The sequence below is a fragment of the Triturus cristatus genome, chromosome 1_2, assembly GCF_964204655.1.
Source record: "Triturus cristatus chromosome 1_2, aTriCri1.1, whole genome shotgun sequence".
Classification (NCBI taxonomy): Eukaryota; Metazoa; Chordata; class Amphibia; order Caudata; family Salamandridae; genus Triturus; species Triturus cristatus.
The window spans coordinates 945,679,323-945,967,680 of record NC_140580.1 but is presented as its reverse complement, the minus strand read 5'-3'; the positions used below and the strand labels follow the sequence as shown (position 1 = coordinate 945,967,680).

Genomic DNA, 288,358 nt, shown 5'->3' with positions numbered 1-288,358 from the left:
ACACTAGTATAACCTTTCATCACTCACTGTAAAATACAGAGTGCCAGATTTAAAACCATTGACACACCAATACAAGTTTCTAAATACCCACTCAGTGATTCCTAGATCTATACACACATGTTATGTTATGTTATGTTAAAATGCGTTTATATAGCGCTCGGCTACTCTAAAAGAGCGTCCCGGCGCTTTCCACATACAGCTACAGTGTATAACAGCATAACAATAAGAACAGAGGCGCCAAAAGAAAAGAGGAAAAGAGTCCGCTTAAACAGACAAATTAAAAAGCCAAGTCTTCAAATTCTTTCTGAATTGAAGCAGATTGGAGGTACTGCGCAATGCCAGTGGGAGCGAGTTCCACAGCTGGGTGGCCTTGTGGCTGAAAGAGCGCCCCCCAATCCGTGCCTTCCTCACGCGCGGGACCACAACCGTGAAGAGGGATTCCGAGCGCAGTGAGCGGGCAGGACGATAAAAGGCCAATCTCTTCTGGAGATAGCCAGCACCTGAGCCGAACAGAGCTTTATGTACCAGCGTCAGGGATTTGAACATAATCCGCTTTCGGATCGGGAGCCAGTGCAGCGTCTGCAGAAGACCAGAAGCCCGTGCGCGTCTATGTAAGCCAAAAATTGCGCGCGCCGCAGAATTCTGAGTCACCTGCAGACGCTGGACCAAATAGTCAGGCAGACCCAGAAAAAGGGCATTAGCATAATCTAACCTGGATCCGATAAGCGCCTGCACCGTGATCCGTCTATGCTCCGCAGAAAGTAGTGGAAGAAACCTGCGGAGCATTTTCAGAACCCCGAAACAGGTGCCAGCCAGGCAAAGAACATGCGATCTAAGAGAAAGCTGATTGTCGAGCTTAACGCCGAGATTTTTGGCCACCAAGGAAGACTGCGCCGGGGGACACATGGCGGCCGGCCACCACTGCCGCCACTCGGGATCGGTGACACAGCCGAAGAATAGCACCTCCGACTTGCTGGAGTTGGCCTTTAGGCTGTTCCGTTCGAACCAGCCAAAGACCATATCCAGACAGTCCCGTATTCTCTTCCCATCAAATGGCTGATCTTTAGCACATGTGAAAAGGAGTTGCGTGTCGTCAGCATAGGACACGATCTGGGCTCCGTAAGCCTCCACCGCAGCCGCCAGGGGGGACATAAAGATGTTAAACAATGTCGGGCTCAATACAGACCCCTGGGGAACCCCCACTCCCAATGACGGCATCTCGGCGGAGCTCTGGGACACCCAGACCGTCTGGCGGCGGCCCTCTAGAAAAGATGAAAACCATCTGAGCACCGTCCCCCTAAGGCCGATGTCATAAAGCCTGGCAAGGAGCGCCTCATGGGGGACGGTGTCAAAGGCCGCCGACAGGTCCAACATGACTAGCATGGCCTTGCCACCCACATCCAAGGTCTCCCTGATGATCTCAGAGACCTCCACCAACGCCGTTTCCGTACTAAAATTAGGACGGAACCCGGATTGGGATGGATGGAGCAGATTATTAGTTTCCAAGAAGCTCGACAATACACCATGCACATGCTTCTCGGTGATCTTAGCCAAGGCCGGGAGCAGTGAAATTGGCCTGTAGTTGGCCAAAACCTCCGCATCAAGGCCAGGCTTTTTCAGAAGGGGGATCACCATCGCCCTTTTCCAGGTTCGAGGGACACTCCCCTCCCTCAAGGAGGCATTGAGGATCGGATTGACCAGGGGATTCACCACTGCCGCCATCCCGGCCAAACATTTGGCAGGGCAGGGGTCAAGTGGGGAGCCAGATTTAAGACTGGCCAGCAGAGCCCGAGACATATCGCTGGAAACAGGAGGAAAGTCAGCCAGAACTGCCATAGGCAGGGACGATGTTCTGAGTCCCGCACCACGGCCACAGCAACCCTCCGCCACGCTCTCCGAGAAGGAGGCCTGAATTGCCTTGATCTTGTTGGTGAAAAAAGTGGCAAGATCACATGCCCACGCATCCGATGGAACCGGCTGGGATGAATAGGAGGAGGGGGCCGTGAACTCCTTCACAATCGTGAAGATCTCCTTACAGGAGTTCGCCGCCGCCTCAATCCTCCTAGCAAGATATTCCCGTTTGGCACCCAAAATGTCGCGATGGTAGGCCTTCACCGCCGATCTGTAGGTAAGTTTGGCCTCCCCGTCATAGTGAAGGCGCCAGGCCCGCTCGGCAACCTTGCATTGACTGCGAGTCAGGCGCAACGCCTCCGTGAACCACGGCGCCGACTGCCGTATCACCGAGGACCGGGGGACTGCCCTTGGTGCAAGATCGTCTAATCTCTCAGTCAGCCATAACTGCAGGGCCTCTGTGTCTGTTTCCGGATCCCCCGAGAGGGGGCAGGGGTGTTCCGTGAGCGCCTGCTCCAACATATCAGGCGTCACTCTGTGCAGCGCTCTCGAGGCCGCTCTGGGCACCGTGGGGGCGCAAACGTCAGACCGCCCATTTTCCAACACGGAAAACCCAATCAAGCTGTGATCCGACCAGAGCACCGGCCGTATTTCGATGTCAACAATAGGGACAGAGGAGAACACTTGATCGAGGGTATGCCCTCTCTCATGTGTAGGCCCTGACACAAATGGTGCCAAGCCAAGCGGGGATGTAATATCCAGCAGTTTAACCCCATTCGGATCATCCGTGACATCGAGATGGAAGTTGAAATCGCCTGCCAGCAAACAGTGCTGTGCAGACAACGCCAGCTCCGAGATGGCTGACTGGAGGTCCTCCCAGAAGGAACCCACCGGGCCAGGAGGCCTATAAACCAACAGACCCTTGAGTGCTTGAACTGGAGACAGTCTAAGCGTGAAGCCGAGGGACTCAGAGCCCTCAATGGAATTAACAGGAAGAACAGAGCAAGAAATGTTCTTCCTCACCACCACAGCAACTCGGCCCCCCCTACCCTTCGCCCTGTCTTGGCGAAAAATATTATAGGTTGGAGGGATCGCAGTAAAGATGTCCGGATTGGACGCCTCTCCCAGCCACGTTTCGGTCAGGAGCAGGCAGAGGGGATTATCCCTGACTAAAAGATCGTAGATATACTGAGCATGTCTACCTACCGATCTTGTGTTCAACAGCAGGCAGAGATGTTTCGTATGTACTTTAGCAGCCCTAGGAGCACAGCAAAGTGACCTAGTGGGCAACCAGCCACACGCTGGGCAACGGCGTTTGCCCTTGTGTCGACCGGGGAAAACAGAACGACACAGGCTAGATGTAGTACGCAATGCTCGAAGCGTAGCAGAGGTATAATGTAACATCCTCCCCGATTCCGATCAGAGTCCTCAGCCGCCCCGCCGCCTCCGAGATGCTGACGAGCGCAGACGGGCAGGACTCTGGCACGACTCAGGCTAAGCGAGGGCTACCACCTGCGCATACCGCTGCGCGGAGGAGGCGACTTTAAGTAGGCTCTCCCGTCACCCTCTGCGCGCGAGACCGCTCCAAGATGGCGTCCGCCTCTGAAAGTGATGCCCCAAGCCAAAATGGCACCCAAGATCGATCCCCGGATCCCGGACCCACCAAAGTGGTGGTGCTTGGAGGCGCAGAGTGCGCTTTTTTAAATGCAGTGAGGGGCCAGAGGGCACGCGCTACAAACAAGCAGCAGCACGAGGCAATGGAATTAAAAGCAGGGGTAAGTGCAGCAACAAAATACAAACCCAAATGCAAAACGGGACAGTAGTTAAAAACACAGCGCTAGTGCAGCGCGAGCTATGCAAAGTGGTAGGTGGTCAGGGACACCGCCACGCAAGGAGCCGCCTTAAGTAGGCTCTCCCGTCACCCTCTGCGCGCGAGACCGCTCCAAGATGGCGTCCGCCGCTGAAAGTGATGCCCCAAGCCAAAATGGCACCCAAGATCGATCCCCGGATCCCGGACCCACCAAAGTGGTGGTGCTTGGAGGCGCAGAGTGCGTTTTTTTAAATGCAGTGAGGGGCCAGAGGGCACGCGCTACAAACAAGCAGCAGCACGAGGCAATGGAATTAAAAGCAGGGGTAAGTGCAGCAACAAAATACAAACCCAAATGCAAAACGGGACAGTAGTTAAAAACACAGCGCTAGTGCAGCGCGAGCTATGCAAAGTGGTAGGTGGTCAGGGACACCGCCACGCAAGGAGCCGCCTTAAGTAGGCTCTCCCGTCACCCTCTGCGCGCGAGACCGCTCCAAGATGGCGTCCGCCGCTGAAAGTGATGCCCCAAGCCAAAATGGCACCCAAGATCGATCCCCGGATCCCGGACCCACCAAAGTGGTGGTGCTTGGAGGCGCAGAGTGCGCTTTTTTAAATGCAGTGAGGGGCCAGAGGGCACGCGCTACAAACAAGCAGCAGCACGAGGCAATGGAATTAAAAGCAGGGGTAAGTGCAGCAACAAAATACAAACCCAAATGCAAAACGGGACAGTAGTTAAAAACACAGCGCTAGTGCAGCGCGAGCTATGCAAAGTGGTAGGTGGTCAGGGACACCGCCACGCAAGGAGCCGCCTTAAGTAGGCTCTCCCGTCACCCTCTGCGCGCGAGACCGCTCCAAGATGGCGTCCGCCGCTGAAAGTGATGCCCCAAGCCAAAATGGCACCCAAGATCGATCCCCGGATCCCGGACCCACCAAAGTGGTGGTGCTTGGAGGCGCAGAGTGCGCTTTTTTAAATGCAGTGAGGGGCCAGAGGGCACGCGCTACAAACAAGCAGCAGCACGAGGCAATGGAATTAAAAGCAGGGGTAAGTGCAGCAACAAAATACAAACCCAAATGCAAAACGGGACAGTAGTTAAAAACACAGCGCTAGTGCAGCGCGAGCTATGCAAAGTGGTAGGTGGTCAGGGACACCGCCACGCAAGGAGCCGCCTTAAGTAGGCTCTCCCGTCACCCTCTGCGCGCGAGACCGCTCCAAGATGGCGTCCGCCGCTGAAAGTGATGCCCCAAGCCAAAATGGCACCCAAGATCGATCCCCGGATCCCGGACCCACCAAAGTGGTGGTGCTTGGAGGCGCAGAGTGCGCTTTTTTAAATGCAGTGAGGGGCCAGAGGGCACGCACTACAAACAAGCAGCAGCACGAGGCAATGGAATTAAAAGCAGGGGTAAGTGCAGCAACAAAATACAAACCCAAATGCAAAACGGGACAGTAGTTAAAAACACAGCGCTAGTGCAGCGCGAGCTATGCAAAGTGGTAGGTGGTCAGGGACACCGCCACGCAAGGAGCCGCCTTAAGTAGGCTCTCCCGTCACCCTCTGCGCGCGAGACCGCTCCAAGATGGCGTCCGCCGCTGAAAGTGATGCCCCAAGCCAAAATGGCACCCAAGATCGATCCCCGGATCCCGGACCCACCAAAGTGGTGGTGCTTGGAGGCGCAGAGTGCGCTTTTTTAAATGCAGTGAGGGGCCAGAGGGCACGCGCTACAAACAAGCAGCAGCACGAGGCAATGGAATTAAAAGCAGGGGTAAGTGCAGCAACAAAATACAAACCCAAATGCAAAACGGGACAGTAGTTAAAAACACAGCGCTAGTGCAGCGCGAGCTATGCAAAGTGGTAGGTGGTCAGGGCACATCTAATCACTAACATATAGATTCACTCATACATGCTGTCAATGATCAATAGAACACTATCAAATATACTTATACACCTATATCGACATTACACACCAGCACACATCCTAATCACTTATGAAGTCATCCTACTCACTTATGCAAACAATGGATCATACTTACTTTTACTTAGCTATACACTTTTACAACTATACAGTTATCCATACAGTCACTCATACAATCACTGAGTCTTATGTATACTTATTTATATACAACAACTGACACATACACTTGTTTTTTATTTTTCTAGTTTGTTGGACATGTACCATTGAGACATATATTTGCTCATCGCCACACCCATAAAGATATTCACTCACCCAAACAACTGTTATAACATGTAGTTTTAACTTCATATACCTACTGAATCAACTATTCACACATCTTTGGGTAGTCACACCCCCCCCACCGAACCACACACACATTCACTCTCCCATACAAATACTCAGTTAACTAATCAATAAATAATATAGACTTTCACATAGCTAGTAACCAACTAGTGCAGCAGTTTACACAACAACTGACAAAGTGATACAGATATTCACACAGTTTAGTCACTATCCAATATATTTAGTGAGACACTATAAATTAGTCAAGTAAACAGTCAATCACGCTACTAAATCCTCCATCCAGATATTTATATTTATATATCCACTCATTCTTCAATGTAAATTGATATATATATATAATACATATTTAAATAACGAACCAAACCACATTCACTGGATGATGTCATCAGTGATGTCATCAGTGATGTCATTTGAGATGTCATCGGTGATGTCACTGACCATGTCATGAATGATGTAATATGTGACATCATCAGCAGTGGATTGCGGGCGCGCGAGATGTAGTTAGTACAACTAACTATATCGGAAGAATTTCAATGGTTTTGTTCGAGTGAAATGTCCAGCTAACTATAACACCCCTAAAACCTATTGTTTTTTCAGTGAATATATATAAGGGGGTCTTTTGGACAGGGATGAGTATCGATTTTTAAAAACAGATAATCCACGTATCCCCTGCTTTTATTTATTGCCTAAAGTGCATAAACATCCTACTAGACCACCAGGGAGGCCTATAGTTTCCTCAAATGGAGGATTGTTGGAGAACACATCAATTTTTCTGGATTTATTCCTTGCCCCCTTTGTTCTCAAATTACGATCTTATTGCAAGGACAGCTCTGATTTTCTCAGACGCATACATGATGTCATGTGGGAGGATTCCTACCACATGATAGCATTAGATGTGTGCTCATTGTACACTTCGATAGATCAGCAACAAGGGGTAGATGCTTGCATGTACTTTTTTCGTGAACGGGATATTTCATTTCTTGATCATACACAAATGCTGAGGCGTATGATTTTGTATTGTTTGAGGGAGAATATCTTTCTCTATGGTAAGACACTATACCGACAAAAATCGGGTACCGCGATGGGCACCTGTTTCGCCCCCAGCCTGGCTAATCTTTTTCTGGGCTGGTGGGAGGAACAGGTGGTCTGGACTGAAAATAACGAGAGATTCACCAAGCACATCCCAATCTGGATCAGGTACATTGATGACCTGTTCCTGATTTGGGATGGGCCGGTTGACCTAGCACAGGAATTCATTAGAGAATTGGATAATAATCTACTGAATCTAAAATTCACCTATAAGATTAGTTCCACCTACTGTGAGTTCCTGGATATAGCAGTCACGATAATGGAAGGACAGATTGTAACCAGCCTTTTCCGAAAGGACACTGCGGGCAATACATTGCTCCACGCTGAAAGTAATCATCCCTTTCCCTTGCGGAATAGCATTCCGTATGCGGAGTTTCTGCGGGCTCGCAGAAACTGCAATACGGAAGAGACCTTTGAAAAAGAACAACGGACTATGACACAAAGATTTCATCAGTGTGGCTATAAAAATACTGTCATCAAAGCAGCTAGTGATAGGGTCAGCAAAATCACACAGAATGAGGCTTTGTTCTCACTAAGCAGGAATAAAACCAGGTACCATAAAGATAATTATAAAATAGAGGCGCCTAGGTTAATCACCACCTACAATGTTCAATCCAATATCCTGAAACAATCTTTGAAACGTCACTGGGGTTTACTAGTAACAGATCCTGTCATAGGATCGTGTGTAGGCACTACACCCGCAGTGACTTACAGTAAATCTAAATCCCTCAGGGACCATCTTGTCCATAGCTACCAGGATACATCAAAACCATTGACTTGGCTGGGGACACAAAAAGGATTTAGGAAATGCAATTCCTGTAAAGCATGTAAATTCAGTCATAATAAGGACAGTTTTTCATCAGGTAAATGTAAAATTAAGAAAATCACCAAGTTTATTACATGCACTACGGATTTTGTTATTTATGCTTTACAGTGTCCTTTCGGCCTAAAGTATATCGGCAGCACTAAGTTGCAATTAAAGACCCGAGTTCTGCAACATATGAGAGCTGTCACCAATGTTGATTTAAATTACCCAGTAGCGAGACATTTTCAGGACAAACACCAAAGCAACTGCAATTTATTGGAGTGCTTTGGTATTTTTTTTTTACATTTGTTTATTCAGGTCAGCAATTAAATGACAATACAGTTAAAGGTGCTACAAGCGTCCGCTGCTGCGGGCTATGCCCGAACAGATCAAGCACTGTAAATCAATGTGAATGCAATATTCAGTTTTCATATAACACCCAAATACATTTTTACAGAACCAAAACTAACACGAACTCCGGTACAGATGGATAGCAGCATCGCACAAACAGTATACACGTGGCAATTCAGGAGTGAAGACTACAAAGGGGGCACCACATATCAAGTGGCACACAGCAGCGACGAACCTTAGTAGGCATCGGACCAAGGTGTGACGCGACCCACGTGGTCCCAGCCATATTCCCCACTTGCCCTTCTCTCCTCCCCGTCTCAGAGCATGCACACCTAGTCAACCACCTGCAGCTGTAAAGTAGGCTAGAGCCCAGCATGCTAGGCCAACCCCACCCTCCCCCCAGCTCCCTCAACCCATGTCGTCTGAAACCGCCCCTGCCAGGGATCGTGGAGAGTCGGGGGAACCCGCCCCCTCCCGGGTCCACTGTAGAAAGGGCTCCCAGATGTCCCTCGGACGGGAAGCGGTCGGCATCGTCTCCCAGTAATATTCTAGCTGCGCATTGCCATACGTAACCTCTCTCACCCATTCCGTAAACTTAGGCACGGATTTACGGCCCCAGCGCACCGCTACTTGCCTTTTGGCATAAAGGAGCAGTAGCGCGTGTAGTTTCCTGGTCTTTGGTGGGGTAGCCTGGACATATCCCAACAGCCCCAGAAGTGGCGTCGGCGCGTCAGTTCTGTGAAGGATTTGATTTATGGCCGTGCAGACCTGCTCCCAGTATTCCTCCAGGCGCGGGCAGCTCCATGCCACATGCAGGAAAGAGGCCCGCTCGGCCCCACACTTCCAGCAGTTGTCATCCTCCCTCAGGCCCATACGGTGCAGCGATCGCGGTGTGCGATAATACCTGTGTAGGAACTTGAAATGCACCAGGCGCAACCTGTAGTTAGGGGATAGTTCCTTCAATTGCCCACAACAAAAGGCCCATTGCTCTTCAGACAAAGGGATCTCTAGTTCCTCGTTCCACACAGTGAGCGAGGTAGGCACAACCACAGGGGCCTGCTCCTGCATACAGTTGTAGAGCCGGGACACCAGTTTTTTGGGGGAAGCTCTCGAGAGTAAGTTTTGTAATGCCTGAAGCTGTGGGGGCTCCTCCGGGAATTGCGGCCACAGCGTTTTGCAAGATTCTCGTAGCTGGTGAAGGGTAAAGAGATCATTAAAGGTCTCCTGCGAGTCAGACTCTCCTACCGCTGGAGCCCCGAAGGTGCCCTCCGGGTAAATATCAGCAAAAGTGCGCAGCGTTTTCCCTCTGACCACCACGGGCCCCCCTCTATCAAGCAGGCAGGGAAGCAGAGGGTTGCCCCTCAGGGGGGCGGCCGGTGCATACAGGAGGGGAAGTCGCGCCCGCCGCCTCAGCTCCCGCCATGTCCAGCGAAGTAGGGCTACCGTGTCCACATCCCCGGAGGGGCGGGACGGCTTTCCGTATATTGCCACGCTCAGGGGTAAAGGAGCAGCGGCCGCCGTCTCCACTGCAATATGCGGTTGGTAAGGTGTGGGGAACACCCAGAAGTGCAGAAACTGCGCCTGCGCGCAGAGCGCATATAATGCCATGTCTGGGGCCCCCAATCCGCCTTGTCGCAACGGGAGAGTAAGCAGCGCCCAGGAGGATCGAGCCTGGCCCCCAGCCCAAACCAGCGTCAACAGTAGTGAACGCACCCGTGTGTGGAAATGCGTCGTCAGAGGCAAGGGTACATTCACGAATAGGTATAAAAACTTAGGGAGGACCACCATTTTTACGAGGGCAATCCGCGCAACCAGAGACAGGGGGAGCTTATTCCAGAGTTCAACTTTCCCTTCCAGCCAGTCTACTGCCCTGCCGAAATTCAGCAACCACAAGTCGTTCAGGCTACGGCTAATCCAGACCCCCAAGTATTTGACCGAGTCAGTTTCCCAGCGCAGGGGATAATCTGAAGTTACCTCCAGTGTGGCATCCGTCAGGGGGAACGCGACCGACTTGGACCAGTTGATCGCCACACCGGCCAGTCCCTCGAACCGCACGAATTCCCGCAGAAGCGGGCTCAGGTTCTCAGCTGGATTGGTGACATATAGCGTCACATCGTCTGCGTACAGGGAGATCAGCAGGCTGCGAGAGCTGAAGCCTATACCCCGGGCGGTATGATGTTGGCGGACCCGAGCCGCTAGAGGCTCCATGGCAATGGCAAAAAGGAGAGGGGACAACGGGCACCCCTGCCTGGTCCCGCGTGATATGCCAAAGGGCTGTGAGATCAGTCCATTCACCCGCACCCGTGCTCTTGGAGCGGCATACAGGGGCCGTATCAGGTTTATGAAGAGGGGACTAAATCCCATTCTCCCAAGAATCCTAAAAAGGTAGGGCCATTCTAGCGAGTCAAACGCTTTCGTTGCGTCAAGGAAAACGACCGCCGCCTGTACAGAGGGGTGTAGGTGATGTAGGACGGAGAATATCGTTCTCAAATTATGGGACGTGGCGCGGCCGGGGATAAACCCCGATTGGTCGGGCAGCGCCACCATCGGTAACAGGGGTTGCAGCCTGTCTGCTATCAGTTTAGCGTAGATTTTGACGTCCACGTTAATAAGGGAGAGCGGACGGTACGAGTCCAGCAGCTGGCTATCCTTGTCTGGTTTCAGCAGCGTGATTATGAGTGCCTCTCGCATCGAGTCCGGCAGGGAGCCAGTCTCCTGGGCCTCCGCAAATACAGAAAGGAGCTTGGGGGCAAGTTCATCAACGTATGTTTTATAAAAGGTGGTGGTCAGGCCGTCCGGGCCAGGGGCTTTATGCGCGGGCATGCTCTTTATCACTTGCGCCACATCACGGGCGGTGAACGGGACATCCATGTAGCGGCGGTGGTGGTCGCTAAACCAAACAAGGGCGATCGAGTCGAGGAAGGCGTCTAGGGACCCAGGAACCGTAGTCTGTTTAGAAGTGTACAGGGATGAGTAGAACTGGGCAAAAGCAGTCAGGACTGCGTCGTGCCCGAGCCGGAGCTCCCCCCCCACGTCCTGTATGGAGGCGATGAAGTGGGACTGCGCTCGCGGGGAAATCAGCCGCGCCAAGGTCCTGCTAGGTCTATCTCCCTCCCCGTACCGACGGGCCTCCGCCTGCCTACCCAGGAATTTTACCTCACGCTGCGCCTCGGTTTCGAACTCTAGGAGCTTGGCCTTCATTTGGGCCGCCAGTGAAGGCGACGGGTCAGCACAGAATCGTACCTCTAAGTCCCGTAGCTCCCTCTCCAATCTGCTCAGGATCCCGCGGATGGCCTTGAGAACCCCGGCCTGTCTGGAAATACACTGACCTCGAATCACCGCCTTAAACGCGTCCCGAAGGGACGCCTCGGTAGCCACTGACCCCGTGTTGGTTTCAAAATACTTCACGATGTCCTCCCTAATTTCTTCTGTGAAAGCAGAGTCTGTGAGTGCGTGCTGGGGTAGTCGCCAGGAGAACGCGCGGGTAGGGGCATCAGGTACGCGGATCTCCAGCAAGCAGGGGGCGTGATCCGATAGTGACCGTGCTTGAATGTCCACCTCAACACCCCAGGTCGCTACCTCCGGCGAGACCAGCCAGTAATCCAGTCGGGACCACGCCGCATGTTGGCTCGTTATGCAAGTCCCCACAGCATCAGCGGGGTGCCTATCTCTCCATATATCCGACAGCAGTCCCTCGGCCATGATATCAGAAATGACTTGTCGCGCTCTGATGTGAGTCGGTCCACCCGCCCCCCGACGGTCCATTGCGTCCACCAGTGCCACATTAAAATCCCCGCCTAGAATGATAGTGGAACAATCCCGTAACACGATCTGAGCCCATAGTTCCCTGAAAAAGCCGGGGTCATCAATGTTAGGTCCGTACACTGCAGCCAATACAATCTCCCTCCCCTGCAGCACCCCATGTGTGATAACATAGCGGCCTTCCTTGTCCAATACAATGTGGTGTTCCTTCCAATCCAGCCCGGCCCGTATGAGTATGGCCACCCCTCTAGCATAATTCGAATAGACAGCGGAGTACACCCCTGCCCACCGTGAGTGTTTCAGCCTGTGTGAGGGAGAGGAGGAAAGGTGCGTCTCCTGCAGAAAGCAGATATCTATCTTGTGTCGGGCGAGATACCCCTGCATTAGCCGAGCTTTTTTGTAGTCCCCAAGCCCTCTAACGTTCCACGTCAATAACCTAACGGTCGTCACCCTATCAGTCATGTGATGTCTCTACGCCCTCGCCCCTGCACTGTATCGCCACCCCAGTGTATAGTCCGTGCCCTGTGTGTGTCCTCAGTGTGTGAAAATGTCGAAAATCATATCCATCGTACCGTAACATGTTAAACTGTAACGAACCCAACTTCCCCCACCGCCCTCCACCCTCACCAACCCCCCAATCAGGTTGTGATCGATCCCCAACATGTACACGCAAAACATAGGTGCACACGTTACCCACAAACAATGGGAGATACCCCATGGGGCGTGGTGCACCAAACGTACTCCCCCGCTTTCACAGGGTGGCTGCAACATAAGCGACCCAGAACACATCCGAGTCCCCTGTCCTGTCGAGGAGTCCCAGTTCTGGAGTTAAATCGCACATATCAGGGATGGGCCTCACTCGGCACCCCGGAGCCCCAAAGCTGGCCCACCGGAGCGATCACCGGCGGGAAGAGAACAACCCAACTCGCAAACCCCACATTGAACAGCATAGGTGGCCCTGGCCGCCCACTCACGTCCCGGTCAATCATTGTCACTCAGGCGATCTTCTGCCAGCTCCGCCCGTGGCGACGTGCGTCTAGCCGCAGCTCCACCGAGCCGCTTAGCGAACTTCAACGCCTCCTTTGCCTCGGTGAAGTAGTGAGTTGTACCTTCATACGTCACCTTCAGCTTGGCTGGATATAACAGTGCATATGGGATGGAAGCCTGTAGGAGCAACTTTTTGGCAGGCAGAAATTCTTTCCGGGCAGCCTGCACCAGAGGAGTGAAATCCGGGTAAAAGGAGATGTGGTTACCTTTATGTTCGATTTTCCCCTTTTCACGTGCAAGGCGTAAGATAAGGTCTCTGTCTTGAAAGTTCAGGATCTTAGCCAGGATCGGACGCGGCGTCGCCCCCACTGGCGGCTTCTTCCCCAGCGACCGGTGTGCCCTCTCGACCGCGAACATCGGGGAAAGCGCCGGATCAAAGAGTTCGTGGAGCAGCTCCGACACATAGAGCTCCATCTTGCCCATGCTCGTCGTCTCCGGGATGCCAGTGATGCGAATGTTGGATCTGTGGGACCTGGCCTCTAAATCATCAGTCTTGGCCCTGAGGAACGCCAGTTCCTTATCCACAAACGTGAGGTGTTGTTTGGTCTCCTGCCGAAACTCACAGCATTCAGTGCGTTCGTTTTCCAGGCTGTCAAGCCGTGATTCGTGCGAGTCCACCTGTTGCTTGACTGATTCCAGCTGTGAGGCCATGGCGTCCAGTTTAGCATCAATACTCTTCAGGCTCGACCTCACCTCAAGCATCAGCGTGCGGTATTCACCTTCAGGCCCCGACCCCTGCGAGGAAGATTCCGCCGCCTCTTGGTCCGCCGCCTGCTGCTTGGCCTGGCGTTTATGTTCAAATGTGAGCCGGGACTGTTTCGCCTCGTTTTCCCTCCCATGGCGACTGGCCTGTCACAGTCCCCTGCAAGGAGGTGTCCGCTGGGGCAGTCCGGTATGGCAGCGTTTCCCGGTCAGCGCCTCTCGCGCCGGGGTCCACCTTCGGGGTGCAGCCTCCCCGTCTCCTCCGCACCCCTATGGCCTCAGGAGCACAGCGAGGAAGCACGCCCGCCGGCCAGGTCCCGTCTGCCCCCTCTTCGCCTCGCAGCGCGGGTGTGGTGTGAGGGGCCCCGTGCAGTCCAACTGTCGCTCACCTGTGGCACCGCATATAGACACTCTGCCGTCCCCTCCGTTTCCGCAGGTGTCCACAGGAGCCCTCAGCGCGATCAGGCCGCGTCCTCAAGCCTCCAGTCTCCAGACCTAGCACAGGATCAATGCAGTAGGGAAGGGCTGCCCAGCGGCCCCTCGCGGCTCCGATCGCCCCCGGGCCGCCCTCAGCAGAGCCAGCGACAGCCTGTTGTTTGTGTCCAGCAGTCGCCACGCCGCCAGCCCCGTCCGCAGGCTATCCAGCACAGGCCGTCGCCCACCCCCTCAGCAGGTGTGCAGGGGCGCTGGCCAAGCCATCGACCAGTGACCCCCAGGCGCCGCACAGGTCAGTCTCCCGGCTGCCCCTTCCGATGTACACAAGATGGCGCCCGCGCCGCCCGGGTAATCTCCTTCCACGGCCGGGCGCAGGCCGGCCCGGCAGCGCTCCACACAGCGCGGCAGACGGGGCACAGCGGCCGGGACCCCAGGTGGTTCCGCTCCCGCGGCGACGGACTCCTATCTTCTATTCTCTCCGGGTCAGTGGGAGTAGCCGGCCGCTACACCCCAGGCCCTCACAGCTCCGGCCTCGCGCAGCCGCAGCCAGCCGCCTCCGGCCCTCTCAGCAGCGGGTGCTCACCAGAGGATCCACGCGGTCGGGGAAGACAGGGGCACAGCTCGGCTCCGCGGCGACCAGCTGCCCTCAGACGATCGACGGCAGCGCTGCTCGATGTGCGACACCCTCCGGTTCAGAATACGGGACTTTTCACGTATTTGGGTAGGATTATTTCAGGATTTAATAGTGCAGCCGGCGGAGCTCGCTCACAGAGCGGCCATTTCGCTGCCCGGTTGGCCACGCCCCCCGGAGTGCTTTGGTATTGATAGAATTTTGCCACATCCCAGGGGGGTGACCGCGAAAAACTCCTGAGAGCAACTGAATCCAAGTACATTATCGAGCTTAATACGAAGTGGCCAAATGGACTTAATTCAGGGGAAGAATTAGCAACCCATATTGGGCACCAATGATGAGATGGCTTTCTTCCTGACTGTACACACATATGACTCTGCTCAGCTTTATCTGATTTTATATTATTATTTTCACTTGATTTCATCATGCGAGGGATTATACATTACTCAGTGGGGATTACATTCGTAATATGTATAAATGTAAGAGATTGGTTCTTTGCCTGTCACATGTTTATGGTAGGCATGGTTATGATAGCTTTGAGTATAATAGCCTAAATATCCTGATTTTCAAATACCCACTGGTATTATTATCCCCAACATTATCGCTTATTTGTTTTCATTTTTCATCTCCATTTTCGTTTCTGTTTTGTTTTCTCATCTTTATTCTTAGTTTTCACTTTATTTGTTGAAAATGTAATTCAACAATAATTTTCTTTATTGGGGTGTATCACGTTAATGTAGTACCGGCCCACCGTGTAGTGTTCATCTAATGAATAATAATAATGTAAGAAGAACATTATTTATCACTGCATGTCTACTTCTATAAATGTTTGAAATAATTGCATCAATTATGTCAATATGTTCATCAATTGTTGGAATGGAATTCTAGGGATAAAATTGTTAGGTCGGGGTACATTACCCATGATTGTTTTGTTGGTACCGGATATAATCAAATTTGAATTATGAAACGCACTTGCTGCTACCTTATTTAAAGGTGATTGCCTTAATATCATTTGATTCAATGGAATGTTTTCAATGATTTACATGATTGGGTACATTACCCAGATATATATCGGTTTATGCACACTCATAATCAAAAGATTAACATTATATTATGTATTATATATTTAATGAAATGGGTGCTAATTTGCCATAATATATGGCCTTTTATTCAAAACAAAGGTAAATATTGGTATAGCAAGGTAAAGTTGTTGGCAGCTAAGTCTGTCTTCTATGTTTATTATGAGATTGCGGTATAACTTTATTCAACCGACGCTAATATCAATATGGACATAATATGCATTCAGTATTATTGTTATTATCTCAAAATGGCTATTTTGCACATTATTATGAATAATCAATGTCGAAATAGAAGAAGACATGCGCTGTATATAGGAGTATTTTTTCTATGTTCACACACGGTGACCCGTATTTCTATGGGCGATTGGGCACAGGCCATTCAACTAGAAAAAGGCTTCGCCGAAACGCGTCGTTGTTTTGCACAATAAATCTGTTGTGCTGTCCTTGTGGTGTGCCGCGTGATTCATTCTAATAAATTTGGACTGATCGCCAAGCTACAGAAAATAAGCTGGTGTCATTACCGCTGTTGGCACCAACGTCGAGAGGAGGAGGAAAGGCATTTTTGACAAAGTGTTCATCATATATATATATATATATTCACTTAAAAAACCATAGGTTTCACACAAGTTATAGTTAGCTGTACATTTCACTCGTAAAAAACCAATGAAATTCCACGTTATAGTTAGATCAGGTAACTATAACTTGCGCGCCCACAATAAACTGCTGATGACGTCACATATTACATCACTTATGACATGGTCAGTGACATCACTCATGACATCAATGATGACATCTGAAATGACACATTGTGCATTGCGGTCGCGCAAGTTATAGTTACCTGATCTAACTATAACGTGGAATTTCAATGGTTTTTTACGAGTGAAATGTACAGCTAACTATAACTTGTGTGAAACCTATGGTTTTTTAAGTGAATTTGCAAGGTTTTTTAAATGCTAATTCCTAACTATAACGTGTGTGAAACCTATGGTTTTTTCAGTGAATTTGTACGGTTTTTTAAATGCTAAGTTATGTATTTATTTTTAATTGCGCTGTGGGCACACGGTGCGCTTCGCGCACCGAGCGCCCACGTTGCGCATTTTGTACCGTGCACACCTCGCCATTTTTTACAAAATATCAATTGTTTTTTTCTCCCTTGGGGGTCCTTAGATTTATATATTAAATGTGATTGTTAATTCTTTTTTTTTTTACCGTACGCGTACGGTAAGCTTACCGTACGCGCACTCCGCGATTTTTAAAAAAAATTATTACATTTATTTTTCATACTTTTTGGTCCTTCGTGAACCCCCTGACGAACGCTAGGGGGTCTGCAACTCTCTTCGTTGTCCCCTTTTCATGTTATCAACCTTTGTTTTTCAGTGCGAGAGACAGAAAATGGCGGCCGATACTTTCTGATTTCGACCGATTCGAATGTTTACAGTCATGTAACCACCAATCAGAATTGAGCTCGCGCACGGCACCGTACGCGTACGGTAAGCTTACCGTAAGCGCACGGAGCGCGCTTACAGATATATATATTTATTTAAATGCTATTTTCTCAGGACCTACTGAACAGATTTACACCAGACCTGCAAAAGGCACATCCCTGACCTGAGGACTACCTCTCTGCCCAATTTCAAGTAATTCTGTTCAGCCGTTCGGGCTGTAGCTCGGACTAAAGGTCCTATGGGAAAATGCATGGGGAAAACGCGTTTTGGGACCCCCCTTTTTTCTCAGCCCCCGCTTGACGAATCCCCCCGAGACTTTCAGGGTAGGAGCGGAGCGTAGCGCCCCATTAGTTTTGAAAAATTCGCGAGGATTCGTCAACCGGCGCCAAAGTTATTCCAAATAGAATGTTGCGGATTTCCTATGGAAACACGGTCCTAACTATAACTATCTACTGGCGACCGCCAGTAGATATAATATATATATATATATATATATATATATATATATATAAATATGCAAAAAAAGAAGCAGAGAGCTCTGGGTAGTTCTCAAGTTTAGGTTGAAATCAGCTCCAGTACAGAGGACTCTCAACACCAACGACACTCTAAATTTGCTCACCTCAAACGTCTGCTTTTCTATCAAAGTCTTTAAGTGTAGGATTAGCACAGTGCCATCCACGCTGAGATAGAAAGTCTTTTGCCATTTCTACAGCAAAGTCTTTAAAACATGTGATTAGCACGGTGCTATCCATACCAAGCTGTAAAATGGCCAAAGCCTTTCTCCTGTGAGGCCCACTGAGGGCTAATTAAATGGACATGCAGAGGGGAGTGCCTTTTTTACCATTTCTGTGCAGTATCATCATGCCTGTGATCAAGAAGCTGACTGCTTTGAAACGCGTAAGGCAAATAAATGCATCTGAATGAAAATGCCAGTTTCCTTTAAATTCCTTTGAATCACACATGCATATTGCCTAGCTGAAAAGTTTTGTGTTATATTTTAAATATTAATAATATAGCACTCTTGTTATACAAACCATAAGGACCCATTGTGAAACTATGTGTTTTAAATTGCCTATAACTTCTATGTTGAGATCACATGTTGCTGTATGTCCTCACTAGGATTGTTCAAAGTTGCAAATATTGACATCCAAGTGTTTGAGTGACTCTACTCCACACTGTGTGGCCAAAGTATAGTACAATGGCCCCTGGGACAGGAGAGCCAAACAACCCTATGTTTCACAGCTCACACACACTAGCCCAGCTCTGACCTATGAATCCCCAAATAAGGTTACTTTATTCTGTGTCAATCTTTGAGAATATTTTGTATTTTACTATCAATTAAATCTTTTGCCTTTACATTTGATCAATAATGAAAAAAACATTGTTGGCCAGTTTGACATTATAAACCTGAATTAATTGTCCAATTATTTATAGTAAATACATTTATTAAAATACTATAAACTAGCATTGTCTAAACATCTCATTTAAATTGTTTTAAAGTGAAGCAGCAAGATCTCAATCATCAGCCTTAAATGCTTTGCACACTCAGCCTGAGCAAAGAAGATCACAAGCCTTTAGTGGGAGTAGCACTCCTGTGGATGAGGATGATCTTTAAGAGCAGCCTGGCCCTTCAGGTTTGTGTGGCCAGCGCCCTATGCCTCTCCCTGTGAACACAAGATCGAATATTTCCAGCAAAGTCCTGACCCCAATATGCGCATTATGGACCCCACAGGCCACCTGTGATCCCGCGGCAACAATAATTGTGACCGCGATTGTCCTGGCTCTTGTGACAACCACAGCCATAACATCTGCCAAGCAGCTAGGACACACTACAACTCTGGCCACCCACTCATGTTCACAAGGAAAATTAAAAATGGCTGGGGTAGATCTGCTGTGGCGAGGGAGGCTCAAGGTATAGTCACCAATATCAACAAAATGAGTAGAAACCTGATGGGTGCAGCTAAACTACAGGAGGATCATCTGGGACAGATTACTGGACTTCTAAGGGCCCAAAACGATCTCATGAGGGCCCAGAAGGTACACAGTTTACATTCTGGGTTGGTGCAGTATAGCTCCAGAGCACTGTCCTCAGCAGTGTCTCATTTAGCTGCTGCTTCCCATGGTCAAACACCATCTGCTGCCAGTTAGCTTGCAGCTCCTCAGAAAGCAAGTCACAGTTGCACACAGAGCCGATCATTTATCACCACACCCCCTGTTGATACCCATGACACTTCGGTGACCCTAGGAAGGGGTTGTTCAACTGGCCTGGTTCGAGGACAACATCCAAGAAGTCACCACCAAGAGACGCAAAAAGTGATATCCTGACGTGAGCATCTGTACTAATCACCGTATCCACTTTATGGCAACACATTTCAAATCCACTAATGGACTTTTGCCTGGAAAAGCACTCTAGGGTCCTGATTCCGTGTTTGTCAGAATCTAGGTGCTTTTTATCACACCAGATAAAGAACGATGCCCTGAGGTACGTTATTTATCAAGTGAAATATATAGCACTTATTACGAGGTTCTGGAGAATAACATTGTACAGTAAATAAAGAACATGTTTTTCTTTTTAAATTCCGGTAGGTTCAAACTATTGAAATTTGATGAAGGGTGACATATTTATCACAGCGGGTACTGGGTGCGGTAAATGCCACCCAACTCATAATTGCAACCACGGCGCTAACAGGAGTGTGCGCAGAGATCTGAAACTCTTAAACAGGACCAGAGCAATTGTCAGCTCATCTTTAATTTCCCATACAACATACAAACTTATGTTCATAGAATCTGAAATTATATTTATTATTTTGTGTTATTATTATTTTTTGTCTGCAATAATGAATACAAGTAATGAGTGTTACGGCCTGATTCACATAAAATTAATTAAATGTTACATTGATATCTAGAGAAACCTACATACTTCTCTATAAATTGGACATCCTTGACAACCATTTATTACATACTCACAAAGCACATTTCTTCCTAACACATATTTTTATATACCATCATCTCAATATGTTTAATTACATTTATTGTGGTTTGTTACATTTGCATTTTAGTCAAAACATTTTGTGCACCTCAAGGTCAAGCAAGGGAGAACTTTACATCAAAAATGTTTACCAAGACTTGTCTTCATAGAATCCATACAGAAAAGACACAACAATAGTAAGTAATCGAAGAAACGAACAAAATTACTTTATTTGGCTCAAAACTATAAAAGCAGTAAAAACATACACATATTCAATACAGAAAAACAGGCATACATTTACAGCATTACAGAGACACATACCGCTTCCTTATGATAAGTGTAGTCTTAATAACATTTAAAACAGCAAACCATATGTCGGGTGATGATAGTTTCTGCAGGTATACCAAAGCGGCATGATGATGTCAAAGATTGGCAGCGCCCAGATGAGGAACCAAAAAACGCCTGAGTGAAACACTATAAATTGTGCTAAATAACAAAGTGGCTTGTGCTTTGGGGTCGATCACAATGACATATGGGAAGTGAATCAAACCACCTGCCCTGGATCCGAAAAGCAATTTCAAAATGTACAGTACTAAGTCTAAAATAGGTAAGATAAAATCGGTATTGAGAATCTTGGATACAACTCTCGCAGAAACACAGAGGGCCGAATGCGCAGCTACTGTTCTTACAGATTCTGCCTTAAGCTTACGCATCCTAGCTCTATAGGTTAGGTATGAGTTATTTATAGTAGCTTTAGAGACTATATTTAAGGCCCTGGGGTAATCATAAAACTGGGAAGCACCCATGTCACAGAAAATATGTTTCAGATATGCAAACTCAAAGAACTTTATCAAGGCCCTGGCAATCAATAAAATGGCCTTTGACAGACCTGGCTCCCATTGATGCCAAATGTTGTGTCAGAATATCAAAGAGGTCAACCCAATCGAATTCGTTCGTTGTTGTTCGTTGTGGACCTTGGCACTGCCAGCAGCTCAACTAGAAAACTGTCTTCAATTCTGTGCAATAAAACAGAGTTAGTATGACCCAGACAACTGCTCAATATAAGGCTACTGCATAACATTTTGCCTACAAATATGATTACGTTCCTTCGTAGGTCTGTGTCAGAGTTTTGATGCAAATGTGAAGTCTGCATCAAAGGCTCTCTGGTATTAAGTAGATAGGACCACTTCATCTTCTCATTGAAGGGGATATCCAGATAGTTAACATTTTAAACACTCTTTATCAATCCGGACCCTAACACGTCTACTAAGTAAACAAATGAGAAAAGTATTATGAGGTGTAATGTCAAAGAAAATATCACTTTTACAATGCAATGTATATAATGATTCCACCTATTGTATAGATATAGGGGTCGATTCCGATCCGTTAAAAAAATTCCCCGTCCGAATCGTATCCGGATTTTTTTACGTACGAATCGTACAAGTCCCGTACAAACTGGCAAGTACGATTCGTATGTAAAAAAATCCATACGAATCGCATTGGGAAAATTCCCCAACACGTCCTCGGGTCGGAAAAAGTGTCCGACACGTCCCCGGACAGTTTTACGTACGAATCGGCAAACTGAAGTCCGAGCGCGCAAGTACGATCCGTCCCGTCCGTCCGAATGCACAACCGTATGGAAAAAACACCGTACGGCGCGAACTCCCATGTCAACCATGGAGACGTCCAAACATGTGCCCGCATACGCGCCGAACACCCCCCAGCCCACCCCCCCATGTCCGCGCTGTACCCCCACCTCCGTACCTACGGGGGTGGGGGTACGCTCCGTACCTACGGGGTGGGGGTACGCACCGTACCTACGGGGGTGTGGGTACGCTCCGTACCTACGGGGGTGGGGGTACGCACCGTACCTACGGGGGTGGGGGTACGGCACGGACATGGGGGGGCTGGGGGTACGGTGCGGACATGGGGGGGATGCTGTGTTACGGTGCGGACGTGTAGGGATGGGGGTACGGTGCGTACCGGGCCCCCTTTTCGTCGTGCATCGCGGCGTACTTCGCTTTTCCGGCACTTTTTGGGTCCCGTAAAAATGTTGCCGTGCGAAGTGCTGTGGGTACGAATCATACTTGCTGATCCGTAAAACGCTGCCTGACTCCGTGCGAATGTCGCGTACGCGGTGTCCCGGATCCTATTTGTATGTGTTTTTTTGCCGGTCTGTGTTTTTTACGATTCGTACGGAAATGGTGTTTCCGTACGAATCATACTTGCATGTTTGTAAGGTATTTTTCCCGGGTACGAGTCGGACGGAGAAAACGCTTCGTCCGACGATTCGTACCCGGTTTTTCCAGGATCGGAATCGGCACCATAATGTCTGCGTTACATTTCGTTAGTAAGTGCTTCTCCAAATACATTAGCAACACAAATGGTAGTCTTCAGCCTCACACTGGACTGTCCTCATGGAATACCCAGACATTATGCTCCGGCACAGTAGTATGACAACAGATATGCTTCAGTTGACATCATCAAGCCTCAGCTCTAGACTCTGACATGCACACAACATGCGTCAAGTACCTGAGATGAACTCATTTACATTGGCTGCATCCCATAACTGAAAAGTAGAGCACCACCATTTCTTTTGCCAAAAACATTCCACCAATGGTCAGGCAATTTGCGCTGCAGTTCTCTTCACACCCAGCATCAGTACAACCGGAAGACGTGACCTAAGAATGATTAAACAGAGATCTTAATATGTTTGTGAATAACTTAATATTTAAGTTTTAAACAATTTTTAGAGAAGCAAATAACAACATCTGTAACACAAAATTCTCATATAGGAGGATCAGCATGATATGTATGATATTGGCAATCTACTACTGTATTTTTAACGCCGTTTAGGTCTTATTAGAGCTCATCAGCCAGATATAGTTTGGTTCTAGTTGCACAATGTGCACTGGACACATGTCTGGGCATACCCGTCCCACTTAGGTCAACACACTGAAGTATACAAAAAATGATTTTAAAAAACGATGGATGGAAGGAAGGCTTGAATTAATTTCAGGCACTGGCAATTACTTCGGGCCGTATACCAGTCCATTGTTATTTTTTAACATCATGCAACACTCAGTTTGGACCCAGGCAAATGTAAATTAGTCTTAACCCTGCTACAATGAGAACAGTCCAGTCCGAATTGCGAGGCCAGATCCTCTCTGAACCAGAACACAAGCAACCCAGGACTGGTTTCTCTCTTATTAGAGCTCACCCCCCAGGTATAGCTTGGTCCCAGTGGCACAATGTACCCACGTCTAGGTGTACCCGTTCCACTTACGGCAACACACTAAAGTATACAAAAACATATACAAATAAAATGATGAACAGAATGCTTGAATTAATCCCAGCCACTGGCAATTACTCAGGCCGCACCCCAAGCATCATTATTTTGCACACCATACCACCTCAGTTTGGAGCTTTGGACCCAGCCATATGGAAATCAGTCTTGGCTCTGCTCCAATGGGAACAATCTAGTCCGAACTACCAGGCCAGGTCCTTCAGGCCAGAAACACAAGCAACTGAAAACTGGTTTGGTGGCATGCTGAATGAATGAATGAAAAGACTTTTAAAGCGCAACTAATGCCAATGGCATCAAGGCGCTAATAGCAGTTAGTCCTAGGAAGGGAATAGAAAGCAAGGAAGAGCTCGCTGACAGCCCATTAGACAGCAAAAATCCAGGTCTTTAAGGCCTTGCTAAATAAAGCGTGAGATTGAAGACTGGAGCTAGAATGGAGAAGGTGGTTCCACAGCGTGGATGCGGCCACTGAAAAAGCTCTACCTCCCCATCTTGATTTTCTATACCTAGGAACAATTAGAAGATGTTTGCCTGAGGATCGCAGCTGTCTAGAGGGAATTTAGCGTTGGAATAGATTCCTGAGTTGTCCTGGACCTATATTGTCCAGGGCTTTGTGAACCATGCAAAGAACCTTACAGGTAGTTTGTTCACAAGTAGCCGGTGAAGTTTCTGAATCCCCTCAGAGACTGACTGAAATTTAGGGATATCAAAGATGAATCTGGATGCAGCATTCTGAACAAGCTGCAGTTTAGCAAGAACAGTCTTATTAAAATCCAGGTTGAGGGCATTACAGTAATCCAACCTGGACATGATGAGTGCCAAGGCCACTTGTTTTCATGCAGGAAGTGGAATGCAGGGAAACACTTTCGTCAGGAATTTGATTATCCAAAAACAGGTAGAAACTGTCCTGTTAACCTGCAAGTCGAACGATAGATTTTTATCGACCACTACTCCAATATTTTTTGCAAAGTCTGTTAGAGTAGGTAAGGCCCCCAGCCTATCTGGCGACCACAAATTGGGCCACACAGATGGTTTACCACCAAAGATCAGGACCTCTGTCTTCTCCCGATTGAGTTGTAAGTAATTTCTTTACATCCATGTGGCCACTGCCTGCATACAGTTTTAAAAATTGGTGGCAGTTTCATCCATGTCCCTAGAGATAGACACGATGATTTGGGTGTGATCAGCATAAGACAAAGCTTAGCCAGCGGGGAACATACAAGTTGAACAATGTAGGGCTCATAGAAATACCCTGAGGCATCCCACATGGCATCATTATGGACTTCAAGAAAAACAGATCCACCATGACCATCTGAGACCTGTCACTTAGAAAAGAGCCCAAAGTTTGAGTGACAAGTCTGTGACCCCCATTTGCTGGAGCCGATCGATAAGCCAGGTCAGGGAGATGGTATTGAAGGCTGCAGATAGGTCCAACGCTGCAGCCTCCCCAGCATCCACCATGGAGCGGATGTTGTTGACTGCAGATACTACTGCCGTCTCAGTCCCATGGTTTCTACTAAAGCCAAACTGAGATACATCTAGGAGTTGGAATTGTTCAAAATAGTTCATAACCTGAAGGTTCAGATGTTTCTTGAGGATTTTAGCGGGTACCGGCAGCAAGGAATTGGGCCGATAGTTTTTTAGTTCTGTAGGGTCCAAATTGGTCTTTTTGAGTAACCACAGGCTTTGTTCAGGGTTTCAGTAAGATGGTGAACTATATTCTTAGCTCCTAATTGCAGGACATTAGGGAGACAAGGTTCAAGTGGGAAGCCCGATTAACGCTGAGCAGACAATGTTCTGTCTGTTGTTGTGTCAACGGAGTAAAACAGGATAGACATGCTGTGGGGCTGTCTTTACTGGACAGATGTATTTTTTTAGGCCAGATTCAGCCTGAGACTCTGCATTAAAGGAGTTAGAGGACTTAGAGTTGTGATGATTCCAGCCTTTGTATATATCCACAGCTTAAGAGATGAAGAATTTAGCCATTCTGTCACAGAAATCCTGAGATTTCTCAGTTCGCGAAGGAGCTGAGGGGACAGATAAGAGGTTAATCAACTTAAAAAGAACTCTGGTGGATCTAGTTGAAGCAAGCTCATCAGTTCAGCACCGATGGTTTGCCTCTGCTTTTTATTCAGACAAAAAGCCTTTTCGCCATGCCCGGTCTTGGCGATGACAAACCTGCCTAAGCAGTCTAAGTCTTTCTGAAAGCCATGGTTCTGTGGGTCTTTTGTTTCATTCATATGAGAGTTACCTTGAGGGGGGCCACAATATTATTAGATGCTGTGAGCCACGAGGAAAAATCCATGGCCACTGATGATGCCGGCGGGCAAAAGAATGATGGGTTGGAATGGTACCCTGAGCAATTGCCAATGGTAACGCATTGTAGGCATTCCTCCAAACTTGATGTAGTAGAGATAGCGGCTCCCTGCAGGACTCAGAGACTCATGTTGGAGGATACAGCGACTCTCTTGCCCAGCTGTTAGGGAGATCAGGAGTCACAGAGAGCCACAGAGGTTGCCTCCTCCAAGAACAAAGCTGGTGATGATGAGAGTTGAGCGTTGACAAGAGTTGGTTTCGCTGCTCTCAATGAGGAGATTTTCAGAACGTCAAGCCATAAAATGGAGGCATTGCTATAACACTGTAATGACTGGTGTAGTAGCTGTCCCACAGGTGTTATCTGCCCCGCAGGATATGTTCCAGCTTCTTGTACCTGTGCAGCGTATGACGCTCAGAGCTGCGGTAAGTTACAGAAGTTGCTTTCTTCAGGAAAAAAATGTGGCAGCGAGGGAAGCTATGCCTCTAAATGGCAGTGTCACTTCAGTGGTGACTTTAATGGGGAAGTTCATTAAACGTTTAGGTACAACAACAATACTGTACTAGTCCACAATTAGTTTCTAGGTTGTAGCCCCAAAGGATGTGGGGTAAGGGTCAGAGCTGCCAATTTTGGAAATGGAAAACCAGGTTCGTGTCCTAGCGTCAGCTCAACATCCTGTGATTCTGGGCAAATCACTTAATCTCCCTGTGCCTACTAAAAAGTGAATGTATCCTTGTGTAACATAACTGGTGGTCATGTAAAGCACTTCAATACCTTCTGGGTCGAGTTCGCGCTATAAAAAACTGTAAAACAAAAGTCTCTGTAGTGAAATTATGTTGAATATTGAGGCACCTGATTTTGGATTATTTAGCTCCTCTAGGCCGAGAGCCCTTGACGAAGGTAGCCATCTTGCTGCTGGTTAAGCCACGCCCCTCGTAGTTCGCTTTATGATTAGGAGTAGATAGCTGTACATGAGAATGGTATAGTGCTTGTTGAGGTGAACAACTATGTTATGCATGGACAGAAATCTGAAGAGGGAGTTCAGGATATTTGCTCAAGTGGCATCAGAACTCACTGTTGAAATTAATTTTGTTCTCAGACAAAGGACTTCTTGTGGCTCCAGGACAAGCTAAGTTAAGAAGTTATTAAGGAGGTATTACTGATAATTATCATTGACATTGAATTCTCAGGGCCAGGAATATGTGAATCGATGTTGTGACCAATTGTTGTCTGACCAAAGGTGGAAAACAGTAGAAATACCCCTTCATTCGATTCCCTTGCCAGGTGGACCGTAGGAGAAGGTAGCATCTGTAGCCTGTTTGAATGAGATATATCTTTCTTTACTCTCTGTAAAATCTCTATTCGATTTATACATATAATAAAGTATAAAAGAACATGAAAAGAGTACACCACAAAATATTACATAATTTTGCTAATTAATTATACAAAGGTAATAGCAGTCTATATACTTAATTCACATTTTCTATCTATATACTTAATTCACATTTTCTAAGAACATGAGGTGCTTTCTCTCACGAAAGGCCAGAAATACAAACGATGTTTCAGCTGAGCAAACTTGGGCATCTTCTAAGGTACACAAATATAAATATGCCATTCTAAAAATCATAAAAATCCCTTTTTTTAAACAATGGCTTAAAAAATACTTCCCTAAACTCATATTTAATGTGTGGAGAAGTATAAAGTGCAAGGTAGCTTGTCTCGATTTTCCATCACATTGGCAATTCGGTCTATCCTTACTCCACTAACCCATTTATGGAAATGCAATCATATTACGTACAGGACCCAAACGAAAATGAGTCAAAATATATCCATCCTGAGTATTATCATCTATAAGGATATAGTTTTGTACTTCCTCGTGTTGCAAAACAGGTGGGAAAATTGTACCAGTTGGTTTAGTTAGTTCCTCTAAGTTCTCAGCTCCTCCCTATTATTGATAAGAAGTTAATTATTGGAGTAATATATGATAAATGTGGAGTTATCCAATAAAACTGGATCTTTAAATCTCCTTAATACTTCTCTAATATGGAAAAGCCGTGAAATGTTTTCAAAATAATCGAGGGACAATCAATCCTTTACACTGGCTTTCGTAATGGGGATTTAGGTGGCAGTCAACCACAGGGAGGTCAGCCCCTCAGGGTTTTTTGGGGAAGTGCTGCAGCCCAGAGGACTGCACAAGGGTTTGGGCTATCTGTGGGCTACGCTGGTAGCCCAACATATATAGGGGTTGCCATTTTGGGAACCAGCTACCATTTTATTGTGGTAGCACGGTGGCTTGTTCCCTGCCAGGAGTTTTTTTTATTTTTTTGTGTGGAGCCTTTGAGGGATAGAGTGTGCCGTAATAGTAAAACTACACTTACCAATGGCAGCGGCTAACAAAGTAGCAATTGCTATGTGATTGTTTGAGAAGGCCAGATTCCTCGATCTCCTGATGGATGAGGCGTATGCCCAGCGGGGTTGTGGTTGGACATCGCGCATGTCTGCCCGTGGTGTTGAGGCAGCAGTGCTGGCTTGCGCGTCAGAGCGCAGGTCACGGCCCAGTGAGATGGCGCTGGTGAGCAGAAGGGGCTGCTCTCGGACTAGGAGAACGGGTCGTGCAAGAGAGGGAACATCCATAGCCCCGGCCCCCAGCCAGGACTGGTAATCCCCTCGGCTACGCCTGGGGGCAGGGCCAAGAGATAAGGAGGATGGTGAGCACAGACGCGGGCTCCCGGGATAGCCCAGAGGCCTTGCAGGGGATTCAGTCTGTGCAGAAGGGTGAGGCCTCCCCGAGAGTGAGGGAGGCTTCACTGAGAGAAACAATGGGCGAGCAGCTGCCGATGCAAGCGCGGCCTCGCGTAGGAGGAGAGGGAGGGTGGGGGCAATGAGGGGGAATGCAGGGGAATGGAAGGGAGCTGAGCAGGCAGCAGGGGGGGGAGGGGGTTTAAAGAGAAAATAAGGGAGCTTAGGAGGAGTAGCATCCAAGAGCAGCCTTCTCCTGCTGTGGATTTCAGGAAGGTTTATCAACAACTGATAGCAGAGAGTAGAGAGGCAGAAGTGGGTGAGCAGCAGGTAGGGGGTCAGGTACCGGGCATTCAGGACTGGCAGGGTGTGGACTGTGACAAGGATGCATGGCTGCGCAGAGCCTCGGCGAGGGCCAGGACAACGGTGGGCATGCTAATTCAGGAGGGGATTTATGGGTCTCAGGGGGCATGCATTGTGGAGCACATGGGGCGGAGCGTGATACCACAGAGCAAGCCCCTTCTGATAACTGCTTTAGAGGACAACTTGGAGCAATGGAAAGGGGGAAGACCAGGGGGTTGGGAGGGCGTAGGAAGGACCACCCAGGTTGGGTAGTGCCGCCAGTGTATGGTCTGTCAAGCCACCAACAAAAGTATACAGTAAAGGGGGACAAGGGGGTAGAACTGGAGAGGCGGGGCACGGGGAACAGAGAAAGTGAGGCCAGGTCGGTAGGCACGGTTCGGTCTCGGGGACACAGTACCCTGTCTGGTAAGTAGGTAGGAGGCAGGGTAGAAGAACCTGGAGTTTGGGGGGACCTGGTTACCAGCACACCAGATTGTGTGTTTCTTTTGCAGGTTGGCACACGGTTTGGGAGGCCAGATTCGGACTCAATGGGCCCGAGGAGAAGGGACAGCGCTGTCCCGTGCAGCTAGCTAGAATATGGCCAGGAATGCACATGTAACATCCCCGGCTGTGCACCAAGCAGAGGGATCTGGGGCATATACCAGGATGGATTACAGGACTATGTGTCCTGCTTAGGTGCAATCATGTGAAAGGCAAGGCATGGCCTCCCCAGAAAGGTTTTCAGGCGACATTTCTGATGTGAAATGTGCGGGATACGCTTTCAAACGAGGGGCATGGACAGTTCGTGAAGCCACTGCTGGATTATGATGAAGTGAGCTTGGAAGAGGGAGAGCTGCGGGAGGACAGCGAACCCGGGGAGGAAGTGTTGCAGTGGTGAGAGGGGGGTGCAGTGGTGGGTCTACTAATCCATCTGCACCTAGTATCTTGCAGGACACAAGGGCCCAGACACAGGTGGCAGGATAAGATAGGAATCCGCAGCAGCAGACTTTGGCAAAGCCGCGGGCCCCCGAGCGGGTATCGACCTTGGCGCCAGGTAAGAAGCCGAAACAGGAGGTGCACATTGCTAGCTGGGTGCAGAAGGCCCGCAAGACATCGGTGTCTGTAGGGGTAGGAGCGACAAAGCCTATGGACAGTGGAGAGGCCCACTCACATATGGTGGGAGCAAGGAGGTGAAACTCAAGAAATTGCCGTACATGGGTGCTTCAAAACCATTGGGGGATCATCGTATGCAGTTGACCAAGGAAAAGATTTGGAAGGGAGAATATGTTGAGATGTTGAAACTCTTGCATAGATAACTGAGGTCAAAAGAGGGCTCTAAGGAGGAGGTGTTAGAGCTGTCCAAGCGGCTGAGGGTGCCAGTGACAATTGCGAATTGGATGGCTACTTTCCTCATTTGTACAAGCGTCTATTGTCAAAAGTTCCCAGAGAGGTCAGTGGTGCTTTTCAAATACATATATGTAATTAGCAAGCTGCAGTTGAAATACGGGGGTTATGCTTGGGCCCAGTATGACGAAGAGTTCAGGGCAAGGTGAGCAGTGGACCAAGATGCACATGGGGAAGTTGGACATGGATCTATGGCAGCACACGATGGGCACGGCGAAGTTTGGCAAAACAATTTTTGCGGCTAGCAATCTGCCCATTGTATATAAGCCCTATCAGGGGTGACCACCCGGGGCGGGTGGGGGACTACATAGAAGCCAGGGGAACCAGGGTGGGGCATGCTGGGACTACAACAAGGGCCTGTGCGCCACAGAGCTCTGCAAGTTTCGGCATGAATGCTTGAAATGTGCAGGCAGGCACCCATCGGGTGCCTGCTTCAGTGCAGGGAGAAACAGCTCTGCCACAGGGGTACTGTCAGATGTACGGCATCTGGTGGTCAGTTAGGTCATGGACAGCAGAACGGGTAGTAGGGCAGGAAAGGGGGCACAGGGTCTTGGAGGGATGAGCTTATCTGCCCATTAAACTGTATAGACTAACATTCTGGCTTTCAGGGTATGACAAGACTGACGAAGCTAAGCTACTGTTGTGAGGTTTCACTGACAGTTTTAGACTAGGTTACGAAGGCCCGAGGGTGCGCCGTTGAACTTCCAATTTGAAATCTGCATCTCCGCATGCGCAGGTGGTCAGGGAGAAGTTACACAAGGAAATTCAAGAAGGAAGAATGGCAGGTCTTTCTGATAACTAGCCAATGGAGCATCTCATTGTGCCTCCAATTGGGGTGGTACCGAAGAAAGTGAGGGGTCAGTATCTCCTGATACATCACCTCTCATGGCTGAAAGGCCAGTCTATGAATGATTTTATTCCAGCAGAACAAATCTCAGTAACATACTCTTCAGTGGACGTGGCCCATGTCTTGGTGGAGAAAGTGGGACAGGGGGAATTTATGGTTAAGAGCGACATTAAGTTTGTCTTCCGTCTGCTACCGGTACACTCTGCTTACTTCCAGTTGCTAGGCATACATTTTGAGGGCCTGTGGTTCATGGACAAGGTACTTCCCATGGGATGTTTAATCTCCTGCACATTGTTTGAGTGTTGTAGCACACAGGACAGGAAGGTATGACGCACTACTTGGATGACTTCTTTTCTGTAGGGGTCTCGGGTTCCGGAGACTGCTACCGGTCGCTGGATAACTTTCAGGATTTGATGACTGACTTAGGTGCTCCCCTGGCCCCAGAGACGAGAACGGGCCCCAGTAAAGTTCTGTCTTTTTTGTGTATTGAGATCGATTTCATTGTAATGGAGGCCTTGCTGCCTGAGGAGAAGTGTGGCATGCTGGCCCTGTTAAGAACCATGATGGGAAAACAGAAAGTGACAGTAAAGGAGGTGCAGGTATTGCTGGGTCATCTGAACTTCGCCTGTAGACTGGTGACAGCAGGAAGGATTTTCAATAGATGGTTAGGATTGTCCATGTCAGGTCTGCCTTTACCTCACCATCATGTCAGGTTGTCTGCAGGGGTCAAAGAGGATCTCAGGATGTGGAAGGCTTTCTTACAGTCAATTAACAGGATTCCATTGACTTCCTTAACAGACTTAGAATGGGATGGACAGATATTTTCTGATGCGGTGGGAGTTTGCGACTTTGGCATTTATTAGAGTGGAGAGAAATGGCCAGAATCGTGGAGGGCAGGAAAGAGCAGCATCGCCTTTTTGGAATACTTCCTTTTGGTAGTGCCCGTCTTGTTCTGGGGGCAGCAGATGGCGCATAACAGAGTTCTTTTCCGAGTTGATAATATGTCACTTGTATAGGTGGTCAACAAGCAGTCTGCTAGGGAGCCTCCTCCATCATGGCAACTGCTGCAGATATTTGTATTGAACTGCTTGAGACTTGACATAACCTTTAGAGCCCGACATGTCCCTGGTGTGGAAAATGACATTGCTGATGCTTTGTCTTGTTCACAGTGGGTGAGGTTCCATGGGCTGGCCAAGGAGGCTGATCGGGAAAAGACATGAATGCCGCAGGAGCTGTGGTTGGTAGGAGAGAGTGGATGGTGCAATTGGTAGCCAATTCTTTATCCCTTTCTGCAAGGCAGGCATACCTACAAGCCTGGGTGGAGTTCTTAGAGTGGGAGGTGCTAAGAAAAGGCATCAGGAGTGGCAGAGGGTGGAATATGTCATACAATTCATGTTAGTCATAAAAGAAAGAGGGCAGTCTAGGGTGACCATTGCAGGGAAGTTGGAGGGATGGGCAAGAGAATCTGGGCCTGGGGGGAGGGTACGCCGGACTTTGACATTGGAGATATTGGCAAAAATACCCCGCTCCCTCCAGATAGTCTGCATGGGACACAAGGAATTAGTTCTGTTTTCAGCCATCATGACCTGGATGTTTTTTGGGGGCTTTCCGAGTCTCGAAACTTTTAGGGGTTAAAGGAAGTAGGGGACTGCTTTGGGACGATGTGCTTTTCAAACAGGCTGAGCCTGTTTTGCGTAAGGCACTGGGGTCAGTGGGCCTAGATCCAGGCAAGTTTGGGACTCATTCTTTTAGTATAGGGGCAGCGACTGAAGCGGTCAGGTGTGGTTAGGCTTCCAGGGCCATCATGGAGATGGGTAGATGGTCTTCAGGTTGCTTTTGCAGTTACATCGGGGGGAGGTACATGGGGGCGAGTAAGGTACTGGTTGTCAACTCTGTTTCTTTTGCAGGTTCTGTTTCTGAGCCGCAGTTGCAGGGGATGAAGATATGGATTGAGGGCCACTCCTTCGTGAAGTGGGCAAAGCGGCAAGCTAGGGCAAGCAGCCATGGGTCGAATTTGGGTTTTAATAAAGACTTATATTTTATCTCTTGGGTAGGGCAAGGAGGATGCTTTGGAAATAGTTCATTTTATGTTTAAATAAACTCTTAGTGGGAAGAAAATTCCCAGATGTGCTTGTCATCCATTTAGGAGAAAAATATTTGGTGGTGCAGAAAGGTTTGGCGCCTATCAGGGGCATGAAGGAGGACCTAAAAGTGATACACAGGCGTTGGGCAGGCTGCCACATAATGAGACGGAATTTATTCCCAGGAGGGAATGGCGCGGAGCGGTAAAACCGTCTGCCATTGAGAAAGCTAGGAAGAAATTAAATAAGGAAATGCAAGCTTTCTGTAGGGACAATTGGTTGGGGAGGATCGATCACCCTTATCTTCAGTATGAGGACTTTGAATTTTCTAGAGGGGATGAGTTACATCTGACGTTCATGGTGATGGAACTATACTTACTACAGATGAAGTTGGTGTTGGCCAAGGTATTTGGCGTTGAATTATCCGTGACATTTCATAGCGAAAGCTGGGTGGGTGAAGGGGACATAGAAAGGAGGAGGTGGGGGTTGTCCCCTCTCCCCTTCTTCCTCTGGGTGAAGGTGGGCTGAGAAGTTGCTGAGAAGTTGCAATGATTTACAGAAGTTCATTGTTTGTCAGCAGCAGTTCAAGCAGAAGGGGAACAGGTAGGAAGTTGATGCCTGGATGACATAGGAAGTTCAGGATTTGGTAGGAAGTCCAATGAGGTTCAAAGGGTAGTTGAGGTAGGAAAAGGGAATGGATTTTAGAGGTCCCACTTTCAGTTGAGCAGCTCTGATGCAAGTATCTTATTGAGATTTGAACTTGTATAGGAAAGAGGTAATTTAGGAGCGGGTAGTTTATCTTAGGTGACTGAAGATGTATAGTGAGGATATAGTTTTGTATTGCAAAGGCCCAAGTTATGTTGTAATGTGCACCTGTTTCAATAAAGCAGCCTTTTTCACACAATCACGGTATCAGTGGTCTGTGCTGCCCCTCTTCCCCAATGGGTATTTGGGGGGCAGCCGGCCACAAGGAGGTCTGCCCCCAGGGGCTTTTGGCAAAGTGGGCAGCCCAGCGGACTGCACGAGGGTTTGGGCTATCTTTGGGCTACATTGGTAACCCAACATATATAGGGTTTGTCATTTTGGGAACCAGCCACCATTTTTCTTGTGGTAGCACAATGGCTGGTTCTCTCTAAGAAATTTTTGCCACCCCCCTTGCCCTGTATTCTTTTCTTTTGGGGGGGGGGGGGTGATTTTTCTTTATAGGGACATTTGCAGTGTGGGGATGTTTTATAGCAGCCTGGGTTTGTCCTGTTGCAACAGGTGCGCAGGGGAAGCGATGTGTTTAGGTTGTCAGTTGATTCAGGTGCATTAGCGGTTGGCTGAGAAGTTGCCATGATTTACAGAAGTTTATTGTTTGTCAGAGGCAGTTGAAGCGGAAGGGGAACAGGTAGAAAGTTCACGCCTGGACAACATAGGAAGTTCAAGGTTAGGTAGGAAGTTCAATGAGTTTCAAAGGATAGTTGAGATAGGAAAAGGGAATGGATTTTAGAGGTCCCACTTACAGTTGAGCATCTCTGATGAAAATATGGTATTGAGGTTTGAACTTATTATGGGGTGGTTAATTTAGGGACAGTGTAGTTTATCTTAGGTGACTAAAGCCTCATGCTGTGCCTCGGAGGTCCAAGGAATTTTCAACAGCTCAATTAGGTCGTGCGTTATCCCATCCATCTGGAAGGAAGCCTTTGTTCGCCCTATTCTGAAAAAACCGACGGCAGACCCCCTTATGCTCGCTAACTATCACCCCATATCATTATTACCCTTGTTGGGCAAATCACTTGAATCGGCCATAAATAAACAGCTGAGTCACTACCTCGAATCAAACGATCTCCTTGACTCGTCGCAATCAGGTTTTCGTCCAGGCTTCAGTACGGAAACTGCAATTCTGGCAGTTACCGATTCACTGAGGCTGGAAATGGACGCTGGAGGATCAGCTATTCTGGTTCTCCTGGATCTCTCCGCAGCATTCGATACTATCGCACATTCTAAGCTGTCGGAGATATTGCGTTCCTGTGGCATACAAGACCAAGCTCTGAAGTGGCTACAAAACTTCCTTGCAGATAGAAACCAAACAATCATGCTAGGTCCCTTCCGGTCAGACAAACGTTGTCTGGACAAAGGTGTCCCCCAGGGATCATGTCTCAGCCCCACCTTATTTAATCTGTACATGTCCCCTTTACCTAAAATAGCTGAATCATGTGGGTTTGAGATTATCTCATACGCGGACGACACCCAGCTTATCTTTAAAATCAACTCAAATGCAACGTCAGAACACCTACGTTTTGCAGCCGGAATGATTACCATCTCGAATTGGATGACCGAGAATTTTCTCCAGTTGAATCCAAGTAAGACAGAGATTTTGTTAGTGGGGAAAGCCTCTCTTTCTTGGTCCAAGGATTGGTGGCCACAAGAGCTGGGTATTGCAACAGCTCCCAAATGAGTAGTGAAAAACCTGGGGTTTACACTTGACCAGGCCCTCTCGGTGAAAGATCATGTATCTACAATCGCCAGCTCCTGTTATTTTAGCCTGCGGCTTTTACGGAAGATTCTCCCTTACCTCCCCATTAAACACCGACGAACTTTAGTACAGGCAATGGTGAACGAACTTGGCCCGTCACTGTTAAAGAAGCTACAGGTCATTCAGAATACCGCGGCCCGTATGATCCTTGATCGCCCGGCAGGTTCACCTTCAGCCCCGCTACTTTTAGATCTCCACTGGCTCCCGATTTCGAAACGATCGCATTTTAAGACCTGCTGCCTTACGTACAAAGCCTTGAACGGCAAAGGCCCCAAATAACTGGCAAACAAACTAACAAAATTGATCTCCACCCGCAACTTAAGGTCTAATGCCATGGAACTCCTGAAGACCCCCAGAATCCGCCGGGGCGAGGGCTTTCTCATATATTGCGCCACGTTATTGGAACTTGCTTCCCATTTCCATTCGTAATTGTCCCTCTCTCACAATCTTCAGGAAAAAATTGAAAACCTTTCTGTTCCTGACCTCCTTGTGCTAGTGGCTGTGTCTTTTCTTCCTATTTCCTCTCAGTGAATTACTAAGTATAGCGCCGAGATGCCCCCGGGTGAGTCGCGCGCTCTAGAAGTGCTCCTAACATAACATAACATAACATAACAAAGATGTATAGTGAGGTTATAGTTTTCTCCAGCATAGGCCCAGGTTATGTTGTAATGTGCACCTATTTCAATAAAGCAGCTCTTTTCACATAAGCACTGTGTGTGTGGTCTGTGCTCCCCCTCTTCCCCAAACAATATGTCTTCCTTGCTCTAAATGGATTGCCATAAAAGTATTGGCTTCATGATTAAAACGCATTGATTGTGGTAGTGGTGACTATTTCCCCAAATCGAATTCCTACAGTTTTGTGAATTCTGCTACTACTGAGGTAGCTCTGTAGTTTTTCAGTGGACTGTTTGCAAAAGAGGGAGCACTCAAAACAGTGACATAGAACAAGGTTATGCATTTCATGTAAAAAAATGTGAGGTTTTTCGAGAAACATGAGGTTCATCCCTTAATGGAAGCTTTGACAGTTTTGCATGTTCTTGTTAAGGTAAAGAGTCGAAAGATGTTTAAAAGAATGAACTCAAGCTGCTTTGGCTTCAAACTGGGATGTGATAACATACATTAGCGATAAAGCAAGGGTTTATCTGACCACACTGTATTAAACAGCAGGAGGGTCTCCTTTTTTTGCAGTTGGTTGTGACCAAGTTAGTGCCAGCGGTGTTTGAAAACCCAGTATGCTTCTCAGATGGTTGATCTTCGGACATTTTAGAAAGAGTCAAATGTAATACTTTAGAAAAACAAAACCTAAGTAAGAAGTACTATGATAGTGTGAAAAGGAGAAACGTTTGCACAACTGAGGTTCATGACTAGATGAGCATCAGAAAACAGTGGAGGAGGAACAAAGGGGAATCTAAGCTTAAGGGACCCATTCATGTGGTTAAGATGCCGGGGTGGCTCCTCTGCTGCGAGAGTCTGCTATATCCAAGCCTGGTGCTGCTCTCATGCTATGAGAGAAGCATCAGGATTGGTTGGCGCAGTTTCCTGGTCCCGTGTTAGAGCATGCCTGGAAGAGAGACGACCGGTGGAGGAGGAGGTTGTGTTGCGTCCCCCCGCCTCACCACCCTTGGTACATGGCAGCCGCCACTGCTAAGGTGTTGGAGGATTCTGTTTTATTAAAGGAGAAAGGATGGTGGCACAGGAGGAGTGTTATAAGGCTGCAAAGGAAACACATGAAGTTATTGATACCCGAACACTGTGTAACTTATTAGGAGTGGGCAGGTTCCAAAATGGTACTGGCACTTCAAGTGCCAAATCCTCTGTTGGTGGTGGAGTTTCAGAGACTACTAATGAAGAGAACAGTTCTGTAGCTAGGTGCTTAGCGAATTGTTTGGTACAGAGGGCGTTACTAAAGGGTATGGTCTATTCAAGATGAATGATGTACAGTGTAATTCAGAGGGATGTGTCTGGGGTGAAGATGACTCAGTAACACTTGCAAAAAGAGTTCCAATGATACCTTATAAATTCAAGGATTTTGTGTTATTGTGAGAAGATGTTTGTTTACAATTTAATAGAATGAAAATGTAAGCATCACCAGTTCCTGTAAAAAAGGATCTATGTTGTATACCTTCAAAAAATGTATTTCTATACTTAGAATTGCTTTTAGTGTTTCTTTTGTTTTTAACTTTTCCATGCTTAAGTATAATGTTGTACTGGTTCAGATCTGTGTTCCATCACACGTGTCAGTGTTAGTGACACTTCAACTGACTTATCAGTTGAGATTTCACCAGTTGATGTTGTGCAGTGATATCCTGTGATCTGTTTCATTAAACTTACTATTTTCTCTCAAGCTCTTTGGATCAACTAATTCCCCCAGAGTTGGAGTGAAAAGCGACTGCTACGTTACTCACTTTTTGCAGTTGTGATGGGAATTTGACCTAAATTCAGGGGCTCGCCGCTCTTCTCCTCTGAGTCCTCGCTGCAGCACAGACTCCCAAGCTCCCCTGTGGCCAATCCTGACACTGCTCTCATATTTGAAAGCAACATCAGGATTGGCTTGAGCACTGTGAATTTGCACTCCCAGAGAGACTGGGAGCTTGTGCTTTGCGGTCTCCAACCCAGCAACGTAGCTTGGTTGGAGACAGCTCAGTGGGCATGTCAGTTTGGCCAGCCTGAGACAGCCGGCCAAACCAACATGCGTGCTGATAGCAGCGCCCACCACTCACCCTCCTGACTGCTCCAAGATGGTCTCACCCCCAAGTCTAGAACTTGAAAAATATAACGACACTAAACCCATTTTATAATCAAGTTTTGAGGCTGGCGGGTTGGGTGGGGGCGCCGCTCCTCCGCCGAGCCATCACTGGTTAAGTATGACGATTCAAAAGCTGTGATGCTCAGAGACTCAAGGGTGAGGGCCAGGACTGCAAGGCCCATAACACCCTGGTTGAAGGAAGGAAGCAGGGGCTGAGACCACCGGGTGCATAGCTATTCTAATTTCTCCCAGCAGTGCGGGATGCTCAGAGACTCCATGGTAAGGGCCAGGACTGCAAGGCCCTTAACATCCCACTCTAAGGAAGGAGGTGGGGTTTGAGACCACTGGACGCATATCTACGACACTTTCTCCCCGCACCACAGGACGCTCAGAGACTCGAGGACAAGGACTAGGACTGCAAGGCCCATAATACACTGGTGATTAAATGAAGGAGGCGGGGGCTGAGACCACCGGGCGGACACCTAGCCGCCGCTTCCACCCTGAAGCATAGGATGCATTTGGGACACGACTGGGCCAAGAGTGGGCCCGTCTGCACCCGTCTGTGGCCAGAAGAGGCCAGGCTGGGCCCTGTCTGACTTTTCACATCATATTTATCCAGGATACATGAGGTACGAACCCTTCGAGCATATTTGAGAAACTGTTGACACCTGTAGGCAATTGTGAATGGGGAAACAAAAGAGTAATCAACCCACAGACGGTGCTAAGAAAATAAACATTCCATTTATGTCCACCACTAATTATTTATCAACAGTAATGGGTGCTATTGACAATGGGATTGGCAGAGTTGAGGCCAAGTTGGATGCCACACTGAGGGAACCTGTGATAATGATGTCAAAGTCTAATGAGGCAGCCTTGACTATCTGTCAGGGAGCTAGTGATGATTCCCTTTTACCTCGCTCACTCTTCATCTTCAAACCATAATGGCACCCAAACTCAGGTGGCGGCCCTAGCAATCCCATGCCCGTTGAACCCATGTGCGTCCCATGAGCCCTTGACTTCAGTAGCATTTGAGTCCTCTTCTTCTTCAAACAGCCCACGTTTGAAATGAAGTAGGAAAGAGACTGTAAGATCTAAAAGGGCGAATGCATCATCATCGCTCTGCACCCCAATTCTGCGTCCTACTCCAAGTGTCCGAGTGAAAAGGCAAACCAGCACGACTGGCAGGAAAGTTCCCTCGGATTTCACTGACTTGGGAAACAATTTTAATGTCTTTCTTTCGCAAACTTTATTTCAGCAATTGTGCCATCAAAGTACATATAAACATCACAACAGCACTTATTATGCACAAGAATAAAAACCATAAAATACCCTAAAGATTTGCACGATACATGTATACAGCTTTAAATACAATAATTCATAAGAAGAAAAAGTTGCATACGCAGTTCAGTACCAATACATGTATGCAGTTTTAAAATTCTATTTCATCAAAGTTATTATAAAAGTCTGAAGGTGAACCTGGAGATAAACAAAACCAGTTGAGCATTAGCACCTGATACTGATATTGCGGTAGTCATTTTCTGTCTAATTATCAAAAATGTGGGAAACCACAAAGACTACGCATTGGCTTGTATCTGTTTTTAGGTCTCGGCTAGCGATGGCTGCGCTTGCGCAGTCTCGCTCGCGAGAGATAATGACTTGGGAGAAGAGGGGCTTGAACCCGCCCCTCTTCTACCCTGTTCTCCATTGGCTGGCCTAGTAAATGCTGGCCAGCCATTCGAGAAGAGGTCCCGTCACTCCAATCATGCCCCGTCCTTTTCGGATCGGGGGGCGTGTTTTTTGCGAAAAGTCTCAGGGAGGAGACAACAGCAAAACACGCCCCCGAATCCGAAAAGGACGCTCCCTTTCTCCGAGGCATTTCTGCTGTGCCTCGGAGAAAGGCGGTGGTGTCTTTCGGTGCCCTCCATTAAATTCGATCATTTATGTAGCAAAGAAAATAAAAGTAATTGTCGCTTGCAGATTTTAACTCTCAATGTCTTCAGTCTCTCACATCAACATTTGTGCACGCTCTCTCGGCTCGCGGGTCATCGTTACACAATTCAAGCTGTTTTACCGAGCGCCAGGCACATTTTACGAAAACCACCCCCTCCCTCACGAACATTTATTTTATAGAACTCTGGTTTCTCTGCCACAATGAACCGTGCTTGGACTATGGTCTCCGCTCTGGCAAACAGTACTTCGACCTCCTTAACTTCCTTTTATGTTGTGGTGCTACAACTCGGCGTCTTGCCTCATTTCCGGTTCTAGTTTTGCGTCGAAATGAATTTTGATGGCAAAATGTGGCATGGAACATTCACCACTCCAACTCGACAGATTAAGAAATATATCCCAAATTATATATAACAGTCGGTAGACGCATGCCTCTACAGTGTTCTCTTATATTTTGAAACCAGAATTGGTCAAGTTCGTATCCTTTCAAAGTTCCCTTTTCAAACAATCATTATCAACGCCAAGTCTGGCCCTGGCACGGTAGTGCGATTTTTGTTTAGTATTAATAAAATTTGACACTTCAGACAGCAGTTTCAGCAGAGAGGACAAAGATGGAATGGGCATGGAATCCAAATAGTAATCATGCATATTAGTCTGGGCCACTGGCATTTTGCGATGCTGCGGTGGTGTCTTCCGGTGCCCTGGGCTTGTTTTACACTATCCCGCTTTGTGCTCCTGCGGAGATCCCACATAGGCAAATAACCAAAGATTACGGCCGTGTCAAGCCGTCCTATGTCGACAATCACAGCCATGGCTCGTCTGCCATTTTGCGACGAACCGCGTACTTCCACCACAGCCTCCGAGTGCAATGGCCAATCCGTCCGGGTTATTACATGACTCGGGACCAGCACGTCCCCGCACTGTCCCCTAGTGCACTTCAGTGCGGATCCGACAAGCTCCGCAGTCCGGGTCCGGAATCGGCAGGCCCAGCCGATAGCTTTACATTCGGCCGTTCGAGGCTGTAGAGTCAGCGTTGAATGCCTGCACCTCGAGGTGACTCGGGTAATTTGCTCTCCAGGTCCCGCAGCAACTTCGGTCCTCTGGGGTTGCTGCTGGTACTTCGCTTGTTGTTTCAGGCCGCAAGCACTCGCAAGTTCGTATCCTTTCAAAGTTCCCTTTTCAAACAATCATTATCAACGCCAAGTCTGGCCCTGGCACGGTAGTGCGATTTTTGTTTAGTATTAATAAAATGTGACACTTCAGACAGCAGTTTCAGCAGAGAGGACAAAGAAGGAATGGGCATGGAATCCAAATACAGAAACTGAAACTTCTCTATCAAGGGGAAACATCACTGCCAAAGTTCAGAGCTTGTGAAAAAGCGACCAGCGAAATCACTTGCTAGTTAATGTTCGGGGGGGGGGGAGGATAAGCGAAAATTTCGGGGGGGGGGGGCGCTGAATCTTTAAACAGTAGGCAGAGTGGCGCTGATTTCGGGGGTGGGGGGGGCTGAATCTAGGCAGAGTGGAGCTGCGGGGGTTCTTAGAAGGGGTGAAGCAACAGCGAGGCCTCATTAACATGCAAATGGTCTTTTTAAAGACCTGTGAACTGCTCAGGCGCGGCTTTGTGTCTGCCCGGGAAGCGGTCTCATCCCGGGCTGCCACACACGACGGGGGGGGGGGGGGGGCTGAAGCCCTTTGAGTTCAATGGGTGTTGCGCGCCTGATCACAGGTAAATGCGGGAGAGAACGGGGTTGTTGAGCAGGGCCGGGCTGGCTTGCCCGGGCATCGGGCGTTTCCTGTAGCAAAAGTGCTTCACAGTTAACCTCCCCCATGACCCTCCAGCTGGTCCGACATAATTGCCAGGCCTACTTTGGGGTTCCAGTTCGGCCCTGTTGTTGAGTATCCTACCCAGGGCTTTAAGTGGGATACAAACAAATGGGTGGGGGTGGGGGGCGGTGTTGCGCGGGGTCTATACGACTTGTATTTTGCTGTCTCTTTTGTCATTGCATCCAGGCATAATGATACAACAAGTAACATGATACCTACAACAAGTTAGGACTATTGGCTTTGTCAATCGTTGTTAGTTGCATAAGATAAATTAGCAGTAACTGTGGCTTGTATATAATATTGAAAAAGCATCCACTTGAAGCCCTAGTGACGCCACGACAATGTTACTGCTCATGAGTTTCAAAAAGAGACAACAATATAATCATGCAGTGGCTGAACTCGACAGATTAAGAAATATATCCCAAATTATATATAACAGTCGGTAGACGCATGCCTCTACAGTGTTCTCTTATATTTTGAAACCAGAATTGGTCAAGTTCGTATCCTTTCAAAGTTCCCTTTTCAAACAATCATTATCAACGCCAAGTCTGGCCCTGGCACGGTAGTGCGATTTTTGTTTAGTATTAATAAAATGTGACACTTCAGACAGCAGTTTCAGCAGAGAGGACAAAGAAGGAATGGGCATGGAATCCAAATACAGAAACTGAAACTTCTCTATCAAGGGGAAACATCACTGCCAAAGTTCAGAGCTTGTGAAAAAGCGACCAGCGAAATCACTTGCTAGTTAATGTTCGGGGGGGGGGGAGGATAAGCGAAAATTTCGGGGGGGGGGGGCGCTGAATCTTTAAACAGTAGGCAGAGTGGCGCTGATTTCGGGGGTGGGGGGGGCTGAATCTAGGCAGAGTGGAGCTGCGGGGGTTCTTAGAAGGGGTGAAGCAACAGCGAGGCCTCATTAACATGCAAATGGTCTTTTTAAAGACCTGTGAACTGCTCAGGCGCGGCTTTGTGTCTGCCCGGGAAGCGGTCTCATCCCGGGCTGCCACACACGACGGGGGGGGGGGGGGCTGAAGCCCTTTGAGTTCAATGGGTGTTGCGCGCCTGATCACAGGTAAATGCGGGAGAGAACGGGGTTGTTGAGCAGGGCCGGGCTGGCTTGCCCGGGCATCGGGCGTTTCCTGTAGCAAAAGTGCTTCACAGTTAACCTCCCCCATGACCCTCCAGCTGGTCCGACATAATTGCCAGGCCTACTTTGGGGTTCCAGTTCGGCCCTGTTGTTGAGTATCCTACCCAGGGCTTTAAGTGGGATACAAACAAATGGGTGGGGGTGGGGGGCGGTGTTGCGCGGGGTCTATACGACTTGTATTTTGCTGTCTCTTTTGTCATTGCATCCAGGCATAATGATACAACAAGTAACATGATACCTACAACAAGTTAGGACTATTGGCTTTGTCAATCGTTGTTAGTTGCATAAGATAAATTAGCAGTAACTGTGGCTTGTATATAATATTGAAAAAGCATCCACTTGAAGCCCTAGTGACGCCACGACAATGTTACTGCTCATGAGTTTCAAAAAGAGACAACAATATAATCATGCAGTGGCTGAACTCGACAGATTAAGAAATATATCCCAAATTATATATAACAGTCGGTAGACGCATGCCTCTACAGTGTTCTCTTATATTTTGAAACCAGAATTGGTCAAGTTCGTATCCTTTCAAAGTTCCCTTTTCAAACAATCATTATCAACGCCAAGTCTGGCCCTGGCACGGTAGTGCGATTTTTGTTTAGTATTAATAAAATTTGACACTTCAGACAGCAGTTTCAGCAGAGAGGACAAAGATGGAATGGGCATGGAATCCACATACTAATCATGCATATTAGTCTGGGCCACTGGCATTTTGCGATGCTGCAGTGTTTTCCTCATAATTATGGATTTGCCAAACTTCCCAAATAATGCTCGCATAATAAATCTCGCTTTTGAGAGTGATTAAGCTATTGACATTGTAAATAACAATGCCGTTTCTTTAAATGTTTTAAAAACAAACAAAAATAATGTCACGAGCAATGCCAATAGCTCTAACTTTAACAATGCTGAGACCGTTGCATTGTAAATGCTTGTTTAAGATTCTCATCACTTCTTTATATTCTCTAACGCCCATGTTGTGACAGAGTGGTAAGATCCATTTGTTCTACTGCTTGGGTAGGCAGGGCAAACCAACATGGCGGGCTCCACCGTTTCTATGGAATTACAAAAGGATGCCCTAGGATCACCTCCCAATTGTCTGTTAAACAATGGAACGGCAGGGTCCCATGCCTGAATTGCAGATACAGATTCCTGGCGGCCGCAGGTTCTATTTCATCCAGGAACCGCTCTTCCGCAAATTCATCCTTCAACAAAATGAAGATCAAGCACAGGAAACCCAAATTAGACTGCAGTGAGCATGGTGTCAAATGTTTATTGCCAATATCCTCTCTTGATTGGTTCTTTGGTGACTGTACAAGCCTTCATGGGGTGCTCCACAGACTATCCAGCCCACTCATAGTAAGAGTTGTTTTTACATGCCTAAATCAGGATATGTTACCTGAGCCAGGGAAACGTAGATCCTCCTCAAGGCCTTATTAGAATGAGCGGAGCTCTGATGTAGCCCAGAGCCTCTTCCAGTACAGATTGGGCCTGATTCCAACTGTTTCTGAAATGTATTCAAGCCCCATATGCAGTCTTAGGGGAAGTAGCAGGGAACTAATGGAGAGACCAGTCAGTTGTCGCATAAAACGATATTTGACTGCCACTAGAGTGGACACATCAATATGGCCCCACAGCTCAATGTCATAGAGTGCGGTTCCTCAGGCCTGACAGTTATAAATTTGGAATGCCGGTGAAATTGGGCAAAACTGGGAGCTGCTATGCAGTTTTAAAAAACACCCTGGTTGTATGTTCTAGTTTTAATCTATGCTGGGCAATGTGGGTTTGCCAATCAAGATGCTGCGTTAGGGTAAATCCCAGGTAGTCAAAGGTGTGTACACGCTCCAGTGATGACCCTCTTATTGTGGGGTTCGGGCGGGTGGAATGATAAGGATTAAAACCATGTACTTGGTTTTGCCAGTGTTGATGTATAGTCCCCTCTACAAAAACATTCAAATTGATTGAGGATTCTCTGCAGGCCCATTGTTGTTTTTGATAATAGTAGCGTATCATCTGCAAACATTGGGACCAGAACCCTAATGTTTGCGAGGCTTGGTGCAGTGGACTCACAGTGATCCAGATCGGCTGCCAAATCATCAATAAATAATGTGAATAGGGTAGGTGCAAGGACGCGTCCCTGTCTAACCCCTAATAGGGAACGGGCTGGTCAATTCGCCCAATTGGCCGCATCTTACTTGGACATAATTATTATCGTGCAGTCTAATAATCATAGTCAAGAGGTAAAGAGGAACCCCTATATTGGCAAGCACCTGCCAAACAGTAGAACAGGGTTGGAGGTAAAATGAAGATCTTTAGTCTACGAACACCACGTAGAGGCGACCACGTCTAAAAAACAATTTCCAATAAAAAGGCTGGAGATGGAACACCTGGTCTAATGTGCTGGTGCACTCTCTGAATCCAGCTTGTAAGGGGGCCAAAATCTCTTCTGCAGAAATCCATTCCTGTAGTCTGCCCAATATTTCCCTAGCAAACAGCTATTAGGAGCTGTCAATGAGGCTTATGGGCCAATAGTTAGACGGGAGGTCTTGGGATCCCTTTTTTAAGATATGAATAATTTTGACCCCAGCCCAGGTCGGAGGGATGGGGGTCCCATCCAATATAGCATTAAAAATGAATGCAAAATAAGGGCTCCTGACATCTACCCTGTCCAAGAATAGGTTCTCCGGAAATTTATCAAGCCCCGGTGCATTGTTGGGGATGATTTTACTGATGGCCTGGCTGATCTCCTCCGGAGTAAAGCTTGTATCCCTCAATTGATCTCCTGCTACTGCAGGTGAGCTTACTCCATAATGGGTCCCTGCAGGTCTGTCATTGGGTAAGTGGCTTATAGCTTTTTGAGGGGCTTCGTTTGCCACTGGGCAAACATAAAAGTTTGAAAATGGGTGACCCACTCAGACATTGTGATGTGATTTTTAGTGGGACTGAAGCCTTCACGACAACCTGTGGAGACTATGTTTCAAACTGAACAATAATCTTTTCTTGTGACAGCATCCAACAGACACTCCCACTTCCCAAACTCTCTCTTTGCTACTATAATGCCATTTTTATATGCTTTTTAGAAGCTTGGATCAACAGTCTATTTGTTGTTTAATGGCACCAGCAAGTGCTACCCTTGCACCTCTATACTGCTTATTGTACCAAGTAGGGGGTCTATGTCTCCCAACTGTCTGATTGATTTTCACGTAAGAATGGTGCCTTAATTTTAGAAACAGCTGATTATGGAGGGTGCTAATATTACTCAAGATCTCCCATTCCCTCGATAACAAATCTATTGATAGCAACTTCCCAATGCTGTCAGCTACCAATTTATAGACTTCCTCGACTAAGTCCCTTGACTGGGACATTGCACTCCATCTAACCCTACGTTGATTATTAGTCAATCTCAATCATCTATCGAAGGGCTCATTACAATTAGAAGAGACGCTAGAGGCAGGAATCCTAAGGTCAAGGGCAAGAGTATTATGGTCACTGTCAAAACATGGTATTATGACCATATCGATTAGGTAGGGCCAAAGTCATACATCAAGTATAACATAGTCAATAAGACTAGTCTTCTGTAGGTGATCAAGCTTGCGACTGACCTCTCTGTCAGAGTTGGATCTACCACTACAGGCTCTTAGGCCTTGGTTTAATGTAAAAGCATTGAGTTGGATGGCTGATGGGGACCATTTTTTTATTGGCTGAAGAAATAACTCTGGTAAAGACCATATATGATATTCCGCATTTGAGTGGGTCTCAATCCTAACATTGAGAGGTTCATTTTAGCGATTGAAATCACCTGCCAATATTTTTAAAACCTCAACAGGTAGAGCCGCTAGATGTGAAGACAAAAGCTCCATTCCAGTAGAATCTTTTTTATTCCCAGCTGGTCTACAATACACGTTGCAGATAATATTACGTGAGAAGACCAGGTTAATACATAGTAAATCAGGTGATCCTAATTTGGTTTCCTTGATCTTACATGGTAGAGTGGTTTTAACCCAAATTGTATCACCCGCCGATGGCCAACCTTTCCTAGATGAAATAGCTTCTTGGCTAAAAGCAGAATATCCTGCGGAGTGCAGGGGTCTATGCGACCAAACCTCTTGAAATAGACACATATCATATTTATCAATAAATTCACACCATTCTGGGCAGGACAATTTTGGCAAGAGCCCTGCGACATTCAAGGAAATCAGCTTGGTGGAGTAAGCGAGGACGGGATAAACAATACACCTATCCCCACTGGCACACGGAAGGGAACCCCTGATCGCTGCCTCTTTAGGCAGTGTAAGATTGAAGGAATCAGGGCACTGAACTCTACTGGTAACCCTAGCACAAGAGATTCAGCTCATGGATCATGGTTCATCTCTGGGAAAACCATGCTGTGTCCTTGACTGGGTAAACTGCGGGATGACCTATCGGTGAAGGCCCTATATAAGGGGGTGTTTGAACTTAAGCACCCCCATAAGTGGACTGGTCACAGCATTTATGCCTAACTCTATTGTCCCTAGTTACAGAAACGCTTTCTTGGCCTCTTCCAGGACCCGACTACAGCCAGGACCCCTCAAGTCCACAGCCCTACTGCCACCCTCCTCTGGGCAGGAAATGGCAATCGCAAAGGCAATCTTGGGGACATCAACAAGTCAATCCACTAGTGCTTCAAAACGATTGAAGGTTGGAATTGCATAGGGTTCAACGTTAGGCTTATGGGGGTATTGCTTAAACTAGGGTCTGGAAATGAGAAAAGCCCTTGTGCGGCCAGTTAGCAACCAGCAAATCGGGGTTAGAGGGGCAGGTTTATAGAAGTAGCCTAATAGTAATAGTATAGTGCCATTCTCAGCTGACTGTTAGCTGAAGCTCCAGAAGAGTAGACTCTGTACCAATAACGGTGATTTCAAATTAACAATTACAGTCTCCGGGTCGATCAACCAGGCCCCCTCCAATCCAACCCACCCTTATCATCACCAGGATGTTGCTTGCAAAAGAAGAAGAAAGCCTCTGTGCCGGCCAAGCCAGTTCAAGATTTTGTTAAATAGGTCCGACTGTTATTACTTCTGGTCTATACACAGAAGAGGGACTACAATCAATATTAGCACATATGGGCAAGAAGTGGGTGGGAGGTTTATCACTGGCTGTTTGGCCACCCGCGAGCAGCCTCTCATCCCTGGTTTTTCCAAATCAGAGGCAGTGCGATAGAGATGCTGCTCTGCCTCCAACTTATTTGCATGCTCTGTAGGGGGAATATTCTGGCAACGACAATTCCATTTGCCATTCAAAGTGGCATGGTCCGGTCAGTGGAGTCTGATCCAGGAATTGGGGATAATATAGGACCCGCTGGAGGAGAAGGAGGGTTGGAGGCAGTATTTTGGCACTTGCTGTGGCCATCAACCTGGTCAGGAGTTCCCTTAGGGATCACACTTGAGGCTTGCGCAACTGAGGCCAGATTGCACTTTATACCCGCTGGGTCATGCACCAAAGTGGCCAGGCGAGTAATGACCAGGGATAGCTCAGCCAGTATCGATTTCTTGGCTCTGGGAAAACAATCCTCAATTAGACTCCTCATCCAAGATGGCTCGGGTAGGGATACTCTCCCCGCATCCTCCATCACAGTTGGTGTTGGTTGGGCCAGAAGAGGGTCCTAGAGAGTGAAGTTTACATGGCTAGCAACTTTCAGTGTCCTAGTACGTGTCAGCATAACGTGCTGCCCCAGAAGAACGCACAGGACCACTGGTAATGGGCAGTGAGGTCTTAGATATGTGCCCTGGCATATTGAGTAGAGGAGAGGAAGCAGGATCTTGTTTTCCACTCCTCTGGCATATACAGAGCTGAAAGAGAGTCTTCGTTCAGTAAGTTCAGTTTCAGTGCTGACGCCCATGGCCTGATGTAACATCCTGTCTATTGAGATGCCTGTAGTAGGGGCGCGGAGATAGCAGGCCCCCCGTAGCTTTTCTCTTCCCCATTCCCACTATCAATGATGGACACAAGCAGGGAAATTAAAGAGGGAAGAGGAAAATCCGCAAATGTACATCTAAACTTGGGCCTAAGTGGGGTGAAGTTTACCTGGCTAGCGACTTCCTGTGTCCTGGTACGTGTCAGCATAACGTGCCACCCCAGAAGAAAGCACGGGACCACTGGTAATGGGCGGTGAGGCCTTAGAAATATGCCCTGGCGGGCTGAGTAGAGGAGAGGAAGCAGGATCTTGTTTTCCACTCCTGGGGCATTTACAGAGCTGAAAGAGAGTCTTCGTTCAGTAAGTTCAGTTTCATTGCTAATGACGCCCATGGCCTGATGTAACATCCTGTCTATTGAGATGCTTGTAATCGGGGCGTAGAGATAGCAGGCCCCCATAGCTTTTCTCCTCCCCATTCCCACTATCAATGATGGACACAAGCAGGGAAATTAACGAGGGAAGAGGAAAATCCGCAAACGTTCATCTAAACTTGGGCCTAAGTGGGGTGGCCCAGCCCAGACTCCTCCAGGCGTGGATGCGCCTGCCCTTGGCCCGGGCTTAGCTCGGGTGCAGCCCAGGCACGTCCCGCATTGCGGGAGGCTGAGGCACGCTTTAGGCATGCTGTGGGTGGAGGCCCCGCCCCTTCCTCGCTCGCGGCAGTGCCTCCGTCCCTTCCCACAGGATTGGCAGTGCTTACAGGGATCTGGGCCCCCAGGTAGCCTGCAAAAGTCACAAGCATCCCACATTGAGAGAGGCAGAGGTGTGCTTTAGGCATGTTGTGGGTGAGGGCCCGACGCCTTCCTCATTTGCTGCAGCACCTCTGGGCGAAAGGGATTCTGGAGTCGGCTGTCCCTATCCCTGGATCTGGCAGCTCTTACGTGAGTCTGGACCCCCTCTCAGGTATCTCACAAAAGCCACAAGCATCCCAAATTTAATAACTTTAGTGGAAGATGCCTTGGCAAATTGGACAAACTGGATAACCAGTTTGTTAACTTTTGCACCTCAGTATTGGCCTAGTTAAAAGATTTGGATGAGAAATTTGTGAACCTTTCTAATCCTTCTGGCAATAACCAGCATCCAGCTTTAAATAATCAGACTCTAGCTGGTAATGATCAATCAAGTTCACTGATGGCTCTTTGCAGCCCCAAACATCGGCTTGTATGGTTACCACTAATTTACCTGCTGATGTAGATTCACAGGGGGGCAATGATATATCGGGGACACAAATTAATTACCCCCACTGGAGATACAAAGGAAATGAAGTTGTTCCGGAGGGTAACTTTGAAAGTTGGAGAGACCAGAGGAAGAGCATGCACCAACAAAGCACTCCATATAATAGCCAAATCAAGAACGCTGACATTTGCTCCCAGATTCCACCGGAATGTACTCCTTATATTATTGTTTGGAAAATGTTCCTAAGCTAGTGAATTCATGTACTGAAACTCATACCTCTTTATTAAAGATAGTGGTCCATTGGCTTAGGAAGCATTCGGGCTAGACTTGCAATTTGTATGCAGTGATCAGATGTGTAAGGAGAGTCTCCTGGGTTGGCCCACAACCCAAGACTTCACCGGGGGACTGCATAAAATCAACTTCAAAAAACCTGATTTCACACGAGCAATGCTACATTGTTTATACCCCTTAACAATCTTGCCTGGACACATTAAAGCACAACCGTTTATTATCAAATATTATTGTTCAAGCTCCGAAAACCATTGGATCTTATGTTGATAAACTTTTATCATAACATTTTTCTGTGACGAAGGATGTTGGTGATTTGGAGGACCATTTGTTGAAAGCAGAGAGCACAAAGAAAAGGGAGACTTTGAGAATGTGGGAAGGGGATTTTAATGTTTACACATGTGATTCTAAAGTTATGGAGTCTTTTGGGCATCAGGGTGATTTAAATGTACCATTTACTCATTTTAGACATACCCCTAACGGGGATGTCCTGAATAGAATCATTTTATCAAAGAACCTGGTCTTTCAACCCTGTTATTGTTAAACCAGCCCCGACTTTCAATGGCAATATCTCTTGCAGCACAATTGATCACATGCTTTTCTCATCAGACTTAGTACCTTTATTTTTTTAACCACGTGGTGGTGATTAGCTGTATTAGCGAATTTCAGCTGTCAATTGATCTAGTTAACAAAGATGATCAGGTTTCCAATAAAATTATGAAATATACTAAGAACAGGGGAGTCCACATCACCTGGAATCAGGTGGACAGGGAACAATTTATGCAGGATTTAGTTGTGAATAATCAGGCGTTAATTAACCAAAGTTTACAGCAGGTGGGTGCCCCTAAATATATTATTCAGGCATTTACCTCCTTAAGCACCTATATTTCATCAATGCTAACCAGAAGCAAACCTCCCAGTTTGGTCAAACCTAGTTGGTTCAATCAAATATATTCCAAAGCTCACAAAAGTCTGAAGTTAGCTCTGGGGAAATACCAACTGGATAAGTCCGAAATAAGTCCGAAATAACAACAGCCAGGTAAGCCTACAAGGCCTGTTATGAGCCCCAATGTACCCCAACATAGGCCTAGGTAGATAACCAACCTTTTACCTACATTTGTCCTACCTTGCTCTACATAACAGTTCTGGCGCAGACCTTTTACCTAGTTATGTGCTGAATAAATGTTGTGTATTTTTCTTCGAAAACTAGCCTAATTTATTATACATGAGGATTCTTAGTATCACAGGAGGATTACCATCTTTTGTATAATAACTCTGTACAAAAGCCATCACAATCGTCATCCTTGGACGACAGGCCCACAGTACCATGACACATCTAGGTAGAACCCCTGAGGGTACCTTTCGAGCATAAAAGTACCACATCTCCACTGGGCAAACCAGAGGAGAAGCTTCCATGCTGACACGAGACGCAGATACTCCAGCACGCAGTGGTCTGACATCCCTCGCGGGGTGTCCCACTCGAGACCAAGACGGGGTCCTTTATTCTCTGCCATGAGGTAATGGGGTTGGCTCTTCCTTAGGAGGATTCTTGGCTATACACCTACATACATGCTAGGTACATTTAGGTAACATTTGCTTCCTTTATTTCCCAGCTGTCTTTATAGGGTTTCGACTTTTGGAGGGACACCATAGACACAAAATCTGTCTGGGGAAACTAAAGATTGACAAGTTCAGGGAACTGATACATTATTTAGAGCATGTCTCATACCACAACATATTATCTTCCTGAACAACACAGTGCAACAGACTTCCTTTCTCGGGCTAGCCAAGATTAAGGATCTGAACACAGCTCGGGTTCCCTCATTCACACACTTTGAAGGGTGGCGTAACTATACTCAACATAGTGAGGATACGCTAGATGACATTATACATGATGGTTCATACAATTTCTCAGACCCCAATTGGAAGGGATGGTTGGTTTACCCTATCGACACAAATAGGTGTCAGTCAAGATTCAGGGGTACAACTGAAGGGTTTTGTATCCATAGGCTGAACCAACACTACGCACAACGGGCACACTCGGGGGTGGTGACATCTTACAGTGTTGGGAGCTATGCCTAGAGTGGCTAAAAACCTCAACACTATCCCAGGTCAAACAACACTTGTCCTTACTCTCAGACAACATGGATCTTAGGGATTTTTTGTTAGGTCCCCAGAAACCATGTTGGAAACGCTTCTTATATGCTATGTACAATGACATATGGAAAATCTCACAACAGGAAGCTGCAGAGAGATTGCATGAGATTAACAGGGTTAACCTAGAAAAGGCTTTGGCAGTTGTCGACAATGGCATGACCACACTGACTTCCAGGATTTATTCACTGGGCAACATTGTGTATTCTGCAATAGATATAATGGAACAGGATTTGTCTATTCTTCAGCATGGGCAATCGCTGTCTATTCTATTAATAAGCTGGATGCTATATCATTGCACTCTGGTCACGTGCCCTGATGGTATATCAACAGTACATCTCTGTTTTCTGCATAAAATCTAACAGAAAGACAGAAAGCAATGGCATAAAGAGATGCAAAATATACAATGCTGCACATTGAAAAATTGTACCAAATACCTTTTGCCGAGGCGGAGTCCCCCTCCACAGAATGGTTAATCCATGGCCATATTACATGGCCAGTCACAACATTCCAATTTCAATATTGTCTACAGTATCACCAAGTAGGCAGGTATGAAGCGTTGGGTAAGGAATAAAAACATGAATCTTGGGAATTACCTTACAGATTTAGATGTAGGAATGGGGCACTGAAGTCTTTCTCAGTGGTTCAGACTGTGAGCATTCGCTAAGTGGTTCTCTAATTTGTCAGGATATTATGCTTCACAGAGCTTGTAATGCTTCGATTGCAAACCTAGCATGTCACTTGAAGGGATATCGCAAACACAAACAGATGATGGACGGAGTGCTGAAACTTTTCAAACACTCACCCCCAGTCACATATCTGGGTTGAATCCATCATTGTTATTTAGCTCACTTCACCACCTCAATTCAGACCCAGCTATATGCAAATCAATCTTGACCCTGTGCCTCATGGGAACAGTCCAGCCCAAACTGCCAAGTCAGGTCTTCCCTGAACCGGAAACAAGCATACTGGGACCGGTTTCGGGGTAACACCCCTCTTCAGCCAGGCTAGCTTGAATCCAGTGGCAAAGTGAGCAAGGAACCCACGTCTGGGCATACCATGCCAACTTAGGGCGAACAAAACAAACACAAAGAGATGATGGATGGAGTGCTGAAACTTTTCAAACACTCACCCCCAGTCACAGATCTGGGTTGAATCCATTATCCTTATTTTGCTCACTGTTCGCCTGAGTCAATCAATTGAAGTTACAGGTATCATCTTGGCTATTAAAAGCAGTCCCTCTGGGAAAGTGCCTAAGCCAGGTGGAATTCCCTCTGGTTTATTTAACCCCTTCGCTGCTGCGGACATTCCGCTGCAGCGCTGGGGGGGGCAGGGGGGCAGCGCGGCGGGCCTGTGCTCATGACGGAGCCGCTCCGTCATGAGCCACAGTTGAGCTGTGCTCATGACGGAACGGTTCCGTCATGACTCCGCCCATTTGCGTTGTCGCCCCGCACAGGCGGGGAAACAGCGCCGCGCAGGCGGAGCGGCCGCCGACAGGATTGTCATGACGGAACCGTTCCGTCATGAGCACAGGGCAACCGTGGCTCATGACGGAACGGTTCCGTCATGAGCAGGGAAGGGGTTAAAGAGCACCTTTTATTTTGGGCCTTTTTGGTCACAAATGTTTTAAGAGTAGCCGTTGAAAGACCATTGGTTTCAACCTGGCAAGAGGCAGTAATTGTACTTATATTTAAAAAGGGGGATAAAGACCAACCTTGCTGCTATCGCCCCATTTTATTGATGGGTAGCACCGTTAAAATTTTGGGCAGGGTAATATTGTCCAAACTCGAAGATTGAGCCTTTGAGAACAGAGTATTGTCTGATGTACGGTTAGGGTTTCATCCAGGACTGGGTCAGTGGACCAGAGTCTTAACCTATAGTACTTCAAACCGAACAGTGGTATACTCTTTAGGGAGGTGGCGTTACAAGGGCTAAGTCACCCACTATCTGTATTTGTGCAAAAGTCTAATCAGAAGGTGCTGTAAGGTGGGGAGAACCACTAGCCTTCCCAAATTAGTGCGCCATATGCCACACTTTTAGTACATAACAGAATCCCCAGCACACATTTTGTATATGGTTATGACAGCTGTAGCCACAGTAAGTCAGCAAGTGAAATACAAGTATTAATATGTGTTTCTTTTGTTCTTTATTCTTCTTTTTTTTTTTGTTCCTTGGTTTTCAGTATTTTATACAGGTGACAAGCCAACACGTGTTTCGTCGCCAGCAAGGGATTACCCCGCAACTTTTTTAAGGCTGAATAAAATACAGAGTATATAATCAACAAACAAGTTGTACAAGATGCAAGCTAGTACATCAGAAAAGACCCGACTATGAAACACCTATTATAAGAGCATATAGGCCAAAAACCAAAAGGATAAAAAATTAAGTAAAGCCTACCACATTGGAAAGACGACAAAGACCAGTAGAGTGACAACATGTATGTCAAGGTGACACGAGGAAGTATGTGCCCGTGAACACTCTAACCCACTACGCAATCGATATAATTGTGGTATTTTACTCCTTATAGAACCTCATAATGGTGCATCCAACTCGTGCAAAGCACCCGTGATTCAAACATTCGTGCAACACTCTAGTCAGCAAGCTCAGACACCAACCTCCAGAATCCTGTATTCTGTATCCATCTAAAAAAGGGGAGCAAAGTGAGTTCTAATTACTTCCAATCTATAGGAAATGGCTAGTGAAAACAGACTACCGTTACAACTCCATGTAATGTTCAGATACCTACTTTCAGTGCGGTGATTCTTTCGACCCACATGGTCTGTAGGTATGGCCAGTAAACACAATGACAGTCCCAACTATCTGATCCCGAATCTGGTCCGTTGCCTGTGAATTCAAAGAAATGAAGTGCCCTAATAGTAACAAATTGTTTGTAACAAAATGTACGATACGTCTGGGGATACCCTCCAATCTCTTATCTTAATGTTGCGCCCCATGGTTGATAATAGCGTCTATACCCCGCAAAATTAAAGTTGCTAGCAGTAAGGGCTAGTTCTCCTATGAGAGTGTTGTTGCTGGTATATTCTGCCAAGTGGCTATCCAAGTTAAATGGGCAGAAACTCAGTAGAGCCCCTGTGCAGGAACCACGTGTGGTTCGCGAAGAGTAAAAACTCGATATCTTAGAATAATGGTCCTTATACAACCCTTCCAGCAATGCACTACTTATCCCCCCGATTCCTTACCGTATGAGTGGACGGTGTGGTGACTCCTGTGGGTCCTGTCAAGTCACGTCCAGTCCTCGAGTACGAGTGACTGATTACCGTGCGACCCTATCAAATAGCCGTCGATATGAAAGCCCGCGAGAAGCGTAGGGCTAGAAATGATTGACCCAGAAAGGTCAATTAGTCTAGGCGCCATCTTGGATTGGTGAAAATTCTACGTATTCATATACCATAAGGTCTTAACCTATATCGTAGTACCCAGAAATATGTCAAGGCTAAAAAGGGATCAATACACCTGCCATTTATAGACCTCACATGTGCCTTCAATACTGTCCAACGGTCCAAACTTTGGGACATTATGGATAGCATGGGGATAGATAGAGCCTTAGTTGATGTACTTCGCCGGTTACATGGGCAAACATCAGCCAAGATGTGTTATAGCATAGAGGGTGACCTATCACCCTAAATTAACTTCACAGTAGGGGTACGCCTCGGCTGTGTATTAGCTCCCTTCCTTTTTTTTACTTTATATCAACATCCTTGAAGAATTCCTTAGATCTAGAGGTAGCGATTTGCCTAAGGTCGGCTCTCGTCATGTACCTGTACTATTGTAGCCGGACGATGCAGTCCTCATAGCCATAACTGCCAATGGACTGCAGACTCTTCTGGGTGCCTTTAATATCTTTATGGATGATCTTGAGCTAAAGACAAACCTTTCAAAATCATTCATAATGAGGCGTGGACTCCGGTTTTCCAAATCTCAGAAACGTAGTCTTTCTGTAGTAGAGATTACCAAAGCCCAAAACTTCCAGGAATACAGGAGTGAGTCTTACCAGAGCCATAATATTGGATTGCCTTGTTCTAGACAAAGCAGCGGGTATACAGTGGTTGTCTTACGCTAAGACGTTTTAATGAGCTGGGGATTCCAGAGCTGGTTTTAAACCCAGAGAACTCTCTCTTCATCTGGCCCTGGCTTTGGTTAAAGCTTTATTTTATAAGCAGTGCTACTTACAATGTACGCAGGGCAGACCTGTGTGCAAGGGATTTAGGTACACCCCTTTGGACCACCACTGTGAGATCAACCACAGCATTTTACCACGAATTCAGCACTAATGAGTGAAACAGCTTTCTCCTTACTAGCTAAGTCTTTATTTACTTCACTTTTTGCTGGCCTTCCCCAACACAGGGTCATGGTTTGCATCACTCCCCACATGCACTTGTGATGCCAACTCCGTGCAAAGCACAATGCACCTTATATTATTCAGTTCACTTTATACCTCACAAAGGAAACGTTTTCTTCTTCCAGTTTTACCTAAATCTAACATGAGATCCCACAATATGGCCTTTACCTTTTACAGCAGCTAGGGAGCCCCAAGGTATGCTATGCAAGGATCAATTTTAAAATGCTTCTTAGCTATCAGAAATAGATATTGACCTCGATAGGCCACATAGATTATTTTTATTGTAATTATTATTGTACGTTATTATATTATTTTTATTGCAAATGTATTTCATGTTTTTTTTCTTATGCACTTTGTTTAGGATACACACTTTTATGTCTCAATGTAGGCGAATAATGTATGATGACTGAATGACTAACTTGCCGGCTACCATCCAATAGGAAACATTACATCCATTTTAAAGTGGTTTCAAACACTTTAGAGCATTAGTCAAACTTATGCAAAACATTGTGATCGACGGTGTCTCATCAGTGAAGTTAATTTCAATTGCCAATGTCTCCGGTAAAAAGAATAGAGACTTGGTATCGGTGTAGAACATGCATGCTGTGCATGATTCAGATCTAGTTAAATGGGAAAGGAGTGTGGAGAGACAGGCTAGGTGCAATGGGTAGTACAAGATGCATGTTTATGTTTCATGCTGTGTGGAGTGCCAGGTTTCGTATTTTGGTAGCATGGCTAAGGTTGCCACATGACCAGCACTTTACTGGCCTGGAAATTATTTCTACTGCCACACAGGCAAATAAAAATCTGAAAAATTAAGATGTTCTTTCTCATTTGAAAGATAAACTTTAGGCAACAAGTCCAAGTCGACAACACATCAAGATAACATACATGCCAACAGCCCGATTCAGGCGAGTGACTCCCGAATTCTGAGGCCCAAAATAACTTTATTACGACTATCTCCCGCCTGAAATTGCTTCTGCTGCAATAGAAGTCAATGGGAGAAATACATTCTGCCGATTATATTTTTTAAATCTTCCACTTTCCTCTTCTAAAATGTTGGCATGTATGTGATAAAGTTAATGCTGGCTAAGCAATTCATAAATGTTTTCACTGCAAATGGAGGCAGAATTCTTGTATTAAAAAAGAATATAGAAGATATTACACAAATTGTTATGCGAGTATCAGTTCATGTACCATCAAAACAAGCCCAAATGATTATTATTTTTCTCTGTTAAAGGGGTCAACCCTATTGTTATCTGTGTACTGGGACAGAGTGGGGGCAAGGAAAGGCATTATTAGTTAAATCCAGGGCTTTTTGACGTAAAATGTCCACAATCAACTAGTCTTTTGCTAGTGGAAGCTAATTAATAATTTTGAAAAATGTCGCGCTAGGCTCAGCCACCAAATTTCTCGTTGGGCTCTTAGCAGATTTGTAAAACATGAACTCAATGCATACATAAGCTGAAAATCCTTTTAAAATGAATCAAAAAGTGAAGTCACGGCAATTAAAGATATTTCAATTGAACGCAAAAAGTGGTGAATTGTAAGATGGACGCTGGTTTCAATGCTACCGTATGAGGTGCAATTTTGATTGACTCGCGCTAGATAAATTATAATTTTAGCAGAGAAAACATAGAAAAAGCATATTTTTAAAGACTCATTTGTCAAAACAAGATGTTTGTACATGTTGTGATTGCATTCTTGTGTAACAAAATGTACGATACGTCTGGGGATACCCTCCAATCTCTCATCTTAATGTTGCGCCCCATGGTCGATAATGGCATCTATAACCCGCAAAATTAAAGTTGCTAGCAGTAAGGGCTAATAAAGAACTTACGTGAATTTAACGCCTGTGTTAATTAAATGTTCTTTACAGTACACTGAAAGAAATATAAATACGTTTTAGTTACCGAAGGGAAAGGAGAAGTGTTTAAAAAAAGTTCTTCAAACAAGTTGCCAGGGAACCATGGACACTGGATATGTTTTGGAATGCGGGCACGTCTTTTATAATGCAATGGTCAGCTCCACAATCGAAAACGTGTCTGGACATGACAGAAGCTACAGTACATGTTGCTGACCAGAGACATCCCCGCCTCTCGGTAGGAAGAGGAGGACAGTCACAAACAAATACTGCGTAATGACTGGGACACAAGAGGCACCATACGCCACGTAAACGGCGTAATCATGTTGTGAGGATACAGATTTGAGGTGGTTGCTGTTCACTTGTCTCCAGGCGCGCGACTGCATCGAGACGGTTACTAGGACGCTTTTCATTCTCCGCAATTAACGTAAACTGACTGCGTTCCCAACACGACAGGCCAATTGCTTGGCAGATCAATCATTTCAAAGAGACCAATCAGTGAGCACTACAGCATAAAAAATGTAAATATGACAGCTCTCGTGTTCGGGGTAGGTAGCCAATAGAAAGAGCGCCTATGGCAGAAGGTGGCACCAACGGTCTGAGCGACGGACAAAAACCCAACCAAAACGGAGGCGGTGTTCTGAAAGGCGTGGAATCACGAGTTCGTCGTCCAATAGCAGCCCGAGAGTAGTGAACTAACAGTGACAAGAATTCCATATAAGACTGGCGCTGGCAGTTGGAAGTTTACTCTGCGAAGACTCGAGAAGTCTAGTTTGATTATCTGCCGAAGGCAATACACACGTCGAGAAAATGAGAGAAATCGTCCACCTACAGGCCGGCCAGTGCGGCAACCAGATTGGAGCCAAGGTGAGGTCTAAAAGCGTGGTACCCGCAATTTATCGGTGATAGATGTGTGGGCGAATATACTACCATGTTACTGGTGGCGCAAAATAAAGTATCTGGAGAGCGTCTACGAGGAATAGGTTGATTGGGGACTGGGAAGAACGCTTCCTTGATCAGTATGCTGTTTTACTTGACAGTGGTGTGTGTGCGCGCACACGGTATCCTGGCTGCGTTAGTTCTGGCTTGTGCTGCGCATGTCGCGAGCGTTTTCATGTCGATAACTGGGTTCTACGTTTGCCCTTGATGCCCCGTTCTCTATCGTGCCTCTTGGAGAGATACGGTGGCAGTGAGTACTCGGATTGGGTGGTGCATTGAGTACTCTGACTGGGTGGTGGGCCATGCGTCACTGTCCTGACTGGCTGGACTCCCAGTGGCGCGCGGACCATCAGGTAGCGGGCGGGGCCTCAGGTGACGGTTGCTCGCCGCTGTCCTCGAAGTTGACGTTTGAAATGCCCCGCTTGGCGCGCGGTTCCTGAGCACTCATAGTTGAGTGAATTGTAGTCAAGAGCCCAATTCATACAGTGTGCCGCCGGCATTATGGTCCTTTCTTGAGTGTCGTAGTGAGCCCCTTGCTAGAACTTTCCCTCCGCCACGAGCTGACAGTGCAGTTAGTTGCGAGTGGCGCTGACCGGGGTCCTGAGCCAGTTCTGGACTCCAGGTCACGCGACTGGTGGCTTGTGTCCGTGGCTCTCTGGAGAGTAGCTATCGTCTTTGCATTGGTTGATAAACTAATTATATCATTTTCTTTTCAGTTCTGGGAGGTAATAAGCGACGAACATGGCATTGATCCTACTGGCACTTACCATGGGGATAGTGATCTTCAGTTGGAAAGAATCAATGTCTACTACAACGAAGCTACAGGTAAAGTAGATCGAGGCATTCTAAACTATAGAAAGCAGTGTAACCTCCAGTTACCTACAGCTGGTGTATCTTCTGTTTTTACTACACAATGCGGTGATGGCCCTTAAAGCAGTACCTTGGCAATATGTTAACTGTTTTTGGTTTTGGTGTCGTCAGTCATGACGAAACTGCCAGAGTACATTGCTCGCTCGCCTTTTTTGAACCGGCAAGAACACCTGTACTAGTTTAATAGTGCGTCACGAACAAACCGAGGCTACTTACTAATGTTAATCTTTCTAAGTAAACTGACTTTCATTCCTAGAGTAACTAGATTAAGTGCATGGCTCACTCTACGCACTATTGTTTCTAATCGTTGTAAATGACCTGTTAACGTGATTCATATTGATGGCTTTCACACTTCCTACCTTAAGGTGATTTAAACTTTTACTATAGTATTGATGACCCATCTTGCCAGCATGAAGTAGTTTCTTGGGCTTGTCCTATAGCGGATCAGGTAACTAGAGCAATGGGGAGTCGGGTCGAGTCGGGTCTACGATGCAACTCCCTCCGATGTCTTCTATCAAAGACTATCTGAACCGGGCCTCTCGCATCCGAATTGGTCCCAAAAACATTTACCGAGGGTGGCTGTCTTTTTTTATTTTATTTTTATTTTATATTTTTATTTTTGACCCTGTTAAGTCTACAGGGAGTGATTTGCATATATTTAGTAGTAATGAGTATCAAGGTAGTAAACCAACACTGGCTTAACTAGCGCATCTTTCGTGTTCTGTGTAAACGATGCTGTATAGAAAGTTATTTAGCGTTTTCATACCATGTAGATTAATTGAGCATCTTTGCCAATTTGTTTTTGTGCAGGTGTATCAGTATTTAAAGGATTTACACGTCTAGTTTGTGCACGTATAGTGATGCTTTGCATCGATGTCGGTGCATATTTGACTCATTTGCTCAACAAAAATGTAGCCAACATGTTTCGATTAAATCGAAATACTGATTTTATTTCTCCTAAAATTATTACTGTTAAGGTTGTAGAAAAACATCGGATAGTAAGTAGACTACTGTTTCAAGACGCTATATAAGACCTGGTCAGATTCATAAAAGGTCATTCTGTAATCGCACCATGCATGTATTAGCAGAATTATTTGCATAAATCAAACCTGCTTGAGGAGAGCCAAACAATTTATGCAGTTGCACATTGTACCCCTATGTTTTTAAGCACTTTTGCAAACCTATTTACTCAAATCTAGCTGTACAGATAATAGAAGTGACACGAGCAGTCATTGTATTTATGTAGTGTTTTTCTCTCTTAGACTTTATTTTTAATTTTTTTTTTTTTTTTTTTTTTAAGCTTTAACGCTGTTTTTTAATTTGTAGGCGGGAAGTATGTTCCTCGTGCAGTTTTGGTGGATCTTGAGCCGGGAACCATGGACTCTGTGCGGTCTGGGCCTTTTGGACAGATCTTCAGGCCAGATAACTTCGTCTTTGGTTAGTGCAAGTTTATATCTATGGCATCACCTCTAACAAGGCTGTCCTGATAACCAACCAGGTATCTTCTGTGGGTGGGGGTTTACTGGGGCATGAGGGGACTGGAGCATCTTTTAGCTTCATGGATTCTGTCCCTTATCTTAGCTGTAATAGGTGAGTAGTAGCAATGACGTGCACCCCACAAGTTGTGCTTTTTAGGGGTTTGAGTTAAATATTGCAAGTCTATAATTTGAGGCACATACCTCTAGTATTACTGTTTGGACATTTTCCGAGAGGCAAAGCTCCACACATCTTGGAGGGGCACTAGTGGTGGCACCAATACATTTCACAAAGTATGAAAACTTAAGTTTCCTTTAGAAGGATATACTAACTGGTTTTAGTGGGTAATAAATACGGTGGTTTTGAATTTAAATGGTTAAACAGATGGGATGTAGAAAAGAGGCAATCTTTAGAGGCCACGAAAGGAGTGTGTAATTGTTGGCTAACTTGTTTTTTTTCCCTTTCTAGGTCAGAGTGGTGCAGGTAACAACTGGGCAAAAGGCCATTACACAGAAGGTGCAGAACTGGTGGACTCTGTGTTGGATGTAGTAAGGAAAGAGGCGGAGAGCTGTGACTGCCTTCAAGGTTTTCAGCTCACCCACTCCTTGGGTGGTGGCACTGGCTCCGGCATGGGCACCCTTTTAATAAGCAAAATCCGTGAAGAATACCCTGACAGAATAATGAACACTTTTAGTGTGGTGCCATCCCCTAAAGTATCGGACACTGTTGTTGAACCATACAATGCCACACTTTCAGTTCACCAGTTGGTAGAAAACACAGACGAAACATACTGTATTGATAATGAAGCATTGTATGACATCTGCTTCAGAACCTTGAAGCTTACCACCCCAACTTATGGTGACCTGAACCATTTGGTGTCTGCAACTATGAGTGGTGTTACCACTTGCTTGCGCTTCCCAGGTCAGCTGAACGCTGATTTACGTAAACTTGCAGTAAACATGGTCCCCTTCCCCAGGTTGCACTTCTTCATGCCAGGCTTTGCCCCACTCACTAGCCGTGGTAGCCAACAATACCGTGCCTTAACTGTTCCAGAGCTCACACAGCAGATGTTTGATGCTAAGAACATGATGGCTGCTTGTGACCCTCGTCATGGCCGGTATCTCACAGTGGCAGCTGTGTTTAGGGGCCGCATGTCCATGAAAGAAGTGGATGAGCAGATGCTTAATGTACAGAACAAAAACAGCAGCTATTTTGTGGAATGGATCCCTAACAACGTGAAAACTGCTGTCTGTGACATTCCACCACGAGGCCTTAAAATGTCTGCTACTTTCATTGGTAACAGCACTGCAATCCAAGAGCTGTTCAAGCGAATTTCTGAGCAGTTCACAGCCATGTTCCGCCGAAAGGCCTTTTTGCATTGGTACACAGGGGAGGGTATGGATGAGATGGAGTTCACAGAAGCAGAAAGCAATATGAATGATCTTGTATCGGAGTATCAGCAATACCAGGATGCTACAGCAGAGGAGGAGGGAGAGTTTGAAGAAGAGGCTGAAGAGGAAGTTGCATAAAACGTAACTGATGTAAATTATGTTGTATGAACTCTTTATTCGTTAATGAACCGTTTATTCTGATGTTTGTCCCTCTTTCCTCCGCTGTTTCCTGCATTCCGTTTCTTTTCAATGCTGTACAGACTTGGCACCACAATAAAAAAGCATTTTTCATAGTGGCTTGTCTTGCTGTTATGGAGTGATGAATGGTGGTTCTTGTTTTTCAAACCGGATACTGCTTGTATGGCTGCTTAGTTGCACCGTGTGTGATTCCTTGCTTGTATGCTTGCCTGGCTATCTCAGCAAATGTGAACCCATAGCTCGACCTAGAACCTGAGATGGAAAGACAAAATTACTATTGAGAGTAAGGTCATGCCGTAAACGTCTTTTTTCTTTAAAAAAAAAAAATGTAAATTTTATTTAGTTTAGTTGTGTAAGTTTTCTTTGTCCACTTTAAGTTTTACTTCTCATGACTATATTTCAGTAGGATATCTTGGTAGTCTGAAATACCATTTAACTACCTGTCTTAAAAGTGCAAAGTGATTTCACATCCTCACATTAGGCCTATGATTACCTGTCGTAATATCTGGTGTTTAAAAAAAAAAAAAAAAAATTCCCCCGCCTGCTATTAATGCATATTGCTGCAGTTACATACTCTGCAGCCTCCTGGCATAAGGTTCCTGTTGCCTAAAGTGCCCAGCCACTCCGACGCACCTGACTAGACTTCCAAGCAGCTGTAGAATTGAACGCTACCAAGTCTGCCTTACCATACTTTTTTATTCAACCCCTGCTTCCCAACTAAATACTCTAGAGATGGTGTAACTCCTTAGTTAATTGCTCTCGTTTTTAATTGATTAAGGTGCTTCAGTGCACTTGCTGCATCAGTGGTGTCTCCTAGCTAAATTGCATAGGAGTGGTTTACTCCTGGATCTCCCACTTTTTTTGTAGTTGGTGCAGGAATCTATTGAGCAGTTGTGGTTGTATTTTGATGAGATTGGTTAACGAATCTTCCATTGACTTCATTGAGCTGCAGGATTGCGATGTGATAACTTGTAAAAATGTTCATACTAATACCATCCCTTTATAGAAAACGTACAATGGAAAAATGGCTACACAATGGTGTGCTCTTCTGACTGCGTTTCTTATAGTGGAAACGGCCTGCCCATGTCTCAACCGAAGGATATTATCCACCTGTTTTAAAAGCATTAAAGAATGCTTGTAATTGGTCTTCCTGTCATCCGTTCCTTTGCCATACTAATTTTGCACAATTAACATCAGATTCGAAACGTTACTGCTTGTAAGACTCCTGAATTCCAACGCTTTTTTTGTGGGTCGATTAATCTATGGAAAATATGACCCTTTCTGCTCCAGATAAAGACCACTTATTACTTGGCGCACTTGTAGTGAATCTGTGTGCTTGTTTTTGGTTTCTTGAATGTTTAACTTTAGTAAAGCAGTGCCATGCTAACCCCTAGTGTTAAGAACACATTTGCTCTTAGACCAAACGAGAGTTCGAAATCTTTGACAGTATGCTATTGGCACTTTAGCATGCACCTGTAGTGGTACTTTCAAAGGCTGGTTCATAGATGCTTTTGTGCACGTATGTCCAGAAAGATAATGTACAAGGGCAGAAGGTCAACCGTGATTCAGAATCTGCAGTGGTGAGATAGGCTTATGAGTAGTGCCATGGACCAAATTTACAAAAGGGAGGGGTCTTATTCGGTCACTTCCTCTTATCCCTAACCCCCTCCCAATTGAGCCCAGATCTAATCTAGCTTAAGTTCTGTAGATAAGCTGCATGGGCAATTCTCCCATGGCTACCCACCTTGCAAATGTCTTGTATATGGAACTAGACAGTGCTGAGTACCTGCACCTCACCATATGCTATGATTCACTTCTACCTCTGGAACAGCCATTGTAACTCCTGGCCCTTAAAAAGGAATGTATTTGAAACCGCTTCCCCAACAAATCCCACACTGGTTTTAGAGCCTCCTGTTTTCAGGCAGTCTTCAGAAGTCTTTTTCCGGCGGTCATTGGACAAGTAGCAGACCTGTATCTCCACCTGCGGTAGTTTCTTCCCTCAATTGTGGCGTTTTCTCACAGAAGGACTTTTCAGTGTGCTATAGGTAATACAGCATTTGCTGGTCTCTTCCAAGACTGGTCAACGCTAGTGCCATTTATTTTCAGGATTCACTTTCATTGGATAATCTCTTGGATTGGGTTATCCACTCAAATTTTATAAGTTAATCAACATGGGTAAATAATTGGCCTCAGTAAAGGTCTAGAATCCTTTCAGCTGTGTGCCCCTTTGTTAATGAGAAGTAGGCAGTTTCAAAAGAGTAGCGTAAGAGGAAGGGATCAAACCCTATCCCTTGGAGTCTGAGACTCCAATCTGGTACTAGTTGCTCTGTGCCCAACCTCCAATGCACTCCCTCCTCCCGCCCTCCCAAATCACCAAAAGAATCTATTTATTCCTACCCGGGTAAATGATGTATAGGCCCTTGATGGCATAGTAGGGGGTAGTTAAATATATTTTTTTCCAGGCTAGTGTTGCCCCAGTGTGCATCCAGAGATGAGGTAGACTGCTATTATAAGCAATCCAGTTGGTACCAATTACAGAAAGGGCAGGTGTTGTACATCATTAAAGAACACAAGCCCCTGCCCAGAAGAAGGATACGGAGTGACCCACCCACCTCCATAGTAAATTGCTCCTCTGGCTACCATTCTTTTATTTAGGTGCTGACTTTGTAGTATTTAGTGCTCCCTGCGCTGGCACCTTGTGGCTGCCTAGTGCCAGGACCAGCGCCATGGTGCCTGCACTGTGGGCAGGATGTTTTTGTGCAGGAAGGAGTACCTTACTGCACTAAAATGATCCTTATACCTTTCTGTACACGTGCTCTGCAGAACACAGCCTACATTCAAAGGAAGTAATGAGGAACAAATATAGTTCTCTGGGTAAGTGCACCATTTTGGTGCAAAATCTTGTTTACAGGTGTTAGAAAATCTGGGTTTGCATCGTAATTAATGGATGGATGGGACAGCCTTGCTGCACCCATGTAACGCTTTCCCGATGCAAAGTAATGCACGGCAGAACTATGCAAGGTCTATTTTTATTAAGCCACGCATATTAGGCTAACTGGAGGCAAAACTTCCTAATGGAGGGCAGACTTAATTGAAACAAGCCATCCATAGATTTGGCAGTCTCTGGATTCAAACCTATAAACCACGGACACGTCATGCACAAACATACTTTGCTAAGGTGCATGGGATTCAGACCACCTGTTCAGGTCAGATTACTAGACCTGCCATTTAATGGAGATGACTTGCTTGAAAAGGAGGCACGTTGTGCCTTGCAAACAAAGCAGATACATGCACTGCAAAGGTGATGGGAGCCTTATCAGCAAGCCCCCCAACCACTTTTCAAAGGGAGGTTTGAGCTCATCAACTTTACAGTTCTATAGAGACTTAAAAACAAACACGAGCAGTCAGTGTAGGCTTAGGCCTATGTGATATTCCTGTAGAGAAGGGACCCAGGCAAGAGACGCCAAGCAAAAACAAGTGTTCTATCCATCACTGCACAAAAGTTTCTTTTAGCCAAGCAGGGGGGCATCTCTGTCAATCATTGTATTGAGAAATGGTCACTCCAGAGAAATGGAGCTGGGCATCCTGACTGGGTCACGATGAAATCCTTTGAATAGTTGCCACTAATCCATGATTCAGTCAGCAGGGAAACGATTGTCTGCTGAAGACCAAAGTTCAGTAGCTGCTTTGGAAAAGTACAATAAGGGGCTATGGTGGTTCCTGGGAAAACTACTGTTTTTCTCTTGATACAGAGTAAATCTGGATCTCCAGCCCTTTATGAACTTTAGGGTTTTGAACATAATTATGTGCGCCAGGGGAGTCCTGCTGTGGTACCGTACATGAGAGGGGGATTTCATGTGTTATCTGCATCTGGCATAGGACTACTTTCACGTCCCTATTAACAGTAAATATCTTGAAAGCTCTTTGAAGGTGGCACAGGTTCGCTGGAGGTGCAAGTTCAGCCCTTCAATCTGCACTCCAGAGCTAGGGTGTCTACAAAGAGTGTGGTACTGATGTCCCCTAATCTGCGCAGAGGACTGCTTGGGCATGGTAGCCTGAACTAACATTCCTTCAAATGTTTCCTAGACAGGCAGCTTGAGCAGATTCGGAACCGGGAACTAGACGTACGCACAACTGGTTTCAAAATACTGGTTGCAACTTGCGACCAGTGTGGTAACTTGTGAGGCGACCTATGTACAAATAGGTCATTTTGCAAATTACTGATTTGTATTTGCATGAAAATTAAAGGTAGGTTGCAATTTTCGACGCCTAGGATTCACTGCCATCACAGGGATGGTGGCCTGCTGGGTCAGTAGACCATCTTGTCTGTGCTTCCTTTTAAATAACGCAATATATATATTTTTAAATGGAGCCCGTTTTCTGTAAAGGGAACCCGGATGCATTTAGAAATAAAAAATAAGTTTTTATTTTTTAAGAATAAGCAGTGGGCTCTTAAAAATATTTTGTAAACATTCTCTGAGAGGAAGGGCACCCGAGAGGACCCCTTCCCATTTGCGAATGACAAAGTTGGTGGTAATGTATGAATGTTTTGTGACCGCATTTCGGGCGCGAAACATTCGTACATACCTCTGATTTGGTATTTGGAAGGGATGCCCTAAACACGCCCCTTCAAAGTACTGATACGTTAATAGGTTGGAAACCAAAATTGCGATTCAGTAATGTGTTACCGAATTGCAAGTTGGGTTTGGGGCATTAGAAAAAGCCTTTTTGCGTTCGCCAATGGCCGGATTCTGCAAATCTGGCCGGTTTTGACTGCAAAAAGGCTTCATACATCTAGACCCTAGTCTCCTATACTATGGGTAGATGTATGAAATGTGGGTTGCAAATTGCAATCAGTATCGTTGGGACCACTGTGAAATTTTGTGAACCGATCTATGTACTAATAGGTCAGTTCACAAAATTCGGAATCTTAGTGGGTCACTATCCGACCTACCACATAAATATTCATGAGGTATGCCACAAATTGTGACTCACTACGAATTGATGCTATCACAGGGAAGGGGGTCCTTTGGAGTCAGTATACCCCCAAGTCTGGGATCACATTTAAATAAAGGAGACCTGCATTTTAATATGCAGTCGGGTTTTGTTAAAGGAAGCCTGGTTGCGATAAAAATGAAGTGTTTTAAAAAAGTTTGTATGGCAAGTTGCAGTAGTCCCGTGGACCACTACCTACTCCCCACCAAACATTTTTTTAACATTCACAAAGGGGAAGGGGTGCCAAGAAAGCTAGTTTCGTGGATGGATTGTGCATTTCCAATGGTTTACTACTGCATTTCGGTCCTTAACCATAGTTACATATGGATAAGAGTCGCTGTTTGAAAAGGACACTACAACAATCCACTTCCAAATAGTGATTCTATATCGAAACCCTAATTAGGAGTTGGTAACTTTTTTTGGTAACAATCACTGAAACGGAGCATTTGCAACTGAAAAAATGCTTTGTACATCTGTTTCTTGGAGGGTTTATATATTCTCAATACCACCATTTTAGTCACTAATATTGTCTATATTAAAACTTTCTTATGGATCCAACGGTGTTGAAACTGGTTTATCGAAATGATGCAAAATTAGAATATGTTGATTTTTAATTTTTTTAACTTGGCGATCTATGACTAATGTGACATGGTCATTTAGACACTTGCAGTTTGTCCTCCAGTTCAGCAGTGGATCTGACCTCCCCTCTCCTGGCAGAGGACTACATGCCATGCCTACAGATCCCTCCCTGACTGATGGGGAACTCTACCAAGAAGTCACTGGATGTGTTGTTGATGTATCTAATTTCACTAAAGTCTTACTAGGTCTGTCACACAGGCTATAAATGATTTTTATATCTCTGCGATGCAAATTAATTTCTGTTAGCGTGCAGCTGGGTGACCTGAAGTATTTAACGAAAAATATTTATCCACGAGGCCTCAAACAGGGGTGCACTCTGGCGCCCATTGTATTTAATGTTAAAATGGCCGGCCTTGGTTATAATGTGTTGCCCTCCTGCTTTTCCTCCAAAGTTTGAAGCTACACACATACCTTTGTTATAAATGCTGAGAACCCAGCCTTGTGGGACCATTCATTTGTAGGTTTTTGGCATACTTTGGTTTGTCTTTCACGGTACAATGTACAAACAATATGTGAGTAATTTGACAAATAATTAAATACTTCTGCCCACCAACAACGCGGTGCGAATTGGCACATAAATGATGGGGAAATTGCTAAAACTAAATCATATCGTTATCTGCCCTTCTGTTTCCGGTCTAGTAGGTTCTAATCGTTAATAAAGCTAGAAGTGAGAACGATACTTCGCTCTTATGATCTTTCCTACTGTATGATTGTATCTTTTATGGTTTTGTTTGCTTCTGAATAAAGATTTATTTTTATTATGATATATTGAAACTTCAAGGCAATCTTTCCAGTCCATCCATCTTTCCTATTCTCCAAGTAATGGCAGCTAAAGAGTATGCAGCACTGACATATGGCATGTTTATATTTTGTCTTAAACTCTACGTATGTTTAAATCTCTTCCAAAGTCGATGCTTTCAAAACAAGTTTGGTATGAACAACTTTGTTTCTCAAGCCTTAATTAGACGAAAGCTTGGAGTAGTAAGGATTTCAATGATGGCGGAGGGCCTCTTTCTAAATACTTTTTCAAATTGACATTTAACTAATTTACATATTTTGAAATCCGCTAGCTCAGCCTTTGATTAAATTTTAGTTCGTTCCAGGCTACCTGATTGTGACTCAGCAGCAGTTGAGCCCATTTGGAATTTGCTTTATTTTTTAGGTCGAGCCTAGAGCCAGCGCGCGTGCTCTGCTCTGCAAGGCTTATTGTAGAGGAGTAGGTGAATAGAAGCTCCGCCCATATTTGTGATTGGCTTTTGTCATTGTCTGTCCTAAATGCTGGCTTCTGATTCATCGGTAGGATTGTTAGTCCCTCCTTAGTACCGCCTCCTCTTCATTTGTCACCTCCCATGACGAATGGCACCTTTACTTCAAGTGTTACACGGTACCTGTTATTTAGAATGGCAGCACTATTTTCGTTAATGAGGTTCTCCTACTGCAGGCACGACGTGCTTTGGTGTCTTCTCTCCCCCAACGCACCCCCACCCGTTGTCCGTACCTTCAAAATCCCCCCACCCTCACTCCTGTTGTCCGTGCCTTCTCACCCCGCTGTCCGTGCCTACTCACCCCATCCTCCCGTTGTCTGTGCCTTCAAAATGCTTGTTTCCTTTATCTTTTAAGGTGTCATATTTTCGAAAACTGTTTGTAAACCATGTGTTCGTTTTTTATTTTTTTGCTTGATAAAGATTATGAAGATTTTTCCCCCGGAGATATTCTAAAGCAATACTAAACATGTAAGGAAGGACGTCAAAACACGTCACACTTACCCTGGACTCTAACAGGCCTGTTTACTATGAGCCCATTTTACATGACGCTGCAAACATTTCAACTGATCTTCAGATGAGGCTGGTGTTTCTGCAATCCATAGATATTAACCAGTCCATCTTGTATTGCATTCACCGGTTGAAGGCTTGATAATCATTTATGTTCACCTTTCTTTATTAATTAGAGCTTTAACTATGGAGTTGTCCTCTTGTGACACAATGGGTCCCGCTGTACTTTATTTGTGAATTCCCTGTTCTGATAATGTTACAAATAATTACAGTACTTTTGACCAGATGATAAAAAAACAATCAGTTTTCCCCACCTCAATGTAACAACAATGCTGAGGTTCCACAGCCCTCATTATTTAACAATACGGGGCCATATGTAGGAAGGCAAATTGCGATCGCAAATGCTGAAATTCGCCGAATTTCGGCGTTTGCGATCGCAATTTGGGCAGTGTGCTATGTAGCACACAAAAACCCACACGCAAAATAAGGAATCGGAAAATTTGCGATTCCTTATTGTGCTAATGCATTTAAGGAATCCCAAATTGCGATTCCTTAAATGCAATGTAGGAAGCACCCAAGTTGTGCAATTTTGGCTTAAGGAATCGCATATTACCACCAACCTCAGGTTGGTGGTAATTTGCGATTTCCTTGAAAAATGCACTTTTTTGCATTTTTCAAAGTGCCATGTGTCTCACATACATGCCCTTAGCGCATGTATGGGCGCCACATGTGCACACATGTTTATTTCAGGGGTGCAAAAGGGTGTCCTACCCTTGCAACCTTGAAATTGCATTCTCAATTTGCGATTCTCTAATTGAGAATCGCAAATTGAGAATGTCTTCCTATTCATTCCTATGGGCCTTCTAGCCCATAGGAATGAATGCCAAGGTATTCCTTCTTTGCGAATCTCAATTTGGGATTCGCAAATAAGGAATAGGTGGGAATCGCAAAATTTTTTGCTAATCCTACCTACATTCCGTTTTGCAATTCTCTAATTGCGATTCCCTAAAAATTGCAATTAGAGAATCGCAAAACGCGTTTTACCTACATATGGCCCACTATTTCTTCATTTGAGTTTTTCTTTGCCACTTGCCTAATTACCTACACTTGAAACACAATTTCAGCACTCCAATGTCTTTGGGTTCACAGAGTGGAGATATCAACACACATCTAGTCCCCCCCCCCCCCCATGCCATCTAATCAGTGCATTTGGTGATGGTACTACATCCATTGTGAAAAATGACAAAAGCCATGAGTCGCAGATATTGAGCATTTTAAAATACAGTCAGTCTGGTCATGTCATCTACTTTTGTAAAAACACCTCTGGGATGGTAAATGTTATATTTTGTAACTCAAGAATTTCAGAACAGCTATCATCTTGCACAGGGTTGCCTTCTCCAGCAACAAGGACCGTTTTTTCCCAGTGTGAGGTATTCATCTCCAGGTTCCACTTAGAGTATCCAAGTTTTCCCTGAGGAATTATTGGCCATCTAGTAATACTGAGATCCCCAAGCATTTGAAATGTTCGCTCCTGATGGGAATGGACAGTCCCCCTAACCTCTATGGGTCCAGACCCACATTGGACACAGCATTGACTTTTCCTAATTCATTCCCTGCTTTGAATATTCTGGTTAGATCTACAAATATGTTTTAGTCTCACAAGGCAGCCCTCATTAAAAAGTGATTGACTTCTTGATTAGTATGGCACACCCTCTGGAGACTCTAGTGTTGGGCATCTCATATCTCCATTGCCAAATAAATTGAGACTGGCCTCCCAGAAGAGGTATATTATGTTGCCTTTTGCAGATATCATCCTCTTTACTATTCCCCTTTTAATGTTATTGCCAAGGCCACTGATGTTCCATGTCATAAAAATAAGTGACCATACCATGTTGGGCCACAGAGGCTATCACTTCTATTTGGGCCCAGGTAGAGCACCCGATATTGTGGGCATTCCCTTAATTTTACCGCAACCTCTGCTCATAATGCTGCAAAGAATAATTCAAAATCTCAACTGTCACCCCCCTTCGCATCACCATGCAGTGGGTTTAGAACTTCCTACCTTGCCCTTATATTATGACCCATCAATGTACTTTTTGTACTTGTTAGAAAATGATTACCAACAAATGTCATTATCATATTAGAAACTAATCGCTTGGGGGCAGCCCGGTCCAGTCTCCATCTCTTTCCCTTCCCTTGTATAAGGAAGAGGTTTCGATCATCATGTATTATTGTCCAGGCCATAACACTTTAACAGACAACAATGCTCTAAAACATAGCTGAAACACATTGGCAAAGCCAATCGCTCTGGCTAAACACATATGAGGTCCCAAAGGCGAGACCTATTGGCTATGCCAATGCTTGTTTCATATAGCGTGGGTAATAAGCTAGTTATGCAGGGTTTGTTGCCACAGTTGCTATCTATAAATTAGGTTGTAATCTGTACACATTAGACTACTGCCTATCGATGGAGCAGAATTCAGATACATATTGCTAGACTTCTATTATATCTGTAAATGTAGTGGGCTTTGTGGCAACACCACTGACAATTTACACCACTTTATCTCTGCTTGAGTCTGACTGTAGCTTCGTTCTGTGATGCTTTAAGCGTGTGCTTCAGGGTACAGTCAAATCAGCTTGTGGAGTGCATAAATGGCGTTTCCATTAAACGCGTCACAAAGATTTGCCTGTGCAATTCTGGTGGGGTTGAGACATAGGAGCCACCCTTAAATTACCGCATCCACTTAAAAAATATTGAACAAATTTATACGACAGATAAACATCAAACGAAAAGCTCATCAAAATAAAAGAACATACCGAACCGCTTTATACTAACTTGCTGAAAAATATAGATAGGACAATACCCAACTGATTGATATTAGCAAATAAATAGAATCAATCATCCACGTTCAGCCAAAGCAAGTAACAGTGGAGCAGTGCCACCTAGTTGCCGATATGCCTTATGGCACCATGGGAGTATGAATTCGGTTTAAAGCGAATAATATTCATTCACCCTTATTGTATTGTAATTGCATTTATATAGCGCTTACTACCCCTGATTAGGCGCCAAAGCGCTTTTTCGATGAGTAGCATGCTACTCCGGAACCCAGAAGGATGAGTGGTAAACTAATATAGTGAAATAAGAAATCAATTTGGGCGGTGGGTATTTTAGTCTGGTATTTGGATTGAGAAGGACAGTGGAGGGATAGAAGAGGGAAAGGTTTGCATTTATATAGCGCTTGCTACCCCTGATGAGGTGTTGAAGCGCTTTATAGCGAGTAGCACGCTACTCCGGGACCCAAACAGGATTAGTGGAGAATTAGTATTGGAAAATATGAAATTAATTTGAGCGGCGGACATGTTATTTGGATTTATTGTATTGAAAAGGAATAGTGGAGGGAAAGAAGAGGGAAGGGTCTAGAAAGGTTTTTTTGGGGAGTTCATAGCAGTAGGAGGGGGTTTGGGATGAGTAAAGGGGAGATGCAGGGGGAAGAGTCAGAGGGAAGGGTTTAGAAAGGCTTGTTTGGGGGATCTGAATATTAAATGAGGTATGAGATGATACAAGAAGGGGTAGATGTGAGAAGAGTCTAGAAAGGGTTATTTTGGGCATCATAGTGGTATGGGTTTTGGGATGAATGAGAGAGTGAGGGAAAGACGATATATTGAGAGGTATAGGGTGAGAAATAGGGTAGTGCATTGGAGAGAGGAGTAGAATGAGGTTTGAGATGATTCAGAGTGGAGGTAGAGGATATATTGCGAGAGAGGCTTGGTGCGCCCCTCCAGGTCATAGGACAGGCCCAGTACCTCACTCCTGTCAAGGGACAGGTCTATAACTCTGTACACACACTAGATTAGTGCGAGGCTAGGGTCAAAATCAAAAACCAGGCTAGCAGATACACACAGGCAGGCACGTAGAGCTGGGGAACTCAATGGTCCACCATGCAGGAGCCCACAAACGATGATGGGGGGAATGCCTGCAATGTGTCTAACCACTGGCAATCACTTGGGGTAGCATAAAGAACTGCCAAGCCAGGTCCTGTTCAGAGTGGGCCTGGCTTGGTAGTCCAGGCCGGACTGTTCCTGTTGGAGCAGGGCCAAGACTGATTTCTGTATTGATGCATCAAATCTGAGGATGGTGGGCAAACGAACAATGGGTTGGAAAGCTATTCCAAGTGATTTACAGTTACTAGACTTATTGAAAGCATTCTTCCATCACATTTTCAGTGTTTGATGTACCACCCTAAGCGGCCACGGGTATGCCCAGACATGGGTCCCTTGGTCACCGTGCCACTGGCACTGAGATACATCCGACTGAAGAGACCCAATCAGGGTGAAATTGGTCTTTGGTTGCTTGTGTTCCAGGTCAGAGAAGTCCTTGGCTTGGCAGTTTTGGCTAGACGGTTGCTATTGGAGTAGACTCAAGACAGATTTCCATACAGCTGAATCTAATCTGAGGTGGCATGGTGGGCAAAAGAACGATGGGTTGGAATGCTACCCCAAATGATTTCCAGTAATTAGAATTATTGCAAGCATCCTCTCATCACCTTTTGTGTGTTCGATGTGCCACCCTAGGGGCCATGGGTAAGCCCAGACGTAGGTCCCTTGTTCACCGTACCACTGGGACCAAGGTACACCTGACTAAAGAGCCCTCATGAGGGCAAAACCGGCATTTGGTTGCTTGTGTTCTGGTTTAGAGAGGGCACGGCTTGGCAGTTTGGCTGGACTGTTCCTATTGGAGCAGAGTCAAGGCTGCTTTGCATATAGCTGCTTCTAATCTGAGGTTGCATGGTGGGCAAAAGAATAATTTGTTGGAATGCTACCCTGAATGATTGCCAGTGGTTAGACTTATTGCATGCATTATCCAATCACCTTTTATGTGTTTGAGGTACCACCCAAATTGGCCAAGGGTTTGCCCAGACATGGGTCTTTTGCTCACTGTGCCAGTGGAACCAAGCTACAACCGACTGAAGAGCCCCAATCAAAGCGAAACTTGTCTTCGGTTGCTTGTGTTCTAGTTCAGAGAGGCCTTGGCTTGGCAGGTCAGGCTGGATTGTTCCTATTAGAGCAGGGCCAAGACTGATTTGCGTATGGATGTGTCTAATCTGAGGTGGCATGGTGGACAAAAGAACAATGGGTTGGAATTTCACCCAGAGCAATTGCCACTGGTTAGACTTATTGCAAACATCCTTCCATCACCTTTTGTGTTTTTTATGTAGTGCCCTAAGTGGCCAAGGGCATGTCTTGATGTGGCTCCATTGCTCACTGTGCCACTAGATGCAAGCTGAACCAACTGAAGAGCCACAATCAGGGCAAAACCGGTCTTGGGTTGCTTGTGTTCTGGGTCAGAGAGGGCCTGGATTGGTGGTTAGGGTGTACTGTTCCTATTGGAGCAGGGTCAAAACTGATTTGCATATAGCTACCTCTAATCTGAGGTGGCATTGTGGGCAAAAAGAACAATGGGTTGAAATGCTACCAGAATGATTGCCATTGGTTAGACTTATTGCAGGCATCCTCCTATCCTTTTCTGTGTTTGATATACCACCCTAAGTGGCCAATGGTATGTCCATACATGGGTCCTTTGCTTACTGTGTCATTGGAACTACGCTACATCCGATTGAAGAGCCTTAATCAGAGCGAAACTGGTCTTGGGTTCCTTGTGTTCCAGTTTAGAGAAGGCCTGCCTTGGCAGTTCGGGCTAGACTGTTTTTATTGGAACAGGGTCAAGACTAATTTGCATTTAGCTGGGTCTAATATGAGGTGGCATGGTGAGCAAAAGAACGACGGGTTGGAAGGCTAGCCCGAGCGATTACCAATAGTAAGACTTATTGCAAGAATACTCCCATCACCTTTTGTTCATTTGGCATTCCCATCCCAACGTACACTCTCAAGCTGCCTCAGCACTGGCCTGGAACCCTAGGACTCAAATAATGAGACCGCTTTTCCTTTGTGAATAAGTTACCACCCCCTTTGAAGTGTTTATAACCTTTGAATGGCTTGTGGTCACATTTGCTACATAGTATTGTTAATTACAAATAGGCAGGGACTCCCTTTTCAGGGCACCTCCCAATTGCAATTGTTAGTGATCCACAAAACCCCTTTTTTGAGTGGAACAGACATTTCGCACTTGAGAAATGTGTTTAGGGCATGACCAAACACCATTTTGCAGTGGCAAACCCTGTGATTCCACTAATCACATGGCTTGCAAACTCAAAATGATTTCACATATGTGGCCCATAGTTTGGACTGTGATTAGGAAATGGTTGAGGTGGTGATGGCTTGATTTGTTAGCAGCAGCCTTCATTACACTGACCCTAAATAATCAAGCCTTTAAATGTGCATAGTGGAATCTGTGGTGGGTGAAATGTATTACCATATTATTATTATTTTTTTTTTTTGGTGTTCTAGATTATTTTTATTTTATTTTATAGATATAAAATAGATATTTATAGCATTGATCATTGTCTCATAATACAAAAACGGTGATTACAAGGTATGTCCCTTATAAGGGTTAGTCTTTTCTTTTTTAAAATTTTTTTTTTATTAAGCACATCCAAAAAGTTTTACAGTGCACCAATGAAAACCACAGAGAGATAAATAAAGCGCAAATCCAACATTAAAGTTGCCAATCAAATACAGCTTCCGTAAACACGTATCAGTTTTCTCCAAAATATAATAATGAAATGCCCATTAACCCATATACATGTGGCTTCATCCTGCTCCAATTTTATCCTCATACCACTCTGCAACATACCACCATATTTGCCTCCCTCTCTTTTTAGATCTTACTCCCCTGCAGGCATACAAAGCCTCTTCCTGATTATAAATACCAGGCAATCTTGCCAGCCACAGCTGAAATGTTGGGGATTCCAGATCCTTCCAACGTGATGCTAACAGGATCCTATATACCGCCATGCCAATAAAAACACAATAAGCCTGTTTATTGCTCAAACCCACAGTACAGTCATAACCCAAAATAAAAACCGTTGGGGTAAAATCTATACAGGTACCAAATAGTTGTTGATAAAACCTAAAAATTACTTTTTTTGTCAACAATTCAAGCTTGTCACAGTCGTGAAACATGTGTTTCATATCAGCCGGCCCTTCCCCACACCTCGGACATCGATCATCCACCCGCATCCCCCACCCATATAATTTAGATGGTGTATGATACAAGCTGAATAGGGTTTTGTATGACTGGGCTTTCAAATTGGTACTTATAATAACCCGATCGAGCATTGAAAGGCTCATACACACATCCACTTCCGGATCCACAAGTTTGCACGCCCACGACGCCTCTACCATTTCCAGATCATCAGAAATTTTCTCGAGTAAAAGCGTATAAAGCCCTCATATTCTAGTTGAAACCCTACCCATACTACTCTTAATCTAGAGATATTTCATATAGTCTGCTCCTGGCATACCGTAGACTGCTTGTAATTCACTAAACGATAGAGCCCCCTCCTCATTGCCAATATCCCCGAGCATTCTTATTCCCCATTGCTCCCATCTTCCTCCGGCTCTATCAAGTGTTAATGCCGGAAATAATGGCGATCGCCAAAGGGGGGTATAACGATTTATCTTGGGGATGGCCATCAGTTTGATAACATACCTCCACACCTTCCCTACTCCTTGTATAGTTTTAAACCGCACCTTATTATAATATCCCCTCTCAGTTTGCCGAAGGCAAAGTCCAAGTGCCTCATTGCCCAGGATCAATTCATAACAAGATGGAATCCTCTCTTCTAAATCTCCAGGCCTAGATGGTACAAACGGCGGGATCATCTGCTGTAACAGTGCAGCGTAATAATACAGCCTAATGTTTGGGGCTAAAAGCCCGCCTCTATCTAGAAGGAGTGATAATAATTTCAATGACCGCCTGACTTTACCAAATTGCCAAATAAAACCCGAAAAAATAGACACCACCCGTTTTAGGGCTACTTCCCCCTTTGCCAATGGAATGGACCTAAACAGATATAGCAATTTAGGCAGTACATTCATCTTCAAGTAATTACTCCGCCCTATAACCGTAAGATGAAGCTTATTGACTCGACGCAGATCTCCTGTTATTGATTCCAATAAAGGATCCTAGTTTAATTTGTTGATGATACCGATATCCGAGGCAATTCTTACCCCCAGATACACTGCAGAATCAACTCGCATGGGATCAGTACAGACAGTTCTTTCCGAACAGACCACTACTGTCTTCCCCTTATTTAGTGAGTAGCCTGATAAGAGCCCATAGTCCTCAGCAATACGCTCCACCTCCTCAATTGCTTCTGTCGGATTTGTTGCAATTACAGCTACATTGTCCGCGTATGCGAGAACTTTGGTCTCAAAGCTATTAGTCCTAGCTGGGATGATTTTATCACTCCCCATAATCAGAGACAGCAGGGGGTCTATATAAAGGGCAAAAAGTATAGGGGAACAAGGACACCCCTGCCTAGTTCCCCTAGAGATAGATATGATCCCGGACTCCAACCCCATCGTTTGAATCCGAGCCTTTGGTTTAAAATACATGGCTCTGATTGTCCTAATTATATTTGGGCCAAATCCCTTGAGCTGAAGAACACCCCATAGGAAAGCCCAAGACACCCTGTCAAATGCCTTCTCGGCATCCAGAAGGATCATCGCCATCGGATCCCCCGTGACAGCCATGATGTCAAATAGGCCTATTGCCCTACGGATATGATCCGTAGTATCACGCCCTGGAATAAACCCATGCTGCCACGGGGAGACCAATGAAGCTACAACCCTCCTGAGCCTATTAGCTATAATTTTAGAATAGATCTTGTTATCCGAATTTATTAATGATATAGGCCGATATGAAGACAGGGTGTCCACAGGCTTCCCTTTCTTAGCAAAAACTATTATGTCAGTATCCTGCCATGTAGCTGGAGGAATTCCACTATGCTGTATTCCCCTAAACAGGTCAAGCATCATTGGTGTGGTGATTTTATCCAATAATTTATAAATCTCCATTGGTATCCTATCTGGCCCCGGGGCTTTCCCTACGGCAAGTTCTTTTAATGCTAGGTCAATCTCCCCCGCATGATTTCTGTTTCTAACTCGGCTCTTACATTAGTGCACAGTGGTTCCCCAAAATGTTCATTAGATATTTTGGTCAGAAGGTACTCCAAATCAAGTATATTCTCCCCAGGAACTGGACCCTTATAGAGTTTTTGGTAATACTTCTGAAATTCCTCCATAATACTAACCGTGTCCGTATATTGATGATCATCCTGTTTTAGTACCCTAATTGAGTTTTGGGTAACCTTCTGCCGTGTACGCAGTGCAAGTATTCTGCCTACTGCCTCCCCATTCTCATATAGTTTATCATTCCTGGTTTGAAATCTTTCGGCTGCCTCCTTGGCTAACCAGCTATTGGCCTCAGCTTTAACTACGATTATTTGTTGCAGTGTGCTGGAAACATCCCCACCTTCCTTAATGAGCTCTACATTCTTCTCCTCAGCCTTAGCCAATCTCTCCATCAATTCCTTCTTGTTAATCTCTTGCATCTTTCGTTCCCTAGCCACAAAACTCACTGTCTCCCCCGTAGGGCCGCCTTGAATGAATCCCAAACAATATTTCTGCCCGTACTGGAGCCCAGGATTTCATATGCTCAATATAGTAGCCATTAGCAAGAAGCCGTCTATTGAATGACCACCTATTATATCTCTTGCCAAGCCCCTTCACTTCCAAGCTAATTACCAAGGGGTTGTGTTCCGATATTAACTTAGGATACTTCAAGATATTTAGCTTAGTTATCAGCCCCTTACCCCCAAAGCAGTAGTCTATGCGCACATATTTCTTATGGGGGCAAGAAAAATAGGTGTAGCCAGGATCCTGTGGGTATTTATATCTCCAAACATCCACCAACCCATGACTCTCTTGTAGTGAAGACAATGCTCTAAAACCCTAGGCTTCCTACCCTTATACCCAGTTCTCGATGTTCCAAGTGCCCCCCCCAATGCTGGATCTATTGATATATTAAAATCCCCACATATGATTAAGGGAGTAGACCAAAGTGCCAGCTCGATTTCCAGCTCCTCCAGGGTCTCGGGATCATCCTGGTTAGAAGCGTAGATTGTGCATAGGGTTATTCCTAACTTTAACTCCACTACTGCCCATCTTCCCTTTGTATCGGCTAGTCTTCTTTTACATTCCCCCACCGATTTATTTGCTAAAATAGCGACCCCCCTGGTGTTAGAGCTCTGGGATGAACAGACCACTGTAGTATACCCTGTTATATCCAACAAGCCACGCTTCCCCCAAGAGATATGCGTCTCTTGCAGACATATTATATCAAACCCACAAGATCTAATATAGTTCCCCAAGCGTCCTCTTTTAGTTCTATCATTTAGCCCTGCCACATTGATAGAACAGATCTTTAAGCTACCCATACGCCTTACTTTTTTTCCGCCCTATTTGTTTGGTCCTCTTTCTATCCTCCTCTCTACCCCCTGCTATATGACTAAAAAGATTAACGATAACAGCCTAATTTCTCTTCATTGCTTTTACCCAAACATTCAAGATTACGTTGAATTTAATCCTTTTAGAACCCCATCTGGCAAAACATGGATGTGCTATTTTCCCCTTCTTACCCCCAGCCCACCCCCCCTTTACCCACCTACAGCCCCTCCGCACCCTCCCCGTCCCCACCCCCCTCCCTGAACATCCCAAAAAATAGGAGCACAGACTAAGTCTGTTGCTTGATGATCGCAGAGTGCATGTGTATGTGAGTCTCATCTAATTCTACTAAATTTCCCCCCCCCCCCCTCCCCCCCATTACCCAGTCTCCCTTTGCTGAAGCTCTGTGAAACCTTTGCCTTTGCCTCTTTAAACACCCTGGTTTTTTTTTTCCCACCTTTATGGAATCTACCCTTTCCCCCACCTTTCCCCCACCCTCAGCAGCAACATACGACAGCATCCAAAAAAAAAAAAAGAATAAGCTCGATAGACGCCAGCCTACCCTGAAAATGTTTCTATCTCATTACATTAATATTACAATTGCTGGCAATTCCTACAAGCTATCTAGATAATCCTTCGCTTTTATCTCTGAGGTGAAAAAATGGGCCTGCCCTCCAAAAACAACCTTAAGGCGCGCAGGATTATTCAAGTATGCTTGAGCCTGTTTATCTAGAAATGGCTTGATCAATTGGCGAAGGCTCCATCGTCTTTCAACGGTGGCGTGGCAGTAATCGGGTCGGGCGAAATAGGAAACCTCTCCCCTCACTCTCTTGGCCTCTGGTCTTGCTTTCTCGTAAATAGTTTGACGAAGTAGAAAATTCCCTATAAAAACTAATACTGTCCTGGGGAGTGCACCCTCCCTAGCTGGCTGCTTCAGAGTAAATGGAACACAATGCACACGCTGCACCTCCAAGGGCCAATTCCAGTTGTTAAGTTCCGGGAAAGTGTCTTGAAATAGAGTCACTATATACCCCTGAATGTCAGACCCCTCGACCCCCTCAGGGATACCTAGCAGCCGCAAATTGTTCCGCCTCTGATAATTTCATGGCAAGACCGGAGGCTAGCATTATGCATAAATACTTTTATTGCACTACTTCTTGCAGCACTTCAAAGTAGTACATCACATCTAGAACTTAGAACTTAGAACGCCCAACATTATATATTCCAACACTAAGCAGCCATCTTCCTCTTTTGTTCGCTGCTCCTTGCAGATAAGTATACTGTGTCTGAGCAGAGTGTCAGTTGGTTCATTTTGTGGTATATAACTCCTTAAAATGAGGTCTGAATGTAGAAAAAATGTTTATAGAGGTGTGTGTTGAGTGAGAGAGATTTATCTGTTTATTTTGCTAACCCAATTGATGGGTTGACTAGTGTGGTAGTAGAAGTAAAAGATGTTGGTATTTAGGAATTTTAGCGAGATATTTAAAAAAAAAAAAAGAGGAGAAAAGATGCTTCGTAAGGAAGTAAAAAGGATTTTTACCGATAGTTTCATTTGAAAGTGGGTCTCGAGCGGGGCTTTAGCGGCGCAAGAGGGAGAGATTCGTTGCTTCGGAAAGGTGAGGAGTCGAGTGGCCGCGTTGCGTCATCACGCTTGGAGCGTGGGGACGCAGAGCAGGGATAGAGAGCAGAAGGAGCCGAGTGGCCGCGTAGCGTCATCACGCTAGGAGCGTGGGGACGCAGAGCGGCCATCTTGGAAGAGGTCTAGACCGCTAAATGGATTGTGTTTAGCGTTCGTGGATGGCAGGAATTTAAAATAGCGCTTGCGGAAGACGGCAGTTTGATTCGTTTCTGAGAGGAATTAGTGGAGTTTGTTAGGATTTGAGTAAAACGATTAGAATTGAAGGAAAAGACGTTTTTTGAAGGAAGAATTTGGGATGGATCCAGAAGTGGTGGAAAAGAATGTTACAGGAGAAGTAGATCTGAGAAGGATGGTGCAGGAGGAAATAAAGAGCACTATGAAGGGAGTTTTGAAGGATGTATTAAAAAGTAAGAGAAGAGCAGAGGAATACTCTGAGGAAGAGTTTTGGAGTATGGAGGAGGAAGAGGAAGGTGAGAGTGTAAAAGGAAGAAAGAGAGCAAGGAAGGTGAAAAATGTAGAAGTGGGTATTAGAATGTTGAAAAGAGGGAATGTTGAGCCAAGTGCCACAAAGGATGAAGGTGTCCACCGCGGCACAAATGAGGGTGTCCAAAGCGGCACAAAGGATATAAATCTATCATTTGATGATAGCACAGACAAGGGTAGTGAAGATGATGGGGAGGAGTTTGTCCTGTATAATTATTTTGACTATGGTTGGGACATGGATAGAGATAAGTTAGAGAAGGAGAGGAGAGAGAAGGGCCTGGTGAAAGATCCTCAGGGAGAGAATATGTTCAGTCCCGACCTTATAAGGCATCCGAGAAGCGCGGATTGGTGGCCTTTGCCACATGTTGCTGAATTCATTAAATTTTGGAGAAGGAGACCCCTTGAAAAAGAAACAAGAGCAGTGCTGAAGGCTGAGTGTTCTCGCCCAGTGATTGAGGGGAAGTGTTGTGTTACACCGGATTTGGATCCAGATTTAATAAGTTTTTTGTTTAAGATGGGTAGAGACCCACGAAAAGGCATTGTAAAGGCCTTGAAACAGTGCCAAGACAGGTTACTTGATATTTTGGGACCTGTGGCAAGAATAGTTGACATGGCAGAGGAAGCCAAGATGAAGAAAGTAAATGTGGATGTTGAATTATTGAGAGGATGGTCGCAGAGAGCAATTTGTATGTTGGGAAATGCCAACGCTGCCATTTCATCAGAAAGGCGAAAATCGATTCTAATGAGGATTAGTCCTAAGTTAGGAGATTTCGCTAAGAAGGAGCCTACTGAAGATCCTAAAGGGTTTCTGTTTGGAGAAAGTATGGTGAAGGGAGTTGGCAAGTATGTAAATACCTTCACAAGTTTGGATCAGGCACAATCGTCCCTAAGACGAGTCTTTGGGAGATGTGTTTTTGAAAGGGCTGGGGCTAGAGCCCGTTTCCCTGGCCGAGCATCATTTAGGGCGCAATACCAGTCAGGCAGAAGAACCGCATTCAGGGGATTTCAATCCGCAACGGGATTTTTTCCCCAAAGAGGGAGGTCAACAGGAAGAGGCCGCCATTAAAGAGGAAGAGCAAAGTTTGCTCAAGGATCAAATGGTAAGTATGAAGACAATTACTGGTTCTTCCCCAGGAAGGGTAGGGGGAAGGCTGACATTTTTCGAGGATAACTGGAGAAAGATAACAGGAGACAGATGGGTTTTAAATACTGTAAAGGGATTTGTATTGGAGCTAGTGGATTTTCCGGTTCAGAGGAAAGAGCCAAACCAGTTGGTATTCAAAAAGGAATTTCAAAAGGTAGTGGAATCAGAGGTTTTGGAAATGTTAGAAAAAGGAGCGATAGAAAAGGTTTTAGAGGATCAGAAGGGTTTTGTGAGTACAATTTGTTTGGTGGAGAAGAAAGGAAAGGGTTGGAGACCAGTGATAAATTTGAGGGGATTAAACCATTATGTGGTTTACAGACATTTCAAGATGGACGGTATCCATCTGTTGAGGGATGTTTTGCAGGAAAAAGACTGGATGGTAAAATTGGATTTAAAGGATGCCTATTTTACAATTCCGATAGAAGAAGTAAGTCGGAAGTATTTGCAATTCAGATGGAAGGATCAATTGTACCAATTTACTTCTCTTCAATTCGGTCTGGCGTCGGCTCCATGGTGTTTCACCAAGGTGCTGAGACCAGTGGCGAAATTCCTCAGGGAGAGAGGAGTGCGTATGATAATGTATCTGGACGATTTTCTGATAATGTCGCAGGGATTGGATCAAGTGAAAGAGCAGTTAGTTTTAACAGTGGATCTTTTGGAAAGTTTGGGATTTATAGTGAACAGGGATAAATCTGTTTTGGAGCCAAAGCAAAGAGTAGAGTTTTTAGGTTTCGAAGTGGATACTGTGGAGAAGTCATTAAGTTTACCAACTTCGGTCGGAGGTCAAAGGTTTGTTAAAAAAGGAGAGAGTGACTTTGAGATCTTTGGCAAGGGTAATTGGTTTGTTTTCATCCTCAATACAAGCAGTTTTTCCTGGGCCTCTACATTACAGAGCTTTGCAAAGGTTGAAAGCAGATGCTCTCAGGGAAGGATTATGGTATGGAGACCTGGTTTTAATTTCGAAAGAGGCTCGGGAGGAATTGGTTTGGTGGTTAGAAAATCTGGAAGCATGGAATGGTCGTGCGATTTTTGGGATTTGTCCAGATTTTGTGTTGGAGACAGATGCAAGCCTTTATGGCTGGGGAGCATATCTAGAGGGTCAGGAGACAGGTGGAAGATGGTCCTTAAAGGAAAGTGCAGTACACATAAATGGGTTGGAGATGATGGCAGGCCTTTATGGTTTGAAGAGTTTTGGAAAGAGATTAAGGAGTTTCAATGTTTTATTGAAGATGGACAGTGTGTCTGCGGTGAGGTACATAAATCGTTTGGGTGGAAGCAGATCGAGGAATTTATCGCAGTTGGCGAAAGAGATTTGGAATTTTTGTTTAGAAGAGAAAATTGGTTTGCAGGCGGAATATTTTCCAGGTCAGTGCAATTTGGTGGCGGATTGGAATTCAAGGTATCTGAGGGATTACAGCGATTGGAAGTTGAATGTAGGGATTTTCAAGAGGATAGATCAAATGTAGTGTCCTTTAGAAGTGGATCTGTTTGCGTCGAGGTTGACGTTTCAGCTGGATCGTTATTTCAGTTGGAGACTGGATCCTTTAGCGGAGGAGGTGGATGCATTTCAGCAGGATTGGAGGATGATACGGGGTTATGCGTTTCCCCCATTTGCATTGATTCAGAGAGTGCTGTTGATGGTCAGACGTCAGAAGTGTCAGGTGGTGTTAGTGACGCCTTTTTGGGCATCTCAGGCTTGGTTTCCAGGTCTGTTGGAATTAGCGATGGAGGGGCCTTTATTGATTCCAGATTCAGAAGACGTCCTTCTAGGAGAGGGAGGAGTCTTTCATCCTTTAGTTCGAGAGGGGGCTTTGAGCCTTCTTGTATGGAGGATTTCAGGGGAGGAGAGCAGTTCAAAGATCTTTCGGATCAGGCTCAAGAATTGCTCAGAGAGTCTTGGCCTCCAGGTACTAGGAAAAGATATTTGGCAGCCTGGAAGAAGTGGTTTTGTTGGTGCATGGAAAGGGGTTTGGATCCCGTGGAGGCATCTTCCGTAGAGTTGGCAAATTTTTTGTCTGATTTGTATGAGAAAGGTTTGAGTTACAGGACTATTAATTGTTATAGATCTGCTGTTGCAGCAGGGCATTGTTTAGTTGGAGGTTGCTCGGTAGGTAGAGAGCCATTGATTTGTAGAGTTTTGAAAGGAATAAAGTTGAGGAGACCTCCAAAGCCTAGGTATAATGGATTATGGGATGTTGGAAAAATTCTAAAGTTATTTGAAGGGTGGCCAGGTAATAAATTTCCGAGTTTGAAGCAGTTGTCTGGCAAGTTGGCGAGTCTATTATGTCTGATTTCGTTCAGAAGAGTATCAGACGTAAGGGCTTTAGACATCAGTGGTCGATGCTTTTCGCCAGATGGAGTAATTTTTAACATAACAAAAAGGACGAAATGTATGTCAAAGTCGGTATTTTATCCAAAATTTGATGAGCATCCAAAATTATGTGTGGTTAGGTGCTTGAAGGAATATGAAGGTAGAATGAGTGAATGTAGATTGCATGGTGATGATCAGCTTTTGATTTCTTTTGTTCGTCCATTTAGGCCGGTTACTTCAGCCTCTATTGCGAGGTGGGTAAGGTTTTGTATGTCTGAAGGTGGGGTGGATTTGAAGCAATTTGGTGCGCATTCTGTGAGAGGGGCTATGGCAAGTAAGGTTTTTATGTCTGGTGGACGTTTGGAGGAGATTTTGCGTGCTGCATATTGGTCAAGTGCGGATGTTTTTGCAAAGTTTTATTTGAAACCTATGAGTCATGTTTCGTCTGTGGTTTTATCACAGCTTTGAACATGCATAATGCTAGCCTCCGGTCTTGCCATGAAATGTAGATTCTCCTAGTATGTGAAGAGAGAATCTGGATTTCATTAAAGACACGGAGGCTAGCGTTATCCCTCCCTCCCTCCCTGTTTGAGGAGGGTTTGGGTGTTTTGAGAATTGATAGAATTGATATGGTTATTTTAACATGTTAAGGTTTGGTTTGTTCATGTTTTTTTGTATGAATTTATTTCAGAGAATCAATAGTTCGGAGGAAAATCGTTTGCAGCAACAGGAATCTATTTTGGATTTTGCTTCAGGAGCAGCTTGAAAAGAGGAAGATGGCTGCTGAGTGTTGGAATATATAATGTTGGGCGTTCTAAGTTCTAGAAGTGATGTACTACTTTGAAATGCTGCAAGGAGTAGTGCAATAAAAGTATTTATGCATAATGCTAGCCCCGTGTCTTTAATGAAATCCAGATTCTCTCTTCACATACTAGGAGAATCTACATTCTCTTGCTCTTCCAGCTTCCACTGAATGTCAACCAGGCGAGATTCATGAGATTGTGCAAGGGTCTTAGTAGCAGTACCTTCTGACTCAGCCAGATCAATTCTAGCTTCAGCCTCGGCGATACGAACCCCAAAGGAGCTACACGTTTTCGTCAGTTTCCTTACCACTCCTTGTACCTTCCTACGACCAGTCTGGGCCCGTCGGGCATCTTGCCGTGTTTCATCCCTATGAGTGTTAATGGCCTGTAATATAGTCTCCAGAAATAGTGATCCATCCGGCGTATTTGATCTAGGGTTTGCCGACTCTTGCGTATGGGGGCCCGTGAGGTGAATGGGCGGGCTATGATCCCAGGTAAGTTCCGTTTCACCTGATCTCCCCTTTTTCTTCTTTATAGTTTTAAGAGGATTTCCCCCCCCTCTTCATCCTCACTGTAGCTACAGCTGCCACTTTCATTACTACTCAAGGAGATGCCTGAGCGATCGGACCACTCGCGCTCATCAGACAGTGAAAAAACAAATCTCGCTAGTGACCTTCTCCTGCTCCTGATCCAGCCTAGTGGCCTCACTCATCATGGGACCAGTACTGCTCTGCTCTGGGTGCTCCCTTATGGCTCGATGCTCTATATATACCTGGCCTCCTTTAGTTGCCAATGACGATTTGGACCCCACACAGTCAGATTCCTCAGCAGAGTTTAAAATAGAGGAATCCACTAAATTCATCTCCAACTCAATGCTCTCCATCCGGCAATCCACAGTTCCAGGTTCAGGTTCAATCCCTTTAACCACCTTCCCCCCCAGGTCGGTGTTTGAGTCTGGCCCAGACGGACCCTGCTTAACTTCTACCTGCGTCAGGGTGGGATTGCCCCAGAGATCGCTATTCACCTCCTCATCATGAACCCCCATTGTGCCAGCCTTAGACCCGGCTTTCATCTTCTGTTTGTTGTTTTTCCCCCTCCATTACCGGAGTCCAAAGTGCTCTGTTTTTGCGCTTGTACCTCACCTTGGACATGCTGCTTTATCGGGGGACCCTCTGCTCTGCCCCCCCGCCCTCCAATCCCCTGCAGTAATTCCACCACTGGTGGTCGCGTCTTGCTCAGAGCCCCTCCTACAGCCCCTGCCGCTGCTGCTCTTTTCTCCGCTGGATCGCACGACTGTGGCACTCGGCGGCCTCGTCTCGGTGTTCCCGCTAAATGGGAATTTTCTAGCGTCTCCCCAGCCTGTAACTACCCTCTCTCTCGTCGTCCTAGCTGTCGCTGCCGCAGCGTTCAGCTTAGGCGCCATGCCAAAGGGAGCTCCTTTTTAAGGGTAATAAAAGTAATTTACAATATACAAGCAGCATTTCTTGTACTATGCGCTATAATGCTGCCGAAGCAGAAACTTAAACCAGTGTTACTTTAATCAAAGGTGGTTTGAGTGCCACAGATAGCAATAAGAACAATGAGACTGTATGGTCACTTTGAGTGTAGGCTGCTATGAAGCAATACACTTTGGAGTGGTAGTATGTTTTGATGGTACTGCACCCTTATGTTTACCACCAATTTTTAAAACAACTGCCATTGAACCTGATATAGTGTTTTGTTGAATTCTCAGAAACCTTAGGTAATTACTGCATTATTTCGAAACTCACCTGGAACGAAACCTGTATATCTAGGGATGATTCCTTCGGGGCGGTAAATTTTAACTTTAGGCCAATGAGTTAGCAATGGGTGGTCTTCTGATCTTCCGAAAGGGGATCTTATCTGAAGCTGAGAGAGAAAACAATACAATAATTGATCTGTGAACTAAATGGTCCTCAGTAATTCATAATTAAGAACAGTTGTGACTGACAGGCCAGTAGCAGCCCTGATAATTCTGAATGCTCAAAACTCTATTGCCTAGTGCAAAATCTACTTTCCACTATCAAAATACCAATCACAACTTCCCAATGCACAGTAGTGTGCATCAAGGAGGCTTACTGAATGAGAAATGCATGTAGCAACATGAAGAAATTCCACTTATAACAGATTTCCCTGCTGTGGCAGCAGATTCCTGCAACGAGGGATTCACCCAGAGCAGCATGTTATATATAGCTGCAGTGTACTTGTGTGTGTGATTGGTAAGATGGATTTCAATTGTCCCAATTTGCATAGGCTGACTGCCTTTGTGTTTGTTGTAAGTGTTGTGCAGAACACGCCACATGCTTTGAGGGCTACATGAAGGAATAAAGCCCTGAGGATCTACAGAGGCATGTCTGACTGAGAAGCCAGGGGAGTAGATGTGGCAAATAGGTACCTAGCATTGCTTTCTCCTGCAGATCAATCATTAGACTACATGGTGTGTATCCATCTTAGATACAGCCGAGGCTATCTTTGGGGACATTCAATTGATGCAGAACAGGAAGCAGGGAGAGTGCATTTGACTTTATTAGGTCTGTCTTTTAGGATTGAGGTCCGGTAGAAGGGCAGACTGAGGAAGAGGACCCAGAGATTTTCCTCCTTTGGCTCATATGCCACTTGGGATTGAAAAGATCTTAACTGCGTTTCCCCAGTGGGGAGTGGAGTGAATGCAGAGTGCGCTGCTCTGCATGGAGGATTGCCTTATGGCATCAGAATAGAGACACTGTGACCAAGTCACAAAGTGTGAGCTGACTCAAAGTGTACATTCTGCTGCATAGATGTCCTTTCATGTAAATATTCAGGATTAGCACTTTAATTGCACAAAAACAAGTGGAACAAAAATTGTATGTCGAAGGGACCCATGAAATATTTTCCAAATTTCATGGGTCCTTTTGTGGGTGGCCCTGGGTGGGCTGTGAAATATGAGTTTCATCATCATAATGATAGCCGCCATCCACTATGCAGAGCTGTATCATTGTGTTATGGCCACTAGGAAAATGTTGCGACAGAAGACCAAATTGTGTGGCATGTATGAAAAGTTTGATTATTAGTAGAGATGGGTGAGAGGCCTACTCATATAATAATCACAATTGTTGTCAGATCGAACCACAAAAATCACAAATTAAACCTGTGCATAACCCTCTGGTAGCTTGGCACAAATCAGTGAGGCTTAATTTAGAGGCAATGTGTAAAGTAATTATGCGGCACTCAAATAGTAATAAAGTGAAAATACAACACTATAAAAACCCCAGACTGTTAGACCTGGCATCCTTGACATGGTTCCCCTAACGTTTTGTCTTCAGACCTCCTGTTCTTGCAGACTTTGTTTTGCTGGTTTTAGGATTCTGTGCACTTTATCACTGCTAAACAGTGCTAAAGTGCTTGTGTTATTTACCTAAAACATGGTAACATTGGATTATTCACAACTGGCATATTTAATTTATTTATAAATCCCTAGTAATGTGCTCTACCTCTGCCCAGGGCGTATAAATTAAATGCTACTAGTGGGCTTGCAAGACTGAGTTTGCCATCCACCTAAGTAGCCCTATAAACATGTCTCAGGCCTGCCACTGCAAAGCCTGTGTGTGCAGTTCCGAAACTGCCATGTCAACCTGGCAAGTTAATCCTCTTGCCAGGCCCAGACCTTCATTTTAAATATATATGTCACCCTTAGGGTAGGCCCTGGACAGCCCAGAGGGCAGGATGCAATGCATTTAAAAAGCAGGACGTATACTTTTACGTTTTAAATGTGCTGGTAGTGGAAAACGTTTGAATTCATTTTTCACTACTGTAAGGCCTATATCTCCTATAGAATAACATTGGGATTACCTTAATGCATCTTACAGGCGTAATTTCCAAATGGGAAGATATGATTGATTCTTGTTTGGTGTCTCTGGAATCCTAATTTATGGTGAAGTTAGATTTTAAATTACAATTCTGAAACCCCACATTTAGAAATTGGGCATTTTCTAGCAGTAGCCATTTAGTGCCTGGAGCCTGTCTCTGATCCCCTGATTGGGTGTAGTTGGCAGTTGGGCTTTGTGTACTCTCCATCAATCAGTTAATTTGTAAAGTGCGCTACTTACCCGCAAGGGTTTCAAGGCGCTGGGGGGGGGGGGGGGGGGGGGGATGCTGCTGCTACTGGTCGAAAAGCCAGGTCTTGAGTTGTCTCGTGAAGGTCAGTAGGTCTTCGGTTTGTCGTAGGTAGAGGGGGAGGGTGCTCCATGTCTTGGCGATGCAGTGGGAGAAGGATCTGCCTCCGGAAGTGGTTCTACGGATGCGCGGGACCGTTGCCAGGGCATGGTCAGCAGAGCGGAGTATCCTGTTGGGTACGTAGAAGGAGAGTCGGCTGTTGAGGTAGGCTGGGCCGGTTTTGTGGAGTGCCTTGTGTGCGTGTATCAGGAGCTTGCAGGAGATCCTTCTGTCGACGGGGAGCCGGTGTACGTTCCTCAGGTGGGGGGTGATGTGGTCGCGGCACGGGACGTCAAGGATCAGGCGTGCAGAGGCGTTCTGGATTCTTTGTAGTCTGTTGATGAGCTTGGACGAGGCTCCGGCGTAGAGGGCGTTTCCGTAGTCGAGTCTGCTGCTGACTAGGGCCTGGGTGACTGTTTTCCTCGTGCGTGTCGGGATCCATCTGTAGATCTTGTGGAGCATGCGGAGGGTGTTGAAGCAGGTGGAGGGGACTGTGTTGACTTGTTTGGTCATGGTGAGTTTTGAGTCGAGGATGACTCCCAGGTTGCGTGCGTGGTTGGTAGGGGCAGGGGGGGTCCCCAGTGATGCGGGCCACCAGGAGTTGTCCCATGCTGAGGGGTTGGGCCCGAGGATGAGGATCTCCGTCTTGTCTGAGTTCAGGTTAAGTCGGCTTTCCTTCATCCAGTCGGCGACGGCCTTCATTCCCTGGTGGAGGTTGGATTTGGCGGTGAGAGGGTCCTTGGTGAGGGAGAGGATCAGCTGCATGTCGTCGGCGTAGGAGATTATGTTGAGGTCGTGCTGTCGGGCGATGCGTGCTAGTGGTGCCATGTAGACGTTGAACAGCGTGGGGCTGAGGGAGGATCCCTGTGGGACACCGCAGATGATCTCGGAGGCCTCGGACCGGAACGGGGGAGGCAGACTCTCTGAGTTCTGCCGGAGAGGAAGGAGGTGGTCTAGTCCAAGGCCTTCTCCCGGATCCCTGCGTCTTGGAGGCGCGTACGTAGTGTGTGGTGGCAGACGGTGTCGAAGGCGGCGGAGAGATCTAGGAGGATGAGGGCCGCCGTCTCGCCATTGTCTAGAATGATCCTGATGTCGTCTGTGGTGGCGATGAGGGGGGTTTCGGTGCTGTGGTTGCTGCGGAATCCTGATTGGGAGGGGTACAGGATGTTGTTGTCTTCGAGGTGATGGGTGAGCTGGATGTTAACTATCTTCTTGATGAACTTTGCTGGGAATGGAAGCAGGGAGATGGGCCGGTAGTTCTTGAGGTCGCTCGGATCTGCCTTGGGTTTCTTCAGTAGGGCGTTGATCTCTGCATGCTTCCAGTTCTCAGGGAAGGTAGCGGTCTCGAAGGAGAGGTTGATGATGTTGCGCAGGTGGGGTGCGATGGAATTGCTGGCTTTGTTGAAGATGTGGTGTGGGAGAGGGTCGGACGGGGATCCGGAGTGGATTGTGCCCATGATCTTGATCGTGTCCTCGATGCTCACGTTGGCCCAGTTTGTCAGGGAGTCTTGGACAGTGGGGTGCGGTGGGTCTGGTGCGGCGCAGCTCATAGGGGTTGTCCGGGGTTTGAAACTGTCATGGATGTTGGTGATTTTTCGGTGAAAGAAGGTGGCGAGGGAGTCGCACAGGGCTTGCGATGGCGGGATGTCGTTGGCGCTGGAGCTGGGGTTGGAGAGTTCCTTCACGACGTTGAAGAGCTCCTTGCTGTTGTGTGCATTGTTGTCAAGGCAGTCTGTGAAGGAGGTCCATTTGGCGGTCCTGATGAGGTGGTGGTGGTTGCGGATGGCGTCTTTGTGGGCAGCGCGGCTGTCTGGCATAGGTGCGCTTTGGGGCGAGGAGTTCCGGGGTGAACCAGCTGGCTCTTTTGCTGGTGTCTGTTGGTGGGTTTTTTCAGCGGGGCTACAGTGTTGGCGCAGTCGTTCATCCAGCGTTCGAGGGTGAGTGTACCATCATCGGGGTTGGTGGGATTGGTCGGAAGGTTGAGTGCTAGGCTTGTCTGTAGTTGTTCCTCAGTGACTTTGCCCCAGCAGCGGCGGGGGATCTGTAGGGTGCGGTGGTGTGTGGGGGGTTTTCGGAAGGAGAAGTGGATGCAGTGGTGGTCTGTCCAGGTGAGTTCGGAGGCGTGGCTGAAGGTGACGTGGGGGCTTGAGGAGAAGATGGCATCAAGTGTGTGACCGGCGATGTGGGTCGGCATCGTGACGAGCTGTTTTAGTCCGAGGTTGGCGAGGTTGTCGATCAGGGTGGAGGAGTTGTTGTCGTTGTTGTTCTCCAGATGATAGTTCAGGTCTCTGAGGAGGATGTAGTCGGTGGAGGTCAGCGCGTGCGTGCTGATGAGGTCGGCGATGGAGTTGCAAAATTGTGGCTGGGGTCCTGGTGGTCTGTAGACGAGGGTGCCTCTTAGGGTGGTCTTGGGGTCCGTGTGGATCTGGAAGTGCATGTGTTCGGCGGTGCTGAGGGTGTCGTTGGTGTTTGTTGAGACCCTGATGGTGTTTTTGTGGACGATGGCGATTCCTCCGCCGGCCCCGTTGGTGCGGTCTCTGAGGGTGATCTTGTACCCGTCGGGGATGGCTATGGCGATGTCTGGCGAGGAGGCTTCATTCATCCAGGTCTCGGTCAGGAAGGCGACGTCCGGGGATGCGGTGTCGAGTAGGTCCCAGAGTAGTCATCAGAGGGGGCAACAGCAGAAGAAAACAGGGCACAGAATCAAGCAATGGAGCACAGAACAGAACGGCGAGCGGGGGGCAGGGAGGCACAGAAGAGGAGGGGACAGGCAGAGAGAGGCACAGTAGAGCGGATACAAACCAAGGCCACCATTGGCCACCAGGGATGAGGCGCAGGTGGAGCTTGTGGGTGGTGGAGGGCCTCGACTTCGGTGGCGATCAGTACACCTCAGCGGGGGTGCAGGCAGAGCTGCAGTGGGGGGGGGCGACCTACCAGGAAGGTCAAGGGTCGCTCTACTCACCGCGCAGCGGCCGCCATATATGCGGAGGAGGGGAGAGAGGAGCAGCTGGGAGGCGGGAGGTGTGTTTGCAGGGGCAGCGAATGGGCGCCACATACAATGGAAGCTTAAGTGTGACTGTGTGGGCTATCTGAACAGGATAGGAGGGAGGAGCTCGACTCAGCCTAACTTAAACTTGAATAGGCTGTGTCCTGTCCCCACACAAACAGCTGCATATCCCCTGTAGATAGACTGGAGCCAGGGCGGGCAGGGCATCTGTTCACTTCAAAGGCTTGTTTATGAAGTCTCGACCACTTAAAAGATACCACTGGGTATAAGTATTGGACCTCAGACACCACCACTTCTGAACCGGTGGATACTCTGCCAGGAAGAAGGACTGCTGTGTGGTTTAAAAGACTGCACTCTCATAGACCGCTACTCTGCTAGACTCCTGCTTTGCTGTGCCGACCTGCTGACCTGTTGCAAGGGTGAGAATGACTGAACCTGCATCTCTTGAAGCCAGAACCCAGAGTGACTCCAAAGGCTATTTGGCAGGCCTCCTGATCTGATGCCTCAGGAACATAACAGGCTTACAACAACCTTTCATCTGCACCTGGACTCTGCCATCTGAGAGTCTAACCTGCCAAGTTGTGTCACTCAAGTCCTGTTAGTAGAGACCAGGAGTATGAGCAAGGGAAAGAGGGCTTAGTGGTCAACCTCTCGGATAGGAGCCTAACTAACATTGAGAAGACAGTCCTTGAGAAAGGCCTTGGATTTGTCCCTACTCCTAAACCTGACAAATTCAATGAGATGTGTGAAGTACAGAAATTCTTCAAGAAGGTACGCCTTAAGGCCTTTTTCCAAGACAGGATCTCACCCGAACTAGGCGACACCGGCCTGCGCAACCCTTCTATGTTTACCCCCAACACAGCATGGTTCCACCTGAGATCTTGGCTTTTGAGGGAGCGGTACTCAAAGAGTTATCCGGTTCCCCTAGGATCAACCCATTCCACAACCTCTCCAATGATGAAAGGAATTACATCCATAAAATTGGCTGATGACACCAGCATCACCATCAAACAGGCCGACAAGGGCGGGGCAATCGTGAGCCAGTCCACTACAGACTACGATAGAGAGTGTAGACGCCAGCTTGGGAATACCAGACACTATACACCTCTGTCAGTAGATCCTAGACTAGCCGCAGAGATAGCTACTATGGTCTTTGAGGCTGAGAATAATGGCTGGATCACTAGAAAGGAGGCTGACTTCCTTAGAACCAAAAATCCCAAGACACCGTACTTCTATACCCTCCCTAAGATCCACAAGAACACTACACCAGTCTCAGGGAGGCCGATAGTGTCAGGGATAGGGTCTCTGCTGGAACCACTGTTGAGATTCTGCGACCACTTCCTCCATCCCTTGGTGAGGAGGATATCCTCCTTCATACAGGACATGACAGACGTTCTCCGCATTATTGACAACACTGAGAGCCTCAATAGGGTTGATCACTTGATGACACTGGACGTGGAAGCGTTATATACGAACATTCCACAACAAGCAACCCTGGAAGCCGTGGAGGCCAGTCTATCAGAGGAGGATTGGGATTCACCCACCCCGGTCTCCTTCATCATGGGGTGTGCTACTTTAGCACTAACTGAAAACTTCTTCGAATATGAGAAGCAACTATTCCACCAGACCCAGGGTACTTCCATGGGGATTACCTTCGCCCCCAGTGTAGCCTACCTTTACATGGCCACCTTTGAGGAGGAAGTTATCATGAAGCCGAACAACCCCTATAGGGCGAACCTGATGCTATGGAAGAGGTTCATAGATGACATCCTCATTCTGTGGAGGGGAGACCTAACAACTTGTGAGGCATTCTGCCAATGGGTCAACATAAAAAATGTGTTCCTCAAATTCTCACACACCATATCAGACACGAGCATCCCCTTCCTAGATTTAAGGATAATACTTACTGATGCAGGTTTGAGTACGACCCTATATAAGAAGGCTACAGACAGGAACAGTCTCCTTCTATACAATAGCCACCATCCAAGGGCCCTCAGGGACAATCTGCCGTTTGGGCAGTTCCTCCGCATTAGGAGGAACTGTAGCACCCTGGCTGACTACAAAACAGAGGCCTTACACCAACAACAAAACTTGAGAGAGAGAGGCTACCCGACACGCCAAGTCAGGAACTCCTATAAGAGGGCCATGAATAACCCTTGTGAATCACTACTTCACGTCACTATCAAAGAACAGACTGAAGTTCTAACATGTGTCACTTCTTTCACACCCCACTCCTCACAGATCAAGAAGGTCATTAACAAGCACTGGGGAATAGTGAACACAGGGGACCTGGACCTCTCTAGACCCAGGTTTGCTTTTTAGCATACACAGAATCTGAAAGACATCTTAATACATACCAGGCCTAAGACGAAGGACAAGGGGTTCAGAGGACACTTTGGGACCTACCACCTGTGACTGGGCACCACCCTTGTGGTATGTGCTTGGTTTGTGAGCAGACTAGCTCCACCAGAGAGATCATGTTGACTGACACATTCACGTGGAGGCTCAAGAGACACACTAACTGCAATACACCCAAGTGTATATACCTGATCACATGTCCCTGTGACAAAAAGTATGTGGGGATGACGAGGCCGGTGAAGATACGAATCACTGAACACAAAAGCAATGTGAGGTGCATGAGAGTAACCACTAAGATGTACACACACTACAAGGACCTTAACCACTCTACGGATTCTCTCAAATGGTTGGTCCTCGAGGCACACCCCAGTATTACACAACAGGCCCTTTTCAGAATCGATCGGAGATGGGTGCACCGCCTATCTACCAACTCACTCGGCCTCAATGATGACTTACCTTGGGCCGCACTGACTGGGAGATAGCCCCCCTCCCGGCCTGTTTACATCTGTTTACATTTGATACTCTCTACAGGGGCCCCTACAATGGCTCAGCAGCCCTCCTTACCCTTGCCAGGACCACTGTCATTACCAATCTTCATGAATATATACCTGACACATACCCTTTGGAGCCAATGAATCTCATGTCTTTAACTCACACACATGTTGTACCACACGAACATCTGGGTACACACGTATATTGGTTACTATGTACATGGTCGGGACTGCCTTACTTTTGTGCAACAGCAAAACACTGTTTTTGTATATACTTCTGTGTCATATCCACTTTTGTGTCAAATTTTGAACAACCGGATGTAGTGCTTCTATGACTACGTACACACATAGTTCTCCTGGAACGGTGCACGACCACCGCTTTGCTATCTAAACTATACCAACAACATGACCAGCGGGGACACGGGCATGAGCTAGCCTTGGGCTATTTCTCACCACCTTGTACACAACATCCCTACACTCGAAGATGGCCTCCGTATCCTCAAAAGCCGACTAAGCTTAGACTCCTGTGACGCCCACTTCACCACATGATTCAACGTGACGTGACGTCTAACCACCACGCACCATGGCCGCGGGAAATGAGGAAGAGTCAAAAGCACCATTCGGGTGCCAGCTCTCATAGTATCCGGCTTCTCGGCTCGCCGTGGGATAGATGACTGCGTACGTCCTTCTGGGACAGGTGAGTGAGTGGGCTGTCTTTGTGGCTGCTACATGGCAGCATTGGTGTACAGACCGAATGGGTCCATCTGGGTTGGAACCTTTGATGTCTTGAGATCATCTGGGCCCCTGCCGCGGACATTTGTGTGGTTCGGGTTACGGATGACTACGTGGGCGCACTTGCGGATGTGGGTATGCTGGGACAGGACGGGACTCCCCTTCAGTCACACTGGGGGTAGACCCGTCTGCATCGCTGCGGACCGTTTTTTGCTCCACGGGGGCCAAACTGTCAACACGACTTCTGCGATAGGGGAGTGGTGATCAGTTGGCTTCCTACTTCCCCCATTTGGGACCCGACTTCAGGCCATGTTCCACTACGGTGTTGGAACAGGCAACGAGAGTTATCACATTGTCTTTTGCTTTACCTCCTACTCTGCAGGGCACCACCACATTGGTGTCTGGAGCTGAGAAGACTGAATGGAGTAAGCGCTACCACCCAGATAGGTGAGCTGCGCTCTGGTCTATCGATTCCCCTTCCAGGGGTTGATCCCATGTTTTTACTATTTGTCTCTTTTGACTGCTATCTGGTTCCAGTCACTCTCTTAAAATACTCTATGGTTTTTAAATAAATAAGGGGTGCATTACACTACCATTATGCACATACCAGATGGACAACTGTTTTGAGGCTGAAGGGATGACATGACTCTCCTGCTAGATCGATGTATCTAGTGACCCTGTTCTGTTCTCGTGTCATCCTTCTTTAGGACAGAACTAGGATTGGCGGGACCTCGTGCTCGCAACCATGAAGAGTGGTAGGTAGGAACTCCTCCACCCACCACCACGTGCAGATAGTTTTGCACTTAGGTCCTGATGAAATGCAATGGATCATATTTGACCGTAATACATGAAACATGTCGACCACACTTTAAGAGATGAGCTCAGCTCCACTGGACTAAATGAGCCAGAGAGCGGGCACTCTTAGTTTCTTTTAACAAGGTGGATAGCCACCCTAATAAAAAAATGTATTTGGATTATCCATCCTTTTTTAACGCCACTCACTTACGTCACGTCTACACTGTCTTTTAGGGCCCTCACACCCACAGCACCATCTGGCAAGGAACAAAAGATCTCCGCCAAAGAGCCCCTTTATGGGTGCCCGTCGGGTATTGCAGCACCGACCTGACGAGGAGCAAGTCCATATGATGAAGCATGACACCTAGCTTGCTGGGTGTGTGAGGACTCTAGTTCCGAAAAGGAGGATTCCCCTCCTTCGGCCTCTGTACTTCTTGTCCACCCTTGGGGAACATCATACTCTTTGTATTACAGACTCAAGTCCTGGACCCTTGGAAGTGGGCCTAAGATGCTTACCAAAGGAACCAACGGATCTCCTCTGCTGAGTGGCGCATTCTTGAGCCCAACCAATTTATCTCCTTGGCTGAGTGGTGCATCCTAGAGCAGAACTGCTTGCATCGCCGTTGCTGCATGGATTGCACCTGGCGAAGAAGGTCCAGATTGCCCTCGCAGTCCTCGAACTGATGCATTGCTGATGGCGCAGCGCATCTCCGACTCAGGTCCTCGCATCTCTCATTGACGCCAGGTCGACAACAACACCCGCTTCCACATCGCAGCCTCGCAGCTCTTCAGAACAAACGCATTCCCAGCTGCATGCTGCATCCTTGATGCCCACACTCCACATCCCAAGCCGAGTCGATGGGATTCTTGACGACGACACAACAGGACCTCACATCGTAGCCTCGATGCATCTTGGGACTGACGCATTGCTTTGACTGTGTGATGCTTCTTCGCCTTGGATCCACACAATGTTTCACAACCAGGATTTAAGATAGTTTGTTCAGCGATCCTAACAGGGTCCCTGTAGCCAACCCATGCCCCATCGCGGTCAGCCAGCACTTTGTCCCGGTCTGGCGTGACCACATGTCCCTTGTTGGCGCATTGTGCTTTTTGGCACTATTTCAACTTAAAACATTAAAAATCATGATCTCCATTCTACTAACTGGATTTTGTCATTTTGGTCTTGTTCTATTTATTTGTAGTCTACTCAATTTTTTTAAGCCTGGTGTGGGATCTTTTTCTGTGGTATTTTCACTGTTTTACTGTTTGAAGTGTTGCACAAATACTTTACACATTGCCGCTAAGTTAAGCTTGTGCAAGCTACCAGAGGGAGAGCACAGGATAATTTAGGGTTTTCCTGCCTCTTACTTTGATTAGGATTGTAGTTGCTGCTTCACCAGGTCTCATACTACCGTCAAACGATAATCCCATTTCTAACACAAACCTATTTAGAAAACGAAAGTAAATTGTAATACATAACATGACATCAAACAACAAAATACGGAGTTAGGAGTTTTTGGTGAAAACAGCTCCAAAAAGTACAAAACACCACTCACAGGTCTCATTGGACTGGGTCAAAGTCACAAGTTCAGGCCAACTGCGATGGAGCATAGGTCAAATACAGGGACCAAGTTCATCCCAGTGGAGGTTTTATCTTCTCAAAGTTCAAGTTCACACGAGGAGCCTCGGCAGGAGCTTTGTGTTGGTGGATTCCGCGAGATCGTTGTGTGAACGAGGATCAGTTCTCATTGGAGCTTCGTGTTAACGGGAGATTCAGGCAATCACTGTTTGGCGCAAAGCTCAAGTACCCGTCGGAAAATTTGCACTGGCAGAAGACACTGCAACCACTGCTGATGCCAGGAGCCCACTCTGAATCGTGAACAGCCCCAAACTTCTGGATTTTCACCTTTAACTTATTGCGTCCTTGTAGCTCAAGCAGGCGGCCAGTGAACTGACCCTAGGAGTCACTTCTGGGGATCCTGGATTCAAGGCAAGCAGGTCCAGCCTTCCTTCTTCAGGCAGGGCAATCCTTCTGAATCTTCCACAGGTCCAGGAGTGTTCCGTGGAGAGGTTCTGAAGGTGCCACATTTAAACCCAGTGCCAGCCTTTGTGTGGGGGTAATCCCTGGCCTGATTCCAAACAAGTTTTGGCCAGTTTTGTTCCCTTCCCTTGGGATTGACTCCAATGTGTCAGGGTGACAAAGAAAAAGCCAGGCCTAGTGCAGGTATCTTTCTGTGTGCTGCAGGCAGGGTGATTTCAAGTGTAATCAGGGCAGGGCACAACTTTTCCCTAGCCATCCTGTCAGGAAGTCCCACTTCCTCTTCACCCAGATACCTTTTGTCCAATGTCTGTAGGGAATACACACCACAACATTGGAAAGCCATTACAATCATGTGACCCTGGACACTAGCAGAAAGGCACATTTGGTTTAGGCAGAAAAATGGCAACTTTCTAAAAGAATAGTAACTCAAATCCAGCTTTTCCATAAAAGAATATTTTAAATTACAATTCAAATTAGTGGACACAGTATTTCTCTATCTGCTCCCAAACTGAAGTTATCATTGATTAAGTTTAATAAGTGGATAGTGTTTTTTTAAAGTATATATTTATTGATTAAGATATTAATTGTGTATTTTTTTATTGTTTTGTATTCGGTTACACATTTAATTACTTTATATTTGTATTGGAAGGGTAGTGTTTTAGTTAAAATATAAATTATTTGATAACCATTGCATATTGTATTAGTGATATTGTTATTTTATTTATTTATTTATTCATTTGGGTTGATGAGTTTATTGGGGGACTGGGTGGGTAGTACTTTAAGTAAAATATAGAATTTGTGATGTTAATTGATTATTATTATAATTAAAATAAAGTTTAAATGTGCAATTATTTTTTTCCATGTTTATCTTTTTTAAGTTCTGTAATTTTTTTTTCGTTTTGGATTTCTGAAGCATATCAGCGGGCAAATCGAACTTTTTGGGGGATTCATTTCACTGGTCAAGAAAATTGTGGTCAAATGTGGAGTGAAATAATTCCTCAGATCCTGATCTGCTGCAAGATTCTCCATTCCCCACTACACTTGGAAAACCCCATGCCTTCTCTTTTTTTCAGACAGACCAGAACAGTGTGTCGAATGCCCCTGCAATTCTGGTTTCCCCGCAAGTAACTAGAATGGCTTTGACACAGACAGCAGTACAGGCTGGTCGAAACACAGTCACTAAAACAGCCGAACTACTGTTTCAGACAATCTTATTCACTACAATCAGAATAATTCACTCTGCTGTGCAGTCATTTCGAGTATCTGGGGAAGCTAATACCTTCCTGAACTATCTTACGGTTCACAGGGGCGAGAGCTCACCGAGATCAAGTGGGTTTTAGGGACCAGGCATGGATCCATGGAGCGTAAAACTAAAAAGAGAGCGGATTGGGTCCTTACAGTTTTGACAACTGTTTTCACTCATCCCTCCCAGAAGAACATCTATAATCTATGGCCCTCATTCTGAGATGGTCGGAGGAGTAGGTGTTATTTCTTGAACCCGACAAAATCTGACTCTCAGGGATCACAATTTATCGGGTGTGATAAATAGCCCCTATCCTGACTTTTTGGGAAAATTATGCAGATATTGTTACTGTAAATACCATGTTGTTTTTCCCTGCTATAGTCTGCCACATTTGACCTGCCAAAATGTCATGAAGGGTGCTCTATTTAACTCCTCGGGCTATTATGCAGGGCAGTGAATACAACCCAACATGGTCTTCCGACCAATGCACAAACAGGGGTTTGCGCAAGGGTCTGAAAACCCCAATCAACTCAGACACAGCTCGTCCATGTACTACCCGCTGGACTATCTGTAAGAGTAGGAGGCCACACCCTTGGATTGTAATGACTCTAGCCCTGTCTTTGTACTTGCAAAGCTACAATGGTAATGTACGTAATTTTTGATGACCCTTAACCAATTTTCTCAGAAATAGAGAATAAATCCGAGTTCTCTAATTATTTTGCTATTCTACGTTGTTACTTGTGCATGCTATGGTTCTGCACACAGACAAGGATTGTATACAATTCTCTTCTGCAGGGGTGTAACTTGGTCAGTAAGATTGGGGGGGGGGATGTGAGCCTCAGATTTCCCAACAATCACACTGGTACATAATGTTAAAATACTTATACGACAAGCAGGGCTGACGAGAGAGACTTATGAGCAGCAAAAAGGGAGAGGAATGCGGTTTGGTAGGGGTGCTAGGTGAGAGAAAGCACATTATTTTGTTAAATACCAACGTTTTTGAAGTCTTTCCAAACAGAGAGAGTGTGCATGCATTTTTGTCTGTGTGTGTAAACATTCCTGTTGAAATCCGACAGATTCCTCCCCATATCCGACTGAAAGCACCTGTGCCCAATTATGTATCACAAAATACATTTATTAGCGGGGTGTAACGCCCCAAGCACTCCCTCTCCCCCCCTTCCAAAGCTACACCCCTGTTCAGGACTCATACTCAGTTCCGGAATGGCCTTTCGCTAATTTCAATGACTCCTAAACCTCTTGTGAGGCACATTAAACACAATCCATGAGCACAGTAGGAAGAGAAAACCCTATGGACTCTCCAGTAAGCATTTTAACCGGCACCTTTCTAAATTAACCTGGATTCTGGTTGACTAACCCTGAGCGGGCCAGGTAGAGTGAGAAGGAAACCCTTGTCCATGTTCCATATAGCATTCCCGTAGGGTACTTACCATCTACTAAAGAACAACACACTATACATGCTATTTAACAATCATTGTCAGTTACTTTACAAAAAGTGTCATTTGTACCTGTGCGCTCTCAAACTCATTCAAGGAATTCTTAACTCCTGTCCGATAATTCTCCCCAATGTTCCAGGTGAACCGTGGTATGAACCCGGAGTATCCTTGCAGAGGAAAGATAAAAGAGAGTCCATTAAATCTCGTTTCATTCATGATCACCTCCAACTGAATGTTTCTGATCCCAACAAACAAAGGTTTCAGAAGGGGAAGAAAGATCAACTCAGCTGTTTTCTTACAAAATATTTTGGTTTTCTGTCATCCTTCATTTCATAGAGCAATCCACAGCTTGAATGTAAATCCATGCATCTGTGATTAAAATATATACTGCTACCTACTTACTTTCTGTTAAAAACGCAAAATGTTGTTTATAGTTTTCGAATAATAATAGAACATATTTTTAGTTGGTGTGAAAAACCCCCATCCATTCACCACATCTGACTATTTTTTTTTATAAGATGTGTGCTTTCCAAAACTTAATAGCTCTTCGTGACTAGTGACAAATCAGCAATGGTCCTTCTCAATGAACCATCGCTGTATGTGAAAATCATCAACACTGCCCCTCAGCACTATTTAACCTTCACTGATCATTCTCCTTATTGTACTGACATCAAGCAGGCTTGTTGTCTGCCAGAAATATCACACTAAAAAAAGTTTCTTGTAGCCGCCCAAGCCAGTGCCCCTTGACACTTCTCACACCAGTTGGCAATGCCAAGCCTCATCAAGCTCCTGCAAATCCCTATGCCCTTGCTGTCTGTAGACCACCCTGAGCCTCCTTCATGTTTACATCATTTGTCCTAGGTGGTCCTTTCTTCTGAAACACCAGCGCTTGCCCACTAAATGCTACCCATTCCTCTCCAAATCTAAACATGATCTGAAATCTCTTTTTCTTAACCTGTAAAACCCCTGAAAAGACTAAGTAAGTGAAACCATATAGCACCCTTCCGCCACCAACATGGACATTAAAAAAAAAAAATCCTCATTTTACCATCAGTACTACTTCCGATTGAGCGTAACATGCCTTTAGTTCGTCGGAGAGACTGACTGCAGGAATTATTTTCTTGCGTGTGGTGGAGCACCACCATAAGCACAACATGGAAAGTGCAATTAAGTATATACCTACCTACCTACAACACAAATTAAGTGTCCAAATGCACTGCCTGGTAATGATTCCAATTGTGCCTTACCTATTTATTTGTTACTACTCAAATCTTCATGTATTACGTATATACCCCTGCCACCCCAACACAAATGTTCCCATGCACTAATTGATATTAAGTGCAGCTGTCCTATTAAAGCAGGGGTCTTCAAACTGGGGGTCAGGCCCCCCTAGGGGGCTTCAGGTGATTGCAGGGGTTGCTCCAGGCTCTGGCTAAAAGAAGCATCATGCTCTGCAATGGGCCATCACTCACATCTTTTGTCATTTATATCCTAGCTGGGAGTCAAAATGAAAGGGACTCCAAATATTCTTCAAAATCCCATCCACACACTGTGGATACTTTTAATAGCTACAATTTAATAGAATAAATGTGAAAAATTCTGATGGGGGCCTGATGATTTCTTTTCCCCGAGGCAGGGTGGGCAGCATTAAAAATGTGAAGACCACTCTGTTAGAGGGGCTGAACATTTCAATACTTTTCAATAAATAGATCATTGCTGAGTTGAGATTGATATATCTGGAAGGAAGGCTAATAATAATCAGGGGACAAAGAACGAACGTTCTTTCGTCCCCTCTCATCATGATCAATATTTATTACTGCTTTTATGTTGAAGCTTGCACTCTCAGTCAAAATGTCTCAGGTCTAAACTCGTGCTTCGAGTTATAGCTCTACTCCTGACGCTAATCAGACTCTCGTTTGTTTCTGTATTAGGTCATATTTTGAATGGCCAATGTCATCTACCATTAAGTAAAGGCCTTTTCTTTTTTATATTTAATAGCTCTGACTGGACATTGATTTTAATATGTGCAATTATAATTGTACTACTAAATATTGACATGAAGAATATCGACACAGAATATCAACAGGGGAGGGAATGTGGCCTAACGGCTAGATCGGTTGACCTCGAAGCCGGGGAGCCAGTTTCGCATTTCGGCAGGGATGCTCAACATCTTGCGATTCTGGGGAAATCACTTAATCTCCCTGTCCTAACAAAAATGAATGTGTAACGCAACTGGTGCTCATGAAAAGTACTCTGGTACCTTCGGGTCAAGTTCTCCTTATATAATACTCCCACCAAAAAAAAAAAAAATGTCAATAGGCAAGTGCCTTTAGGGAAGTATAGCTTTACAATCTTAGCTCCACATCTACGTACCTTGAAGATATATGTACCAAGTTGGTACATATATTTGGAGTTAAGTATAGAAAATCCAGACTTACCTATCAGTATATATTTTTTTAATATTTTGTCCCCGATATTTAGTACCCTCGATATTCTCGATATTTAGCATGCAGAATTGTAATTACTGCTGTGAAATACTGATTTCCAAACCTACCATCACCTTCAGCATGAAGCCTTGAATGTTTGGCATACTATTGAACAGTGCCCCTTCCCCCATTGTGTACATGAGCACTCTGGTATCTGATTTATTCAAGTATGTAAGATATATTTTTCTTAATTTGTCCAATAGTCTTTACTACTTGTCATTGACACAACTAAATACTTGAATCTGCCTAGTGTATCTATGGGTACGTTATTAGAATATCACATACTAAATATCGTACTGCAAAAATGTTGACAACCAAAATATTGACAAATGAAATATTGACACAGTTAGTATATATAGGTTACTATACTTAACTTCACATATATGTACCGTAACAATATATACATCTTCAGGTATGTAGATATTGAGTTGGGAAAGGCAAATATGAACTTACCTGTATATTCTTACCTTGTTGGTATTTTGTTTGTCAATATTTTTGCTATGATATTGTTGTAGTATGATGTTTAGCACACAGTATTCTGACATGCAACCGTTTTCAGGGATGTGTCAGAGGACATGTCTGTTAGGAAAGTTCAAATATTTTTTGCAGGATCTGTCAATGTAGCCTGCTGATCTGTTGTCAGATTGATGGAGACACTGATCAGATCTATCATTTTACTTCCTCATAGTGGATTAGATATAGGTCTACATATTTGCAATCCTCTTCTGGTCTAAGGGGCCGATTACGATGTTGTCCGGAAAGCATTCTTACCGATTCGGTTCAGGAATGCTTATCGAATGACTCAGATCGGGGGCGTCCGACCGAGCGATTTGATGCATCCCGATGCTTTTGGATACTATTCGGCCGGACTCCCATTGACTTCAATGGAAGCCTGTGTTATGAATGAGAGCACAGGCTCCCGTTGACAATAGGGGTGGTTGGGGAAAACCTTGCACCCTGTGGCGGGCACCCCATGGTGCCTGGCACACTGTGCATGCATGGGTAGGTGGGAGCCATGGGTACCCCCACAGGCCCGATTCGGAGGGACGCGGGTGAGGGAGGGCCTACTACGGTCCCTCAACAGACGATTCGTTTCAGAATAACCAATTCGGAAAGGCTGTCAGAATCTGACATCCTAATCGCACGGCTGGAAATGCGGTCTGTAGACTGCTACGATTCGGCTTCAAATGACTTGTTTACTCCCAATGCCTTTCGGAACCGAGTCAGACAGTTCGAACGCTATCCTGCCATCGTAATTGCTCATTGGGAAACTTGTCTGAGTCGGTCCGGAAGGCGGGGTCTGAATCGGATTCAGACAAATTGAAAGCTGTTCGCAGCCTTTCGGACAACATCAAAATCGACCCCTAAGTAGGAATGCCACCCTTAGGGCCTGACCAGAGTTCAACGCTGGCGTGAAAGATGAATTTTACTCCAAAGATGTGCTCATTTACTTCCACAAACCTAATACATAGTGCAGTATATGCAGTATATTTTGAAATGGAGGCTAGGAATATATTTTCCAAGCCATTCCTCACCAAACATATCAAACCTAGTGGCAAAATCAGGACAGAAAAACTATTTCCGACCTCCATCTTGGGTGTTTATCTATAGGCTAAAAGGATGCACCTAGCAAAATACCTTGCTTCTTCTTCATTATTTCTCCCATACTCCAATCACAACCTACAAATTATTTGTAAAACTTTTATGAAGGATAAATGCCTTGAATCTGTAACTGGGAGACTTTGGTGCAAGTGTAATCTCCCTAAATGAGCCCTCTACATGCATGCAAAAATGTCAGGCAAAGCCTGTGGCTAACATTAGAGTTACGATGGATGTCAAACAGCAGATGTCTGTCCTGCTGAGGACATAGGTCAGTCTTCAATATCCATTTCCGTCTTCTACAAAGGAGCATCCAGCAGAGACAGTGGAATGAAGGGTGGGCCTTACTTTCCCTGTGCCTTGGCTCTTACCTCTTGCTTTATTATGAAAACTTATATAATTTTCTTACATGTAGGAAACAGTATCTACCAAGCACTGAAAAATCACAAAAACATTCAAACGTTTGCATAGTTCATAGTGTTCGTGCATCGAGTGACCTATAAGCAAACCCAGATTATATGCACATAAATAGGGCAGAGAAAAGTTGGAGAAATCTCACCACAGCCCCCAGATTTTCTCATTCTTGTGGTGAACCTGTAGCTCAACAAATCATCTCCTTCTTTTGGGAGCAAAGATCCATACTTCTCATTCACTGTGCTACCAAAGAGGCCATGTCAGATCACCATTATTTAGCAATGTTTTGCTTGGCTGCAAGAAATCCCACTCCCTCCAAGGGTCTCACCTAGAAGGAGCCACCCTGCTCTCCTGTAAGTCCCAGGAGCACTAGTTTGGGTGTTAAGTCCATCAAAAACCTCCACAACCTCCAAATTGGACTGAAGAAGTCAGCAGTCACTTAGTGGCACCAGAGACAGTTAAGAAACTGAAACTTACCTCTTTTCTAGAGGTGCTTTGTGTAGCGTCTTCCCAGCTGGGGTACCCGTACATGATAATGCCACACACAGAGCTTGGTTTCACATGTCTGTATTCTTCTGCGTGTAACTGCGAACTCCACATTCTAAAGCAACGGTCACTGCAATACACTGTATCCATTATGTTATAGCTCTACGGAGTTAATCAGGAGCCAAAATGGTTCCATTATTGTTAACTCGCAAGACACTACAGTTTGAGGTATATTAAATTCTGTTAAGGTATTTGAACTGGAGCAGGCAAAGCCTGGCTGATAAACTCAATTTTCGGGAGTCCATCCTTGACTCTCTCCATTCCTCTTTTGCCATCTGACACCATTTTAGCTCCCAAAGGGATTGCAACATCAAGAATAATAACTAGTGATCAGTAAATCTGTGAGAATCTCTTTCCCTTTGGCTCTAGCAGACTGAATTTGGAAGATTTACTAAATCTTCATGGTAGACCTCAACAACAGGTCTCAACGGCAAGCATTTGTAGCACTGAGATTAGTAGAGTTTCTAGATGGAGGGCAAGTTATACGTATATTCCAAGAAACCGTCATTTATAACTATTACTTGAGTTACCCACCAATAAAGGTGCATATCTGCAATACCAATCATTCACCATCATACACTGTGTGGATACTCTTGAAAAATGCTATACACTATACTTTGCTCCCCCGCAGAATAGTAGGAGGTATTTTTAGTAGCTCCGGCAATACTCAGTTACGTTTGGATCCGTCTGGGGTTATTGGAAGGATGTAGACCATCTTCATTCTGATGTCTTCATTCCTACGTGTTGAACAAAGGAAATCTTGAGGTAAAACTGAAGACAGAACTCACAACGGCACTCAAGCACTTCCAGATTTTTTTTAGCATTCGATTTGGGCCCCATAGTCTAATTTTATATAAATCGTTCTAAGTAGCTTGTGTATCCCTTGAATTTCTACACTTGCTCATCCTTGGCATGTTGACTTAGGAAAGTCTTTTTGGACCTTACAGATTCCTTGCTTTCTAGAAACGTCCTCTGCTGCTAATGACTGCAGCCCTCCTATCCACAAGGTTTGCCATACCCCACGTTGAGGTCCTCTTTAGCAGGGGTTGCAAAGACTTGCCCCCTCTTACTTTCTTCTTCTTCTGTTTTGTGAGGTTTGCTGATCTTAGAGACTGCCCTGTTTGCAGCCTGCAACCTGTTTGGAGCCACCCACATTCCTCAAAGGGATGCATTGTCCGCAACCTATCGGCTTACACCATATACAAATAACCATTCTACTCCTAGCCTCGGTTCCCTGCCACTCCAGGAATACCACTGCCATTGAGAACCTTAAACTGTACTCCACAGCATACTAATCCCTGAGTGTCTGTGCTGGGATATATACTACTGTGGTGGTAGACTCATTTTCTTTAACAGTACAACTACCTGTGAATTCATCCTGTAATTACGTTGTTGTGTTTGGAGGACACATGACATGCCCAACACTCAGTTTATGGCCTTCCAGGGGATGCTACAGTACCCTTCAGCCGATCTTCTCTCTACCTTTGGTGAAACATGGATCTCCGAGTAAAGCGTAAAAGACATACCTTTTCCCCTAAATTGCGAATCACAGTTCTTGTAATACATTGAGTTCACAATAACAACGCTTAGAGGGAGCCTTAGAGTTTGGAGTTTGTTTAGGGTAGTTTTTTTTGGTGAAAGTCCCCTTGGGACTGGGAATAAAGTGATTATTGAGAAAGTTACTGTGATTTTTTAAGGGGCCTAGCTAGGGCAGGAGTTCCCTCCCCGTGATCCTTCTTTCACTGGTTGTGTGGTCCCTTTAGCTCTTCCAGGAGTGATGTTCTATGCAAGCTGGTCTCTTTGGCAACTAAAATCTAATTTACTCAAAATAGGCTAGAACGCTCCTGTTCGCCAATCAGTTTTCATGGCACAAAAGCAATTGATGTTCCTCTGCTTTATCTCAGGAAACTCGTCCTCTTGAGTCCTGAATCACCCGTGGAACTGTGCAGGAGTCTTTGTAAAGCCACAGATCACAGCCTTTCTGAGTGCGTGATGTACTTTGAGATACATTATTTTCTGGCTTACACACATCAAAATGACATTGGTGATGTCCTGTGAATCCTTACCCTTAATGCAGCTACTCTTTGATCTTGGTGCATTTGATGCCCAGCGCTTGCCGAATCTATTGTCTAACCAGTCTTCAACCTCATGCTTTAAAGCATCATTTCTAAGGATACAGGACAACATGTCAGGTTCTAGGAGTTCTGCTATCTCCGCTGATAAAAGTGTTGGGATTCTCCTTCTACCGTCCTGAGAGCGTGAAGCGCTGTTGGTTAACAAAACTAGCTCCCAGCACTGCTGCTTCTGTAACGTGGAGCTGATATCGCAGCATCACTGCACAACCGTCCCCCAGTACCAAAACCAGCTCCCACCACTCCAAAGCCAGCCCCACCCTTCTATCCTCCCAGGCAAACGCGCAATGCCTGATATGGCCAAGCAAGATCTGGTGGTCACCAATGTTTAATAGCACTGGCAGATCTAATAAAATAAGGGCACTGGCAACATCTTCATCGATGATCATCCTCATCTAATCGATTAGTGAAACCATCACTACCTCTCCCATAAAGTCTGGACAAAACCAGCTTGAAAAATGTCCAACACATGGTTCTCCTCCTCAAAACTCTCAATGTACATTGTTGTAGCTCACTGTAGAGATTTTGCAGAGTAAGGCAAGAGGGAGCCAGGGCAGACGTTTGACAGGTCTCCTGGGCTCCATGATGTTTTTAACCAATGGTAACACTATAGCAAGTTTCAATTCAGAAGTAATTATTTTGCGTTTTCATAAAGTAGTTCATTATTTTTAGCAAAATATGACTTAGTGCTGTCGTCCCCTCAAGATCTGGGAATCCTGTGATGGTAAAGAGAAAACCAAAATGAAATGAAAGGCAAAAGAGCCACAGCAACCTCAGGATAGGTATCTTAGACCTAAAACATTTCAACACAGAGATCCAACATGGGGTAGAAGTGTTTCTGGGCAGATCAGCAGTCTACACTACTAAAACAGCCAAATTGGTTTTAGATTAGCATTGTTGGAAGGACGATGATCAGGTCTGGCAAACCTCCAAAACAAGCTACATGGCTTTCAAGGAGCAAGTACATCCATGATGTCATGTCCACCATGATGAAGGCAGACTGAAGCAAAACTTCCAACTAGTGATGCAATCAGCACACACAATCTTACATAAACACAACTACATTGCACCTGTTTAGGAGGAAGCAGAAGATTCCATCGTAAAAAAAACAGGATGGACTTTCTACAAGAGTATTAGTAAGCTCTCTCTTAGGGCTACTGAGAAAAAAGTCAGTCTTCCTGCATTAATAAGCTGCTGAACTGTTAGACCTGTCAGCCCTTTGGGTGGTCCCTCCTCATCATTATTTATTTTGTCCCACTTTTGCCTCAAACCCTGTTTGAATTTTTCCTTTTTGGGAACCACCAGACTTTTTAGTGTTGCTACAGATTCAGGGAGCCATTTTAGCTACCCCTGAAACTTCTGTCTGAGGGCCTGGAGCACAAAATGGTGGCCTCCTGTGACATCACCAGCATCCACTGGAACCTACCAGCACCTTCCAGAACATTCCAGGAGATTCCAGAACTGTGTGACAGTTGGAAACCGTTTAGAATGTTGGGAGGATAAGAGAGGCAGTTGGCAGTTGGAGCTGGCAGTTGGCACCTGACTGGTGAAGAGAGAGGAGCACAACGGTGAAGGAGGAAGGAGTGAAGCAGCAGGGGTGGAAACTTGTGCCTGGAGTGGGGTCCATAAACCCACCCTTGACACTTGTCCCTACTGATGGATCCCAGCCTATAGCCCTGTGTGGGAAGAAGTCAGAAGAAAACCATCCTAAGGACCTGGACAGCAGGAACAGGCCTTAGAACCAAGAAAGCAGCAAGATTCTGACCTGAGAACTGGTTTCCCTGGAGCCTGGCGTCGAGTAGCCGAAGACCTGGAGCCCGAGGTGGAGAAGCGGCGCTGACTGAGGTAGCAGACGTCGTACCCGGAGCCGCCTGAGGTCGTAAGAGGGCGCCGGCGGAGGTCGAGAGGAATACCAAGGGTCGAGAAGGAAGTGAACCGAGGTCGAGCGAGCGGCGTCATCGGAGGAGTGAAGTCCGCCCTCCGGAGTCGTCGGAGACCGAGGTAGAGGAGCACCGGAGGTCGGGAGTGAGGATCGCACTCCGGAGTCGCCCGGAGCCTGTGAGGAGGAGCACCGGAGGTCGGGGGTGAGGATCGCACCCCGGAGTCGCCGGAAGTCGACATCGAGGCCAGGCCGGCCGACGTCATCGGAGCCGAGAGCGCCATCGGACCGGAGCCGCCCGAAGTCGACATCGTGAAGAGACTGCCCGACGCCGACGAATCGGAGGTCGAGATCGAACCGAGGCCACCGACATCGGACCGGAACCGCCTGCCGGCGTCGTCAAAGAACTGACATTGTGCCGAGGCCGCCGAGACCGAACCGGAACCGCCTCACGGCGTCGACACGACTCCAGCGGCGTCGGAACATCAGAAAAAGGGCAGTAAGTGGAGTAGAGGGCGCCTAAGGCCCTGTGGAGACCTGAGAGACTGCTCTAAGGGGCTAGGGAGGTGCTGAAACCCACCTGACTGTGCAAGGGGTGAACTGGGACTAACCTAGAGAGGTTGTGTGGAGAGAGAAAGCCAGGGCACTGGTATTCCCCCCCTTTGATCTACCTCAGATTAGGCCTCAGCCTTGTCCCAGCCAGGGAGTAGCCCCCCCTCAAGCCTTCCACAACCCTACAAGCTGTGCCTGGGCCAAATCAGCCCTTAAGAAGTGAAGTGTCATCTGATCATATGAGTGTTGCTGTATACTGTTAATTATTTATTGGGGATACTGTATTTATTGAGTTTTTACCTATTTATTGCTGCACTATATTTATAGGTCCACAGGACTTGTTGGTGTACAATATTTATTGGCACAGTATTTATTGCCTCAGAATATTTAATTGCCTGTATTACCTGCACTTATATTTATGTCCCTTGTATTTATGATCATCCCTATTTATTGAATCTCCAGACAGTATTTATTTGACCTGCACTATTTAAATTTGTATATTGTGATTGTCTTATTTATTTTTCCAATCAGCAACTAAGAGAAAAAGATAAAGAAAGATATTTTCATAATTTTTACGGTGTAGAGTCGTTTTTGGAACGGATGCACGCATGGTTATTGTATGGGTATATTGTATGCTTAGCACTGCGCCTGTTTCCTGACCACTCGAGCCAAGCTACCACAGTGTGTCCGGAAGACCACCACCACCCTTTCTAGTGTGGGAGTGGTTTTCCAACATAAATTGGTGTTCAGTGGTGGGATTGAGCTGTGCCTACGTATACTCAACAATAACTGTGGGTAGTCCATAGGCCTACACCGGGAGTTTTCTCAAAAGCGGCCTTCCTAATTGTGGGTTTTTGTTTTTTCCAAATTTACTCTGGTGGTGGGAGGAGGTATTATTAAAGGTACCACCCTACATTGTTACTGCACAAAACCTGTCCTCTAACCTGAGTGGGCAAGATGGAGTTTGTTCTTGAAAATCTAGACACGTACACTGTGGCCCAACTCAGGGAGTTTTGCCAGCGAGAGGGGGTGTACTGTCCCCCAGGAGCAAAGAAGGGTGCACTCCAAACCAGCTTAAGGGCTTGGGGGGAGGCACGCAGGGAAAGCAAGGCTGAGGAAGAAGACAGGGATGGAGAGCCTGACCCTGAGGGGGCTGAGATGTACCAACCTGAGGTGGGGAACCTGTCCGCAGGGCCCAGGACACTTTCTAGGAAGGGCAGCACTGTCTCTAGTGGGGGCTTATCCGAAGTGGAGTTAGCAGACCGGAGAGAGAAGAGACAGCTCACATGGGACTTAGCAAGGCTGGAAAAGGAGAAAGAGGAGCAGAGGATGGCCCATGAATTGCGACTGAAAGAAATAGATCTTCAGATTTTGAGAATCGGGGCACAACCTGTTCCTAATGGTGGCAGCCAAAACCAAGAGTCCACTAGGGAATCCAAACCTTACCTGCCGAAGGACATTGTAGCGAGCTATGGGGCGGGTGACGACATCGCCAAGTGGCTAGCAGCCTATGAGGTCTCATTGAGGGCCCATGGGGTTCCAGCGAAGTATTGGGGAGGGGGATTGTATAAGTACATGCCTCCAGCTGGTAGGGATGCTTTATTGGCCCTCGAAGAGGATGAGCAGACCCACTACCCCACCATGAAACTGGCGCTCATCAGAAAGTTTGGACTAACACCTGAAAAGTACAGACAGAAGTTCAGGGGTAGTCACAAGCTGGGCACACAGAATTGGGTGGACTTCCTGGACTATGCAAAGAAGGCACTGGAAGGTTGGATTCAGGGCAGTGAAGTAAGGAACTACGAGGAGCTGTTTGACCTGGTACTGAAGGAACACCTACTCGAGAAATGTTTCCCTGAACTGCGGCAACACCTGGTGGATAGCAAGCTGACCAGTCCCCGGAAGCTTGCTGAGGAGGCGGACATTTGGGCTAGTACCCGGGTGTCCACAAGGGGGACTGGAGGGGATACTCAAAAGGCCGGACAGGGCGCCCCCCAGAAGAAAGAGGGAGGGGAAAAGAAAAAGGAGTTCTCCAAAGGCCCCCAAAATAACTTCCAAGGGAAGGGAACAGGATTCACCTCTAAGGCTAACCCACCCAGAAACCCTAATCCTGGCCAGAGTCAGCAGCCAAGGGTTGTCCATTGCTACGAATGCGGTGGCGTTGGACACTATAAAGGAGATCCGAAGTGTCAGAAACGATCACCCCCTCCCACTGGAGGAAAGCCCCCCGGAGTAGCTAGTGTAGTGCTCGGGGAGGAGATGCCCTTAACTAAGGGAAGGGAGTGGGCGGGTGTCACTTTAGTGTCCCTGGGAGAACGGGAGATGGTTCCCAAGATCCAGGTGACCGCAAATACCGCAAAGTATGGGCAGTGGATCACCATCAACGGCCAAAGAGGGGAGGCTCTGAGAGACACAGGAGCCAGTATGACTATGGTACGTAGCCAACTGGTGTCTCCAGAGCAAGTCATTCCCGATGTACTCCACCCAGCCGCGATGGCTGACGGCAGAACCGGCCACTATCCCGTGGCTGAGGTTCCCTTTGAATGGGGGGGGGTTGCAGGTTCACTTCGAGTTGCCGTAAGCCCTGCCGTGCCAGTCGATTGTCTACTGGGCAATGACATGGAGCACAACGCTTGGAAGGAGGTGGAATACCGGACTCACACCGAGATGCTGGGTACACCTGACTGGGCCTGTGTTAGCACAAGGTCCGTGACTACCCGAAGAGGGAGTTCATTCCGGCTGGAGCCTGGAACAAAGGCCCAGCCAGCTGCCAGTCAAGGGAAGAACCGAGGACAGGAGGAGCCTGCCTCGGCGTCTCCACCCCGTAGGACGGATAGGCCACCGGAGGTGGTGGACCAGGAGTCTGCGGAGGGGGACGTTACCAACCTGGAGGACTTACCCATCCCGGCCGAGTGGCACGTGGAGGGAGGCCCGTCCAGGGAGGAATTCTGCCAGGGCCAGAGGGAGTGCCCTACCCTTGAGGGGCTGAGGCGACAGGCCGAAGCCCAGGCAGCAGGGAACGTTGAAGGGAACTACAGTGTTTACTGGGAGGATGGCCTCCTCTACAGTGAACCCAAGGCACCCCTACATGGATCGTCACGAGCCTTGGTAGTCCCTCAACGTTATCGAGCCTTCCTTTTAGAGTTGGCTCACGAGATCCCCTTGGCAGGACACCTGGGGCAAGACAAGACCTTCGCCCGTCTTGTCCCACACTTTTATTGGCCTCAGATGAAAGTGTCGTCCGATACCTACTGCCGGACATGTGTGTCTTGCCAAGCCAGTGGGAAAACAGGGGTGAAGCTGAAAGCTCCCCTGGAACCACTTCCTGTCGTTAGCACCCCCTTTGAAAGGGTGGGCATCGACATTGTGGGTCCATTAGATCCACCGACTACAGCTGGTCACAGGTTTATCCTGGTTCTGGTGGATCATGCCACACGGTACCCAGAGGCAATACCTCTGAGGACCATAACAGCACCTGTTGTGGCAAGGGCCCTGATGGGAATCTTTACCCGAGTGGGTTTTCCCAAGGAAGTTGTGTCCGACAGGGGGACCAACTTCATGTCAGCGTATATGCGGGCAATGTGGAAGGAGTGTGGAGTGACCTACCGGTTCACCACTCCTTACCACCCCCAGACCAATGGTCTGGTGGAAAGGTTTAACAAAACCTTGAAAGGCATGATCAGAAGTCTGCCTGAAAGCCTGCGGAGGAAATGGGACGTCCTCCTACCCTGTTTGCTCTTTTCTTACAGGGAAGTGCCACAGAAGGGAGTGGGCTTCAGCCCCTTCGAGCTTCTGTATGGGCACCCTGTACGCGGACCTCTTAACCTGGTGAGAGACGGATGGGAAAGAACTCCCAGAAAGCTCCCCCAGGATGTGGTGAGCTACATGCTGGCCTTCCGGAGCCAAATGGCTAAGTTGTGGAAGCAAGCTTCTGACAACTTGGAAGCCAGCCAAGCAGTGATGAAGGCGTGGTATGACCACAATGCTCACCCGGTGGAGTTGGAGCCTGGCCAGAAGGTGTGGGTGATCGAACCAGGAGAGCTTAGCGCCCTCCAGGATTGCTGGTCAGGACCCTTTGAGGTGTTGGAGAAGAAGGGTAAGGCTACCTACTTGGTGGACCTGAAGACCCCTCGTCAGCCCCTGCGGGTGCTGCATGCCAACCGCCTCAAACCCCACCACGAGAGGCCCGAAGTCATCTTGATGATGGTGACTGACGGAGGAGAGGACGTGGAAAGCGAGCCTCTCCCTGATCTGTTTGCGTCTCAAGAAAAGGATGGGTCGGTGGAGGGAGTGATTCTCTCCCCATCCCTAACTCCTGAACAGCAGGAGGACTGTCGCCAGGTCCTGGGGCAGTACTCTTCGTTGTTCTCCCTTGTCCCGGGTAGGACTCACCTGTGCGTCCATGACGTGGACACAGGAGACAGCCCACCTGTGAAGTCCAAGATCTACCGGATGTCAGACAAGGTGAAGGCCAGCATTCATAGTGAAGTCACTAAGATGCTGGAGCTAGGAGTGATTGAACCTTCTAGCAGCCCCTGGTCTAGTCCGGTGGTGTTAGTACCGAAAGCTGCACCACCGGGTGCCCAACCAGAACTGAGGTTCTGTGTGGACTACCGGGGACTGAATTCAGTGACAAAGACTGATGCTCATCCGATCCCTAGGGCGGATGAATTAATTGACCGGCTGGGAGCTGCCCAATATCTAAGTACCTTTGACCTTACTTCAGGGTACTGGCAGATCTCTTTGACAAATGGAGCAAGGGAAAGGTCAGCCTTCTCCACGCCCAATGGCCACTACCAGTTCTGTGTGATGCCCTTTGGGCTCAAGAACGCACCTGCCACGTTTCAGCGCCTGGTAAACCAGATCCTCACCGGAATGGAGAGTTTCTCTGCTGCTTATCTGGATGACATAGCCGTCTTCAGTAACAGCTGGGAGGATCACTTGCGTCACCTGCAAGCTGTTCTCCAGGCCCTGAGACAAGCTGGATTGACGATCAAGGCCAGCAAGTGCCAGATCGGGCAGGGGTCGGTAGTGTACCTTGGACACTTGGTGGGTAGGGGAACGGTGCAGCCCCTCCAGGCGAAGATCGAGGCCATCATGGCCTGGGAACCCCCCAAGACACAGACTGAGGTCCGAGCATTTTTGGGCCTCACGGGATACTATCGCCGCTTCGTGAAGGGGTACGGTACCATCGTAGCCCCTCTCACGGAGCTCACGTCCAAGAAACAACCTCGACGGGTAGTCTGGACGGAGGCTTGTCAGCAAGCCTTTGAGAAATTGAAGAAAGCCATGTGCGAGGCCCCGGTCTTACGGGCCCCAGACTTTTCCAGGAAGTTCATTGTCCAGACAGATGCATCAGAACATGGCATTGGGGCAGTGTTATCGCAACTCAACGAAGAGGGTCTGGATCAACCCGTGGTCTTCTTATCCAGGAGACTACTTCCCAGGGAACAGAAGTGGAGTGCAATAGAGCGTGAAGCCTTTGCAGTGGTATGGGCTCTGAAGAAGTTGCGGCCATACCTGTTTGGCTCGCACTTCCTGGTTCAGACCAACCACAGACCCCTTCGTTGGCTGATGCAAATGAAGGGGGAGAATCCCAAGTTGTTGAGGTGGTCTATTTCCCTACAGGGGATGGACTTTCAGGTGGAACATCGGCCTGGAGTGGACCACGCCAATGCAGACGGTCTCTCAAGGTATTTCCGCCTTAGTGATGAGAACTCCCAAGGGGTTGGGTAGCTCTCCCCACTTTCAGCTGGGGGGGACGCGTGTTAGACCTGTCAGCCCTTTGGGTGGTCCCTCCTCATCATTATTTATTTTGTCCCACTTTTGCCTCAAACCCTGTTTGAATTTTTCCTTTTTGGGAACCACCAGACTTTTTAGTGTTGCTACAGATTCAGGGAGCCATTTTAGCTACCCCTGAAACTTCTGTCTGAGGGCCTGGAGCACAAAATGGTGGCCTCCTGTGACATCACCAGCATCCACTGGAACCTACCAGCACCTTCCAGAACATTCCAGGAGATTCCAGAACTGTGTGACAGTTGGAAACCGTTTAGAATGTTGGGAGGATAAGAGAGGCAGTTGGCAGTTGGAGCTGGCAGTTGGCACCTGACTGGTGAAGAGAGAGGAGCACAACGGTGAAGGAGGAAGGAGTGAAGCAGCAGGGGTGGAAACTTGTGCCTGGAGTGGGGTCCATAAACCCACCCTTGACACTTGTCCCTACTGATGGATCCCAGCCTATAGCCCTGTGTGGGAAGAAGTCAGAAGAAAACCATCCTAAGGACCTGGACAGCAGGAACAGGCCTTAGAACCAAGAAAGCAGCAAGATTCTGACCTGAGAACTGGTTTCCCTGGAGCCTGGCGTCGAGTAGCCGAAGACCTGGAGCCCGAGGTGGAGAAGCGGCGCTGACTGAGGTAGCAGACGTCGTACCCGGAGCCGCCTGAGGTCGTAAGAGGGCGCCGGCGGAGGTCGAGAGGAATACCAAGGGTCGAGAAGGAAGTGAACCGAGGTCGAGCGAGCGGCGTCATCGGAGGAGTGAAGTCCGCCCTCCGGAGTCGTCGGAGACCGAGGTAGAGGAGCACCGGAGGTCGGGAGTGAGGATCGCACTCCGGAGTCGCCCGGAGCCTGTGAGGAGGAGCACCGGAGGTCGGGGGTGAGGATCGCACCCCGGAGTCGCCGGAAGTCGACATCGAGGCCAGGCCGGCCGACGTCATCGGAGCCGAGAGCGCCATCGGACCGGAGCCGCCCGAAGTCGACATCGTGAAGAGACTGCCCGACGCCGACGAATCGGAGGTCGAGATCGAACCGAGGCCACCGACATCGGACCGGAACCGCCTGCCGGCGTCGTCAAAGAACTGACATTGTGCCGAGGCCGCCGAGACCGAACCGGAACCGCCTCACGGCGTCGACACGACTCCAGCGGCGTCGGAACATCAGAAAAAGGGCAGTAAGTGGAGTAGAGGGCGCCTAAGGCCCTGTGGAGACCTGAGAGACTGCTCTAAGGGGCTAGGGAGGTGCTGAAACCCACCTGACTGTGCAAGGGGTGAACTGGGACTAACCTAGAGAGGTTGTGTGGAGAGAGAAAGCCAGGGCACTGGTATTCCCCCCCTTTGATCTACCTCAGATTAGGCCTCAGCCTTGTCCCAGCCAGGGAGTAGCCCCCCCTCAAGCCTTCCACAACCCTACAAGCTGTGCCTGGGCCAAATCAGCCCTTAAGAAGTGAAGTGTCATCTGATCATATGAGTGTTGCTGTATACTGTTAATTATTTATTGGGGATACTGTATTTATTGAGTTTTTACCTATTTATTGCTGCACTATATTTATAGGTCCACAGGACTTGTTGGTGTACAATATTTATTGGCACAGTATTTATTGCCTCAGAATATTTAATTGCCTGTATTACCTGCACTTATATTTATGTCCCTTGTATTTATGATCATCCCTATTTATTGAATCTCCAGACAGTATTTATTTGACCTGCACTATTTAAATTTGTATATTGTGATTGTCTTATTTATTTTTCCAATCAGCAACTAAGAGAAAAAGATAAAGAAAGATATTTTCATAATTTTTACGGTGTAGAGTCGTTTTTGGAACGGATGCACGCATGGTTATTGTATGGGTATATTGTATGCTTAGCACTGCGCCTGTTTCCTGACCACTCGAGCCAAGCTACCACAGTGTGTCCGGAAGACCACCACCACCCTTTCTAGTGTGGGAGTGGTTTTCCAACATGAACCAACTGACAACCGAGCCCGAGCCCCTCCCCCATAGCCTTGGGAAAAAGTCAGTAGCAACCTTTAACTTTGGCGGCATTTCTAATCCAGAGGAGCCTTATGCTTGTGAAAAAAAACTATGAAGCACCTCTAGTAGGTTAGAGGAAAACCAATGGTTCATTTGTGAAAAAAATAATCCCAGGGGCGCTCATTTGGAGGCAGCCTGCACCAGCCCATTTCTCATGTTAGTGCCGCCTACAACAGAAACAACTACTAATCATGAAAGTGGGGAGAGGATGTGGCGGAATGCCCAGAGCTACGTAATTCAGACCTGGGGAACCAAGTTCGGGTCTCAGTGTCAGCTAAACATCCTGCGATTCTGGGCAAATCACCTAATCTCCCGGTAAATAAATGTGTCCTTAACTGGTGCTCATGAAAAGCGCCAGTGTTGATGATTAAGTGCTGGTGCTGAGCACTGGAAACCACCAGCTCAAATTAAGCACTGAGGAAAACGAGCACGCTCAGACAAAAAAAGTCAAACACAAATGGGAGGAACAACTGTCCTCACCAACTGTGGATTATTGTCCCTACAAGACGGTCCACAGCCACCAGGACAGAGGTGGTTTACTGAGATACTTGGAGATGTGTGAGAAAATCCAACAACACCGTATGCCATGATTCCCTTGGCAAAGGCAGGGCTAATAAAAACATAGTTCGAGCCCCCTAACATATCTGTACTTTCAAGAAAACAAGGGAACCCAAAAGGTAGATAAGGACCTTGGGTGACAGTTTTATATTAGAACAGTAGTCCTTAAACAGAACAATGGTGAATAGGATAAATATAGACTAGAATCAGTGCTATATTGCGAGTGTCCAGCCAGACATTCAATTTAATAAATTAATAACGTCAAACACAAATAAGAGCACATCAATATAGTGGGACACAGTCCTGCATCCTACACAAACACATGACAAGTACATTTAAGACAAAAACATTTCAGGCAAGACAAGGGTAGCTTGTGGAATATTGAGCATGATTGTGGCAAGCTTAGAAAAAACAGTAAATGCACTACTTTTATCACATTGGATTAATGTGCATACTGTTTACATTAGTCAGCGACGTTTCGATCCTTTTAAAACAATAGTAGGATCATCATCAGGACAGATAGAGTTACAAGCCTGAATAGTAAAAGTGCCTGTGGAAAATGGAGAGGGGAAGGAGATTAGGAGGTGTCTAATACGGAGTGTACAACCTAGTACAAACTGCTGGCAACAGCCCTTGTGTCAGGCAAGTGCACTGTGAAGGTGGATGGAATAACCTGTGATCGTGAAGTTGCATAAGAGTTAAAAGGCCGGACACAGACGAATTAGTTACTTGTGTGGAACAATGAGGATGTCAACTGTGACCGGCTACAAGAACAGACTGTACAATGTGCGGCTAGTAAATGTATTTAATTTCATGCAAGGCGGTGGTTGACAAGGGTATTTGGCAAGCAACATTGTTAAGGTTTAAAACAAGGTCAAATATGTCCTACTCAGAGAGCAGGTAAAAACGTGCGCGGCAAAATCTAGTGATGCCGTGATGGGTTGCGAGGTGCGGTGTTTGTTGGAACAAGCTGCGTGAACCAAAATTCATGTAACAGTGAAGGCGCTGTTGTAGTCATGCAGAGCTGCGCTTAACAAACAACCAATAATTAGTAGCAATAGAACGGAGCTTGCTTAGTGGTGGGTGACCGTGGATTGAAGTGCGGGAACACATGGAGTGCTAAGAAAAAGTAAATTGGCGACAATAACCTTGGATTTGCGTGCAGGAACAGAATATGCGCACGGTGGCCCGAACCGAGCTGAAGGAGCCGCACAATGGACGGGTCTGAAAATAAGTGATAACGGACGTGAGTGGCCAAAATGACTATAGTTAGAAAATAGCACCGTCCCCTCACCTAGCTGGGAAGCAGACAGTGACTTGGATTTAGCCCCCTTCTTATACCCTATGTGCAGATGGGGTTTGTGGATTCTACCAGCACAGTCTTTGTCTTCTCAAGTTAAAATGAAAATGGTGTGTGACTGGGAACATCCTGCTAGGAGAGACCCAAACCATGGGCACAAAAGGGAGGGAAGCCTTCATGCTTTGCACTAATTACACCCTTGGAAACCACCCCTTTTAGGCAACAAATGAACAGGACATGACAAAAGGCTATCCCTGAATTTATAAAGACACTGCTGTCCTGAATTCTCTTACACCTCTTATCAACCTTACAGGAATAACACCGGAAAGGAACGAAAGAGCAGGACATGGAAAAAGGCTATCCTTGCATTTTCACAGAGAACACTGTTGCTAGCCCTCTCACACCCACTGTTGCTAGCCCTCTCACGCCCACTGTTGCTAGCCCTCTCATGCCCATGAGTGTGGCTCAATAAAGCTACAGGAATGCTAGCAATGCACATCACTTGTCATCCATTTTGGACATGATCTTTAAACTGGAGATCCCAAACTAGATTCCGCTGTTCCCCCTTCATCGATGGAAGACAAGCTTGTTATGTATCTTGGTGTACACATACTGCATCACACATGTATGCGGCATCCACACATGCAGGATACCAGGAAATACCCAGTTGCACATGATGAACAAACACAGGTGAGGTCAGTAGGCCACCAATCCGCTGCAGGTTAAAGTTAAAGGACCTGTGCTGCTTCTTATTATCCAACGTTACCCCCACTGTTGACTTGCGTAATCCAATGAGCTAACAGTAGTCATGCTCATGATGGGTCACAAGCCGTAACTGTAGTGGAGTTAAGAGCACATGCATGATTGTTGTGTGCATCAGTACTATCTTCAGAAGTATTCGAGGACATGGGTGAATGCTTTCAAAATCATGTGGGGGGATTTGGAAAATTTATATCCCATACTGTAAGCCAATAAGACTGCCCTACCTGCCTGTCATGTGACTCGCTCAACACCCTCTCTGGCTCTTAGCACAACTACAGCCAGGACACCCCACATGACTAGACAATCATAGGTGCATAAAACTAAAATAAAGGCAAAAAACCACCTGCATTAATGCACTCAGGGTCTGCAACGACACCCCTTCATCCATCACCTCCTCAACAACCCTTCAAATTAGGAAAGAGCCGAAGACACATGTCTAAAGGACACTACATCACAATGAAACAACAGTCGTCCTCAGCTCTTAACTCAGGTTCCCTTCCACTCATTTACTGTATGTTTGGCCCTGTAGAATAGGCATGATTTGTGGTATACAAATACAACATGAATACGTGTTTATTGATATGAATTACAATAAGAAAATTAGATTAGGGTGGTTTCTGAGAATGCATGGAGTCTTAATAGGGAACTGCAAAACTTTAAATTATTTTTTCTTCATCGATGCAATGTTTCTTCCAAGAACCATTGAACCGTGCTCATTTCTCTCCCCTCTTATTACTGTCTGTAGTACACCTGGTCATTGGTACTGTGTGGTCTACAGGCGGAATGCAGGAATCCTATCATCTTCCCCCTTTCATCAAAGTGTTGCAGCATTGTGGCTTACCCTTAACTTGGGGGCAAATTTCCTATCTACGTTTGACAATCAATTGCATGAATGATCTCTGACCAGAAAGCCACCCAGAATATTTTGAAATCTATAAATACTGCATCACTTATATGCAGCTTGTTCAAAGCAAGTGTTGAATGGTGCGATATTATACTCAAACTGTCTCAAGTGGTAAAAGCGGTCTTCCATTCATACCCTTCCTTAATTTCAAAAGGATCTAGGTTCATTGTAGACGTAGTTTAGAAAACATTGGTGATCTTGACACTTTTCCAACAATTTTCCTGTTGATGGCAATGGATTAATGTCTTTGGCAGTAATAATATTAATACTGCTAAAATTAATACAGGTGCCCAAGTCATCCAAAGAGAACTTTGGCATTATTCCTCGTGTGATCCATCTCTTTAGCCGTCCCAGCACCGCGGGATCTCAACAAGCACTGACCAGGTTCTACCATCTCCCGTTACACATATGTGTGTGGTGCATTGTGTTTCCACTCAATCTGCCAGCCTCACCACTGGTCCCTACTACACATTACATGGGTTTTTGAGCAACTGATGGCAATCTCCAATCAGCCTACAGGTCACACTTAGGAGTATTCACCGTATAGAAAAAAACAATTTATAATGGGGTCTCAGGGAATTTAGCGAGCTGTATACTAAACCTATGGCGAGGAATTCCCTCTTGTCATATGACAGTTTTCACCCCAAGTCATTAAGATCAGGGCTCCCCTTTGGGCAGTTTCTCAGACTGAAGCGGAACTGTTCTACTCCCAGCAAGTTTAAAGAACATGCGGATGTCCTCTCTCATAATTTGAAGGCCAGACAGTACCCCTCTAAACTTATCAGACAATCGTACAAGCGGGCTAGTAACAACAATCGAGAAGCCCTACTAGAACCGCCTGTATCTAAGGCACCTGTGGACAGACTGACTTGTGTACAAACATTTAGCACTCATTCAAACCACTTTATGAAAATAATAGGCAAACACTGGCGTATGTTGAATGTAGGACAGGAACATCTTAGACCCCCCCTATTTTCTTTTAAAAGAAGTGCTAATCTGCGCGACACTTTGGTCCACACGCCTACTAACACCTTATGGAATATGCCACCTATCCAAGGGCATTATGCTTGTGGCAACTGTGCGGCATGTGCACATACGCAACACACCACAGAAATTGATATTGGGACAAACAAGCCCTGGAGGCAGGTGAAACATACGAACTGTAATAGCGAGAGGGTAATTTATTTTATCACTTGCCCCTGTGAAATGAGATACGTGGGTATGACCACCAGGAAGGTCAAGTTGAGGATAATGGAACATAAAAGTACCATTAGATGCCACAGACAGGCAACCCGCCTCACTAGACATTTTCTGGAACTAAAACACAGACCTGACGATGTTAAATGGACAGTTCTGGAGCAACCATTTATCCCGTCCCATGTTTCTGATATTTCCAAATTTCTGTTCCAAAAAGAACAACGGTGGGTTTTCAAATTGAAAAGTGACACGGTCGGGCTGAATGAGGCAATTCCTTGGACCTCACTGTGATATTGTGTCTCTGCTTCATGTGACTGTTCCAGTGACGAGCTATGAGATTTCGAATCCTTGGCTTTCATTCACTGAGTCTGTGAAATATAATTTGTGCTCACATACCTGAGCATTTCTATCGGGGTCATTTTGTAGTTTACTCACTCGTTTTCTGTGCTACAGTAACTGCACATTAGCACTTGGTCCTTTACTTTTCCATCTAGGAATGTTTGAGCCTCTATGTTTCCTGTGATTTTGGTCAGTGCACAATATATCTATACATGATATCCATAGTGTGAGTAACTAGCACGCTGATTCAACCTGGGAGCCTCTATGACTCATGTTTAGCTGATGGAATGACTTTGACTGAGCCCACTAGTCCTCCGTTTGTGCTACATAGGTTCGCAAAGTGAAGTCCAGATTGTTGAACAATTCATTCCAAAAGAGTATGCTAGTCCTCGCATGTGCTATACTGGTAGCAACGTTCCGTTTAGTCTGTCATGTAATTCATCCTAAATGGATAACACGCTTGCTATACATACAGATTCAATCCAGTTTTAGCCATACGATCTATTGCACTACACTACCCAACACGCTTTGCTTTACACACGTTTTTTTGACGTAAACAGACGTACGAAGACTCGATCATGTGACAGTGTTGTCAATGATGACGTCTGTTAGGCGTCTAACGTCCATCGAAACACACCGCCAACCTTTCAAGAGGGTAGGCTTGAACTGTTCCGGTTACCGCTCGGTACAACTGAGAAGACGGTCCGGGGTAACGACGGACAGGTAAGCCAGCTCTAAGTGCGGTGTTAGAATATCCGGGAGATCGGATATGTTGTCCGAACAATGCTTGCGAATTGGCCATTAGATGCATTAGACTGAGGGCATACGTGTAAAGATACTGTCGCTCTTGTCCCGGCACTTAAATCACTGTGGGTCAATATCTATTTGGCCTTTTCTTTCTGACTCGTTGATTGTGATAGTTTAATATCTGCTATCCACACGGGCGTGAGCGAATTGAATGTCTTGAGTCTTGCAACACACCCACATTCGTTTTTATGATCAAGCATGTTTTGGCTTGTAGTAATGAGCAAACAATCCTCCGTTTCCCTGGGTATCAGTTTGTTCTCTCTTATTTTTTAGAGCGTTGCCTCACGCCTGAGTTGTAACCAGGAGTGGAGGACGCATCCCCGATTTGTTACGGGTAAGACGACAACGCAGTTGGCTTGTTCGACAAATGTTTAGAAGATACATTTGAATTTTGTTATTGAACACGATTGGCGCTATACAGCACATATTATTCATTATTGTTTTATCACCATTTTGTCTATCTTACAGGTGATTAAATCACATTCCTACAGTGCCGCATTACTTCAGATAAGTAGGTACTTGGGTAGGTTGTATTGTTCCCTTCTTTTACTGACCACGTATTCACATATTGCAGTAGTGTTAACATGCGGTCCTGACGAAAGCCACTGGTTGGCTGAAACATGTTGACCAATGAGGACGTGTTCCTATAATATTTGTGGACACGGTTCCCCTAAAATTCCTGCTCTTTTTTTAGTTTGACGCCACTGGATATTGAATAAAATATTTTTTCCAATGGTAATCAATTTTAAATCACTTATTTAGTACACACTGCATCTTTTTTCATCACACTGATGGTAGTCTTCTTTCATCCTGAGAGATTGATCCTCCCTGTTATAACAACTAAAACATCCTTGAGCTCCTCCTTTTTACAGTAAATTTAAGGAGTTGTAGCTCTATAACCACACCAGGTGTGGTTATGGGAGGTCCCAGATGATGAAGCATGCCACCTCGGTGGGTGATGGGACTTGGCCCTTTTTAAGAAGACTTCTTTTCTTCTCTTCTTTTTCTGTGCTGTTTTGCCGCTTGTGTTTCTTTGACAGATCGGTGTAGACCCGTGGATTCTTTGTGTTGTTAAAGTATTCACCGTATAGACTTCATGATATTGTTCCTGGTCATAACCTAAATCGTTTCCACCCATATTTATACTATGAAAAAGGGCCTTGATTTTGCTTAATTTACAGTCCTGACCACTCAGTGACCTGACACCCTTCATAGAGTATCTCCTGAAGACATGAGCACCCTTCAGTTTCACAGGCGATGATGAAGAGGCTGCTGGATCATGTTTTCTCCAAAGATATCTGGCAGGTTTTGCATGACTGTGGTGTATGATTTGTGCCTGCACTATGGGTGAGTCCACCCTTCTCCAAGGTCAGTCAGTCAGTCAGAAATCTTTATTTGGCTGCCTGCCAGCCATAAAAGAATACATCTTAAAAACAACATTTCAAAAGAATTGACACATAAAAATTTAGTCAGCATAATCAGTGCACAAAGAGTCATTTCCCAATGATATTCCGGAGCCGTACAGCAGTAGAAATATACTTATGAATCATCAGACAGGTAAATTAATCGTTTAAAAGGAGTAAATAATGTAATGCGGGCCGACACTTTCTTATATTTAAATTTTTTAACAGTGTTATTAAAAAAACACCTCTTGGGGTGGTATAAAGTTTGCAAAAAAACATAAAGTGCAGAGTGCTCTGTGTAGACTTTGAATCACATGGGCACAATTCTAATTTAGCATCACAATGTGCATCTCGTGGGTATGAGACCAACAGATGAGAGATACCCATCCTAAACCTAATCAGATAAAATATTTTGGCATGAATGAAGTAAAAGGAAAGGTAGCACTAGATATCTAGAGAGCTGACTAAGAGCGAGTGCTCGACAACCCTTTTTTTTTTAAACAGCTCTTGACTATCTCTAACTTGGTACAAATGGGAGAGAAAGTCTGTTTTTAACTTGGCTCTTTGGGATTTTGGCTATGTTTCCAGGTGTATCAAAACAGTCAACCAGTCCCAACTTCCCCAATTGATCTTGTATGTGGGTAATCCAAGGGATTTTTCTCACACAGTCCAATTTCAGACAATCCAAGATTATAGCGTGGTTGAGAACTGTTTCCTCTCTTACCCAAAGATTGTACCATAGCATCAAGGGTGCTAATTGTATGCAAAAGGACAATGGGGTTACACCCAATTCATTATGACAAATAGTAGCAGCGGTGCTTTTAGGGACTGTCAGCACTCGTTTCAATAACATGTTCTTGGTATTTGAACAACCCCAAACTCCGGCACCATACAAAGTAACAGCGCATGTACGTGCTTTATTGATATCTATAATATTCCCGAGGTCATTCTTGGTCGGGGCATCGTTGGCACAGTATTAATCCTAGGGAGTGTGGTGCAGTGCATTTCCCATTCCTGCCCAACAGAGGTGCTGTGGACTTAGGTGTCAAAATATTTTACAACGAGAAGTTATTGTCGTCATTAATATTGCTATGAGTGAATTGGGGTGTTTTCCTTTGTTTTTATGGGCGCTATTTGCAAGGAAATAAATAAAATTCAATGTATCTTCTGTACGTCTGCAGAGGCCCACTTTGCACATGCCTTAGTACCCACATCGCACCATGAAACAAGCCCAAATATTGTAATATTTTGTCCTTTTATGGTTTTTCTTTAAGATCCGTATGAACAATTCTTTCTTCATAACTCTTAAAGGTCGGTAGGCTTTATTTCTAAGTAATTACCCAATTATTTCTTTTCAATACTTGTGAATGGTACAAAGGAGGGTGAGGTTGTGCAGAGCAAGCCCGACTCAGTCAGGGATCAGGGTGGTGACAGATGTTTAAATCCTCAGAGGGGTCTGGAGAACAAGATGTCCGCCAGCTGGGGCAGCTGGGCTCACCTGAAATGGCCGTCCGCTGGAGCATGTACGGGAGCTGCAGATGGGGGAAGCTCTGACAGCGCATCAGCTCATCATCACACCTAAGCTTTGGTTGAGGAAGACATGGGTACTGCTTTCGAAGAGGCTGAAACCAAAAAGAAACATGAGAACAATTACAAAGGAGTGAACGTTGGACCCAGTGGAACACACACGTACTCCTAGATTTAAGGCTACCATGCTAACGTAAGGTTACCAAATGGCTCCATACCACCAAGGATGCAATGCGTCAGTCCTGGGCTTTTCTATAACGAATCATCATTTTCAACTGTCTTAGTTCGTTTGAAACAACTGAAGTACACCAGAACTACAATTCCACAATTCATTGTTGTTAATTAAAGCCCCGAACGTGAGCATCGTGCCCTTGATGATATGGAGTCACTTATATGCATTATTGTAATGCTTTTATCAAAGGCTTCATATGTGAGATAGAACAACTCCACGTCTATTCCCAGAAACAGACTGAGATGCACAAGCAGTTACACGATATGGAAATGTGGAGCCTGGACCACATACATGTCGACTCAGATATTGTGACATTCATGAACAGATATAACACATACAACAGGGATGTTCAGTCTTCACCCAGGCTGGCCAGATCCATGCCAGATTTTCTCGATTGCTACCATGTAAATCGGTCCTATTAAGATTCACTCTATGTAGCTCCATCTTGGGTGGATAGCCTTGTGAGAAGTTGGCCTGATGTATGATGTCACTAGTTCTAGTGTATACCTTATATCAGTCCAAACAACCCTTATGGTGATTGGTTGTAAAGTCAACCTTATAGACCAGCTATCCTAGTGGTAGCATGGACAAGAGCAGTCTTAGGCTAAACTCTGAATGGCATGTGAAGCCAGCTGTGATACCATATATAATCCCTTGAATACCAAATGAAAGGACACCACAACAGGTATATATATAAAATAAAGTGTATTTATTCTAGTCAAACCCTCAGCACTCTTTATGAGATTCGAGGTAAGTACAACACAGTCTTATTTAAGCATACATTAAGTCACACAGGTAAGTAATACAGTTAGGCCCTAGGGGCCACGCAAACCATATACTAAAGAAGTGGTATGAGGAACACTGTCACGGAAATAAAATAGGCCTAGGCCTAGGGAATCGCTGGGGCTACACTACACTACCAACAGTTAGGAAGTGGGAGGCCCGCGGGATTCAGGTGCAGAGTGGAAACACTCACGCGTAATGCGTAAAAGTCGATAGAATCTCTAGCAGTTAGAAATAAGCAGTTTTAGGACACTTCTGGAGTAACTAGAAAGTCGAGACTCGGAAACTAGACCCTAGGATAGTCAATACCCTTGTGAGCACCGAAGTACCCAAGTTACCTAGCCCACAGGCTGCGGGTGCATAGGTGTGAACTTGCGTCGGGTTTCGTCGTGGACTTCTATGGATGCCTGAAGGAAAGTTGCTGACAGGCAGTCAGTGAAGAGTGTCCGGTGGATCCCAGGGCTGGGAGCAAGAAGAGAGGATACCTGCAAGCAGAAGGGACAGAGTCTGGGTCACTAGCCAGTGACCACGTGGAACCAGGAAGGAACCAGGCGATGTCGTGAAGATTGCAGGTGAAGAGGTGAAGCTTGTCGCAGCAGCCACGGGTACCAGGAGACATCGAGGACGACCAGGACCAGGAGGCGAGCTGTCCCATGAAGGGTCTTGCTGGCGGCAGTGTCGAAGTCGAACTAGGACTCACCAAGCCTTGGCAAGCGGAACCCACGAAGAATGGAGGACTTGCTTCTGGTGCAGACCAGGAAGGTCTGGGGTGCTTCTCTTTGGCAGAGGAGCAGGAGCCAGTCTGGAGGAGCCAAACCAGCGGTGAAGATTTAAAAGTGTGTCGTCGCAAAGGCCGCTAGCCAACGGGCCAGCAACCGGACAGACGCGGCAAGCAGGAAAATGCAGAAGGGCCCCACGCAGGACTCGTGGAGTGTGGGGGGCTGATCTTCGGTGCAGATGGTGCTTGGGGTTGGGGCTTCTCAATCCCCGGTGCACAACTTCGAGGGTACCTCAGAAGTTGTGCTGGAAGATACTCGCCACTTTTCCCAGGTAGCCGGTCCCACGTCTCTCGTCGTCTCTACGGATCTCAGCTCGGCTGTGGATGTGGATCAGGGTCGGAGAAGTCTGGAAGTCAAGGCTCTGGTCGGGCTCTGCAGTCGGTCCCTCGTAGAACTTCAGCAAAGCAAAGGGTAGTCTCTTGATGGTGCCTGTTTGCACAGGATAGCCACTCCTTGGCCACAAGGGAGATTCTTCAGTCTTCTTCTTTCGTCGAATGTCGAAGGTCCAGAGTTTCTGTTCAAGTTGCAGGTTCAGGATAATCTAATCTAGCAGGGCCCAACTAGCTACTAATATACTGGTCTAGTGGGCTGGGCTACCTGCAAGGTCCCTCCTATGAGTGGGACCAGGAAGGGGAGTGGCTACACCCCCTTTCCTTTGTCCAGTTTCGCGCCAGAGCTGGGGCTGGAGTGCCCCAGCACCGGTTTGAACTGGACTATGCATGGAGCACCTTGTGTGCCCCAGGCATGTCTCATTCCTTTCAGCCCTCCCTGCCCCAATACACTAAAGTCTGTCTGGGGAGGTGCTAGCACCTCCCCAAGCAGGAAACCTATTGTCCAGGCCTCCCTGGCTGGGAGAGCTCCCAGCAGCAGGAGGTCAGACTCGTGTCTGTGGCAGCAGCATCCATTTTGTGGTGCTGAGGCTTTGGTGAGAGTTAAACAGCAAAGTAGGATTTTAACATGTCTCTCCCTCTAGAAGGGAGGAATAATATCCTCATCACCAGAAATGGGATGGGGGTATTATTCCAAAGTGTTAGACACCTTACACGACATGTTTTGATAAAGCCAAACCATAGTTGCCATAACCGTTTAAGATTATAAGGCACTTTAAGAGTATTTGGTAGGCTATATCATAGAACAGCTATAAGGACATGGTTCCGAAAGCTGCAGACAGGCTCAGCTCATGCTAGAGCACCATCTCACATGTTACCAAGCACTCTGACTCCAGGATTGTTAAGGCCTGCCATAGGAGTGGCTGATAGGTACACATGTGTCTATATATAAGGGTAGCTATAGGTATACTATATCTAAGCAAGGGGTGATTACACAACCTTGCCCCAGCTGAGTGATCAGCCAGTTGTGTCTGATTGGAAGGCCAGACCAGGGGTGGCATAAATACATGCTGCAGCCCCTGGGAGGCCTAGGGTACACCTATGCCCTGGGTACCTAGGGTACACTGTACAGGGTCCATTAAGGTGATCCTTACCAATTGGGTATGTACCTAGGGTACATGGAGTCCATTTTAAAGAGAGAGCAGACAGCCTGAGACCCTGAATGGCAGGATCTCAGGCCAACTAAGTCGAAAAACCAGCTAGACACTAGGCAAAAAGTTGGGGGTAACCATAGTCAGATATCCACCTTCCTACACAACCGCCCCCCAAACAAATGGAGATAAGGCTGTCCTTGACAAGGTAAGCCTCTATTGCCTAAGTGGCCATATAAGGAAGAACCAGCACTGGCATGGTTACCCCCTGTCTCATGGTCCACTAAGCAATCCCTCACCCTAAAGGTATCATAGGGTCTCCACCATAGGGAATCTCTACCTTTGGTGTGTCTTTGCAAAGTAAAAGGCTGGTGTTGAGATGGAGTACTGAAGTGAGTGTCCTCAAAGTGAGGCCTCAGCTTCCTCCAATCATCCTCCACCATGGATGCCTTTCTTTCTTTAACTGAGTTGCACTGTGCTCTCAGGGTCAGCCTCTGGCTACCTAAAGCTGGAGGCTGGGTCCCTTTTGTGGGCTTACTGGAGGGACAGGTCAGGTTTGGGGCCCTAAGGTCCCATGTTTGCCTGGGCCCAACAGAATCCCTCTGGGGGAGGTCCCTAACTACCTGTAAAGGAGATCCCTCAGGAATGTTTTTAACCCTCACCTGGCTAGGGCTACTAGCCAGGCAATCCTCATTCTTTTGATGGGGGGGGCGGTTCTTGTGGACAGGGGCCCTCTTGGGGTCCACTGGCCTCCCTGACCTCTGCAGCCCTGGTCTGACTGAGGCAGGGTAGAGAGAGGCAGGCTACCTGCACCAGACTGGGTCCCACCTTGGAAGGGGCCACTGACATCAGAGGCTCTGCCAGGCCAGGCCTGGCTACCTCTGGGGCAGTTCCTTCACAAGGGGTGAGGTCAGATCCCTGAGGAGGCTGACCTTTTCCTAATGTCTGGGGAGAGGGAGACTTTTCGTCCTCCCCACTACTCTCTGTTTGTGTGGAGTAATCCATAGTTTCAGGCTTCACTACACCTATGTCAGTCTGAGTATGGACTGAGACCATTACAGTCCTGCCAACCTTTTCAGGGGGGCACTCAGTTTGGGGTTGAGCTGTGACTGTCACAGCTCTGCCAGTCTCTACAGGGAAGTCTGTCTTTGCCTGGGCTGTGGCTACCACCGCCCTTCCAACCTTTTCAGGGAGGACATCTACTTGGACAGGGGTTGTGGCTGGCACAACCCCACTACCCTTTTTTGAAAGGCCTACCATTTTGGAATGGGTGTCTTGTTCAACTCCAGCCCAAGCTGAGAGTTCTAAGTCATTCCCCAGTAAGCAGTCTACAGGCAAGGTTCGGGACACTGCCACCCTTTTAGGGCCAGTGACACCTCCCCAGCTGAGACATACCTCTGCCATGGGATGACTGTTCTGTTTGCCATCAATGTTAGTTACCTGGTATGAGAAACCAGGCAAAAGCTGCTCAGAGGGAACTAGCCTATGGGCCACCATTGTGATGCTAGCTCCAGTGTCTCTGTAGGCCTCAGCTTTTCTACCATTGATGTAGGGCTCCTGTCTGTACCTACCCAAAGTGTTGGGACAGGCAGTGAAGTTGGCAAACCCCATGCCACCATCACAGACAAGAGTAGCTGCTGTAGGGGAATTGGCTAAGCCAGGGTCCCCCTGTGTTCCCCAAGAAAACCCAACCAAATTTTTGGGGGCACTCCCACCACCTGGGGGATTACTGCTGACAGTAATAGATGGTGTGACAGGAGTAATTGGAGGAACAGTTTTGTTTTTAGCCTTTGGGCAACTGCTGTCAGTTTTCCAATGCCCAGGAGTTTTACACTCATGGCAGTAAGGCTTTTTAACTGTGGTAGAGGAGGGAGCTTGGGACCCACCACCCTGTGTGGAGTTTTGGGGCCCTGAGGAAGATTTCTCTTTTGTTTTTTCCCCACCCTTCTCTTGAGGCTTGGTGGTATCTTTCTTTTGGTCACCACCCTGATTTTTAGGCCTAATCCTGGTCCTGACCCATTTATCTGCCCTCTTTCCCAATTCTTGGGGAGAGGTCAAATCTGAGTCTACCAGGTGTTGATGGAGAAGCTGGTTCTGACAATTACTAAGGATCTGCTCCCTCATAATCAAGTTGTACAATCCTGTACAGTCCTGCACCTTGCTGCCAGTTAACCAACCCTCCAAAGCCTTAGTGGCACAATCCACAAAATCAGACCAGTCCTGTGTCTGTGTCTTCTGGGTGTCTCTGAACAACAACCTATATTGCTCAGTGGTTAAGCCAAACCCATCTATCAGAGCACTCTTCAGGACTTTGTAATTGTTAGCATCCTCATCACTAACTGTGAGGAGCTTGTCTCTACCTTTGTCAGAAAAGGAGAGCCACAAGATAGCTACCCAGTGACTCTGGGGAACCTGCAGTACTTTGCAGGCCCTCTCCAAAGCAGTCATCCACTTGCACTCATGACTCATGACTCGGGCATAGGTGTACCCGCCGACGCTGACTTCAGGGACCACAATTCTTTGGGGAAACACGCTGGTAGGTGGAGCAGTGTGCGACCAATTGGACTTTAGTTAATATTCAGGCTCCTTGAGCCGGTGGAGCTGACGAGCTCATGGTTACGCACCTGCGCGCTACGAGAGGTACTTTACCTGAAAACACTTATTTTAGCAGCCTACACAGCAACCCTACACACTTTCCTACTCCCTGCTGACGAGAGGCAACTACCTCGAAACACGTGTCCAGGGATGGCTAACGCTACACTTACTTGCACTCATGACTCGGGCATAGGCGTACCCGCCGACGCTGACTTCAGGGAACACAATTCTTTGGGGCAACACGCTGGTAGGTGGAGCAGTGTGCGACCAATTGGACTTTAGTTAATATTCAGGCTCCTTAAGCCGGTGGAGCTGACGAGCTCATGGTTACGCACCTGCGCGCTACGAGAGGTACTTTACCTGAAAACACTTATTTTAGCAGCCTACACAGCAACCCTACACACTTTCCTACTCCCTGCTGACGAGAGGCAGCTACCTCGAAACACGTGTCCAGGGATGGCTAACGCTACACTTACTTGCACTCATGACTCGGGCATAGGCGTACCCGCCGACGCTGACTTCAGGGACCACAATTCTTTGGGGCAACACGCTGGTAGGTGGAGCAGTGTGCGACCAATTGGACTTTAGTTAATATTCAGGCTCCTTGAGCCGGTGGAGCTGACGAGCTCATGGTTACGCACCTGCGCGCTACGAGAGGTCCTTTACCTGAAAACACTTATTTTAGCAGCCTACACAGCAACCCTACACACTTTCCTACTCCCTGCTGACGAGAGGCAACTACCTCGAAACACGTGTCCAGGGATGGCTAACGCTACACTTACTTGCACTCATGACTCGGGCATAGGCGTACCCGCCGACGCTGACTTCAGGGACCACAATTCTTTGGGGCAACACGCTGGTAGGTGGAGCAGTGTGCGACCAATTGGACTTTAGTTAATATTCAGGCTCCTTGAGCCGGTGGAGCTGACAAGCTCATGGTTACGCACCTGCGCGCTACGAGAGGTACTTTACCTGAAAACACTTATTTTAGCAGCCTACACAGCAACCCTACATACTTTCCTACTCCCTGCTGACGAGAGGCAACTACCTCGAAACACGTGTCCAGGGATGGCTAACGCTACACTCACTTGCACACATGACTCGGGCATAGGCGTACCCACCGACGCTGACTTCAGGGACCACAATTCTTTGGGGCAACGCGCTGGTAGGTGGAGCAGTGTGCGACCAATTGGACTTTAGCTAATATTCAGGCTCCTTGAGCCGGTGGAGCTGACGAGCTCATGGTTACGCACCTGCGCGCTACGAGAGGTACTTTACCTGAAAACACTTATTTTAGCAGCCTACACAGCAACCCTACACACTTTCCTACTCCCTGCTGACGAGAGGCAACTACCTCGAAACACGTGTCCAGGGATGGCTAACGCTACACTTACTTGCACTCATGACTCGGGCATAGGCGTACCTGCCGACGCTGACTTCAGGGACCACAATTCTTTGGGGCAACACGATGGTAGGTGGAGCAGTGTGCGACCAATTGGACTTTAGTAATATTCAGGCTCCTTGAGCCGGTGGAGCTGACGAGCTCATGGTTACGCACCTGCGCGCTACGAGAGGTACTTTACCTGAAAACACTTATTTTAGCAGCCTACACAGCAACCCTACACACTTTCCTACTCCCTGCTGACGAGAGGCAACTACCTCGAAACACGTGTCCAGGGATGGCTAACGCTACACTTACTTGCACTCATGACTCGGGCATAGGCGTACCCGCCGACGCTGACTTCAGGGACCACAATTCTTTGGGGCAACACGCTGGTAGGTGGAGCAGTGTGCGACCAATTGGACTTTAGTTAATATTCAGGCTCCTTGAGCCGGTGGAGCTGACGAGCTCATGGTTACGCACCTGCACGCTACGAGAGGTACTTTACCTGAAAACACTTATTTTAGCAGCCTACACAGCAACCCTACACACTTTCCTACTCCCTGCTGACGAGAGGCAACTACCTCGAAACACATGTCCAGGGATGGCTAACGCTACACTTACTTGCACTCATGACTCGGGCATAGGCGTACCCGCCGACGCTGACTTCAGGGACCACAATTCTTTGGGGCAACACGCTGGTAGGTGGAGCAGTGTGCGACCAATTGGACTTTAGTTAATATTCAGGCTCCTTGAGCCGGTGGAGCTGACGAGCTCATGGTTACGCACCTGCGCGCTACGAGAGGTACTTTACCTGAAAACACTTATTTTAGCAGGCTACACAGCAACCCTACACACTTTCCTACTCCCTGCTGACGAGAGGCAACTACCTCGAAACACGTGTCCAGGGATGGCTAACGCTACACTTACTTGCACTCATGACTCGGGCATAGGCGTACCCGCCGACGCTGACTTCAGGGAACACAATTCTTTGGGGTAACACGCTGGTAGGTGGAGCAGTGTGCGACCAATTGGACTTTAGTTAATATTCAGGCTCCTTGAGCCGGTGGAGCTGACGAGCTCATGGTTACGCACCTGCACGCTACGAGAGGTACTTTACCTGAAAACACTTATTTTAGCAGCCTACACAGCAACCCTACACACTTTCCTACTCCCTGCTGACGAGAGGCAACTACCTCGAAACACGTGTACAGGGATGGCTAACGCTACACTTACTTGCACTCATGACTCGGGCATAGGCGTACCCGCCGACGCTGACTTCAGGGACCACAATTCTTTGGGGCAACACGCTGGTAGGTGGAGCAGTGTGCGACTAATTGGACTTTAGTTAATATTCAGGCTCCTTGAGCCGGTGGAGCTGACGAGCTCATGGTTACGCACCTGCGCGCTACGAGAGGTACTTTACCTGAAAACACTTATTTTAGCAGCCTACACAGCAACCGTACACACTTTCCTACTCCCTGCTGACGAGAGGCAACTACCTCGAAACACGTGTCCAGGGATGGCTAACGCTACACTTACTTGCACTCATGACTCGGGAATAGGCGTACCCGCCGACGCTGACTTCAGGGACCACAATTCTTTGGGGCAACACGCTGGTAGGTGGAGCAGTGTGCGACCAATTGGACTTTAGTTAATATTCAGGCTCCTTGAGCTGGTGGTGCTGACGAGCTCATGGTTACGCACCTGCGCGCTACGAGAGGTACTTTACCTGAAAACACTTATTTTAGCAGCCTACACAGCAACCCTACACACTTTCCTACTCCCTGCTGACGAGAGGCAACTACCTCGAAACACGTGTCCAGGGATGGCTAACGCTACACTTACTTGCACTCATGAATCGGGCATAGGCGTGCCCGCCGACGCTGACTTCAGGGACCACAATTCTTTGGGGCAACACGCTGGTAGGTGGAGCAGTGTGCGACCAATTGGACTTTAGTTAATTTTCAGGCTCCTTGAGCCGGTGGAGCTGACGAGCTCATGGTTACGCACCTGCGCGCTACGAGAGGTACTTTACCTGAAAACACTTATTTTAGCAGCCTACACAGCAACCCTACACACTTTCCTACTCCCTGCTGACGAGAGGCAACTACCTCGAAACACGTGTCCAGGGATGGCTAACGCTACACTTACTTGCACTCATGACTCGGGCATAGGCGTACCCGCCGACGCTGACTTCAGGGACCACAATTCTTTGGGGCAACACGCTGGTAGGTGGAGCAGTGTGCGACCAATTGGACTTCATCCACTTGTGGATGTCATCCCCATTCTTGTATGGGGGGACTATCTTGCTTAGGTTTCTATGGTCATAAGACCTATCCCTATCTCTAGGAATGTTGCTGCCACCAGTGGGTTGTGACCCACACAATTTTTGCTCTCTGGCCAGAGCAAGCTTCTCTTTGGCAAGGGCAAGTTCTTCCCTTTCAATCCTGAGATTGGCTCCCCTCATTCTGGCCTGATGCTCTCTCCTCTGGGGGGAAGTCATCCCCCTGTGGGATGAAGCATTGGAGCTTCTTGAGTGATAGGAGTGGAGAGAGTCCCATGAGGGAGATCTACCCCTCCTATCTCTCTTTTTAAGATTACTTGGGGGCCTGTAAGGGAAGCTTCCATGCAAGCTCCCATGCAAGCTTAAGTTAGCCTGACTAAGTCTTCTGACTGGGGTCTTGCTACCTTCCTCTTCTTCTGAAGTTACTTCTGTCTCATCTGTATCAGTTAAGTCAGGGGTCTCTTCTGTGGAGGGGAGGCCCTTATCTACAGGTATGGCACCATACTTGGCAGCTCCTTCAGCATCATAGGCCTCCAGAAGCTCCACTAGCTGTCTAAGGGTAGGGTTGGAACCCTGTTTTAATCTCCTGGAGGTACACAGTTGTCTCATCTCCTGGAAAGTGAATGCATCATATCTAGAGGGAATCTGTCTAGGATTCTCCTCTCCTGAGGGAGCATCAGTGTGATCTCCATTCAGGGACATGATTCTAGTGAGGGTGTGGTGTTTGCACCTACCTACACTAGTTGTATCTACTAAACCTCTCTAGTAGTTGTAGTCAGGAAGTGCTAGGCCCTTCAACCTACAACAGCTAAGTCCAGTAGGACTTAATTATTTATAATCTATGTTATATGTACCTAAACAATATCTGTGTGATCTTTCAATTTAGTATCTCAAGATTACAATGGTATTACAACAGCAAGCTCAGATCCCAACCGCTGCTCACCAATGTGAGAAGTTGGCCTGATGTATGATGTCACTAGTTCTAGTGTACACCTTATATCAGTCCAAACAACCCTTATGGTGATTGGTTGTAAAGTCAACCTTATAGACCAGCTATCCTAGTGGTAGCATGGACAAGAGCAGTCTTAGGCTAAACTCTGAATGGCATGTGAAGCCAGCTGTGATACCATATATAATCCCTTGAATACCAAATGAAAGGACACCACAACAGGTATATATATAAAATAAAGTGTATTTATTCTAGTCAAACCCTCAGCACTCCTTATGAGATTCGAGGTAAGTACAACACAGTCTTATTTAAGCATACATTAAGTCACACAGGTAAGTAATACAGTTAGGCCCTAGGGGCCACGCAAACCATATACTAAAGAAGTGGTATAAGGACCACTGTCACGGAAATAGAATAGGCCTAGGCCTAGGGAATCGCTGGGGCTACACTACACTACCAACAGTTAGGAAGTGGGAGGCCCGCGGGATTCAGGTGCAGAGTGGAAACACTCACGCGTAATGCGTAAAAGTCGATAGAATCACTAGCAGTTAGAAATAAGCAGTTTTAGGACACTTCTGGAGTAACTAGAAAGTCGAGACTCGGAAACTAGACCCTAGGATAGTCAATACCCTTGTGAGCACCAAAGTACCCAAGTTACCTAGCCCACAGGCTGCGGGTGCATAGGTGTGAACTTGCGTCGGGTTTCGTCGTGGACTTCTATGGATGCCTGAAGGAAAGTTGCTGACAGGCAGTCAGTGAAGAGTGTCCGGTGGATCCCAAGGCTGGGATCAAGAAGAGAGGATACCTGCAAGCCGAAGGGACAGAGTCTGGGTCACTAACCAGTGACCACGTGGAACCAGGAAGGAACCAGGCGATGTCGTGAAGATTGCAGGTGAAGAGGTGAAGCTTGTCGCAGCAGCCACGGGTACCAGGAGACGTCGAGGACGACCAGGACCAGGAGGCGAGCTGTCCCACGAAGGCTCTTGCTGTCGGCGGTGTCGAAGTCGAACTAGGACTCACCAAGCCTTGGCAAGCGGAACCCACGAAGAATGGAGGACTTGCTTCTGGTGCAGAGGAGCAGGAGCCAGTCTGGAGGAGCCAAACCAGCGGTGAAGATTTAAAGGTGTGTCGTCGCAAAGGCCGCTAGCCAACGGGCCAGCAACCGGACAGACGCGGCAAGCAGGAAAATGCAGAAGGGCCCCACGTAGGACTCGTGGAGTGTGGGGGGCTGATCTTCGGTGCAGATGGTGCTTGGGGTTGGGGCTTCTCAATCCCTGGTGCACAACTTCGAGGGTACCTCAGAAGCTGCGCTGGAAGATACTCGCCAATTTTCCCAGGTATCCGGTCCCACGTCTCTCGTCGCCTCCACGGATCTCAGCTCGGCTGTGGATGTGGATCAGGGTCGGAGAAGTCTGGAAGTCAAGGCTCTGGTCGGGCTCTACACTCGGTCCCTCGTAGAACTTCAGCAAAGCAAAGGGTAGTCTCTTGATGGTGCCTGTTTGCACAGGGTAGCCACTCCTTGGCCACAAGGGAGATTCTTCAGTCTTCTTCTTTCGTCGAATGTCGAAGGTCCAGAGTTTCTGTTCAAGTTGCAGGTTCAGGATAATCTAATCTAGCAGGGCCCAACTAGCTACTAATATACTGGGCTAGTGGGCTGGGCTACCTGCAAGGTCCCTCCTATGGGTGGGACCAGGAAGGGGAGTGGCTACACCCCCTTTCCTTGCTCCAGTTTCGCGCCAGAGCTGGGGCTGGAGTGCCCCAGCACCGGTTTGAACTGGACTATGCATTGAGCACCTTGTGTGCCCCAGGCATGTCTCATTCCTTTCAGCCCTCCCTGCCCCAATACACTAAAGTCTGTCTGGGGAGGTGCTAGCACCTCCCCAAGCAGGAAACCTATTGTCCAGGCCTCCCTGGCTGGGAGGGCTCCCAGCAGCAGGAGGTCAGACTCGTGTCTGTGGCAGCAGCATCCATTTTGTGATGCTGAGGCTTTGGTGAGAGTTAAACAGCAAAGTAGGATGTTAACATGTCTCTCCCTCTAGAAGGGAGGAATAATATCCTCATCACCAGAAATGGGATGGGGATATTATTCCAAAGTGTTAGACACCTTACACGACATGTTTTGATAAAGCCATACCATAGTTACCATAACCGTTTAAGATTATAAGGCACTTTAAGAGTATATGGTAGGCTATATCATAGAACAGCTATAAGGACATGGTTCCGAAAGCTGCAGACAGGCTCAGCTCATGCTAGAGCACCATCTCACATGTTACCAAGCACTCTGCCTCCAGGATTGTTAAGGCCTGCCATAGGAGTGGCTGATAGGTACACATGTGTCTATATATAAGGGTAGCTATAGGTATACTATATCTAAGCAAGGGGTGATTAAACGACCTTGCCCCAGCTGAGTGATCAGCCAGTTGTGTCTGATTGGAAGGCCAGACCAGGGGTGGCATAATACATGCTGCAGCCCCTGGGAGGCCTAGGGTACACCTATGCCCTGGGTACCTAGGGTACACTGTACAGGGTCCAATAAGGTGATCCTTACCAATTGGGTATGTACCTAGGGTACATGGAGTCCATTTTAAAGAGAGAGCAGACAGCCTGAGACCCTGAATGGCAGGGTCTCAGGCCAACTAAGTCAAAAAACCAGCTAGACACTAGGCAAAAAGTTGGGGGTAACCATAGTCAGATATCCACCTTCCTACATGCCTCACAAGAAGTCATGGATCCGGTCCTCCTGTGTCTACGCTAAACACCTCTGACCTACACAAACCAATAGGAAGAGCCCGCTGTGAACTTCACATTACTTACCTGGCTGTAAGTGCAGAGAGATTGTTGAAAAGGCAGGTGTGCTTTACAAATACCACCTAACAATCACATGCGAGCACTTAACTTCAATGGAATGGGCTGGCCTATTCCCCTGAACGGCTAGTGAAAATACTGACAATGCTGCTAAAATATCATCCAATGTGCCAGGCTGATGTAATTATTATGTGTATCACAGGTCATAATAAATGAAGTTGTCCATTGACTTGAGGCGGGTGGACACTGCTAGACTTTGGAAAGTGCTATTGTCCTGATTTATAGGAGGGAGCCAATAGGAAAACAGTAGGAAGAATGGCAAGTTTCGCATTAGTACATCTATTGGTGTCGCTGCCCTATCCAGTGTACCCCAGATGGCAGACATTCCGCAGGGCTCCTAGAGCTCCACCATCAGCTCGACCAAGGATCATATGACGTGGTGGATCAATCACCCCCCAATCTAGGGAGACTGCTACCAGGTGCTGGTGAGTCAATACTGTGTGTGAGGAATTGCAGAAGTTTAGTGTGGCAGTGTACCCTAACATTGGGTTTGCTTTTCCAGCGTACTTATTTGATGGTTGACATTCTGCGAGTAGTTGCAGGCATTGATGGAGTTTCGACTAGCAGTTTTCTCCCTAATGTTTCCTTCTGTGGTGAAAGGAGCCTCTTTGTTGGAGAAAGCTCTGCCACCCTGGTGGCAAACTTTATGCACTGACTTGGTGAAAGTCTTCCAGCCAGACTGTAAATCTGGCCTTATGTGTCCTTGTTCCTGTTGAATTTAAAACTAATGATGTAGTCAAAGCCGATTGTTTGCCCTAGAAATTGAACCACCATTTGAAGGAATAGTTATTTAAACTAATTTACCCAAACTTTTTTTAAAGACTGGGGGTAAAAGCCATGGAACAAGGATATCAAAAAGGCACTTTGTGCCACAATTCAAGAAGTTCCCAGTATTATATGAGCTGTTTTGTCTCTGTGAAAGAACCCTATATTTTCAAAACAGATTTTCAATCAAACCATCTGGACGACAGGTTCACAATTTCAAGATATTGAGATTGAAGGTCTGTTGAAAAATGTGTGAACTTCAGAGGCATCTGATTCCGCAGGCTGTACGGGCATTTTCCTGGTGGGCCGGAAAGGTAGTGGCTGGTTTGTGGCATGTGTGGGCCGGTTTTGTTACTGTGGGACGGTTTTGCAGGAGTGCTGCAATATCGGCACCGTAACAAGCGGCAGCGGTGCTTGTGCTTGACACTAGCAACCCGGGCCAGAGCTTGCAGGAAGGGACACCTTCCTGCACAAAAACATTCATGTGAGTATGTTTCCTCGTTGCGCATCCTTACACCTCCCCTGGGTAGGGGTACGATCCTGACACATTCCCAGGTTTACAAAATGTTGTAAATCTGGGAATACGGCAGAATCCATGGGTGTTGCATGGGAAAGTGCTGCGTGAAAAGGGGCTGAATTTACAAGGCCATGAAAAGCCACGCAGGATGGCTTTACGTGGCCTTGCAAATATGGAGCAACACACTGCGCCGCCGGTGCATCAAACAAAGTGACACACAAGGGGGCTGTAAATATGCCCCATAGTCAGACCCTCCAGAATTTCGCAATTTTGCAATTCACGAATAAATCGCGAAATCAGCTGGCAAGCGCGATGGCCACGATATTTACGCAAAAAAAGTCTTCCGGCAGGCATAAAAAACATGATCAAAACAATAAGGGCTTGGCACAAAGAGGGTTCACAATTTTTCTTAGGACCTACACCTCTAATGGGGTTACCTATCTCCACCCAATCTCTGGCACCATGTCCAATGTAATGTAGTCCTAGACCTCTTGAATTTAAGAAGAAAAAACTGCAAAGCGACACTCCGCAACCAAACAATACCTCCCCCACAATAGGTGAGTGAAGAGAACTCAACAAAATAAGTGTGAAAGTGAGAGGGCTCCTCACGTCCGCAACACCAGGGAGGCTACCAGCCAAGTTATTATTACCAAACCTAACTATAACATCACTTTAACCTTTTTTCCAGTGAATTTCTGGGTTTTCTTAAAATGTAAAGTAAGATTGTATTATCATACCTAACAATGCCAACACCCTACTGCATAAAGTCAAAGATCGTGCATGCTGTGGGGCTGGCCTCGGGGCTGGGCCTGCAGGCAAACCCTGCAGCCCACCCTTGCTGGCAGCAAATCCCCCACAGGTGGACAGCACTACACAGATTCCTACCCCACATTAGCCCTTATTTTGCATTTTTATTAACCCCTTGAGACACCAGTTAAACTCCCTTTTAGGGACTTCTTTTGTCTCCACAGGGTCTAGGTGGTCATAGTATCGCTACCCTCCTCCCTGTACCTTATTTTTACTGTAAACACAGGACAGAGGGACCAAGTCCCTGAGTCCTGTAATGGTGGCAGCAACATTTATCTTCATGTTATGCAGAGTCAATCACAGCTCTTAGACCTGTGGGATCGGTCTCGGTCCCACGGGTCTAGCCAATCAGAATACTTAGTTTTGTCATTTTGTCCCATGGGATTTATTTATTTTATTATTTATTTATTTATATAGCGCTTAAATCGACCCCCCGAAGGGGTATCTCTGCACTTCAGACAGGCGACAAGAAAAGCTAGGACGCAAGAACAAAATCAGAAACAGAAAAGGATGATCTTAAGGTGCTTTCTGAATTGAAGGTGGTCGGGCATTGGCTCAAATGCAAGGGGAGCTGATTCCAATAAAGAGGGCCAAGGTGGGAGAGTTTCAAAGTGATTGTCAGGGCAAGATTATTTATAGTTTTTTTAGGAAAAGAATTCCAATCAGACAAAAGTTCATTTTGTTGGAAGTTTCTATAAAGTAAATTCACTCTATCCATGAGAGTGAGTGAGAGACAGCCAACACGTGTTTCACCCCTTTACATGGACATCCGGCCTGGGGCTTCCTCAGGGTGTGAAGTATCTTGGTATATTGAAAGTTATGTATAGGTTCTGTGATATTGATTCACGTCGCGGGCGTAAATGCCGGTACCGTGAAGTCTGTCCTAAATGAAGCTCTCCATTTAGGACAGACTTGACGGTACCGGCATTTACGCCCGCGACTTGAATCGATATCACAAAACCTATACATAAATTTCGATATACTTTAAAGAAACTTCCAACAAAATGAACTTTTGTCTGATTGGAATTTTTTTCCTATAAAAACTATAAAGAATCTTGCCCTGACAATCACTTTTAACCTTGTCCACAAATTATGGGGTAAGGGGTTTTCCCCCCTGTCAAGGGCAAGTAACAAAAACAAATTCCACGCTCATTATACGGCCAGTAAGGGATTGGGACCTTTTACCCCTTTTCTCACAGAACTGTCTAAGGTGGGAGAGTGCCTACCCACCCAGCCTGGCTTTCCTAACTCGGGGGACCACAAGAAGAGATTTGGATCCAGAGCGAAGGGACCTAGAAGGCATGTATGGCGTAAATTTCTCGGTAAGATAGGTGGGGCCGAGATTGTGCATGGCTTTATGAACAGTACAACAAACTTTAAACTTAACCCGCTCGCATACTGGCAGCCAGTGAAGCTGATGAAGAAGAGGACGGGAGGCAGTCCTAGGGGGGGCATTAAGGACTAGTCGCGCCGCGGTATTCTGGACCATCTGCAATCTACAGATCGAGGACTCATTGGCCGAGACCAAGAGGCCATTGCAGTAGTCCAGACGGCTTAGTATGAGTGCCTGCGTCAAAGTCTTCCGGGTTGAGTCAGGAAGCAAGGGAAAGACTCGGCGTAGTAAACCCAGCGAATGAAGGCAGGAGCCCGCTGTCTGAGCAGCGTGCTCCTTCAAAGTGAGAGCCTGGTCCAGGCGAATGCCTAGGTTCTTGACAAGGGGCTTAGGGGCAGGGGGAGCGCCGAGGTCCACCAGCCACCATTCGGGAGTCCACAATAATGGAGCATCTCCAAAGAGCAAAATCTCGGTCTTCCCAACGTTAAATTGGAGGAAATTACTTCTCATCAAATTTGAGATAGCCCTCATACCAGAAGTGAAGGCCGACTGCACAGATGGAGTGAATTTGTCAAAAGGAAATAGCAGCTGCGCAAGAAATGAGAGTGAAACCACAGGTCCGAAGGAGGTTGGCCAAGGGAGCAACATAGATATTAGATAGGGTGGGGCTCAGACAGGAGCCCTGAGGTTCTCCCTTGGTCAGTTCCATAGACGCCGAACGATAAGGGCCAAGATTGACGGTCTGGGAGCAAGAGGATAAAAAACACATCATCCACTGGAGGGCAGAGTCTCTAAGTCCAATCTCCTCCAGTCTCCTGAGCAATATCTGGTGTGAAACCATGTCGAACGCGGCAGAAAGGTCCAACAACACCAGTCTGAAGCCTGACTGGGAAGGATCTAAACTACCAGTGAGCTCGACATGGTTGGACAGATGTTTGTTAATATGCGTCTCTAAAAATTTGCTCAGGAGAGGAAGTAGCGAGATGGGACGGAGATTGGAAAGATCTGTCAGAGGAGCCTTGGTGTTCACTCGGCGCTCCCTTGGGAGTCCTGCAGCACTAGATATCTCTAGTTTTTTAACCTTAATTTCACTGGAAGAGTGGTACACATTTACACCAATCACAAAAAGTATGCTATCTGAGTAAAGATCTAGCTTTCTGTCAAATTTGGTATAATTCTGTCCAGCCATTTTTTCTCTACCATTGCCTAATTTTCCCTATGGAAATTGCATTGGGGGAAAAGTGCATTTGACCACCTTTTTCTTGGCCTCTGATTGATGGATCACTCCACAACTTTCCAGGAAGGATAGCAAGGATGTGGGGAAAGAACCAACCACCAACGGTGACGCAGTGGTGCGAAGACTTAGAGTGGTGCTGTGTGGCAGAAAAAGTGGTGTTTCAAAGCAGAGGTTGACCCAAGAAATGGGATAAAGTTTGGGGTTGTTGGTCGAAATATAGAGGACATTGAGGCCAGAATACTTGTATGAATCAGTATACATTCATAACGCATGAAGTGCTCTGTGCTAAAGTTGAGAAACGAAGGAATGCTGTGGGTGACATTGAACTCATTATTGCAATACCGTAGTATAAATGTAAGAGAGTGAAAAATATTTCTGTATATGTATGAAGACCGTAATCGGTCCTATGATATCCAAATATATTGCCAAGTTTGTTAATAAAAAATAATAAAAAAATGTTTGAAAAAACTTTCCAGGAAGGAGCTGAGGTTAGTGAACCTTTTTTTAAAAACTTTCATGAAGATTCCTCAAACTTCACCAAAGGAAAAAGAAAAAGAGAAAACGCTCTTTCTATGAAAACTCCGACCTAACTATTACTAAACAGTGGCAACCCCCCCAGAGTGAGTGAGTGAGTATGAGAGAGAGAGAGAGAGAGAGTGTGCGTGTGTGTATGTGTATATACATTATACGAATGTTTGGCTAAAAATGTTTAACTCTGAGTTTGTATGGATGTACTAGATATCTTTACCTATGTAGGTATGTCTAGATACACATATACACAGAAAATGTAAAACATTTTAAGCCACAAGACAGAGGGCTCGTGCATTGTCTCAAATACTGCTTTGCATTGAAAGGAGGATGGACAAATACATGTGCATGGCAAGGTGCAGGGCACATTCAACAGCTACAATGGTGGGGCCCAAGGGAGAAGAACCAGGACAAATACAGCTGGCGCCCTGGCTCCATTCGCACTCCCTCTAGCGACGCCAATGCAGGTACAAATTAAGATGTATTTACCCTCAGCGCGTGACTGCAGCATGCGATCTGCTCGGCCCGCTCTCTCTTGGCGATTGTTTTTGACAGGGCTCCCAGGAACTCCTCCCCGGAGACATTAGCCGTCTGTCCAAATGTCTTCCCGTTCTGGAATTTCGCCACCGGCAGATACCCTATAACCCGGAAGAAGACATGCACACTCTTGAGTACAGTTTATCCTTTAAGCAAATCCTGAATGTCAAGGAAAAAACATAAACTTCAAACAAAGCAGGTGCTGATAGACTCTGGGCATTGCAGGGGAAATCCCCCGCTGGCAGAGGGCACTGCACCCTTACAGGGTGGATGTGCCAAGGGCCGGCGTTAGCGCTGGTTGCGCCCTGTGCGACAATGTTTGTTGGCGCCCCCTACAGGCGACTCCCACACTACTACCCTTTAACAGTACCCCCTCAAGTCTCCATAACCACTCTCTCTCTCAGATGTATTTAATAGCGGCACCTATACCAGTGTACGGTGTCAGAGCACTTTACATCACAAACACTACACAGAGACAAGCAATCATAAGTGTGTAAATCAGTGTATAGGAAATATTACATAATACAGAGGACTACAAGGTGTGGGAGTGCAGGAGACGCATGTCATCCATACTGGTAGACAGTATAGTTTAAAAGTGCTTGGCCCGGAGAAGCACAGACTCAGAATGTAAAAACATAACCCCATGGTTGGGGGATACATTAAATAATAATGATTTTTTTTTCACCGAAATGAACCCTTTTTGAAACATGAGAATAATGCAAGACGGAGGAAAACATCCTAATGCTCTAATCTATACCTTGCAGTTTGCTTGCAGCTTTATGACGACAGTTATTAGTTCACTGTTCCATGTTATTATTTTAATATCTACCTTGCTGGTAACAAAAGGATCTCTCTGACAAAAGCACTGACCTATTTAAACAATATGCACTTTGTGATCTGCATGGTACACATTCTTTGCAGCAGGCACATTAACCCTCTGTGCTACCATAAAATGAGTTCAACCTTCCACTAGACAAAACCCCTTCTCTCTCCAGGAAGGACATTAATCACCGAGTTATCTTGACATTTTTATTTTTGTATGAAAATTGCAGAGGCCAGCAATACAGCAGCAGGTGCTTTCAAAACCATAAAATACTTCCCAGCAGGCGCCCCCTCGAAGGGTCAGCACCTGGTGCGGTGGCACCAGTCGCACCGCCCCAGAGCCGGCCCTGGATGTGCCATAAACTTAGGCTCAATGTTTTCTTAATAACCTACAGTGCACAACGCCAAGATGGCAGAATACCAAGAAAGACAATTTAAACAAAAGCCTCTTCTCAACAACTAATTAAACTATGGGGAATATCTCCACAATCAATGCACAACAGCAACCATGTACCACAGAAATGGATATATAATTCACAGTTTTATTAATCAGATAGTATGTACATTATTTTTGTATTTATAATTTTCTCTTTAGTGACATACATTTGCAGACACAAATAATCATGTGTTGATTTGTTCAAATAAGAATCGAAATTCAAATGTGAGACACAAACAGAACATTAATAATAAACACATAATTCATGTTTGGTAACAAAACCACCAGACAATACATACACCCTATGCAACAAGAAATCACTTATAAAAACATATAATGATACATTTCAGATATATATACATTAAAATAGAAATGTAACTAAAAAGGACAACAAACAGAAAAGAGAGAAGAACCGACGCGCGTTTCGGAGAAGGATCAAAAGACCCACAATTCCTTCGTCAGGGCGCAACAATCCTTTAGTGGTTCGTGTCAATTTAATTCCCAACTTGTTCCAGAGTCTTATTCAGACGGGAGGGTTATTTAACAATTCCTTAGAGGGTGTGAATTAGTACTTGTTTAAACATTTTAGTAACAAGAATACTGGGGGCACCGCTTCATGTAAAGAATATGGCCAACCAATTACTTTTTAGGGTCTTTCCAAACAGCTACGGGCTATGATTAGGAAGATAAAGCTACAGATGGTACTATAATCCTGGTACATATCGGAACGTCTAGTTCGGACGCCAGAAAGAATGAAGAGCACTTGGAATACGAATGCCTGGTCAAATACAATTATTTAAGAACGGTCACATCTCAGGCTAGAGAGTAGGTACAGCGGTATGTGTGGATTTACCCTACAAGAGGATAGATGTAACTACAGCCAGGTTCCAAGAGAGCGGTGTCCAAGAAAGCGGTGTCCGTGTATAAGGACCCACCGACCTGGTATGTACCAGGATTATAGTACCATCTGTAGCTTTATCTTCCTAATCATAGCCCGTAGCTGTTTGGAAAGACCCTAAAAAGTAATTGGTTGGCCATATTCTTTACATGAAGCGGTGCCCCCAGTATACTTGTTACTAAAATGTTTAAACAAGTACTAATTCATACCCTCTAAGGAATTGTTAAATAACCCTCCCGTCTGAATAAGACTCTGGAACAAGTTGGGAATTAAATTGACACGAACCACTAAAGGATTGTTGCGCCCTGATGAAGGAATTGTGGGTCTTTTGATCCTTCTCCGAAACGCGCGTCGGCGCTTCTCTCTTTTCTGTTTGTTGTCCTTTTTGGTTACATTTCTATTTTAATGTATATATATCTGAAATGTATCATTATATGTTTTTATAAGTGATTTCTTGTTGCATAGGGTGTATGTATTGTCTGGTGGTTTTGTTACCAAACATGAATTATGTGTTTATTATTAATGTTCTGTTTGTGTCTCACATTTGAATTTTGATTCTTATTTGAACAAATCAACACATGATTATTTGTGTCTGCAAATGTATGTCACTAAAGAGAAAATTATAAATACAAAAATAATGTACATACTATCTGATTAATAAAACTGTGAATTATATATCCATTTCTGTGGTACATGGTTGCTGTTGTGCATTGATTGTGGAGATATTCCCCATAGTTTAATAAGTTGTTGAGAAGAGGCTTTTGTTTAAATTGTGTTTCTCTTCCCTGCCTTCCTCTTCTCACATCCATATATCAGGGACCCTCTTGCTGTTTACTTAGAATACCAAGAAAGGCCAGTCTTCGTTCCGCCTCGTGCCTCTTTCTATCACCTGACAAGCCCTTGACCATTCCTGTCTAGAGCGGAGCCTCGCGGAGATCACTACCTGAGAGGCTCTGTCCTCCACCAATCAGGGTTGGATTGGGATCAAAAATAGGCCCAGACACCCAAAATAGGAACGGTCACCCTAAAAATAAGTGGCCCACCTTTCTGAATTGCGCTTTTTTCGCAAAACATTGCTTCAGTGTTTTAAGTATTCTAAAACGAAGCAAGAGGTGAGGGGATAAGAGGCATGTTTATTTAGCTTCACTGAGATAAAAAAAATGCCAACGTTGCCGGGACCTTTTGTGCATTAGTTCCCAGTGGTGAACCTACCTGAATATAAGAGGGGCCACTTCTGCTCCAGCACCCTGCTCAATCCGCATACAATAGTGGGCTGCTCCAGCCAGAGACAGGAATGACGTCTCTGCCCCATTGGTAAAAGGGAGGTAATAGAGGCGAAAAGGCAGCTCAGGTCCCCACTGGGCCACTGGAGGCATCTGAACAGCACAGACACAGCCAAAAAAGTGCCCGCAGATGCAACTTAGATACCGGCTCATTGCCCATTGCCCGAGTGCCTGCCTTACCAATCCAACGCTGCCACCAATGCATGCACCCCTTCCCCAAAAAATAAAAAAAAACACAGGGTCTTTGAGACTGTTGCCGATGTCCTGGGGTGTTTTCACACCTCTTAATGGACATCGGCCGCTTACCGCCTCTGGAGACAAGCTCTAAAGCCACTCTGTGCAGTGCTTTCCAGCTGCTGCCTCCCTGTGATTTTGACTGCCCAACGGGTGACCGTGTGAAGTATAACACACTGTAGCACCGTGTGAGTTGGTGGAGGTCTGCAGGAGAGGCTGCACCTATGCCCACATCTCCTGCAGAAACTATGTATGATTTTGCAGGCTGGAGTTTATGGCTGGTAAACTCCGGCCTGGTGTTCCCACTCCAGGAAAATCTAGATACATATGATAGAGCAGAGTGGAATCCTATACGGGGCTACCCCTTCCAACACATAATCAGGACCTGTCACAGGTAGCAATACAGTATTTTCTTGGCAAAATGTATTTCAAGTTATTTATACGATGTGGACATTTGGGACAAATCTCCCTACAAGATTGCGCTGCACAATAGCGCACCTCATTGCAGAGGACCTCCCGGTGACATAAAACCCCATTATTGTAGAAAGTAGTAGCAGTACTTGTGGGAGACTGATTTTGTGGTCGAGGAGTTATGATACTTCCAAATGCTAAGAGTTTCTGTTTCTGAATCCTCTTTATTCTTCTTAGATCGTGAGCAGGTTTGAAACTTAAGTAAGTGTGTGCATTTCAAAGCTAGGCATCAGTTTTAAACTTGATTCTTGCCTCTTTGGCAGTGTAGGTTGCATAGAATCGGAGAGATGTGTCTTTTCTTTCCTGTTGAGGGTAAACATCTGGCTGTAAGAATGTGGCTTTCAGTGGAATGAGCAAAGATTGAGGTACACTAGCCAAGGTGGCATGTGAAAGTCAAGGTGAGGGATGACCAGTGCATGGGCTGCTGTGCTAAGGTCATCAGGTGAAAGGAGGTCTTTATTTTTAGAGCATGGAGGTGAAGAATTGCATCTGCTGCTAACCAGGTTATGTGAGAGACTGGCGAGAGAGAAGAGTCCAATGTAAAGCCGAACTAATGATTTCACCGTCGCAGAGAGGGATGGAGAGAAGTATTTTACTCTAAGTTCATTGAGAAATGTTGTGCTGCATTTGTTTTGTGAACAATAGGGGGTCAAGAAGGTGCAGGGTGGACCGATCCACACATCAAATCCTTTTTGAAGATGGAGGTCTTGGGGCCCCAGCCCTACAATCATATTATTTGGCCATGCAACTTCCATGGTTTGTCCCTTGGCCAGCGTCAGGGGCTCCAGGGAAGCTCAGTTAGCACAGGGGGCATTAGGTGGAGTTGCTATTGCTGAGCATCTGTTTGCATCGGTAGCCCTCTTGGGTGGCTCTTCTTCCGGACACTGCACGATACTGCTGGTGCAGATCCCTGCGAAACAAACGCACAGAAGGTGGCGTATGGACCAGAGATCCCGCTTTTGTCTCTGCCATTGTCTATTTCAGTAAAGAACACAGCAGACCATACACAAGGGAGCAGAGGAGGGGTAGCACAGGTCGGCCATATTTGAGAACATTCACAGACATTAGAGAAAAGTGCAGGCTTCCAGCAGGTCAGTTCCTTAAATCTGAGACCGTATGCAACGCTATTGGTGGGACTAGGGGAAAAGCTTACACAGAGACGGATCAACCATTAAAAATCCTTCTGACGTGCGGTGCGGGCGTCACTTAGCAACCAATTTCTACAAACACATAAGTACGAAGCAAAAAACAGATCTTTTGGAACTCAAGACTAAATGGCAGGAGGATTTGGAGAGCAAGCTCACTGGCAGGGACTGGACAGCCATCCTTAGGGGCACTCGACAGATCTTAAGCGTGTGGCTCAAACCTCTTCAATTTAACTTTTTACACCAAACTTAATTGACACTGGGCAGGTCACGTTTAATGTTCCCGACCTTCAGTGGTAAATGCCCCAGATGTGAGGAGACAGAGGCAGCTTTTTATTATATTACATGGTTATGTCCTGTACTGCAGTCTTTTTGGGGGGGATGGTGGGGCTGTTGATAGAATAAAAAGGGAGTGATTGAACCCACGCCTCAAACATGTCTCCTGGGTCTACTGCCCAGACCTAAGGTAGATAGAGACTATTGGCAGTTTGTTGATTTAGCGTTGGCCAAAAACGCCATCGCTACTCACTGGAAGTCAAATTATACTCCACTCCTCAGGTGGCCACGGGAATTGAGAGTATGCGATGAGGCAAAAGATTGGTGAGACAAAACTCAATTACAAGTGTGGGAAAGGAAATAGAGTGTCAGGGTGGGACATCTTGTTGAAGTTAACTTCGAAATCTGATAACAAACCACCATGACCCTCTCCTCCACTCTTTGAACTCTAACAATGGCAGCCTGATGAATGTTCCAGTGTATTTGGAAACCATCCTAACACGTTGTGCACCCTACTTACAACCTCTAGCCATATTGACTTAATGGTTTGTAGTGTTCGTTGAATGATCCTGATGCAACGTGCACTATTTTGTCCACTGTCCAGGGTTTTCTGTTGTTTCTTTTTTGTTTTGTTATCTTTTGTATGTTTATTGAAGAAAACAACAAAATATATTTATTAAAAAACATTGAAAAATAGTTTTGTACATAATCATAATGAAGAGACAGGAGCTATAATTGATCAAACGTGATCAAATTGATCCCGTATTATCTCAATTTACAACAAGTGTGCGACTGCAGTTTGGCCACAATAAACGTGCTTTTCACCGTCGGATGTGGCAAGACAAAATCTACATAGCATAAAGACTATGGCCCCACCTAATTTGCAGGTTTGACAGACATTGTGTGTTTGTTATGGTGAGCTCCCCTCTGTAATGTTGCTAGGCTCGCCATAATACCCAGGGCCACTGGAATTATGTGGCAGAGGATGGTCAAATTATGCGGCATGGGTTAGCAAATTACACAGCAAGAAAAGTCAAATTATGTGGCATAATGAGGCACAATTTGTGATGGTATTATTTCATTATTTTGTCATTTTTATACTTGTTAACACTATCTGAGCATTAGGTGCACCTCATTTGTACCAGTCTAACACCTAAATATAGTAATAAGCTACAGAAAAGTGACCAGTCAGCTTTTCCAAATGGCCTTCCACTGCGAAGCAATACGTGCCGCTGCTATTTTACTAACTTTTGAACCGTTTGAGCCAGGAACCAAATTTATGTTCGTGAAGATCTGCAGATTATGTGGCAGATAATGGATTATGTGGCAAGTGCAGCAGATACACAATTATGCGAATATCGCCGCAGCCACCCAATCACATAGTTCCAGTTGTCCTGATGATACCTTACTGCAAAAACAGGACAGGTGGGGTAGCTGGGATTTGAGATGTGAGCCACTTGAAAGCTATTTTGATCAATTTCCATCTGTTTCTCAATCCTTCCTCTTTCCTCCTTAGTACCCCTTTTCCTGAGTTTTCTATCGGGAATCTGTAATTCTGTAAAGCCATATGAGAAGTGGGAACATTATTCACATGGCCAGGGTTTGTGACAATCTGAGCATTGTGGACTATTCAATTCAGAAAGTTATGTATTTGTATTTTACTTTGAACTAATCAACATATTTCACCTTTATCATTTCATTCCGGTTGTTCTCTGAGCTCACTGTGTTGGAAATTTGTCAAAAGGATCCTATTTTGAAGTACATCTCAGAACCCCCTACAACTGGACCTGGGCGAAAATGAGGAATTTTGTTCATGCAAAATACTCACAGTATTCATAAAAAGGATGCATATTACATGGAAACAATTAGGCTGTTGTCTGTTTGAAAGTTGGATGTGAGGTGTGGCCTGGGTACAAAAGTCACGGGAGGAACCAGCTGAATGTGTAGTTTTATTGCAGTAGCTCACGTAAAGTACAGGTACATTGCATGCAAAAATACAATAGGAGCAAAAGGGGAAAGAAAACAAGCACGGCCGCCCCCACTCAATCTACTATAACAACCAATGGCCTGCTCTACAACACATCAATTCATATATTAACTGATCAATGGGATTTCAAATCTTTTATGATTCCCTAGTGTATGTTTCCTATCACACCTCATATGTTCGTGTTGTGTCAATGAAAAGTGTCAGAAAAACCATCAAAGCACCAATTCTTCCCCAAAAACTTTCAAAAACAAGGTGAAAAATGAGAGAAAGGAAACAGAGCACCTCACGGTAGTAACACCAAGGAGGGTCTTGCTGGTTGGTACTCACCAGTATACCCACTTATCATCATAGGTTGCTCTTATTCCATGTGAAAAACACAGAGATTATAATATCCTAATATATAATTTCAGTGTATAAAAGTGGTGAAAAAATAATAATAATAATAGTGCCATGTGTATTTACATGTGTCCAATGAACCCCAGTGAGAACATAAAAGATTTTATTCTCACTACTAAAAAGCAGTGGTGCTTACTAGTTTATCATAACTTTATTGAATACTGTAAGCTCCCACAATAAAAATGGTTTCAATCACACCATACCCAGTTCTATAGTGCCAACATGTTTCGTTGCCGACTCATCACGCTACTTCTTCAGGGCTAAGGGGTTCCAAATCACCTTCACAAATGGTGCACCTACAACAGACGGTTGCGAAGTCTCCTCATACCCTCAACCGTCTTCAAAGTGGAACACGTGTCTTCTATTCACGTGCCCCTGGGGTGACTACCAGATAACTCATCCCCCCTGCCGCGTCCCTCCGGCGTATGTGCAGCTTCCTGCAAAGCCAAAAGGTCCAAAAGGCAAACCCTATTGGCTTTGCCAATGCCTGTTCTTTTCAGCACTAAGGGACGGGTGTATTATTTACAGGTCGCAAAAATATGGTTTCAATTTGAGATCAGTATTTTTGGGACCAATAAAGACATTAACCAACCTACTTATGTACTAATAGGTCAGTTCATTAAATTGGATTCGGAGTGGGTGTCAATCCAATCTACCTCGTGTATATTAATGAGTTAGGCTGCAAATTGCAACTCACTGCATCACAGAAATGTTGGCCTGCTAGGGTCAGCAGACCACCCTATCTGTGGTCACCTTTTAATAAAGTAATTTTTTTTTTACCTTGATTGAAAAAAAGGCTTTCTTTTTGTGGAAAGTTTCTTCAGAATATGCAGTTGTCCACTGGGTCACTGCCTACTTCCCAACATTTTATTTTTTTACATTTTCAAAGAGAAATTGGTCCCAGTAGGCTACTAGGAAGGGGTTCCAAAAGGGTTATATTAGACCTGACATCCTTGGCGTGGTTTCACCCTAACTTTTTGCCTTCAGACCTCCTTTTATCGCTGACTTCGTTTTTGCTGGATTTAAGACTCTAAGCACTTTACCACTGATAACCGGTGCTAAAGTGCTTGTGCTCCCTGCTTAAAACACGATAACATTGGCTGATACCCAATTGGCATATTTAATTTACTTATAAGTCTCTAATAAAGTGTACTACGTTTGCCCAGGGCTGGTGAATTAAATGCTACTACTCGGTCTGCAGCACTGATTGTACCACCCACTTTAGTAGCACTTTAAACACATCTCAGGCCTGCCATTGCAGCCTGTGTGTGTGGAGTTTGAAACTTCCATGTCGACCTGGCAAAATAAACCTTCTCCCAGGCCCAAATCTTACTTTCGAATACATATAAGTCATCCCTCGGGTAGGCCTTGGACAGCCCCGAGGACAGGTTGCAATGTATTTAAAAAGGAGGCATACTTTTAAGTTTTACATGCCCTGGTAGTGAAAAACTCTTAAATTATTTTTTCACTACTGAAAGGCCTACCTCTTCCATAGGATAACATTGGTGTTACCATATTACATTTTATAAGTTTAACTTCCAAATGGGAATAGGTAACCAGTTCTTGTTGGTGTCTCTGGAATCACAATTTAAAATCCTAATTTAAGATGAAGTCAGATTTTAAACTGCAATTCTGAAAATGCCACTTTTAGAAAATTGGTATTTGCTTGTCTTAGCAATTTGGTACCTGCAGCCTGTCTCTGGGTCACATGGCTAGGCGTAGCTGACAGTTGAGCTTTATGCATTCCCCCTAGACAGCCACATACAATGGGGAGCTTAGGTGTGACTTGATGGGCCATCACTGGCAGGATGGTAGGAAGGAGCTGGGCACAGCCCCACCCGCACTTAAATAGGCTCCACACAAAGGGCTGCATACATCTGTATGGAGCCAGGGCCAGGAAAGCAGGGCATCTGTGCAATTCAAAGGCATGCCTCTAGAAGCTTCTCCCAAATTCAAAGGCTTAACTGGGTATAAATACTGGACCTCAGACACAACCACTTCAGTACACTTCTGGACCTGTGGATACTCTGGTAGGAAGAAGGACTGCTGTGATGCTACAAGGAATGCCACTCTGCTGGACTGCTGCTCTAAAGAAACTGCTGCCCTGCTGTGCTTACCTGCTTCCCTCTTGCCTCAGAAAGCAAAACTGAACCTGCAACTTAATGTTGAACCCAGGATCCCAGAGTGACTCCAAGGTCTAGTCTGCTGGCCTCCTGATCTGAGCCCCAGGGAAATAAAAGGGCCCCTAAATAGCTCCTGGACCCAGCTGCAACAAGTTCCTGACCCCCAAGTGGTGCCTCTCAGGTTCTAGATCTTTAGTGGGGCTCAGGGGTGCTGAAATAAAGCTTTTGGGCTCTTCCCAACCAATAACGGGCCAGTTTGCACTGAGACGGCACCACTCACATAGAAAATCCACATGGAGCGCCGATAACCCATCTCTTCGCACTGTGGCATCAACAGCTCATGGGGAACTGCTAACATGACGCTCCAGCCCTTCTCACTGCAATTCCCGGCCTGCTCTTTGCACCACACAAACAGCCTCCTGTGATGCTCTCCTCACGGACCTCTCCAACGTGAGCGGGACTCTCGCCACAAAACATGAGAAGGTGGAACTTCAGCGGGTCTAATCTGGAACTGTATGCAAACTGTGCTCCGTCTCGATTGGCCTAAACGTTTGACTTTGACCCAGTCCAGCGTGACCAGATTGCCCTGGTTGCCACTTTTGTGCTTTTAGGCGCTATTTTACACTTTATTCTTTAAAAATTCCGGTTCTATTGGTTGGATTTTTGTCATTTTGGTCTTGTTTAACTTATTAAATTAGCTCTAATTTTCGAAATTAGTATGGGATCCTTTTTGTGTGGTGTTTTCACTGCTTTACTGTTTGCAGTGTTTCACAAACACTTCTCACATTGCCTCTAAGTTAAGCCTAACTGGTCTGCGCCAAGCTACCAGGCGGATGAGCACAAGCTAATTTGGGGTTGGCTTGTGTCTTAACCTGACAAGGATTGTGGTTGCTGATTGACCAGGGCTGACACCACAATCAACCAATAACCCAATTTCTCACAGGTTACTACCTCACTTCAGGAGTCGATAATTTTTCGATGTTTTGCGACCAGACTAAAGTTGCAAACCATTGATACATCCCTTACAATTCGCAGTTTGGGTAGGACACTTACAACATGCCCAAATGCGAATCACATTTTAGAAGTCTGTAGAAGTGTACCAACTCCTAAAATAGAATAAGTACATAGGGAGCACCTGTTTTGCATTGCAAATGCTTCTATTTTAGTGAATCATAGATTTGCTACCGCAGAGGTTAGTACATCTGCCACTTACTCTGGCCCTCAAAAACTCTCTACCGCTTACTTACAGACAAAAAAAGATTCCGGTGAATTATCACAAACTGATTGAAACCAGGCTTTTTTCTCCAAATTACAGAGCTTTGGAGTTGTTTTGATACTACTTCTTTTCCTGGAGCACCAAGAGGCTTTTGAAGTGATTGAGCAATTAAAAAAAAATACATGAAGAGAAAAATGTTTCAGGAAAACATCTCAGGTGCTGCTTAAAACTTTTTTTCACTCAATACCAATTATTCTTCAGTTTAGTCATAGTTATATAAAACATGCAGTTTTTGAGGGTTTGATTTATGAATTAATTGAGATGCAAACATTTTGTAGAAGGTTAATGGACCTCTTAAGGAAGAATGGAAATGTACCTGCTATTACCATGCTATCTGCTCAGACGTCGGTTGAATCGCTATGACTGTAGACTTAAGGGGAACAGTCCTAGCTGTTGTTTGAGCAAGACGTTGGCAATACAGACGTTATAAATACAAATGTAAATGAAGGTGAAGGGCCAAAAACAGCCTTTTCTCAGGCCAATTGATGCTTTTATATAACTGTACGAAATTGGTTATTAAATGTTCAAGATGTGAGACCTACGGAGTAAGAGGTCCACAATTTCTCCTTACTCGGAACCAAGAACCCCATTGTAGCACTTTCCTCACTCAAGGTAGCAGAGCAGTCCATGGCCTACTCAGGGGAAGTGATGTGGGATAGTAATCACTATTTCCTGGCACTTAATAAAAACACTCAATAAATGATTGTCCAGTCAGTTACTTTTCTTTCAAAAAGTACATTTATTACACACACTACTAAATAATAAAGCACTAATTTACAACTATATGCATCAGGCAGATAGGAAGTACCTTAGGTGATATTATGCAATCACATTTGACCCCTAATGGGACATTACCCCCAATTTTATAGTACCCCACCATACCAGTTAGAACATCACTATATAGGAGGATACCACTTTTAATAAGGCAGGCCTATTGGCTTTGTCAAAGGGCCATAGCAATAAGACGAGCCTATTGGCTTTGTCAAAGTTTCACTACATCAAAAGACAAGTAATCCACATTATCGACAACCATTATATCATTGTAATTAATTACCATGTTTAAATGCAATGTATGGTTAATTATGCATTTGAAATCAACATAACGTTTGTCTTTCTTTAACACATTTATCCAACATATAATGCGCTGCCTTCCCTGGCTGTGGAACAAAAGTTTTTGCCCTGTGAATGGATAAGCAAATGTAGAAAAGTTTCCCCAGGTCATGCATTTTAAGTCACATAATGACATAAAGTAAATAATTAAAATATCAAGCAAGGGGGCTGTGGCGCTCCTGCAGCCCGCAAGCACTTTTTATATATGCTGGTGCCCCTGCCTGTTTTGCGGCCACAGCAAAGCAAGACACAATAGGCAAAATCAGCCCCACAGGGCAGGAATATTTAATTAGTGGCTCTCTTGCTGCTTTTGGAAGAGCTGGGCTGCTAGCAAGTGGCCTCAAACGCAGTCCTTCTTATTTTGTTGGGGGAGTCAAGTCCCACCCAGGCACCTCAACATCTCCCCGTGGTTGGGGTAGTGCAAGGGAGCCCACTCTTGAGCTGACCACTCAGCTCCATGTCCGGCTGGCTCTCTTCACTGCTGGTGGGCGAGCTGGCAACTAGATTCTCCCCTGCCCACTCTATCCATTGGGAGGAGCTCAATGGCACTCCCCCTCAACATTCCCTAGTCCAGGGCCCATAAATCGGGTTCTGGGCCCCTTTCTCCTTTTGTGGGTGGTGGTCATGATGGTGCTTCCCCACCTTCCTCTGACTTCGGGTCCCCAGATTGGAGTCCCATACCCCTTCTTTTTATAAGCAGACCCAGGGGTGGGGTCCTGGGCCCTGCAAAGCTCTGGAGAGGAAGCCCCAGCACACCTGGTCCTAGAGCATAAATAATAGATGAGGTTGTGCAGACCACTGGACACTAGCCCACCCCGGGGGCAATCTTCGGAAGCAGTGACAGAGCCCCAAGAGCTTGTTTTTCCAAGGGGGGTTCAAAAACCAAATAATTGAAGGGAGCATAACTCACACCACGAAGGGGCAATTTCAAAGATCTTGGGCTCATTTCTCTCCTGGTGTTGAGCTGTAGTGAACAGGAATTTTTCCAGAAGGCCTACTGGCCTCGAAAACAGCACACTTCACAGGGAGCTGGTTCCACTGGCTCCCTGCTCCAACTTTTATCTTGGCCTTTGTCTCTGCTGCTCCTCTCCACCTGCTGGATGCAGAATTTGGATCTTACCCCAACTGGTTGTTAGGGTGTGTAAGGGATCCAGCCTCACTGGTTCTGGAGAAACCCGCTGATGCTGGGGTCAGCAGTGGGCAGAGTCCTTAATCCTTTAGGGCATCAGGGGCATGTCCTTCCAGCTTTTGATAGTGTTACCGTTGTCCAATTCCAGTGTTCAAATCTCTTTCTCTCCCTTGTACAAGAGTTTTTAAATGGAGGGTGGGGAGTTCTGGAAGTCAGGCACCCCTGGCCAATCCTAGGGTGCCACATCACCCCTCCACCCCTGTCCCAATCCTCTTGCATAGCATGCTGGAACAATTCAAGATGGTGTTGTTAAGGGATCTCTGCTCACATTTCCTCCGGAGGCCTTAGTGCCTCCCCTAGCTGACATCACTGCCTGGCAATTTCTCACCAAAACTTCAAATGGGAACCCCCCCCTTTCCCAAGTGTGACAGCTAATTAACAGATGCTGAGTGAGGCTCTGTTAATTACTTCTTTTCTATAGGGAGGCCTTTGTTCCTTCTACTGGGGAGCAGTGTAATTAACTTAGCCCAGCATGGTGACAAAAGACCTGGATTCTGATCCCGAGCTGAGCCAGAGAAATATTACAATTCTCGGTGACCCATAAGGTGTTCATGTAGGTGCTTGGGACTTGCATATTCAAACTTGGGGTACATGTTTCACCCAATTTGTATACCTTACTGGACTTTGCAGGCCCAAGGGAAGCGAAACTGCATTCTTAGGTAGAAGGCAGATTTCCCCCTATGTGTATAACACAGTGACAGTGCAGATAAAACAGTAAACTCCACTGACCTTACCTATTAGTGCCCACCAATAATATAAGGCCTATTCCAGGTCAACATTTAACCTTGCAGAGTCCCTTCTGCACCAGGCTACCTGTGCACAGTTACCAGGCAGCGCACTATGGCAGTCTCACATGCACAGCGAGCACACTTCTGTACAAACATGTTCATATGTTACCAGCCAACTGCCCCTTTTCCTGGCTGCATTGTAGCCTTATCGTTAAAGGAGGACACTGGTGGTAAACATACGCAGTGCATTTATCATGTGATTACCATTGGTGAGGCACAAGTAGTGAGACCCACTCACAGAAAAAAGTCCAAAACTGGGTTATCAAGAAGCAAAAAGTCTTGGCATACTAAATGGGTGGAACCCGTTAGAAACAATAGGTATGAAGAATAGTTAGTTCTGTAGGGTATTTCATTATAATACAGTTAGGGCCATATGCATGAACACGTGTTCCCAAAGACACAGAATGGGCAAAAACCTTTGATGCATCTGGCATTAGTTCCCTATTTAATTGGGAGTGGCCACCTCTATGGCAAACTGTCATTAAAACTGATTAATGAATCTTCAAATATATGCATATGGAGAGTCATTGACACAAACGATTCTCAATGAAAAGTTAGGTATATTAATATTCATATACCATGCAGGCTAACAATAGCACACAGGAACATTGGTTTAACATATACAAAGAATGCACAAGGAAAAAGGGTACAAAATACACTGAGTGCAGTGTGTCACAAATATAAACATTTAAATCCACAAGACATTACATAGTCACATAGAAAATACAAAAAAGATTCAATGATGGTGTCCAGAAATAGTTCTAATAGATTCAAGCGTATGTCCTTATTGTTAGGATGTAGGGTATGCTTGATTGTGAAATGAAACACCTGTAGTAATCTTCAACGTTTTGACCCAATTCTGTTATGTGCTCAGATCTAACATCAACACGGGTCTTCATCAGGACAAAAGAAATGAAAGTATGGCCTTATGTAAATGGCATCTGAATTGGTTCAAGTATAGATCATAAGTACATAAGCATAGCCTCCCCAGGGTGAGAGCCCTACGATTATGGACCTGGACACCAGGACGGTTGTACAGAGTTAAATGTGTTCAATGTGAGGGGGTGGGCATAATGTGGTCAATTTGCAAGAGGTTTGATACGCTGCTCATTACCTACGAAATTCCGAAATATAAATAAAAAGTCGGGGAGCATGAATCAGTCACTTCTGGCCATCACATGACAGATCCACATTCCGCGATATTTTATTTACACCTCGTTTTTGCTCTTTCTATGTGTGCTGCATTCTTTAAAGATTGTTTATGTGCAGGAAGTTTTCCTTTCCTGCACAGAAACAATAATTCCCTACATCACAGACACCCTTGCGCCGTAGTGCAATGGTGCCTATGTGTCTGTGTTGAACTGAGGTGGCGAAGTGAGCTAAAGAATGATGATGGACTCAACCCAGATTTGTGACTGGGGGTGAGTGTCTGAAAAGTTTCAGCGCTCCGTCCATCACCTCCTGCTAGAAACTGGTCCCAGGATGCTTGTTTCCGGCTCAGGGAAGACCTGGCTTGGCAGTTCGGTTTGGACTGTTCCCATGAGGCACAGGGTCAAGACTGATTTGCATATAGCTGGGTCTGAACTGAGGTGGCGAAATGAGCTAAAGAATGATGATGGATTCAACCCAGATCTGTGACTGGGGTGAGTGTCTGAAAAGTTTCAGTGCTCCATCGATCATCTCCTTGTGTTTGCTTTGTGTTGGCACTAGTCATCTATTTTTGGCACAAGGGAAAATATCTTGTAAATATGGCCCATCCCCTATGTTTTTTAAATGATGCAGCGTGGCGCTTACTTTTCACCTGTTCCTGTATTTGTGTTGTCTGACAGCATGTTTGTCTGAATGCATGTGTGTATATGTGCCTGGGGGTTCTGTTTGTGCATAGTTAAACATATATAAATTTAGCATTTTTCCACATGTAGTTGTTTTAACTTGTTTATAATGTATGATTTTCCGCTTAGTACATCTGTATATCTTTCAGCTTAACATTCAGTAATATATGTATGAGCGGTGGCTCCTTCTCTATGGCAGGGGAGCGTCTCCCCACAGCTCACAGAGCAGTGGAAAAAGGCTAAATAAAATGGTAAGAACACAACGTTATTATCATTTTATTTTTAGGTCTAGGGGACAGGTTAGGGCGGTGCTGAGGTCACAGGGAGGAGAAAATATGTTCATACCATAACTGCGCATGACAGTTTGGCCGGCCATCTTAGGCCGGCCAAACAGTCATGTGCACTTAGCATTTCTCCATTAAGCTGTGTTGCACAGTCAGGTGAAGAACAGTGCCAAGGCTCCCAGGCACTGTCTGAGCAGCCAAACAGGCTGCTCAGACCAATCACGACGCTGCTGTCATGCTGGTGACAGCAGCGTCATGATTGTCTTAGGGCAGCCTGTGTGTTGCGGGGAGCCAGGAAGAGAAGAGGACAGAGGAGAAGCTGCGGCCGTAATCAGGTAAGTGATCTTTTTAATTTTTTTATCCTCCCCCACCCACCACCCCTGTTCCGTAGCAGCCGCCACTGTATGTGTTAGACATATTGGCCCAATTAACAAAGAGCCCCCGCACTCATAGCGGAGGCTCCTCAGCAGGGCCGGACTGGCTACCGGGCTTTTCTTACTAAACAATGCATGACAAATGTTTTAAAAAGTACGCTTTAAAGCTATTTGTTTTGCATTGTTTATTTAGAAGCCTCAGCAGCTCCTCAGCAACAAAATCACCCCTTCCGCAGTGATCCTGGACACCCCAGCAAAAAATGCCCAGAAGCCAGTCTGGCGCTGCTCCTCAGTCGTGGCAGGATCTCAGCAATGGGAAACTGTAGTGCGGAGGCTCTTTATGAATCGGAGGCATTCATTTCTGATATTGATGAAAACATGGGGCTGCTCATTTGTAGATGTGAATATTTAACAAAAAGGTGTGGGTCTTTGGATTGTTTCACTGCTCATGTCTTTAACTTCTTCTTGTTTGTACTTGGTTAGCAGTAAACTCTTCCCTTTTTGCTGGAGAATTGTTGAATACTTGGAAATGAAAGGAAAACGAGATTAATGAGTGTGTGTGAGGTGTGCATTGTTTCCTATTGTGTGTGGCTGTGTTTTTTGGGGCTAGAGTTGTAATTATCTTTGACTGAATTCGTTTTATATTGTGTAATTTATTGGTGGATCTCATCTTCACTACCATGTGTTGTTTGGGCTCTGCTTTTATTTATTGATGTGTTATTTTCGCTACTTGCCAGGTTACTACTTCTTTCTTTTATCTACTAACCTGTGGGACTGTTGTTGATCGCCAGACCATTTCTCGCTCTTTTCCCCCTCTAATAATGGCAAATCTAGGGGCATATTATTAAGCGGCAGCGATAATTATTGCTGGACGCTCTTAGCGCGAACTTATTTATCGCCGGCTGTCGCTGGCAATTATCGCCATGCTATCGCTGTATCAACAACGCATAGCGCGATGGCGATAATTTTCCAGTGACAGCGGTGTTTTCCATGGAACATCGCTGGTTTTCCAGCGATGTTTCATGGAAAACTGCGATAACCTTGCTGATACGACCCTGTGGTCGTATCAGCATAATCCACCCCCATTGTTAGGTATAGGTAAGTCAGCATTTTAGCAGACGTTCGTTTTTGGCGAAAACCGCAGTTTTTGCCAAAAACTAACGTCTGCTAAAATGCGCGGGCCTCCTTGTAAATATCGCGATGTACATCTAGCGATATTTTACAAGGTAGTCCATCAGGGGTACGCCCAGTGACGCCCACTTTGCATCTCATTAGAGATGCAAAGCGAGGCGTCGGGACAATGGGTGCTAACATGCGCTAATGCATGTTAGCACCACCTTGTAAATAGGGCGATGAAAATATCGCCGCTTTAGCAGCAAAAAGTGCCGCTAAAGCGGCGATACTGCCCTTGTTAATATGCCCCCTAGAAATCTGTTTCAGACTTTTTTGGTTTTGTTCATGTGAATAGACTAAACAAACAGTTTGCAGGGGCATGTAACTTATCCTGTGCTATGGTTCTTCTAGTGTTCTCATGACCTCCATCAAATATTTATTGATGACCCGGTAGTTCCATACCATATGATGATTGAAGTCTGCATTTTGGATGGAGAATCTGGGGCAAAACATGCTCGTTTGGACATGCATTTTATTTCATCTTTGGGGGTGAGATGTGCCCTATGTATAAAGTAGAGCTAGACTTACTGAATACTTTAATCTAGCAATTCTTAACACATTTCATGTATATTCTAAAACTTTATCCCATTCTTTATCTGTTGATTCTTTCTCTAGATCCAGCTCCCATTTATTCGCCACTTTTGTTGGTTTAGTTATGTTATGTATAGCTTTGTCATCTAAACCACAACGTTATTAGTCTCCCTGTGTGAGTACTTGTCTGTGTGCCTTTATGTATGCTCTCAAAGCATATCACACACCACCATACGTCCAGTACACATCAACAGATAGAAATAAAACAGCACAAACCTATTGGCTTTGCCAGTGATGATTGCCACTGTCATCAATGACAAGACTTTATTTTTTTTCATCTGACAGTATGAAGGCTTCTAAAGGTCACATGGAAGTTTAACAACTTTATATTGACTGGCATTATTGAAGTCATCCTGCCCTTCCTATCATATAGTTTTGTTTTCAGAACATATATACCAGTTGTGACAATTTGATCCCCAAAAGTTAATTACAAATTACATCATATCCATAATGTTGAAAGTTTGGTTTGCATTGAGAGCTGAGTCGTTGTTTCCCACAACTTTTCTTATTGGATGATTGCCAGTTCTAATATTTGCTTTACTGCTATCTATTGGAATTAATAAAGAGGGTACAGGTTTGCAGAGTCCTTTACTATTATCACATTTCGTTGAGAGTAGCCACTCAAGTCTTCCATTACTCAGCTGATGAGCTTGTTATTTCCTTCATTGGTTCATCATTTTGTTCACAAATTGCCAACTGAGAGGGTTTTAGTTGAAAATCAGTAGTAATTGGAGTAAGTACTTTTGGACGCAGAGAGTCTTGAAACCTTACTTGGACACTATTTGGGTAATTTCTGTCCGATGTTATGTCATCACACGTTATCTTTACTATTCTTTTCTTTTTATCTCTTTCTTCTTTTTTGGTGATAACAAGCACTGAATTGTTGTTGTTCGCTTGATCTAAAATAAGGAAACAAACAATCTTCACTTTTTAGTACCATTGAGAGATCTACTAGATGATTTTGCTTGTTAACTGTGAAGTTCTAAAACAGCTTGAACCATTCCTTAAAATATGTAATATATCTTCTTCCTCATGAAATTTAGAGGCTTCTAATATATTATGTTGTTTTACCGGTCTTAGATTTGAGGATGTCCGATAACATTAAAAAACATAACTAAGATAAAGTTGAGCATTTCATAATCGTGTTTCCCATGATTAGTTACTTTTTTCATTGACTTGAAAATTGATGGAATAAACTTGGTTATTGCTGAAATCTAACAGAAATAGTAGAATTTACCAGTTAGAACAAACAGCTTTATGCCCCAATGATCCTCGTAAAGAGGAGCTCAACTTCGTTATAGGAAATAATACATTCTGAGTGCTTGTAAGGATGCTTTATTAAAAGAAAGATCTGATTGAGCTAATTAGGCATCACAACATTTTCCACTTCTTTCTCTCCACCACTCCATTTTAACATTTAGAACCTCATTCTGCACAATCTACATAGGTATTTCTTCACCCAGGGTTACGAATACTGCAAGGGTCTTGAGAAGCAGAATTACCACACCATCCCAGGTTTTCTCCTATGCAATAGGGAATTACTGTGAAAATCTGTGTTTTTGCATCATTATAAACAGGTTATTCTCAAATTACTAAACCGTTTTCCAAGTTCATAATCCCCCAGGTTTTACCTGGAGAAATAAGTCCTTGTACAACACAGGTGCATTAATACTGTATTTCTCAAAATATTAATTAGGGTGGAAGCAAAATATTGATTAGGGTGGAAGCTCTTGTTTTCTCCCAAGCACGGGATTCTGAGATTCTCGGAATGAGGGATGAATAATTTCCCTACTATTAATGAGAGTTTCAGTTTTAATTGGAGGTATATTAGATCATTTATAATCAAGTATTAAAAGAAATACCCTTTTTCAGAGGAAGCAGGATACACAACTTCCAAGATTCACTTATAGTACTATGAGAAGGGTTAAGACCAAGGGCTAAGCTTTTCACCATTACCAATTGTTGACATTTATTTATTTGCTTTCCTGACCCAAGCAGAAGAAGCACTGGTGCAGAGCAGCAGCTGGTGACTTACTGCAACAGGCAGAACACAGGGCTTTAAAATTATCTGCAATTGATCTTTTAAAATTAATTCTTAAATTAAATGGATTTTCCATGTGACTCTTGGTGAGTTTCCCTTAGAAAAAAACATAAAATGTATTCTCAAAAGCAGGCAGTGGGACTGATCCAACAGAGACGTAGTTTAATAAGGTGTATTAATTTAGGGAAACTCTCAGGCAATGAGATCAACTGTTTGAAAGACTGCCTTTCCACGATTCACGTCTTTTTCTCTATGCCATTCCGGTGTCGGAACTCCTAAATGCCACAGCAAGGTAGTGCAAGTTCAAGATGGCCCCAGAATTGAAGCTCAGTTGATTCACCCATGTATATCAGACAGTGTTATATCAGTTGGTTTCCACATCGACACCAGCTCAACTTCAAGCCGTACATTGCAGAGAAGAATTAGACAGCTTGGTGCCAACTATCATTGCCTCAGTACATATGCAACCCAATTTCAGAAGAACCCTACACGCATTAATCCTTCCACAATAATATGGAGGCAAGGCTCTTTTGGCTAGGGGTCCAGACTCTGACCCCACTGAAAAGAATTCTCCATGCAGCTGCATGATTCATTAGGAGCTTAGACAACGATGAAGCCTATGATCAAGGATATTAACAGACTCTTTCCGACCATAGGCAGTATATTTAAGAACTGCTTTCGGTAGCGGATGTCCATATGTATCTGGTGAGCAAGATCAAGATCTGTAGTTGCCTATATGCAAGCAACAGTGACATCAGTTTAAGGAGACTAGAAAATAAGCCTTATCTTGCTACACACCTAGGTTCTGGAATGCCATCCTGGTATGGTACCCGAATATCGACTCCAAAACAGCACTTGATATCATGGTCAAAATACTGCGATTGTAATACAGGTTGTCATGATCGGCACTCCTAAAGTTTTAAGACATTTCAACGCGTGCTGCAAACTATGTCCTCTTACCTTGTGGAAGTGAAAGATCTGGGTTCTCTTTCCTGAGCAGTGTGCACACTAAATTGGTGGAGAATGAGTAATTCCTTAGTCTCAGTATTAAACATTTTGTTTTTTAAAGATTCTCCTATGCTATTCTCTCACATCATATTAGCAGATTACTTGAACTATTATGACAGAAAAGTATTAAGGGACCTAATATAGAAGGGTAAGCTTATGTAATATTGGGGCTGTTTTCTTTTAAATGTGTATCGGGTTGTGGTTTGTTTTGGGGGTTAGGGCGGGTAGTGCTTTGTTTAAAAATAAATATTTACTTTATTATAAAAGTGAATTTATTTACAGTTCCTAAAATTATTCATGAATATTTGGAATATCGGTCCAGAAATTGGGGTTCATGTTTTGGGTTATATACGTTTTTTTTATTATGGGTTGTTGGGTTCATTGAGGATAGCGTTTCTTTTGGGTTGTTGCAATGTGTTCATAATAATTGCTCTTTTTCAGTTTAAAAAAAATAGGGTAAATTTTGGGGGTTTTCATATTTTAGTAGGTAGTGATTCATTTATAGATTATTCTATAAATATTTTTAAAATGTTACTATATTCTGTTTGTTTATTATTTATTTTATATCTGTAAAAAAAAATGTTGCTTTTCATGTATTTTAGGCTGTATAATTTTGTTATGGGAATACTAAATCCCACTGATTTATGCATTTTCCCTAGTGTAGGGCTGGAGTTAGTATAGTAAATCTCGCCACTTTTATTTATGCCCTTACAAGAATTTTAGTTGGTTTGGAGTTAGAATAGGAAATCTCAACACCCAAATTATGTCAAGCGTTATCTTTCCAGGCCACCTGCACGATTACGTCCATGTCCTTAAAGTTCAAGATCCTGGCAATCAGGGGTCTCAATCTCGCCTCTGGACGTGGCATTGCCCCAGAGGATAAGGTCTGCACGTTCAACCATGAAGTGAGCAGACTGATCGCCTGGTTCTATTATCTGTTTCACAAAGGTTGCTATGAATTGTTCACCCTCCACCTTTTCTGGTAGGCCCACCAAGCAAATGTTGTTTCATTTGGACTACCCTCTGCATTTTCCACCCTTGCATGAAGCTGCTGTGTTGCTGCCTTTGGATGATGGACTTCGGACTTGAGTGTAATGAGGGTTTTGGTGTGTTCCTTCAGGGTCCATTCCTTCATGGCAACCCTGGTGGACATTTTGTGAAAGTCTGCTCAGAGTATGTTGACCATATCGTTCTTACTCTGATGTTCAGGGCTATCATATCACTCTTACTCCCCAGGGCAGATCGAGAACCCCTTATCACCAGTAATACTTCTTTGAATGTGGGCCCATGGCTGTCTTGTTCTTGTGAGTCTGTGGGTGATTCTGTGCAATTACCTGCTGTGTATTGTTGGAATGCTCATTTGTCTGGTTTATTCTGGTGGGCCTGCTTATGTTGCTTGTCGCGACCCATGGTGCTTAGTCTGTCAATTTCCAGTTGGCTCCACTTGCCCCCCCTGTCCCTAGTGAGTGCGGGAGAGTGGTCCATAGTCATGAGAGTATCCCCTACCAGGCCCTGGAGGAGTATGTTAGAGTCTTTCAGTGCTGCGGCTGATTCCTTTCATTTATGTGTACCCAGCTCCGTGCTCAGGCCACTCCCCGCACATACTTGTGTTCAGGAGCATCGATCCAATCCCATTTCACATGGGCCCCCAGGAACTTGGCAGACACTGTCTTGCTCAGTTACTGGCCCGCTGCTGGCCCAGGCTCCCCAATGGCTTCACCTCCTGCCTCTACATGCTGGGGCCACTCACTCGGCAACTGCTCCGGCTCTCCCCTGGCTTCTGCTACTGCCAGGTGGCTCAAGGGGAAAGCCTCCAAATCCTGCTGGGCAGCCACCTTTACCTGCGGCTTGTGGCACCTTTTCGTTTCCTTTTTTTAAATTTTTTTTTTTTTTTTTTAATTTTTATTTTTTTCAATGCAGAAGATACATAGATTTGACTTTATAACAGCTCCCACCCCCCCACCCCCTCTTACTGTAAATATGACAAATTTCAAGGACACGAAGAAATGTGCAGTTTAAGAATAATAAGTACAAAATCGTCAAGGAAACTTTGAGCAAAGTGAAAAGAAAAAGCAAAAAAAGAAATACAAAAAAGGAAGAAAAGGAAGTACGATTAACCATATGGTCCCGACTGGTCTGGTTGTTCCAACCAGGTGGAGAAAGGTCCCCAGATGTCTAGCCCTTTTTTTTGCCCTTTGCGCCCTTTTTTAGCGTATACAGCCTTTTCAAGGTGGTAAGTTGCAACTAGCCTAGCCAGCCATTGGGGGAAGGAAGGTGGATCAATCTCAATCCATGCTGATGCCACACAGATCCTCCATATTGTCATAGCAACATAGATAAGCGCCCCACCTTTTTCCCTGTTGACCTCTTCCTGGGTTCCCAGTAGTATGGTTATAGGAGTCAGAACTAAAGTCTGTGTAATGACCCTTCCCAGAAAATCCTGAATTCTGAGAAGAACTGGAGTAAGTTTGGGGCAGACGGCAAACATATGTACTGCATCGGCACCAAACTCCGAGAACCGGGAGCACATTGTCCCTTTGCCTGCTCCCCATTTTGCAATTTTTCTGGGTGTAATATACAGAAAAAAGATGGTTTTGAAGTGTTGCGCCTGTAGTTTTGCTGACAATAAATCACTTTGGGAGAGTGCCAGTGAGTTGTAGAACATACTGCGCGGGGCCTCTAGTTTAATAAGCCACTTGTCTGCTATCTTAAGCAAGTCATCTAGGGTTTGGCTGTTTAAAGCAGAGTAAATGAGACCTATCCGGGGGGTCGTTGGGGCCCGCAGTGTGTTAATGAGCTCATTCTCCAAAAATCCTGCAGATCCCCCGACTTTTCGGGCGAGAAAGTCGTGAATAGCAAGGTATTTGAAGGTGTCATGATTTTTTAGTCCATGTTTGCTTTGTAGCTCTGGAAAGGGTTTAGCTCCTTTGTTGGAAATTAGGTCTCCTAACTTAGTGATGCCAGCCGTATACCAATCCAGTAGGTAAGACCTGCCAAAGATGGCAGGAAGATTGGGGTTCTCGGTAATAGGAGTGTAATAGTTAAATATTCCTAGCCCGTAGGTTTTACGGATATTGCGAAAGACCTTAAAGGAGTTCATCAGTGTCTTGAACCTAACACGCTTATAGTATCCGAAGGATACTTGTCTAAATAAGCATCCGCGAGTCTCTTCTCCCAATAAAAGCCGAAATGGTGAAGGAAGACCGGTTGAGAGAGGGAAGGAGTGTTCCTTCAACAATTCAGTGCTGTATTGTAGAACTGAGGCCCAATAATAAAGTGCTATATTAGGAAATGCCCAGCCACCTCGTTCCCTGGGAAGAGACAATTGTTTTAGTGCCCGTCTAGGTTGTGAGTAAGCCCAAATAAGTTTCTGGAGCTTGGCCTTGCTAAATTCCAATGGGATGGAGCGGAAATAATATAACAATTTCGGGAAGTAGGTCATTTTGATTACGTTACATCTGCCTACAAGAGTCAAGTGTAAATTGTCTATTTTTTTCAGGGCTTTTCTTGTTTCGGTAATCAAGGAGGATAGATTTTCAGTTACAATTTCATCTATGTTGGCCGTGATAATGACCCCCAAATATTTGGCCTGTGTCACAATCCGGGCATCAATCCAATTGATTTTTCTGTTTATAATTATCTGGGTTTTATTTTTGTTCAGCGCATATCCCGAAATATTCCCGAATTTTTGTGCCTCCAATTCCAATGCCAAAATAGAGCTCTTAGGTTCAGAAGTGGTTATGGCCAAGTCATCAGCATAAGCCATGATTTTAGTGTCGATTCCCTGCATACTTATTGCCAGAATTGTTGGATTCTTTTCAATCCTCTTGATTAGGGGGTCTATATAAAGGGCAAAGAGTAGGGGGGAGCAGGGGCAACGTTGCCTGGTTCCCCGAGAGATGTTAAATTGCTCGGTCAGTCTCCCATTAACCAACACACCAGCCGTCGGGCTCTGGTACAGAGCTTGTACAGCCTGCGTGAGTTTTGGCCCGAATCCCATCCTCATGACACACCACAGGAACCGCCAGGAGACCCAATCAAATGCTTTTTCAGCATCTAGTAAGATCAAAGACATCGGGTCTCCTGTCGCCTGTGCTGCGTCAAACAGAGTAATGGCCCGTCTAATGTGCTCAGTGGTGCCTTTCTTGGGAATGAATCCGTGTTGCCATTCTGACACCAGGGATTCAACTACAGTAGATATTCTTGTTGCAAGTATTTTGGAGTATACTTTAGAATCACAATTTATAAGTGTGATTGGTCTATAAGAGCCCATCTCTAGAGGTGATTTGTCTTTTTTAAGAAATATGGAGATTTTGGCATTGGACCAGGAGGCCGGAGGAGAAGCCCCATTAAATATGGTGGTTATTACAGCAAGAAAGATGGGCTTGATTTGGGGTGCGAATATTTTATAGAACTCCACGGGAATGCCATCCATTCCCGTGGCTTTCCCGTCTGGAAGGCTGGTTAGGGCTTCCAGGATATCATCCCAATTTGGGATAATTTCCAGTTGTTCACGATACTCCTGGTTGAGCTGTCTTAACTCTATCTCCTTTAAATATTTGGTAGTTTCAGGATATTCTAGATCGACTGGCCTGTTATTCTCCTCTGAATATAGCTTGGAGTAAAAATCTTGAAAGCCTTTTTGTATTTCACTAGGATCGCTAGTTTCACCTCCTGCTGGTAATTGAATCGAGAGTATTTCGCTTTCTGTGGCCTGTTGTCTAGTTTTGACAGCAAGGTGATGACCAATGCGATCGCTGCATTCATAATTTGTTTCTCGCGTCACTGCCCATTTAGCTGCGGTTTTTTCAGCAAATACCGCCCCTATTTCGGCCTTGATTAATATAACTTCATTTTGTAGGTTCTCGACATCCTGACCAGTGTGAACCATTTGGACTAGTTTAATTTCTGATTCTCTGAGCTTTTCCTGGAGATTGAGCATTTGCAATTTATCTTTCTTGTTTTTCCTGATCGAGAACCTTAAAGTATCTCCCCGAATGCCCGCTTTTAGTGTATCCCAGACTATCATGGTTGAGGCTGTTCCGGTGTTTATCTCCAGAAACTCCTGAATCTAGGTTTGCATATGAGTTCTATAGCCTATGTCTTGCAAAAGTGCTTTCTCGAAACTCCATCTTGGGGATTCTTTCCAGTTCTCTAGCCCCTTGATGTTCAAAATAAGTGGGTTGTGGTCTGACATAAAATGCGGCGCTGTGTCTATGGTACATTTGCCTAATAGGGATGAAGAAATAAGAAAATAGTCTAGTCTAGCAAATGACAGGTGGGGTGCAGAAAAATATGTATATCCAGGTTGGTTGGAGTTAAGTTTAGACCAAGCATCACTCAGCCCATGGGTTTGGGCTAAATTAATGATTGCTTGAAACACTAACGGTTTTCTGCCTTTATACTTCCACCTAGTGTCAGTTTTCCAGTCACAGGGCAAATTAATGTTGAGGTCACCACAGATAATTATTGGAGTGGGCCAGTGAACTAATTCTCCAGAGATCAGATTGATGAACCCTGGGTCATCAGAGTTACAACCATAGATCGAGCATAGAGTAAAAGGGGGATTAGAGAAGAGATGGCATTCGGTGATTACCCATCTACCCAGTGGATCAGATTTGACACGTGGATTTTTTAAAGGAAGTCTCCTATCAGCCATAATTCCTACCCCCTTTATTTTGGCTCCTTGTGTAGTAGCCCCTATAACTTTAAGCCCTAGTGAGTTTAATAGGTGTTTTTGTGATCCCTCTATATGTGTCTCCTGGAGACAGATGATATCGCCCCCTAAAGACCGTATGCCTTGCGAGACTTTGTGCCTTTTTACGGCGTCGTTTAGCCCACAGATATTAGCGGAAATAAGTATTTATTTTAGCCATTTGGGTGTTTTGAAAAATTTAGACCAGAAGTTTCTTGATTCATTAGATATTCTTCCTTGGTGAATTCTTTAGTTGTGTTTATTAAATGAGTGAGTAAAAAATTGTGTGAGAAACGGTGTCCTTGATTCCATTGTGCTAATCTAAAAGTGACCCTCTCCCTACCCCCCCGCCCCCCCCCCCTTCTTTGGAGCGATCAGGAAAAACCTGAACGATGGTGGTCATTAGTGAGACTCCGCCGCTAATCACGCCTTACAAGTTTAAGTGTGTGCTCGACTAGTCTGCTCTTTGAAGATTTAGTGTAGGACATTACTACATCGATAGAATTTGTGCTTCGCCTGCAGCTAGGCTAGTATTAAGAAAATCAAAAAAATTAAAAATGAGAAGGCAAAGAAGGGGTGGAGGAGCCAAAAGACAAAGGACCGGGAGATCCTTGTCTATTTAACCCCCCCATCCTCCTGTTGCATTATCCATTTCCGTGCATGTGCATGTGTCTATGCTTGTACCTGTGGTGATCTCTCTATCTCTCTATCTTGGACCCTTCTTGGATTTAATTTCCTCTAAGTATTCCCCAGCCTTTATTTCAGACAGAAATATTTTAAATCCCTCATTAAAAATCACTTTAAGTCTAGCAGGGTTCATGAGGTAGACTTCTGCTCCTAACTGCTGAAATGGGGAGATTAATTGTCTTAAGCGCCATCTGCGCTCCACTGTCTGATGGCAGAAGTCGGGTTTTGCAAAAAAGGTTATTCCGTTGGTCCCCTTCTTGGAGTTTGGGCGAGCCTGGTCATAAATCAGTTCCCTCAGTAGGAAGTTCCCAAAGTATACCAGGAATACTCTTGGTTGTTCATCTGCTGCCCTGTTGCCATCGCGCTGTCTCCTTATGTTGAAGGGGTAGCGATGTGCCCTCTGCACCTCATGGTCCCAGTCCCAGCCTGGGTGTTCGGGGAAGGATTCCTGAAGGAGTTTTACAATGATCCGCCTGGGGTCTTCACCTTCTTTCCCTTCCGGAATGCCCAGTAAGCGTAGGTTGTTTCTGCGTTGGCGGTTTTCCTGCTCCTCCATTTTTGACATGATATCTACTAGACAGGCGGCATTGCTCTCACTTTGTTTTTTAGTAGCAGTGGACTCTGATTCTAGGTACTCAGTGCGCCCCTCGACCATGGAGACGCGATCCCTTATGTCGGTGCATGTCTTATTCAATCGTCTCAGACCTCCTTGTTGCTTTTTAGCTGCCCCTTTGGCTGCTCGGTTGTCTGCCCGAACCTCTTCCTGGAATTCTTTAATTGAGGCTAGGATTGACGCTAATGAGGGCTCTGTAGCGACCGTTGGTAAATTCTTTGTCTTTTCCCAGATTGCTGGCTGGGAGTCGTCTTCATCCAAAGGATAAGACATCTGTGAGTCAGAGTAATCCCATTTGAGTTGACTACGTCTCTTCCCTTTGTTTCTAGTTCTCTTTGGCCGCTGGACCGTACCGGTGTCTTTGATTGACTCCTCGCTGCCATCTTCACTAGAGTCAGTCCCTTTCTCATCAGAGGTAGTTTCTGTACCGTCGGAAACCGAGTAAAAGTTCTCGGGCCCAGTTTCCGGAGTCCAAGGTGCTTGTGCACCGATCGCGGCTCCCAGGCCCTGAATATAATTGGCGACATCGATTTCTGGGGCTATAGAGGGAGTATCAAGACAGCTCAGATGAGGACAGTCTTCATTATTTGACACTATGCCAGTAGGGGTTGGTTGGATTTCAAGTTCGATCGCCTTCTTATCCTTTTTGTCATTATTACCTTTAGGCAGACAAAGGGAGTTGCTCAATACTTTGACTGAATCTGGTGAGTCCACAGTAGTTCCTGCACCAGGTTGTAGCGCGCCCACTGTCTTTAAATTTGCCAGGCCGGTCTCTTGATATTGTTTTAACGCGGGTGATTGGGGGGTTAGTGGATCCAGGGAGGGGGCCTCCGGGGTCTCTAATAAAAGGGTCTTGGCGCTTGCGGTAGATGTTTGTCCCTTTGCGCACAAAAACATTTTTGCAAGTGGTGGCTGAGCATCAGCTGCATCTCTAGATACCCCTGCCCCCCCCGGCCGCCCCAGCGTTTTTTTGTTGCCACTAACCTCAAGTCTGGGCCTGGAAGTGTTCTCAGAAGCTGTATCTTTAGATTCAGTATTGATGGCAGCCTTCGATTTGGTTCCCTTCTTTGGTCCCCTGCTGCTCATTATCAAGAAGCTTCGATGGTGCTGCCGCCGGCAATTTTCCTCGTGTCCTGGGATGTCGATCGTTATGCAGATCGAGGCGGTGGGTACAGGTGGATCAAATGCCAAGAATAGCATAAACAGCAGGAGCCGAGCTAGCAGGCTCCAGGCAGGCAGTATCCGGTGATTCACGAAGTTGAAGAAGCAAGTTGCAGTTTTTTTACGAGACCGCGAGCCCAGCGCTGGCGATCCTCTCGCTGTCAGTCTGTGCGTAGAACTGAGCATCGTAGCATCGCAGGGTGCCTAGTCGATCAGCTACGCAACCGGCGTGAGCAGCGGATTAGCTCGAGTGCTCACGTTGACACCATCATCGCCTCGCACCTTTTCGTTTCCACTGCAAGTTCTTCCTTGCCCTCGGATCAGCAGGATACAGCCCCATCTGCCATACTGATGTCTCTGTTGGCCCAGGATCTTAGTGGGGACAATCAAACCCACCTGGTTACACAGAATTATGACTGGTGGCGCCGTCCTTGGCGGGAGCTCGGGCTTAATATGCCATCTTGCTTTGGCTGCTTGTCCATACCCCGAATCATACTCTTTTCATTTATGCACTTTCTCCCAATTTTATTTGGATTAGGAATAGTAGATTGCACCTCTCTGATATACAAGCACTTTTTCTAGTGTCTTTTGGACTGGAATTAAAAAATGAACTCCTCCTTTTTTTGATGCACTGTACACAGTTTTAGTTGGATTGGAATTGGAATAGAAAATGTCAATCCCTTTTTAATGCAATTCTCCAGTGTTTGCATGACCGGAGTAATAAAAGTAAATCTCATCCTTTTCACATATGCACTTTTCCAAATATTAGTTGTGTTGGATTTAGAATACTAAATCGCAAACCATTAATGTATTCAATTTCCTGAATATTTTTTGGGCTGGGGTTAGAATAGTAAATGTCACTTTTCTCATTTATGCTCCCGCCATGATTTTAGTTAGACTGAAGTTAGAATAGTAAATCACTTTTCTCAAAGTTTGTGGGACTGGAGTCAGGATAGTAAATCTTAACCATCTCATTTATGTACTTGTCCCTATTTTAGTTGAATTGGAGTTAGAATAGTAAGTCTCACCCCTCCAATTTAGGCATTTTCCCCTATGTTTGTAGGGCTGTAGTTAGAATAGTAAATCTCACACCTTTTATGTGTGCAATTTCTCGAATTTTAGTTGGATTGGATTTCGAATACTAAATCTCAACCCCTCAATTTATGGGCTTTTGTCAATTTTTGTTGGACTGAAGTTAGAATGGTAATATTCACCCTTTCATTTATGCATTTTCACCCAGTGTTAATTGTATTAGAGTTAGATTAGTAACTGTCACTCCTTCAATTTCATGCACTTTCCTCGATGTTTGTGAGTGTGGAGTTAGAATACTAAATCTCTCCTTTTATTAAACGTATGTACTTTCTCTAAATTGATTCTAAATTAATATTGTGTCATATAGGTACATTTATATATACGTAAATTTTTTGTAAAAGTATTTTCTAAATTTTACATTAAGTTATAATAACAATTGTATTCAAAAGGAATTTAATTTATTTAATTATTTAAATATTCTCTTTGAATTTTTTTAAAAGTACGAGACGTTTTTAAAATGCTGATATATTTCTAGTGTATAATAATTAGGATTTTAAGGAATATTATGTTTAAATGTAAATAATTTGATTTATTCAATAAAGTAATAAATGTTTTAGTGCAATATATTTTTGATAATTGATATTATTGTAGCAGATATTATTGACTTTTACATCATAGGTATGAAAAGTTGGTATTTTTGTTATATATATTTATACATCAATAATCTTGTGGACGAGAGCCATGACCAGTCCCTGATAAGTGGAATTTATAACTTGCAAAAACTAGTAAGCTCTGTCCATAAAGGGCACTTCTGTAATTTGGGAGCCCATCCTAGGTGATTCAGGGACAGGATTAGTGGCATCCCGGCAACTGGGGGAAAGCTATCCTTTCACCAAAGGCCATAGTTTCCACAGTAAAATCAAAGTCCTGTTTTCTTAGGCCGTTCATGTTCTTTGATGGGCAGAGTGTTTCATGATCCCTGCATGGGTTCATCACCTATAGCCATAATTTCATTATTATTAGTGGTTTGATAAGCAACAAGTATAATTTCAACACTCAGATTTCCAGAGTAACTGCTGGGCATCAATCTGCAGAGCTAAATCTGAGGATGCAGTTGTTCGGGTCACTGCGAATAACAAGGCATCCTTTGTGAGTCCCTGATAAAAATCAATGACAGCTGACTCATTCATCCAAAACAGCCTCAGAGGCCAGGTGTTAAAGTAGCTGCCGTAACTCACAAGGTCCTCACTGCCTTGTTTGACAGCTAGCAAGCCAGTGTAAACTAATTGGATTGTATGTCTAATCCCGCAGATAGCGGTACCTTGCTTCAAATTGAGTCCACGGTGTAGTTTTACCCGAGATAGAGCTTCTATAGAAAGAGAGTTTTTTGTTTTGTTAAAAACTTTGACGCCATTTCATGAATCTTCAAGAAAAAGCTCATCCACCTCAACTCCTTACTGGAAAGTTTTGGGGTGATTCATCAATGTGGCTTGGGGGAGCTCGAAAAAAAGGGGTGGTTCAAAACACTTTTTTCCCAACCTGCACTATACAAAGGAAAAATTAGACAATGCTACAGAAACAGAACTACACCAAATTTGGCGGATGGCTAGATGTTTGTGTAATTTTGTTCAGCCGTTAAGTATTAAAATGTATAAATATCTACTGCTGCAGGACTCCCGTGATAAAAAACAATTAAAGAACGAGTTCTGATTGCTTCGAGTTGGGGAGTCCTGCAGCACAGAGCAATGTAATTGTGGGCAGCAAAATGAAAAAAAATGCCGAGACCACCATTATAGTACTCAGGGGCTTGGTCCCTGAGTCTTGAAGATACCCATGTTGGGTGGGGATCATCACTGTACAGCTGGACTTCCGTGGGACCCATTGTGGCTCCCTGTGTGCTCCTATGGGCCTCCAACAGGACAATTATTTTTTTAAGAGATTTGGGATGGGACTCTGTGGCCGCTCATGGAGGTGCTGGCGGTCGCCACTGGGTAGTTATAGTTAGGACCACATTTCCATAGGAAATGGATTGTTTTGTTTGCTAATAACTTTGACACCACTTGAAGAATCTTCACAAAGCTTTCCAAAAAAAAGTTCATCCACCTCAGCTGATGCCTGGAAATTTTGGGGGTGATCCATCAAGTGGAGGCCGAGAAAAAGGGGGAGTCCCAAAATGACTTTTCCGTCTGTAATTTTCCATGGGAAAATTAGAAACCGCTAAAGCCAAGACAGCTGAACAGAATTTCACCAGTTTTGGCAGAAGATCTTAGTCCAGAAAATGTGCTTTTTGTGATTGGTGTAAATCCCTTCAGTAGCTTTTAAAAAATTAAGGTTCATAATGTAGGAGAAACAGCGGATCCATCAGATCAAAAGATAAGATCTGATGGCCTGGGACAACATCTACAAAGATGTGGCGGTAGCCATTTTAGGACTTGGGGAGTCAATCCCCTGTCCTAGAAAAAGGAATCAAAAAACATTGTGGGGGTCAGGGTATGGATACCCTGCCCCCCTAGGCCTGGTGGGGGGTCCCAGAGGGACATCAAAAGTATTTTATTTACCAGGGGGTTGGTGTACTTTATTATTGGGGAGTGGGGGGGCATGCATCCCTCCATCCTGAGTCTATGGAGGCCCCAGGGACCCCATTCCCTAGGGACAGTATAATTAATGATGTGGAGTGGAGCATGCAGACCACACCCGGGAACCACTGAAGGTCCCGGGGACCTCTTTCCCTGGGGCCAGTGTTGTTTTGGGTGAGAGAGCATTTGGCCCACCTCCCCGAACCATAGATTGGCCACGGGACCCCATATCTCAGGGCCCAATCCCAGTAGTGTCCTGGGGAACCATCCCCCATGAAACTGCTGTTTCCTGCCCGAGAGAGTGCAGGCATTCCAGGCCTGTACTCTCCTGGACAGGGAATACAACTTTGCTCCCAATCAGCCGGGAGCATTGAAAAATGCCATGATATGGTTGTTGATATTTTGGTTACAATATTCTTGGAGAACAATAGTTTGTCTCTTAGTATTGTGACCAGACATGCAAGGACAGCCCAGCACAGTGATATAAATTTACCCCCAGGTGACTGAGGTCAGAGAAGCCACCAGGAAGCATGGATGGATTGTAGATGGTCAGAAGAGCAAAAAAGTAATTGTGTAAGTGCAACAGAACACTTTTAATTTATTAAGTTGTCCTAAAGATTTCTGCTGCATTTTTCCATCAAAATTCAAATATGTATGGCGCCTTGACTATAATAATCATTTCTAAGAATGATCTTGTTTTAACCAATGAACTGTAGCAATGAGGACAAGGTCAGGCGAGGGGCTTGCTGGCCACCAATCATTGGCAGACCCTTTCTGGGGCACTCTTGAGCCGCAGCGTTGCCCTTCTCCACACACAAGTTAAGTACTCTCTCCAACACAACAGCTCCCAAACAGAACAGAAAGATATATACTGGCACCAAATGCCATCACTGACATTGGACATTGCTTTAGCTGGAATGTCTATCAAGTAAAAGGCATTAGTCTCTATTTTTAGTATTGGGGTGGATTAATGTAGTGACAGGTGTGCTAGCATGAGACACTGAAATTAAGTCATGATGAGTCAGTGAGTCATTCAAGATGTTGGAGTACAGGAATTGTACAACCCCTAAAAAGCGCACTGCAGTCTGGATGCTTCCAGCTTTTCAATTAGAATTGTGGATATTACAGATAAGTGCAAAAACAACAATTGATGGACAGAATGCAGAACAATGTCATACATTCACCCCAGTACAGAGATCTGGGCCTAAATCCATCGTTTTTTTGCTCACCATGCCATTCCAGTTTGAACCCAGCCATATGCAAATCAGTCTTGACCCTGTGCCCCATGGAAACAGTCCAGCCCGAACTGCCAAGCCAGGTCCTCCCTGGACTGGAAACAAGCATCCTAGGACCGGTTTCGGGCTTTCAGCCCTCGTCAGCCAGGACAGCTTGATTCCAGTGGCATGGAGAGCAAGGGACTCACGTCTGAGCATACCCTTCCCACTCGGGGTGACAAATGCAAAAACAACAATTGATGGACAGAATGCAGAACAATGTCATACATTCACCCCAGTACAGAGATCTGGGCCTAAATCCATCGTTTTTTTGCTCACCATGCCATTCCAGTTTGAACCCAGCCATATGCAAATCAGTCTTGACCCTGTGCCCCATGGAAACAGTCCAGCCCGAACTGCCAAGCCAGGTCCTCCCTGGACTGGAAACAAGCATCCTAGGACCGGTTTCGGGCTTTCAGCCCTCGTCAGCCAGGATAGCTTGATTCCAGTGGCATGGAGAGCAAGGGACTCACGTCTGAGCATACCCTTCCCACTCGGGGTGACAAATGCAAAAACAACAATTGATGGACAGAATGCAGAACAATGTCATACATTCACCCCAGTACAGAGATCTGGGCCTAAATCCATCGTTTTTTTGCTCACCATGCCATTCCAGTTTGAACCCAGCCATATGCAAATCAGTCTTGACCCTGTGCCCCATGGAAACAGTCCAGCCCGAACTGCCAAGCCAGGTCCTCCCTGGACTGGAAACAAGCATCCTAGGACCGGTTTCGGGCTTTCAGCCCTCGTCAGCCAGGATAGCTTGATTCCAGTGGCATGGAGAGCAAGGGACTCACGTCTGAGCATACCCTTCCCACTCGGGGTGACAAATGCAAAAACAACAAATGATGGACAGAATGCAGAACAATGTCATACATTCACCCCAGTACAGAGATCTGGGCCTAAATCCATCGTTTTTTTGCTCACCATGCCATTCCAGTTTGAACCCAGCCATATGCAAATCAGTCTTGACCCTGTGCCCCATGGAAACAGTCCAGCCCGAACTGCCAAGCCAGGTCCTCCCTGGACTGGAAACAAGCATCCTAGGACCGGTTTCGGGCTTTCAGCCCTCGTCAGCCAGGATAGCTTGATTCCAGTGGCATGGAGAGCAAGGGACTCACGTCTGAGCATACCCTTCCCACTCGGGGTGACAAATGCAAAAACAACAAATGATGGACAGAATGCAGAACAATGTCATACATTCACCCCAGTACAGAGATCTGGGCCTAAATCCATCGTTTTTTTGCTCACCATGCCATTCCAGTTTGAACCCAGCCATATGCAAATCAGTCTTGACCCTGTGCCCCATGGAAACAGTCCAGCCCGAACTGCCAAGCCAGGTCCTCCCTGGACTGGAAACAAGCATCCTAGGACCGGTTTCGGGCTTTCAGCCCTCGTCAGCCAGGATAGCTTGATTCCAGTGGCATGGAGAGCAAGGGACTCACGTCTGAGCATACCCTTCCCACTCGGGGTGACAAATGCAAAAACAACAATTGATGGACAGAATGCAGAACAATGTCATACATTCACCCCAGTACAGAGATGTGTTTGATTGGTTCTGATGCTCCGTCCATCACCACCCCCTTTTGTACCGCTTTGTTCGCCATAAGTTGGCAGGGTATGCTCAGACGTGAGTCCCTTGCTCACTTTGCCACTGGATTCAAGCAAGCCTGGCTGAAGACAGCTGAAATGCCAGAAACCGGTCCTAGGAAGCTTGTTTCCGGTCCAGGGAAGGCATGGCTTGGCAGTTCGGGTTGGACTGTTCCCATTAGGCACAGGGTCAGACTGATTTGCATATGGCCATGTCTGAACTGGGGTGGCAGAGTGGGCTAAAGAACGGTGATGGATTAAACCCAGATCTGTTGACTGGGTGAGAGTGTTTGATTGGTTCTGATGCTCCGTCCATCACCACCCCCTTTTGTACCGCTTTGTTCGCCATAAGTTGGCAGGGTATGCTCAGACGTGAGTCCCTTGCTCACTTTGCCACTGGATTCAAGCAAGCCTGGCTGAAGACAGCTGAAATGCCAGAAACCGGTCCTAGGAAGCTTTTTTCCGGTCCAGGGAAGGCATGGCTTGGCAGTTCGGGTTGGACTGTTCCCATTAGGCACAGGGTCAGACTGATTTGCATATGGCCATGTCTGAACTGGGGTGGCAGAGTGGGCTAAAGAACGGTGATGGATTAAACCCAGATCTGTTGACTGGGTGAGAGTGTTTGATTGGTTCTGATGCTCCGTCCATCACCACCCCCTTTTGTACCGCTTTGTTCGCCATAAGTTGGCAGGGTATGCTCAGACGTGAGTCCCTTGCTCACTTTGCCACTGGATTCAAGCAAGCCTGGCTGAAGACAGCTGAAATGCCAGAAACCGGTCCTAGGAAGCTTGTTTCCGGTCCAGGGAAGGCATGGCTTGGCAGTTCGGGTTGGACTGTTCCCATTAGGCACAGGGTCAGACTGATTTGCATATGGCCATGTCTGAACTGGGGTGGCAGAGTGGGCTAAAGAACGGTGATGGATTAAACCCAGATCTGTTGACTGGGTGAGAGTGTTTGATTGGTTCTGATGCTCCGTCCATCACCACCCCCTTTGTACCGCTTTGTTCGCCATAAGTTGGCAGGGTATGCTCAGACGTGAGTCCCTTGCTCACTTTGCCACTGGATTCAAGCAAGCCTGGCTGAAGACAGCTGAAATGCCAGAAACCGGTCCTAGGAAGCTTGTTTCCGGTCCAGGGAAGGCATGGCTTAGCAGTTCGGGTTGGACTGTTCCCATTAGGCACAGGGTCAGACTGATTTGCATATGGCCATGTCTGAACTGGGGTGGCAGAGTGGGCTAAAGAACGGTGATGGATTAAACCCAGATCTGTTGACTGGGTGAGAGTGTTTGATTGGTTCTGATGCTCCGTCCATCACCACCCCCTTTTGTACCGCTTTATTACAGATAAGTGACCTTATTAGCTCTAGCAATTACCATGTTTATAGTCATCAGGTGCATAGTGAGAGAAAAAGAACTATCATTTTTATTAATTTAAAGTACCTTGTGGAAGTAAAGTGATGAACCAGTGATCTGATTAATTTCTGTCTCCACAATAAAAGAGAGTGCAACAAGATTTCCAAGGTTGTCACCTTCACAATTCGAATTGTGATACCTAAATGTATTCATTGACTTTTGGTTGAACAGCTCAACACAGTCACACTTTTTGAGGTCATTTAAAGTTAATCTGCTGAATAGCATTCTGCTCATACACCAAAGATTAGTCACCAAAAGAAAACTACATTGATTAATGACAATATCAAAAGAAGGAAAACAGGAAAACACAACTCAACATACTACAACACAAGTGGAGAAAATCAAGAGATGAAAAAGACAAAACCATACGACACCAAAATAACAGAAAATATAAAAACACATAAACGGCCATCAGAGCTACGAAAAGGCAACACTATTCCATGTACAAAAATGAAATTAATTTCCCTTCTAAAGAACTCCACATGATTCTGGTAGAATTCAAAATTTGAATAGATAGAAAATGGCCTTAAGGAGAACACAGCTAACACTTGCATGACACCTAACTTAACCACCATAGAGAAGAACATAAGCAATCATTCACCACGTAATACTTTCAATATCCTCTTAGAAAAATAATTTCCCAACATTATTATTGGAAGCAGAGAAGCAGGGTCACCTTCAGACCCGACACCTCCAAAAATCTTTAAATATATCCTTCACACTACCTGCATAGGGGAAGTAGCTAGAAGCTTACTCAACATGTCCTTGGTACTAGGTTTTTCTCACCAGAGCTGAAAAACCTGTATATTAGACCACTCCTCAAAAAGAAAAACTCTGACTCATCTGGCAGCAAACTACAGACCAATATCTAATCGTCTGTTAGTAGGTAAAATAATAAAAAGAGCAATTTTTACTTAACCCTCAATGCTTTGATGTCAGATCAATAGTCTGGATACAGACCAGCCAAATGCACAGTCAGGCCATGTATCAATTTAGGATGGCCTAAAATTTGCAGGGAATATGAATGGAGTTGCCAACCTACTTCTTCTGCGACTATCAGCAGCAGTTCACTCTGTACACCCCACATACTACTACAGAGACTCCATCATCTTGAAATATGTAAAACTGCTATAAAATGGATTGCCTCTTACCTCAACTGCGGACAAAGCTTGGTATAGATAGTGCTTTTCTCATCATCCCCTCACACCCAACACTATGGCGTCCATCAGTGGTCAATTATGTATCTTCTATTATTCAACATCTACCTAACACCCCTTCTAGTTACATCATTCAACCTCACCTGTTGTAAATATGCAGATGATATGAAAATCATTATAAAAATAGATGACCAGAAAAGCCTCTACAAAACAAAAGTTGACAACTTTGTTTGCACCATAAATGCATTGATGATGAGTAAACACCTAAAGCTCAAAACTGCAAATACAGAGAGCATGAGATGAAGACGTGGCAAAAACACCAGCCTCCAACTGAATGGCCCAAGAAACTCGAGACCCCTCTAACAAAATCTAGAGAGGTAAGAGGCATAGTGGTGACCATGAATTCACATGTATCTTTGGTACCACATGTTAACTGAATCACAAAGAGCAGCTACTCCACAATAAAAAAACACTGAAACACATCTTCCCATTCTTTGGATACTAACAAAAGCTACAGTCTATCCTTACACATGTAATCTCCAAGCTTGACTATGCTAACAGCCTATACCTTGGCGCCCCCAATTTCATGATACACAAACTCAACTAATATAAAAAGCTGCCATGAGACTCCTTCACCTCAACCCCAAGAGAACACAAGACTCCAGTCCTGCAATCACTCCACTGGCTACTTGTAGCTATACGAAGAATGTTCAAGGCACTCTGCATTGTCCACAAAGCCTCCAAAATAAAAGAACCACTATAACATACGAGTTAAATTAAAGCAACTAAAAACAAAATAGGACACGGTATTCCTGGGTATCATCATACCACCTTACAATAGGAAATCCAAAAGAGGCACTATTTTCTCATTAAAACCTGCCAAGCTCTGGAAATCAGTAACAGCCAAGGTTCGAAACATTCAGAAGTGTTTACATGTCAATGGAGCGGTGATAAAATTGCTATTTCCAGGTTAACTACATCATCCCATAATCCTGGGAAATAATCCAAAATACTAATCAGTCCTTCATGTATAATCCATGCACTACTGATATGGAACAGCCCAACTTGACAAAACTTTCTATATCCAGCTAAGTTATGAAGGGTTGGACTATGCCTAGCCTGGGTATTATATAGTAATGTCAATTCATATACACCCAGTACTGTCCCAGTCCAGAATAATAAACCACCCATCACCAACTGAACTGGCATGGAAAATCTGAAGAGATGTGCCACATACGTCTGGCCAAAGGAAGAATCTAATTTAGTCCACCACTGCCGGTCCAAACTAGCTACATACAATGAACGCCTCTTGGCTTCTCACAATGGCAATCGTATATGGTTTGATAGTAACTATGCCTGTTCAGGACCATACATTTTATGTATGTATGTATGTATGTATGTATGTATGTATGTATGTATGTATGTATGTATGTATGTATGTATGTATGTATGTATGTTTGTATGTATGTCTGTATGTATGTGTATATGTGTGGTATTTGAATAGCGTAAACCTAGGCAAAAGGCAGCAGAGCTCTATACAGGGTCAAGGACAAGCATATTGTCAACGAGTAATAGGGAAGGTATCTGGTTTGTGGACAATGAATGCATGGTGATGTAGTGTTCTCTAAAGACAGTGGGGCAGATTTACAAGCCCCTTGCGCCACTTTTGCGTCACTTTTCCCATGTTAAAAGTGAGGCAAAAGTGGCGAAGGGGGCTTGTAAATCTGCCCCAGTGTCTTTAATCTATTTGTAAACTAGGCCAGTGTTGGGGGCATCCTGACTGAGAAATGTACTTCCAGATCCTGGGTGCATAGATGGAAAAAACCTTCTACCTTGTTTTTTATTTTCTACACTTCTTAGTCTGCAGCCTGATGTTGTCCTGACAAGAGTTTAGAACACAGGGGTAACCCTTTAACCCAAGGAACCTGGGCCTCGTAAATATATATGAACAATGGTTCCGTAGGGGAATTAGTATGTACAATGAAGAAAAATCAATAGAACAAAAACACAGCAATCAATGATCTAGCAAGCAATTAATCTTAAAGACTGAGTAATATTTCAAAGAACGTAACGATTTATTTTTAGTATTTCATGTGAATTTTAAATCATTCATCAACTCCTTTAGATATGTACACAAGATGCGAAAGGGCTGTATATACAAGATTATTTACAAAACAACGACGCAGTGACAAAGTGAATAGGGTGACTTTGTGTGATAGTGTAAAAATGGATGTATACAATAATAATAAAATACAAAGGAAGTTATTCACAAAAAGTCCTCGGCTAATTTATAGATAGGTAATGAGCCTTGTATGGCACACGTCCTGTAATCTGTATATACAAGGTATTCCAATTAGTGCAGGACTGTGGAACCGTCAACGTTTCGACCCTTTGTCGACCAGTTGTTCTATATGGTCATGTCGGGTCTTCTTCAGGACATTGGGGATGTATAACAGCCTGCATGAAATAGATATAGATCAATATCTGCTGTGTTCAAAGTAAAGATAGGGAAGGTATAACTTTCCCGTAAACTCACCCAAATAGTGGTGATGTTGTCCTGACGGCAGGTGTGCCTCCTAGAACCACCAGAGATGGTGAGCTTGTCTACAAGATAAGCAAGTGCTGATTGTGATAGCTTTGTAAATTATGCAGCTGATTTTCAAGAAGGAGCAGACCAGCAAATGGAGCCAAAGGAGGTACGTCAGCATAGCAGTGATGAGACCATATTTTTTCAGACACTGAATCAGACATGCTGTGGCACGTAGGATGCCCTAAATGGATGTCATTATGGAATCTAGGAGACCATGGTACAGTGCAAGATAACAAGGGCTTAAACAACAGTTCTGAGGTCACTTTTTGGAGAAGTTTGTTTCAGGTTTTCTAGAAGAGAGAGATTAGGCTTGGCCATCTTTGTGTTTTTGGCAATGTGTTGATTGAGAGTGAGGTTGGTATCCATGGTGAATCCAAGTCACTTGACCTTCAATGAAAGTTTGGGTTTGAAGCTGTTAAGGTTCATATCATTGAGTGAAGTAATACTGTTTCTTGATTCTTGTTCTTGGCAAATGACAGGAATTTTGTCTTGGTTGGAATAAGCTTCAGGAAGGTGCTGGACATCAAGAGGGTGAAGATGATAGGGAGCGGTATGGAACCTGGGGGGACTCCATAGCTGAAATTGGTCTTTTGGGACCTGGAGGTCCCCATGTGAACAAACTGGTGTTGGTTGGAAAGGTATGAGGAGAACAAGTGAAGGACATTACCAGTGAATTCCAATCAAGACTCCAGGATGCATATAAGCATGGGAAGGTCGACAGCGTTGAAGAGAGTTGAGAGGCTCAGCAACATCAGGAGGCGGGGTCATCTTCATCTGTGGTCAGGAGGGCATCATCTATGATATATTTGATAGTACCCATATTGTAGCGTAATCTGAAGCTAGACTGGTAGTCATACAAGAGAGCTTTACCAATAATATGATCATGGAGTTGAACAGAGACTGATTTTTAAGTGATCTTGCTGATGAACGATACGTGAGTGATGGCCCAGTAGTTGACAATATTAACTATTGCTTTTCTTCTGCTCTGCCCATGTGTTCATCTGCAAACTCAGAGTGCCCAGCAGCTCTCCTTCTGGTCCTGTTAATCAGAGTGCCAGATAGCTTCCCCTCTGCTTCTGCTGGGCACTGCTCTGTAAAATCAGTGCACCTGGCATTTGCAGTGTTTCTGGTTGACGCAAGGACCAAAAGCTTCTGGAACTGTGTTTATCTCTGGATTCCTAAATCTACTCCACATTTGGGGAGGTGGGAGCAAAAGCTCCTTGTTCTGCTCTGTGCATGGGAAGATGAGATTGGATACCCCATTGCCTTACAACTGTATTTTCACTATTTACAGGCAGTGGCAAGCTCTCAGATGCAGTGGCAACTTCTTCCTTTTGTAGTTTCCAGGAGCCTGCCTTCTCCCCCATATTGAGAATGGTAGAAGGCGGGGAGTGGCCTAGTCATCTAGAATCGATTTCATTGTGTGCTTAACGTAAATTACTCTATCCAGCCAGAACCACTTAACTGCCTCCACAGCAGTACTGTTCAAATATGAGAGTTATGACAGGCTAGGTGATGCCCTGTCTTTCCAACCCTAGGTCCTACATTAGAACGGCCAAGACCTGAGGTAGTGTGTGTACATCAGCAACAGATGTATCACTCACAATAAATATATTGGCCAAGACGTGTTACTCTTTAAAATAAAGGAAGGCTTTTATTATTGTTAAGATGACACTCTCAGTAACTGTCTCAGGCTTTAAGGCACAATCGTTACTCTGAATGTGGATCTTTTTATTCAGTAACTTTCTAAGCTGCCCGAAGATGCACTCACAAGCCAGGATAGAATTACAAATTACTATTAAATACAATACAATTACTTCTCTTCCTATGGTCAAGTGATGCAACTGGAGTGGAGTACGGTTCAATGTGTTATTGTGACTTTGTGGTTCTAGCGTGTGATTCTTAGTCCACATCACAAAGTATAGGCTGTGGAGTTGGTAGCCTATTTTTTGCATAGGGTGACCAGCACTTATGCCAATTCATTGTTTCATTGTTGCTCTTAAAAGGCTGCAGGCTGATCTGCTGGAACTAGCTTTGTTCTGGTAGAGTGAGCAACAGAAGATCACTGCTGCTCCATTCCCTGGGTGTGTACACATGCCCTTGGATTCCAAAATGAATTCTGTACCGATTGGGCAATCAGGAGAGCAGCACCGTGGGACATGCAAGGAGAAGAAGAACAGCAGCAATGGCTGCCACCAAAACCAACGGAGTGCCCTAAAAGCTGAGAGGCTACATCCATTCCGGGAACCCGGGTGTTATTCCTTCATGTACCTGAGCATATTCATGCTTGCACCATAGTATCAGGGAGATCCAGGAAGTATGGTCATGACTTGAAACACCGATTTCCAAGGAAGCTTCCCTACTGGGGTTCACGTAAAAAGGCCTGTAGCCCCCAATATCACCCAAACCATGTCTCGTCCTTGGGCGGTAACCACCCATTTCATAAGGAGTGGCATTTTGGGTGTGCTCCCATCGCTCAATTGAGTTTAGAAGTATGTTGGTGAGGATCATACGAATCATTGTAGAACACTTTTCTGGAGACTTGTAACAGCAGTCTCTTGAAAACAAACTGTCCGCCAAAACGATAAAATGAGGAGCAGGTTCACACATGGACACCACGTGAGGCACAGACACTGGTAACCAGTTGATAGGCTAGTTAACCAATGCTGAGCTGGTCCTAGTGACAAGTGTGAGAAGCAGGCTCTCGTGGAAGCACAAGGAGCAGACACAAGCTGTCAGCATGTCGTAGCGGGTAGTGCCGGGCTTTGTGAGAGCAGGAGCCTGGCGGGCAGCATTAAATCCTCACACTTGTGAGCAATGTAACTGGCTGGCACTGATACAGTTATCCTAAGTAACAATAATAGGACGTGGTGTGAGATACTCACTTTGGTGGGCAGTTTGTGGAGCCTGTGGGAAGTGCATGAAGCAGGGACTGATAGGCAATTTGAGCAGCTGGTACTGGCAGGCAGAATAAAGAGCGGTCACACTTGCGCAGTGTGAGGAACAGGAAATGGTGGGCTGTCTGAGGATCTGGTAGTGGTGAGCAGTATGAGGAGCTGGCACCTGCTGTCAATGTGAAGAGCAGGGACTGGGGTGCTGGAGGGGTTCGCAGGCTAAGCAGTACAAGGAGTAGGTGCTGGTGGTCAATGCAGCGAGGCTGCACTGGTGGGCAGTGTGAGGACCATGCCCTGCTAGACAGTATAAGGAGTGTGAACTGGTGATTGGTGAAAAGGGCTGGCTCTGGTGAGCAGTGTGAGGGGCATGCAATGCTAGACAGTATAAGGAGTGTGAACTGGTGATTGGTGAAAAGGGCTGGCTCTGGTGAGCAGTGTGAGGAGCATGCAATGCTAGACAGTATAAGGAGTGTGAACTGGTGATTGGTGAAGAGGGCTGGCTCTGGCGAGCAGTGTGAGGGGCATGCAATGCTAGACAGTATAAGGAGTGTGAACTGGTGATTGGTGAAGAAGGCTGGCTCTGGCGAGCAGTAATAGGAGCATGCCCTGCTAGACAGTGTAAGGAGTGTGAACTGGTGAGTGGTGAAAAGGGCTGACTCTGGTGAGCAGTGTGAGGGGCATGCAATGCTAGACAGTATAAGGAGTGTGAACTGGTGATTGGTGAAAAGGGCTGGCTCTGGTGAGCAGTGTGAGGGGCATGCAATGCTAGACAGTATAAGGAGTGTGAACTGGTGATTGGTGAAGAAGGCTGGCTCTGGCGAGCAGTAATAGGAGCATGCCCTGCTAGACAGAGTAAGGAGTGTGAACTGGTGAGTGGTGAAAAGGGCTGACTCTGGTGAGCAGTGTGAGGGGCATGCAATGCTAGACAGTATAAGGAGTGTGAACTGGTGATTGGTGAAAAGGGCTTGCTCTGGTGAGCAGTGTGAGGGGCATGCAATGCTAGACAGTAAAAGGAGTGTGAACTGGTGATTGGTGAAGAAGGCTGGCTCTGGCGAGCAGTAATAGGAGCATGGCCTGCTAGACAGTGTAAGGAGTGTGAACTGGTGAGTGGTGAAAAGGGCTGACTCTGGTGAGCAGTGTGAGGGGCATGCAATGCTAGACAGTAGAAGGAGTGTGAACTGATGATTGGGGAAAAGGGCTGGCTCTGGTGATCAGTGTGAGGAGCATGCCCTGCTAGACAGTATAATGAGTGTGAACTGGTGATTGGTGAAAAGGGCTGGGTCTGGTGAGCAATGTGAGGACCATGCAATGCTAGACAGTATAAGGAGTGTCAACTGGTGATTGGTGAAAAGGTCTGGCTCTGGTGAGCAATGTGAGGAGCATGCAATGCTATATAGTATAAGCAGTGTGAACTTGTGAGTGGTGAAAGGGCTGGCTCTGCTGAGCAGTGTGAGGAGCATGCCCTGCTCGACAGTATAAGGAGTGTAAACTGGTGAGTGGTGAAAAGGTCAGGCTCTGGTGAGCAGTGTGAGGAGCATGCCCTCTAGACAGTATAAGGAGTGTGAACTGGGGCCTGATGAAAACGGCTGGCTCTGGTGAGCAGTGTGAGGAGCATGCCCTGCTGGACAGTATAAGGAGTGAGAACTGGTGATTGGTGAAAAGGGCTGGCTCTGGTGAGCAGTGTGGGGAGCATGCCCTGCTAGACAATACAAGGAGTATGAACTGGTGAGGGGTGAAAAGGGCTAGCTCTGGTGAGCAATGTGAGGAGTATGCTCTGTCTAGACAGTGTAAGGAGTGTGAACTGGTGAGTGGTGAAAAGGGATGGCCCTGGTGAGCAGTGTGAGGAGCATGCTCTGGTAGACAGTATAAGGAGTGTGAACTGGTGAGTGGTGAAAAGGGTTGGCTCTGCTGAGCAGTGTGAGGAACATGCCCTGCTCGACAGTATAAGGAGTGTAAACTGGTGAGTGGTGAAAAGGGCAGGCTCTGGTGAGCAGTGTGAGGAGCATGCCCTCTAGACAGTATAAGGAGTGTGAACTGAGGCCTGGTGAAAAGGGCTGGCTCTGGTGAGCAGTGTGAGGAGCATGCCCTGCTAGACAGTATAAGGAGTGTGAACTGGTGATTGGTGAAAAGGGCTGGCTCTGGTGAGCAGTGTGGGGAGCATGCCCTGCTAGATAATACAAGGAGTATGAACTGGTGAGGGGTGAAAAGGGCTGGCTCTGGTGAGCAATGTGAGGAGTATGCTCTGTCTAAACAGTGTAAGGAGTGTGAACTGGTGAGTGGTGAAAAGGGCTGGCCCTGGTGAGCAGTGTGAGGAGCATGCTCTGGTAGACAGTATAAGGAGTGTGAACTGGTGAGTGGTGAAAAGGGCTGGCTCTGGTGAGCAGTGTGAGGAGCATGCTCTGCTAGACAGTATAAGGAGTGTGAACCTGTGAGTGGTGAAAGGGCTTGCTCTGGTGAGCAATGTGAGGAGCATGCAATGCTATATAGTATAAGCAGTGTGAACTTGTGAGTGGTGAAAGGGCTGGCTCTGGTGAGCAGTGTGAGGAGCATGCCCTGCTAGACAGTATAAGGTGTGTGAACTGGTGAGTGGTGAAAAGGGCTGGCTCTGCTGAGCAGTGTGAGGAGCATGCCCTGCTCGACAGTATAAGGAGTGTAAACTGGTGAGTGGTGAAAAGGGCAGGCTCTGGTGAGCAGTGTGGGGAGCATGCCCTGCTAGACAATACAAGGAGTATGAACTGGTGAGGGGTGAAAAGGGTTGGCTCTGGTGAGCAATGTGAGGAGTATGCTCTGTCTAAACAGTGTAAGGAGTGTGAACTGGTGAGTGGTGAAAAGGGCTGGCCCTGGTGAGCAGTGTGAGGAGCATGCTCTGGTAGACAGTATAAGGAGTGTGAACTGGTGAGTGATGAAAAGGGTTGGCTCTGCTGAGCAGTGTGAGGAGCATGCCCTGCTCGACAGTATAAGGAGTGTAATCTGGTGAGTGGTGAAAAGGGCAGGCTCTGGTGAGCAGTGTGAGGAGCATGCCCTCTAGACAGTATAAGGAGTGTGAACTGGGGCCTGGTGAAAAGGGCTGGCTCTGGTGAGCAGTGTGAGGAGCATGCCCTGCTAGACAGTATAAGGAGTGTGAACTGGTGATTGGTGAAAAGGGCTGGCTCTGGTGAGCAGTGTGGGGAGCATGCCCTGCTAGACAATACAAGGAGTATGAACTGGTGAGGGGTGAAAAGGGCTGGCTCTGGTGAGCAATATGAGGAGTATGCTCTGTCTAAACAGTGTAAGGAGTGTGAACTGGTGAGTGGTGAAAAGGGCTGGCCCTGGTGAGCAGTGTGAGGAGCATGCTCTGGTAGACAGTATAAGGAGTGTGAACTGGTGAGTGGTGAAAAGGGCTGGCTCTGGTGAGCAGTGTGAGGAGCATGCTCTGCTAGACAGTATAAGGAGTGTGAACTTGTGAGTGGTGAAAGGGCTTGTTCTGGTGAGCAGTGTGAGGAGCAGGCAATGCTATACAGTATAAGGAGTGTGAACTGGTGAGTGCTGAAGGGAGCTGGCTCTGGCGAGCAGTAGGAGGAGCATGCAATGCTAGACAGTATAAGGAGTGTGAACTGGTGATTGGTGAAGAGGGCTGGCTCTGGCGAGCAGTGTGAGGAGCATGCTCTGCTAGACAGCATAAGGAGTGTGAACTGGTGAGTGGTGAAAAGGGCTGGCACTGGTGAGCAGTGTGAGGAGCATGCCCTGCTCGACAGCATAAGGAGTGTGAACTGGTGACTGGTGAAAAGGGCTGGCTCTGGTGAGCAGTGTGATGGGCATGCAATGCTAGACAGTATGAGGAGTATTAACTGGTGATTGGTGAAAAGGGCTGGCTCCGGTGAGCAGTGTGAGGAGCATGCAATGCTATACAGTATAAGGAGTGTGAACTTGTGATTGGTGAAAAGGGCTGGCTCTGGAGACCAATGTGAGGAGCATGCAATACTATACAGTATGAGGAGTGTGAGCTTGTGAGTGGTGAAAAGGATGGCTCTGGTGAGCAGTGTGAGGAGCATGCAATACTATACAGTATGAGGAGTGTGAACTTGTGAGTGGTGAAAAGGGCTGGCTCTGGTGAGCAATGTGAGGAGCATGCAATGCTATACAGTATAAACCTTGTGAACTTGTGAGTGGTGAAAGGGCTGGCTTTGGTGAGCAATGTGAGGAGCATGTCCTGCAAGACAGTATAAGGAGTGTGAACTTGTGAGTGGTGAAAGGACTGGCTCTGGCTAGCAGTGTGAGGCGCATGCCCTGCTAGACAGTATAAGGAGTGTTCAATTGTGAGTGGTGAAAGGGCTGGCTTTGGTGAGCAGTGCAAGGGGCATGCAATGCTATACAGTATAAGCAGTATGAACTTGTGAGTTGGGAAAGGGCTGGCTTTGGTGAGCAATGTGAGGAGCATGCCCTGCTAGAGAGTATCAGGAGTGTGAACTTGTGAGTTGTGAAAAGGACTGGCTCTGCTGAGCAGTGTGAGGGGCATGCAATGTTCTACAGTATAAGGAGTGTGAACTTGTGAGTGGTGAAGAGGGCTGGCTCTAGTGAGTAGTGTGAGGAGCTCACACTGGTGGGCTTATCTCGAGGTACTGGCGGTGGTCGGTGGTACAACATTGAACAGCAAAAAAAAGTTCATTCTCAGAGTTAGATAGAAATATTTCGAACAATGGAAAAACAGCTAAGAACACGCCTAAAAATTTAAACATATGATTCCCTCACTATTGATTATGTCCTCCTGAGTCCAAGCCAGATTAGTATAACAATAGTTATGGAAAGTCAACCTATTATTTAAGGAGATAGCAATTCACAAATCATTCTTCACCTTTCATCACTGAGGAGGGGAAGGATGCAAGTTGGTGGAAATCGTGAGAGCGCCCATTTCCATTTTATGTTTATTTTGATTGTAAAGCACATACTATACGGGTTAATTGTTTCTAGGCGTTCATATAGAGAAAAAATTCACATTATAAGTCTGTTACAAATGCCTGTCACCCAGATCTTTATGGAATTCAACAAACTTTGAGATTCAAAATCATGTCCCTGTGAATTAAATGTGTTAGCTGTTTCCTTGCATGAAGAGAAACCAATTGCTGTTGTAGATAGCAGTTTAAACTATTAGAATCGCGAGCCGCCACTCCGCAGTCCGCCCTCTTTGTTTACAGTTAAAACTACCTACTAGACGGGGCGGCGTGGGGATACGGGCCTTCGTAAAGAAGAAGAAAGCAGCAATAGTGCACGGCCGAAGGGGGGACGGCAGCTACCAGGAGCCTTTGCAGGGAAAGCTGCCACCGCCCACACCGCGCCCGGAGGCGCTTAAGTTTGGAGAGAGCCCCGGTGGAGCGGGGCTCTGTGTTCAGCTGTTGGGGGCATTAGCTGGCAATCTGCATTCTACTCCCGTGTCCCGCTGGTGATTTCGTTGGCCCTCCTGCCGCTGCAGCACCTTCCATCAGTGCAGCGCGGCCGAAGGGGGGACTGCAGCTACCAGGAGCCTTTGCAGGGAAAGCTGCCACCACCCACACCGCGCCCGGAGGTGCTTAAGTTTGGAGAGAGCCCCGGTGGAGCGGGGCTCTGTGTTCAGCTGTTGGGGGCATTAGCTGGCAATCTGCATTCTACTCCCGTGTCCCGCTAGTGATTTCGTTGGTCCTCCTGCCGCTGCAGCACCTTCCATCAGTGCAGCGCGGCCGAAGGGGGGACTGCAGCTACCAGGAGCCTTTGCAGGGTAAGCTGCCACCGCCCACACTGCGCCCGGAGGCGCTTAAGTTTGGAGAGAGCCCCGGTGGAGCGGGGCTCTGTGTTCAGATGTTGGGGGCATTAGCTGGCAATCTGAATTCTACTCCCGTGTCCCGCTGGTGATTTCGTTGGTCCTCCTGCCGCTGCAGCACCTTCCATCAGTGCAGCGCGGCCGAAGGGGGGACTGCAGCTCCCAGGAGCCTTTGCAGGGAAAGCTGCCACCGCCCACACCGCGCCCGGAGGCGCTTAAGTTTGGAGAGAGCCCCCGCGTCGCGGGACCGCGCACGGGCTAAGCCCAGGCAAAGGGCGGGCCCTCTGTGGCCATCAGTGGCCAGAGGAGGCTGGGCTAGGCCACCCCCCTTGGATTTTCAATCAGGTACTTTTGTATAACTTTGTTCCTATCACTAAGCCACAACTCTTCAGCCTAGGACTTTGGACATTGCACAATATCTGTGTACAGCGGACTATGGACTCCTCTTGTAAGGGGCTTAAAACTAATTAAACTGTCAATAAAAGTAGGGTTGTCCAGCATCACCCAATCACCCCACTGTGAGCTTATTGGGAGGCAGGGAATAGTGAGATTATTGTACTATGGCTACCAAACCCAAAACACGCTCTACCAAGGGGAAACCACGCACACCACTCATTCCTACTAAAATGGGGCTTGACCCCAACACTCCAGTAGGACACACAGCGCCACCAACTACAATAGATTTAATGCTAAGGAAGGTCATTGGGGTTGTTAACGGGGAGATTGAGCGCACACAGAGGCGCTTATCGATGACACCTACAAATATTCCCCTCACACCTATACAAACCAAACCTATACAAACCACAGATTTAAACTCTTGTGAAACCTCACATAATGGCAGTCTGGACGTCTCACCTGAAGCTGTCCCCTGTGGCCAACTGGTAACAGACGCTGGGCCATTCCCCAATAGGGTTGAAAATAGAACATTCAGAACTAGAAATAGAAGTAAAAAACGGGGCACCAAGAATATACATATCAGAAAACTGAAACCAACCAGTGGGGGCAGTAAGGCACATACAACAGATGATGAGGTCGTGGAAATAGAAGCTCCATGTCCCTTAATTCCTCCGGGGTGGCTGAACCCTGTAATTGCTGACCTCCAAAAACATCTTGAGGCTTTCATTGTTAGCCAAATAAAACCACTAGTTAGTAAGTTAGACAAATTTGCCAATGAACTGCAAAAACAGGGCAAGACGAAGGAGTCCACAAATTCCAATCTCATTGGAAATGCCACACCAGCAGTGACCACCTTAACACGGCAAATTCCAGCTAACAATAACTGTGTAAGTAATGAGCAATGCACTATTGTACAAGTCCATACATTGCCCAAAGCCTCAGCTCACCTTGAGGAAAGAAGTATTCAAAAAGGTGGGAATTATGACACCCATAAAACCCAGATGCAGCCCAATCCAACTCAGACACAGACAGGGAACCTCGCAACTCATAGCCTGAAAGATAATTACCAGGCAGGACGGGAGCGAATGGATAGAATGCACTACCCCCTTCCATGGGTAAATTTACCTCCTGAAGCAAGTCCCTATGTTGTTGTGTTTGCCGGGGTACCTGAACTAAGGATGGGTCAGAAAGAGTCACACATGGAACTTAAAAACAGGATTATTAACTGGTTGAACATACATAGGCCATTACAAGGGGAGGAACCTGGAGAAATCCTATATGTTAGGAGAGCAAATTGGATTGGCAGCAGAAGGAAAGATATTGAAGGGAACTGCACTATTGCAAACTTTAGGAACCCGAACCTAGTGGAGTACATACTGGGAAATCATAATAGGAATGTGACCAGCACTATACGATCCATGCCACTAGGGTACTTCTATCCCAGAAATTGTGTCACTTATCCCTTAATTCACACACAGGGAAGAAGGGGCAGAGGAGCAGATGGGTACCGGGCAAGGAAATATGAACACAGTGGCCTGCCAATATTAAATCAGGGTGGCCCACAGTGGACAAATAGATTCAGCCCCCTACAGTCCCTGGATGAGAACGATTGACTACCCCAACTAGAGATGCATCAGGAGGGGATGGAAAGAAGGATGTCCACCGATATCAGTGAACTAGTATCCCGGGGAAGTCACCAGCCGAAGGGGCTGGCAGTAACCCCTTTAAAGCAGGACGGGGAGAAACAGGATGTAGTCAGATCAAACGCCCAGGGTTCAAATGTTGTGAGGGTGTTAGGGGGAAGGGTGAACATAATGTCCTGGAATATAGCAGGCCTAGCCGGAAAATTTGAAAATGTAGATTGGAGAAACCATCTACGTGGTTTTCATATATTAGCTCTACAGGAGACCTGGGCGGTTAAGTTCGATCTCTATCACTTAGAGGGCTATAAGTGTTTCTTTGTTCCAGCCCAGGAAAGTAGCGCAGGAAGGGCGAGGGGAGGGCTAGCATTGTACGTGGATATTAATCTTAAGGGAAGATGGACATTACCATCTTGGACATCACACACCCTTTAAGCAGCGACATTCCAAGGGCAAGGGTTGAGGGTACAGCTATTCAATATCTACAATTCAGGTCCTATAAATGGTAGGAACGCTGTCCTGCAGGAACTAGACGCTAGACTCACCCAAGAAGCTGATCAAAGGAAGGGGGGGAGAACCAATTGTGTTACTGATGGCAGACTTAAATTGCCACCTCTGCCCAAACCTGCTACCGGTAACTGTAGACTGGGCCGTTTGCCCGGTCACGAAGGGGCCACACTTTGAGCATAGCACTGAGGGAACAACCCTAACTAAATTAATTGGCACCCACACGCTAGCACACACTATTGATTTGATAGTCCCGGGTCCAGAGGGCACCCTTGTGCCAACTTTTAAAGGAAGAGGATGCTCCTCCATTATAGATTTCATGTTGATATCCCCCTTTGCAAAACATTGGATTATAGAGGCCAGTACTAAATGGAGTACCTTTAGTGACCATAATCCCTTAGTTTTAGAATTACTTTGCAATGGCCACTTGGAAATGAATAAACAAGTGGATATCAGTCTAAGGCCAACAGACCAGGGGAGGCGTTTAAGGTGGGCGAAAATTAATGCCCAGGAATTTTACACAACACTACTTGTAAAAGGCAAAAAGTATGTCGAAGACTGCCTAGACCCTAAGATAGGGGGAGTTGATCTAGTCGCGTCCTTCGGGGAACTGACAACACTGGCCGATAAATTATTAGAAGTAAAAGGTCCTAGAAAGATAGGCACACAGCCAAGATGGTTCGATACTAATTGCTCTCGAGCATTAAGAAATCTAAAATAAAGCCTCAAAGCTAACCCTAGGGACAAGGTTGAAGTGGCCAAGTGTAGACAAATTTATAAAATTAAGATAAAAGACAGAAAGGCTACCCTACAAGCAGAAGTCTGGGCTGATTTAAGAGAGGCAGGAGAACACAGGGACTTCACAGAATTCTGGAGGATCATTAACAGGCCCTGTTTCCAGGAAAGTAGTGCCCCGGTCATTAGCACAAATATCCTCCCTCAACAATGGGTGACTCATTTTGAGGGTCTCTACAACCACTCTAAAGACACAAAACAAGAAGGGGGCTGGGATGGCACACGGAGTCTGGAAATAGATCTCTCACTAACAGAGATCATTAAGGCAATTCAAGGGTTGACACCGAACAAAGCTCCAGGGCCAGATGGTACACCCCCAGATCCATACCGAAGTAACATTGACCTGTGGGCGCCAATTTTGACGAGGGTGTTAAACGCGGCCATTAAATCAGGACTCCGGCGATCTTGGTCTACTGCACTAATCGTCCCTATCTTCAAGAAAGGGAATAGGGACAATCCCCAATGCTATAGACTGATATCGCTAATTGACGTCTCAGCCAAAATACTTGGGCGGGTGGTTCTGAACCGTCTTATGACCTGGACAGAAGAGCACCACACAATAGCTGAGACACAGTATGGGTTCAGAACGGGAAAATCGACTAGTGATCAGTGTTTAAATCTATACTTACTAGTTGCTAAGTACACCAAAGTAAGCAATGGCACCATTTACATGGGATTTATGGATCTGGCTGCGGCCTTTGATAATGTGAATAGGAACAAATTGTGGGCAATGATGAATAATTTGGGAATAGACCCGGGTCTTATAAATATTCTGAGAGAGTTGCATTGGAACACCATTGCTAGGGTCCTCTTTAGTGCGGAGGGGGGGCGAACTGACCCATTTCCATGCACAAGCGGAGTAAGGCAAGGGTGTATTCTCACTCCCTTTTTGTCCTCACTGTATATCAATGATCTAGAGACAAGCCTTATCGCCCAGACTGTAGACTGTCCCAAAGTAGGGAAGCGTCAAATTCCGGTACTCCTGTACGCGAATGACGCGGTCCTGCTTGCACGAACACCACGGAGTCTACAATCGCTCATCGATGGATTTGTAAAGTTCATGGACAATTTAGATCTGTCAGTGAATCTGAGCAAATCATTTGTGATGGTTGCAGGCAAAAGGCCCACTAAGAAATGTGTGTTTAAAATAGGGACCCACATAATGGACATTGTAAGTACTTTTCCCTATTTAGGCCTTTTATTTGATGGCGAGATCCAGTTTAATTCGCTGATTGAGGAACGCTGTACAAAACTGGTCTCCTCAAATGGTGCAATATTAAATTTTGCTCGCAGGTTGGGACGCTGGTCCCCAGAACAAGTAATGAGCCTATATGGCTCAATAAGTTCTGCAAAGGCACTGTATGGAGCTGAGGTGTGGGGCTTTAGGGATGCTAAATACTTACAGCAAGAGGAAGATAAATTTCTCTGTAGAATCCTAAAGATCCCACAGTCTACCCCAGCGGAAATTGCACACTCGGAACTTGGGATTCCCTACATCACAGACCAGGTGAAGATTAGGCCGGTTATGGCATGGCTCAGAATTTGGGCCAATCCTGAGGCGGAACTGAGTAGGGAAATTGTTACAGACTGTTTGCAAAGGGATAAGGGGTTGCAAATCCCCTGGCTGAAATATGTTAAAACAACACTAGAGACCATAGACCAGCATACCCTCTTTAGCAATCCGTGTACAATTTCTACGACCCGGAAACCACAAATTAAAAAACTGCTGTTGGAAAAATTGGAAACTGTCAGAGCAGCTCCCGCATTATCAAAGCGCTCAGTAGCGGCTTATTGCCTGGTCACGAATGGTGAGGGCATGGAACCCTATTTATTTCTGATGTATAATCAGCAGGACAGGTTTTTAATGTGTCGTTTTAGGCTCAATTTGTTACCTAATATTTTATCTTATCCATCTGGTTTTACTGTAACTATTGAGCAGAAGGGTGCCTGCGGCTGCGACAATAGGTCTCCGCAGGACACCCTTCATTTTGTATTATTGTGTCCATTTTATCGTACCCCTCGGCGCACGTTCTTGGTTGATATTTTAAGAGAGGGAAAATTCCGTCATGCTAAATCCGCACTACTGTTTCTTCAAAGAGCAAATGACACGCACACTTTATGCTCTGTAATAAGCTTTTTAAAAGTAGCAGTAAGGTTAAGGAACACAAGAGATTAAGCAATGATGTACATAATATTCTACCTCTTTTGCATGAATTGTATCAGCTTTGTAGGTGTTTGCTTTTTATCCTAATGAAGCTCAGAAATGTAAATTACATGATTTTATAAAATGTATTTTTATGATGATTTTTAACCATCGAAATAAATATTCACTGAACTGAACTGACCTACTACCTACCGGTGTATCCAGGTATGTACTTGTCTGCCCATCCCGGTGTGTGGACCCGTGTCTGCTTTGCTTCAGAAGCAGCGCCCAGGTAGTCTCCGGGTCGGCCCAAGTCCCAGGGTAGTTTCGGCTTCGAGAGCGGTGCGAGCACGGACTTGGGGCTCTTGTCGACGGTGGGGTCTGTCAGGAGGTGGTTGGTAGCGGTGCCAAAGGTGCTTCCAATCTGATAACGGAGCTGCGGGTAGAAGCCGGTGTATCTGAGAAAGAGATTGGCACAAATGATTAGTCCTTGAAAAACAGGCCTCTCTAATAATGACTTTAATATATAATGTTACTTCGGGCACAATCCTGAAACCAGCTAACACGGGCAAAGCCAATAGTTCCGGCTTTTTTAGGAGAAATGTTTGGTAATAGTTTGTCGACTTTATGTAAAATGCCTCTATCTGACCTCGACGTAAAATCCCATAATAAAGCAACATCATGGGCTTCAACACTAAGGAATGTAGGAGCAGGCTACTTTCCTGAACAAACCGTATTACCAGAAATAAGATGCACTCTCCAAGAAAAGTTCTTGTCATTAAAGGGAGTCAGCCAATGAACTGTAAGTAGGTAACTTGAAGGCATGTTCAGAAAAGTATGGCACAAAATACATTTTGACAAAAGGCCAGTATTTTTTGCATCCTTAAGAAAAACCCAGGTGTGTCTTTACTTTGTGAACAAGAAAGCTGTAAGTCAAAAAACATGTTATGGTGAAAGAAAAGTAAAACAAATGAAGAACACTCATGGGGTGATTGATAAACAATGCTGAATCTGTATGAATGGCTAACACATGTAAACATGCACACATCCTAAGCAAAAACGCCATAAATCCGCAATAAACTTCTCATTGTGTCAGCTTAGTAAATGCATTAAAGAATATACACTGGATCTCAATTAGTAGCAATGATTCATGCCCCACCTGCAGCCTACCGAAAGGAATCCTTGATGCCCTATGACCACCATCCAATGGGAGCCCAAATAGGACAATGTAAGTATTGGGATGGAAATGTACCCAGTGTGATGCTGTAAGTGGGCACTCCTGCAATGAGTTATTGTCACAACCGGTTTGACAGGCATGCACCCCTGCCATCAGTCCTTGTCAGACCTGTTCTATGGGGCTATCGAGGTGGTGTGCCACTGGTGTACTCGGGTCTATCCTAATCCTCTTCAAACAGGGCCAACCCTTTTCAAACTTGACTCTCAGGGTAGCGAGGGCAAGCAGTTTAAGCCTTCCCAGGGAATCAGTGTGGGGGCCAAGACCTGAAAACTCAATGATTAGCGAGCAGGCACAATAACGTAAATGCCCAGTGCTGCTCTTTTAAAGCAAAATACTTTCATTACACAACACAATGATGAATATCTAGTTATGTTCTTCATAAAATGGTATACCCTCTCACTCTAATGTCCTCGCTCCACCCTGGTAACTCCTGGACACTATAATCCCCAATACTGGTGTTAAGAGGCATGAATTAGGCACAGATGCAGATTGTCATGGTAATTTCCTGGGGGGAATTTGAGGGCATAACATAATCACTCAACCTACACTGTGGACTCCTTTGAGTAGTACATCTGAAGCCTGGGGTACGCGTACTCTTGCAGCATGCCTCTGTTCAGCAGCTCTGGTTGCTGGGAACTCGTGATACTTGCATGACTGCTCCTGCCGGTCAGGTTGTGAGCCAGGTGCAGTCTGAACTTGCAGGGCCTGCTCTTGGGGAAGAGGCCAGTGGTGCTGATAGTAACCACAACCAGTCCAGATGTCCTGGTCCTGCCCTGCCCACAGAGGCAGTCTCTCAGAACAAACAGGTGCTCGTTGGTGGGGTACCAGCCCGGCCAATCAGGCGTTCAATAATGCGGTGCAATTGCAGCCTTACATGTCAATCAGACATCCAATGGTGAGCTGCAGTTTTGGCCTTCAAGCCTGATAAGGTACGTAATGGTCAGGTGCAGTTATGTCTCCCAGGCTGATCCAAGGTCCAAAAACAAGGTGCAGTTGCGGCCTCCCAAGTGGATCAGGCAGTCAGCAGGGAGCTGCTGCTGTGCTGCATGGTTCGTTGCTGCAGTGGACAGTGGGCACCGCCCAGACTGTCTGGGTACAGTCTTTGCATCACGTCTTGGTCAAAAACCACACAGAGAGACCAGGGACCCTGCACTATATGGGTTGCTCCTGGTTTCATTCTCAGTAAAAGCCTACTTTCTGTGGGAGCTTCACACACCAGGAACATGTTGAGTTTCTAATTCTCTGACAGTCTTACTCCTGCAGGGACAGGCTTGATCCATTCCTTCAACTTCTCTTTGGAAGAAAGTGCTGGCAGAAAGTGCAGACTTCAGTTGATGGCCCGTCACTTCAGAGAGTCTAGCTGTCAGGCGGATATCAGCACTGGTCACACAGCAGCTCTTCAAGTACACTACAGAATAATTCCTTCCTATGCCATGGACAACTTTGAACAGAACCTGTGAGGGAGAGGCTTTGGTGCCACCTTCAGATGGATTTTCTAGATGGGATGTGGCTCCATTGTCTCTAACCTTGAATCAGTTTGGAGTGCTTCTCTTTCAAGTGTCCTTCTCAGGCTGCTCTCAAGATCCAGTTTTTGCATAAAGTGGTGCTTCTCACAGCAGGTAGCATTGGGGCTGTCTCCAAGCAGGAACATCTGCAATGAAGTGTGGGGGTCTCTGCACCTAGCTGTCATCAGAATTTCTAAGGCAGACCAAAGAGCGGAACTTGCCTAGGAACTTTCTTATCTTGACAAACAGAAACTGCAGCCCGACTTCTCTTTTGCCACCTACCAACTGCAGTACCCAAGAAGAACTAGCCCCTTGTTAACAAATTTGCCATGGAATTTCTAAAGGTAGCCCTGTCTCCATTATTCTCACTTCAGAAATCCCCACACTCCAGATTCAGAAATGTTAGGCTATACACTTCACCTCCTCGGGGAAGCTGTCCTCATCCTTCATCTTGTGCCATGCTAAAACAAGGGTATCCAAAATAAAACCCACTTCACTACTCTCTCTCTCTCTCTCTCTCTCTCTCTCTCTCTCTCTCTCACACACACACACACACACACACAGTCCTGCTAGTATGAATGTATCACAGACACACTAGACATGCACACATACATTTGACATACATATGTGATGTCAGCGTAAGTTTTTGTTTGACACATAAAAACAACATTTTGCCCAAGCGGATTCAGTAGGTCACACTCACAATGGCACAGATAAAAAGCGCTGGTGAAGCCAAATATCACAAAACTACAGTTTTATGTGTTACACACAGGACAGGGTCAGCTATGAGGACATGCTTTGTGTACTCCTTCAGCTTACTGAACAGGTCCTAGACCTCTCACAGCCAGGGACAGGCCTATGCCTCATGTTAGACCTGACATCTTTGGTGTGTTTTCCCCCTGCTTCTGACCTTCTGTTGTTGACTGTGTGCTGCATTTCAATGTTGCTGGTTTTAAGACTCTGGGCACTTTACCACTGCTGACCAGTGCTAATGTGCAAGTGCTTCCTGTGTAAATGGTATTTGTAATTGGTTATCCATAATTGGCATATTTTACTTACTGGTAGGTCCCAAAAAATGTGTGTGCCTAGGGCTGTAAACCAAATGCTACTAGTGGGCCCGCAGCATTGATTGTGCCACCGACAAGTGTCTGAGACCTGCCACAGCAGCAACAATGTGTGCAGTTCTGAACTACCATGTCAACCTGGCTAGTTCAGCCACTTGCCAGGCCCAAACCTTCCCTTTTTTCTGCATGTAAGGCACCCCTAAGGTAGGCCCAAGGTAGCTCCATGGGGCAGGGTGCAGTGTATTTAAAAGGTAGGACAAGTAATGGTGTTTTTTACATGTCGTGATAGTGAAATGCTGCTAATTTTGTTTTCACTATTGAAAGGACTATCTCTCCCATAGGTTATCATTGGAGCTGCCTTATAACCTCTTACAAATGTAACTTACAATTGGTAAGAGGTAGAAAGTTGGAGTTTGGGGTTCCTGAACTCACGATTTAAAAATACATCTTTTAGTGAAGTTGGTTTTTAAGTTGCATGTTTGAAAATGCCACTTTTGGAAAGTTGGCCTTTTCTTGCTTTACCATTCTGTGCCTCTGTCTGTAGAATCCACCGCTGATGGAGGGTCTTTTTTGGGCTGTTTGTGTATTCATTCTAGACAATTAGTCACACAAAGGGAGCTGAGGTGTGCCCTGCATATCCTGATGGCCCATCACCAGGCTGATGGGTCTTCCTGAGCTAGAGTGGTGGGAGGAGTTGTCACTGGCACCTAGATAGGGCTGTGCCTGTCCTAGCACAAAGTGGTCTCCACCCCCTCTGTACTTATACCAGTTTCTGCCTTTGAAGTAGGCAAACTTCAAAGGAAAGTCTTTGTAGTGCGCAAGACCCTGCCTTTCCCTGAGCCAGGTCAGGGAAAGGCAGGGTCTTGCGCACTACAAAGACTTTCCTTTGAATTTTGCCTACTTCAAAGGCAGAAACTGGTATAAGTACTGGAGTTGTGACACCATATCTTCTGAACACTTTTGGACTAAGAGGACATTCTGCCTGGAAGAAGAGCTGGATGCTGTAGGAGGGACTGACACTCTGCTTGTTGCTTTGGTGTGCTGACCAGCTGCTTGCTGCTTCTGGGAGTGAAAGGACTGGACTTTTCTTTCTACATCCTACTTTCTAAGGGTCTCGAAGGGCCTGTCCATGCTTGCCTCCTGTTAAGAAGTCTCAGGGCCATCAAAGACTTCAACTACCAGTGCCCGGGCTCTTCTGCTGAGAGCCCTGACTTGCCGAGTAGTGCCAAATCCAATTCCTGTGCCCTTGAAAGTAGAATCTGGTAATCTGAGAAGAAAATCCACACATCAACTCTCAGTGCCTGATGTGCGGCTGAAAGGTCACTGCAACTCGAGTCCCGAGCCCCGTGTCACTACAGCCGTAGCACATGCTCCAACTCAGATGCGGGCCCTGCTGTGTGGCTGAAGAAATCAACGCATCATCTGCTTTGCGGCTGCAAAAATTGAGGCAGTGCCTGTTCTTCTGCTGCCCCATTGACACACATCTCGATTTTCGATGGATCGTCCCTGGGCGCCAAGTTCTTCATCGACGTTGCCCATCAGTGAGGAACTGAGACCGCATTTCCAGAGACCAACGCATCACCTCCCCTCACAGTAAGGAACCAATGCATCACCTCCCCTGGCAGTAAGGAACGGGCACCTCACCTCCCCTGCGCTGCAGTAAGGAAGCGACGCATCACCTCCCCTGGCAGTAAGGAACCGACTCATCACCTCCCCTGGGTGTAAGGAACCAACGCATTGCTTTGATTTTCCAGTCCCTCGCCTCCCCTGTGCCTGTTTTCATTTTTTATTTTGATGCATCCCAGGTACTTTGTGTTAAGAGAACGCATCCATAGATCTCTATGGACTGAACTTATTTTACCTTTAGAAAAGTGATATCTTTACCTGTGTATTTTGGATTTTTGTCATTTTTGGTCTTGTTTCATTCAGATAAATATTGGTTATTTTTCTAAACTGGTGTGGTTTCCTTTTCTAGTATTTTCACTGTGTTAGTGTGTATATGTGTACAAATGCTTTACACATTGCCTCTGAGATAAGCCTGACTGCTCATGCAAGCTATCAAGGGGATGAGCAGGGGTTATCTTAGCTCAGTAATCCCCTTACCCTGACTAGTGAGACGGTCCCTACTTGGGCAGGGTGCACACCACTACCAACTAAAGACCCAATTTCAAAAAACCTCTGCACACACTCACAACACATACAAAACACACACACACAAAACTAGTGTGAAGCTGGGCCAAAATAAAAGTCTGGATACCATATTTGCAGTCAATCGGGCATTCGTAGCAGGGAAAACGCATAAATATCATGTAGAGGACTTTCCCGTCAACAGTAACCCAAGTGTAAGGCTCAGCTGTGTTTTTGACATTTGTACCTCAGCACCTGCAGCCATAATGCATTTACATGGCAGACCACATCAGGTTAATGGAATACAAGATCCCAAGCAAGGGACAGTAGTCTGGAGTGACGCACTATGTATGACTTCCTTAGCAAGTGGGACTACTGTTGCATTGCCAGTTCAGATGAGCTTGGCAGCGGTGATAGCATGGGATGTTCAATTATAGTCATTGAGCAGGCATTCTTTTTGTCCTTTGCACTTCAGTGTCTACAGTTTTGCCTAATCACATGTAAATAGGGAATGTATGACGTTACATCGCATACATTCACAACGCGGTATTTTACATCGCGTTCGTTACAACGCAAGTTGTTACAATGACTTGCGCTGGAGGGCGCTGGACTTAGGAATAGTATGATTTACTATTCCAACTCCAGTCTACGTACAGTAGGGAAGGTGTTGGAATAGTAAATCAGACTATTCCTTAGGTTAGAACGCCATCCAGCGCAAGTCTTTGTAATGACTTGCGTTGTAATGACCGCGATGTACAGGCATTGCGATGCAATGCCCGTGTTGCAATGGATTTCTCCCGTAACCAGGTCTCTTGCTACATCTTGTGTGTTTGGATAGTGAATGTGTCTAGAGTGGATGACTGGTAGTATGTGCATGGACTGTATACACTGTGTGGATTGGAATTTAGGGAACTCCACCTTGGATTGCTACAAAACATGTTATACAAGATGGAAATAGGAAGTAGGCTGTGCAAACAGCTAAAACTGTGTGAAGTTGTCCTAAAAAGTGGCATAAATAAAAATAATGTATTTCTGCTTTAAAGGGTTATTAAAAAAGAGTCAAACTGCGGCGTGGCAAAATGCCAACTAGAAAAGAAAATGAGCAAGAGCGGCAAAAAGAAAAGTTAGTATTTTTGGGGGCCGTGGCTTATTTTTTATCATCAGAACAAGAGACACAAAGGCACAAAAGGCAGAAAGGAGAAAGAGAAATAAAGGAAAACCCTGACAAAGGGAGATAGAAGAGATGTATAGGAATTTTCAGCTGTGATAGAAAGGGGTAGGGAGTGTGAGGCGACCTTAAAGCGGTATGAGGTGGAATCTACACTAGACCCACTTGGTATTCTGCAACCACAACGTTTGACAGAGCCAGCGGAGGACTTGTAAGAAAAACATTGGGCCCTGGCACTTAACGAATTACACTTTCAGATAGTATGCCCTATGTATGGTAACACCAAACTCTTTGGAGTGGCATTTGTGAGCTAGTGGTTAAAGCTTCAGACTCAACAACTGAAGGTTAGGTGTTGTTAAGCTCAATTCTTACTATGGCCTAGTGTCTGCTTAATGGTCAGTTCTCTCACAAAGACATTTCAAGAATAGTTTTCATGTTGGAAAGGTCTAACCACGTTTTCTGGTAATGGGAGAAGTGTGTATGGCAATCACCTTAAGGGTCCTACTGAATTCCATTTTCAGATCCAATGCCATAGGTATGTTGTCACTTTCCTTCATAGTGTTTCTATTGTGGCCTAGTGGTTAGGGTCTTTGAGTCTGACGTTTAAGAGTTCAAAACTCAGTTGCCTGAAGGCCTGTTCAGTCACAAGGTGATGTTGTGGATCTCTACAGCAAGTGAAATGTCAATTGGAAAAATAGAACATTGTTTTTTGGTCATGGGAAAATAGTAATATTGCAGTCAACTATGAAGACTTTTTTTTATTTTTTTATTTTTTTTTAAAAGAAGTTTTATTGTTTTCACACAAATTACAACAAAAGGACACGGAATCAGATCGTATACACATTGTAGTGGGCAAAACACCATACACAATCATCATTTCTCCAAGTAGACCTAGATCGGGCCTCCTGAGGCCATCCGTATCAGCCACCCTCCCCTTCTCTCCTTCAGCTTCTCTAGTCATCTGAGTCAGAGGACTCCTCATCAGAAAGAGGTGGCGGATCACATATGTTGCCCCTATATTTGTTCCATGCTCCCCACACTCTGACCCACTTTCGAGGACAACCCCGCCTGATAAACACGTAACGCTCAGCAAACATAGCCCCATCCATTTCCTTTTTCCACATCGACAGCAGTGGTGTTTCCACCGCTCCCCACTTTTGAGCTATGATCCGTTTAGCCATCATGTTCCCTAACGTCACTCAGCCCTGCGCCTGGCGATTAAGATCCGTGGGCTCCCACACATTCAGCAGACATCGTCTGGGGTCTGGCAGCAGTGACACCCCGCACACCTGCGACATCGTTCGCAGTACTCGCCTCCAGAAGAGTTGAAGAACCGGACAGTCCCAGAGCAGGTGATAGAAGGTTCCCTCCTCCCTGCAACCCCGCAGGCAGAAGGGATGTGGTGCTCTGCCCAGTCTGTGCAACAGGCTCCTGGTGAAATATGAGCGATGTAAAATACGAAGTTGCACAAGACGCAGCCGTGAGTGTATACCCGCCTCGCGCGGTGACGCCAGCGCCTCCCGCCAATCTGGGTCATCAAAATCACCGACCTCGTCGGCCCATTTCTCCCGCAAGACCCCCATAGGGTCCGGCAAATTGTTGATCAGTTTGCGGTATGTGAAAGATGTGGCCCGCTTAGGCATGTATTCGGTCAGCAGCCTGTCTTCCAGCGGAGATGCCTCTGGAACCTGCACACCTGGGGTTAACTGTGCCGTCAAGGCGTGTTTCATCTGCAAATATCGGAACCATTCTGAGGGAGCCAGCTCATACTGTTGTTGCAAGCGAGCGAACTGCACAACCTCCCCTTTGTGCCACACGTCGCCTATCACCGAGATCCCGATAGCGTCCCAAGCGGCAAAGCCCCTGCTGTCCCTGAGTCGTCCCAGTCGCTTCGTGTCCCAAAGAGGCGTGAGCTGCGTCAGGACTCCGCGCCATCCCAGCCTGGCCTGTGCCGCATGCCAGATAGACACAGTCTGACGTAGAGGGCCAATCAGCTGCGGGGCCAGCCGGGCATCATACAACGGGGTTAGCATACCCCTTTCGCCCAGTATATCCCTATCTGCCTTAAACGCTGGATCCGACTGCGGCGCATGGAGCCACTGGTTAATCACCTTAAGCTGCGCCGCCCAATAATACAGCTGGATATCTGGGAGAGCAATTCCCCCATCGTACCACCCACAGACCAGTTTCGCCTGTGCAATGCGTGCTGGTTTGTTGCCCCAGAGTAAGTTAGAGACTTGCGCTGCAACCGCTCGGAAATAGGCCGGCGGCACCGGATAAGGAGTATTTTCCAACACATAGAGAAACCTCGGCAGGGCCATCATTTTAAAGAGCGCCGCCCTCCCCACCAGGGTTAGGGGCAACGTTCCCCAGTGCCGCACATCCTGCCTGAGGCGGTCTAGTTGAGGGCTTAAGTTGTGCCTGTGAAATTCCATCTGATCCGAGGCAACGTGTATCCCCAGGTATTTGAATGACCCCTTCGCCACCTGTATCTGGCAGCCCTCCGGCAGTCGAGGGGGGGGGCCCCTCAGCACCATGAGGACCGACTTCGACCAGTTGATCGTATAGCCGGATGCCCGGCCAAACACCTCGCAAATATTAAGTAATGTAAGGATGGACCGCCTCGGAGATGACAAGTAAAGCAGTATGTCATCCGCGTACAGGGAGACGCGGTCCTCCCAATTCTCCGACCATCGAAGGCCTCTCATCATTGGCTCCCACCGTATCCATGTCGCGAGGGGCTCAAGTACTAGGGCGAAAGGCAGCGGCTAGAGCGGGCAGCCCTGTCGCGTACCTCGCCCCAGGGGGAAATCCTCCGACATGTGCCCGTTGGTCGCGACATGGGCCAGCGGCTTGGTGTATAGGAGTCGGATCCAGGCACAAAATTTCGGCCCAAACCCCAGATGAGATAATACTGCGAAGAGAAAGGGCCACTCCACCATATCGAATGCCATACGGGCATCAAGGGAGAGAATAACAGCTGGTTCCTGAATTCGGTCCATTCGGGCCAACACGCTATGTAAGCGCCTCAGATTGTGGGAGGTACTACTCCCGGGCATAAAGCCCGACTGGTCCGGGTGCACTATGTCAGTTAAGTGTGGCGTGAGTCGGAGGGCCAGCAGTTTCGCAAGGATCTTGGCCTCTGCATTAAGCAGTGAGATGGGGCGATAGGAGGCGCATTGGTCCGCCGGCTTACCCGGCTTTGGCAGTACCACGATGGTGGCTGTTCGCTGGTCTGCGGGAAGCTCCCCCATCTCCAGGCCGTGTTTGTACATATTCAGCAAGTGTGGGGTCAGCATCTCGGGCAGTCGTTGATACAGCTCAATCGGGATGCCATTAGGACCCAGTGCCTTGCCAGGTTGTAATGCCGCAATAGCCACCTGTAGCTCCTCGACCGTAAGATCGGCCTCTAAAGACTCCCTAGCTTCAGGGGAGAGCTTAGGCATCTGTAGGTCACTAATGTATGTCAGCGCCACCTCCACCGACATGGAGGAGTTGGAGGAATACACCCCACGAAAATGCCCCGCCAGGGTGCGCACTATTTCTCGTGGGTCCGACGTTGTCGACCCCTCGGCCGTGGCCAGCCGCGCGATCCATCGGGCTCCGCTGTCACGCCTGTCCAACCACGCCAGTAGCCTGCCGGTTTTATCGCCGACATCGTAGACCGTATGCCGTGAGGCCTCAAGTCGCTGTTTGACACGGTCTGCCAGGTGTTCCCTGTGTTTTACCTGAGCCACTCGCAGGTCATGGGAGGTTTCACGGGAGGGGGTTTCGGCTTGACGAGCCTCCGCAGCCAGGAGCTCAAGCTCCAGCGTCTGCAACTCAGACGCTTGCATGCGTTTATATCCTGTGATGGCAGCCATCGCCTGGCCCCGCAGCACCGTTTTGTACGCCTCCCAAAGAATTGTGGGAGAGTCGACCGAAGCGGCGTTCTCGTGGAAGTAGAGTTTCGACCCCTGTGTGATGGATTTACTAATCTTCGGGAGACGCAGATAGCTGGGGCATATCGGGTAAACGCGGCGGCGCATCAGGTGGGAACTGTGGTAGTGCAGAAGGATCGGGGAATGGTCAGAGATGCCCCTGGGTCTAATTTCAATACGTTCAACGTTGTGAAGGCATCCGGGGGAGCCCAGAAAATGATCAATGCGGGTGAGACTGTTGTGCACCCCGGAGTGGAATGTATAGGAGCGTGTCTCTGGGTGGTGCCAGCGCCAAAGATCTGTGAACCCTAGCGCCGCCACGAAGCCTGCAAGTCGCGTTGCGCCGCTGCCCTGCGCCCGAGGCGGGGACCGGTCAATGTGATCATTCATCACCGCATTAAAGTCTCCCCCAAGCAGCACCTCTCCCCCCGGTAGGGTAAGGAGAAATTCACTAAGTGCCGGAAACGCCGTGGTATGCAACCCAGGAGGGATGTAGACCGACACTACATTATAAAGATGCCCTTCCCATTGTATGTGAGCCGCGGCAAACCTCCCGGCTCCGTCCGTTTGTACACCAAGCACTATTATTTGGGACTGTTTGCGCAGCCAGATGCCAACCCCTCGGGACCCAGAAGTAAACTCAGAGTGAACCACCATCTTATATCCCCATCTGTCCAGCGCTTTAGTAGCCGTGCCGGTGAGATGGGTCTCCTGAAGCAAGACCAGCGCCGGGGCGCACCGTTTAATACTATGCAGGACCAGGCCTCGTTTGATTTTGTCTCCTAAACCCCGTACATTCCAGGTCAGTAAAGAGAGGGGCTGCACCGGGGTCGATTCAGCGTCAGAGGCTATTGGAGTAAGCAAATCTGACTTCACGGCGGGTGGGAGAGGAGATAAAGCAATAGGCGGATAGAGCATAGTGTGACCCAGGTTGTGTGTACGACATGTGTATGATGTAAGTCAGAAGGCCGTGTCCTACCAAACCAAAACAAAGAAACAAAACCAAAGAACATACCCCGTCCCCCCACCCCCCTCCCTGCCTCCCTGCCACACGGACTCAGAACTGCCCGCCACCCCAACTCAGCAGAGTGCTCAGTCCCTTGAACCCCAAACAGTACTTGCGCTTTTTAGGGAACGTGGAGTCCGAGGGGGACCAGGACATCCCCCGTCCCCAGGTCCATCGTTCATGTCTCAAACCATTCAGTATGCGGACACTACATCAACACCAGTTCCCAGCGGGTAGTCTTGAACTACAGTTCGGTCAGGAAGCGAGCCGCCGCATCAACCCGTGGGTCCCTCCTCAACCTCTTCAAGGCGCTGTTCATGTCCAGTAGGATCGACCTCACTCCCGGGACGCCTTGTCCCTCGACTCGAGCGCCCTGCGCCACCAGCTCGGCGCCACCCCTCTAACCAGTCATGAGCCTCCTCCGGTGTGTCGAAGAAGAAAGTCTTGCCCTCCGCCGCCACCCGGAGACGCGCCGGGAAGAGCATTGCATATGGAAGTTCTCGAGCCCGCAGTTTCTTCTTGACCTCCACAAAGCTCCGCCGCTGCGCCGCCACCGCAGCCGTATAGTCTGGAAAGAAGGATACTGTGGAGTTTTGAAGCCGAATCGGCGGTGCCACCCGCGCCGCCTGTAGAATGGCATCCCTGTCTCTAAAATTAAACAGGCGGGCCAGGACAGGCCTCGGAGGCGCCCCAACCTTCGGACGCCCCCCCGGCACCCTATGTGCGCGCTCCACTGAGAAGAATGTCGAGAGGCCCCGGGGTTGCAACTTGGATTTAATCAGCTCTTCTACATAAAGGTCCATGGCCGGGTGCCCCTCACTTTCGGGAATCCCAATAATGCGCACGTTGTTGCGGCGAGAGCGCCCTTCTTGGTCGTCCAGCCGGGCCGCCATGCGTTTGTTCTCTGATTCCAACTGCGACACTCTCTGTAAGAGGCCTTTGGAGTCCTTCGCCAAAGTCTCCGTTGCCTGCTCCACCTCCGCTACCCTGGCGGACATCTTCTGGAAGTCTGCGCGGAGCAGGGATACGTCCGTAGAGATCGACCCCACTGTGGATTGTACCTGCGTTAAGGCCATCATGATGTCCTCCAGCATCACATTCGGCGCGTCGGTGGTCGTCGCCATCTTCCCGGTGGGGCCGCCGCGGTCCGACACCTCGGAGTCCTTGGTGTAGGCAAACTTAGCAAGCTTGCCTTGATGGTGCCCCTTGGTTCCTTTCCCGCTCATGGCGTTAATGCTACCTCCCAAATGTCACTCCCGCAGAGCAACAGGGGAGCGATGCACCAGGGGCCCCCCAGGCCGGGCCCGAACCCTTCAGGCAGCCTAGGGAGCTGTCCCCGTCCCAGGTCGTCCCCGAGAGAAGGGGGGGGGGGGGGTCCGGCACGGATCAGCAGGGGCGGCCTCACGTCCCGGCGGGGCCCGGTACAGGTCCGGATCGTGGTCTCCGGCGCAGCTCAGGCCCGGGGGCCGGCAGCAGCTCGCTCTAGCGCAGGTCAGGTCCACCGGAGGGATAGTGGATTCCGGCGCCTCTCGCAGTCCCCTTGTCACGGGCCGATGGGGGTCGTCCAGCGCTCGCCTCACTCCTGTCTCGGCCACCCCAGGCGTCGCCGTCGCCAGTATTTACTGTGGGCGTCCAGCCTCCGCTACCGCCGCAGTGCAGATCCGCTCGGGCGCGCCTCACCCAGGGCCGCCCCGTCACTCGAGGCCCCGGTCGCACACGCTGAGGCAGGCCGCAAAGGTCCGGGTCCTGCCGATTCCGTCGTATGCGTCCGAGGGACCCCGGAGTTGGACCGGGGTGCAACGCTGTGTGTCCGCTGCACGATTCTGGACCTTAGGGATCGGAGCACTGCCCGGATAAGTGACGGATGAGAGGGGGAGTCGATCGTTCCCCCGGAGCCCAACTAGGCTGCGGCCATCTTGCTTGGCTGCAGGCCACGCCCCCTATGAAGACTTTTTTAATTCAATTTTCGGATCCTATGTTTTTGCACAGCTTTTCACCAATTGTGTACTAGTGCTTAAGGATTGTGTCAGCCTGAAAAATAAGAGTTCAAGTCCCACTGTTGCCATGGTCAAAGACCTGGGACATTAGAAGGTGTTTCAAGAGTACATCTGTATCAAGCATTTGCACAGCCAGCAGGTCTGGCTTTAACATGCAAACATAGATGTACACAAACGTGCACAATACTAATTTTGTTGTGTCTCTGTGCAACCTACTTCTTTCTGCGCCTTCTATGTCTGTGGCATGTTATTTATTCCCCCGCTGTCCAGTGCTGCGCGATGCAAGAAGAGATTTTTGAAAAAGCGGCACCACATTGGAGAGGTAATTTTACTCTGGGGAAAAATGCAAGATGCAGTATATGATTCTACCAGGTGCAAAACTATTTACTGCACTAATAGGCTTCTTGTGTTCTTGCCACAAAACCTATGTGTTATTACATTTGAAAAGTTAGGCAAGTGGATTTGACCAATGATGCTTTTATTTTAGGAAACCCTGTTGGAGATGGTATGGGGGTGCCAGGAAATGGCAAACGTCACCACCCTTCAGGAGCTCAGTTGGGTCAGGATAATCACCATTAAAAATACTGCATATTATCATTCCACATCGTTCAGCTGCTTGCATTATAGGTATGGGACAAATATATTTGTACATTTTTCACATCAGAAAGAGGAGTCTACCGGACACAAAATCAGCTTTTGCACAAAGTATACAAACTTCACTCTTAGCAAAACGTTGAACAAAGTCACTCATGGGAGAATCTTCTTGCAAAAAACATTTTTGCATGAGAATTCTCCCAACTAAGGTGAACTTTTGTTGAGATTGTGCTGCAAAATCCAGTAGTGCGAAATTGTTTTCTTACTAAAACTCTGCAACTTCATGAAGGACGTAGAGGAAACTCTTTGCAGCTGTGCCCTCCACTCTCTTACCCCAATGGGCGTGGCTTGCTGTGTTACATTATGTGCTGAATCTCAAGCCACATTTATCTATGGGGTGCAGAGAAATACACAGTTAAACTATACTGCACATTTATTACTGGGGCCTTTAGTGGCCTGTTTACCTGAGGTGACTGCATAGGGAGAATGGGCGAGTGGCAGCACCTGGAGCCTGGTTGAGGGTTATGGTGAAAGTGCGTCAAAGTTATTTGTAGTGAAGGAAATGAAGGAGGATCTTTTAAGTGGAAAGTGTATCAGAATGTAGAGGAATGTTGTAAGAAGGAGGGCCTGGAAGGAAGATACTCATGTCTGCGTTTACTGATAGAAGCGTGCAGGGGCCAGGTTGACCATCCAAATGAGGGGCTGGAACTGAGAGTGGGGCTCTCCTGTTACACCTTAGGGCCTTCAAGGCATTAAACAACATTATGGGCAGGGAGAGCTGACAGAGCATACAGTGTTCTAGCATCTTGCCTTATCTTGTTCTCACATGAACCTAGACAATAAACTACCACCCCCAGAATTCTTTGGAAATACAGAAGTAGACAGCAGGGAAATTGAGTGACTATCTCTGTTCAAGTAGAAGGCAATATAATCTTTCCAAAATCAAAATATTGACATTGCTACAGATGTTGGCTATACCCAGGCGAGGTCCTCTGGTGGTGAGCAGTCAAGCTAAGAATGTTATTTGGAACTTACCCGGGGATGTAATAAGGATCCGGAGTGAAAAAGCTGTGTTTCGGTTCACGTTTCATGGTGGTGTTATGCTACCTTTTTCCTTTGCATGGCTGTGAAGAGTCAAGAGATGGTGGACTTGTGCAGAAAGGTGGCAAAGCCGTTCCCTGGCAACCATTGTGAAGTTACAGCTGGGATGCATCAGCATAGACAGACATTCAGCGGATTAATGGCAGGTTAGTGCAGGCGCTGCTTGAGAGTTTCTTTGCTGTAGACGTTGCGAAAATGGGGTTAAAAGCTCAGAGATCTCAGAGATGATGAATATGCTCAGACAGCCTAATCCTATATTTGGGGGGGGCTGTTTTTTTAAGCAAGCCTTGCAGTTTTAATAACAAATATATGTTTCCTATGCCTCCAAATATTAGCCAACGACAAGAATAGTCATATCTTGCCAGTTTCCACTGCCATCCAATGGTAAAGACTCTTGACAACATTATATTTTCCTAGTGAATTGGCCTACTCCTGGCTTGCACGTCTTAGTGATTTAAAAGTCAACTCTCTGAGTGTTTAGCAGTTCTGTTTATTGGACAACAATTTGAGGACTTGCTTTGCATATTATTCATACGGTTTTATTTACAATTATACGGTGTTTTTTATTTATTATTGGCAGCAATCAATTGGATCAGAAAATGCTGCAGTTTATATTATGTGCGAAGCTCACATTTACATTTCTATATTATAGGTTTTCTGATGATAAAACCTTAGTTTCATTCATGTTGTTAGGTTCCAGTTCCTTTCAGTTCCAGTTCTCTGGTTCGTTTCTCAGGTCTCGGCACTAATTCTTATCCATCGGCTCTTATCCCCAGACCATAGTGCAACAGTGCCGTCTCTTTATACAGTGCACCTGAGCTCATCGGACAGGGCGTGCTCTTTACAAGGACAGCAAAGATCTTACTGCAAGATGTTGGTCAGCTCCATGCCTCCTCTAGCTAGGAGGCCCTGAACAGCTCCTTCCCCGAACGTCATCATGATTCCTTGCACTCCAGCACTGCTGTTGGATCCTGCAGACTGCAAGACATCATCTGCAGCCTGGAGTCAGGCCATGCCTGAACTCCCCCATGAGCCAGGTGACCTACTTACAAGAGTCTGTCCAACTATTACCTCCTCTCACTGTCCAGTTCCAACTAGCAACTCATGGTAAGATGTCTGACTTCATCATACCTGAACTCCACTCTCTTCTTTTGATTTAGTAGTAAACCCTCTGTCATATGCATGCGTAAATACCCAGGTGTCACCTATTGCCATGTCTAATTTGAATACCTTTACATACATTAACATTATGGAGTCATAAATACCCCTGGACCGGTGTATATAAGAATATCAACAAGGAGATTATAACACTTATTTCTTTGCTTAATCCGGCTCCTGCTCAGGTCCAAAACTGGAGAATGCCTACTGCTTCCAAACACCTCAATCACCTGGGATCTTCAGGACACTCTGAAGTGCAGTTTCATGTGAGTAGGGCAGGAAGACAACACCGTCTATGTTCTACTTTAACATTCCTTAAAGGGGTAATCCAGTTAAAATAAATAAATTTATTTTATCCAAACTGGCATCACCAATAAATAAAATAAATCAAGGATTTGTAAAGTGCAGAAAATTCCCTGAGGATCTCAAGGCGCTGAATTGCAGGCACTGGGAGATTAAGTGATTAATCCAGAATCGCAGGATGTTTGACACCGATGTGCAGACTCGAACTTGGTTCCCACCATGTCTGAAGTCGGCAGCTCAGGCCGTTACGCCACATCATCAAGAATAATGGTTTTGTAATGTCCCTTTGACTGCTGATGTCTGGTTGTGAAACCTATTGTGGCATCATTTGCTAAATGGCTACTTTAAGACATTCTTACTATCTTCGATTCGGAGCCAGGCGTTATAATCCCCATGTGTTTGTACTGCATTATACGTCATTCAGCATTCTCCTCCCTACCTGTGCTTCATCCTTACCTCTTTCTCCCAAGGCTACACAATTACCATTTGCCTTTTCCTCTACATGGTCCTGCTTGGGATTTTCGCCTCTGATTTTATTGCTCTTCCATGTCCTAACATTATTGCTCTTCTTTGTCCAACACCAAAGCCTGGTCCTCCCACCCAAACCCTGTGTGAGTAAAACATTGTAATCAGGTATATGAACTGGCACAGCATACAGAGATACTAAGGCATACCTATGCGTACCCACCGCATCACCTTTACCTCCAATACTCAGTAAATAATTGCCTTTTTGGTGACATCGCTACATTTCCCACTTAGTTGTAGAAGCCACATCATAAAACCTCAACTAGGATAGAAGTCTATCCTGCAAAGTTTCAGATTCCCTGTGCTCATGTTTTTTCGGTTATCCAGTTTATGCCATATTTTGTATTTATTGATACAAAAATGAATATGCCCATCATGAATACCTTAATTCAATCCCAATTGGATTAGAGCAATTTCATCTATCTAGAAGCTTAAACAAATGGTGATCTCCTTCAGGTAATCCAAAAGAATAGCAGCTCAGCTTATTTGTAACATTCCAAAAAATCAGCATATTTGAACTAACTTTAACAGTTACATGGGGTGTCTACCTGAGGCAGGATAGTTTCTAAGTCTATGGGGCCGATTCACTAAGGTAATCTGAAACAAAAGTCTAACTTTGCGACGTCATGGTAAACGCACAATTTGCGCCCCCCTCAGTGTTGACTGTAGTGTCAACACTACAGTCAACACTAAGGGGAGCACCCTTAGTGTTGACTGTAGTGTTAACACTGCTGTCAACACTGAGAGGAGTACAAATTGTTCCATGATGCAAAGGAGCAAACCATTCTGGGATATGATGTAGTGTCTGGCCACACCCTTTTCCCTGCGCAAACTGATTTTCATGACCTCCTCTACCATTTATCACACGTTCCTAATCTCAGTCATAAGCAGCATAATTATAGTTATAAAGTTCCTATCAAGAACGTGACAGGTTCAAGAATCCAATAAAAAATAAAGAATATCTTTACATTGATTAAAGGATCAGGAGGTTTCATTCCAGACTCTTTACACTATTATGAGTGAACATAATGACATTAATTTGTGCCTCTCTGTCTTGCACAAAACCTATCCTTCATTTCAGATTAATTTTTAGTCATCATTTTATGAGAACACTTTTAAGTAGATCATTATTCACTCATTAACATTTTAAAAAAGTTCATGTTTCTAGCAAATCCATTGGAAACTGATAGTGATCCTTACTTCATGCAAAATGGAAAGAGGGGTCATTTGAGGTGGAGAGCATTTCAAGCATGATGAATCAATCCACCAGTGAAACTATACATTTATCTACCTGTATTTTGGAAATTTTAAGTATCTCTGATAGATTCATACATTTTCCTTAGAAGGCTCTATTGTGACAGAAAGGGTCTGGTTTACAGTTTGGCAGGAGACGTACAGTCTGTCATAGTGGTGGAGTATATTACCTCTGCCACCCTGGTGGGCTAATACCCGCCAAATTTAGAGATTCTCAAGCCCAGTGGTCAGCTCTCTACATTGAAGGGAACTGTCATCACAATGGTTCCTTGTAATTTACTAAAAGTTTGGGGGACGGCTACCATTGATTTTGACCGCCATTCACCAAACTTTTAACGTATTTTTGTTTTTGTAAAACAAACCTCCAAAGCAGACGTTTGGTTTGGAAAAACAAAATAACTGAATGACATACACACCCTCAGAGTTTTCTACTATGGTGGACGTGGGATTATTACAGCTGCTTTCCTTTCCCTCATGGCAAGGTGGGTGACGGACAGGAAAAAAAAGACATTACATGGCAGCTAGTGTAATATCCTTCCTCTGATTGCCCCTACTCCATTAGGCCATCAAAGAAAGTTTTCCTTTGAAGGAGACAATGGGGACGCTGTTGATATTTAAGGTCTGCCCATCTCTAAATGAGGCAGGCAGACAAAGAACTGGGTGAGCAGGGTACTCTGTTACCTTTGTGATGGAGTGCCCAGTAAATATGGTAGGCTGTAGTTCAGTGGAGTAGATTGCTCCACAGAGCCAGCTAAGCTTTAAACAAGCACTTTAGGCGACCACTAGAAGATTGATGGATTTCGATTGGAATTGTCTCCAGTAACGTGGCAACTACTCAAAGTTTATCATTCTTCTTCATATGCACATGGTTCTTTGTTTCACATCTTTAGTTTTCAGTAAATTTTGAATTATACTTTAAAATCCCTATTACACTGTCCAGCATTATTAACTAATAATGGAGGATACATTTCTTGCTTCATAGAGATGATTTTGCTCAGTATCCATTTTGTAATTAGGTTTTTGAGAATTTGCTTTTTTACCTACATAGTTTTGTGAAGAGCGTGTTTATTGCATTTGTGATGCTGTTTTCTGTTTATTTTCGACTGGGTGATAATATTTCCTCTCGCATTATTGTTTACTGGGTATATTTCCTACAGAGTAGCTGTAAGTTGAGAAAAGTATTTTTCTCTGAAATTGTTTATACATGAACACAGGTATAAGAAAGGTTTCCTCAAGAATGTGCAAGATAAAGTGTTTTTCTTAAGCTGAGAATGCGCAAAACAGTTTTCAGCTGAATATGTAGTAACTTTTTGGAATATGCTGCAACTTTTTCTCATAACTGTTCATTTATTTTTTAGACCCTGCCTATGTTTAATCCTTTAGTAGATTTGCCATCACAAAATCCCTAATAATGAACTTCAAACGTACAGTGACACTTTTAAAATATACTCAGTGGCTAATTTGAGCCGGTGGTTCCCCTGTACAAATTGGCAACACCGGCAATTATGACAGTAATGACAGTCTGCCACATGGTGGTGCTGTTTGTCTAATTTACAGAAGAGCACAACAACAGTTGTTTATCATTACACTATACATTAGAAATGACCAATACCTGCATCCAAGCTTAGGTAATTTACAATCGAAACTGCACAATAGACCTTGGTTGAGGTCAGAAGGGGACAGGAACTGCCTGTTATGTGGCCTCGCAACTGAAAATCTGGTCCACACCATCTGCCTATGCAAGACCATGCTAGATATATGGCAAACATGATTGCACCCACAATGGAACGAGCATGGTGTGCACACCTGGAGGGAAGCCATTCTGACCTGCCTTAATTCCTCAGACTAAAGATCAATTGCTCGAACTGTAAAGTACATCAAAGGCATAGAGAGGGCCTCAAAAGGGTAGCAGGCGCGCAGTCACCTCTGGGCACAAACCAACCTATCGCCCCAATGAATTGACTCTCAGCCTTCGTCCACATGAAAATATACTCTCTCCTAATTGGGGCTAGTACTAGTAAACACCCTAAATCTAAATTGCCCCATGCCCATTTTCACTTTTGGCTACGGTTGTTTTAATTTCTGTTTTATGATGCGCACCATTTTTTTATTCTAATCTCTTGCACATTGTTCATGTTTTGACTAAATCACTGCTATTTTATTATGAATCCTGCATATTGTAAAGATTTAAAATAATCAAACAATAAAGACTAATGTTATTATTATTATTAAAAAATACACTTTACTTGGTGATGCAAAAATAATAAATATCACTGAAAGTCGATTTCCACACCTTATCATTTGTGTGCAGTATAGTTTTGTCAGTTGTATGTCTGTGCAAATATAGTGATCATTTCAGGTGCTGTCTGTAAATGACAATGTGCTACTACACAATGCTTTAGTTACATTAACAATTCGCCCTCCTCATATCCATTAAAGCTAGGTGGGTGAGAACATTTGTAGTACTGAAAAGTGGGTTGTGCTTCTAAAATGTTTGGGGAGCACTGATTTAGAGTTCTGTACAGAGAAACAGGTCTAGAAAGGAGCACCAAAAGGTGATAAGGTATTATCAACACTCTCAGACCATCAGTCGTGCATGCGAATGAGAGGGAGAGCAACATCAAGACCTTCGTAAAGAGGGCACCTTTTCGGCCTCATAACTGTGGATGCACTGCCATTCAGTTTGCGCTGTAGTCCCTTGGAGTCCGTTTTTAGACTCAATCTTAAAACCCTTATTTTCAACATCTGTCTAATGGGTATGTAGTTGTTTTAGATCCTCTTCTTGCTTATGAGCTGCCCACTAGCGTCACGATGCCTCCTTCGTGGTAAGTGTGCACTGTATAAATGTCATGAATTGAACTAAACCTTTCCCAAAATCTGTTGTTATTTCAGCGATTCTACTAAGAGCTGGAAATGGTCTAGTTACCTTCAGAGAGATAGTGGATTTCTATTGTATTTTGTTGCAGAGAGGATACCCAATGGAATTCCACTCTCTTTAGACTTCGATGCTTTCTTGAACAATAGGGAGCACTCTACTACTACATGAAAAAGATTAAAGGAAATGCATCTTTAATATAATTAATGCCTTAGTAATAGGGGCTATTTGAGTGCATCATACAGATGAGTAGGTCCTTTTAATTTACTGCACAGATAGAAAGAGAAGTGAAAATGTTACCAAGAGCCGTGTTATCCCTCTTATACTTGTGCTGATTGGTCAGATATGGAAGCAGAAAATAATGTATAATGATGATGATGTTGCTACTTTTGGTCTGGTCAGCAGCATATCCATGTCCTCCAATGAGTACATATTTGCGACGCTTTAGATTACACACTATGGGCCTAACCTGTCTAGATTTAAGCCCATTTTAGAGTTGCAAATTTGTGAGTATAAGAAGTGTAATCGTGAAAAGCAATTTCACACATGAAACCAATAAGTACCTGAGAATATTTTCAACATCTGGAATCTAGCAGTGAAGATGGCATATAGATACAAATATATAGCTTTCTCAAGCTCCATTGATATGTTGGCATGCAACACTGAGAAGTGGTACGAACTAAGGAGAGTAGAAATTAAATGTTTGTGATGCACCACTGCCAGTGTATTGTCAGAATCTGCAGTCAGTGAAGCTGGAGCTATCATAGGTGGCAAAAGGACCATACTGTCAACTGAAAATGCTGCAAAACTAACTACGATTTAAATGAACATGATGCTAGAAGAGGATGAGAGCATGGAACCTTTCACAAATGGAAGCCAATGCCATACCCCCGTTGCAGTATCAGGCAATGACCAAGGGAAAATCACCCACTTAACGCTTTTTACCACCTTGATTACCCTCAACACCAGTTCTACATCCTGTATTAAAGACACCATCTCACAAAATGCTGAATGCCACTGTGCCCTTTAAAAATAAAGATACCTTCAATATTTTGTTTTTATTTTCAGCCATTAAATTGTGTTCTGGGGCAAACTGCATTGGTGCAATCTATGCCATCCACAAACATTTCTATGGAAGACATTGTGATGGTGGTCTGAGATGAATTAAGTGCAATAAAAAAGAATTAGTAGCCATGCTGCCTTCTGCAGCTGGCATTTTGAGCTTGGGATTTTCAACTTCACTTCTAATACATTCACTTTGAAGTAAATATACTTCATGTTTTATTGAGGTAATTTCCAAAACTGTGCATTTGTACTTTGTCCCTTTGAACCATGGAAGTCCGTACTCACTTGTGTACAACAGACTGTGACAAGGACAATTACGTGAGCACTTTTGTACAACAAATGGTCAAATTTGTTTTCCAACAGTGCACTATGTTGACTGTATAAATGTACTATGTTTCTACTAGCCTTCAGCATAGGCCACAATGAAATGAGCGATAATATGTTTTGACAATTAAATGTTTTTTTATTTAAGTCAGTTAGGCAAGTAATTATCAGAAGATGTAAAATGTTTAATCTACAGTTATTCAATGCATATGTTACATTTCTATTATTTTTCAGGGTAGACCTACCTTGTGGGGAAGTGACAACAGTTTGTAATCTGATCCTTTCCACCTTACCTAAAAGGCTACTTAAACAATAAACTAACCATTATTTTCTCAGGTTGTAAGATATTACTCTGTGAATTTAATTTCCTGTGTCAATAAATCTCACACTTATTGGGCTTTTCAGGCATGCTACAACAAACTTGCCCAGGGCCACGAGCAGATTCAGTCACATTGCTGGCAAAGGAAGAAAGGGGAAATGGTGTGTTAATGTAATTAAATAATTTATGTATCCAAGTTTTTTTGTAGGATTGAGCAAAATTTTAATTACATAAAAGTAATCAGAGTAATTACAGTAATTTTGGGTAACTCATCTGATGCGAAGAAACCCTAAAATTATGTGAAAATGCCAGTTCGATTAATTTGGGGGAAAAGTGTCTTCCCAAGAGTACAGGAACAGAGCACAAGAGGCTCTTGTCTGCTGCTGTTTCTGTTCTTTTACATTTAGCTCTACTTTCTTAGTGCAATATGCATCCTGGTGTTCATTTTTGACGTGAGGGTGCATTTTACGCTAAGAAAATAGGGCTAAATGGCAGGTTAGGCACCTCAAGTAACTTGACATAATCCTGTGTAGTTTTGCTATAAATTTGCATAATTATGGTACAGAAAAGTACGTGAGTTATGCACACCCATAGTTGTTCATGTCTTGGTCTGATGGAACATAAAATGTTTAAGTGGATTCTATATTATTATTTTAATTGAAATGTGACTACTATCCATGTCCTGTGTTTTTGGCATTAAGCGGTGGTAGCAGTATACAGTTTTTTGTGTGGAATTTAGTACTAAAACATTTTTCTTAGATCAGAAGGAGTGTGGTGCCTATGGCTCCACTTGTGTAAGGTTCAGCTTATATCTGACATTTCATGTGCATGTTAAGGGTTCAGAGAAAGAGAGAGAGATATAGTTTGTGTGTGTGTGTGTGTGTGCGTGTGTAAGGTGTAGATGGCAGCAAGGCTCTATGCCATGATGACAGTATTGTTGCTGGGACTAATGGGATCCAAGTTGGATTGCCTCTGCTTCGACATGGAACAAGATGCAGGATGGAGTCAATATTGGGATATATTACCTGAAGCCTGGAGCTGAAAGGAAGAGTCCCAGACACCTAAGTATGCGAGGATGGTCTACCCTTAGAAATTCTAAGAGGACTTTTTAGCAGAGGATTGCACATTAGTCGTTATTTAATGCTGCCATTTGGCTGATAGCAGGAGAATTGGGAAAGTCAGCAGATTCTGCTGTTAGAGGTAGGGAAGATTCTTGGCAGGCCATGCCCTTTAATCTTTTCCTGAGTGCAGCTTCTTGAAGGCTGATGACAAGCAGAGGCAGAGTCTTCATTTTTCATTGTGCTCATGTTTTTTAAACTCCTGCTTGGAATCAGCATCATCACATCCTGCTCTAAGAGCCACTACCTTGCACAAAATTGTATCTGCACTGCAGTCAGAAAATTAAATTTGAAAAGGAACCACTCCAAACTAGTTCCTGAACTTAGGACAGTGGATCAACATACCCTATGTGGAAAATCATTATTTAATAGGGAACCAAACCATCCCACTTTATTCCAGTTACATGTTCTTCTTGACCAAGGAATGGAGTGCTCCTCGGAGCACTTGAAGAGCTGCTGTGATCCAGGCTTGGTGTCTGCCTGACAGCCAATTTCACAGAGGTGAGGGGACATCATTGAAAGCCTGTGCAACTTCTTGGAGAAGCTGTGGGTCTGCCTATTGCCTGGAAGCCTGCCTGCATGCTCAGACAGTAAAGGTGTGTTTGGCTCTACGGGAGGAGAGACTTCCAGGAAGAGAAGTGCAGTTGTGCTCCCGGCATGTGCAGCAGCCAGAAAATCTACTTTGTACTGGGAGTGAAACCATTGCTGACTCGAGGTGTGAGGGATCAATCAACCTTCCTGTTTGATTCATGTGGTTAACTGCATGAAGAATCAACAACACTCATCATCTCCCCTAAGGGACAGAGTGTCATCTAGCATCAACACGACATGACCAGAAGGATGTGTTATGCCACTGCCCTGTGCGATGAGTTCTCCAAGGTTCGACAGACACTACAATAGCGGAGGACCCCCGACCCACCTGCAGCCCGCAAATGCCAAATTTCAGTGTCTACTGCAGAGGTCTGCCGTGCTGTTCAAGATCTGACAGGCAGGACTACTGCCTGAGGTCCTGCACACTCATATACTCATTTACTCTGACTGTGCAACTGGGAAGGGTGCACCATCAATTCTGTGCCAGACTGCCTCCCACAAAGAGGTACCATGAGGACAGTAATGAAAAACTGAGAGACTGTGTCTTCAACTACAAAGATATGTCAGCTTGTTAGAAGGGTTGACATATTCAGCATGAACTCTTTTGCAAGTTATGAACTGAACTGACCTATGCATTACCAAATGTAGTAATTGCTTGTACAAGCCAGTTAGTGAACTCACAACGGTGCGGGTTCCTGCCCAGGATCTTTCCTTTGCAGACAGAACCCTGTAAAGGTGTGGGAACAGTGTCAACGGTGTACTATAACAATGTACCAGTGTCGAAACTGCCACCATCATATTTGAACATTGTAATTGGAGTCGGAACTCTAGCAACTGGCTAGAGTCTTATTGTATGTATGTGGTAGAACCCTGTCCCTGAACTCCCATTACTGTGTGTAATCTCATTTTGTTGTGGTAATAAAATACTTTTCTTTTACTAAGACAAGCACTAGGCTGGACAGTATGTTACTGATCCTGTTGTTTACCTATATGAGTTCTGAGTCTCTACCCCCTGCACTACCTTACTGAGAAACCTTTGAATGTTCGCCCTCGTTACCCTCAAAGTGAAGTGCGGAAAGGGTGGACATGGCCCTGTTTGCAGAGCCATAAAAGATTGGGCACCAGAACACCAGAGACAAACAACCCTAATGACTACAATTGTAGCCCAGTAGTACCTGACTGCTGTGTGACCCCCTGAACAGGGTCTGGAAGAGGTTTTGCGATTTCAAAAGCTCAATCTAAATTTTATGATTGTCACATTACTTAATGCTTGGTTGCCTCTTCTTTCTTAAATTATTGTCTGCCAATCGAACATGTAAGAACTTAACAGCCAATGTTAAATAGTCTACCCCAAAAAATAATACATTTAAAAAAAGGTGTGATGTACTTGCTTCTCCAGCCTATCATTTGGAGTCCGTTCCTGGACCAAACACTAATGGATCCAGCAACATACTATGAATGCTGCTTTTTCATGTCCTGGATCCGCCACCGTAGGCCAGTGGTTCTTAGGGGCGGGTCCTCCGCGAAGGCTATTTGAGTAGTAAAAATAAAATGATAATAACACAGTTATTATAATTTTATTTTCCGCAGGTTCAGGGCTGGGTTAGGGTGGGACAGGGCTAGAGGCACAGGGGGAGGATTGGTTGGTGCACACTAAGTGCACATGACTGCTTGGCCGGCTGTCTGGGACCGGCCAAACAGTCATGCACACTTAACATGTTCCCCACCAGGCTGCATCCACGGCACTCAGACCAATCACAATGCTGCATTGCAGAATTGTGATTAGCTTAGGAGAGCCTGGGTGTTTCATGGTTCCCGGACTGCAGAGAAGTGAGGAGAGACGGCCGGCGGAAGAGGTAGGTGGTATTTTTTTTTATTATGTCCCCCCACCCTGCCAAAACCCATTGAGACAATAAAAAAGGTATATAGTGTGAAGACTATTCCTCCTGTTACGTATGGGGCAGGGGTCTGGGGTATGGTGGCAACAGACTCCCTGCAAAGGCTAAAGGATGGATTTCTCTAGAGGTTTTTGGCCCTTCCTCACTCCTGTTCGAATTACAATTGCCATATCGAACTAGGTTCACCATATGTGTCGGATAGTAGTAGGACTGCCCCCATCCTACTATGGCACTCGATCTGGAGGAGGGATACTGTCAATCTAACCCAAACGATAATAAAAGATTGTTTATCACTGGATAACGCACATAAGATCATATGGTTGTAGTATGTAAAGTCCATATTGACTTCTCTAGGACTGGCCGAGTTGTATACAAAACCTAGCAGCAGCTTGAAATTCCCTAAAATTAGATTAAAGGCAATTTTTGCATTAAAGGCAGAATACAAGAGAAAAGAGGAAAACTATTTTAAATCTTCCGTAAGGTTATAGCAAATGACCCCGCCCACTATGGAGGGGGACTACTCGTATTTAGACAGAGTGGGGAATTTACAACATAGATTCATCTGGGTGTGGTTCCGACTTAATCTAATCACCCTGATGATGGGTTTTCCACCGAAGAGGTATTTGTTTAGTGATTTGACAGCATGCCCTTTTAATGGTAGTTCTGAGTAGTCTGATTTTTAGTTAATCGTCTTTTGTTGTTTTTATTAAGAACAAGGTCCTGCCTCTTTTGTGTCGATATTATTTTAGCCAATGTCACCCAGCACTTTATTTCTTTAAAAAACTTAATGACCCACTCGTATATTTGCATTAGCTTAATTCCTTTGGACCTGCATGAAATGGAGGAGAGCTTGCTTAGCTTGGGAACTCTGAGTCCACTTAAGATGTGAATGTATGTATATTAGTCGCCATTCAGCACTTTACAACACCTATCTTTCCAGGTTCCTAGGGGTGAAATATTATAAGAATTATTTGGGATTTGAAAGGAACTAGTAATGGTTTTTAATGTATTATAAACTGATTGTAATATTGTTTTATTAGTGTAATTGATTTTAGATTGTTTTTAGTGTCTTTCTTTTTTACTCTGTGCTCTTTAAATGTAGTAGAAATACTGCAAAATAAAGATAATTGACTGGCTGCTGTCTGTGGTTACTGCTAGTGATGCTGTTGGGGGCAACAAAGCTGATAGTAACACTCACAGTGCTCAACCAGATAGGTATTTTAAGGATAGAGGTACAGAGCTTTCAAATACCTCTCCCAAACAGAAGTATATCATCCAAGAACTAAGGAGCTCATTACGATGGCAGAGAGACCGCCACCGCCGGGCCGGCAGTGGCAGTCCCTCCGCCATCTGGCTCCCATTTCCCCCCGCAACATTAGGATGGCGGGGGGAATCGTGCCACACGCCATGCTTCCGCCACAGGCAATCATAACAATTGCCTGGCGTAGCGGTTAAGGCCGTGGATATGGGGGCGGTGCCTCGAAAGCACCGCCCGCCCGATCACAATGCTGGCATCAGCCAGCATTTCCATGGCAGTGGAATCGCCATGGAAAGGCTGGCGGAGGCTGGCTTTGGGGGGCCGCGCGGTGCCTGCCACATTGTGCAGGGAAATGCAAAACATGGCCATTTACCATTGCGGTGGGTGCTGCAGCCAGCAGCACCCGCCACAATGTTAAATTGCCAGATGTGACCGCCGCGGTGGCGGTCGCATCATAATTAGGGGTGCAGGACCACCGCGTTACAGGCGGGCGGTCCCGATCCTGCTACGATAGCGGGTGGACTCAAGTCTACCTGCCATTGTAATCGGCAGTCAATTTAAATGAGAAATAATTTCTAAGTAAGTTTCCTTCTATGCTTTAATGATGATGTAAATATAAACTACGAGTGATATTAATAATTTGGAATGTTTATTTAGGGTATGTTAAAGCATGTGCTGAACTAATAAGATCAGCTCACACTACAGGTGAAATATTTTATGATAGCTTCTAAAAATTAATCAAGGCCTTGTTACTATGTATTTTGAATATATATTTATTTATTTTTTCTCTCTCCCGTTCTCCGTCTGTATTTCTCTGTTTTACAGCTTTCAAATAGAAGCTCTTATCCAGAAACACGTGCAAAATGTTCATATGTACCTGTTTATGGGATTTGCCTGGCTATCCATTAATGGTGAACCATGTATACAATACTTACCAACTTTCTGACCTGAGTAATTGGTTTTATTGCTCATGCGATATTAAGGATGAGCGTCTTTGTACATATGCAAAAGATGGAAACATTGATTATAATTCTAAAATAATTAAAAATCGAGATTGATATCACTAAAAATCGGACCAGATGTTGGTAGTCACCTTTCTCCTGACCAATCCTTTGCTGTGTGCATGAGGAACCCTTGCTGCGGCTTAGCTTGCTCCTCATCCTGCAGCCGATGGAATAAAAATCGAATTCAGTACTCAGCATTAAGTACTTGTTAGCAAGTATGAGGGTGTAGGAGAAGAAACTAACAAGTACAATAAAATACTATGGTCAATTCATACTCTTCAAATATTGTTTCTTCAGTGAACTGCTCACTTGCTGCTGTGAAGTGCAATCTTAAGGCTGTGCTTCACTCTTTGGTACAAACAGTCTCCCTCTATGACATCATTTTTTTCCTGATTCCTTTTTCCACTTAATGTGCTGCATAACCTAGCAAAGCAGCATCTATGGGGGTAAAAGAGATACCCTACACACTTTATCCAAATGCTTATTTTTTTTTAGCTATGGTGGGGGGCACTTTTCCTCTTGCTAATAACTGCCTGGCACACCTAGCTGGCATCCTAAGCAACCTTTCTTTGAATATCCAGTGATAAGTAAAATGTTTTGGCCTCAATCTCATCTTCATGATGAATCAAATTACTCATTGGCAATTCTTTGGAGCAATGTTCAGGCAGTCACTTTAAAAAAGAACCAATTGAAACTTTTTGATCCACTTCACATATTTTTATTAACATGATTTTATGTGTATTTATATATTTATTTGATCTTTGGAAAAATGGAAATTAGGCATTGTGTTTGAAAGTATAACAAACAGTGGCAAAGCCAATAGTTCTTGCCTTTGGGAGTGTTTACGTATTAGCTTGGCCAATGCTTTTTGACTGTGCTGTTCAGCAATGACAAAAAAAAGATTATTGTCAAAGATGAACACCATTTGCCAAAAATAAAAACCTACAATGATGTGTATGCCTGCATGCATCATCGTGCATGTGCAAATATGTATCATTGCGCTACTGCATCACAACGTAATGACATATACAAGTGTATGCGTCAACACACATTTGTGCTCATATGTCACGACATGTTTATCCTTCTGCTTTTTTCTTAATTTACTGTTCCACAATGGCAGATGCCTATCTTGAAATAGCAAATTAAAAAACAACAAATAAAATGTGTGTGAAAGCACATCTTCAAAAGGGGTGGACCAATAGCAAATTGCAGCTGCCATTAAAAAAACTAAAAAATAAGAAATGTAAAAAAAAGTGACAGGGTGTTGCGGTACAGCAGTGGAAGAGCAGGATTTGAGGGGATCAAGGTAATGTGGCTAAAGACCAATAAGTTGGACGAGACTGGAAAGCACTTAAGAAAAAAACAACCGGATGGAGAGGGCTAGCAACAGACACACTGGCCGGTGGTTGAGCAACGTGGCTAGCCCAGAGGGAACAAGGAGCAAAGAGAGAAGCAACATACAGGGTAGAGCTGCAGAGAGCAAGAAAACACATGTTCTCCTACTAGTTCTCTGAATGTAAACTTTATAGGAATACAAATCGCTCAATCAAAATAATGGTAAAGAAGTTATGCTCCAGCAGATGGACAGAATCTAGAAGAGGAAAGAAAGCCATTCAATAGGAAGGAAACAAAGACGAGTGACAAGAAAGTCAACCAATGATAGGCGTTGGGTTAACCCAAAGCAAACAGTAAGGATTAGTATTGATCAGAATAGATCTTTTGAGAGTAGACAAGTAAAGCTGTCTAAAGGCCAGCCCTAAATTTAGCTTTTCTTGATATTAACCTATCGTCTCATCTGTGACATCATTGCACCCCCCATTCCAGACAGCCAGTAACACTAGCACTAACATTACCATTGGCAGAAGTTCATTATTCAAAGGAATAGTTCCTCGTAACATCACCTCTACATCCCCCTATGTCCCCCGTCCTCATCCCAGCCTCTACTTTTGAGGTGAATCCCAGCTTTGAGACAGGAAACGACAGGAGTGCTGAAAGAGAAACCCCGCTCACTGAAATGGGTCTCATGAAAAGGCTTTTGTTCCCAGCATCCTCCTGTTTAGTTTCCTTTCTATGCTGGGAGGAGGAAGTCAGAGGTGAAGACTTTGCTGGGCTTGGCCTTCTGGCTGACCCTGATTTTCCTCCCATGCTTAGCTAGAGTAGGATTCAGACCCAACCTGTAGGCTTCATGTGATGGCATTCTACTGTTTTAATCCTAGCCCTGTTATTACATCTATTTTTACCTTGCCATAATTTTGGTTGGTAGGCTTATTTCCATTCCCTTAGGTATCCTGAAGCCACGTTGGTTTCGTATAATGAATTACGACCTTTGTGGCACGGATGCTGGGGGTAAGCATGCACACGATGTCCACTGATACGTGCATGCATGAACTTTCATTTTCTGGAGAATGTGGGACAGTAATTTTAGGAACTAAGGACATTTATTTCAGGAGGCTTTGCTCCAGAGTCTGGTGATTTGTAGGCACTTTTATGCCGGCTTTTCTGTTTTTTATGGTGTATATTTGAGAAACTGTGTGCTTAGGAGGTGCCACCATGGAGAAACATTCATAGAAAAGGAGGCATGTTTCCCCCCTCCTCTTCTTATTCCTTTCACTCCATCCATTCTTGTGCGTCTTCTTGTCCACCTAATAAGCAGAAGAAGAGTAGGGAGTATGAAGAAGAGAGTATTAGATGTCTTATGGTGGATACCTTGGCTGTCTTTAAGTTCTGGTAAAACAGACAAGGCTGATGTTGCTGATATGAGAGTGCTGTAGTGAAAAGTTATTTTGATCTCTGCAGTTCTAAGGTAACTGAGGAGCCAGTCTCTAATCCTGGTCAGAACCGTAAATATATTTCCAAGGACTGGATGCTTGATTTGTTACCTCATATTAGAAAAATGTGTGTTTTCCTATCTTTGAGGAACCTGGAACTTCAGATGAAACTACTCAGGCAGTTTCAGAGACTAACTATTCCTGGAGTCCTGAAATAATGGCATGTTTTTGATGTTGTCAATCAGGAATGGAAGGATCCAACAAGATAACTCTTACAAGATTCATGGTTAAACTTTACCCACTTGTTATTATTATTATTATTAAGAAGTTATTTTAGAGCATGCAGCTCTACCCAGAACAGGAATTCCCAGTGCTGACAGTAAAAGTAAGGACAAGGACTGCTTAGTTAAAGGGGTTAGTTTTCAATTGTTTCCGAAAACCTAGCAAGTTTTTGTTTTATCTTAGATGAATAGGGAGGGCATCCCAGAGCTTAGAGACCACATAAAGAAAAGAGAGACCCCCGCCTCTAGCTCTTTTAATTCTGGGAGCAACAAGAAGGAAGAGGTCATTTGATCTCAACTCTCTACGGGCACTGTATTGAGTAATGAGGTGCCGAAAGATGTGTGGGCCCGGTGAATGTTTTATCCTATGGGTAAATACATAAGGCCTTGGATTCTAGTCTTGTCTTTATAGGCAGCCAATGAAGTTGAACAAGAGCTGATCGTGCTGATTGCATTCTAGGCAAACCCAGCAGTACTTCTGCCGTGGCATTCTGAGTGACCTGCAGCTTTCTAATCACGCATGAAGGGCTGCCTAAATAGAGACAATTGCCATAATCAAGGTGGGGAAGTATCAGGTCTTGGACCACCATCCTCCTAAAATCCAAAGGAAGCTACTTGAGTGTCTTCCTCAGAGACCTTAATAGACCAAAGCAGGTGCCTGTGACTTTATCTGCCTGGGTGCCCATGGTTAAATCTTTGTCAAGAATGACTCCAAGTCTCTTTACTTCTGGTTATGGAGAGGGAAGTTCCCCCAAACACGGGGCCAGAGGAATTGATCCCATAATGAGTGATTGTTTCTGATCACCATTACCTCTGTTTTCTCCCCGTTTAGCTTGAGGCAGCCTAACGCCATCTAGCTGGTCACTTATTCCAGACAGCTAATAAGTCTACCAACAGTCAATGTTAGGGGATGGGGAGACAACAATCTGGGTGTTGTCCGCATAAGAAAAACCTAAGGCACAGATGATGTCTGATAGCGAGCGGACGTACACATTAAAAAGCGTAGGGCTCAATGAAGAGCCCTGCGGCACTCCACACTCAAGCTGATGTGCTTCCGTTAAGAAAGGCCCTTCCCTGACCTGAAAACTCCTCTTGGCTAAAAACGAGGTTAGCCATTTTTATGATGTCACTGTAATTCCAATTTCTTTAAGCCTCTGACAGAGAATGGGGTGGGAAACTGTGTCAAAGGCTGCGCTCAAATCCAAAAGGTCAAACCAGGTTGAAATCCAGTCTGCGTCTGGTGCAGTAATTTGTTGGAGTCCAAGATGTCAGAGAGAACGCCATTTAGCAAATTTCCCAGGATTTAACTTACAGCTGGAAGTAGGGTAATTGGTCTATATTCTTCCGCCTTATCAGGATCCAAGGAAGATTTCTTTCAACAATGGGCGAATGGTCACATGTTTCCATGTGTCCAGCACACATCCACTCTTCAAGATTAGATTAAAAATGACCATTAGGACAGATAATGGCCTCCGCTCCTTTCAGCAAAATGTTTAAGGGGGCAGGTCGAGAGGAGAACCCGACTATAATTACTGCTTTTAGAATGTCTGCCTTAGTCAGTGTTGGAAATGTTGAGAGTTCCACCGCAGGCTTATCAATTATAGCACCATTTTTGGCTTTAATAAAATAATTTTGTTGTTCCTGATAGGGAATTCTGAATAAGTCTGACCTTTCCTGAAAAGTGATGGGCCAGCTGCTCGCAATGTTCCTTGGAAAAGGGGGGACTGGCCCCGGGATGATTAGGTTTTAGAAAGGAATTTACAATGGCATATATTTCTTTGGAAGGATGTGCGGACTGACTGATCCTCTCAGCAAAATCCTTTTGCCTGGCTTTAAGGATCGCGTATTGATATTTTTTAAGGGCTTTATATAGCTTTTTTACTGTCCTCATCGTCCTGGCATCTCCAATTCCTTTTGTACCTTTTACATTTTTCTTCAGCTCCCTGAACATGGAGAACATGGATTCAACTCTGCCCGATGCTGTTTGAGTTCAGTCTGTGGTGTCAAGCTTGGGGATAGATTGGCTATCGCTTAGGAGAATCTATTAAAGTATCCAGCTAACAAAAGATTAACTCTGTTCTAAAGAAGATTTTCTCTGAATCATTATGGTGCTTGTACGCCTAAATCTCTCATCTCAGATTTTAAATTGTTGTTTAAGGCAGTACAGGAATATACTGAATGTTCTGGATTGTTAGAAGGTATGCAGTGCTAAGGAGAGTTTCTATTGGAAGTTTTCATTCATGTGTTGCGATCATCAGCTTTGGTTGGACGAGCTTCCATTGTCGCTCGTGCAATCTGAACCTGAAGGATTGGAACACAGATGGTGCCCAGGAAACTATTGCCTTAAGAATCAAATTTGACGGTGCTTGTTTGTTTAGTCACATGTTACAGGACAAGTCACACCATATGTTTAAAAGGAGGAAGCATTAGCTTAATTCAGACAACAATCATCCAAGTCCTCTGTTTCACTTAAACAAATGTTTTCATTCAGACAGTCCTCTTGAAGACAACAGCTCTCGGATCAAGGTTCCAAGTTCCAAGGGAAGTCTTTCTGTTAATGCATTTAAGAAACAGGAAGAAGGATCCTGTTAATAAACAGCAGAAGTCCTGACTATATCAGTTTTCTGGTAAGCAATGACTGTGGGATACAAGTTAGAGGTGTTATTCTGTTCTTCCTGAAGTGACAAGGATTAACTTCAGACAATAGGTGCTAGATGTAATCAATAATAGTTACAATTTCAGTTTCAGCCTCTATTCTCAGGGATCATATCTACACCTGTGCAGAGGTGCCAGATTAAAAAATGAGCATTATTGGAGAGAAGAAAGAAGTAAGTATTCCTATCTCAAAGGTGGCACAGGGAATTGGGGTGTATTCCATTATTTTTCTGGTACCAAAGGTCACATGTGATTATCAAGTGGTTGTAGGTCTGAAGAGGGTGAGCAGTTTTGCTCACGATATTCATTTCAAGATGGAATCCCTGCTACACATCATACCCTTGATCCTATTTAATAATTTCTTGGCCACCATCGGCCTAATGGATGCTTGTTTGCACATACCTATAGTAAAAAGCCACCAGAAATGTCTACAATTCAGCATACAGGATCTTCATTAGCAGTTCAAGGTGCTCCTGTTTGATCTGAAATCTGCATGCATAGTATTCACAAAAGTAGTTGCTTCGATTGTTTCCCACCTACGTCTTCGGGGCATTTCAGTATTCCTGTATCTGGATGACTGGATGATCTGTGCAGCAACAGAGGAAGAATATCTTTCAAACATTGGAGCTAACAAAGTCAATGTTAAATTAACTGGGATTCATTCAGAGTGTGCTCAAGTGTCAACTCCAACCACCAGAAGATTTTGGGATATTTTTTTAAACCAGAATGATGTACCTTCAAGTGTTGTTAACGAACTTGTTGAACAAGGAAGAAGCTCCTGCCAGGATGTGGATGGAGTTTCAGATACACATGGCAGCCTGTGTTTTTACAGTGCTGTAGGTGAGATTCTATCTTCATCCCCTCTGTGGAACCTGCAGAGGTTCTGGTCTCCAACTGTTCAATCCTTGCAGAATCTAGTCCCTGTCACACAGGCGATTAGGGAAGATCTGAAGTGGTGGCTGGATGTGAAGAATGTCTCTTAAGAAGTGGTCATGTATTCAACGCCACCCTTAGTCCTGACCACCGGTGCCAGTTGTCTTAGATGGGAGCTTCAATCTTGCCAGTTCAAATGTTCAACAGAGGAGAGTAACAAGTCTTCAAACTGGAAGGAGCTCACTGCAGTTTTGAGAGTCCTGCAAGACTGCCAGAATCAAAATCATCATCAAAGCGGTGAGGACACTGCAGACTGAGGATATCCTAGAACTGTTTCCCCAACTATTCAAAGGCCTGGGGAGGATAAGGAGACCGCCCGTAAAGCTCCACATCCACAAGGCAGTGGCGCCCATAGCACTACGACATCGGCGAATACTGTTCCACCTGCGACTGCTCCAGCGCTGAATACCAAAAATCCCCTTTCTACGTCACAGACCACAAAACAACCACATTCATTCATTCATTGACTGGTGAGGCCCATAACACCAATCATTCATTCTACCTTTAGATCAAAGGTCCTCGAGAGGGGATCCTTTCATTTCCACGCGCTGGAAATATGAGAAGACAGTTTACAACAAATCCCTGATGAGTAACAAGTTCGCCTATTCCTCCCTACCTCACCAGAGTCTTACTACTTTCTAACCTGGAAGTTCCTCCCATGAATATTGGCCATGGATCAGCTTAGTTGCTGGGTAGAGCGACACTTATTTCTTCTTAACAATATACATCAATATACTTCTAAATAATGACCCAACACAGTTCTTATAATGAATTGAAATATTTATCCAAATAAAGCATGAGGAAAATCATAATTTTGATTCGCATATTTACCTAATCTGGCTAAATGACGTCTTCTATGTCAAATTCAGATCTTTCGTCTCTATGCCCATAAATCGATCAATCAGTTCGTAAATTAATTAGGCATCTGATCAGTCCGTCAGAGTCTCTGGCAAACAGCTGTCCAGCAGTGTCACCATCCTCTCCGTCAGCATTACGTCAGGAAATCTGGTACAAGCGACTAATGACCCTCTCTAGTCTACTTCTTTTATAATAAAGTCAACAACAAAATGTTACAATACATGTTTTTAAACAAATTTCAGTGGTGGAACCAGGATCATTCTTCCAAGTTCCCATGCGTTCGATGTTTCTTTTAGATGTAATTCTTAATTTATTAATAATTTGCAACAGTTTCTTAGTCCATTCGGGGCATTTTGGTTCTCATTCGGATTTGTGCCCATGGTGTCATCAAATATATCAGTTCATAGTTTAAAGGAAGTTCATTGTCTGAGGATTGGCACTCCTCCCGGTACGACCTTCACGAGTACAGACTGCATGGGGTCAGGACGAGGTTATTGTTGCTCATCTTTTAGCGCAGGCGCACTTCACTCAGTGACTTCTGTATCTCGTCTGTCCGTCAAAATAGGGATAGCAGCCATTTTGTGGCCACTCCAGAAAGGACAACTTAAGCAAAGAAACACAAAACGTAATTAATACATGGAAATGACTGTTAAAATGATATTCCCATACTAAACCCTTTATGTGTGTGTATTTATCTAGCAAAAGCAACACGCATTGCGATTTATACTCACAATTTAAAGCACGATTCACAAATCACATCACATAGGCAACATATAGCATGCTAATTCAAAATATCTCATATTAGTATGCATACAAAATTAGTTTACATATAAATCAGGCCATGCAAATGCGATTCCCACGTGTATTTTCTAATTAGTAATGTTGATTATTCAAACACAGCAAACCATTAATACTATTAATGTAAATCAGTTATTCGTTTTAATTAAAACACGACAAAATGTAGGAGGTATACTCATTTTAAGGAAAACCTCACTCCAGCACGACCGCTCGTAAAACAGGAATTGGATAAACTAGAGCAACAAGACGTCATAGAAAAGGTAACCGGACCAACCCCATGGGTGTCACCGATGGTGATAGCAGAGAAACCCAAGCAACCAGGGAAAATCAGGCTCTGCATTGATATGCGCATGCCCAACCAGGCCATCAAGCGGGAGAGGCATATTACACCAACCGTAGACGACATCCTGGCAGACCTAAACGGTTCCTAGTGGTTTTCCAAATTGGATCTCAACGCTGGCTACCACCAGCTGAAGCTAGCCGAAGAAAGTCGTTACATCACGACATTTTCAACTCATCTGGGTCTCAGGCGCTAAAAGAGGTTGAACTTTGGCATCTCCTCAGCAGCGGAGATCTTCCAAAATACAGTGAAAGAGGTGCTGTTAGGCCTTCAAGGAGTACTAAACGTTAGTGATGACATTTTGATCCACTCCGCAACAATCAAGGAACATCATCGTCACCTGCGAGCCACTCTCCAGAGACTTGCTGATTATGGAGTAACCCCCCACAAGGATAAGTGCCAGTTTTTCAAGAGATCCATTGATTTCTTTGGCTACGTCTTCAGCCAGGAAGGCGTGAAGGTAGACCCCCAGAAGTCTCAGTCAATCCATTGCGCCCCGGTCCCTACGACCACATCTGAAGTGCGGAGCTTCCTAGGTATGGCATCATACTGTGGACGTTTCATTCCCGACCTTGCCACCATCTCCGAGTCTCTGCGGGCGCGGACAAAAAAAGATGCTGCGTGGATATGGGGCCAGAAGGAGGAAGACGCGTTTCGTAAAGTGAAGGCAGTGTTGTGGGAGAAGACAACCATGGCATATTTCGACACCACCAAATCCACTGAACTGAGAGTCGACGCCAGCCCCGTCAGCATGGACGCACTGTTAACACAAGCACACCAACCGCTACTGTCTCTTTTCAAAGGTACCTCGCTACATCCACCACGCTGGGCCATACAGTTACAGCACTACCAACTGGACCTGGTGTACACACTGAAGACTACGTGAACATGATCTGCCAGTGGCCCTGTCCCAAAGCCCTCACCATCGAAGAAATCAGGAGACATACGGAGACTGATGTAGTCCTCCAGCGGGTGGTAGATGCTCTACGGAAAGGGTCGTGGGAACGCTTCCTACATGACAGCAGATGGACCAAGACCGATCGAACCTGGTTGGGTAAAATCTGGAGGGTCCGAGAAGAATTAAGTGGAGACGACAGCTGAATAATACTGAGGGGGTCACGAATCGTAATGCCGGCGGACCTTCAAGAGCAGGCGACTCTCCTGGCACACGAAGGCCATCAAGGGACTGGCAGGATGAAGTCCCGGATGAGAGAGAAAGTGTGGTTCCCCGGGCTGGAGGAAGCGGTCAAGATGGTTGTCCGAAACTGCCGAGCATGCCAGCTCACCAGCAAACAGGAAACTCTGGCACCGATAATAATTGAAGAACCTGCCCCATCCCCATGGTCATGGGTAAGTCTAGATTTTGGAAGTTTCCCAGACAGGAGAGTGACTCCCGTCATCGTTGACAGTTAGGCCAAGTACCCCATTGTAGAAATACTCCCGTCCACGGCGTTCAACCATTTGCAACCAGTCCTAGAAAAAACGTTTGCGCTGTTTGGGCTGCCACAAGTAGTCAAGACAGACAACGGACCCCCGTTCCAAGGAGGAGAGTTCAAAGAACTTCTGACGCAGCTAGGGGTAAAACACCATCACATCCCTCCTCAATGGCCACAAGCAAATTGCAAAGTAGAACGATTTATGCGAACCCTAAATAAGGTGTTCCGCATCGCCCTGGCTGACCAGGTAGACCCCGAAGCAGCGCTTCAGAGATTCCTGCACGAATACAGACGTACCCCGCACTGCACCACCCAGAGGTCACCGTGTTCACTGATGCTAGCGGGACCCAGGAGAGACACCCTGCCCATGGCTGACAACTGGGTGCCAGACCCTATGACCCAGGGGACACGCAAGCTCGCAGATCAGCGACCAACGAAAAAGCCAATGTGCGGAAAAGGGCCCGTCCTAGAGTGATCCTGCCCGGACACACTGTGTTGGTGAGAAATCGCCGGAGCGGAGGCAAGTTCCACACGGCATATGAACCTGGTCTATGGACTGTAACGGAGACCCGAGGGACCACCATCACGGTGGAAAAAGGAGGAGAGACAATCACCCGGAATGTATCATGGTTCAAAAGAGTCCAGGCTCCAGAGATCGATGTACTTGTCGGCAACCAGAAAGCAGACAGCGACATCTTCCAAGAGGAGTCTCACCTCCTTCCGGTCGGCGAAGGCGGAAGAAATACAACGATAGCCCAACCAGATTCCGAGAGCGAACCAACACCCAGCTCGGGATGCTCCAAAACAACCAGCCCTGCGGTCAGCCAACGAGTAAGACAACGAAGGTATGACCTCAGGCCTAACCCTAGTCCGAGCCAGAGACTTGCAGGGCCCGATTCACAGAACTAACTTAAGACAAAATCCTAAACTTACTACCATTTTTGTATTCACAGAAGGCACTTACTCATTTCGGTATTCACGGAAGTTAGGAGTCCTAACTTTAGGACTCCTAAATGCCTTCTGTGAATACCGAAAGTTTTAAAGTTAGGGGGGCCGATTCACAGAACTAACTTAAGACAAAATCCTAAACTTACTACTTTTGGTATTCACAGAAGTTAGGATTTTGTCTTAAGTTTGTCTTAAGACAAACTTAAGACAGACTTAAGACAGACTTAAGACAGACTTAAGACAGACTTAAGACAGACTTAAGTTTGTCTTAAGTCTGTCTTAAGTCTGTCTTAAGTTTGTCTTAAGACAAACTTAAGACAAAATCCTAACTTCTGTGAATACCAAAATTAGTAAGTTTAGGATTTTGTCTTAAATTAGTTTTGTGAATCGGGCCCGCAGAGTTTGCATGTTGAACTGTGGGGGACGTTTCGTTAAAACCTGATTTAGGATGGGATGTAGCGGTCTAGTGTTCAGCTAGACCCGTGACCCTGTCTGGGAGTACCCCCACACTTTGTATCACTCTCTAGCCAGGCGTGGCCAGAGAGCATAAATAAAGGGGCCGGAGTAGCACAAGACTTCTGGCTCACACCAGCAACGTGTGTGAGGTTTGCATTCTTGGTGCCGTGCATGATTAGTCTGGTGACTCCCTGCAAGTTGAGCCTGTGGCGGCCCAACTCTACAACTATCACTCCTGCTTCTACGATCTGGGAATGTTCAACGTTATTATGTTATTCCTTTTTGAGATTTGTATCCAGATTGGGTATTTCTAAGACCTGAATCTTCTATTATTCCTAAATAAATTCTTCTCATATTTCCTAGAAGGCTGTTCTTCCTTCTTTCTGTCGCTCTCCATATGTGGAAGAACAGTTACTGAGTACCTAGGATGTTAAAAGAGCTCTATCAATTTATCACAACAGTCCAGTGACGACAGAGGATCAGACCTTTATTTTGTTACTTTTGGAGAGTTGGGGACATGTCAAAAATTATCTGAGCAGATGGATTAAATCAACTACCCAGCTGGCCTAGTCAGAACAAAATGAGACAATGTCGGTTCTGTTGAAGGACTTCCTATAATAAATGTCTTGGCCTGCTGGGCAGAATTTCAGGACGTTTCTCTTGGAAACATTTGCACAGCAGGAACTTGATCATTTGAGCACATGCTTGGAAGCACTATCTTTTGCAAAAGATTGTAGTTTCTGAATCCAATTTTGGAATTGGTGTACATAAGTTTGCTTTAACATGAGTTAATTCTTGCACATTAAAATGTACTGATTTATGTATTCTAGGAGCTTTGTTAATTTCTCTACAGCCTTCTAGAGCCAGAGATAAGAATAATTAGACAATGGAATGCACTTTTTAAAATATTTATTTTAAAATTAAAAGTCTAAGGGCATATTTACAAGCCCCATTACATCGTTCTTGACCCATGCAATGCGGTGCAAGAGCGACGCAACTCAAAAAAGAGATTTATGAAGCCATGCAAGGCCACCTTGTGTGGTCCTCATTGGCTTCATAACTCTCAAGTAAAGCAAAGCAGCGCAAATCTCTGCCTTGGCTTACTCTGCATCAGGGAGGCGTTCAATGGGCGTTGTGTGGATGTTCCTATTCAGCTCCCATGGTTTTTGACACATTCCCAGATTTACCAGAACAGGTTAGCCTGGGAATGTGCCAAAATGATATACCTTCCCAGGTGATGCTTAACAATGGGAAAATATCTTTATTTCTCCTCGTTACTTCCTTTTTCTCTGTGTGCTGCCTTTTGAAGCACACAGAGAAAGATGAATTTGCCTCTCAGGATTGATTTTGCACAGGAATCTGTACCTCCCTGCACAAAAACAATCCGTCTGCAACGCAGGCATGGTGCAAGGGAGCCTGTGTTGGCGCTAGGCAGACAAAACAGCACCAGAGCAGCGACAAGGAAAGGAATTCATCATATTCTTTTAAATGCGGTGCATTCCTGCCCTTTCCCTGTAATGCAGCACTTTAAGGTGACTTGATGGGGTGCGTTGCGTTACTTTGCCATAAACATGCCCCTCAGTCTAGTGCACACAATGCAAGTTGTTACCAAAAAAACAGATAAATAATAGGGCAGCAAGGAAGTTTATAAGTAACGTTACTTCAACATTCTTGCTATGCATTCTATAGCACAAACACCCTCATCTACTACTGTTAAGCAATATAACTCTAGCACAGTGCTTCCCAAACGCTTTAGAACCACAATCCACTTTTTGGCATGACAAGCTGTTGTGACCCATGAGTTTTAATGGACATATGGGGTGTAATTTCTTAATGTAACTAAATCATTGTTTGGTAGAGCACAGTTTTACTGACAAAACTATATTGTACACAGATGATAATGTGTGGAAATTGTGCAGAACCAGTTAGGTGAGCTGGGGATTGGTCCCAAATCCTACAAATTTAAAAGTGAACAAGAGTCTTTTGTGCATAATTAGGTTGTGCTTTAGAAGAGGAAGTGAGTACAGTTTATTTTGTAGTTATATTTCTTCTTGCCTGGATTTTGTGTCTTAGGGCAGGCCCATTGCCTTCTGTTTTATAACTTCTCCAACTTACTACAGAGGGGCCAATTCCGATCCGGGTTGGAAGGGCACCGAACGCGATCTGGCCGGAAAAACTACGAGCCGTACGCGTGTTTTCCGGCCGACTCCTACAGCTGTACGAGCGAGCAAGTACGATGTGAGCTACGTGAAATTCCCCGACCGAGTCGTTTCCGGGTCCGAACCGCTCCGTACGTTTGGGTCGTAAGGTAACCGTGGCGTGCAATAGATGCGATTCACGACCGAGCCAGTACGATGCACGCATCGGACAGCCACACTCCGGCTCGCAAATCGTCCGGGTGGTTGCCTTTGGGGGTCCGTGTCGGACCCCCTGTCACCCACAGCCCTACGATTCGGACACAGGGGGAGACCCATGGGTCTCTTCAACACAGGCATGTACGGTGAGGATGGCACCGACGCGTACCCACTGTAGGGGGCGCCCTTGTCCGCGACATACCCATTCAGTCAATGGAAGCCCATGTACGCGTCGTACGACCGGCTCCCATTGACTTCTATGGGAGTCCAACCGAACCGAGTCCGGCAGCATACGGCCGTATCGTACTCGCTCGGTTGGACTGCAGGACTCCGGCTCGGTCGGAAAACACTCCGGATCTGGCTCGGTCGGAGTGCTTTCCGACCCGGATCGGAATCGGCCCCAGAGTCTTCAGAGGCAGTTGGCTTTGGTTGGAAAACTCTGCGTTTTACCCCTCCATTAGCTCCAAAATGATGGCAATAGCTGAATTGCCATGCTCTATGAGGGACGAACATGATGGAGAAATGGGCCCATGCTGCTGAAGAAGCTTTCAGTGCCAGCTCCTCTTGACCTCTAGCGTCAGTCCTATATGGATGCCATACGTGATTCTCCAAGGGGATGGGCCTGTGGAGTACTGAGTACGGTCCTTGGAGGGCAGCGGCTGAGCCAAGTGGAGGGAGAGACACAGGGTGAAAGGTGTTTAGTAATTGGAGAAGTGGCAACAATTAAACAGCTGGCTTAGTTTGGGATGATGCTAAAAAAATCATTGCAACCCATACATGGAACATAAAAGGGTTGAAATGAGGTAGGAACAATAGTTAATATTGCAGGAAATACCCATGATGTTATTAGATATTGCCTGCTTACAGGATACTTTGGGAGTATACCAAGAACCTTCTCAGGGTGTGGGTTGGAGCAAGGTAGTAATCTCCTCTTAAAATGTTTCTTTAGAAGGGAGTTGTAATCACTTATTTATTCTTTACTAAAATTGATTTAAATCGCTGATACAAGAAGGTGCTCAGATAAATCATTGAGTAATCCTGTGCAGGGACCTTAACTGTGTATTAGGTCTTCCATGAAATACAGCAAATTAAATATATAGATCCTTCATGGCAGAGTCAAAATGCAATAAAGATATAAATGGCAGAACTAGAATAGTACATCCATGGTGCATGTGTGGTGCATTAATCACTACACATGCCATGCCTACAACTTTTTCCAAATTTACATTAGCAACATTCCTAAATTGACTACAATATGTTTCAGCAAGTTCAAGTACTGTGTGTGCAGACAGAAAGGATACCAATAATAATCTCCAATCACACACTATTAATGCAGTGAAAGCCCAAGACATATAGAGGGCCCCACACGTTGGACCATTCAGCGGTCACTGCTGAAGCAGAGTCAATTCTGAAGTAGTGTGGTCAATCACTGGAGGAATACTTTCATATACATGAACAAACTGCAAGGTTCACAGCTATGTGGGATGCTATAAAAGTTTCCATTTGTGGGCAGGCTCGGTTATTTGTTATTAAATAAAATAAGCAGAATGGACTATACCAAAAGCAGCTATGTGGGAATTTGGTGTGACCAGAGAGTGCCCTTGGCTAGGCAATCTGGAGACAGGCGAAACCACAGTTTTGCTGTGCAGGGTCAAAAGTGACTACATTTTGCTAACAGCAGCAAGGGGAAATAAATAAAATACAAACATAAAAAATTTGATTTCATGTAGAAAACTGCTAGCACTTCAGAAATAGAAGTCAAAATGCTCCGTCCAATCCATATTTGGTAATCCCTGTAATTTCGCAATACTATAAAATACTTTATACATTTAAGATCAAAATTGAAGGGGACAGAATGCATGATTTTCTTGTACAATCTTGTCTTCTACAATTAATGAAAGACTAAGCAGCACCTTCATATTAATAGACTTCCAAGACACTATTTGTAGAGCACATAAATCTAACACAGCTAGTATGGTTTAATTGCCTGTTGAGCACCCAATTATTCAAATGTTGCTTTCTCTTGTCTCCTGAATTCAGCAAGGAGCCCCTTTTTGATAAACACAAATGCAAAAATATATGCCAGTGTGTTAACTACTTGATTAAACAAGATGCTATTTGTTTGGGAACTAATGATGATAGTGTGTGAGGCTGGGGCAACTCACCATGGTTTCGTATGAGGCAAGGGTATGGTGGATTACATTACTGAGGCACTAGCCTTGCTAGATTAGGCAGAGACTAACACTCTTCTGGCACAAGCGAGCCTCAAAGCGTAGAAAGCAATTGACCAGGTTGACTGGCCATACCTATGGTGGTTAATGAGCGCTATGAAGATCTCTACCCATTTCACTGAATTGGTCAAAGTTGTACAGCTGAACCCTCTCACATGTATTTACATCAGCCAATTAGATTAAGCAACCTTTGACACTACTTTTGTATGGAAACATGGTGTCCAGTTACCAGTTATACATGGAACCATTTATTTAGTCAATCACTTTAGCACAACAAAAAACGGATGTTGAACCTGCAGGATATAAAATAAACATTTTACCTCATGTGGATGAAGTTCTAATCTGCACCCCAAGTCCAGGCTGTTCAGTACTACCAATGGAAGAAAAGTAGCTATATGTGAAATAGACTCAGGTTACATACTAAACTCTCAAAAAACCCAAATACCCCTACCTCATAATCCAAACTATCACATTTCCCTGTAGTACTCACCAAGCAAGATATATAGGCATCACTTTATATCAGGAATCTAACAAAATGTTTAAAGCACACTATGATCGACTGATAGAAGAATGCATAAGATACCCACGAGAGGAAGGCATTTGCAACTACGCTACTTAGCCTAACAAATTTGGCCATAATAGCAATATTACTAAATATTCAAGAACTGGGGAATTGCTGCTAGATGTCCCGCTACATTTTTCAAGCATCTTGACTTGTTGATTTCAGCATTTATTTGGGCATATTGAAAACTCTTGAGGCATAATGTTTTTATATTTATTTTTATTACAAGTTTGTTGGGAATTATCCAATTTCCAATTTTATTCTTAGGAACTTTAAAGTACCTAAAATACATGGTGGCTGGCACTATCAGGGAATTATGTACTTCTGCAAATCTTTTCAAATGTGGAAAATAAACACTCCAAAAATACAATGCTAAAGTTTATGTCAAACATATTTCTAATTGATCTACTTAAGACATTTACCAACTGACAAGCCCAACATCAAATACCACCCAATTAATTCCTTATGTGTCTCCAAATACATAGCATTACAATGCCATTACAAGTAGACTTTTTCCACATAGCCTAGCAACATCCATCTCTGAGGTTTACGAGTTATGACTTGACACTCTTACTGTTGATAAATGTATTCTACAGTGGCAGTTGAAATATTGACCACAATGTATATTAACTACCAAAATATCCTCAAGGCGAGTGTAGATTTACTACTAACGTCTGGGTTACAATATTTTGGGAGTCGATGCTATGGTTACAATATATCTGTAAATTGATACTTTGACTGTGAAATGATGGTGTAACATTTGATGGTATAGTATGAAAATACCATCAACTGATCAAAATATTGAGTCATAAATATAGTTTACAAAAATATCAACCAATTGGAGTTAATCATAGAAAATCTACACCCGATGGGTGCTCACAAAGGTAAATTTAGTGGTAAATGTAAGTTTCCCACCAAATGAACTTCTTTTTAAGCCTGCCAGTAACTTACAAAGGACTTTCTGGTAAGCACATGAATATTACAATTGCAGAGATCTCTGCCATGAATGCTGATATCTCTGCTCTCATAAAACTCACTCAAAAGGAGGGATGTGGGAGTTTGAAGACATGGTTTGCCTTGAAAGTTGGTGAATGACTGCAAATGAACACTTGAGGGCATGCACAAATTCCTCTTTGACCCCTTTGAACCAGGACATTTTCAGAGATGTATTCCATCACATGGTTGGCATAGCTGCGTTTTCATGTGTAAAAGGAAATGGATCACAACCTCCCACCTTCCTTTCAACACGGGAAAAAATATATTCTCCGCAGAGTAAAACAAATTGTGCATTTCCATAGGGGATGCTGCTCCCTCATGTAAACTTCTTTGTTATGCTTTCTTTCTTTGCTATTATATTATTTATTTATATGATAATTAATATTTATATTATAGTACACTATTTTATTATATTATACGATTATATTATATATTATATTATATACATTATATTATTTATTTATATCACATTATGTATATGATATGTATTATTTATTTATATTATATATTACATTATGTATTTCTATTATATTATTTGTTTGCTATTATAGAGGGAATATGAGCCCACTGCCAAGGACACCTGACCTTCCCAGGAGTATGCTTGGGAGCCTATGCCTGGCACGGTTAGGGGATTCCAGACAATCTCCTAGAAATGTTTGTGAATAAGTAAAGGTTGGAAAATATGTGCCGGTGGAGACGGGTGTCCTGCTATACTTTTCCAACTTTTTTGTGAACATAACCTATATATTTGTCAATGATAATCTCACATACAAGCAATTTTAATGTAGATAAATGGGTTGGTAAATGAAGAAAGTGGTTACCTACACCTTTTAGACTTACACTTTTTGTTAATTCAATTCTTTATTTATAGACCATCGCCTACTGTATAAAATAAACAGAGTTCTGCCTTGTAAAACATACTAAATTTTTATGTCATATCTAATAAAATATAAAGAGGAATATTCAAAAGTGTAGTTTGCAATACATAAAGTAGTACTAGAGTAGTATAATTCACGTACTAAAAAAAATGCTGTCCACAAAACCACAGGTAGAGATATCTGCCTCCGCTTCTCCTATGTATGGAGATCTCCACCATGGTGGCGGAGATCTCTATAACCATTGTACACGTGTTGGTAATAAATGTGGGTAGGAGAAGAGGGAGTAGCTGGGAAATAGGGAATACTTACTACTAAATGGGAGGGATTAGGGGAAATTAAAGAAGGACCTAAGGAGAGATAGACTAGTGCAAAACACACTCACAAAAAAGTGGAACAATTGCAATTCACAAACTGCGCTTCTAAAGTAATGACAGCAACAAAGTTGTCAAAACAAGTGTAGATGTACTATTGCTGGACCTTGAAGTAGGTCAAGCACCACGCATGGCCACTTACAGGTATTGCAGAACACTCTCCTAGAAAGCAATGGAGCCATTGAAATACAATACCACTTAAATAAATACAATTATTTCATTTAAATTATATATATATTTGTAATGTAAAAATATTTATATGCAATAATTATTAAAATATAATATTTTCAAATGTAAAATTTAATTTTATTTAAAAAATAAATTACATTTTAAAGTGATTTCAATTATGTTCACACTTAACTTTTAACAAATTTCATAAATAATAAACAATAATAAAAATATTGGTGAGGACAGGATGTTTAAAAATTATTGTTTAAAAATTACTATATATTAATGAATTTATGTAAATTATTTGAATATTTCATGCACATTAAGGTGCCGATTCCGATCCGGTAAAACCCGGGTACGAATCGTCGTACGGAGCGTTTTCTCCATACGACTCGTACCCGGTAAATAACCCGTACAAACTAGCAAGTACGAACCAGCAAGTACGAATCATACCCACAGCACTCCGCACGGCAATATTTTTACGGGAGCCAAAAAGTGCCGGAAAAGCTAAGTACGTACACCCCACCGCATGTACGCACCGTACACCCCCCACATGTATGCACCGTACCCCAGCACCGCATGTACGCACCGTACACCCCCACCGCATGTACGCACCGTACACCCCCACCGCATGTACGCACCGTACCCCAGCACGTGCGGTGGGGGTGTACGGTGCGTACATGCGGTGGGGGGGCTGGGGGTACGATGCGGACGTACGCGGGAGGGGTTGGAGGCTGGGGACGGCCGTACGAATCGTACCCCTTGCCCAGGTGTACCCGGGGTAGGGGTGGTACACAGTTCGCTCCGTACGGGACATTTTACATACGAATGTGTCTTCGGAACGCCGGTACGGATCGTACTTGTGCACTCGGACTTCAGTTTTACGATTTGTATGTAAAACTGTCCAGGGACGTGTCGTACACTTTTCCCGAGGTCATTCGTATGTATTTTTACGGTAAGAATCGTACTTGGCCGTTTGTACAGGACTTGTACGATTCGTACGTAACAAAATACCAATACGAATCGTACTTGGCCGTTCGTACGGGACTTGTACGATTCGTACGTAAAAAACTACAGATACGAGTCGTATGGTAATTTTTTTTTACGGATCGGAATCGGCACCTTAGTTTATTAGTTTAGTAAGTTAATGCACTGTAGCATATTCTATTAGTTCTAGGTTAAAATAAATATTTTAAATTATTTTACCATTCTGTTATACATTAAAATACATTTGCTTTTTTTTAAGTAAATTAAACTTTAATAATTTTCCCTATAATTTACCACATGGAGTTCACCACCACTGTGCCAAAGCTCTTCTCCTATGTATAACAGAAAAAGCATGTGGGGTTACACCTGGGTGTAGTAGTAAATATACACATGAGTAAATATAATCATGTATATTTGCCTTTGCAAAGAGACCCTAAAGTTCACAACCTTAGGTAGTGGTCGTTATCTATGCCACCAAGGTCAGTTTTTATGTAAGATCAGAAACTCAGGTTTGCCGCACACTAAGATAAACTTCTTCCGGCAAGATGACTTTGACTGTTGATCGATGGGAGTCAGCATTGCCTCAACCAGGTGTGGGCAGAATTTCCTGAATATTTTGGACGATAAGACTGCTGTCTTTGATGTCAAACCCTCTCACTGTAATTATAAATGGTGACCTTATGATTCTTTTATTTTCCAATCTGTGCCAACTTCTGGACACTCCCTGAAATCAGTTTAATAAAAAAAGTTTACAAAAGTAATATTCCACAGTTTTTTGGGAACTTATATGCATAGCAGTGTTGTGGAGATGATGAAACCTAATTGTTTCCCTTCAAAGGGTAGATTTGACTCAACCATTTTTGCTGTGGCTATGTATATAGGCAAAGTTCTGAATTAAACGGGAAAGTCCCTTTACAAAGATTCCTAAATAAAAACCATCGCACATCTCTAAAATTTCAGAGCTGTCAAGGTACACACTATTTTACATTCTGTTCCATTCATACAGCCACTCATCTTGATAGGAATGACATGGGATTATTTCAATGAAACTAAACACATTCAGAGAACACACTATCTTGAAGAGCCCAATAAATTGAAGTAAGAACCTTTTAACCACCACCATTTACATCCCTGTGTTTTGTATGTATCAGTATCAAGGCACATACAAAGGTACACAGGCAGACATTATCAGCACAGAGATACACAAATAGACAAAGACACCCAAACAGGTACTGGGACAAACAAAGAGGCATACAAAGGCTGGAATACAAGCAAATATGTAGACACACACATAAGAATCCTCTACACTTGTTGATTTCTCTACAGTCGGTGGACCTTTTATTAGTTGCATGAGAGGTTATAGGAAGTTAACATGAATTCCAAATCACAATATTAGTGTTACAAACTAGTCACACAATAAGGCCAGGACTACTAAATATAGTTTAAGGGGTTTATTACAGACTCATAAACAAGCATATCATAAAAATATAGTAACACAAGAATGAATCCAAATCTCCTGAGTAAATTCAGTCTAAACAGTAGAAAGCACACCAAAAACTCCGTAGCAGCGATACAAAAAATGAGAAAGAGAATCTGAAGATTAAATTGCAGAATTCGATCCTCCTGCCTAGTAATTAGTATCTATGACATAATCTATTTTACCCTACTCTATACTAAACTTCCGAAAGCCCTAATTAAGCTATGGGAAGCAAGGAACAGGTGTCAGTATAATGGAGTCTCTCATAAATGTACTCCAAGTCTAAGGAGTGTATAGCATGAACCACACAATGAGAGGAATAGCAAAGAGGTCTGTACTTCATGAAATCCTAAGGGCCTCTGCCTCTAACTAACTTTGTCCGCCCGCCATACCCTCGGGAAACGGGACCGCCCGCCGAGGGTGCAGCGGTCCAGCACTCCCGATTAGCATGCGCCCGCCACACTGGCGGGCGCATGGCGCATCTGCAACTTTGCGGCGGGTGGTGCAGAGAGCACCGCCCGCCGCAATGCCACAAAGGCAGCCTGTGCCGTTCAATGCACAACTTGACAGGCTCCGCGCGGTGCCTGCCACGTTGTACATTGAAATGCAGGGGGGTACCATAGGTACCCCCCATGTGCACCCCACAGCCCCCAGAATCCCTGGGGGCCCGCTACGGGCCCCCAATGTCAAAAGCCGCCTGCCTTTCCGTGGCGGCAGGCAGGTCCCCGCCTGCATAGTAATATGGATGGCGGTGTCTACCAGACACCACCACCATATAAACTACTTTTCCGCCCGGTACGCAATCGGGCGGATTGCCTACCGGCAGACGGTCTTCCCGTCTGCCGGCGTCCCCCCCGCCATGGTAATGTGGCAGGGGGGGAAATTGGCAGCGGGCAGAGGTTTTTAGCGGGCGGATCGCCACCGCCATACGGGCAATGGCGATCCGCCCGCTATACTAATGGGCCTCTAAGTATTCAAGGTAACCAACGTCATCATCTCCAGTACATTTCCATCATCCTCGGTAAAAATTGGCAACATTCACCTCTTCTCCCACACCTTCAAATGGGTACATTCGATCGATCTTGAGCATCCTTTCTCCGCAATTAGAACTCGTCTCCAACTTCATTAACGTGTCTTCTTGTCAACGTTTCCTCCCGTACCTTACTAAACAATGCTGTCCACTAACTAATGAAGCCTTGTATCCGCACCTGCAGAGGAGAGCACATGCAAGCAAAACAATTCTCACGTGAAAGTTTAAACATCGAAATTCAGGAACTTACGGCCTCTAGTTATGCTAAGTCACCTCAGCAGTTAAAGTGCACTTGACATTTAAATATAGGTGCATGCACATTCACAATTAGTACATATAAATTAATATTATGTGGAATAAATCATGGTTACCTATAACTACATCTTAAAACATTCATATAGCTATGATCGAGAACTACATGTCATAAAAAATCTAGTAACAATAGTATGCACACATTAAATGATTCTATTGTTCTAGCATGGAACATTTCAGAAATATATTTGAAGCTCCATTGTTTATTAAAATATTAGACCACACATAATATAGATTGTGCCAATCTGCACAAAACAAAGTAAATATGTGACTTGTAAGAGTGTAAGAGCGCAGTCAAAATTAAGCTGCTCCACACACACACATACACACGCGCACGCATGCACGCACGCACACACAGGCATACAAAAGCACAAACATGCAGCAAAGAGCTGTATATACTGTGCACACATTCAAAAATGCAGCACATCATTAGCTACAAAAGCATGCTGTTAAATTTCATTCAAGACGATTCAGAAGTCTTAAATTGTTTATGAAAGAAGAGAAAAATAGTCTGTGGATCACAGAGGTGGGCGACAAAGGGATCCCCGTGCACTCCATGAATATAAAAGCTAAAGCGTACAGGCACACAATGTAAATTTAAATGATTTCATAAATAGGGATCCAATGGAGATGATGTGACAAACCGACACTAAAGACTATGCTGGAGCAGAAACCGAAATCATGGGATAGTATACACTTGACCTTCAAACTGATACACAAATGTAAACTTTCAGAATTAAGCAAGCTGTTTGAGAATTCTTGCCTCCCATGCAGGAACCTGGGAGTGTGGAATTACACGTCAGAGACGAGCACAACTTGGTAGAATTGGTTTAGCATTGAGAAAAAAAACTGCTGCAGATACCACCGTTACACTATGGCAATATTTCTGAATTTCATAATGCCAACAGGATCACAGACGCCCAAAGACAGGCACAAAGACACATAAACTCTCAGATATGTTTGCAAACAGGTACAGAGATGGCACACAGACACACAGGTAGGCACACACATACAAGCAATCACATACATAAATACACTCAGAGCCAGACTCTGGTACGCATAGGGACACTGAGGCAGGCACACAGGCAAACAGACACCCCCACAAACCTGCCCCTCCACACGCACAGACACAAACACACACACTCACATGTGGACACTTACCCACAGACACATTCTGAATCACAGACAAGCACACAGACAGACACCCATAGGCACAGAGGCACACCGGCAGACGCACAGGCACATGGGCAAGAGACACACATAATGCATGTTGCCATACTCTACTGTTTTAATTGGATCATAGAGCCCTGGTGGCTGTTTCTCCATTTCCTAATACTGCTCTATTACCGAAATTACCATACTTCCTATCGCTGTGTACCAAGGCTCAGCCTTGGCCCCCTCATCCTCTATCGCACCCCACTGTTTGGGTTACATCATATTCTTAATCAGGTTTATATAACACCTGTTCACTCAAGACACTCAAATCATTTAGTCCATCCCTTACCTCTCATCTTCAAGGCAAACCGATTAACACTTTTACTGACAGTCAACATTGGATGACCTGGGTCTGTTTTATGCTCATCTTATCAAAACCAAATTGGCCTGTACGCTATTCCCACGCCACCTTCTTTATCTCCTGTTAGTTTCCTTCTTGTCACATGGATATCTTTAGGTTAATTTCAACATGCACCTCTTCCATCTCAACCACCTCATCTTCTCACACCTCATAAATGCTTGAAATGTGTGGAAAGAACTCTCAGTCCTCTCTGTCACAGCATTGGTCAATACCCTAGTCCGCTGAAAACGAGGCTGTTGTCACAGCCTCTTCTTTGGCTTCTTGTTCTCCTTCTTCACCCTTGATACATTCTCAATTACCTTTGAAACATTGTCTAGCCTTATGTGCATCACCTAGGACACCGTTTGGCTCCCAAACCATTCCTGACCCCACACAAATTCTCATTTCTCCTCTTCCTCTCTAGGCCCACTCTCAGTTTATGTAATCCACCATGTGTACTATAGTTTATATAGCACTCTCTTTCATATATGTAGATTATGTATTGTTCAGATGACCTTGGTGCTAAATGGAAACAAAACTAACTGTTCATAAAAACATAGTTGCCACCACAATGTATATTTTTTAATATGAGCTACAAAATAAAGACTACAGATACTTCAATCTTCGACCCCCAAATACAAGACATGTCCATTAAGAACACAGCTCAAGGGACTGTGGTTGTAGTAAAAAATGAGTAGTGGATCCAGCCAACTGGCACAAACTCTTTGGGCAAAAACATCTACTATAATTTGTCACAGCATCACACAGATAAAACACAGATAAAACACATTCTCAGAAAAAGATGAATTAGGAGACAAGCAGGGTAGCTGCTTACCACATATGTTTGAAATATTACTACAAATCCTTTCAACAGATTTTTTACATTTATTATTTTATTGACCAAATTGTCATGCAAATACACTCAGTATCGGACTCAAACTTATATGTTACAGCTGAATAAATTGAGATTAAATTATAATAAAACATAACAAATATGACACTGCGGCAGGCACCACTGTGTAGTTATGGCTCAGCCGCATGTTCCATTGAAAAGGTGTTTTTTGATTTCCATATAACTTTTGACCTGTGGATAGATCTGCACCACATTTGACAGTTGCGTAGTTTAGCTAGCAAGGGACTTACTTGCAAAATGTCATGTTTTTCCGTGCACAGGAAAAAAGGGTAATTTACTGAAGGCACTTACTCATCAATGAGTGAGTGCCTTCTGTGAATACCAAAATGAGTAAGTGACTTCTGTGAATACCAAAATGGTAGTAAGTTTATGATTTTGTCTTAAGTTAGTCCTGTGAATCAGGCCCTTAAGGCGGGTGCCTCCCATTATGTGAGGGAAGAACTGAGGTTCCACATCAAAGCTCCAACATTAATGGGGCACTCACGGGGTGACTTCCATCATACATTTATTTATGCATACGCGTTTCAGCGATAAACCTTTCACAGTGCTCTAAATGCATGTTCATGGCGCATAACATTGCATTCATTTAAATAATATACGCACCCTTCTCATTGGTGGGTTTAAAATGATGGCGAGCAAGAAAGGACTCCAAGGATTTTCAATCAATATCGGTCGCCATATTAGAAAGGCAATGTCTTAATACTCATATTACACAATGAATTATTGACTCAAATGCCCCAATAAAACATTCTGCCTCAATGGGTGAGTATTCCATCATTGTCCTTACTGTCGTAGCATGCCACATTGCGTGCCAGTCACTTCTTGTAATTCCGCCCTACATGGGCTTCTGCAATGCTTTCTTGCGCTGTACACCCCTCGCCTTGCCGCTTGTTGGTAAGCCAGGATAAATCTGCAGGCTGCAGTGAAATTACCGCTATCCCTAGGTATGGATAACCCATGACCTAGGTCGAAAGAGCTTCCTTAAGCGACGGATCAGGCAGCTTGTAAATAAATCACGGCTCAGATCTCACCAGCAGCTGCCAAACTCTTAAGGCGGGTGACTCCCATTACATGAGGGTAGGACCCACGATCCACATCAAAGCTCCAACATTAATGGGGCACTCACGGGGTCACTTCCATGATACATTCATTTATGCATACACGTTTCAGCAATAAGCCTTCCTCAGTGCTCTAAATGCATGTTCATGGAGCATAACATTTAGTTCATTTAAATAATATATACACCCTTCTCATTGGTGAGTTTAAAATGATGGCATTCAAGAAATGACTGCAAGGATTTTCAATCAATACCGCCCGCCATGTTGGAAAGGCAATGTCTTAATACTCAAAGTTCATAATGAAATATCGACTCAAATGCCCCTGTGAGCGCCCCATTAATGCTGGAGCTTTGATCGATATATATATATATAAATATATATATATATATATATATATATATTTTTTTTTTTTAAAATTTTTATTAGATGTCGCACTCCAGTATTTTGCAGTTAGAGGTATTTATTAGTCACTGCCACCAACGCGTTTTACCATCAAGGCATGTTCACGGTTAAGGAAGTCTGTTCATTGTTTCTAATTGATACTTCTACTCCCATGTGCCCTCCATGAGGCATTGTGGGAGATGTAGTTTTGTGCATTGAGCATTGAAATTAAGACAACTTGAATCGAAATCAATAATCAGAATTAGAAAATAACCAATGGGTCTGAATGTGGAAGAGGATCTTTTCGTCCATCTATGAGAATTTATGTAGAGAATATTTATTAATATTCATCACCTATCATGAGGAAGTTGGGGATACAAAAGCCACTCAGGCATTATTGGACTGAGAAAGCCACTAATGACAACCAGGAACAATGTACACATACATAATCAGTTGGACTGACTGATAGAGACCAAGAACTAAGTATACTAATACAGGAGTTGGTTATCATGTATGCAAATAGTCACTCAGAATGAAAAAGACCAGTGAACAATAATCCTGATTTGTTATGGTAGAATAATGGAAAATACCCCAACTAAATGAATACATGATACAAATTAATCAAATGTTAGTAATTGGAAAAAGAACATTGTAAATATGTACATATTTTGTAAATTATCTATTGTGAAATGCACAAAAGTACATATCCCACAATGCCTAGAAGCAAATATAATTGAAGTGCTCTTGTGCAATGTCTCCAAAACAGTTAAAGTGACCAGTGCCTTGTGCCAAGGTTATGCTACTATTTAACTTACATAGTAACTGACAATTGTATTCCCAAAAAGGGGAATCATTTCAAACATATTCAAACTGAACCACATTGGACTTTTTCCACTACTTTGTTCAATTGATTATTTCTCTCAAACAACATTGGGCCAGTGCCTGATCCCTCTATTAACCGACACAATGGGCCACACAAAAGTTAAAAAAATTAAAGTGCTGTGTGAATAAACTATATACAAAAATTTCATAATGTTTAGAAAGGAGTGGGTCAAAGTGCATACAATCACTTGAATACATATACATGTATATATATATGTATATATATATCGATTCCAGTTTCCAAAAGTAAAGCGCGCTCTCAGTTTAGGGTATATCAACAGCGATCTTTATTCCGACGTTACGCGTTTCGAGAGTAAACTCCCTTGATCACACGCCGAGCGCTTGTGACCCAGTGCATTACATACAAATCATTACATCGACATAAACAAAGGACTCACAATGAGATACTGCCTCTGTGTGCGAGTAGCCGCCATATTGGAACATGTCATATTCACTCCATATAACTGTTCAAAGCCTTCAATACCGACAGATTTCCGTGATTAAGCCAATATAGCATACAGGTAAAATGTATCTCTGTGCCGAGTGGCAAAACGGATCTGTTAATAAGGTACCTATTCACATTAAAATGTAACATATTGCAGACAAGTGTCTCAGGTCCATATTATTGTACTCAGTTATACATATGCGTAATAGCAGCAAATGATGTGCAGACCTCATACATTGTAGACCGCTGTCTACTTCCGCGCCCCGTAACTGACTTTATCAATTTGTGATAAGTGTCTTCTTTTACGTGCTGCAATGCAGACAATAGTCACTAGTACTATTATGTGTGTGTGTCAGTACCAAGTGACGTGCAGACCAAATAGGTGTGTGCAGTTACCCGCTTAGGCGCGCACTGTAAGCATCTGTCGGTAAAGTCAAGGATCTCGTTGGAAGAATACATTGCTTCTAGCGCACTAGTGGCTTAATAATCAACGAGGCATGATACTAATACGTGAGTAACCGTCGAGCTATGACAGTGAAAACTATGGTGACAATAAAATGTGTGAAAAGTTCTTATCTAGTTTCTTCATCGGTGCTCTTCTTGAGGTATTGAAGAAAAGGGTAGGTGGCCCGTGAATGTGCTCGTGTTGCTGTGATGGGCCCCTTCCTTTCTTCCTGCATAAAAGAAGAGAATACAATTAAAATTGCAATTAGTTAGAGCACACAGTGTTCTAAATTCATAAAATCACAACGTTACTAGTATACTAATAGGTACAGTAAAATAAGCATCATGAGTTTAGCACACGCATTCAAGACATCATTGTAATCCCACAGTTTTACAATTACTCTTCAATCAGGTGAGTTGCCATCTCCTCATCCTGATTGTGTCCCTTAGGCTGCTTAGTTTCGAGGTCTAGGATCCATTTAGATTCTTTCCTTCTAAGGGCCAATTTCCTGTTCCCCCCTCTGGGTTTTGCTGGTATCTGTTCTATAACAAAATACCTCAGCAAACTGCTGTTGGAGAGATGATATTCCGCAAAGTGGCTTGCCACCGGGTATTGGGGATCTTTGTTAGTTAGTAATGGCTCTGAGGTGCTCAAGGACCCTCTTTTTCGCCGTCAGCGTGGTACTCCCCACATATCTTTTGTTACAAGGACACTCAAGTATGTAAATAGCATATGATGTGGTACATGTAAGGAACTGCATTATTTTAAATTTAGTATTCTTGTGTGGTATACTAAATTCCTGCATCATGCTGCTGTTCCTACATGCTTTGCAATGGCCGCACGGATAGAACCCGTTAAGATTATGCTGGCTACTACTGATCTGTTCTGTTATATCGCCCTTCATGAGTATATCTCTGAGACTTCTACTCTTACGGTACGTGATTCTTGGTCGGTCACGAATCTGGTGACCTATGACGGGGTCACTCTGTAAGATATTCCAGTTCTCATTGAGGATCTTATAGACTTTCTGGGAGTCTTTATTGTACGTAAGGATTACTCTGCTTTCTGAGTCTTCATCCTGATTCTCCCTCCGTTTTACTTCCATAGTTCTTTCTCTTGTTATATTTCCCATTTTTTTCACTTCTCTATTCAAGACCCACTCTGGGTAACCTCTTTCCCTGAATCTTTGTATCATGTGTCTTTCTTCCTCCTTGTAACCCATAGTGTCACTACAGTTCCCTCTTGCTCTCAGCAGCTCCCCATATGGAATACTCCATTTAAGGGTGTCAGGGTGGCTACTGAGGGCATGAAGGAGACTGTTGCCTGCAGTCTCTTTTCTAAAGAGATTAGTCTGCAAGGTGTTGGCATTGGCCTTAACTTTCACATCGAGAAATTCTCTCATCTCTACTTATTTTGTGGGTTAACACGATGTTGTAAGTGTTTTGATTAAGTAGATTCACAAAGTCTTCTGCCTCTTGTTCGGTACCCTGCCATATTACAAAGAGGTCATCAATGTACCTTAGCCATGTGATGACCTTCTTAAAATGGGCGTCGTACAGGACATCATTGTGTATTTCATCCTCCCAGAGCCCCAGGAAGAGATTCCCGAAACTCGGCGCGAAGCTCGTACCCATAGAAGTACCTGTTATTTGCTTGTACAGGTCTCCATTGAACATAAATATGTTATTTTGGAGACATATATTCATCATTTCTATCAGCATTTTAGTATGTTCCAAATACCTGATATCTCTTCTCTTGAGATAATGCTTACAGGCTCTCAACCCGTGTTCATGTTCTATGATAGTGTACAATGAGCAAACATCCATAGTGAGAAATTGGTAACCCTCCTCCCAATTCAAGTTGTCAATCTTACATAGGAAGTCTTTGGTATCACGTACATGGGATAGGAGTTCTGACACATATTCCTGCAGAAAAAAGTCCACATATCTAGACATATTTTCAAATACACTTCCAATAGATGAGACAATAGGTCTACCAGGAGGGGCCAGGGGGTTTTTATGTACCTTGGGCAGGAAATATATTATAGGAAGCCTAGGATAGTCTTTTTTGAGAAAGAACTATTCATGCCAGGATATTAGCCCTTGTTCTTGCCATTCTGATTTTCATTATTTGTCTTGGTGTTGCTTTTGCAATAAAAAGCTTCGTTGTTGAGCTGTCTTAGTGCCTCTTTAATGTAAAGTTCCTTATCCTGTAACACAACGTTCCCCCCTTTGTCTGCTGGGCGAATTATGATATTTGTATTATCTGCAAGGGATGTGATTATGTTTTTCTGTCTCACAGTTAAGTTCGATCCTTTGAATCTACTTTTGGCCTGCTGGTGTTTGTGTTTGATGAGAGAATTAGTCACCACGTCCTGGAAGGTGTCCAGATTGTCATGTGGTAGCAAGGGGTAAAAGATAGATTTAGGCCTGAATTTGGTGTTTGCTGCGTTGTCAGTAGTAATATCCCAGCATTCAGGAGTTTCAGAGGTATCGTCATTCTCAGGGCAATCTGTATTCATTGCTAAATCCTGCATGGTTCTTAGTGTACTTGCATCTCCTACAGTGAGAGTGGGTTGGGGATGGATTTCATTTGTTTGGATTTCATCCCTTTTGTTGCTATTCTTCAGGATATGCCACCTTTTAACTTAAGTTTCCTAATATATTTAAACATGTCAATGCGTGTTTCTGAATAGTTAAAAGATTCAGTAGGGCAAAATGATAATCCGAGACAGAGTGTTTTCTTTTCTAGAAATGAGAGCTGTCGGGTAGAGAGGTTAACAATAGTCTTATTTACCATTTCGGTGTCATCCATTATGGTCGGTTCCGATAGCCCCCACGTCTGGTTCCCATTGGCTCTGTTTCGCGTTCTTTTCTTGTTTCTTTGTTTGCGTCTTTGTCTTCTCTGTTTGCTCCGCCCCTTCCTCTTCCTCGGCCTCTTCCTCTTCCTCTGCTCCCTCTTCCTCTCTGCGGTGGTGCTGGTGGGGGGGATACCCGTCCCGATTGCCGCCCCCTCTTCAGCACCCGGAACTCGTCCAAAAAAGTAGCACGTTTTGTTATTATTTCCATTTCCGACAATGTACTTGTGGATTTTATAGATATATCCGTATCTGAATCGTCTGCAATCGTGGATGTTGTTGTAGCGATTTGTACATTTTCATCTTGGCGTGTTGATGGTTCTACTGATTGGGTACAGTACATGTGATCATACTTTTTGCTGTACGTCAGTATGCGGCCAGTCTCATAGTCAATGCAGTCACGGTGCAACTTTCTCTGTTTCCTCAATTTAATATCCTCTTCATGTTGTGTGAGTCTTATCTTGAGGTCTTCTTTAAACTTTTTTATTGTAGTTTGGTCGCTGTGCGCTTTGAATTCTTCATCAATTTCCTTTAATTCTTTTATTATGGTCACCCTATCCTCCCAGGCATATTTGACTAATATGCACAGCATGGTTCTGGAGCTATTGGCTGAGTTTTCTGACCATTCTTCTAACATGCGTGGATTAGGGGATTCAGAGGACTGGGTGGTGTATATCCTTAACCCACGTGGGACCATATTTTTGTCTACATAGTCCTGGAGGGAGATGGCCTCCCACCATTTTGACGTTTCGGATTTCTTTAGTTTTTCATATTTTCTAAGTTTCTAAGTTATGAATTTAGAACACTGTGTGCTCTAACTAATTGCAATTTTAATTGTATTCTCTTCTTTTATGCAGGAAGAAAGGAAGGGGCCCATCACAGCAACACAAGCACATTCACGGGCCACCTACCCTTTTCTTCAATACCTCAAGAAGAGCACCGATGAAGAAACTAGATAAGAACTTTTCACACATTTTATTGTCACCATAGTTTTCACTGTCATAGCTCGACGGTTACTCACGTATTAGTATCATGCCTCGTTGATTATTAAGCCACTAGTGCGCTAGAAGCAATGTATTCTTCCAACGAGATCCTTGACTTTACCGACAGATGCTTACAGTGCGCGCCTAAGCGGGTAACTGCACACACCTATTTGGTCTGCACGCCACTTGGTACTGACACACACACAAAATAGTACTAGTGACTATTGTCTGCATTGCAGCACGTAAAAGAAGACACTTATCACAAATTGATAAAGTCAGTTACGGGGCGCGGAAGTAGACAGCGGTCTACAATGTATGAGGTCTGCACATCATTTGCTGCTATTACGCATATGTATAACTGAGTACAATAATATGGACCTGAGACACTTGTCTGCAAAATGTTACATTTTAATGTGAATAGGTACCTTATTAACAGATCCGTTTTGCCACTCGGCACAGAGATACATTTTACCTGTATGCTATATTGGCTTAATCACAGAAATCTGTCGGTATTGAAGGCTTTGAACAGTTATATGGAGTGAATATGACATGTTCCAATATGGCGGCTACTCGCACACAGAGGCAGTATCTCATTGTGAGTCCTTTGTTTATGTCGATGTAATGATTTGTATGTAATGCACTGGGTCACAAGCGCTCGACGTGTGATCAAGGGAGTTTACTCTCGAAACGCGTAACGTCGGAATAAAGATCGCTGTTGATATACCCTAAACTGAGAGCGCGCTTTACTTTTGGAAACTGGAATCGAAATTACGCTGGCTGTGGCTCTACCGGCCCCGCGCGCCACCAGACAATGGGCGGATATCCCAGGAGGAGCTGAACCTGTCGAAAATGTATATATATATATATGTATATATATATTACCTACTGGCGGTCGCCAGTAGGTAGTTATAGTTAGGACCCTGTTTCCATAGGAAAACCGCAACATTCTATTTGGAATAACTTTGGCGCCGGTCGACGAATCCTCGCGAAATTTTCAAAACTAATGGGGCGCTACGCTCCGCTCCTACCCTGAAAGTCTCGGGGGGATTCGTCAAGCGGGGCCTGAGAAAAAAGGGGGGTCCCAAAACGCGTTTTTCCCATGCATTTTTCCATAGGACCTTTAGACACAGCTACAGCCCGAACGGCTGAACAAAGTTACTTGAAATTTGGCAGAGAGGTAGTCTACAGGTCAAGGAAGTGCCTTTTGTAGGTCTGGTGTAAATCTGTTCAGTAGTTCCTGAGAAAATAGCATTTAAATCAATATATATATCTGTGGCAGCTTACGGTGCGCTTACCGTGCGCTTACGGTAAGCTTACCGTACGCGTACAGCACCGTGCGCGAGCGCGATTCTGATTGGCTGTTAGATCTTAGTAAACATTTGAATCGGTCGAAACCAGGAAGCGGCGGCCGCCATTTTCTCTCTCGCACTCTGAGGGGGGGAAGCAAAACAAAGGTTCAAAACATGTAAAGGGGCATCTTAGGCAGCCCCTATCCACCTAGCCTTGATTAAGGTGTCCCATAAGAACCCCCAAGGCCAAAAAATCAATTTTCTATTTTTCCCAAAAAACAGCGATTACGCTTACCGTACGCGTACGGTAAAAATTAGTTATAAAAAAAAAATATCCACACATCCCCACCCCCGTGTGCAAAAAGTGCCCGCAGGGCACCTTTTGTGCATGTCACATTCCACATTTGAAAATTCAATAGTTTACCTTTCACGACGTAGCGCATAATATGTCCTCCGTGTGCGGACGGTGCGCAAAGCGCATCGTGCGTACATGGCCCACCGTGCGTACACGGCACTAACTGCGTAAAGTGGGCGCGCGGTGCGCGAAGCGCACCGCGTGCTCACTGTGCGCGCACGGTGCGCGAAGCGCACCGTGCGCGCACAGAACGAACTGCGTTAACTGGGCGCGCACGCCACGAACGGCGTAAAGTAACTTAGCATTTTAAAAAACGTACAAATTCACTGAAAAAACCATAGGTTTCACACACGTTATAGTTAGGAATTAGCATTTAAAAAACCTTGCAAATTCACTGAAAAAAACCATAGGTTTCACACATGTTATAGTTAACTGGACATTTTACTCATAAAAAACCAATTAAATTCCCCCGTTATAGTTAGTGCAGGCAACTATCACTCACGCGACCGCAATCCTCTGCTGATGACATATGTGTCTTTATGAAAAAAAAATATTTGTAATATATGTATAGCTAAAATTTAATGGAAGAAGACATGGGCAAATAAGTGTATAAATACAGTATTAGCATCAGCAGAGGATTGCGGTCGCGTGAGTTATAGTTGCCTGCACTAACTATAACGGGGGAATTTCATTGGTTTTTTATTAGTAAAATGTCCAGCTAACTATAACATGTGTGAAACCTATGGTTTTTTCAGTGAATATATATATATATATTATCTACTGGCGGTCGCCAGTAGATATAGTTACAACCTAGTTTCCATAGGAAATCTCAAAATTCTATTTTGAATAACATTGGCGCCGGTTGGCGAATCCTCGCGAAATTTTCAAAACTAATGGGGCGCTCCGTTCAGCTCCTACCCTGAAAGTCTCGGGGTGATTCGTCAAGCGGGGGCCGAGAAAAAGGGGGGGTCCCAAAACGCGTTTTCCCCATGCATTTTTCCATAGGACCTTTAGTCGCAGCTACAGCCCGAATGGCTGAACAGAATTACGTGAAATTTGGCAGAGAGGTATCCATAAGGGCAAGGAAGTGCCTTTTGCAGGTTATGGTGTAAATCTGTTCAGTATTTCCTGAGAAAATAGCATTTAAAAGCATATCAATATCTATACACGCGCACCGTGCGCGCACTGTGCGCGCACCCTGCTGTGCGCGAGCGCAATTCTGATTGGTTGTTAGATGTCGGTAAACATTCGAATCGGTCGAAACCAGGAAGTGTCGGCCGACATTTTGTCTCTCGCAGTCTGAGGGGGTGAAAAAAAAAGGTGGAGAACGTGAAAAGGGTGCAGAGTGGACAGTTCCTGACCCCCTAGCCTTGGTCAGGGGGTCACAGAAGGACCCCCGAGGGCGAATTTTTTTTTTTAAATCGCGAGGTGCGCGCACGGAGCGCGCACGCCGAACCGCGGGTGCTCGGTGCGCGAACGCGCACTGTGCGCGCACGGTGAAAAACCTGAAAAAAAAATAATAAATACATAACTTAGCATTTAAAAAACCGTACAAATTCACTGAAAAAACCATAGGTTTCACACACGTTATAGTTACGAATTAGCATTTAAAAAACCTTGCAAATTCACTTAAAAAACCATAGGTTTCACACGTTATAGTTAGCTGGACATTTCACTCGTAAAAAACCAATGAAATTCCCCCGTTATAGTTAGATCAGGTAACTATAACTTGCGCGACCGCAATGCACAATGTGTCATTTCAGATGTCATCATTGATGTCATGAGTGATGTCACTGACCATGTCATAAGTGATGTAATATGTGACGTCATCAGCAGTGCATTGCGGGGGCGCAAGTTATAGTTACCTGATCTAACTATAACGTGGAATTTCATTGGTTTTTTACGAGTGAAATGTACAGCTAACTATAACGTGTGAAACCTATGGTTTTTTAAGTGAATAACTTTATATATATATATATATATATATATATATATATATATATATATATATAAACTGTGTGTTTTTTTAGTGAAAGGATAAATACATTGTACGCGTACGCGTACGGTAAGCTTACCGTAAGCGCACGGAGCGCTCTTACAGATATATATATTGATTTAAATGCTATTTTCTCAGGACCTACTGAACAGATTTACACCAGACCTGCAAAAGGCACATCCCTGACCTGAGGACTACCTCTCTGCCCAATTTCAAGTAATTCTGTTCAGCCGTTCGGGCTGTAGCTCGGACTAAAGGTCCTATGGGAAAATGCATGGGGAAAACGCGTTTTGGGACCCCCCTTTTTTCTCAGCCCCCGCTTGACGAATCCCCCCGAGACTTTCAGGGTAGGAGCGGAGCGTAGCGCCCCATTAGTTTTGAAAAATTCGCGAGGATTCATCAACCGGCGCCAAAGTTATTCCAAATAGAATGTTGCGGATTTCCTATGGAAACACGGTCCTAACTATAACTATCCACTGGAGACCGCCAGTAGATAATATATATATATATATATATTCTCTTTCCTTCTCACAACGACAATGATTGACGACGCTATGTTCTGGCCAATTATTTTATTGGGACAGCTTGGAAGGACGCGTTTCGCCTGCCCAGCAGGCTTGTTCACCAATAGTTTTACCATTTCCAAATATGCCATTTTAAACCACAGTGCATGGAGACATAATCACGTGATGCAACTACACTTGCAGTGTGTTGAACAAAGGACTAGTAGTTCTTACATATCGAACGCTTCTAGTTTCAATTGATCGTTACATGAACAAATTAATACATGTAATTCGTGCATTGGTTAGGTAATTATTTATACATCAACAATACGCAAGTTTGAAATGGAGAATAAATCGCAAAACGAACTACTGTAGTTCATTTTTTTAGTTTCAATAAAACTTTATGCAACCGCATGAGTTACACGCATTCTGTCTTGCTGGATAACGTTAGCATAAAAACACTTCTACCCTAGTGGGTAACATTTTGCTGGAACGGGTCAGAACATTTAAACGCTAGTGGGTATACCATATTCAATTATCTAAAAAATGACAATAAAATCGTTGTTACTGTCACGCAACAGAGATATCCTTCAATCTGTTGATTTGATATAGCCCCTGTGGGCATAAACCCCTTTCTTGCAAAGTTTTTGCACGGTTTATATAAGAGCAACTTATGTCCAGTTCCACCATGCGTGTCTTTTCTTAATTAAATCAGAATAAAATCTGCTCATAATAACACTGTATTGTTGATGCTGTACCTACCCTAACCTCGACAGGGTTCTAGTCGCAAATCGGCCTGAATAGGACATTGTAGCACGTAAATTATTCCGATCCTAGTACTAGCCTGAATGTATGTATTCCCCCGTGAAAGAAAATGTGCAAAATTATAAAATAAAATTGAAAAAACTTAAGAAAAATAGTTAAAACCAGAAATTAAAAGAGGTTTTATCATGACTCATTCTTACATGATTGACAACTTCTGTGCCCACTAATCTACAAGTGTGTTATCAGATCCTCTTCCATATTTAAGCCCATAGGGGCTTTCGTATTCAGTTCTATAATAAAGTGCGATTCTAATTTCCTGAGCTTTCTTTCTCGGTTTCCGCCTCTGATATTAGGAGGCACGCAATCTATCACAAAATAACTTAGCTCTTGTACATTTTTAGCATGGTGAAGATCAAAATGCCGTGCTACTGGATATGACTTATCACCATTCCTAATAGCTCTCAGGTGTTGTAGGATTCTAACATGTGCTGGATGAATTGTACTGCCCACGTATTGCAAACCACATGGGCACTGCAACACGTAGACAGCATATTCTGTCTTACAAGATAACAGACCTTTGATCTTTTTCTCTCTTTTAGAGAGTCCAGGTTTGTAGGAAAAAGTGTTTTTTCCCATGGCTACATGCTTTGCATTTTGTGCATTTTAGAAACCCTTCTTTCCTTCTTAACCATGTATGCATCTTTACATTTTGTTGTTGTGGAATCATGTTACTGACTAGCATCTGTTTGAAAGATCGAGCTCTTCTAAAGGTGATTGCAGGTCTTTTTTGTACTAGCTTACCTAATACTGTGTCATTCCTAATAAGGTGCCAGTGCTTGTTAAGAATATTCCTTACTTGACCATGTTGTCGGTTGAAGGAGGTAATCATTCTTATTTCATTATTCTGTGTTCTGTTTCTCTTGATCTTACTCTGGCTATCGTGAAACAGAATGTCCTCCCTTGTCCTCTTTTTTGCCTTTTCAATAGAAGCTTGGATATATTCCCTTTTGTAACCTCGTGATTGGAATCGTCGTTCCAAATTCCCAAGTTCTATTTCTAGGATTTTCTGGTCACTACAGTTACGGATGGTCCTAAGACATTCACCATACGGAATGCTTTTGATTAAATTTTGCGTACGGAAACTCGTTGCATGTAGCAGCGTGTTCCCCGCTGTCGGTTACCGATACATCCTTGTGTGCAAAGTCTTCTATGTACACAGTCAAATCTAAAAAATTGACTGAGGTATTGCTGATTGAACTTGTAAATTGCAAATTTAAAGAGTTTGTTTGTATTCTCTTAATAAAGTTGTTTGCAAATTCCTCCGTTCCTCTCCAGATAATAAATAGGTCGTCAATAAAACGACTCCAATGTAGGACATTTTCCTCCCATATTTCTTGGAACTCGACCTGGATCACCTGCTCCTCCCACCAGCCCATATGCATATTAGCAAAGCTGGGGGCGAAGCAGGTGCCCATCGCGGTAGCACAAATTTGATGGTATAAATCATTATTGAAGAGAAAATAGTTATTTTTCAGACACATAGAGACCATTTGAAGCAGCATTTGGGTGTGTGACCAGAGTTTAATTGGTCGTCCACTTAAAAAATGTTTTATGGCCCTTAGGCCATCATTGTGTCTTATGCTTGTATATAGCGTGGTTACATCAATAGTAACTAGTAGCATGTCATCCTCCCAGGGTATATCATATATCCTTTTTAAGAAGTCACCCGTGTCCTGAATATATGAGGGCAAGACTTTAGTTAGTGGACACAAAAAAGAATCATGAATTTAGAGGTGTTTTCTAGGGCCCCTCCAATTGCAGAAATGATTGGTCACTCTGGCGGGTTTTCTGCACTCTTGTGGACTTTTGGTATTAAGTAGAATACTGGTGTTGTGGGATTGGATACTTTCAAAAACTGTTTTTCTTCTTTGGTAATTAAACATTTATTGTACCATTCCTCAAGTTGTTCATTATACACATCAAAACTGCTTTGCATCACTGCCTGAGTTATTTTGACATAATTTGTGCGGTTATTGAGTTGTTTATGAGCTTCATTTAGATAGTTTGCCTTGTCCCAGAGGACAACGTTCCCACCCTTATCTGCATTTCTAACTATACAGTTACCTCTAGATTTTAGTTTGGTAATTAATGCAGAATATTCTTTTTCATGCTGTGTGAAATTTTTATGTTGAACACTGGTACACTTTTCCAAATTTTTTAGATCATTTATGACTAGCTCTTTATACACATCAATTGAGTCCTTTGCAGTCATTGGCACAAATTTCGAATTGAGTCGAAAATTAGTGGATATAGTTCCTTCAATATATAGTTCTTGTTCTCTTGCCAATTGTATTGCTTGACTGTTTGATAAAGACCACGTTTGATCTTGGCTTACGTCCACTGGTGCTTCTTGCAGTTCTGTACTACTTCTGCGTTGACGGTCCATATTGTCCAACTCAAACATTAAATCCATGTCGGATACCGCAAGACTGCTTGTTTGCATGGACGAATCCGGTGTCATTTGAAGTTTGATATCTTTTTTAGTTTGACTTTGTGCGAAAAATTTCTTCAATTTTAAGGATCTTATGAATTTGAAAGTGTCTACCCTGGTTGCCACATAGTTGAACTCTGCTGGAGGGCAGTATGACAATCCCAGTCGCAAAATATTCTCTTCTTTTTGTGTTAAGCTGACATCTGTTAAGTTGATGATAGAACTTTCATTAGCCATTGGTTCAGTGTTCTCTATTTGTTCCCTTTGGCGTTGGACATACTGGCGTTGGTTGGCCCCTTTGCGCCTCTTTTGCCTCTGCCTCTTGGTTTGTTTTCGTACTGAGGTTGGGGTCTGGGTCGAAGATTGAACTGTCTTTCTTGTTCTAAAAAACTGAACTCATCGATAACAGAAGGTACAGCTTTCAATGGTTGAGGACTTTGTCCTTCCTCTAAATCAGTGTCGATTTCTGGGCTCTGTATGCTGCTCGCCTCCGATTGTATCTCTGCTCTTGCCTGCGACATCGGGTTCATTCTCTGTTTTCTCAAAGGTATCAAATTTCTTGGCAAAGGTGTAAATCTGCCCTCGATCGTAATCGTTTTTATCTCTGATGAATTTTTGCGCTTTTTTTTCTTTAATTGTTGTTTCCAACTTCTTTAAACGTTCAGACATTTCTTTTGTGAATTTAATGATAAGTTCTTGATCTCCTTCCTTTGACAGCATTTCAAGAATTTGGGCTATTTCTTCCATGATTTTCTTCCGGTCAATATCCGCATATTTGATTAAAATTGCTAACGTGTTCCGTGATGCATCCTGGTTATTTTCTGCCCATTCTAATAACATGTTGGGATTAGGGTCTTCATACGTTGGTGCAACTAAGATGCGTAGTCCCCGCGGGATTCGTTTCACCTCGAGGTAACGTTGCAGGGATTTAGCCTCCCACCATTTCGAAAGTTCGCTCCGCTTAAGTTTTTCTAAGCGTCTCAGTCGCGTTAAGGTATCTGAAACTACTTCAGTAGCTTTTTGACTTCCTGTTGTTTTCGTAGGAACACTTGCGTCATCAAAAATAGAGAGTGCAGCTTCCTCTCTTTCTTTTAATTCCGCCGCTGACATTATATATTACAAACTTAGGCGTGAATGCCTATGGTCAGAAACCGTCAGTCTCTACACGCTATCTGCTAATATACAGTGTAAGTATTATTAATGACTTCCCCGTTTCCCGTGCTGTGTTTGTTGGCGCTCCCTACCTGGGAATACTGTCGCGTCTCGTGCCGGTCCTCCGACTCAGCTGCGATCGTTGCCAGATCCCCAGGAGTTGTTTTGCCAAGTACTGGATGCTTGCAATCAGCTTCCTTCTTAATCCACAGTGCGGGGGGGCGGCGAGCACGAACATCAACTTCTCTTTTCCTCGGAACAGCCGCCGCTCTCCAAATCAACGGGTGCGTCGTCGAAAGGGACCACCCAGGAAAGGTCCGTAATATTTTCTCTTTCCTTCTCACAACGACAAAGATTGACGACGCTATGTTCTGGCCAATTATTTTATTGGGACAGCTTGGAAGGACGCGTTTCGCCTGCCCAGCAGGCTTGTTCACCAATAGTTTTACCATTTCCAAATCGGCCATTTTAAACCACAGTGCATGGAGACATCATCACGTGATACAACTACACTTGCAGTGTGTTGAACAAAAGACTAGTAGTTCTTACATATCGAACGGTTCCAGTTTCAATTGATCGTTACATGAACAAATTGATACATGTAATTCGTGCATTGCCCAGAACACTAGACCTCCTGAGGCGGAAGCCGGGAGAGTTGCTTCGCTGTTTTTAAAACTTGTGTGTATTTACTGTGGTTTTATTGTTTTTTACCCCATTCTCCCCTGGGCATTACCGCGCTGCAGCTGACAACGCTGCCGCGGCCTACCTCATTGTTTGTGTTGCCGCCAGCTCCGGGACACAGAGGCCACGCCCACCAACATCAGGCCACGCCCCCTCCGACTCAGGGTATTTAAAGCGCGCTGATTGGCTAGCGCGGCCCAGAACACTAGACCTCCTGAGGCGGAAGCCGGGAGAGTTGCTTCGCTGTTTTTAAAACTTGTGTGTATTTACTGTGGTTTTATTGCTTTTTACCCCATTCTCCCCTGGGCATTACCGCGCTGCAGCTGACAACGCTGCCGCGGCTTACCTCATTGTTTGTGTTGCCGCCAGCTCCGGGACACAGAGGCCACGCCCACCAACATCAGGCCACACCCCTTCCTATCATCCACTTCCTATTTAACATGTGCCTTTTCCGGTCGCGCAGCGGACGAGCGCAGCGGGCGCGCCGTTTGCGCGCCGAAGGCGCGCCTAAGGCAAGCCCGTCTGCGCCCGTCCGCGACCAGACTGCGGCCGGGGCCAGACATGCTGCCGAAATCGGAACATATGGTGGACAGATATCTTGGTCAGGTGAGGACCTAAAGGCATTCAACCCACCATCCAACTGCTGCCCTCACTCTATAGACCCAGCAATCTTTGACCCCGCCCAAATTTGTAGCAACTGCGGGATAACGTTTGACAGCGCTGCCCCCGCAATACCCCCCAACCCTAAATCCCCTCCTCAAACTAACCTCAGGGCGGGCCTATTAAACTGTAGATCCCTCGTCAAACACACAGATGAGGTCTGGCTCCTACTACAAGAGAAGGATTGGGATATCCTGTTCCTAACTGAAACATGGATCAAAGAGGACAACCTGACCTCTATCGCTCTTGCCATCCCTCCGGGATTTAAAATATGCCTCGCCAACCGGCCTGGGACAAAAAGAGGCGGTGGCGTAGCTATTATTTTCAAAGAGCATCTAGTACTGACATCCTCGGCTGCCACGGCTATCCAAGGAATTGAAGGTCTTCACTTCTGCTTCCAAGTGAGCCCTCAGCTCTCACTAGCAGGACTAGTGATATATCGCCCCCCGGCCAGCGCGGACCCCATTCTTATTACCCTATTAGACACTATAGTGCAGAGCTCGCTCCTCCACCCCCTTTTCTTAGTGGTAGGGGATTTTAATATCCACATGGATAAAGTGGACTGCGCCATGGCAGAGATGCTCCGAACAACGCTAGACGCTGCCGGCCTCAGATTGATCAATGAAGGCCCCACACACACTGGGGGCCATACTATTGATCTCATCTTTGCGAATATCAAGGATGTGCGGCCTGAAAAACCTCTCCCTTTGATATGGTCAGATCACTCACTTGTCCCATTCACTCTGAACATTCGAAGTGATACCAAGGCGCCAAGTAAATGCTACTTTATGAAAAGGCAATGGAAAAAACTGACCCCTGAGTCTATGTCCCCGGTTCTGGCGCAAACCACTCCCCCCTTGACAAATAATCCCAATTTGGATGCTTTACTACTCAATGAATGGATAGGAGGGATGGTTTCTTTTATTGCCCCAGCCTCTCGGGCTTTATCAAAAAGAGAATCCCCCTCAGCTCCCTGGTTTACGCAGGAACTTAGAGAGGAGAAAGCGGCTTGTAAACAACTGGAAAGACTCTGGAGAAAAAACTACGGCTTAGAAGAAAAAGCTAGATATATGGAAGCATCAAAAAAATTCCGAAAAGCCATTAGGAAAAATAAAAAGCGCTTCTACGCGGACTCGATTATACAGGCAGAACAGTCCAGCAAACAAGTTTTTAAAGTAGTACAGTCCTTCCTCAAACCTCAATGCATTGAAAGAGAGGTTGTTCCCACACCATTACTTTGCGAGCAAATTTCAGAATACTTCGATCTTAAAATTAAAAAAGTATATGACTCCTTTGGTCCAGCAATAAGTACTGTGAAACAGGACACAGCGAATAATGGCGAGACAGGAGAAACCCTCACCCAGTTCGCGCTTATCCCTCTGAACGAGGTGAGGCAAGAACTTAGCCGCTGTAAATCCGGCTCCCCTGATGACCCCTGCCCTGCTAAACTATGGAGTGCCATAGCGGACTCTGTAGCGCCCACACTTCAAAGTATCTGGAATTCTTCCATTACGTCAGGAATCTTTCCTGACGTTTGGAAGCATGCCACTCTCCTTCCCCTAAAGAAAAAACCAAACGGGGACCCAGATGACCTCACGAATCTCCGCCCAATATCCCTTCTAGCCGCCCCGGGAAAAATGCTGGAAAAAGTGATACAACGCCAATTGAGTAAATTCGTGGAAACCAACAACATTCTCCATGAAACTCAGTCTGGCTTTCGACCCGGTTTCAGCACAGAAACAGCGCTCCTGGAAGTAGCCGAGTCGGTGAGGTGGTCGATGGATGCTGGAAGTTCAGCTATGCTGGTACTCCTGGATCTATCGGCCGCCTTCGATACGGTGGACCACGCTAGACTACTCAGCCGGCTGGCAGATATAGGCATTCAAGACAACGCGCTGAGGTGGATAAACTCCTATCTATCTCAGAGAACGCAGAAGGTGGCACTTGGGACGATTTCTTCCACACCTAAAACCCTCAACTGTGGAGTCCCGCAGGGCTCGGCCCTCAGCCCTCTCTTGTTCAATATCTATCTGGCCCCCCTTTTTACGCTAATTGCCAACTGGGGTGTTAAGGCAATTTCTTATGCCGACGACACCCAGTTGGTATTTCCATACTCTGAGATGACACAGGAATCCTTCGCAAACTTTAAAGGCTGTCTCCAGGACATTGCTCACTGGATGAATATTAACAAACTAAAACTAAATGCCAATAAAACCGAAGTTATCTTTTTCGGTAAGGGTCCCACCCCCGCCCCAGAGCTATGGTGGCCGGTGGAGATGGGCCCCCCCCTGTGCCCAGTCACTCGGCAAAAAACCTTGGAGTGAGATGGGATAATAAAATGTCTTTCACTTCCCATATCCAACAAGTGGCTGGTTGCTGTTTAAGTAAACTCAGAAACCTCCGAAAATTTCTTAAACTTCTGCCAGAGAGCTGTAGAAAAATGGTAGTCCATGCAACGGTCACCTCACGGCTTGACTATGCTAATGGTCTTTACCTGGGCCTCCCAAAATTCCTAACCCATAAACTGCAGGTAGTTCAAAACGCGGCTGCGAGGCTGCTACTGCGAATTCCTTTCAAGCAGTCAGTCTCTCCGCATCTTCGAACCCTGCATTGGCTTCCCGTGGTCAACCGGATAAAATTCAAAGCTCTGACGCTTGCGTTCAGATCTTTGCATGGCTCCTGCCCACTTTATCTAAAAGAACGCCTTCCAAGATATTCCCAAAGCCGTGCATTACGGTCTAATGACCGTGTCCTATTGGCTGTCCCACGAGCAAAAAAGGCCCGCCTTGGCGGTCGTACCTTCTCAGCAAACGTCTCCGTTCTGTGGAACTCTCTCCCTCAAGCAATCCAGCAGGTTCCATCTGAACCCTGCTTTAAGAAGATGCTTAAGACCTGGCTCTTCTCCCAGCCACGCTAGGTCTTCTATCTCCGCCCCAGGACTTCTGTGGTTCCTCTAGCGCCGGGACACCTCCTCGTGAGGTAGCTGTTCGCGCTTTACAAAATCCAGTATTATTATTATTATTGGTTAGGTGATTATTTATACATCAACAATACGCAAGTTTGAAATGGAGATGAAATCGCAAAACGAACTACTGCAGTTCATTTTTTTAGTTTCAATAAAACTTTATGCAACCGCATGAGTTACACGCATTCTGTCTTGCTGGATAACGTTAGGATAAAAACACTTCTACCCTAGTGGGTAACATTTTGCTGGAACTACTAGTCTTTTGTTCAACACACTGCAAGTGTAGTTGTATCACGTGATTATGTCTCCATGCACTGTGGTTTAAAATGGCCGATTTGGAAATGGTAAAACTATTGGTGAACAAGCCTGCTGGGCAGGCGAAACGCGTTCTTCCAAGCTGTCCCAATAAAATAATTGGCCAGAACATAGCGTCGTCAATCTTAAGCGTTGTGAGAAGGAAAGAGAAAATATTACGGACCTTTCCTGGGTGGTCCCTTTCGACGACGCACCCGTTGATTTGGAGAGCGGCGGCTGTTCCGAGGAAAAGAGAAGTTGATGTTCGTGCTCGCCGCCCCCCCCGCACTGTGGATTAAGAAGGAAGCTGATTGCAAGCATCCAGTACTTGGCAAAACAACTCCTGGGGATCTGGCAACGATCGCAGCTGAGTCGGAGGACCGGCACGAGACGCGACAGTATTCCCAGGTAGGGAGCGCCAACAAACACAGCACGGGAAACGGGGAAGTCATTAATAATACTTACACTCTATATTAGCAGATAGCGTATAGAGACTGACGGTTTCTGACCATAGGCATTCACGCCTAAGTTTGTAATATATAATGTCAGCGGCGGAATTAAAAGAAAGAGAGGAAGCTGCACTCTCCATTTTTGATGACGCAAGTGTTCCTACGAAAACAACAGGAAGTCAAAAAGCTACTGAAGTAGTTTCAGATACCTTAACGCGACTGAGACACTTAGAAAAACTTAAGCGGAGCGAACTTTCGAAATGGTGGGAGGCTAAATCCCTGCAACGTTACCTCGAGGTGAACCGAATCCCGCGGGGACTACGCATCTTAGTTGCACCAACGTATGAAGACCCTAATCCCAACATGTTATTAGAATGGGCAGAAAATAACCAGGATGCATCACGGAACACGTTAGCAATTTTAATCAAATATGCGGATATTGACCGGAAGAAAATCATGGAAGAAATAGCCCAAATTCTTGAAATGCTGTCAAAGGAAGGAGCTCAAGAACTTATCATTAAATTCACAAAAGAAATGTCTGAACATTTAAAGAAGTTGGAAACAACAATTTAAGAAAGAAAAGCGCAAAAATTCATCAGAGATAAAAACGATTACGATCGAGGGCAGATTTACACCTTTGCCAAGAAATTTGATACCTTGAGAAAACAGAGAATGAACCCGATGTCGCAGGCAAGAGCAGAGATACAATCAGAGGCGAGCAGCATACAGAGCTCAGAAATCGGCACTGATTTAGAGGAAGGACAAAGTCGTCAACCATTGAAAGCTGTACCTTCTGTTATCGATGAGTTCAGTTTTTTAGAACAAGAAAGAAAGTTCAATCTTCGACCCAGACCCCAACCTCAGTACGAAAACAAACCAAGAGGAAGAGGCAGAGGCAAAAGAGGCGCAAAGGGGCCAAACAACGCCAATATGTCCAACGCCAAAGGGAACAAATAGAGAACACTGAACCAATGGCTAATGAAAGTTCTATCATCAACTTAACAGATGTCAGCTTAACACAAAAAGAAGAGAATATTTTGCGACTGGGATTGTCATACTGCCCTCCAGCAGAGTTCAACTATGTGGCAACCAGGGTAGACACTTTCAAATTCATAAGATCCTTAAAATTGAAGAAATTTTTCGCACAAAGTCAAACTAAAAAAGATATCAAACTTCAAATGACACCGGATTCGTCCATGCAAACAAGCAGTCTTGCGGTATCCGACATGGATTTAATGTTTGAGTTGGACAATATGGACCGTCAACGCAGAAGTAGTACAGAACTGCAAGAAGCACCAGTGGACGTAAACCAAGATCAAACGTGGTCTTTATCAAACAGTCAAGCAATACAATTGGCAAGAGAACAAGAACTAGATATTGAAGGAACTATATCTACTAATTTTCGACTCAATTTGAAATTTGTGCCAATGACTGCAAAGGACTCAATTGATGTGTATAATGAGCTAGTCATAAATGATCTAAAAAATTTGGAAAAGTGTACCAGTGTTCAACATAAAAATTTCACACAGCATGAAAAAGAATATTCTGCATTAATTACCAAACTAAAATCTAGAGGTAACTGTATAGTTAGCAATGCAGATAAGGGTGGGAACGTTGTCCTCTGGGACAAGGCAAAATATCTAAATGAAGCTCATAAACAACTGAATAACCGCACAAATTATGTCAAAATAACTCAGGCAGTGATGCAAAGCAGTTTTGATGTGTATAATGAACAACTTGAGGAATGGTACAATAAATGTTTAATTACCAAAGAAGAAAAACTGTTTTTGAAAGTATCCAATCCCACAACACCAGTATTCTACTTAATACCAAAAGTCCACAAAAATGCAGAAAACCTGCCAGGGCGACCAATCATTTCTGCAATTGGAGGGGCCCTAGAAAACACCTCTAAATTCATAGATTCTTTTTTGTGTCCACTAACTAAAGTCTTGCCCTCATATATTCAGGACACGGGTGACTTCTTAAAAAGGATATATGATATACCCTGGGAGGATGACATGCTACTAGTTACTATTGATGTAACCACGCTATATACAAGCATAAGACACGATGATGGCCTAAGGGCCATAAAACATTTTTTAAGTGGACGACCAATTAAACTCTGGTCACACACCCAAATGCTGCTTCAAATGGTCTCTATGTGTCTGAAAAATAACTATTTTCTCTTCAATAATGATTTATACCATCAAATTTGTGCTACCGCGATGGGCACCTGCTTCGCCCCCAGCTATGCTAATTTGCATATGGGCTGGTGGGAGGAGCAGGTGATCCAGGTCGAGTTCCAAGAAATGTGGGAGGAAAATGTCCTACATTGGAGTCGTTTTATTGACGACCTATTTATTATCTGGAGAGGAACGGAGGAATCTGTAAAAAACTTTATTAAGAGAATACAAACAAACTCTTTAAATTTGCAATTTACAAGTTCAATCAGCAATACCTCAGTCAATTTTTTAGATTTGACTGTGTACATAGAAGACTCTAGAGTGCACACAAGGATGTATCTGAAACTGACAGCGGGGAACACGCTGCTACATGCAACGAGTTTCCATCCGCAAAATTTAATCAAAAGCATTCTGTATGGTGAATGTCTTAGGACCATCCGTAACTGTAGTGACCAGCAAATCCTAGAAATAGAACTTGGGAATTTGGAACGACGATTCCAATCACGAGGTTACAAATGGGAATATATCCGAGCTTCTATTGAAAAGGCAAAAAAGAGGACAAGGGAGGACAAGGGAGGACAGTCTGTTTCACGATAGCCAGAGTAAGATCAAGAGAAACAGAACACAGAATAATGAAATAAGAATGATTACCTCCTTCAACCGACAACATGGTCAAGTAAGGAATATTCTTAACAAGCACTGGCACCTTATTAGGAATGACACAGTATTATGTAAGCTAGTACAAAAAAGACCTGCAATCACCTTTAGAAGAGCTCGATCTTTCAAACAGATGCTAGTCAGTAACATGATTCCACAAAAACAAAATTTAAAGATGCATACATGGTTAAGAAGGAAAGAAGGGTTTCTAAAATGCACAAAATGCAAAGCATGTAGCCATGGGAAAAACACTTTTTCCTACAAACCTGGACTCTCTAAAAGAGAGAAAAAGATCAAAGGTCTGTTATCTTGTAAGACAGAATATGCTATCTACGTGTTGCAGTGCCCATGTGGTTTGCAATACGTGGGCAGTACAATTCATCCAGCACATGTTAGAATCCTACAACACCTGAGAGCTATTAGGAATGGTGATAAGTCATATCCAGCAGCACGGCATTTTGATCTTCACCATGCTAAAAATGTACAAGAGCTAAGTTATTTTGTGATAGATTGCGTGCCTCCTAATATCAGAGGCGGAAACCGAGAAAGAAAGCTCAGGAAATTAGAATCGCACTATATTATAGAACTGCATACGAAAGCCCCTATGGGCTTAAATATGGAAGAGGATCTGATAACACACTTGTAGATTAGTGGGCACAGAAGTTGTCAATCATGTGAGAATGAGTCATGCTAAAACCTCTTTTAATTTCTGGTTTTAACTATTTTTCTTAAGTTTTTTCAATTTTATTTTATAATTTTGCACATTTTCTTTCACGGGGGAATACATACATTCAGGCTAGTACTAGGATCGGAATAATTTACGTGCTACAATGTCCTATTCAGGCCGATTTGCGACTAGAACCCTGTCGAGGTTAGGGTAGGTACAGCATCAACAATACAGTGTTATTATGAGCAGATTTTATTCTGATTTAACCCCTTGAGTGCCCCACCCTTTCTCCGCCCTGTGCCGGCCCTTTCATTAGCGGGCGGGGTTCATGACGAGATAGTCTCGTCATGGGCACAGCGCAACCGCGTCCCATGACGAGACCATCTCGTCATGGGCCCTCAAGAGGTAATTAAGAAAACACACGCATGGTGGAACTGGACATAAGTTGCTCTTATATAAACCGTGCAAAAACTTTGCAAGAAAGGGGTTTATGCCCACAGGGGCTATATCAAATCAACAGATTGAATGATATCTCTGTTGCGTGACAGTAACAACGATTTTATTGTCGTTTTTTAGATAATTGAATATGGTATACCCACTAGGGTTTAAATGTTCTGACCCGTTCCAGCAAAATGTTACCCACTAGGGTAGTAGTGTTTTTATGCTAACGTTATCCAGCAAGACAGAATGCGTGTAAATCATGCGGTTGCATAAAGTTTTATTGAAACTAAAAAAATGAACTACAGTAGTTCGTTTTGCGATTTATTCTCCATTTCAAACTTGTGTATTGTTGATGTATAAATAATCACCTAACCAATGCACGAACAACATGTATTAATTTGTTCATGTAACGATCAATTGAAACTAGAAGCGTTCGATATGTAAGAACTACTAGTCTTTTGTTCAACACACTGCAAGTGTAGTTGCATCACATGATTATGTCTCCATGCACTGTGGTTTAAAATGGCCGATTTGGAAATGGTAAAACTATTGGTGAACAAGCCTGCTGGGCAGGCGAAACGAGTCCTTCCAAGCTGTCCCAATAAAATAATTGGCCAGAACATAGAGTCGTCAATCTTTGTCGTTGTGAGAAGGAAAGAGAAAATATTACGGACCTTTCCTGGGTGGTCCCTTTCGACGACGATTTGGAGAGCGGTGGCTGTTCCGAGGAAAAGAGAAGTTGATATATATATATATATATATATATATATATATATATATATCTCCACACGAAAAGATCGTCTTACAACGTCTCAAAGACAACACGCCTTAGCCTATACTTGCTTCAAACATGAGATTTATTTTCATGGAAAAGGCACCCAGCGCGTTTCGAAGCATCCGCTTCTTGTTCACGTGAACAAGAAGCGGACGCTTTGAAACGCGTTGGGACGACCTTTTCGTGTGGATATACTAGGGTTGGCGACCTTGCCACGGCCCGCCGTTGCAAGCAGCACAGATCCCTCACCGTTACTCATGTTGGATATATATATCTATATATTATCTACTGGCGGTTGCCAGTAGATAGTTATAGTTAGGACCGTGTTTCCGTAGGAAATCCGCAACATTCTATTTGGAATAACTTTGGCGCCGGTTGACGAATCCTCGCGAAATTTTCAAAATAGGTGGGGCGCTCCGCTCCTACCCTGAAAGGCTAGGGGGGATTCATCAAGCGGGGGCTGAGAAAAAAGGGGGGTCCCAAAACGCGTTTTCCCCATGCAATTTTCCATAGGGACCTTTAGTCCAAGGTACAGCGCGAACGGCTGAACAGAATTACTTGAAATATGGCAGAGAGGTAGTCCTCAGCTCAGGGATGTGCCTTTTGCATATATGGTGTCAATCTGTTCAGTAGTTCCTGAGAAAATCAAAAGTAAAATCACATACATATCTGGGCGGAGCCTAACCACACATCTCATCCTGAGATCTGATTGGCTGTCAGCACTTCATCCAAGAAGTGTTGGCAGCCATCTTGGGACCAATATACATGATGGCACCTCATTAAAAAGCATTGCAGTTAATAGAAGGTTTTAAGACTTTAGTTACATTATAAATCATTTGTTGATGGTACCATACTCATTTTAGGAATTGTGGTATGTTCTAAGGTGATTTCACCATGTGAAAAAGCCTTCTGCTGGGATATCATGATTGAGAGAAAAATATTTTCTCATGCTTTTCCCACAGAGATTTGGAAGGTGATCTATAAGCTAAACTGAGAGCTTATTTTCTGTAAATTCACATTATCTTTCTCAGTCATGTGAGAATGAAGCCTGACATTCTCAGTAAAACATGTACATCCAACAAGGGCAGAGACTGTCAGTTGATTCCTTTGTGTTCTGCTGCAGCTTCCCGGAGTGTTCCAAAGAACTACTAGAGCGCTAACAGTCCTACTTATGATAAACGTATGGCACACCTGACGCCATCTTGATTGGATTAAAGTGGTAACTCTTAAAACATTTAATTTAAAAAGGAACAAAATGAGGGGGTTCATTTTTCCATAGAAATTATGATTAGTGCTGCAGAAAGAAAAATTAGGGCACATTTTGAGTGACCTCTCAAATCCTCTTCTATTTCATTAAAGAATTCGGACATGCAGACTGAAACATGCACTTTCAATACCAGCAGCAGACTTCCCTGGTGAGCAGTAGCTTTACTACAGTGATCTAATGAGTGCTAACATTCTGAATTTATGGCAAATGTGTGACACATCTGAATGCCTTCTTGATGGAATCAAAGTAAAAAACTGAAAGTATTTCCTACTGAGGAGACTGCAGTAAATGAGGAAATTAGGAAACTTCATAACAAATAAGTCTCCCAAGATGGCCACCAGAGACAAAAGAGCCCAAATGTAGCCTAAATATCACCCAGATGTAGCCCAAGTATAGCCCAATGACAGAATGTCCCAGAGTGTTCTTAAAAACAACTAGAGCGCTTACTGTCATCATTATGACAAAAGTATGGCACACCTGAAGCCATCTTGATTGGAATAAACTGGTAACACAAAACATTTAATTTAAAAAGGAACACAGTGAGGGGGTTCATTTTTCCATAGAAATTATGATTAATGCTGAAGAAAGAAAAATGAGGGCACATTTTGAGTGACTTCCCAAATCCTCTTCTATTTCATTAAAAAATTCTGACATGCAGACTGAAACATGCACTTTTAATACCAGGAGCAGACTTCCATGGTGAACAGTAGTTTTACTACAGTGATCTAATGAGCAACTAGAGTGCTAACATTCAGAATTTATGGCAAATGTGTGACATATCTGAATACCTTCATGATGGAATCAAAGTAAAAAACTGAAAGCATTTCCTACTGAGGAGAGTGCAGTACATGAGGAAATTAGGAAACTTCATAACAAATAAATCTCCCAAGATGGCCACCGGAGACAAAAGAGCCCAAATGTAGCCCAAAATCACCCAGATGTAGCCCAAATATAGCCCAATGACAGAAGTGTGCAAAACACTTATTATTTTGTGTTTTTGCAGTTTTATATAGTGCAGACTTGTCAGGTATTGGAGTGCTTTACATGAGTATTGGTTACATCACACAAGAACAAATTCATTTTGGTTGTAGACATGGGGAGATTAAGTGATTTGACCAGAAAAACAGAATGTCGAGCTGAAGCAGAAACTCCAACCTGGTTCCCCAGTTGCAAAGTCTGCAGTTCTGGAAGTAACACCACATCCTCTCCCCTAAGTGCAACATTTAATCAAGTGGTCAACTGGATAAAAAAAACATAAAGATAACAAATAATTTAAAAGTTCTTTGTCGCTATTCGAAAACTCAGAAAATATGTCCTTATTTTAGTCTTTTAGAGCACTAACCATAATTTTGATGCAAATAAGACCCTCTCATATATGTAATTTCTAAAGTAAATGCTCTAGGTATTACAGTTTTGATTACATCAA

At 45.1% G+C, this 288,358-nt stretch overlaps 2 protein-coding genes across 2 annotated transcripts; one reads left to right on the top strand and one right to left on the bottom strand.

Moving 5' to 3' along the window:
• The first annotated feature begins 59,776 nt into the window (after positions 1 to 59,776).
• On the top strand, positions 59,777 to 64,195 carry LOC146868409 (tubulin beta-4B chain). The gene is made up of 4 exons (XM_085609944.1): positions 59,777 to 60,093; positions 60,882 to 60,990; positions 62,362 to 62,472; positions 62,980 to 64,195. The coding sequence occupies exons 1-4, from the start codon at positions 60,037 to 60,039 to the stop codon at positions 64,038 to 64,040; spliced, it is 1,338 nt and encodes a 445-aa protein (XP_085466070.1). The 5' UTR covers positions 59,777 to 60,036; the 3' UTR covers positions 64,041 to 64,195.
• Positions 62,979 to 216,537, bottom strand: LOC146868408 (uncharacterized). The gene is made up of 8 exons (XM_085624116.1): positions 215,871 to 216,537; positions 208,337 to 208,508; positions 205,787 to 206,031; positions 149,858 to 150,006; positions 130,802 to 130,925; positions 104,696 to 104,790; positions 90,063 to 90,180; positions 62,979 to 64,352 (listed from the first exon to the last, which is right to left on the bottom strand). The coding sequence occupies exons 1-8, from the start codon at positions 216,535 to 216,537 to the stop codon at positions 64,243 to 64,245; spliced, it is 1,680 nt and encodes a 559-aa protein (XP_085480242.1). The 3' UTR covers positions 62,979 to 64,242.
• Between the last annotated feature and the right edge of the window lie 71,821 nt (positions 216,538 to 288,358).

Excerpts from the sequence above, each read along its gene's own strand:
- LOC146868409 (XM_085609944.1), top strand. The coding sequence starts at position 60,037 with ATGAGAGAAATCGTCCACCTACAGGCCGGCCAGTGCGGCAACCAGATT. Across the intron at positions 60,094-60,881 it reads GCAACCAGATTGGAGCCAAG|TTCTGGGAGGTAATAAGCGA; the intron begins GTGAGGTCTAAA and ends TTTTCTTTTCAG. Across the intron at positions 60,991-62,361 it reads CTACTACAACGAAGCTACAG|GCGGGAAGTATGTTCCTCGT; the intron begins GTAAAGTAGATC and ends TTTAATTTGTAG.
- LOC146868408 (XM_085624116.1), bottom strand. The coding sequence starts at position 216,537 with ATGGCTGCCATCACAGGATATAAACGCATGCAAGCGTCTGAGTTGCAG. Across the intron at positions 130,926-149,857 it reads GCTGCAGTCACGCGCTGAGG|CCTCTTCGAAAGCAGTACCC; the intron begins GTAAATACATCT and ends TTTTGGTTTCAG. Across the intron at positions 64,353-90,062 it reads ATATACAGGTTTCGTTCCAG|GTTCTAGGTCGAGCTATGGG; the intron begins GTGAGTTTCGAA and ends TTTCCATCTCAG.